Source organism: Camponotus vicinus, unplaced genomic scaffold (genome assembly GCF_025532165.1).
Source record: "Camponotus vicinus isolate PSW18456_S1 unplaced genomic scaffold, iyCamVici1.0 SCAF_7, whole genome shotgun sequence".
Taxonomy (NCBI): Eukaryota; Metazoa; Arthropoda; class Insecta; order Hymenoptera; family Formicidae; genus Camponotus; species Camponotus vicinus.
Window position 1 is genome coordinate 10,636,097 of NW_028141979.1, and position 288,358 is coordinate 10,924,454.

The 288,358-nt window shown below is 38.1% G+C and overlaps 13 protein-coding genes, 4 long non-coding RNA genes, 2 other non-coding genes and 2 pseudogenes across 30 annotated transcripts in view; 12 read left to right on the forward strand and 9 right to left on the reverse strand.

Annotated features, from left to right (window-relative positions):
* The window catches only part of Ilers-m (Isoleucyl-tRNA synthetase, mitochondrial), a 4,440-nt gene extending 543 nt beyond the window's left edge, over positions 1–3,897 (forward strand). The window contains exons 2-15 of the mRNA XM_083105206.1: positions 29–151; positions 231–378; positions 434–638; positions 769–1,079; positions 1,147–1,313; positions 1,421–1,657; positions 1,746–1,918; positions 1,984–2,125; positions 2,197–2,354; positions 2,440–2,583; positions 2,675–2,888; positions 2,963–3,215; positions 3,287–3,468; positions 3,575–3,897. Coding sequence (XP_082961332.1) covers positions 29–151; positions 231–378; positions 434–638; positions 769–1,079; positions 1,147–1,313; positions 1,421–1,657; positions 1,746–1,918; positions 1,984–2,125; positions 2,197–2,354; positions 2,440–2,583; positions 2,675–2,888; positions 2,963–3,215; positions 3,287–3,468; positions 3,575–3,808 — 2,691 coding nt within the window. The 3' untranslated portion in view covers positions 3,809–3,897. The remainder of the gene's footprint in view (positions 1–28; positions 152–230; positions 379–433; positions 639–768; positions 1,080–1,146; positions 1,314–1,420; positions 1,658–1,745; positions 1,919–1,983; positions 2,126–2,196; positions 2,355–2,439; positions 2,584–2,674; positions 2,889–2,962; positions 3,216–3,286; positions 3,469–3,574) is intronic.
* Grip163 (gamma-tubulin complex component 6) lies at positions 2,910–11,249 on the reverse strand. 2 transcript variants are annotated; one of them, XM_083105205.1, is made up of 16 exons: positions 10,864–11,249; positions 10,320–10,537; positions 9,979–10,220; positions 9,819–9,918; positions 9,372–9,728; positions 9,193–9,303; positions 8,931–9,101; positions 8,542–8,831; positions 8,253–8,472; positions 7,939–8,170; positions 7,625–7,817; positions 5,822–7,514; positions 5,529–5,738; positions 5,274–5,446; positions 3,958–4,324; positions 2,910–3,203 (listed from the first exon to the last, which is right to left on the reverse strand). In XM_083105205.1, exons 1-15 carry the CDS (start codon positions 11,054–11,056, stop codon positions 4,018–4,020), a joined length of 4,710 nt encoding a protein of 1,569 aa, XP_082961331.1. In that variant the 5' UTR covers positions 11,057–11,249; the 3' UTR covers positions 2,910–3,203; positions 3,958–4,017. The 2 variants fall into 2 exon arrangements, with proteins under 2 accessions (XP_082961331.1, XP_082961329.1); XM_083105203.1 differs by having other exon boundaries at positions 2,910–3,800.
* Positions 11,250–12,749: 1,500 nt separating this feature from the next.
* On the reverse strand, positions 12,750–17,743 carry Foxk (forkhead box K). Of its 3 annotated transcripts, XM_083105209.1 has the most exons (6): positions 17,216–17,743; positions 15,944–16,278; positions 14,319–15,110; positions 13,996–14,243; positions 13,799–13,904; positions 12,750–13,682 (listed from the first exon to the last, which is right to left on the reverse strand). In XM_083105209.1, the coding sequence occupies exons 2-6, from the start codon at positions 16,219–16,221 to the stop codon at positions 13,505–13,507; spliced, it is 1,602 nt and encodes a 533-aa protein (XP_082961335.1). In that variant the 5' UTR covers positions 16,222–16,278; positions 17,216–17,743; the 3' UTR covers positions 12,750–13,504. The 3 variants fall into 3 exon arrangements, with proteins under 3 accessions (XP_082961335.1, XP_082961333.1, XP_082961334.1); XM_083105207.1 differs by lacking the exon at positions 17,216–17,743 and having other exon boundaries at positions 15,944–17,047; XM_083105208.1 differs by lacking the exon at positions 17,216–17,743 and having other exon boundaries at positions 13,996–14,240; positions 15,944–17,043.
* LOC145975073 (uncharacterized) lies at positions 16,789–20,125 on the forward strand. Its single transcript, XR_014439870.1, has 3 exons — positions 16,789–17,657; positions 18,121–18,227; positions 20,022–20,125. It is a non-coding gene; the product is annotated as an uncharacterized LOC145975073 (long non-coding RNA).
* A 381-nt stretch (positions 20,126–20,506) lies between these two features.
* On the reverse strand, positions 20,507–21,417 carry LOC145975053 (uncharacterized; annotated as a pseudogene). Its single transcript, XR_014439867.1, has 2 exons — positions 21,086–21,417; positions 20,507–21,013 (listed from the first exon to the last, which is right to left on the reverse strand). The product of XR_014439867.1 is annotated as an uncharacterized LOC145975053 (transcript).
* Positions 21,418–22,217: 800 nt separating this feature from the next.
* On the forward strand, positions 22,218–26,082 carry Rab40 (RAS oncogene family member Rab40). Its single transcript, XM_083105210.1, has 4 exons — positions 22,218–22,780; positions 23,004–23,197; positions 23,296–23,518; positions 23,603–26,082. The coding sequence occupies exons 1-4, from the start codon at positions 22,621–22,623 to the stop codon at positions 23,905–23,907; spliced, it is 882 nt and encodes a 293-aa protein (XP_082961336.1). The 5' UTR covers positions 22,218–22,620; the 3' UTR covers positions 23,908–26,082.
* A 295-nt stretch (positions 26,083–26,377) lies between these two features.
* On the reverse strand, positions 26,378–29,504 carry LOC145975075 (glucose-induced degradation protein 4 homolog). 2 transcript variants are annotated; one of them, XR_014439871.1, is made up of 4 exons: positions 28,906–29,504; positions 28,358–28,525; positions 27,978–28,276; positions 26,378–27,867 (listed from the first exon to the last, which is right to left on the reverse strand). XR_014439871.1 is itself a non-coding variant. In XM_083105211.1 (4 exons), the coding sequence occupies exons 1-4, from the start codon at positions 29,050–29,052 to the stop codon at positions 27,804–27,806; spliced, it is 612 nt and encodes a 203-aa protein (XP_082961337.1). In that variant the 5' UTR covers positions 29,053–29,501; the 3' UTR covers positions 26,378–27,803. The 2 variants fall into 2 exon arrangements, 1 of the variants encoding a protein (XP_082961337.1); XM_083105211.1 differs by having other exon boundaries at positions 28,044–28,276; positions 28,906–29,501.
* An 11,855-nt stretch (positions 29,505–41,359) lies between these two features.
* Positions 41,360–48,544, forward strand: LOC145974386 (uncharacterized). 4 transcript variants are annotated; one of them, XM_083104194.1, is made up of 5 exons: positions 41,360–42,002; positions 44,720–44,908; positions 45,023–45,061; positions 45,140–45,268; positions 46,935–48,544. In XM_083104194.1, exons 1-5 carry the CDS (start codon positions 41,902–41,904, stop codon positions 46,999–47,001), a joined length of 525 nt encoding a protein of 174 aa, XP_082960320.1. In that variant the 5' UTR covers positions 41,360–41,901; the 3' UTR covers positions 47,002–48,544. The 4 variants fall into 4 exon arrangements, 1 of the variants encoding a protein (XP_082960320.1); XR_014439650.1 differs by lacking the exons at positions 44,720–44,908; positions 45,023–45,061; positions 45,140–45,268; positions 46,935–48,544 and adding exons at positions 42,261–42,454; positions 42,538–42,612; positions 43,005–43,463 and having other exon boundaries at positions 41,374–42,002; XR_014439651.1 differs by lacking the exons at positions 44,720–44,908; positions 45,023–45,061; positions 45,140–45,268; positions 46,935–48,544 and adding exons at positions 42,261–42,454; positions 42,538–42,875 and having other exon boundaries at positions 41,382–42,002.
* Trnaa-ggc (transfer RNA alanine (anticodon GGC)) lies at positions 45,941–46,014 on the reverse strand. The gene has a single exon. It is a non-coding gene; the product is annotated as a tRNA-Ala (tRNA).
* Trnaa-ggc (transfer RNA alanine (anticodon GGC)) lies at positions 46,521–46,594 on the forward strand. The gene has a single exon. It is a non-coding gene; the product is annotated as a tRNA-Ala (tRNA).
* On the forward strand, positions 47,024–124,954 carry LOC145974387 (uncharacterized). Of its 2 annotated transcripts, none has more exons than XR_014439654.1 (2): positions 47,024–47,162; positions 124,883–124,954. It is a non-coding gene; the product is annotated as an uncharacterized LOC145974387 (long non-coding RNA). The 2 variants fall into 2 exon arrangements; XR_014439653.1 differs by lacking the exon at positions 124,883–124,954 and adding an exon at positions 56,732–57,104.
* LOC145974818 (uncharacterized) lies at positions 102,522–103,294 on the forward strand. Its single transcript, XM_083104851.1, has one exon. The coding sequence runs from the start codon at positions 102,739–102,741 to the stop codon at positions 103,177–103,179; it is 441 nt and encodes a 146-aa protein (XP_082960977.1). The 5' UTR covers positions 102,522–102,738; the 3' UTR covers positions 103,180–103,294.
* A 2,176-nt stretch (positions 124,955–127,130) lies between the features above and the next one.
* Positions 127,131–132,592, forward strand: Inc (BTB/POZ domain-containing protein inc). 3 transcript variants are annotated; one of them, XM_083104272.1, is made up of 4 exons: positions 127,131–127,567; positions 127,762–128,058; positions 128,191–128,319; positions 129,940–132,592. In XM_083104272.1, the coding sequence occupies exons 1-4, from the start codon at positions 127,352–127,354 to the stop codon at positions 129,967–129,969; spliced, it is 672 nt and encodes a 223-aa protein (XP_082960398.1). In that variant the 5' UTR covers positions 127,131–127,351; the 3' UTR covers positions 129,970–132,592. The 3 variants fall into 3 exon arrangements, with proteins under 3 accessions (XP_082960398.1, XP_082960397.1, XP_082960396.1); XM_083104271.1 differs by lacking the exon at positions 129,940–132,592 and adding an exon at positions 128,592–129,467; XM_083104270.1 differs by lacking the exon at positions 129,940–132,592 and having other exon boundaries at positions 128,191–129,467.
* Positions 132,593–132,794: 202 nt separating this feature from the next.
* On the reverse strand, positions 132,795–133,901 carry Lamtor2 (Late endosomal/lysosomal adaptor, MAPK and MTOR activator 2). Its single transcript, XM_083104273.1, has 3 exons — positions 133,572–133,901; positions 133,156–133,318; positions 132,795–133,089 (listed from the first exon to the last, which is right to left on the reverse strand). Exons 1-3 carry the CDS (start codon positions 133,637–133,639, stop codon positions 132,940–132,942), a joined length of 381 nt encoding a protein of 126 aa, XP_082960399.1. The 5' UTR covers positions 133,640–133,901; the 3' UTR covers positions 132,795–132,939.
* Positions 133,902–135,155: 1,254 nt separating this feature from the next.
* On the forward strand, positions 135,156–136,093 carry LOC145974432 (uncharacterized). The gene is made up of 3 exons (XR_014439674.1): positions 135,156–135,306; positions 135,654–135,837; positions 135,959–136,093. It is a non-coding gene; the product is annotated as an uncharacterized LOC145974432 (long non-coding RNA).
* Positions 136,094–136,212: 119 nt separating this feature from the next.
* On the reverse strand, positions 136,213–137,148 carry LOC145974433 (uncharacterized). The gene is made up of 3 exons (XR_014439675.1): positions 136,997–137,148; positions 136,466–136,649; positions 136,213–136,344 (listed from the first exon to the last, which is right to left on the reverse strand). It is a non-coding gene; the product is annotated as an uncharacterized LOC145974433 (long non-coding RNA).
* A 59,020-nt stretch (positions 137,149–196,168) lies between these two features.
* Positions 196,169–196,853, reverse strand: LOC145975054 (uncharacterized). Its single transcript, XM_083105188.1, has 3 exons — positions 196,473–196,853; positions 196,289–196,410; positions 196,169–196,205 (listed from the first exon to the last, which is right to left on the reverse strand). Exons 1-3 carry the CDS (start codon positions 196,851–196,853, stop codon positions 196,169–196,171), a joined length of 540 nt encoding a protein of 179 aa, XP_082961314.1.
* A 23,288-nt stretch (positions 196,854–220,141) lies between these two features.
* On the forward strand, positions 220,142–220,825 carry LOC145975055 (uncharacterized). Its single transcript, XM_083105189.1, has one exon. It carries the CDS (start codon positions 220,142–220,144, stop codon positions 220,823–220,825), a length of 684 nt encoding a protein of 227 aa, XP_082961315.1.
* An 11,925-nt stretch (positions 220,826–232,750) lies between these two features.
* On the forward strand, positions 232,751–235,600 carry LOC145975056 (uncharacterized). The gene has a single exon (XM_083105190.1). The coding sequence runs from the start codon at positions 232,751–232,753 to the stop codon at positions 235,598–235,600; it is 2,850 nt and encodes a 949-aa protein (XP_082961316.1).
* Positions 235,601–273,319: 37,719 nt separating this feature from the next.
* On the reverse strand, positions 273,320–274,024 carry LOC145975057 (uncharacterized). Its single transcript, XM_083105191.1, has one exon. It carries the CDS (start codon positions 274,022–274,024, stop codon positions 273,320–273,322), a length of 705 nt encoding a protein of 234 aa, XP_082961317.1.
* Positions 274,025–275,946: 1,922 nt separating this feature from the next.
* LOC145975058 (uncharacterized) lies at positions 275,947–276,606 on the forward strand (annotated as a pseudogene).
* The last annotated feature ends 11,752 nt before the right edge of the window (positions 276,607–288,358 follow it).

Here is a 288,358-nt window from a genome sequence, read left to right on the forward strand (position 1 = left end):
CATTTTTTTCTGTATTTCTTCAATATAGAAATGTGGTTTTTTGGAATTATATAATTGGCAAAGGAAAAATCTTAAAGGGCCAGATTTTGTTTTGCACGATGGCCCGCCATATGCTAATGGACTGCCACACATGGGTCATGCCATTAATAAGGTTAACAAAAAACTATAAAATATGATCTTTTTTTACTTTATCGAAAAGGAAGATATTTAAAAGTTAATTATTTGCTTAGATCCTGAAGGATATTACATTACGAAGTAAAATTATAACAGGTAGAAGAGTACATTATGTCCCAGGTTGGGATTGTCATGGTTTACCAATTGAACAAAAAGTACTTAGTAATATAAAGGATGTGAATCCATTAGAAATTCGTCGAAAAGGTATGTTGAAATATAAATATCACCATTATATTCTCCTAACAGTTTTATGTTGTAGCTAGTAAATTTGCGAGCGATGCTATAGCGAAGCAAAGAGAAATTTTTATATCATGGGGTACTGTGGCTGATTGGAATGAATCAGGCTGTTATTATACAAATCATGTTTCATATATACAGAATCAGTTGCAACAATTTATAAATTTGTACGATAAAGGACTTGTATTCAGGGCCTTCAAACCAGTGTACTGGTCACCGTCCTCTAGGTATTTTATAGATTATCAAAATATTTATAAATATTTACAAATATTATCAAAATATTTATAAATATTATAGATCAAGCCTAAAGAAATTCTAGTTTCCTTAAATATTTTTTTCTTCTCGATATAATCATAGAACAGCATTAGCAGAGTCAGAACTGGAATACAATGAATCTCACAAGAGCAAAAGCGTTATTATTCGTATGCAACTTGATGCATGTACATTATCCTCGAAATTAAAGAATTTGGAGAATAAACCACTTTATGCCCTAATCTGGACCACCACACCATGGTCATTGATAGCTAATCAAGCTATAGCTTTCTCCAATAACATTGTATACTGTATTGTGGAGGATAATTTAAAAAATCTATATATTCTTGCACAAGATTGCTTAACAAGTATCGAGCAGAAACTTGGTCCATTAAAATTGGTTACAACCATTACAGGTAATGCATTTAGTTTTTTTTGTAATATTCAAATATATTATAACTGAGAAATATAATTTCTTAATAGGGCAAGAATTGAGTGAGGCTAAGTATTTTCAGCCCATTACTAAAGAGCGTTTACCATTCTTACCTGGGCAGCATGTTACAACCAATGTCGGTACTGGATTAGTTCATACAGCTCCTGCACATGGTCCAGAGGATTTTCTCATTGCAGTTGAACATAATATACCAGTAGTAAGTTATCTCTTACGAATGGCAACAAGCATGATTGATTTCCAATTATCTTAATGAAATTTTATTCGAATCGCATTCGATTTGAATTAATGGTGTTAATGTTACAGTTATCTTTAATAGATGACGATGGATGTTTCATCAGAGAAACGGGTGATGAATTCGTCGGTTTAGACGTCTTAACCGATGGCGCTAATAAAATCCTACATCACATCGGTGAAAATGTCTTGCATACCGATATGATTACACACAGCTATCCATATGATTGGCGAACTAAGAAACCTGTAATCATCCGCGCGAGTCATCAGTGGTTCATAGACATAAACTCTATTAAAGAAGCTGCAATTGTAAGTCAATCGAGTCTTTATGAAACACAAGAATGCATTACTACACGTTCGTCACTCATGTGCTAATACTTTGTTTTTTTTACGCAAGGACAGCATCGCGAATATAAGAATATATCCGGAGCAAAATCGTATGTCGTACTTGAATGCATTATTCGCTCAAGTTAAACAACGACCGTATTGGTGTATTTCCCGACAACGATCCTGGGGAACGCCGATACCGATATTGTATAATAAACGAACTGGTGACATATATACAAGCAGGTAACTATTTATATGATTGATAAATGATACAAGAATAGACTTATATTGTTTCGTATTGTGTGCAGAAAATGGATCGAGAGATTGTGCAAACTGATGGAACGCTACGGTACCGATTATTGGTGGGAACTATCAGTTGAAAAATTAATCGGTCGCGAGCTACGGCAAGAATTGAACGGCAATAATATAGATGACTTGGAAAAAGGAATGGTACGAGGATCTCTTAATTAATAATGTCAAATGTCAATAATGCAAAATACACGACTATATTTCTTATTAAGGATATCATGGATATTTGGTTGGACAGCGGTCTCTCGTGGTCGGCCGTTTTACCGGAATATAAAGCGGATTTATATTTAGAAGGAATGGATCAATGTCGCGGTTGGTTTCAGTCATCGCTACTAACATCCGTTGCTCTTCAAGGACGCTCTCCTTACAAGTAGTTTACTCATAACATGAAAAATGAAATATCTATTTAAAAATCTTATAAAAATATACACATATTTACCTATATTATTTTAAAGCGCGCTGTTCGTGCACGGATTTGCTGTGGATGATAAAGCCTCGAAAATGTCAAAATCAATTGGAAACGTCGTAAATCCTGAACAAATTACTAAAGGTGGAGAAAACTTGAATAAAGATCCAGCATATGGCGTCGATACTTTAAGGTCAACTATCCAAACTATTCGTTTGATCAATCGGAATCTATGTGCGAACAGAAATAAAATATTTTAAATTACATAAAAAATAAATTGATAGGTGGTGGGTAGCTAGCCATGGATGTCAACATAGTCAAGTTCCAGTTACGACAACGTTATTGCGCGAAAGTCACGAATCTATACAAAAATTACGTTTGGTCTTACGCTTCCTCTTGGGCGTTTTACATTCCTATAACGAGGGAATCACAATCGAACCGGAATATGTTTATCTTGACAAGTATATGTTACATGCTCTGTATCAATACAACAAAGAGGTAATTATAAAGCAAATATACTTAAGAAAAAATCACAATCTATATGTCATCGATATTGATTGATTATTTCACAGATTCAAAGTTTGTACGAGAATTATTTATATCACCACATATGTAAACTGATAATGAATTTCCTGACGAATACAGTGTCACCAGTATACTGTCACTTAATTAAGGATAGACTTTACTGCGACGAAGTGGAATCCCCGACGCGTCTGGCCGCGATGGAAGTAACGTGCGAGATCTTGACTGTACTTGCAAGATCTATCGCGCCAATTGTTCCGCATTTGGCGGAAGAAGTATGGCTTTATCATCCTGAAAATTTAGGTAAGCAATTTAGCGAGAAAGTAAATAAAGCACATTTTCCATACAATTTCGTCTACGTATCATTTACACAGCATCGATACCATTGTATCATACTGAGTTCAAAGTACCGGAAACTTGGCATCAGCCGGAAATCGCTAAGCATGTAGAGAGAGCGTTAAGTTTGAGAAGCAAAGTCAATACATTGGCTGATTGTAACACGTGGGAATTGTCGGGTACCATAACAGCTACAACGACTGATTACGAATCCTTTTCGGTAAGAATTATTCTATTTTTTTTATAAATTTCTCTTGCAATAGTTTTTGATGTTGAATAAATAATTATTATTATACATTAACGTATTTTTCTCTGTCTATTCACAGATACTTCAAAAAGACCGAGAATCCTCCACGTCGGAATTTTGCGATATTTTACAACTTTCGTCAATTACGTTGTTAGAATCGCCCATGGTAAACGAAACGCAGATTAAATTGCATAATACAGAGAAGATGCTTTGCCAAAGGTGTAGAAGGCATCCCGAATTAGATAAAAACGGCCTTTGCGGCCGCTGCATTAAGGTACTCGATATGACGAACGTATCATCGGTATCTATGTAAATGCAATATAGAATTAATTTTATTTCTTAATAAAATAAAAATTCTATATATCGATTTTTTGGCTAAATAAATAAATATATAAAAGAGAGCATTTTTCGAAAATTGAATTATTTTTTATATAAAACGAGATATGATTCGTATATAATTACCTATATCTTGTTACATTCGATTGTAAAAGAAGACACGAGTGAGAGTGGCGTTTTATTTTACTATTGTTGCTTTGTCGTCAAATCATACATATGATTTATATTTAAAGCGTTGAGAAAATGTGTCAGGTGCGGCTGATATCCACTGGTGGAAAATTTGCGCGCGACATGCGCCATATATTCTCGCCATTCGCAAAACGATCGATACATCTGTTCCAAACTTTTGAAATTTGGATGGCTGTATCGACCTGTATTATCACCATCGACCTTCCAAGCTTGCGATCTTAGGCGATTGTGAAACTTTAATATGATCTTGAAGATATTGATTAAGCACACGCGCATCTTTTCTCCGCGAGTATGAAGCATACACCTGAAATTGATATACAGGGTGTCCCATTTTAATGTCCCACTCCAAATAACTTTCTTATTTTTAATTTTAGAAAAAGATGCTTCAGACAAAAGTTGTATGGTTTCAAGGAGGACATAAGGTGGTGTCATTAGTTTGACCTTGAATAGTTGCTTCAAGGTCACGTAAAGGTCACCTTCAATTTTTTAAATGAAACCCCTTACTTTCTATTGCATATTCTTGTAGCTTATCTCGAGAGCTTTCCAAAACACTATAATTAAGTACCTTTTCGTTAAGTACTTTTTGAGTTATGAGGCTTGAAATAATTTCTTAATTTTACATAAACCGTAAAATATCTTGTAAAATATTCATTTTTCGATTATCTTACCTTAATACTTTTATGTACAAAATAATGAGAGGAATCAATTGGTGTAAAGAAAACACATAGTTGTTTTTAAGAAAAAAATATGTAATTTGCAATTAACAATTCCATATTTTTTCTTAAAAACAACTATGTGTTTTCTTTACACCAATTGATTCCTCTCATTATTTTGTACATAAAAGTATTAAGGTAAGATAATCGAAAAATGAATATTTTACAAGATATTTTACGGTTTATGTAAAATTAAGAAATTATTTCAAGCCTCATAACTCAAAAAGTACTTAACGAAAAGGTACTTAATTATAGTGTTTTGGAAAGCACTCGAGATAAGCTACAAGAATATGCAATAGAAAGTAAGGGGTTTCATTTAAAAAATTGAAGGTGACCTTTACGTGACCTTGAAGCAACTATTCAAGGTCAAACTAATGACACCACCTTATGTCCCTCTTGAAACCATACAACTTTTGTCTGAAACATCTTTTTCTAAAATTAAAAATAAGAAAGTTATTTGGGGTGGGACATTAAAATGGGACAGCCTGTATAGTCAGTTTTGTTAGGTTTATTTTACTCTTAATTATCGAAAATAACTACCTCGAGAGTATCCTTTTAATGTAGTTCATGTGCGAGCAGTAGATCTGATCTATCGTCCGAGAATTCTGTAAATCCTTTTCGAACTCGCTCCAACTTGCGTGTAACACGCTACACGTTAAATAATTGTGAAGAGCATTCGTGAATTGAGTCATGGAGTGTCTGTATAACTGCAACTGTGCACAAACGAACGAAATCGATGAGGTCATTTTTTAATATTTACTTCATGTTTAATAGCAATTAATTAATGATATTAACCTTGTGATATTGCTCCGAGTTGACTGCGTTACGCTCTACCTTCATTATATTAAAGTCTTCTTGCAAAACCCACGACATCCTGCCAGTCGTTATTAGGAATTTAAACACTTTGCTGTATTGCAACATCATCGTGTCATCCAAGATGATATTCAACGGCCATGCTATTTTATAGTTTAGGCAAAGACATTCCAAAACATTTGGATCTGAAATCTGCAATAAAAGAGAATATTATTAGATATCGGGCAAAGTTTCTCGTAATAATAATTAAAAACTGTCTTAAAAAATTTACTTACATATAATTGGCACGGTGGATCGATAGCGGAAAGGCTCAAGAGTTCCGAATTGGCATAATTATTACTGAACGAGTTCATTAGCGCCTTTTCCAGGAGATTTGTGAGAGTAGCAGAATTGAAGAGCTCGATCGGCGCGGATATCGTGTAAAGACGGGAATAAAGCGAGTCTGTTAGACTCTTTGCAAATTCGCCGTTCAACAGAAAGAAATAACTACGTAGACTGTGCAAATGCGATAGTATGTTGCACTCGTTCACCAGATGTTTGATAATCGCGTTATTAACCAGCCAAGTTTGTATCTGCAGAGGAATGATGATGGATTTTTCTAAATACACTTGGAGCGAGGTATGATCGATCATCTCGACATCAGCTATAGTCAAAGATGATGGTGAGACCGACGAGGACTTCACATCAGGACCAGTAACGCCAAACAAGTTCGGCAATTTAAAATTACCACTCATCGGAGATTCAAAGTATGTCTCCCCTGTCATGATTGACTTTGTCATATCGGATAAAGATGATTCCTGACCGGCGTTTAAAGCAAATATATCATCGCTGTTTGGTATCTGCGACAGAGGAGTATGGGTCGATAATGTGGTGAAGTTGTCAGTCGTACACGACATTGGCGTATCTATATTATTTTGCCGCTGCACATTATTTAATATCGGATCTTGCTCCGTGATGACATTTGCATTATTAATTTTATTTGAATACTCCTCATTATTTATAGGCCTGTTCGCAGTCATCATTTCTTTTTCCGGCAATTTGATACCGGATGTTGGAGAAGCGTTGTTGTTCACATTTTTCTCTGTATTGTCTACATTTTGTTCATTAGTGACTTCGTTATTGTCGTTTATATTTGTGCAATTAACTGTTAGTTTATCTGTGAATATTGTACTGAGCTCATTATTATTCGGAGTCATGCCGTACTCTTGTATGAGGACTTTAAGTTTGTTGGTTTGTGCTATAGTCATATTATCTATCCTTTCGATAGCTAAGGATTTAGGCCTATTAATACTACCAATCAATTTCTCGGTAATCTTGTCGCTTTCTAAGATATTATTTAAACGAGTATCAACTATAGCTATTTGTTTATCATTCATGATCGTACGAATATTCTTCATCGCTTCGTCGCGTAGAAAATCCTGCAGATTGCTCCTCTCGTTGTTCTTTTTGTAGATATAATTTAATGGCAAAGATTCTTGCGGTAAGTGTACATTTTGTGTATCCACTGTTATGAGAGGATCCTTACTTGTCATAATTTTCTCGTCCGATACAATATCTTTATCAGTATCGCTAGATGGGATATCAGAGTTCGCACTTTTAGCGACTGATGAATCTTCTTTATCTTCTGTATCGTTCTGATTAGAAACATCTATTGTCGCTTCATTCAATATTTCACTTTCTGGAAAGTTGCTATTTTCATCTTGACTAGATAAACCTTCCATTTCAGATGTAGACACGTTCGTGCTTGGTGAAGTAGAAATATTTTTATTTTGTTCATCAGTATTGATATTTTCATCCAAACTTGGTGTGGCGACACTTTCCGACATTTCGCTGTCGGATTTTTTCATAGACTTCAAATATTCTACGCGTTTTTCGAAATGACTCATTCTCATCTTACGCCAATTCGATCGTATACGATTACTCTCTAGGTCAGTGTTTAATTTCTCATAGTAATTTATAAGATGTTCTCTGTAATACAATAAAAAAAACAATACAATTAATGCTACGATTATTTTTAATTAAACTTATAATAAATGTCACTTTTCAATAATTTTCATTCAAGATTAGTTGAATTTTACCGCTCAGCCTGTTGTTGCTCTCGTATTTCTTCCTGCTCTCGATCAAACTTTTCGAGCAATAATTTGTCAGCCAGCATCTCAATCTCTTTCTTCTTTTCTTTAAATAAAGCACTCTCTTCTGCTTGGTGCTTCAATTCTTGCAACAATTCTCGTTTACGTTGCACTGTCTTCGCGATAAGTTCTTGGCGTTGTTCTAAAGATATTGCAAAAAATTGTTAAATATATGAATCTTGATTTTTTAAAAACGTGTATGATAAAAACTAAAATAAATAATAAATAAATATAATATATGATAAATTGGATAAAAATATTACTATTCAGCCTCGATAAAGTTTCCTGCTGCGCGCGTATCACCAGCTCAGCCCTTTTCCTCTCGGCTTTCTTTTCATCTTGAGTCGCAGATAAAAGAGATACGATTGGTCCCAATGCCGCCTCACCTTCACGCTTATATTCCTGACACCTTAGCATCTGTTCTCGCAGCATGGACACGCTCAGGCAAACCCTTACTTCCGGTCGAGCATTGAAGGACACATTGCATACAGAATTCTAAAGTGGCATAGATATTGGTGTCTTTTTATACGTTCACAATTGAAAAATAATAAGCTTTGATACAACGAAAACTAATAACCTTTGGGCTGCAAATTTTTAAAAGTCGCAACGTCTTCCCACATTGCAGTATCGATTCTGATAGTTCAGATAAGAAACCGGGTACTGACTCGGTATCGATTGCGAAGCTGTCCGTCCAGAATTTACGTCCCTTCTTTCGCAGATTATGCGATCGAGACTGAATCATGAATTCTCCGTAAACATCGTCGCACCTCCCTTCAAATAACCAGTTTTCCAGCAATCTGTGAAAAGTTTGACACAATATTATTTTTGGCTTCTTGTGAAGAATAAAATATCGATTTGTTTCTTACCGAAAGTAAACTTCGCAGCATGATTTTAATATAGAGTAAAAGACCAACGCAACCTTTGGATCAGTGACTTCGGTCACTTCTTTATAAATGTGCGTTAAGATTCCGCTGCCTAAAGTGCATTGATTGTAATTGCAACGATCGCACAGTCTTGCAACTTCCACAATCAAATGTGCCAGTGGACGAACCTTTTTCAACAGACTTAACAATCCGTCAAATTCATATCGATTGAGAATTCTTTGCAACGCCGACCGATAATATAAGAGTAGCTCCTTGATATTGGCACACATCGCCTACAATTATTTATATATATATATATATATAGTGTAATTTTAAAATTATATAGCATGGAAGAGATAGAGAAAGAGAGAGAAAGAGAATAATATAAATACTTTGAATATAAGACCATCCTGTTGTAACTTGCCCGTTTGTGGATCAGGCGTGATCAGAAGCAATAGGGATTTGAAACTGTTGCCCCAACAAATTGCTTCTTGACAAGTAATTTTTAATGTATCCGAATTTATACCATGCACGCTAATATTTTCCTCCAATTTAAATCCTATCTGAAATACAAATAATATTATTACAAAATATGAAAAATATTATACTAAATAAAGCATATCATTGTATTAGCAAAATTAATTGCATCCATACCACAATATTATATTTAAAAGAGTCTGAATCTATACCAAATAACAATAATTTAACATCTGATACAAATTTTTTGGGGGAAATTTCTTGCATCAGGGATATGGAATGTATCACCTGTAACATAAAAAGTATAACTTTTTATACAATATATATTTGCAAAAGTATTGCTATGTATTATTTACCTTCTTTGGTAGGAGCGATAAAATACTTGTTTGTCTTATTCTTGCCAAGTGCAGCATTGTCTCTGGCAAATCAGTAACAAATAATAATTGTTTGGAAGACTCTGAAGCTCCGAAAGATTCCCATGTTCGTAATTTTGAGATATGATCACTGGAAATTTGTACATCTTTCCATATTTGATTAATATTTCTAGCATATTCCGATCCATCCATAAAATTGCAATTGGAATTATTCGACGCATGCATAACACACAAATCATTTTCATTTTGATAATCTACAGATTTTATCCATTCGCAAGGTAAAGTTACATTTGATATAAATCTTTGTGTAGATGAATATAGCGTATTTGTTTGCTCAACCTGATAAAAAAGTTTTATAATTTATGTATAAAAAAAGTTGTGCCTCAAAAATTATACATGCAAGATGATATTACACACATAAAGTCTTACCATAATACTTGTTGAAAAGGGGGTATATGTATTACATTGTTTCGCTGTACTCTCAGTACAGCTCGATATGCAAGGTGCCATTTCAATAGCATTATTATACCTACAATCACATCTATATAGAAAACTTCTAAACAGATATACAAGAAATGTAGCATCATACCTAATTGTTTCGATTCCTACAGTTTTTGATATATGCTGATTTTCAAAGGACACTCTACTAACAAAATTAGCCACTGTATGTCTATCTCGTCTAGTAGAACTTTTACGAATGCCCAACATGGCCTCAAACTTCTCTGACAGAATAAAGGATTCCATGGGATATGTTTGAAACATTGGTACCCCATTTGTACACGTAACATCTTCAGGCAAGCAGGGATTAGTTTTACCATAGTGAAATACATCCTATAGAGAATACAAAGTCAGATTTGCCCTAGCTTCAATAAATATTGTAGATCTCAGTAAATTGATGATCGATTGAATAATTGATGATAAAACAAGTACCAGTATAGCGCCTGTGTCAGTTTGAAAACTTTTAAGCTCCATCAACAATCTCAAGATTGGTTGAATCACAGTTTCTACATTAATCGTGTTACTATATAAATCGTTTACTAAATTCTCCAACTTTTCTGCTTCCGAGACGCGTCTGAGAGACAGCCTGAGCACAAAGGCATACTTTAATATCTCCACCAAGGGATCGATTTCAGAACTCGCTATATTCTCTGCAATGATAAAGTGCTATTATTTACAAGGTCTACCTATTTTATTACATCAGTGTAAAATCTCATTGGGAATATAATAAAAATATGAAAAATATATAAATGATATATTTAATATATAAATAAATAAATAAATAAATATATATATATATATATATAATATATAAAAATATATATATATAACATAAACATATATATAATATATAAAAAATATATATAATATATAAAATATAAAAATATAAATATAAATATAAAAATAATATATAAAATAATATATAAATATATATATGTAATATATAAAAAATATATGAATAAATATATAAATGTACCTTGACTGTATACTTTTTTGCTCTTGTTTAATAAAATTTCATAAGCCTTCGAACGAAAGCTTCTCACTATCTTAATATCGTTCCTCGGTGGCGTATAGGAGTTTCCATTCTCGAGGCGATTCCTTCGCAACGTGTGTTCGACCAGTTGAGTTACGAGATCGTAAATGTTGGCGTCGTTCCGTTCTAGATCCATGATCGAAATACTCCTTCAGGCGACTATTAATTAACTGTTGCGACGAGTTGCGGGAAACGAGAATTGTTTTCATAGTGCCATACGTAGTCGGCCATAACAACGCGAGCCTTCAACCGAACGAGTCCTCTATTCTCAATGTTGAGAATAGGGGAGTTCAATTTAGGGGAACGAGCTCAATTTTCCGCGTGACTTTGATACCTCGATGAACAGCCTTGACATCGCGAAATGCACCTAAATTAGGATATAATAGTTATTTTATAAATTAATGTAATTATAAAGACTTGAAGATACATAGGGGATACAAGAAAAAATATGCCATAGAAAAGAGATTTATAATATAGTATTAATTTTATTGCGATATTATACATATGCACACATACATGCGTATGACGCTAAACGAAAATGTATGTGTGTGTGTGTGTGTGTATCTGTGACACGCACGTGTCTGCAAACATATTGATCTCTTTCGCGACATATCATATGGATATACATAAACATATATATATATATATATATATATATATATATATATATATATATATGTATGTATGTATGTATGTATGTATGTATGTATGCTACACACGTATGTGTACGTATATGTATAATGACATACGTCGCTTTTGTGAGATACGTATGTATCAACACTGTACAACAGTGTTAGTCCATCTACCAGTATCATCAAAAACCTCCTTATAGAGAGAGAAAAAGAGAGAGACAGAGTGTATGTGTATGCGTGTGTGTGTGTGCGCTCGTATATTTTCAACTATAGAAAAATAACGTTTCAGATAAACGTCATATACACGCGCGAAAGGTGCGAGAAAAATAAATTTTTTTTTTTACTCTATTACACCTGCCCATCGCACAATCATCTTCATGACGCAATCGCATCCAATGCCGCTTTCCTCGCCCCGCTTCTGTAAATCTAATGCTACGTATTGTTTTCTATAAACAGCCGACCCTCTTCTACAGGGAGATTGACGAGTAATACTAATTAACTACGATTGCACGAGAAAAAGTAAACCAATCGCGAGAGAACTCCCGGTGTAATCCCAGAGTTTGGCATCGTGACAATAGCTTCTCTTCTTCAATACGCATATTTTACAAGATTCTCCCGCCTAAATTTTATCTCTTTTTTTTTTTTTTTATCTGAAACAGTTTCTCTTCTAACGTTAAAAATAAGAAGACTGTTTTAGATGATAGAATTGGGTGAACCATCCCGTGATGTAAACGCAAAATCGCCTCGTTCAAGCGAACTCGGGACGACAGATAATCCGAGGAAATCTTCAGCGAAATGAAAAATCTCCCGACATGTATGTGTTCATGTAGATTCCCTAGGAATTTTTGTATTTTTTTTAAATGTAATATATGTGTATGCGTAGCTCACCAGCTCGAATTGGTTCCACTACACCGCGTCCTTACATTGATTAAATATAAAATATTACAAGGCTCTATTTTTTGTTTCTTCTCTGACTCTGGTAACAATTTCTAGAGCAGAGATTATATCGTCAAAAGCTCATCGTTTTCTAAAGAATTTATCCTCTATAGTATTTTTTCATTATTACAATACAACGTAATTTTTTTGAAAGAGATATCTCTCTTTATACCTTAGTCTTGTGAAAAGTCTGTGCCTTATTACCTCGCCGTCAGATGGACATTCGATTGAGCATATCATAAATTAAGAACGCTGTTGTAATAATTGTAATAATAATCTATTTCTCTCTTCTTCTATATCATTTTGCATTATTATTATTAATCTTCATTAATTGCGATAACGACGCCAAGTTGGTGCAAGCGGTAGTGCAACGAAAATCACGCGAGTATGAAATGAATGTCGATCAGCGAATTTAATCGTAAATGTGTATCGCGCTTTAACTCGATTGGATTACATTGTGGGTAACATTCTCGTTTCCTTTTTCTCTTTATCTATTTAATAAATCGGCTAAACGCTGAATGGCACACGTTACCGCATCACATTATTGCAATTTGATGTATCAGCGCAATATCAGCTGCTGTTACTATTTTGGATGACTTTTTCAATCAAATAAGCTCCATATACATATATATACTATATCTTCAGCCGAAGTTAACAAGTCATAAAGAGAAAGCATTTAATAAAGTATATGTATATCTTATATACATTGACTGTTGATGAGAGAATCATGTTGAAACATGAATTCTAGAAGGACAGGAAAAGTGTCTTCCGCTCTCGTCGTTCTTTCTTTCAAAGATCGATATTTCTTTTGCGAAAAACTCATACACACAACAGTTTCTCGCGATGCTTAACGCGCGAGATAATAGAACTGACGCTCAATCTTGATTATGTGCAGTCTAAAGCGGTTATGCAATTAAAACAATATGAAGTTTGCAATATGTGTTCGACGATAGAGACAAATAATGCAATGTAAATGTAATGTTCTACATAACAGGATGCTAAGTGTATGTATCAGTTCAATGATCGTCCATTTCATGAATACGTTGGCGTTTGGATTGCGATGGTTGCTGTTCGGGCGGCTCGGGACTCTCGACAATCGCAAGCGGGGCCGGTGAACCCGGCGAGCTGTCCGACTCTTCGTGGGCACGTTTGCTTACCCCCCCGACGCCAGCATCGGGGCCGATAAAATTTCCACTGTTGCAAACAGAGAATTCACACGAGAATATAAATGGCGATCGTTGATGAAGCTGCAGAGTCGAGTATAGCAGAGCTGGCAGAGCGTAATTTAGTTTAATTTACAACAAGCATACCTGTAATTATACGTCGTTTGTACAATAACAGGAGCCGGACTATATTGGCCAGCCGGAGATAAAGAATGGTCCTCTACAACGTTTGGTCCAGGCACCAAATATTTTTCTATTTCGATAAAATGAGCGATTATATATTATCTCAAAAGAAAACCGATAACAAAAGAATCTTAATAAGATAAAGAAAGAAAATACCTCACCTTCTCTTCCAGTATCACCGTTTGTTACAATTGTTTGCATCAGGCGTCCCTTGTGAGTCGACTGGGACGATGTGTACGGATGTCCAGGTGAGCCAGGCGCCGATTGACTCGTCGCGAGTTGTCCAGCTGGAGAGGGAACAGAACTGTCCGGATACGACTCGGGTCCTGGGGAAGCCTCTCTACTTAGACATTCCGGCGTCATTAAGCCGCTAATTCCTACGTGAGACGGCGAGGCCGGCGCACTCCTACTGATCACACATGACAATATCAGATGGGTTATCGATATTCGTGAATAAAGCAAAAAAAACGCGCTTAAACATTACCTCGATGATAACGTTCCAAAGGGTGCACGGAAGCAAGGTACGCCACGCTGTCGTCTCCGTCTGAAGGCCTGATCGATGAGCTTGGCCTCCGATTGAGGATCTATCTTCCAGAAGGAACCTTTACCCGGCTCCTCCTGGCTTCTAGGTACCTTAATGAAATAACGATTTAAAGATAGATTGTGCCGAATAGAGTTCTGCCAACCCTTATCCGCAGTCCTGTAGTACGGATAGTTCTTGGTGATGTAGGAATAGATGCCCGACAATGTGAGCTGCTTGTCTAACGCCGACGCTATCGCCTGAACAATCAATTGCGCGTAGGAATACGGCGGCTTTGAGTCGTCCTTTGGTGGACTGTAATGTGGCGCGGTACCGTTCGGTCCCGAACCATTTCCGCTTCGGTAACGCGCCTCGGCACCAGGTTCAGGGCTGATTTGCCTGCTGGAGCTCTGTCCACCCTCGTGCCTCTCCAAGTTGTGCCTGTCCAAAGTAGAATTCTGCGGATCGTTCGCCACAGCAGCAGCGTACACTGCCACCATCTGCAGATCCGCCGAGACGTTTCTCCTGCCCTGACCGCCACGTGGACTCGCCGGACACGAGTTTGCGGCGCTGATTGTTCCCGTAGGAGATGGGAACGGACTGCTATATCCGGCGTCCGGTATGTTTATTCGCAGGGGCGGTAAAGGTGCCCTTTGCTTTGGCGGAGAGGGCACCCGAATGTTACTTTGCTCCTGCTCGTCTATAAGCGACTGAAAGATCAGCCTTATCGTTGTACTCGGAAATCTGAATGTGCATCTGAAAACGAAACACCATCAAAGATAATATTAATTATGAAATAAGAATGTGCTATTATTATAGTATATTAATTAGTATAATTAAAATAATATTAAATGTGATATAGAATATTATTTAAACATTTATAATGAAGGGAAATTATAAGACAAGCTTATTACTTAAACAAATACACGTGATTACTTTATATTACAATTCTAGGATTTTGTCTATCAATTTCTGCTCACCAATAATAATTTAATTATTCACTGCTAATATAATCTTTCTCGAATTCCTCTGTTCAATTATGCTTAGGTAAAAATTGACATTGTATAAGAAATCATGTGTCATTCGTTAAAATCTATTCGTTCAAAAATCTACTCAAATGTATTATTCATCACTCAAAAATATACTCAAATGCACTCAATTGTATTATTTATCACTCAAAAATGTACTCAAATGTACTCAATTACACAAAAATGATTATTATATTATTCACCACTCATGTTTTTCTCTATCTAATTATTTTTTATTCAAGTCCTAGATTACTTATAAATACACCTCACTGACTCTTTTGCTATCTTTTATGATTAATTTTTTGTTTTAATTATGACGAGGTACGGCTATTTCAGGGTAATGAGACGTTTTTTCATCCTGTCGGATACGATAAAAAAAAATACAATTTATATTTTTCCCACACATGGATGGTCGAAAATTCAGAGCAATAATAGCGAGAGTACAACTCGCGGCAGAGCCACGAGTCATAATATATTTGGTGACAAACTATGCGATGGGAAGGCGAGCGGGATCGTAAATAAAAGAGATAAATAAATATCCCGACAACAGAAGAGACTCACGTCTTTGGTAGCTGAAAGGGAGGAGCGCTCTTGCGCTGGAACACCCCGTCGACGAACACGCCGTTCTTGCCGTTGCAGACCATGTAGAAGAATGGGTGCTCGTAGTAGATTTCGAGGTGCCGCCGCGAGATAAAGCTGGAGTGGCCCATGTTGACGTCGACCTCACCCTTGCTGCTGTTGCGGCCGATCGTGATGCGCCGTTGCCTAACCATGTACTCGAACTCGCGGCCCTCGAGCCGCGCTATCGGCGCGCCCTTCGACTCCGGATTCCACTGCATCTTCGTCGGGCTGGCCGGTGCCGACTTCAGTGCCAGAAGAGCCCACGCGTCGCTCTCCTGGGTACGAGAGTACGTAGACATAGCACCGAGAGCGAGTGTGCCGTGGTGTAGTTGAGAGCAGCGCGAGAGGGAGAGAGGAAGAGACGGCAGAGTAGGACAGCGGAGAGCGAGAGGGAAAGAGAGAGGCGGGGAGCGCGCGAGAGAGACGGGACGACGGATAGATAGCCGCTCGAGATTGAGAGATAAATCTCGACGGACGTTCGCTCGAATTAGATAAATAGATACGCGAATATAGATGGAGGACGAGAACGCGAAGATAGACCGGTAAAGAGGAATATATACGCTCTCTTTGCGATATATATTACGGTAGGTATTAGGTGATGACAAAAATGAGACACGAGGCAGATAAAGAGAGAGAAACGTGCAGAGAGAGAGAGAGAAAGAGAGAATGTGACACTGAGCGAGAGGAGGGGGGTGGGACGTGCGCGAGGAGGAAGAAACAAGAGGGAGAGAAAAAATCGGAGCGCCGAGAGATAAAGATGCTCTATACAGGCGGGACGAGAAAGAGAGATAGATAGATAGATAGATAAATAGATAGATAGATAGATAGATAGATAGATAGACAGAGACGAGGCGACACGCGAGGCAAAACACGTACGGCGCGATCTCGCGTATTCGTGCACGCGAGTAAAGCACTCGCGCGAAATATGGCCGGCTATTTCTCGAACTCTCCTTCCTCCGCTCCGCGCCGCACCGCACCGCACCACCCGGTCCCGGCTCCCCCGCCAGCCCCCAGCCCCCCCGGCGCGGAACGTCTCCTCTCCTCGCCTCGCTCCTCGCTGAGAGTGCGTGCGTTCGCGCGCGCGCGCGACCAATTTATTATATATACGGCCTTCTCTCTCACGCACACTGCACTTACACACCGGGCGGCTGGTTACGCGCGCGTAATCTTCGTCTAATAATTTATAAAGCGGTATAGGGTGGATTTAAGCACCTTCTCCCTTCGAGTTTGTTCCCGTCCAGGATCTATGGGATTTCTCGTATCGTTCTCTTTCGCTTCCGGTCTCGATTTAATCGCGACGATCGCTAATTTATGACGATGATGACGGCGACGGTGAGGAGGAGGACCGACAATGCCTCGCGATGACGATACGCGCGCACAAATATTTTCTTCTCTTCTTGTTTACCCACAATCCGAAATGTGGGTGGTCACCACGTGACTCGGCGACCGCGAATCGGCGGCTCGTTTGAACGCGGCCGGCCAGAAACTGCTTCGATTTCGCGTGATTCTCTCCGTTTCGTCAAGTTTTTCCCCTCCCGATGTTACGATCGTCGTTAAAGCGTCATCAAAAGTGCCAACAGGATCGCGAAAATGATAAGCGCGCAAACCCGTGCCTCTTTTTTTCACGACTCGTAATTTCGTCGAAGATGGTTAGGTTAGTTTTCGAAGAATTCATTACCGGAGATTTATTTCCTTTACTTAATTTACTGCATTTTTTTCACGTTTTTACGAGAGATATTTAAATTAACTTTCTTAAATTCTGCGAAAGATAGAGTGGGTTATAGAAAGTTGCACATACCGCTAATAATCAATTACATGTCAATCGATAAGTCGTAAATGTCAGAGTTTGACATAACCAATCAGATTCTACTACTTCTTTATCTCATTTACATGTGACTTGCACATGTGATTGCATAATAAATATTCGCAGAGAAATTGATCAATTTTTGTTAAATTTCTGATAGTCGATAGAATCTGTCTTTTTTATCATTAATTGTTTCTTTTCTCTCTTTCAATTTTACATCCTAAAAAAATCCTCATAATTTAAAATAATTATATAAGTGAATTTAAATTTTTTAAAGGCACAAATTCATAGGATGTTCGACGCTTATTTTCAGCGTCAAAAGCATCGAATAAAGAATTAGGAAGGAGCCGATATGAGTGAAGCCGGAATAGTTTAGTTTTATGATGTATTTATGACGTCATCGGAAGCGAAAGGACAGCGGTAAATTTCAAACGTTTATATTTAATTTGCAAATCTCGTATTAACATAAATATATTTACATATGAGACGTTTCGGTACGTCCCTCAGTTTTTGAATATCCATATAAATAACAATTTACCATCTTTCTATCAATTCACTCATTATAAATCATAAAATTGTTTTAATTTTTTTATCGATACACTCGATTGTATCAACGAAATTGAGGTTATGTTACAAACTTGGCTTGTATCCCACCAAGTGTCACTAGTGGAATTGGTTCAGTTTTATGGCCATCACACATAAAATTCCATAAGCACTTAAGACATAAGCGTAAGGAAATCGACCAATCACGGTCGAGTATTGGCACCTTGGAGGGGCTAATACTCGACCGTGATTGGTCGATTTTTTTACGTTTACGTCTTAAGGTGGAAGCCACAGACATCTATACTATATACTAGACCGCTAACTTGCGTCAAATACATGTCCACGAAATTTATGTACTAAATTCTCACGCATGCGTAACGTTGGTGGACAGCAGTCACGTTTGTGATTGGTTGATGTTATGTACAATGTACATAAGTATGTAATTTCTGTATAAACTTACAGATGAATATAAGTTATTTTTAAATAATATATAATGTTCTTCATTTTTAATTAAAATTTATTACAGCCTTTAAAGATAAAATATATCAAAATATATTTAAAAGATATATGATATAATTAAAATCAAGATTAAAAATATATATAGAAGATTAAAAATATATAAAGATTAAAAATATATGTATATAACATTTATATATATATTTATATTTATTTTATCACAAAATTAAAAGTTTATAATGTAAAAAGTACAAGTTTTAAGGTGAAAACTTAAATATTAGCTGGCTACAAGTGTCCACCATATTAGTTTTCCACCAATATTACGCATGCGCGACCGCCATATTACATGGTTTTCGGGGACACATTTTATGTACAAAATCAATGGGAGTTAGCGATCTAGTTATAGTATAGATATCTGTGGTGGAAGCACATAAAATTGCAGGAGCGCATAACCATAAGCATAAGAAAATTGATTGGTTCATTTTCTGATGCATATATTTGTGGACCAATCAATTTCCTTATGCTTATGGTTATGCGCCTATGCAATTTTATGTGCTTTCACCTTAACGTGCTTATGGAATTTTATATGTGATGGCCATTATGACGTAAACCGTTCCACCCTCCCCCCCTTCCACTGATTTTCGCTTCATGCTCCTTCCTGTTATTCTTTATTCAATAGTCAAAAAACATCACGTGACAAAGAAATGAATTTGCTGCGTTTTGCGGCGTCTACAATGAGATTTTAAGGCGTAAGACTTAAGAAATTGGCCAATCACAGTCGAGTATTCTCTTCATACTTGACTGTGATTGGTCAATTTCTTAAGTCTTACGTCTTAAAATCTCATTGTAGAAGACGCTTTCAGCAGAAAAAGCTGCTTTGCAACTGTGTAAAATTTGTGAGTCTGATTGGTGTATGTTCTTAATTTCGGCTGAATCTAAGAGCATACACCAATCAGATTCACGAATTTTACACAGTTACAAAGCAGCTTCTCCTGCTAAACGTAGCCATTGACCGCATTCAGCGGACTCAACCGCTAAGTAGCAATGGGTGCATCCAGAAGCACAACCGCTCACTGAGCGGCTAAGTAGCAATTGAATGTGATTGGTTTCTATCTTTGAATTCACCAATCACATTCGAGTGCTACTTAGCCGCTCAGTGAGCGGTTGTGCTTCTGGATGCACCCAATGTCGAACGTGATTGGTTTCTACTTTCAGTTCCGATCAATCAGCGTCAAATTACATCGGAAAATCTGGTAATGTTGCCCAACTGTTGAGTCTGCTGAATGCGGCCATTGGTCTAGTTTCCACCGAAGCGTTAATAGGATCCAATTTGTAAAAAATAAATTGTTCAAAAAAATTATTTTTATGAATTTTATATTTTTTTAAATTGAATGGAACAACTTTAAAACGATATTAATAATACAATTTTTCAATAAAAATTATTAAAATTGATTATAAAAGAAGAGGGAATGAAACGCGCTGTGATTGACTGGGACCGCGTGTGACGTCATTATTCAGTAGTTTCAAATTGTTGCTACAATATCTTATATATTTATCCGATTGTTTTGTTACAATGTCGCAAATAATTAACACAGAATTTGTTAAAGCACAGTCGGATAACTTACCCAAAGTAACGGTATTAATGATTTCTAATCTTTTTGCTGAAAGTGATGTATTTAATATCGCAGAAACTCGTGGTGTAAAATCTAAGGAGTAAGTATATTTTTAACAATTTGTAATAACAAAAAATAAATAATAAAATTTATAAAGATCTAAGATACAGTAGGAAATGATATATTGAAGTATATTAATTTGAATATTATATACAACATATGACATAAGACATAACCTCTAATACACACTTATCATCTTGTCGACTTGTATACTTCGGTAGAGCTGAAGGTGAAAACTATGGCGATTCAGCAATTGGATATGTTGAATTGAAACGGGAAAGAAGCTTATGTCATATCAGAGGAAAAGTTTGCCCTGAGCACAGAGTGAACAATAAACCGTATACTGTATCAATGCTTGTCTACGCATTGATTTATTTTCTGACGCTTCAGAACACCTGGACGTATCGGTTTGACATGAGAACGTTGTCTATCAGGTTGACAATCAAATATTGCAGGTAGCGCACTTTTTCTCAGTCGTACAGATGCATTCGGATCAAGTCGTACTCTCGTATAATTTTCTATATCTTCTTGCAACTTTAACAGATTATTATTACATACAATTACTTTTATTTGTTAAATATACACACAAATAAAAATTTAACTTACCCCATACAGCACAGAACATTGCAGTAATATTGCGGCAATATTGCAATGTTGCTGCAATGTTACAACAATATTAATAATATTGCTGCAATATTCGGTGCTGTATGGGACATTGAAATGATCTTGACAGCAAAACAAGCTGGTGCTGAGCGATATCGATGACGCATCATTCCGTCTTACGATTTCGAACCATTTTTTCCTAATATCTCCTTTTGGCACCAATCAAAAATTTTAGAAGGTGTAGAAATAGTTGTACTCTTACACAAGGGAACAAAGCATCACTTGTAACTGTGTTTTTTTACTACATTTTGTATGTTTTCTGCGTTTTTGATCATTTTCAAACCAAATACTGTCAAACGTCAAACCTGTTTACTGAACAATTTTGACTGAATCTAAGAGCATACACCAATCAGATTCACGAATTTTACAACAGTTGCAAAGCAGCTTTTTCTGCTGAACGCAGCCAATGACTCCCCACCACGATTTCTATCCGCCATCTTGTACCTTATGACGTCATTGACATCACACGTGGGCTGCGTTCCACAATTCACTGCCAGTACTGAAAATCTATAGTTTATGTGACGTACACTATAGATTTTCAGTACTGGCAGTGAATTTTGGAACACAGCCGTGCTTGTTCCTAGCAAAACAATCTTTCTTAATTTAAAAAAAATTTATGTAAGCTAAGGTCCGAATTCATAGTCGTTTCTCAAATCTTAAGACTAGAGAATTTCTTAAATCTATCCTAATGCGACCATTTCATTGGTTGAATAGGATAGCTCAACCAATAAAATGGTCGTATTAGGATAGATTTAAGAAATTCTCTAGTCTTAAGATTTGAGAAACGACTATGAATTCGGACCTAATTGAGATTATTGTTATGAGCTTATAATATTACATAATACATGAAAAAACAAGATCTTACTCAGATTTAACACGAGCAACAATTAGCATGACGTCAATAAACATCATCAGTAACGTCATTAATGACGTCATGGGGTACAAGATGGCGGAAAAACACGTGATTTTACAGTGACCAATCAAAAACTGTTCGCCATTGGCGCATCTCTGATTATAGGTCTCTAATGGAAACTTGCTTAAGGAATCGCGCGGCGCGATTTCGAACAGCCTCGACCTTCGGAGACTTCGCGCACCTTGCGACGCGAGATATCGTGCATCGTCAGGGGGGAGAGAGAGCAGCGGTGGCAGGGATAAGCGCGAAAACAGCGGAGAAAGTGTGTGGTCGCCGTTTTGTTTTGTTATGATTCGTGTCGCAATCGGCGGCGTATAGAGTGTCTGTATCGCCAACGAAAGGGAGAGGGCAGACGGACGGACGTGAAGCGCGATCTCGATCCTTCCGAGACCGGGATCCTAGATGAGAGAGTCCACGCGACAATTCTGCGAGCCGCGATACGATGCGATAGCTTTCGCCGAGGTATTCCCGCGGTCGTCGTCGAGGTGGTCGGCGTCAAGCTGGTGGATTCCGATCCTTCGTAGGTCACCTGCAGTATGCTCAGGGTGTGCGACAGGCGGATATTATGGCTGCAGGTGAGGCCAGCACGGCGAAGCCTCGTCAAGAGAAACAGTACGACTACCTGCTCAAGTTTCTTCTGGTGGGCGACAGCGACGTCGGCAAACAGGAGATCCTGAGCGGCCTCGAGGACGGCGCCGCGGAGTCGCCGTTTTGCAGTGGCAGTGGTACGTTGTTTCTCCCTTTTGCTCTTGGGATAACTCTCATGGAGTTGCTTCTTGACTTGACACGACTCTTCTGGGTGTAATTTGACAAATTGTGTTGATTAGTTGAATCGAGAGAGATTTAGGAAGTAATAATAACTGTGATCTTCTGCGGATATTTCTCCCTTGAGAATTTCCACTTGTGTGAGATTTAATTATATTTCAAGCTTATTTATCATTCTTTCAGCTTACAAAACCACCACTATTCTACTGGATGGGAAACGAGTAAAGCTGCAGCTATGGGACACATCAGGCCAAGGTAGATTCTGCACAATCATTCGGTCTTATTCTAGAGGTGCTCAAGGTATACTCCTGGTATACGATATCACCAACAAATGGTCCTTTGATGGCATCGATAGGTGGTTAAAAGAAGTGGAAGAGGTAAGCGACAAAATCCACAACTTTCCAATCGCCCTATTATTATACATATACAGCAAGAGTTGGGCAAGGTGTATCTTGATCGACTTAAAATTTTACAGCACGCACCCGGTGTACCAAAAGTATTGGTTGGCAATCGTCTGCACTTGGCTTTCAAGAGACAAGTAGGGGAACGAGATGCAGAGACTTATGCGGCTAAAAATCGAATGGCGTTTTTCGAAGTCTCGCCTCTCTGCGACTTCAATATTCGCGAGAGCTTTTCAGAACTCTCCCGCATGGCGTTGCATAGGAACGGCATGGAAAGATTATGGCGATCCAATAAAGGTATCTTATATAGCGATCTACCCGAAATCCCTTCAATCGATAAGATACATTTTACACAAAGAGATATGACTTGTATCTTTACAGTGCTCAGCCTGCAAGAATTGGCATGTCGCGCGATAGTGGCCCGAACGACGGTTTATGGTATCGACCAACTGCCGTTGCCCAAGTCGATCAAGTCGCACTTGAAATCGTACGCCATGACAACTACGACCCAGTTGCGCTATAACGGCCGTTCGTCAAGTTCCAGCAAGAGTCTGGGATCGCATCATCGGAAGCTGCGCTTCGTCGGGGTAGGTCACAACGGATTGTCGACGCCCGGCAGTTCGCCCGGCAGCATCACCGATTCCCGTACAAGTTGCGTCGGTCGTAATTCCTGCACAGTGTCTTGAGAATGACAGAGGGACGAAATCAGGGTAGAGCGGTTACTTACAAAACGACAGAAACTCGGCACACTTGGGCCTTCTTCCTTCGCTCCCCCGTTTTATTGAGAATACAAACGCGCGTCTTGCGATTATTTCACAATTGATAGCGATTACTGTTAGATCACTACAAGAGACAGTATAAGTATAAATGCAATTCTCCAATTTGTCACTTGCCAATGTTGGATGGATACTCTTGTTGCGTTTATTACGGGAGACACATGTTTCATATATATATATATTTTCACATTCGCAAACAAATTATTCACGTGCACAAATTATGATGAGCAGTTGACGAGCTTAAGAGAGGCAAACTATCATGTGCCATCCGCGAGATAAGAAAAGAAAGAAACGTTACGATATACAAGCAAGGAAAGAAATCCTTAAATGTTATTATTAAGTGCATCATATTACACGATATTACATCGATCAGAGCGTACGTATTTTCCATGTCGTGAAAGAGAACGCGTTAGGAGATTACAAAGTAAAAAAAAATAATAATACACACGATATATCAGCCGGTATACATTATGCGACTCGTGCGAATGTGTGTGCCTATATTTTTAAATCTATGTAAGTCGCTTTGTTTTTTTGGCCGTTGTTGGAAAAATAACCCCCACCTTCTTCCTCACAAACGTATCTCTCTGTGCGAAACATTCTTTCTTTGATTATAAGCTTACAAAAACGGGCGAATAATGAATTGAAAAAAAAGTACAAGTTTGCTAAGTCTACAGTGGTTGTGGTGTAGACTAATGATGATAGTGTAAGCATAGAAAGTTTAGAGCAGCTAACTCGAGATATATATATAAATATATATATAAATATATATATATATATATATATATATATATATATATATATATATATATATGATAAAATATATGTATATATTTTTACTTGCTTGTATCCTCGCGAAAATCTTTTTATCAGAAATCTACCAATCACCGACCGTGGAAGAGCATATATTTTTTAAGGAGACGGTTTTACAGAGAGCAATAAAATTAGCTCTTTCTACGGCACGAGTTTTTACATTATATCGGATAATTTCCTCAGTGTTTTATTTCTCTCATGTGAATTGTAAAATGCGCAAAGTAGTGTTCTTTCCCTACAAAACGTCCCCGAAGTATGTTATTTAAAAGTATTTGTCTTATTTAATTTCACCTAAATATAAGTTTATTTGTACAGAATAAGATTGCAGGAGATGCGTTTGTGTATATTGTATAGATAGATAGAACACACTCGATCTCTAACGATATATATCTGTAACAAATTACTCGATGCCAGGAAAGCACATGAGATGTATTTATATATTATGTTAGATTTAACTAAATTATATTATGTGTATATATATATATACACACATATAAAGAACTATTATAATATTGTTTTATATGAACATAACACACAATGTGCTTACTTGACTATGAAATGTAATTGAATAAACTTAACTTGTCATTATACACATTATGCAATGCATGTAATCAGTATGTAAAAATTTTAAAAATTTCCTACTTTAAACCAACTCTTCCTTGATAAAGATGCTTCAAATTAATTATATATTTTATTCTCTTATGACACAAAGTATATGTATACATATTTCAAAAGAGAACAAAATAATGCATATATGTATATGTGTACGAAAAGTAAATTGAAAAGGGGCCACACATGCAATACATATTTGATTAAAGGAAGAGTAGAAAATGCCGTCCCGTTTGCCAAAATGCTTCGAGTTTAAAAATAAAACGCTAATTTTGTTGGAAGATGGAGAGTCTATTCTCTCTCTATATACTTTCTACTATGTTTATATATAATAAACACATTTCTAATCTTAATTATTAATGTTGATTAATTTAATTAACACTAAGAAGTTAACTATTTTAATAATTTATAATCAAAATTTTCTTATTCTATTAAATAAGATTGGCAAACTTGTCTTTTTCACAACATATTGTAATATTCTCTTATTAATTTTCTGAGCATTGTAATTTTCATCAATCGATATATTCCAACTACAATCACATTCAAACTGCAGCATCAAACTAAATTGTAATCTGACTGTTCGATTTACATTCAATTATATTACTATAATGTTTCCGTTTAAAACATATATAGTTGTACAATGAAAATAAATTGAATATTTATGAACATATGTATGTCATATAAAAACACACTTCAACAATCCCTTGCTAAATAATTGTAGAGGAAATACAGAATTAGTGTAGATCAATATAATATTTCGTATTGTAATGCTCTGAACAAGATTTGAAGTTAAATTCATTTAGCGCTCGAAATTATCGAGTTTCGCAGAGTTCGCAAAGAAAAAAATATATCTAAAAGACGCAACCATAGACGCTATAGATTAAAATATGACATTTTGCCAAGCATGTTAATTGCTGTCAATAACTAAAATAGAGATATCCTTCTTAAAGAAACAACAATGTACAGTTCACAAATAAAAATGTAATAACAGTCAATTATTTTATAATAAAGATCGCCTTAACATAATTAACAATAATAGGAAGGGAGAGTGTATGTAGAAGGTATCTGATATATTAAATTACATATCTTACGTATGCCTTACGTTTTCCAACATCCGATTTGTGACTGTTGATTACGCGAGTTTGTCGATTTAGTTCATAATAAACATGCATTTTTACTGCTTTATTAGTTTCTGAGTATTTGAATAGATTTAGCACAAATATATATATATAAAAAGACAAAATTATTAGTACTTAACAATGCTAATAAACAAAATATCGAAATATAATATAGAACATAACATGTGCCGTTTCACTGGTGATTGAAAATAATTTCGTAAATGCAAATGAAAGCTGTAGTATGCCAATATAAATCTGGAGTAAGTTACGTATTAGCCATTACAATCTATATATATAAATTTATACACATTCGTATATATATGTTATATTACGATAATGTGCTTATCACAATAGAGTACTATTTTCCTAAGAATTTGATATATTTAATTAACACTTAATTAAAACATGATGACAAGTTTTATAAACAGCCAATATGTGTGTGCCTAATAACTATTCTTAAAAAATCAGGTATACATATATATTATATATATAAATTTTATATATATAATTTTTATATGTAAAATAAAATATAAATTAGATAAAGATCAATTACGTAAAATAACATAAATAAACACGTTTTCGATACATAAAATACAATTCAAATCTCGATATAGTTTTCGTGATTATCGTTTCTTTTTGTTTTTACGACATACGTACAGCTTCATTCAGACAAGTACACCTGATCTTCTATAATTTAGCAGACAGATCTCATAAATTCCAAAGTAAGATAAAATAAAAATAATTTATATAATTAATTTTATCCTCGTACTCTTTTATTGTTCTTATCAAAATGTTGAGTTTATCCTCTTCACCTTACATATAAAAAATACATGTATATCCTTAAAAACAGAATATTTAATGTATTTAAACTATGCACAATGACGATAAACAAATTTTCTAAAATCTTTTCATCCCAATACTAGAAAATAAACAAAATTTAAAATGATATGCATTTCAGATTATTTATTTCTACAAAAGATTATTTTACAATATCAAGGTAATTGTCATTTGCAATCAATCATATCGCTCAACCACAAAATAGGTGCTCCATAATCCTCGTCTTTATAATTCTTAGCATCGGCTAAGAAAAATATTATCAAATTCTAAATTCTTTTTTTACAAATCTCCAAGACCGAAGAGTGTCACAATTAATAAACCAATTTATTACATGTATTAATAAATTGATCGGGCAAAATTTTATGAGATCTGCGTGCTAGAAGAAAAAGACACGAATGTCTTTTGTGAGATTTCTCAACAAAAGTATGGACTTCACCTGAATTCATAGATTTGTATACTGTGCTCCGGAACGTGTCTTAAATTCAAGGACTGATACCTACAACATGACATAAAATTATCTTTAATTATATATTTCATTGGTCGTACACACACGTAATATATTTTTCTAAATACGTTTCGCATATTAAAAAGATCAAATATTATTACCGATTAAGCTTTCAGTGTTATCCAGTTTTTAATCTATAATAGATGCAGACTTGCGTATTGTTTTACCATTCGGAGCTACGATGATAATAAAAGCCCTCAATTGTGGCGGCGGATTTCTGGAAGCAAATGTAGTAGAATCCCGCAAAGGAGGCACCGTTAATATCTTTGATCGTGTGATCGGGTACTAGAAAATGTTCCTTCCACCTCATAAATACAAAGTCTGTTCCCTTCAGTGCCTCGTAATCGAACGTGTCGGAATTGAACGTCTTGGCGTATTGACAGAATGACTCAAACTTACTCTGCAACGAAAATAAAACAAGATGAGTATAAGTCGATGATAACCCAAGGATAACAATGGTCATCAGGAGATAAGTACAGACCCAGTGTTTCTTGTCAACATCCTCGTCGGCGTCCCACTTGCGGGTCAGAAACGGATATTTTTTGGAAATGATCTCACCGTCAAAGAACGTCGTCAATGTCGGAAATTCCTCGGTCAAGCCCTTGATCTTCAAGTATCCGCACAGATAACTGTTCTCTTCGTCGACGTGCTGCAACATCAAGAGCGACATGAGCGAATGCTCCAATCGACCCGATGGAACAATAACCGACCCCTGTCCCGGGTGACAAACTGTCAACAACTCGTACTGGACAAGTCCTGACTCTATGCGACTCTTACATCGATTTACGCGGGTCAACGACATTCTCTCTCATCTGCGGCCAGGACGAGATGCGAGAAACGTGAACGTCGTGCAAAATAATTGGAATATCCCCCTCATACGTGTAAGATCGTCCTCTTACGTCCGTTATTGGGAATCCTAACGTAGGATTACGCGTTCTCCAAATTTATGGCGCAATTTCCGAAAAGCGGCGACAAGGGGGGGGAAATGGTAGAGAAGGGGCGCAGGGGGGTAGGGGGGAGGAGGCTAACCTGCAAAACCACCTCTACGTCGTAACTGTTGCCCTTGGACTTTTGCGAACCCTGAAAGCGCGAGCCGTTGTATAACAGGGACTTGGTGACACCGGGCTGTTTCGAGTTCGCGGGCGGCGGTGGTATCACGTCGACCTTCACCGGCATCCTTCGTACGGCGGTGCTCGGGAAGCCACACGAGTCTGCGCGACGTTTAGCGCTCGTTGTCCACGATTACGACGACGACGACGACGACGGCGACGAGGACGACGCGCGACGCGGCGCCCCGCATATCACGATGACGAGAGCCCGTGTCGCAATGACTGCCGGTAATTCGCGGGATATGGACGCTTTTTATGCGCGAGCCTCGAACCCAGACCCGCCGATGACAGACGATGACAGCCCTTATTTACATGTCGCGGGATCCGAGGGACCCGTTCTCGAAATCTCTTTCTCCTCTTTTTTTTTCCTTCTTTCACGTCCCGAGACGAATATCCCCCGTCGACGGAGTCGACGGGTTATTTTCTCGCTCGAGCTCCCCCCCTCGCGGATTATCCTATCGCGCCGGAAAACGCGACGGTCTTCGTCGGGTGCTGTCACTGTCGAGACGAACGTCGAGGAGCGCCGCGACTTCGCGCATACGCTCGAAAAAGTATGGCGGTCGTTCGAATCGCTGCGAATTCGCACGCGATGCCGGATGCCGAGCATTTCGCGAAGAACAATGATTGTTGATAATGATTGTTAGAGAGTATTTGGGGATTTAATCGCACCCGTAGAACGGTGTCTCTCCTTAACCCTTTCAGCCATATATTTTTCCTTACATCCAAAATTTTTGTAAATTCATTTTCTGACGTTCTTCTTTGGTCGTTGAATCCGAATCTGGGGCCGGTATTCATAGTCCGTTCTTATATTTAAGATCGTCTTAAGAACCCATTCAACCAATCAAATAGCTGCAATGCGGTCATTGATTGGTTGAAAGGGTTCTTAAGACGATCTTAAATATAAGAACGGACTATGAATACCGGCCTGGGTGCCTATTACGGTTCTTGAAGCGAGGTGAAAATTACAAAAGTGAACAGATTTACTAGATTTCGACAAATGAAATTGTAGATACTCTAGTAAATTTCCTCACTTTTGTTATTTTCACTTCGTTTCAAAAACCGTAATAGGCCCCCTGGGTGCCTATTACGGCGAGGTGAAAATTACAAAAGTGAACAGATTTACTAGATTTCGACAAATGAAATTGTAGATACTCTAGTGAATTTCCTCACTTTTGTTATTTTCACTTCGTTTCAAAAACCGTAATAGGCCCCCTGGGTGCCTATTACGGTTCTTGAAGCGAGGTGAAAATTACAAAAGTGAACAGATTTACTAGATTTCGACAAATGAAATTGTAGATACTCTAGTAAATTTCCTCACTTTTGTTATTTTCACTTCGTTTCAAAAACCGTAATAGGCCCCCTGATGTCAAAATTTTCGATTTCGAGAAATTCAAAATAGCGGGTCTAATATGGTAGAAAATTATAAATTTTAAAAAGTATAAATTTTATAAATTCTTCCTCTAGATTCGAATTCTGTGATTTAAAAAAGAGAAACTTTTAAAGCGTCGTCTACAATGGCCGTAGCATAAGGTTGTAATGGCCATCACACATGAAATTCCATAAGCACGTAAGACGTAAACGTAAGGAAATCGACCAATCACGGTCAAGTATTAAGGTCATCACACACAAAATTGCATAGCTGCATATGCATAGCATAAGACCATATGAACCAATGAGCATCGAGTATTAAATCGCCATATTGACTTACATAACATAATACTCGATGCTCATTGGTCCATATGGTCTTATGTTATGCATATGCAGCTATGCAATTTCGTGTGTGAGGACCCTTAGCCCCTCCAAGGGGTCAAAACTCGACCGTGATTGGTCGATTTCCTTACGCTTATGTCTTACGTGCTTATGGAATTTCATGTGTGATGGCCAGTAAGGCCGTAGTCGTAAGAAATTGACCAATCCCAGTTGAAGTTCAGGAGAATAATCAACTGTGATTGGTCAATTTCTTACGACTACGGCCTTACAACCTTATGCTACGGCCATTGTAGACGACGCTTAAGAAAGTACAATAAAGACTGGTTTATAGAGGCCGTAATGCCGCATAATGCGGCGTCTACAATAAGATTTTAAGGAGACTTAAGGCGTAAGACTTACGAAATTGACCAATCACAGTCGAGTATTCTCTTAGATCCATATTCTGAATCCTCTTTTATTGATAAAAGTGCCTCTAAAAGTGGCTTATAAGCCTTCTGATTGATCTATAAGCCACTTTTAGAGGCACTTTTATCGATAAAAGAGGATTCAGAATATGGACCTTAATACTTGACTGTGATTGGTCAATTTCTTAAGTCTTACGCCTTAAGTCTCCTTAAGGGCCTCCGCACAAAGTGTTCCGTATCGCATTATGTTACGTTAAGTATAGATCGTAAATTTAACTCCGTACGTAAAATTAAACTTCAGTCAACGCACAGAAGAAATCGTAATGTAAAGACATGTCTTTACGTTACGATTTCTTCTGTGCGTTGACTGAAGTTTAATTTTACGTACGGAGTTAAATTTACGATCTATACTTAACGTAACGTAATGCGATACGGAACACCTTGTGCGGAGGCCCTAAAGCGTCGTCTACAATGGCCGTAGCATAAGATTGTAAGGCCGTAGTCGTAAGAAATTGACCAATCCCAGTTGAAGTTCAGGAGAATAATCAACTGTGATTGGTCAATTTCTTACGACTACGGCCTTACAACCTTATGCTACGGCCATTGTAGACGACGCATAAAATCTCATTGTAGACAACGCTTAACTGTTAAGGGTGCAGTCCCACGTAGAAGAAAAAGCGGAACGGAAAAGCGGAACGGAAAAGAAGTATAGTGGGGGTAACCAATCAGAACGTTTCTCCAAAAGACATCATACCTAGCGTTCTCGTATGTATGTACATACCTAGCATATCTAGTCTTTCTTATTCATAAATAAAATTTATAAATTTATTTTTATATAAAATAATAATGTTCGGTAAATTTTTTTATTATGATATAAAATATGTGTGTGTGTGTGTGTGTGTGTTTTATTTTCAGATATATACAGGGTGAGCCATTTTAATTAACGCACGTAATTATTTCGGAAACAAAGCATTTTAGAGAAAAATGTTTCAGACAAAAGTTTTATGGTTTCGAGGGGGCCATAAGATGGTATCATTGGTTTGACCTTGAAGAGTTATTTGAAGGTCACATGAAGGTCACCTTCAATTTCTTAAATGGAACCTACTATTTGTCATTGCATATTCTTGTAGCTTATCTCGAGAGCTTTCCAAAACACTATAATTAAGTACCTTTTCGTTAAGTACTTTTTGAGTTATGAGGCTTGAAATAATTTCTTAATTTTACATAAACCATAAAATATCTTGTAAAATATTCATTTTTCGATTATCTTATCTTAATACTTTTATGTACAAAATAATGAGAGGAATCAATTGGTGTAAAGAAAACACATAGTTGTTTTTAAGAAAAAATATGGAATTGTTAATTGCAAATTATATATTTTTTCTTCAAAACAACTATGTGTTTTCTTTACACCAGTTGATTCCTCTCATTATTTTGTACGTAAAAGTATAAAGGTAAGATAATCGAAAAATGAATATTTTACAAGATATTTTACGGTTTATGTAAAATTAAGAAATTATTTCAAGCCTCATAACTCAAAAAGTACTTAACGAAAAGGTACTTAATTATAGTGTTTTGGAAAGCTCTCGAGATAAGCTACAAGAATATGCAATGACAAATAGTAGGTTCCATTTAAGAAATTGACCTTCATGTGACCTTCAAATAACTCTTCAAGGTCAAACCAATGATACCATCTTATGGCCCCCTCGATACCATAAAACTTTCGTCTGAAACATTTTTCTCTAAAATGCTTTGTTTCCGAAATAATTGCGTGCGTTAATTAAAATGGCTCACCCTGTATATTAAATTTTGTAACAATTTATTACACTTAACATTAAATTAGGTGAAAATATATTATTCTGAATAAAATATTTGTTACAATATAAAATGTAATTTTATCATTGTTTCATATAAATAGTTTAGTTTAATTTTATATTTTCACAAAATATAAAAACATAACAAAATTACACTAAAATAATATATTTCTCTTGTTAAATTTATATTATTATAAAGTTCTTTATTCCATTCCGCTTTTATATGACTGGGTTCCCCATGGAATATATTTTACGCAAAAACGGAAAAAATTCTAACCTAAAATTTACAATAATTCTGAATTAGCTTTGTTTTTTCGTAAATTATATTCCATTGGAATTTTCCATTTATTATAAAAAGATATTTTTTTACAAAATTGATTATTTTTGTTAACTATAATTCATAAAAAATAATTTTTTACTCTTACTTATTTCCGCTTTTTCCGGTACATGGGGAACCCAGTTATTTAAAATCGGAACAGATATGTCTTTCCGTTCCGCTTTTTCTTCTACGTGGGACTGCACCTTGAGGGTGCAATTTTGTAAAAAAATATCTTTTTATAATAAATGAAAAATTCCAATGGAATATAATTTACGAAAAAACAAAGCTAATTCAGAATTATTGTAAATTTTAGGTTAGAATTTTTTCCGTTTTTGCGTAAAATATATTCCATGGGGAACCCAGTCATATAAAAGCGGAATGGAATAAAGAACTTTATAATAATATAAATTTAACAAGAGAAATATATTATTTTAGTGTAATTTTGTTATGTTTTTATATTTTGTGAAAATATAAAATTAAACTAAACTATTTATATGAAACAATGATAAAATTACATTTTATATTGTAACAAATATTTTATTCAGAATAATATATTTTCACCTAATTTAATGTTAAGTGTAATAAATTGTTACAAAATTTAATATATATATCTGAAAATAAAACACACACACACACACACATATTTTATATCATAATAAAAAAATTTACCGAACATTATTATATTATATAAAAATAAATTTATAAATTTTATTTATGAATAAGAAAGACTAGATATGCTAGGTATGTACATACATCTCCCCCGTCGTCGCGCCACCTTGTCGTGGTGGGGGAGCTCCCCTCCCAGTCGGGAGGGGTCTAAGAGCGCGACTAGAGGAAGGAAAACCTCGATAAAAAACCCGGTCTGGACAGCCCGTTAGCCTCTGGACGGCGTGTCCTAAGGGAAGGAAAACCCCGACAGAAAACCAAACTCTTTTGCTTTATGGACATGGACCAAAAAGAGAAGAAACGTACCGGCCCAGGGGTTTCGGACCCCCAGGGCCCGGCGGGTGCGGGGAGTACTGTCCCGGCTCCTCCCCCGTCGTCATCCAGCGTCGGGCTACCCCCAGGGTCTCGGGAGAGCCCTGGGGGAGAATCGGCTATCTCCTTGATGGCTAGGGGTCTAGCGAAGGTCCTTTCCGCCGAAAGGCGAGGGTCGGAGGGTCAGGCTCCGAGCGGAAGAGCCCGGAGTCGGATACTGGGGCGCAGGCACGTCCAGCGCCTGCCACCCCAGGTCCATCGACGTCGAGGGCAGCGGCCGGGGATGCTGTTTTTAAGCGTCCCGGTCCGCTGTCCTCAAAGAAGAAGAAGGAGGTGAGGCCTGTGGAGGCCATGGACCTCACCGGAGAGGACGATTCGTCCGACGATGTGTCGGGGAGCGACGGCGATTTGACGCCGTTCTCCGACATGTCGTCGGATACGAATCGTGCGCTTGGATGCGCGAAGAAGAGGGGGCGTGGCCGCCCTGCCACCACCGGCGAGTGGGTCGGGGTGGAGGCGGTACGCCAGGAACTCGCGCTCCTGAAGAAGGAGCACGAGCGGGTGTTGGCGGAGCGGGATGTCCTCGTGGGAAAATTCGAAGTTAACTTCGGACAGACCGCGGGGAAGATCCCCTCCGCCAGCGATGTGAGGGAGGGACTCGCCGACGAAACGGTCGACTCCCTCCTTAACATCGTGCTCGAGGAGATGGAGGCCGTGGAGCGTGTCGCGGAGCGCTCGGGGTCCTTGAAGGGCACCTTCAAGGGAAGGCTCCGGGCTGCTTCGCGGCGCGCGGTCGCGGCCTCCCAGCTCCTTTTTACTCGCGCTATTAATCGCGCGAGGGAGGAGGGAGGGGCCTGCGACCTCGAGCGGGCTCGACGCGAGCTTCAAGCCGCGAAGAGCCTGCTCGAGGAGTCGCAGGAGAAGGTGCGGCGTCTGGAGGGGGAGGTGGAGGTCCTGAAGGCCAGGGAGACCCTTAGGGCCTCTGGGGCGGGAAGGGCCTCGCCTCCTCCCCGTTCGTCCTCGTCCTTCGGGGCGGAGGTCGAGGGTGTGCCGATGGAGGTGGAGGACTCGCCCGTGAGGGTTGACCCTCCGGAGAGGCGGGCCTCTGCCTCCATCGTCGGGGGCCTCGCGACGGATCCCGATCCGTCTCTCGACCTCGTCGAGAGAATAGTGGGTCGGGTCCTCGCGAGACTGAGTCCCCGTAGGGAGACTCCGGGCCGGCCCCCCCCTGCCCCTTCACGACCCCCCCCCGCGTCTGGGGGGGAGAAGTGGAGTAAGGTGGTGGGGCGTCGGGCCCGGAAGGGAAAGGAGGCCAAGGCCTCGGAGAAGGAGGTTCCTCCTCCTGCTGCTCCCATACCTGGGAGCAGGAAGAGGAGGAAGAAGAAGAAGAAGAAGGGCCCCAAACAGCGGGGTGCTGGAGGGGAGCCTAGTAATAAGGCTCCTCCCCAGAAGAAGAAGAAGGCCAGGGCCCCCGTTGGGGTGGTCCGCGAGCCGAGGTCGGGGGCGGTCCTTGTGACCGCCGACCCGGCTAAGGGGATCACCATGGCGGGGGCCTTGAAGGCGGTGCGGCCGGCTGCGGTGGAGTTCCTCGCGGGCAAAGGGGGACTGGGGATCTCCCTCAAGAGGGCCCAGGCGGGGGGCACCCTAATCCAGATACCTGGAGGGGATGGCCACCGCCTGGCTGACGAGCTTGCCGCAGTAATGCGGGAAGCGGCGTCGAAGGTGCCGGGTGTCGGGGTCCGCCGGCCCCTGAAGCGCGCAGAGTTGCGCCTTCAGGGGCTGGATGACTCCGTCACCCGCGATGAGGTGGTTGGTGCCGTCACGGGGTCGACGGGCTGCCGCGCGGAGGACCTGACCGTGGGAGAAATTAGATTTCTCCCATATCGGTTGGGCTCCGTGTGGCTGCGTTGCCCCGTGGCGGTGTCCAACAAGTTGCTGGAGGACGGTAGGCTCCGCATCGGGTGGGCCATGGTGGCGGTGAAGCCGCTACCGGCCCGCCGGATGCGGTGCTACCGGTGCCTGGAGGTGGGGCACGGGAAGGCGGGGTGTAACGGCCCCGATCGGAGCGGTCGCTGCCATAGGTGCGGCGGCTGCTCCCATCGATCGCAGCAGTGTTCGGCGGGGGTGCCGAAGTGTCCGCTGTGCGCGGACTTTGGCATCCCTGCCGGGCACTCGCTGGGGGCGGCCGCCTGCGTACCTAGCGGGCGAGTCGCCCAACGGCGGAAGTTGGCCGCAGAGAATGCGGCCAAGGAGAAGGCGAGGGGCAAGGGGGGTGCGCGATCCCGTGGAGCGGATGCGACCCCGGCCGTCCCTGGCGAGGGGAGTAAGGGGGGCCCGCGTAGGGCAGAACCCCCCGAAACCCCCGCCCCAGCAGGGCCCGCGGAGGGGGAGCGGGGGACCCGTCCGGTAGAGGACGAGGGTCCCCTCTCCCGCGCTTCGGAAAAGGGCTCCACCGACGGTGGGGGAGACCGTCCGGCCAAGTCCTCGTTGAAGAGGACGGCCTCGGATCGGTCTCCTGCCATCCAACGGCGGACAGACGTTAGGAGGGATGACGGGGAGGAGAAGGAGGAGTCACCTCCACCCCCCCCTCCTGTGTTGAAGAAGAGCAGGGACCGGAGAGGGCGATTCAAAACACGCTGAATCGCCTTCTCCGCTCCCTCCAGAGTGGATAGCGGGGTACCGGAGCCCCGCGGAGAGGGGGCCTTAAATGGCCCGGGCCATGCTCGCCATGCCCCCAGGGTTGTGTGTTAAACAGGTACCTGGGGGCATTATGAGCGCCTTGCGCAGCAAGCGATGGCTGAGTGACAGGGGTTTTAGTTGGTATACCCGACATTGCACTCCTTGGAAGAGGGACTAGCTCTTTTCCAAGGGTCGGGGAGTCCAACACTACCCTCCAACGCGCCGGAGCGTTGGGGGGTGTGCGTAATGCATTTCCCCTGTCAATAAACAAAAAAAAAAAAAAAGGTATGTACATACATACGAGAACGCTAGGTACGATGTCTTTTGAAGAAACGTTCTGATTGGTTACCCCCACTATACTTCTTTTCCGTTCCGCTTTTCCGTTCCGCTTTTTCTTCTACGTGGGACTGCACCCTGACCAGAATGGCTGCCCTTTAATTTTAAGACTATGTTTTATGACCTCAATATAGTTAGCAGACAAATTCAATATTTCGCATTTTCTATTATTGCATTCGTTTGGGAATCATTTGGGCAAGTTTAGGGAAGCATTTTCATAGTTTGGGAAATAATAGTTTATTTATAATTAATAAAAATAAGTTCGGCGTATAGTTAGCAGAAATAATTAAAAAAAATTTTTTTTTTTTTTAATCAACGTAGAATTATTTGGGAAACACTTCTATAACGGTCCCATAGTTTGGGAAATAATAATTTCAATGTAATAAATAAACGATCATATAGTTAGCAGACAAATTTGATATTCTCTATTATCTATTAAACCAATCGCTTGGGAATGGTTTGGACACATTTAGGAATAGATTCTCATAGTTTAGGAAATAATAGTTTATTTATAATTAATTAAAATAAATTGAGCGTATAGTTATCACACATAAATATTTAAAAAAAAAATTTTTTTTTTAATTAACGTGAAATTATTTGGGAAATATGTCTGTAATGTTTTTAACGTTTGGGAAATAATTATTTCATCTGAAAATCGGTAAATATGTCGATGAAAGGAGCCCGCCTCGACCTCCGGGAACTTAGCCGGGCAACTCCGACTTCTTTAATTTTTTTTTTTTTAATCGTTTGTTGGTTAATTTCTTACGACAAGCATGGAGCTGACACACACACACACACACACACACACACGGGGGGTGCAAGGGGGGCCTTCGGCCCCCCTCCCGCACCCACTCCGTCCCCCTCGCTTTGCGTGAAAAGTTGCAAAGTGGAACCTCGCTTCGCGTGGAAAGTTGCAAAGTGAAACCTTGCTTCGCGTGGAAAGTTGCACTCTCCTGCACCCACCCCGCCGGTAGGGGTGCCTACGGTAGGGTGCAACTTTCCACGCGAAGCGAGGTTCCATTTTGCAACTTTTCACGCGAAGCGAGGGGGACGGGGTGGGTGCGGGAGGAGGGCCGAAGGCCCCACTTGCACGCCCCCCCCCCGTGTGTGTGTGTGTGTGTGTGTGTGTGTGTGTCAGCTCCATGCTTGTCGTAAGAAATTAACCAACAAACGATTAAAAAAAAAAAAAATTAAAAAAGTCGAAGTTGCCCGGCTATGTTCCCGGAGGTCGAGGCGGGCTCCTTTCATCGACATATTTACCGATTTTCAGATGAAATAATTATTTCCCAAACGTTAAAAACGTTACAGACATATTTCCCAAATAATTTCACGTTAATTAAAAAAAAAAAATTTTTTTTTAAATATTTATGTCTGCTAACTATACGCTCAATTTATTTTAATTAATTATAAATAAACTATTATTTCCTAAACTATGAGAATCTATTCCTAAATGTGCCCAAACGATTCCCAAGCGATTGGTTTAATAGATAATAGAGAATATCAAATTTGTCTGCTAACTATATGATCGTGAAATTTTTATTTATTTATTACATTGAAATTATTATTTCCCAAACTATGGGACCGTTACAGAAGTGTTTCCCAAATAATTCTACGTTGATTAAAAAAAAAAAAATTTTTTTAAATTATTTCTGCTAACTATACGCCGAACTTATTTTTATTAATTATAAATAAACTATTATTTCCCAAACTATGAAAATGCTTTCCTAAATTTGCCCAAATGATTCCCAAACGAATGCAATAATAGAAAATGCGAAATATTGAATTTGTCTGCTAACTATATTGAGGTTGTTTTATGCCTTAGGTCTTTGTCTTAGGTAACGCACAATACTGTGTGTTATGTCTCGAGTCTTATGTATACGCGAACGTTCCCAGATAGCAAAGTCTGTAGAAAACATATCATACCAAGTGTCTGCTATCAATTAATGTTAGCAAAAAGGCTACAAATTTGGTACTGAAGCTGTTATTACCAATTAAGTTGACAAATTGATGTCAAAAATCGAGCAGAGCCTACTCACAGAATCTGATGCAGATTAGTGGCAGAAACCAAGCAGAATCTGCTAACATGACTTGATATCAGATTGTCGACAAAAATCAAGCTGAATCTGCGTACGCGCAATTTGACTGCAGATTGACAGCAGAAGTGGAACAGGGTTTGCATGCGTGATCTGATGGCAAATTGGCAACAAACTGCATTTGATTTGATAGTTCCTCCGCTTACCGCTATGTAATGTATTTTCTCGCAATCAAATTTCTGTCAGAAATATATATAAAGTCGCGATTATTAATAAAAGATAAAAAATATAGTAACTATTTCTATCACTTTAATTTCTGATATGTGATACAAGCAAATAAGATTCAGAATATTAAACTGGTTGGAATCAATAGGATAAATGGAAAATTATTAATTTACTGCTTATTTGAAGCATAAAGGAAGAATTTAATTCTAAATAAATTATATCTCAAGTTTCATAAGTTAAATTTAATTATTTTCACCATTTATTTTATTATTAATTTAATTAAATTGAGTCCTTTACTATGTGAGATATAACTACGATATAACATATTACATATTATATGTTGTATTAAAAGAAAATTTTAATTAACCGATAAGTCACCGATAATAGTTTTATTTAGCATCTGTAATAATTAATTTTATTGTATTTATATTACTTATTTATATGAATGATCAGAAGCTGCAGATTCTGCTCGGGATCTGCTGCCAATCTGCCGTCAGATTACGCGCGCGCAGATCGTGCTCGGTTTCTGCCGACAATTTGACGTCAAGTGATATTAGCAGATCCTGCTCGGTTTTTGCTGACAATCTGCTGTCAGATTCTGTGAGCAGGTTTTGCTAGCAAATCGTGAGCCTATTGCAGACATAACGGATGCCAATCTGCTAGCAACTTTTGTGGAAATCTGTCGCCAATCTGCTGGCAAATTGCGCGCATTTTGCTTACTGGGTTTGTAAGAAATAAGGGCTCTCACACACAAAATTGCATAGCTGCATATGCATAGCATAAGACCATATGGACCAATGAGCATCGAGTATTAAGTCGCCATATTGACTTACATAACATAATACTCGATGCTCATTGGTCCAAATGGTCTTATGTTATGCATATGCAGCTATGCAATTTTGTGTGTGATGGCCTTAAACGTTCGCGTATACATAAGACTCGAGACATAACACACAGTATTGTGCGTTACCTAATGCGTCGTCTACAATGAGATTTTAAGGAGACTTAAGGCGTAAGATTTAAGAAATTGACCAATTACAGTCGAGTATTCTCTTAATACTTGACTGTGATTGGTCAATTTCTTAAGTCTTACGTCTTAAGTCTCCTTAGGGCCTGAGCAGAATGGCTGCCTTAAGATTTTAAGACTATGTTTTATGCCTTAGGTCTTTGTCTTAGGTAACGCACAATACTGTGTGTTATGTCTCGAGTCTTATGTATACGCGAACGTTTATTTCTTACAAACGTTCGCGTATACATAAGACTCGGGACATAACACACAGTATTGTGCGTTACTTAAGACAAAGACCTAAGGCATAAAACATAGTCTTAAAATTATAAGGCAGCCATTCTGCTCAAGCCCTTAAAATCTCATTGTAGACGACGCTTAAGACAAAGACCTAAGGCATAAAACATAGTCTTAGGCCGGTATTCATAGTCCGGTCTTATATTTAAGATCGTCTTTAGTTCATCTTCAGATAATCCATAGCCAATAAAATGATACATACAATATCTAAAGATGAACTTAAGACGATCTTAAATATAAGAACGGACTATGAATACCGGCCTTAAAATCTTAAGGCAGCCATTCTGCTCAGGCCCTCAGGCCGGTATTCATAGTCCGTTCTTATATTTAAGATCGTCTTAAGTTCATCTTTAGATATTGTATGTATCATTTTATTGGCTATGGATTATCTGAAGATGAACTAAAGACGATCTTAAATATAAGACCGGACTATGAATACCGGCCTCAGTGTTGGCCAAAACGGAGTGCGCATGCGTGAAATAAGAAAGTTGATCAGTAACGCCATCTGAACTTCTATCTCGCTTACTCTTTTCATTTTTGCTCTCTCTCTCTCTCACACATTTAAATGTCCAATTAAATGCAGTTAAATGTCTACCTATCGTTACCCTATATTTGGCGGTAAATGACATTGCATGTCATTCGATCGCGGTTATTGATATCGTTTACAAAGCAATTATAAAGCGATTATAAAGTGATAATAAAGTGGCTACGTTCAGCAGGAAAAGCTGCTTTGCAACTGTTATAAAATTCGTGAATCTGATTGGTGTATGCTCTTAGATTCAGTCAAAATTAAGAGCACACACCAATCAGGCTCATGAATTTTACAACAGTTGCAAAGCAGCTTTTCTGCTGAACGCAGCCAGTGATACAGTGATAAATTAACAGAGTGTCATAGTGCTAAATTGATAGAGTGACGGTGACAGTGACAGTGACAGTGATAGATTTAAGTGAAAAAAGCAGTATCCTAAGGGAGGATAGTTGAGCTGTATAAATATTATACAGATCTTCAATTCTCTTGCAGGAAAAGCACTTTAATCTTAGCTCTGTTTCAGGTATACGAGTATATTGCACTAAGACCAAAGAGACTCAAAAGAGACAAAAGAGAAAAAAGAAAAATGAGTGCCAAAAAAAAATTATATTGTGCAGTATCCGACTGTAATTTAAGAAAAAATGTGGAAAAAAGACATTTTTTTAAATTTCCAAAGGAGCATAACAGGTATGATATCACTTATTTAATTATTTCCCAGTGAGCATTATTGAGAGGAAGAAGTCTTTAAGAGGACTTTCTAAAGACTTCATTAATTTCTCTCAAAAATGATATCAATAAGTTATCTTTTTTGCAAGATATCTTTGAAAAGACCTCTTTAAGAGGAATTTTTCAAAATCTCATTTATTTCTCTTGGAAATGATATCAATAAATGTATCTATTTGCAAACTGTCTTTTAAAAGAGCTCTTTATGATATCTATTTATAGATGGCTCTAGAGTCCTAGAAGGAAGAGCTCTTTAAGAGGTCTTTTCAAATATCTCATTAATTTCTCTTGAAAATGTTATCAGTAAATAATCATTTCGCAAGATGTTTCTCAAAAACCACATAACCTATAATCAATCTACCGCATGTGAATGGACCAGAGAGATTATTTATTATATTGTGGAGAAAAAGATTTGTGTGAGTCAAGAAATTGACAAAAATAGAAGATGCGGAACAGCATATGAGAAATGCATTAAAACTAATCGTAACTGATCTTTTAGCCTACAAACTGTCATGGACAGGACAGAAAAACACGATTGAAACAAGATGCATGAAATTTGTTGACGTTATTATCGGTATGATCTTATTGTCTCAAACTTTTAAATTAGTCCGAATTATATACATTACAAACACATACGATAATACATCACTAATAGCGACTTGAACCTGATTTTTCAAGACTGGCATCTAATGCTCTAGAATTTTAACAGAAACACTCAGTGAACATTGTAGAGCATTGGCATAAAATTTACATATATTTAGTGATACTATACACATGCAGCAGGAGCATATTATTCTGTACACTGACTAATATGAATAACAAAATAACTGAATCAATGAATATATATATATATATATATATATATATATATATATTCGTGCAGAGTAACATGCTCTTGGTGCATCAAAAAATATATGTAAATTTTTTTATTACAAAATTATAATTAATAAATATTTTTTTCAGAAGTAATCATCAGTATTAGTGGGAAAAGTATTTCATCGCATAAAATTCAAGCTGTAATTAAGAACTGGCTACAGCATGCTGGAGATCGAATAAGTCAAACTATGAAACGACATGAAAAAAAGAAATGAAATTTTTTGAAATATTATAATTATATTGATTTTTATTTTGGATTTTTCTTTAAGCTTTATATTGATTTTTTTTTATTTTGGATTTTTCTTTAAGCTTTCAGCTTATAATAGAATTTTATTTTTTAAATATGTGCAATAATCTTTTTCTTTATTTTGGTTTGTAACAGAACTTTATTTTTTACATATGGCAATAAAATATGTATAAGAATGCAATAATTTTAAATAATTTTAAGTATATAATAAGAAAAATGCAATTTTTTTATGTTTATAAAAACAAAATAAAAGTATATTTTTATACATGAAAGAAAAAAAATAATATACCACATAATTTCTAATGTTTGTATAAAATGTATAAATTATATATTTATCATAAAAGAGTTGTGTGTATATATATATATATGTATATATATATATATATATATATTATTGAGTATATTCTTTCAAATAATAAAATATGTAAAAATATTATAAATAAAAAATTCCTAAGCCATATCTGACTACGCATTGAAGATTAAGATTCAAGATTAAAGTTGAAATTAAAGTCCATATCAGATTACGCCTACGCATTGAAAATTTAAGATTAAAGTTGAAATTTGACTAATCAGGACAAAGAAACTTTAGTTCCTTTTGTTCTGATTTGTCAAATTTCAATCTTTAATCTTAAATTTTCAATGCGTAGGCGTAATCTGATATGGACTTTACCCAATAAACACATGATGGAATATTAAACATTTATTAAACGTAAAGTTAGTATAAATGTGGTATAAGTATATCAGATAAACGTTTTAATTTTTATGGTTTTTATACAATCGTATAATATATGATAATGATATCCGTTTTTATTACATTTGCATAAAACAAAACGGATTTTATGCGTTGAAAAATATTATATAAGAATACGAAAAGAAACGTTTAGTTTCTAAAATGTATCTGCGTCTATTTTATTTCTTAAAATCGTATATTTATGTAATCGAAGAAACGTTTATTGAAAACGTATATAATTTATGAGAAAAATCTCATTTATAAATGTTTACAAAATTCTATTCTATAAATGGTATAATCTAAGTCTTAAAAACGTTAATAAATTGTTGCACGAATAATATATACACACCTGATTTTACAACTAAAATATTATACGACTAATAAACATATTTTATTATTATATATATTTGACCATATTTTGAGTTAAATATATATAATATCATTTTGCAGTACTCTTTTAGATGACATTTATAAGAAGTCATGCTACAGTATTCTTTTAGATGTCATGTATATGAAATCTTTTTTTCCTCTAAAATCGACGCATTAGAGGACTTACTGATATCATTATGTTATCATTCAGATGGAATTTTCAGACGTCCAACTCTTAAACCTTAGTACTTTTAGAACTCTTTTTGATAACTTATTGCTCACTGGGTTCTTATTTATTATTCAATTATATTTCATATAAACAATATTATCTCAATTATTCCTTTATATAATATTTTTCATATTTTTAATTATAATATATATTGTGTGTAATTATATATATTTATTTTTAATATAATATATAATTATTTTCTTACATTGATATATTTATAATATATATAGATGGTTGCAATGGGTGCAAGCATGTGGAAGATCAGATTTGGAATCAAAAGGCCCAGAATATGCAAGTCAAAACTGTCGTTTGTGCCATTTACATTTCGAAGAAAAATGGTACAACATCAACAAAATCAGAGCTCGTCTTCACCCAGATGCTGTACCCACAAAATTTTCTGGGTCAACTTTTGACAAAAAGTAAGTTTACACTTTTAAAAATCAGATTATTCATATCTGCTTGAAATAGAATCTGTTTTTCATAATAAGAATATACAACATTTAATATGTAAACAATAAAATATTATTTTGCAGCAATGAAGCTATTTCAAATATGGAGGAAGAAGAAAATGTGTAAGTTATAATTACATTTATTATAATACAATATACATAGAGAATAATACAAAAAAATAATTAAAATCTTTTTTACAGAAATACAACTCACGTCCCTTCTGAAAAAATGCAACACGACGAAGAAACACAAGTTCTGCACAAAACAGCACAACAGAAGGATGAAATACAAAAAATTGAGACAGATACTCAACTAGAGAAAAGCAATAGGTAAGTTTTGTATATTTATATAAAATCTTTTATATATCTTATATGGTTTTTTTCTAATAATAACTAAATACAAGCTAATAGCAAAACGTAACATCAATGTTATAATTTCCCATTAATATTATATCTGCTATCGTTTCTTGTACTGATATAGATTGAAACATTTTTACATCTACATATAAATTTTTTTAAAACTATATAATAGTTTTATATAATATATATATATATAGTTTTATATTTTATTTTAAGTAAATTCTAAAGTAAATTTTTAAAGTAAATTTTACTTTTTAAACTAAATGTTACTTTTTATTATTTTATTTGAAATTATATAAATGTAATAATTATTTTTTTAATTTATGATTTGTTTAATTATGTTCTTAATTATAACTTCCTTCAAATTAATGTACAGATTTCATGCAACTGTTATTTTCATATATTTTATTGTTATTTTTAACATAAACTTAAATTTAAAGGCAATAAGAGCTAAACGCGGATGGTAGTGCGTAAGTTCAACGAGAAATAAGTTTTCGTTGAAACTTATTTGTGTGCACAGGGCACAAATTTTCTTGGTACGATACCAAGCAAATTTAAATAATTCTCAATTCGAGAATTTATTTAATTATTATCCCTCTTTCCCCCCTGTAATGTTGTAGGCGAGAAAAATATCGGGCCGAAAGTCGCTGAATCGGGAATCGAACCCGAGTCTTTCGCTTGCCAGGCGACTGCTCTTACCACTGAGCTATTCAGACCCCTCAACTCGATACTTCTCGGTCGTCTACAATTATATATTAAATTGAAGAATAACGCCATCTTCCGCCGGCGTGAAATTTAAATAACTATAAGAAATTAGGCTCTGTGTATTAAAACATAAACTTAAATTTAAAGGCAATAAGAGCTAAACGCGGATGGTAGGGGGAAAGAGGGATAATAATTAAATTTTTTACAACATTACAGGGGGAAAGAGGGATAATAATTAAATAAATTCTCGAATTGAGAATTATTTAAATTTGCTTGGTATCGTACCAAGAAAATTTGTGCCCTGTGCACACAAATAAGTTTCAACGAAAACTTATTTCTCGTTGAACTTACGCACTACCATCCGCGTTTAGCTCTTATTGCCTTTAAATTTAAGTTTATGTTTTAATACACAGAGCCTAATTTCTTATAGTTATTTAAATTTCACGCCGGCGGAAGATGGCGTTATTCTTCAATTTAATATATAATTGTAGGCGACCGAGAAGTATCGAGTTGAGGGGTCTGAATAGCTCAGTGGTAAGAGCAGTCGCCTGGCAAGCGAAAGACTCGGGTTCGATTCCCGATTCAGCGACTTTCGGCCCGATATTTTTCTCGCCTACAACATTACAGGGGGGAAAGAGGGATAATAATTAAATAAATTCTCGAATTGAGAATTATTTAAATTTGCTTGGTATCGTACCAAGAAAATTTGTGCCCTGTGCACACAAATAAGTTTCAACGAAAACTTATTTCTCGTTGAACTTACGCACTACCATCCGCGTTTAGCTCTTATTGCCTTTAAATTTAAGTTTATGTTTTAATACACAGAGCCTAATTTCTTATTGTTATTTTTAATTTTATAACTATAATTATTAGTTGATTTTCTATTTCTTTTTATTCTTCTTGATATCTAATATATTTGGGAATATTATAGGAGTAGTCCAGCAGGATCCAGTATCCCCACAGCAATCCAATCAAAAAAAAACAGCCGAAGAAAATAGTCCTCGAAAAAGAAAATTGTGCATGAAGATTAAGAAATTAAAAGCGCAAAACAAATCGTTGCGGGAAACAGTTAGAAGACTTCGAATGGAGAAAAAGAAGCAGACAAGAAAAGCAATGGTTAAAGAAGAGGCCGAATATGAAACTTTAAGGAATTTAGGCTGTAAGTTATTATCTAAAAATTTTGCCAAATTATTATCTGCGCAAATTGATAAACAAATCAAAAGCAAACGTGGTATAAGGTATGATCCTGACTTCAAAAAATTTGCTCTATCTTTATATTTTTCAAGTCCGCAAAATTATAGAAAACTAAAAGAATCAATTGCCTTGCCTTCCGTACGTTCACTACAATTATATTTACAAACTCGTGGAATATTGCACCCGGCATAAATAATAAAATTTTTGACGCTGTTGCTATAAAATTAATTCACTCCCATTAATAGAGCGCCATTGCATATTGTGTGCAGATGAAATGAATTTAAAAGCTCATTTATTTTATAATATATCACGTGATGAGATTATAGGTTTCGAAGATACGGGTCACGATAAACCTTCCGTCCCTACAAAAAGTGCTTTAGTTATAATGGCACGTAGTATTGCAGGTAACTGGAAAATCCCTTTGCTATTGTGTTGTAGAAAATGCATGTAATAGTAAAATTTTGAAACATTTAATTTCTAATATTATAATTAAGTTAAAAAATTGTGGTGCTAGAGTGCATGCATTGGTGACAGATATGGAATCCAATTTTATATTATTATCTCGCGAGTTAGGCATTTCTACAAAAAATTCTACGTTTTTGGTTGAAGAAGAAAAAGTAATTTATATTTTTGATACTCCGCATTTAATTAAAGCTAACACGTAATAACTTGTTACAACATAATTTTCAATTTAATAATAAAATAGCTTCGTGGACACATATTGTAGAATTTTATAAAAGAGACAACAAACAATGGATAAAAACTGCTCCTAAATGATCCAATTATCACATTCAACTTAATAATTTCTTAAGAATGAAAGTAAAATATGCTATCCAAATATTTAGTAATCACCCAGTAAGCAAAATGTTAGCAGGTTGGCAGCAGATTGGCAGCAAATTCGATCAGAATCCCACACCAGAACCGTAGCCATCTGTGTCCGCATTAAGCTTTTGTTTTGGCGACAGAGTCTGTAAAACATAACCTGTCAACAAACTGTCGGCAGAAACCGAATAGGATCTGCGCGATGCAATTTGATGTTAGATTGCCAGCAGAAACCGAGCAGAATCTGCGCATGCAATCTGATGGCAAATTAACAGCAGAAACTGCACAAGATTTGCGCTTACTTTTATTAATATTATATAAATGCAACAAAATTGATTATTACAAGTGCTAAATAAGAATATTATCGGCAAGTTAATTACAATTTTCTTCTAAAATGACATATATGTCATATGTTATATCGTAATATATGTTAATGTAATATATGTTATATTGTAGTTATATCTCATATAGCGAAGGACTAATTTAATTAAATTAAATTAATAATAAAGTAAATGATAAAAGTAAATGTAACTTGTAAAACTGGAGATGTAATTTATTTAGAATTAAATTCTTGCTTTATGCCTCAAATAGGCAGTACATGAATAATTTTCCATTTATCATATTGATTCCAATCAGTTTAATATTCTGAATCTCATCTGCTTGTATCAGATATCAGAAATTAAAGTGATAGAAATTAAAATGATAATTACTATATTTTTAGTCTTTTATTCATATTCGCGACTTTATATATATTTCTGACAGAAATTAGATTACGAGAAAGTACAGCTCACGTAGCGGTAAGTGAAGGAACTATCGAATCATGCAAACTCTGTTCCGTTTCTGCCGTCAATCTGCTATCAGAGATTGTGTGTGCAGATTCTGCTCGATTTTTGTTATCAATTTGCTATCAAATTGCGCCTCACAGATTCTTTTAAATTTTTGCTATCAATTTGCCGTCAGTTATATCTGCTGGCTTTACTCGATTTCTGTCGATAATTTGACATCAAATTTCATTGCGCAGATCCTGCTCGGTTTCTGCCGACAATCTGTTGTCAAATTGCGTCGCACAGATCCTGTTCAATTTCTGCCATCAATCTGCCGTCAGTTATATCAGCAGGCTCTACTCGATATCTGCCGAGAATTTGATATCAAATTTTATTGCGCAGATCCTGCTCGGTTTCTGCAACCAATCTGATATCAAACTGTGTTGCGCAGATCTTGCTCGATTTCTGCCATCAATCTGCTATGATAATTTTAAACAAATCCTGTTCAGTTTCTGCTATCAAATTATGTCAGCAGGTTTTGTAACATTTCTGCTGACATTCTGTTATCATTATTTGATATAACAAATTTTTTATACAATCTGCAATCTTACTGTCGACAAAAATTTGTAGCAGAAATTGACAAAATCTGTTTGAACAGACTTTGCTGACTGGGCATGTAGCTGCAGGTATGTGCACACAAATGTCTTCCGGTTTGCTTGCAACTGAAGCAGTTGGCACTATAGATTTGATCGATCATTTTGATAAGTTATTTGATATTTTAAATTCTTCATCTCTAGTTACACCTAAAGAATACGGAAAAGTTTTCACGGGAACTAAAAAACAAATAGAATTTTTAGAAGAAATGTTATATTTCTTAAAATCTATAAAAGTTATTAAAGAAAATGGTTCTAATGTAAAAGTTAAATGCTTTGAATGCTGGCAGATCACCCTTAGGGTGCCGTCACATGCGGCGTAACTTGCGTAAACGTAACTTGCGTATTCTAGTAATTTTTAATTGAAGTTACGTCATTTTGAAAGTCGGCTTTCACATGGGGCGTATTGTGCGGAATGCGTAACCGATGTTCTGCATACAAGTTGTGTGAAGTGGAATGTATGTAATATTTATAAAGTTAAAAAGATTGAAGTATATATTTACTTCAATCATTTTAACTTTAAAACAGTACATGTGTTCTTGAGGCCACGTTAAGGATCGGTGATACCAGTAGGCTTACTATTCAAAAAAATATTAATTAAATCTATTATTAATCTAGTATTAATCCTAATTATGTTATAATAATTTAGTTAAAATTAAAATTTAAAGTTAAAATTTGAAGATTAATATTTACATATTTAGGAAGTAATTCAGAGGTTTTAATCCACAGAAAAGTATAATAATAATGGATTCTAACTTAATATTGATAATTATTTGGAAATGATGGCAAAAGTGGAAGATCGTTATTCATATTTTATTAAAACTTTTTGACAATGTCTCTTCAACCTACACTATCCTATGTCTTGAACAATACTAAACGACACGCTTACTAATACACATACATCAGCGTTTCTTCCGCCAAAAATTGGATTCGGCGTAACGATAATAGCGTAAAGAGCGTAAAGTAACTAGGCGGAAGCTGATACTTAAATGAAACGATGTGATTGGTCGGCGCAAGTTACGCTTACACAAGTTACGCCGCATGTAACGGCACCCTAAGGGTGCAAACCCATGGAGCGGAACGGCGTACGCAGAAAATCGCGGAACGGGAGCCTCGACCAATCACAGGCATTCCGCTATTTTCGTTGCGCGGATTCACGATCCCTATGTACCCATGGAGCGTAACGAGAGCAGCGCGGATTGCATGTGACCAATCACGAGTCTCCATTTAAAATTTGTTTAAATTTTATTTCAATGTTTTATGCATTAAATTAAATATTTCTAACAGGAAATCCATTAAATATTATATTTATAAACGTGATTATAATAATTACTTGTAAATAGAATGATTTAAAAGTAATTATTGGAATATACTAATCGTTACGCTTTGCTTATTCCGCTCCATGGGTACCTCGGGATATGATTTCGCGTAACGTATGTTGCGAATGTGGCACGCACACTGCTCCTAAAAATATCACCGATTTACATAGTGTTAGCGAACTGTTCATCCACAAAAGTCTTCAGCAAATTATAAAATAATAATAACTGCCAGGTAATATAGATAATGATATTAAATAATAGGTGTTAATTTAATTATAACATCCCTGAAGCATATACATGTTCAAAAGGCGAAAGATGTTAAATATCCTTAAATGTCCTTTGAACGTGTGCTGTCAAAATATTAAAAATAGTGTTTATTTATTATAGTGTTTATATTCTATATTTCAGTTTATTGTTATAACATTATTTTCATCCATGAGCAGTACGTAAAGACATGTCTTTACGTTACGATTTCTTCTGTGCGTTGACTGAAGTTTAATTTTACGTACGGAGTTAAATTTACGATCTATACTTAACGTAACGTAATGCGATATGGAACACCTTGTGCGGAGGCCCTTAAGCGTCGTCTACAATGAGATTTTAAGGAGACTTAAGGAGTAAGACTTAAAAAATTGACCAATCACAGTCAAGAATTAAGAGAATACTCGACTGTGATTGGTCAATTTCTTAAGTCTTACGCCTTAAGTCTCCTTAAAATCTCATTGTAGACGCCGCTTAAGGCCTCCACTACAATGAGTCGTAAGTCGTAAGCAAATTGACTAATCATGGTTGATTATTTTTGAAATAATTGACTATGGTTGGTCAATTCGCTCACTATTTACGACTTACGAGCCACGACCATTGAACTATAGAACTAACTGGAATGAGCGCTCCTTTGTTACGAGCCGAGCCTGCCTGTGCGACGAAGGCCATCGCTATTTGGAATCGCTTTCTCTGTTACACTAACATGCTATAGTATATTTCTCCTATAGTTTCATGACGTACTATCTGTGCCCATACCTTAGGCCCAATTCCACAACTCACTTTAACTCACTTTAACTCACTTTAACCGAAGTTTAACTCGTTAAAGGAGGATTTACATTGCGTCCATTGTCCGATGTATGACGGCCGATTGGATACAGTGGGCTTTGGGCGCAATGTAAATCCTCCTTTAACGAGCTAAACTTCGGTTAGAATAAGTTGTGGAACTAGGCCTTAGTCAGTATATGTTCGAACAATGAATATACAAAAAATATTATTGTAATGAAATGGATTATTTAAGGAAATATAATGACGACAATAAACAAAATAAAATAATGCTTTATTTTGCTAAAGGACCCCGCGAAATCCTTATGGAAAATGGCTTTCGGTCAAATGTTTCGAAACTTTGCAAAAAGATAGTTCTCAACATGTAGATTAAAAGTGTCCATGGGCATGAAGCTCTAAAAATTCGAGATTTTCAGCTACAGCCATCCAAAGTGGTAGATTTTTGAATTTCTGCAGCATATTCCGAAGTTCGGCAACGGTAGTAGCTTATCTTAGTTGGGTGAGGTTTTACAAAAAAGTAATAAATACAAAAGTTTTGTAGAAACAAAAAAAGCCAAAAAAAAGTCGTCTCTGCTACTGACAGTTCCAAGCCTGTATTTAAAAAGAAGAGGATAAAATAACAAATACATGTATATATTTTCAATCTGTCGCACGCACGCACGCACGCACGCACGCACGCACGCACGCACGCACGCACGCACGCACGCACGCACGCACGCACGCACGCACGCACGCACGCACGCACGCACGCACGCACGCACGCACGCACGCACGCACGCACGCACGCACGCACGCACGCACGCACGCACGCACGCACGCACGCACGCACGCACGCACGCACGCACGCACGCACGCACGCACGCACGCACGCACGCACGCACGCACGCACGCACGCACGCACGCACGCACGCACGCACGCACGCACGCACGCACGCACGCACGCACGCACGCACGCACGCACGCACGCACGCACGCACGCACGCACGCACGCACGCACGCACGCACGCACGCACGCACGCACGCACGCACGCACGCACGCACGCACGCACGCACGCACGCACGCACGCACGCACGCACGCACGCACGCACGCACGCACGCACGCACGCACGCACGCACGCACGCACGCACGCACGCACGCACGCACGCACGCACGCACGCACGCACGCACGCACGCACGCACGCACGCACGCACGCACGCACGCACGCACGCACGCACGCACGCACGCACGCACGCACGCACGCACGCACGCACGCACGCACGCACGCACGCACGCACGCACGCACGCACGCACGCACGCACGCACGCACGCACGCACGCACGCACGCACGCACGCACGCACGCACGCACGCACGCACGCACGCACGCACGCACGCACGCACGCACGCACGCACGCACGCACGCACGCACGCACGCACGCACGCACGCACGCACGCACGCACGCACGCACGCACGCACGCACGCACGCACGCACGCACGCACGCACGCACGCACGCACGCACGCACGCACGCACGCACGCACGCACGCACGCACGCACGCACGCACGCACGCACGCACGCACGCACGCACGCACGCACGCACGCACGCACGCACGCACGCACGCACGCACGCACGCACGCACGCACGCACGCACGCACGCACGCACGCACGCACGCACGCACGCACGCACGCACGCACGCACGCACGCACGCACGCACGCACGCACGCACGCACGCACGCACGCACGCACGCACGCACGCACGCACGCACGCACGCACGCACGCACGCACGCACGCACGCACGCACGCACGCACGCACGCACGCACGCACGCACGCACGCACGCACGCACGCACGCACGCACGCACGCACGCACGCACGCACGCACGCACGCACGCACGCACGCACGCACGCACGCACGCACGCACGCACGCACGCACGCACGCACGCACGCACGCACGCACGCACGCACGCACGCACGCACGCACGCACGCACGCACGCACGCACGCACGCACGCACGCACGCACGCACGCACGCACGCACGCACGCACGCACGCACGCACGCACGCACGCACGCACGCACGCACGCACGCACGCACGCACGCACGCACGCACGCACGCACGCACGCACGCACGCACGCACGCACGCACGCACGCACGCACGCACGCACGCACGCACGCACGCACGCACGCACGCACGCACGCACGCACGCACGCACGCACGCACGCACGCACGCACGCACGCACGCACGCACGCACGCACGCACGCACGCACGCACGCACGCACGCACGCACGCACGCACGCACGCACGCACGCACGCACGCACGCACGCACGCACGCACGCACGCACGCACGCACGCACGCACGCACGCACGCACGCACGCACGCACGCACGCACGCACGCACGCACGCACGCACGCACGCACGCACGCACGCACGCACGCACGCACGCACGCACGCACGCACGCACGCACGCACGCACGCACGCACGCACGCACGCACGCACGCACGCACGCACGCACGCACGCACGCACGCACGCACGCACGCACGCACGCACGCACGCACGCACGCACGCACGCACGCACGCACGCACGCACGCACGCACGCACGCACGCACGCACGCACGCACGCACGCACGCACGCACGCACGCACGCACGCACGCACGCACGCACGCACGCACGCACGCACGCACGCACGCACGCACGCACGCACGCACGCACGCACGCACGCACGCACGCACGCACGCACGCACGCACGCACGCACGCACGCACGCACGCACGCACGCACGCACGCACGCACGCACGCACGCACGCACGCACGCACGCACGCACGCACGCACGCACGCACGCACGCACGCACGCACGCACGCACGCACGCACGCACGCACGCACGCACGCACGCACGCACGCACGCACGCACGCACGCACGCACGCACGCACGCACGCACGCACGCACGCACGCACGCACGCACGCACGCACGCACGCACGCACGCACGCACGCACGCACGCACGCACGCACGCACGCACGCACGCACGCACGCACGCACGCACGCACGCACGCACGCACGCACGCACGCACGCACGCACGCACGCACGCACGCACGCACGCACGCACGCACGCACGCACGCACGCACGCACGCACGCACGCACGCACGCACGCACGCACGCACGCACGCACGCACGCACGCACGCACGCACGCACGCACGCACGCACGCACGCACGCACGCACGCACGCACGCACGCACGCACGCACGCACGCACGCACGCACGCACGCACGCACGCACGCACGCACGCACGCACGCACGCACGCACGCACGCACGCACGCACGCACGCACGCACGCACGCACGCACGCACGCACGCACGCACGCACGCACGCACGCACGCACGCACGCACGCACGCACGCACGCACGCACGCACGCACGCACGCACGCACGCACGCACGCACGCACGCACGCACGCACGCACGCACGCACGCACGCACGCACGCACGCACGCACGCACGCACGCACGCACGCACGCACGCACGCACGCACGCACGCACGCACGCACGCACGCACGCACGCACGCACGCACGCACGCACGCACGCACGCACGCACGCACGCACGCACGCACGCACGCACGCACGCACGCACGCACGCACGCACGCACGCACGCACGCACGCACGCACGCACGCACGCACGCACGCACGCACGCACGCACGCACGCACGCACGCACGCACGCACGCACGCACGCACGCACGCACGCACGCACGCACGCACGCACGCACGCACGCACGCACGCACGCACGCACGCACGCACGCACGCACGCACGCACGCACGCACGCACGCACGCACGCACGCACGCACGCACGCACGCACGCACGCACGCACGCACGCACGCACGCACGCACGCACGCACGCACGCACGCACGCACGCACGCACGCACGCACGCACGCACGCACGCACGCACGCACGCACGCACGCACGCACGCACGCACGCACGCACGCACGCACGCACGCACGCACGCACGCACGCACGCACGCACGCACGCACGCACGCACGCACGCACGCACGCACGCACGCACGCACGCACGCACGCACGCACGCACGCACGCACGCACGCACGCACGCACGCACGCACGCACGCACGCACGCACGCACGCACGCACGCACGCACGCACGCACGCACGCACGCACGCACGCACGCACGCACGCACGCACGCACGCACGCACGCACGCACGCACGCACGCACGCACGCACGCACGCACGCACGCACGCACGCACGCACGCACGCACGCACGCACGCACGCACGCACGCACGCACGCACGCACGCACGCACGCACGCACGCACGCACGCACGCACGCACGCACGCACGCACGCACGCACGCACGCACGCACGCACGCACGCACGCACGCACGCACGCACGCACGCACGCACGCACGCACGCACGCACGCACGCACGCACGCACGCACGCACGCACGCACGCACGCACGCACGCACGCACGATTAAGGCAGTCTACTTGGCACAAAAAATCATAAATCAGATAGTCTTGATAATTCTCATGCTTCCTACATGCCTATGTTTCTTAAACTTTGAGGACTTATAACTTTCACTTTCCCCAACGTAAAAAGCTTTTCATAGAGTGTTTTGGAAAGCTCTCGACCGCAATTATACAAATATGCAATCAAAAAAGTGCGAAGCTCTGGCCCAAAAATCAACCTTATTGGTTCAAACTCCTTCAAAAATCTGTCACTTTGGATGGCTGTAGCTGAAAATCTCGAATTTTTAGAGCTTCAGGCCCATGGACACATTTAATCTACATGTTGAGAACTATCTTTTTGCAAAGTTTCGAAACATTTGACCGAAAGCCATTTTCCATAAGGATTCCGCGGGGTCCTTTTTGGTGAAAAAATTCTGTATACAACTTTAATGCGCAGACGTATATTTTTAGCTAAGGTAATACATGAAAAAGAGAGACGGCAATACCAAATAGATACTGTCTCCCTCGGCTCGAGGTCACCGGGCAATAACAAAGGCAGCGCTCGTTCCAGTTAGTTCTGGGTGCTTTCCATCTATATACGTTTGTGTTAGCTTGTGTCAACTTATGTTAACTGGAGTTAAGGTATTGTATTCTGTATTTCTGTTGTGGCACTGGGCAATATTATTTTTCGCCCATGCTACCAGATATCTTCGTGAGTATTAATAATCAGCAGAGTTTCTTACATTAAATAAAGTATAACAATCAGAGGTCATAGGTAAGGAAGGGGAAAGGATGAGGGGAAGGAGTAGGAGGGGGATTGGGGCGGCTATATCGCAGAAATAAATTTTCTGCCTCAGCTGGACTTGAACTCAAGACCCCTTTTTGGCCTATATGGCAGGCAAGTACTTTGTCGCCTTAGCCACACGCCGCCCCAACTGGAGTTAAGGTACAATTTCATGCAGACGCTCGACGCCACGGTCTTACATACAGGTCTGGAAACTCCGGTGGTGGGGGAGGTCTCACTTAGTGTGTCCGTTTTTCGGAAGTTCACGGCTTGCCTGCTAGGTTCGCTGCGATCTAGAAGTCATTTTAGACGTATGTTAGAGAGAGAACGACTACTGCCGTCTATCTCTGTCTCTCTCGCTCGTATTGCGACTTCTAGTCGAAAAACGGACACACTAAGTGAGACCTCCCCCACCACTAAAAAAGGCCTGAGTTTCCAGACCTGTATGTAAGGCCGTGCTCGACGCTCATTTTTAGCGTCAAATCTGGTCACGTGACTACATTTGACGCTCTATCTGTGGAGGAGGCAATAGCGTCAAACAGCCAGCGTCCATGCTTGTTTGAGCGTTTGCGAAGTCTGTATCCGTATTATCGACTTGTTTATCACTTAGCGCATCTTTGATAGTATATGAAACAAACAATATAATATTCTGTAATAAAAAATTACTTTCAAGTGATATTTTGAGTGCAGTGTAATATATTTAATAATTCAGAGGGACGCGAAATATAGCCTAACCATGTTAGGTCCACGAGCCTAACCACTGGATTGACTGAAATGAGCGTCGAGCGTCAAAGCTAAACACAGTTTAACTTTTATCTCTCGACGCGGGAATTTAAAAATCTATTACGTGACCAGATTTGACGCTAAAAATGAGCATCGAGCGTCTGCATGAAATTGTACCTTTAGTAACCTTAAATACAATAAATGGAAAGCATTTTATGCGCAAAAGTTGATGCGCACAATTATGTACATTGAGCATAAGAGAGTATAAGAGAAAAAATTAATTTCACGTACATATAAAATATTTTGTACATAAAAATTATAATTTTGTAATATAAATATATAAAGGTATGTAAATTTATAATCATATTTATATATTCTACATGTGTGTATATATATATATATATACATATATATGTAATTAAAATATTTATTTTTGTAAAATGAAAATCTCTATTTGAATATAATTTAATAATAAATAATATTTTTCAACAGATGAATGAAGATAATTGAGATAAATAATAATTGTACTATTTTACATTTGACAATTAATTTTTTCTACTTAACATAAACAAAATTGATATAAAAAACTTAAATAATGACAAAAATACATAATAATAGTTAAATATTTTATACCTTTAGTTCCATCTTGCAACAATTTTTTCTTTCATACACATCAGGTTTAACTACATTTCTTCTTCTTCTAGTTTTGTTGGCACGGATTCAAACTTTCTCATGCGGCCATAGACTTTAACCACACTTGACTCACCTCTTAAGCAGAGTCAATGGAAGTTGACGTGTCATCGACTAAAAGCGACACAAATGTAATGGAAAGCAGAAATGGTACTTGAAGTCACCTCGTGTCGACTTGTGTTACTAAATGGAAAACACCCTCTATAGTTCAATGCTTACGACTCATTGGGTGCATCCAGAAGCACAACCTCTCACTGAGCGGCTAAGTAGCAATTGAATGTGATTGGTTTCTATCTTTGAATTCATCAATCACATTCGAGTGCTACTTAGCCACTCAGTGAGCGGTTGTGCTTCTGGATGTACCCATTGGCTGCGTTCAGCAGGAAAAGCTGCTTTGCAACTGTTGTAAAATTCGTGAATCTGATTGGTGTATGCTCTTAGATTCAGTCAAAATTAAGAGCATACACCAATCAGGCTCACGCATTTTACAACAGTTGCAAAGCAGCTTTTTCTGCTGAACGTAGCCATTGTAGCGAAAGCTACTACTTGAACAGTGTTACTAACTCGCAGAAATTAAAATTACGTCCCTAGAGATTTTTGTTGGTACCAACATTATCCTCTTTACTTTTCGGGAAAATGTCGTGTAATCAGCTCCGGGAACTTCGATTTTTTCAATTTTTTTATAGCGACTCGTTTGTTGATCGTTTGTTAGTGATTGTTGGCCTAATTACAGCGTATGTTGGTTTATATTTTTTTGTAAAATAAAGAAAAAAATTAGCGTGGTTAGCCGGCGAAATCTCATTTTCGTTTAAAAAGCGGTTCAATAGATGCGGAATCGTTTGGGGATGATTGTTGGCCTAATTATAACGTTTGTTGGTTCATTATTTGTCTTAAAAACGAAAAATAATCTTTCACATTAAGGCCGGATCTACAATAGATATAATAAGCCTTAAGGAATTGATCAATCACAGTTGAATGTGAAATAGTAATCGAATATGATTGGTTAATTTCTTACGACTTAGGCCCAGTTCCACAACTTATTCTAACCGAAGTTCAGCTCGTTAAAGGAGGATTTATATTACGTTCAATGTCCGATGTATGATGTCCGATTGGATACTATGGGTTTGGGACGCAATGTAAATCTTCCTTTAACAAGTTAAACTTCGGTTAAAGTAAGTTGTGGAACTGGGCCTTAAGGCTTACAATCTAAACTCGGCTTAAGAAAAGGCTTATCGACAGGAAGTCGCTGGAATGCAAGAGAGCTAGGCTGATGGCAGAGTACGAGAAATCACATCTGTAATCGTGGATATAGAATAAGGCAGGAAAAAACGTAAATCTTGTAAAAACGTACAAGATTATTGTCAATAGTCTTTTACAACTTCGATTGAACTGCTTTTTAAACGAAAATGAGATTTCGCCGGCTAACTTCACGCTAATTTTTGTTTCTTTATTTTACAAAAAAATATAAACCAACAAACGCTGTAATTAGGCCAACAATCACCAACAAACGACCAACAAACGATTCGCTATAAAAAAATTGAAAAAATCGGTGTTAGATGACTATCAGAAATGCAGACGTTAAATAAATAAAAAAAAAGAGGAAAGGAAAGGAGATACTGATGAGCTTAATAATAATAAAATATAACAAAATAAAATTACTCAAATATTAACTTACTTAAAGTAATTCATTTAATAACTAAACAGTCAGACTATAATCTATTAATATGAAAATAAAAACGTTTGAGATTACATTACAAAACAAAATTCAGTTATTATTAAAGGTTTCTTATTAAAATAAATAGCACTGAGATTAGTTGCTTGCTGATTGACTGAGCTTGAATCGGTAAGAATAATTTAACACAGAATGTTTCAGTAATCTCGTAAAAAACAAAATAAGACGAACAAAGGATAGGTGAGCCTGACGAGATTGACAGTTTTGACTGTCGGCTCGAACACAGACAAAGGACATTGAGCGTTACTGGAATGATAGAGAGAGAGATGCCTGTAGACAATGAGAGTCAATGCTCTATTGAAATGAGAGAGAGAGAGAGAGAGAGAGAGAGAGAGAGAGAGAGAGATGTAACCACGAGGTTATAGACTTTGAGAGATCTCGAGCTTGTACTTATCTTCAGAGTGACATCCAGTATGTGTCCGTAAGGCCTGTCTAGAAGCCGAAAGCTTTACTAGGAGAGATACCCAGACCTTCGGACGAACACAGCTTCTTAAAACCTTCCTTATATGCGAGTGCAGAATCCGTATGTCGTTTCACGAACGACGAATGCATAGAAGAGAATCCGTAGGATTTCCTTCGTCTCAGTGCTGGATCTATTCTTTTAGATCAGCGAGATATTCTTTCTGCAAGGCTGTGTATTGATAGAAACTTAGCCACCCGAGAATAACTTGTATAAAGAATCAAACACAAAGAAAAAGAGGACCGTCAACTAGGAGCCTTTTCTTTGTGACGCACACAAAGAGCAGACTGAGAGCGGGCCCTTCTAGAGAAAGAGAATCAAGAAGAAGAGCGGGGTGCGCGCGCAATGGCGCAAGACACTGCTGATTTCGAGTAGTAGAAGCGCGGATTTCAAACATTTCCGCCCGCCTTCGTTAACACATGTTAACGAACTAATGAGCGTTAATTAAAGCTAGGAGGAGGGCAGAGCTTGACAATAGGTCGCTTGAAGGTAGACGTTTGTGTTCGAATAGTTACAGCTCGTACTTGTCCATCCTTCCCTGGATGTGACTTGATAATGCGACCTAGAGGCCATTTTGATGGAGGATATCTTTCATCAACCACCAAAACCAACGTGCCGTTCGGCAGAGGAGGAGATGTGCGATTCCATTTATAAGTCGAAAGATATCGTTGTAAGTACTCCTTAGTCCAATGAGTCCAAAAGCTTTCGACCATTTGCCGAGTGAGTTGCCATCGAGAGAGGCGTAATATCTTTTCCGTTTCAAGAGACGGCTCCGGAATTGTTGACAAGGAGCTTCCAATAAGAAAATGTGCTGGATTGAGCACACTCAAATCATCAGGATCGTCAGTGAGTAAGCATAAAGGTCGAGAGTTCAGAATGGCTTCAATTTGTGTTAACATAGTAGTCATCTCTTTATAGGTTAATAACTGATTTCCAACAACTCGTTTCAGGTGATATTTAACTGACTTCACTCCAGTTTCCCATTTTTCTCCGAAGTGAGGTGTTGCAGGAGGGATAAATTTCCATTGGGTTCCATCCTTTGCTAGGAGAGATGATAAATTTCCAGATGAGAGAAATAGTTTCTGAAGTTCGGAATCCGCTCCTTTGAGGTTCGTCCCACAATCACTGATTAGAGTTGAACATATTCCTCTTCTGGAAACAAACCGCTTGTACGCAGCAATAAAAGCGTCAGTACAGTAATCTGTAACAAGTTCTATATGAATTGCGGATGTTGAGAGGCATACAAATAATGCAATATATCCCTTGTAGGTTCTGGAGTTTCTCCCCTTCCAATTTTTTAAGATAAAAGGTCCAGCATAGTCCACGCCGGAATTTAAAAAAGGGCGTGATGGTGTCATTCGTTCTGGAGGCAGTTGTCCCATAATCTGCTGAGCTCTTTTTTGTCTGTATCGAGCACATTTTACGCATTTTAGAATGAACGATCGCACAGGTGCTCAGCCTCCAACAATCCCATAATTGTTTCGTATAAATGAAAGTGTGAGTTGTGTGTCTCCGTGGAATGTTCACGCATGAGCATCTGAAATGATAAGTGATGTTAGAGCGGAGTTTCGGGGAAGAATTAATGGATGTTTGAACGATGAGGATAACGGCGCCGCCTGAAGACGACCCCCGACTCTTAGCAGCCCTTGTGAGTCTAAAATTGGTGGAGACGTAGAAGTGAGCTTGAGCGTGGTAGTGGTTGCTTATCGGAGAGAATTTTCTTGAGGGAAGGCCCATCGTTGAATCATTCGGATCCAATAGAATTTAGCCTTTTCCAATTCTTGTGTAGAAATCGAATTAGTCAACGAAGCTGTAGTAGATTTTTTAAAGCGAGCTGTAGCGCGCATGCATAATACAGTTATCCATAATAATCGAGTGAGATTAGAATATCGATTGATTAAATCCCAGAGGTTGCTAGCTTCATAGTTTGTGGTGAGTATTTGAACAGACCTTTCTTCAAGATTTTTAGAGAAGGTTACAGACGTTGGGTTTTTTGGCCAAGTGGAAGAATCTTGTGATAGCCAATGAGGTCCAGACCACCAGATGGTGTGCTGGAGAAGTTGAGAAAATGTCATACCGCGAGTGCCACAATCCGCGGGGTTTTCTATACCCGAGATAATTCTCCAGATTGCTTGAGGAAGACCTTCATGGATGTAGCAGACCCGTTTATGGACGAAATCCTTCCAGCGAGAAGGGTGATTATTGGTCCAAGTATGTACGATAGCAGAATCAGTCCACATCCACACAGGTACTTGATTTAATTCTAAAATTTGGAGAACACGAGAAACTAATTTAGTTAGTATGACCGCTCCAGTGAGTTCAAGGCGAGGAATGGTCATTTTCTTTAGAGGTGCGACCTTCGTCTTAGCGCAAAGTGTGTTTTGAAGTTTTCCTCTTGTGTTGATGTTCGAATGTAAACAGTAGCACAGATAGCGAGTTGTGAGGCATCACAAAATCCGTGAATTTCGATATCTTGTCCGGACTTGAAATCGATCCATCGTGGAAATGTTAATGTCGTTATATCTTTAAGGAGTTCTGTGAAATGAGTCCACCCTTTCGTTGATGGTAAAGGTAAAGAATCATCCCATCCAAGGTTCATAGACCAAAGCTCTTGAATGAATATTTTCGCCGTTATAATGACAGGAGTCAGTAAACCAAGCGGATCAAAGATTTTGGCTATGGTGGAAAGTATGCGGCGTTTCGTGATGATTGTTGGCGGAGCGAAGGTAGAGGAAAACTGAAGGGAATCTGTGTGTGAGTTCCAGCAAAGTCCGAGTATATGAACTGTCGTAGCTTCGTTAAAGTGAACGGGTGTGGGATTGTCATGTCTTTCGAGAGAGATAAAATCGAGAGTGTCTCGATCGTTGCTTGTCCACTTTTGGAGCGGAAAACCGCTTGCCTTGCACAAGGAAATTAATTGAAGTATGATCTCTTGAGTCTGTTTGATAGAGTCCGCTCCTCCAAAAATGTCATCGACATATCTTCCCTTAGTGAGAGAGGGAATAGCTAAGGGGAATTTTGTGCCTTCGTCTTCGACTAGTTGTGCAAGCGTGCGGAGTGCTAGAAAGGGAGCACAAGTTAGTCCATAAGTTACGGTTGAGAGTTGGTACGTAGAAATTTCCTGATTTTGATCAATCCATAAAATGCGCTGAAAGTCCCAATCATCGGGATGAACCTTAATCTGTCGATACATCTTTTCTACAGGGCGATCCTGAAAAACGATCCGTCTATAAAATGACATATTCCTGACACCATTCTAAGACAATTTTTCCTTTACCAAAATTTGATTTGAAGCGTAGTTTTTGAATTATGAGCAAAAATAGTTAGTAAATCACGCGTCGGGTACAGAAGGCAGGCAGGAGCGGCGCGGCGTGCCGCGAGCGCGGGCGCAGTTGACCGCCCGACGGGTGATTATCACCGCATGAGTCGCTAACTATTTTATCTTATAACATAAAATTATGCTTTAAATAAAATTTTGGTAAAGAAGAAAATGTCTTAGAATTACGTCAGAAATACGTGTTGCTTAAAATAACGTTATTTTAATAATGAAAAGTTGTTCCGGATCGCCGGCCGTCCGACGTTGCAATCAGCTGATTGCTACACGCGATGTGTGTATGGCGGAGTGTGTGCGTAAGAGAGAGAGAGAAAGAGAGAGAAAGAGGGAGAGAGGGAGGGTAGGAAGGACAGACATTCATACACACGCACGCACTTTTTTTCTCGCTCTCTTTCTCTCTTTTACGCAACACTCATACACTCTCTCATTCAGTCTCTCACTCACACTCTCTCGATCACTCACTCACTCACTCACCTGCTTACTCACTTGCTCATTCACCTTGTAGCAGCGTAGCGAATCTTCATGCTATGTATTGTTGTATCTGCTGCACGGTTATGATTGCTAGAGATGCGCGACACATTGAAATTTTTTCGATTATTAGTCTCACACTCGATTGACACAATACAGATTACGCGATAACGAGTTTACTGTTTATTCACTCACTATTGATTTATCGATACCAAAAATTACTTTCAAAGAAACGCGAATGCAAACAGCACATGACTCGACGCGAAGCGACGGACCGCGGAGACTGCGCGACCACAAGAGTTATGTTGCCAGAAACGCGACACGCGACATCTAACAAACGACTTGCGCGTGGCGCGTGATTGACGCGAGATAAGACGAACGATCGGCTAAAACCTTCGCATTGCGAATGCGGTAGAAAACATGAAACGTATAATGACATACTTAAAAAATTAATTATTTATAATAAATAATTATTATAATAAATAATTAATTTTTTAAGTATGTCATTATACGTTTCATGTTTTCTACCGCATTCGCAATGCGAAGGTTTTAGCCGATCGTTCGTCTTATCTCGCGTCAATCACGCGCCACGCGCAAGTCGTTTGTTAGATGTCGCGTGTCGCGTTTCTGGCAACATAACTCTTGTGGTCGCGCAGTCTCCGCGGTCCGTCGCTTCGCGTCGAGTCATGTGCTGTTTGCATTCGCGTTTCTTTGAAAGTAATTTTTGGTATCGATAAATCAATAGTGAGTGAATAAACAGTAAACTCGTTATCGCGTAATCTGTATTGTGTCAATCGAGTGTGAGACTAATAATCGAAAAAATTTCAATGTGTCGCGCATCTCTAGCAATCATAACCGTGCAGCAGATACAACAATACATAGCATGAAGATTCGCTACGCTGCTACAAGGTGAATGAGCAAGTGAGTAAGCAGGTGAGTGAGTGAGTGAGTGATCGAGAGAGTGTGAGTGAGAGACTGAATGAGAGAGTGTATGAGTGTTGCGTAAAAGAGAGAAAGAGAGCGAGAAAAAAAGTGCGTGCGTGTGTATGAATGTCTGTCCCTCCTACCCTCCCTCTCTCCCTCTTTCTCTCTCTTTCTCTCTCTCTCTTACGCACACACTCCGCCATACACACATCGCGTGTAGCAATCAGCTGATTGCAACGTCGGACGGCCGGCGATCCGGAACAACTTTTCATTATTAAAATAACGTTATTTTAAGCAACACGTATTTCTGACGTAATTCTAAGACATTTTCTTCTTTACCAAAATTTTATTTAAAGCATAATTTTATGTTATAAGATAAAATAGTTAGCGACTCATGCGGTGATAATCACCCGTCGGGCGGTCAGCTGCGCCCGCGCTCGCGGCACGCCGCGCCGCTCCTGCCTGCCTTCTGTACCCGACGCGTGATTTACTAACTATTTTTGCTCATAATTCAAAAACTACGCTTCAAATCAAATTTTGGTAAAGGAAAAATTGTCTTAGAATGGTGTCAGGAATATGTCATTTTATAGACGGATCGTTTTTCAGGATCGCCCTGTATGTCACAAGAAAAAACGTATCGAAATTGTCTGAACCAGACGAGTACTTCGAAGACATCAGTTTGCAATTTGGCACCAGTGTGAAGGAGATCATTTAAAGAGATTCCGGTAGTGGTTTGGCTTGATCCGTTAAAGACCACTTTAAGTTTTGTAGTCGAAATGTTCTCTCGAAATACTCCGTGATGAGGTAGATAATAAGCAATTTCGGGCTTTGGTTGTGAATCTGGAACTCGTGTCATATGACCAAGTCGTTCATACTCTTGTAGGAATTCGTAGTAAGCTATTAAATACTCTGGTTCATTCGTGAACCTTTTAATTAAACTATCAATAATCCGCAGTGCTCTAGAGCGAGTCTCCTAGATTTTTCTTTGATTGCCTAAAAGGAAGTCGAACTATATATTTTCCTGATGGATCGCGTGAGTGAAATGTTTTAAAATGACGTTCACATTCTTGATTGTTAATTGATAAAGATGAAGTTGAAGTTGAGATTTCTTCGAATTGCCAGAATCGCTATAATAGATCATGAAGCTCTCTATCGACGGCAATATGATATGCTTGCCTTGATGTAGAGGAAGACTGAATATCAACGGGTCCTGATGGTCCTGATATAATCCATCCAAACTTTGTAAGCTGCGCGATTGGTGATTTCGCGTCTCCCTTTATTAATCCATCCTCGATGATCTGATGATAAACATCGGCCCCTAATATTATGTCAATCGGTCCCGGCGTTTTATAATTGTTATCAGCCAGCTTAAGTCCATCAAGATGTGGCCAGGAAGTTTGCTCGAAGTTAGTTGACGGAAGAGGTGCGGTAAGCTTTGGCAGAATATGAGCTGAAAATGAAAATTCAGAGTAATCGTGTTGACACTTTAATGTAAGGTGCGTTGAGCCTTGGTCTTGTTAGATTGTTGACAACCAACTCCGGATAAGGAGATAGAAGAATAAATCCTTGGAAGATGTAGCATCTGAACAAGGCGTTCCGAGACGAGGGATATTTCAGAGCCTTGATCAATTAGCGCTCGGGCCTTGGTATGTTCCCCATTGGAAGTAACTAAAACTTGTGCAGTTGCGAGAAGAATTCCAGATTTTACCCGTTTTCCTTGAGATGATGCATGAAGTACGTTAGTGTCTGCTGATGTAGATTGGTTTGAATTAAAAGTCTCTGAAGTTGAGGACGTTGTGTTAGAGGTAGTGGCATTCGATTTATCCTTCTTATGAATCGTGGTATAATGCTTGTGCCCACATTTCAACGTTTTGTAATCCGGCAGCCTGATGCTCGATGAGGTCCTAAGCAATTGTAACACAGATTGAGTTTTTTGATAATCTCAATACGTTGTGGAACGGCTTTAGCGATGTATTGTGGACAGTTTGTGATGTAATGATTAGATGAGCATAAGACACATGAGCTCGGCTTATTCGAATGAGTCTCTCTCGCTTTTCCTTGGAAATGAGATTTGAAAATGTTTGGCGTTGACGATGTCCCAGATTTTCCAGTTTGTGATTTTTCAAACGCTTGGAGAGATAGGAGTCTGGTTATTAAGAACTCGCTAAATTGTTTCCATGTAGGAGGCTCCTTTGATGAGCCTAAATGATGCTCCCAGACTTTGACAGATTCCGAATCTAGTCGTTGTACTGCAATAAACACAAAGAAATCATCCCAGTGATGAATATGTCGTTTTAAAGCCTCAAGAGTACGATGAATCTGCATTATATTGGTATAAAGCTGTTCCATTTCACTGGCGGATTCCTTTGTCATCCGCTTGATAGTTAATAAAGAATGTAATGCAGAGTTCACTAGAAGTCGCTTATTCTCATAGAATGATATCAGAGCTTCCCAAGCCTTTTGAAAGTTTTCCGCTGTAAGAGTTGTATTCTTCAACAAATGTGAGGCGCATCCAACTAGACTCGTTTTCAGATACTGAAGCTTCTCTACTGACGTTAAGCTCGGATTGGCTAAAATTAGAGAACTGAATAAATCTTTGAAGGAAAGCCAGTCAGAAAGAGAACCATTAAATTTCGGAACGTCAATGCGTGGTAACCGAGTATGATGAAAGAACACAGGGATATTTGAATTTTGAGATGACGCAGGATCATCGGTTGTACATTCTGAGTCATGGTCGAGAAATGAATTCATTTTTTCGACTGCCTCGAGATAGGATTCGTGAGTAGCTGCAAACAGATTATCTGAGAAGTAAGCATGAGATTGCATTTGCATTCTTTCATCGTTACTGAGTTTCGTCACTGCCAAATTAATGGCATCATGAATTAAAGAAAACCTCCCAGTTTTCCTTAAGAGCTAATAATCGAGCGTGTACTCGTTGAGGAGTGATGTTGAAGTATCCAACCTTCGTGAGATTATCAACTGAGTTTAAAATGAAGGTTCTGAGAGTGAGCTGTTGCTCCAACCGACTTTCAATATGATTGACCCTTATTTTGACAACCGCCTGTTGTATCCGGCTCGAAGGACCAAAATTAATGTTAGATGACTATCAGAAATGCAGGCGTTAAATAAATAAAAAAAAAGAGGAAAGGAAAGGAGATACTGATGAGCTTAATAATAATAAAATATAACAAAATAAAATTACTCAAATATTAACTTACTTAAAATAATTCATTTAATAACTAAACAGTCAGACTATAATCTATTAATATTAAAATAAAAACGTTTGAGATGACATTACAAAACAAAATTCAGTTATTACAAAGGTTTCTTATTAAAATAAATTGCACTGAGATTAGTTGCTTGCTGATTAACTGAGCTTGAATCGGTAAGAATAATTTAACACAGAATGTTTCAGTAATCTCGTAAAAAACAAAATAAGACGAACAAAGGATAGGGCCTGACGAGATTGAGACAGTTTTGACTGTCGGCTCGAACACAGACAAAGGACATTGAGCGTTACTCGAATGATAGAGAGAGAGATGCCTGTAGACAATGAGAGTCAATGTTCTATTGAAATGAGAGAGAGAGAGAGAGAGAGAGAGAGAGAGAGAGAGAAGTCTGTAACCACGAGGTTATAGACTTTGAGAGATCTCGAGCTTGTACTTATCTTTAGAGTGAGATCCAGTATGTGTCCGTAAGGCCTGTCTAGAAGCCGAAAGCTTTACTAGGAGAGATACCCTGACCTTCGGACGAACACAGCTTCTTAAAGCCTTCCTTATATGCGAGTGCAGAATCCGTATGTCGTTTCACGAACGACGAATGCATAGAAGAGAATCCGTAGGATTTCCTTCGTCTCAGTGCTGGATCTATTCTTTTAGATCAGCGAGATATTCTTTCTGCAAGGCTGTGTATTGATAGAAACTTAGCCACACGAGAATAACTTGTATAAAGAATCAAACACAAAGAAAAAGAGGACCGTCAACTAGGAGCCTTTTCTTTGTGACGCACACAAAGAGCAGACTGAGAGTGGGCCCTTCTAGAGAGAGAGAATCGAGAAGAAGAGCGGGGTGCGCGCGCAACGGCGCAAGACACTGCTGATTTCGAGTGGAAGAGGCGCGGATTTCAAACAATCAGAGTTGGCCGGCTAAGTTCACGGAGCCCATGTAACCGGCGTAACTTGCGTAAGCGTAACTTGCGTATTTTAGTAATTTTTAATTGAAGTTATGTCATTTTAGCGGCTTTGACATGGAGCGTATTGTGCGGAATGCGTAACAAATACAACCAATTGTAGATTAGATTTTCCGTTGTACACTCTAGTGGAAATGCTAAGAAGATTTGCGATTGATCTTTGTAACCTACGCGTCTCGAAAAGTACGCATCATGGGGAACCGATGCTCTGCATACAAGTATGTGTGAAGCGGAACGTATGCAATATTTACCCAGCTAATCATTTGTTTGCGGATTGCTAGCAAGCGGAAAACAATTTTCTGCCGAATGAAGTTGTCAAATCCAGGGCCTACTGTGTCCTCGAATACGCCCCAATTGCAACCAAAAGTTGAAATCATATTCTGACGTTAAATTGTGTGCAATACCAGAGCAGATGTGTCACTAACAGTGCGATAACAGATGAACGCAACAAACCGAGAACAGATTTATCAACATCCTGTAATTAAAATAGTAAACAGAAATAAATCTTCAAACTACTTTTGGCATGTTTGCATGCTTTTTGTTGCAAAATGACGTTTCAACAGGTCTGCTGCATTTCTGCCATCACCACTTTCTACAGATCTGCTTGCTGTTCACTGCCACTTTGTCATGTAATCTGTCTGAGAGATATTGATGAATATTTGCTGGAATTGTGTTCGCAGTATCTTCAATGGCAAAGTATGTTTCTCATCTGCAGCCTTTTGATAAACAGAATATGTTGCCTGCATTTGTATTCACAGAAATGGTTAGCTGGGTATAAAGTTAAAAAGATTGAAGTATACATTTACTTCAATCTTTTTAACTTTAAAACAGTACATGTGTTTTTGAGGCCATGTTAAGGAGATCGGTGATACCAGTAGGCTCACTATTCAAAAAAATATTAATTAAATCTATTATTAATTTTGTATTAATCATAATTATGTTATAATAATTTAGTTAAAATTAAAATTTAAAGTTAAAATTTGAATATTAGTATTTACATATTTAGAAAGTAATTCAGAGGTTTTATCCACAGAAAAGTATAATAATAATGGAGCCTAATTTAATATTAATAATTATTTGGAAACGATGGCAAAAGTGGAAGATTTGATCGTTATTCATATTTTATTAAAACTTTTTGACAATGCCTCTTCAACCTACACTATCCTATGTCTTGAACAATACTAAACGACACGCTTACTAATACACATACATCAGCGTTTCTTCCGCCAAAAATTAGATTCGGCGTAACGATAATAGCGTAAAGAGCGTAAAATAACTAGGTGGAAGCTGATACTTAAATGAAACGATGTGATTGGTCGGCGCAAATTACGCTTACGCAAGTTACGCCGCATGTGACCCTTAAAGGTGTAATAGAACTTTGGGAAATATTAAAGAATTATAATTTCTTTTATCTCCGAACGCGTCGATTAAATCAAGATTGTATTGAAAATTTTTTTAGCTCTGTTCGACAACAAGGTGAAAATTATTCTAATCCAACACCAATATAATTTTCTCGCGCTTTTAAAAAACTTTTTAGTTTAAAATTTTTACAACATTCAGACACGCAAAATTATGCACAAGATGAAGACGAAATGCTCAATTTATTTAAAACATATAATAATGATGTACAATCTGTATCGAAAGTTGTCCCATCACGACGCAAAAAATTTTAGATATTCCAATTCATGGGTAAATGTGCATAAAAAGTCAAAAACCTCGCCGATTTTATCGCCACTGAAATATGTTGTAGAACTTTTTCTGAGTAATTCTACGCAAGAAATAAGTGGGGGATAACATTGGTTTAGAAGATACAACAAATTGAAGTTTCACAATTTTAATGCTTTTTATCTCCGAAAATATTGATTTCAGAAAAAAATTTTTAGGCAAAGAATAAAGCCCCTGAAAAACCCCACAAAAAAGGTTATATGCATTTTTTTCATAAACCTACTGTTTTAGCTGTTATATAAAAAAAATAATAATTTGAAATACATTTAATACAATTTAAATTTATATAGAATTTAATACAATTTAACACAATTAAAAAATATTACAAATGTAACGTACGGTTTTCCCGTATCTCGCGTAATTTATTAAGTCGATTTTAATTACGGATAGGCGTCGGTTCCAGGTAGCGGCGGAATAACGAGTCGTGTATATGTGTTAAGAAAATAAGTGTATTTATTAAACTCTGTGTGTGTGTGTGTGTGGATATAATACAAAGTGTGCGAGTGTATGCGCGTGTGTATAATACAATGTGTGTGTGTGTATGTATAATGCTAGGCGTGTGTGTGCGATGCACTTGTCGGATTCCCGGTACGGCGCGCTATCGTTTTCTTGCGGCTCGTCGGGCGCATTTTTGTCGCGTTTCTTTGGCGCGGTTCTTATCGCTCAGCTGTTCGGCTTTAAATCTGGGCCGATATTCGGATTTGTCTTTAATTTTCCCCAGATGGATTTCGGGTTTTCGGAAGGCGTCGCGACGCTAGCAAGCGTCGGAGGCGGCTCTCGTTCCACTCCGGGATAGGCGCGATGCCTGATATTCGGATTTCGGTTCGGAGGCGATCCCGCAAGCACCGATATCAATCGGTAGAGGCAGCGTTCTCACTACCTTCTGGCTCTTGGATTTCGCTAGGATTTCTCGTTCGCTTTGCTGGCCTTCAGACTAGCTCGGCTCGTTGAGAAGGATCGGAAGGATCTGTCCGTATGTGCCGTCGAGAGCCCGTTTTATACTTGGCTAATTACCCGCGCCGGCGTATTCGGTAATTACCCCCACTGAGCGGCGGTAAAATCGGAGCGGTTCGGATCCGCCTGGGAGGAGTTCGGGGTGCCGAACGCGGGTTCTCAGCCGCCGGTAACGGCTCCCGACGGCAGTGTCTCAATAGTTGAGAATCCCTACCCGGTCGTTCTCTAACAATAAGTTATTAAAAATGGGCGCACAGCGCCTCTGCCGTTGCCCGACCGATGTTCGTCGGGCGGCAGCTTCCGGCCGGTGTTCGCCGGGAAACGATGCATTCGGGGGTGCATCGTTACATCACCCCCCTTCTCAAATTCACGCCTGAATTTGAGGCGTGACTAGCCGGATGATCGGGCTCAGCGGATCCGCCGATGGTACCGCAACTTCACATCGCGGCTGAAGCGCAATATCCACTGCCCGTCGGCGGTGCGGGGACGGTAGCGGCGGGATACATGTACCGCGAAGTGCGGTACCTCAAAAACCAGGCCCGGCTCGACCTGGACCTGGATCGGGGCGCTGGTATGGGCCCCATCGGCACCAACAGTTCCGGTGCGGCGGCGGTGGCGGTGGTCGCTGTCTCGCGGGCCGGTGGCGGCGGGCGGTGCTCGTATGGCCGCGGTGGTCTTCTCCTCGGTGGTGGCGGAGGCGGGGTTGCCAGCATGGCAGCCTTGACGGCGTTTACGCGGTCGGACCGCTGTATTACGGTACCGACCCGTGGAGCCGTTGACCTCTCGGGTAGTGGTGGCGGTGGCTCCTTATCGGGTTCCATCGTCCCCGACGGCAGATTTTCTTCCGCCAAATAGGCGTTGATCGCTTCTAGGATGTCGTCTGCCTCTTTCGACATGTCGCAAGCGTTTAATCGTTGGTTGTCGATTCCGAATCTTCGTCGGTCTCATTGTCGGTGTTGGTGGGGAGAAGGTCGTCTTCTGTTTTGTTGTCTTTCCCCGTGTGGCTCGGTTTTAGGTCTTGTATATGTACATGTCTGTACCATTTTCCCCGTCGGCTTCGAACGTCAACAATAACGGGTGAAACGATGTTTCTCACCTCGTGCGGGCCGCTATATTTCGGGGCCAGTTTGGCGTTAAAGGCGTCGGCCTTTTTAGAGAGCGGATATTCCCTTTTCCACACCCACTCCCCTAGCGTGGGTTTCTATTTTCTGCGGCGCAGATTATAATATTTTTCCTGGCGCTGGAAGGCTTGCGCCAGGTTAATCCGGACCAGTTCGTAGGCTTCCTCTAGATTTTTCTTCACGGCGTCCGGTGTACCTCCGGTGGTTGGTGGTGCGTCGCCCTCGGTTGGCGGCGTCAGTTCACGTCCGTGCAGCAGATATGCTGGCGTATACCCCGTGGCGTCGTGCGTTGTGGTGTTGTACGCAAATTGCAGCGCGGGTAGTTGTTCGTCCCACGATCGGTGATCCTTTTGCACGTACTGTGCGATCATAGTCTTAATCGTTCTATTCGTCCGCTCGACCGGGTTACAATGCGGCGCGTATGCTGGACCCTGGCAAAAATGAGACGTTTGTTTGGCGTTTACATGAACGTTTGTGGAAGTTCGTCGAGAGTTTAAAAACGATTAGTAAAGAGTTTGTAGAACAAAAATTGCAACACTGCAGCGTTTAAAAGACGTTTGTACGTTATAGCGTAAACGTAAACGTTTGAAAAGTCTGAGTAAACTCTGTACACGAAGATGTATCAACGTTTACTGAACGTACTCTGAAAAATGTTACCTCAGCATTGCAAAACTTTCATGTAACATTATATAAAGAGTTTGTAGAACAAAAATTGCAACACTGCAGCGTTTGATAAGCATTCAAAACCCAACAGCGTTATGTAAGTGCTCTTACAAAGTTTGAAAAGCATATAAACTCTCAGAAAACCCTCACTCAACGGTTGTTAACGCTTTATAAAGTTTCTTATTTTCGCCAGGGGAGCTGTGATGTGTCGGATATTCAGGGCCGCCAGCCGTTCTTCTAGCAGCTTTGACCTCAGTTGCGTGCCGTTGTCCGTGAGGATGGCATCCGGTCTTCCGTGTCGTAGCACGAAATTCTCTGTCACCGCCTTGGTTACTGCCTCGGCGGTAGCTCGACGAAGTGGGACGAATTCTGCCCACTTCGTAAAGCGGTCCTGGATGGAAAGGAGCCAGGTATGCCCCTTCTTGGACCTAGGCAATGGCCCAACTAAATCGATCTTAGCCTGCTCCCAAGGTCGGGAGATATTCGTGGCGTGGAGGGTTCCTGCGGGCCGCTGTTGTGCGGCCTTGTGGCTCTGGCAGTTCTCATACGCCCGGATGTACTTCCCGATATCGCGGAACATTCCAGGCCAGTAGTACCTCTCGGCTATCCTCGCGATGGTCTTCGCGATCCCTAGGTGTCCGGCGGTGGGCGCGTCGTGGAATTTCTCCATGGTGGTTCGTCGTAACGGTTCCGGTATGCACAGCTTCCACTGTTGTTCTGGACTCGTCTCTTTAAAGTTTAAGGGGATGCTGGAATCATCGGCGAATTCATGCGCGATTTTGAGCGCCGCCTTGAAAGAACTAAAAAAAATGTTACCGACGCAGTCGGCATGAGAGTGAGCGAGATAGCAATAGGAGCGAGCGAGACAGTGATAGAAGCGAGTGAGGCAGCAATAGGAGCGAGGGAGACAGTAATAGGAGCGAGCGAGACAGTAATAGGAGCGAGCGAGAGGGGAATAGCAGCGTGCAAGGAAAGGCTCGATCCTCGAGTTTTCTCTTCCAACTGCTATGCCCCTCTCGCTCGCTCCTATTACTGTCTCGTTCGCTCCTATTACTGTCTCGCTCGCTTCTATTATTCTCTTTCGCTCGCTCGCTGAAATACATTTGTTGTGTGGTAATAATAGTACACACCGCGTGATCTTTGTACATGTGTCGTTTCAAATGGTTCTAAAAAAACGACTTTTTTTCTCGACCAAAATTTCGCCGCAAGGCTGAATATAATGTAGAGAACGAATACCCGACAAAAACAGTACGTGAAATCCACGTTATTACCACGTAGATTAATATCGTTGAATCCACGTGGATATTCGAATGGATAATCCGCTCAAAAACGGTACTAGAATCTACATGGAAATTTATCTTATTTATAATTTATAATCTATGTGAAAATTTCATGAACTTTTGAGACATATTACTTTTTTCATTTTTGATAAGTGAATATTTCTTGGACATTTATAAAAGTATTAGGTGCTCAACTAAGTTCTCGCTGTTTTTTTTATGAAAATGCAACTTTATTGTGAAAAAATGGTTACAAATGAATCATTCAAAGTATTGCCCATCGCTAGCTACAACTTTTTCCCATCTTTCTGGCAGAGCTCGAATACCGTTACGGTAAAAGTGTTCATCTTTTGAGGCTATCCACGAATCAAGCCATTTTTTGATGTCTTCATATGAGCGGAACTGCTGATCAGCCAGACCATGTGCCATCGAACGGAACAAGTAATAATCGGACGGCGCAATATCTGGGGAATATGGCGGGTGGGGTAGGACTTCCCATTTGAGCATTTCCAGGTAGGTTTTAACGGGTTTGGCAACGTGAGGCCGAGCGTTGTCATGCTGTAGAATCACTTTTTCGTGCCTCTGCTCGTATTGTGGCCGTTTTTCGCGCAGTGCTCGGCTCAATCGCATCAATTGAAGTCGATACCGTTCCCCAGTGATGGTTTCGTTCGATTTCAACAGCTCATAATAAATAACACCGATCTGGTCCCACCAAATACACAGCATCGAAATCACCGTCTTTGAAGCGACGGAATCAATCACGGCACGTTGTTTCACTTAGAGCAGCATCTCCGTAAACTTTGTGGAGCTCTCGATGCGCTTCAGCCGCCGTTTTCTTCGAATGAAAGAAGAAAATCAACACTTCCCGCAAATGACGATTATTTAGCACAAAATCAGACATTTTCACACAACCAAAAGTATATGACGCCAAAACAAAATCACTACTGTGTCAAAACGGTTTGTTTACCATATGTCTAAGCTTGGTTCATGACGTTTTGGATATGTCGAAATCGACCAACACTTATTGGTGGCGCAATCTATTGACAAACAGCGGGAACTTAGTTGCGCACCTAATATATAAATACACTCGGCCATAAGAATAATTTTATTTTTATTTTATTTTTAATATACGCAATAAATAGGCTATCTCCCATTTATCCGTTTAATTTCAAATAATCTATTCTGAATCCCAACAAGCGATCCAGATTATTAAACAAATTATTTTAAATTAAATCAGTTTATTAAATTAAACTGACTAAAGGACCGTCTACAATGAAAATAATATCGGTGGAGTGGACGGTGGAGTAAAGCGTAAGACTAGGAGTAATGCGAAATGGAAAAGAACCATTCGCTTACGTCTTACTCCACTGTCCACTCCACCAATATTACTTCCATCGTAGACGGTCCTTAAAAGAAAAAATAAACTTCGGACTGTGTTAGTATCAGTTCTTTATATACACTTTATGACGAAAAGTTGAATACGAGTTAGCTAATTTGATGCAGCGCCGCATAGCGGCAAAGCGAGGAAGCATATTCTATATACATATGTACTATTACATATTTAGAAACATACAGATATAATCTTTTTTTTAGCAAACCTTTTTATCTTTCTGAAAGATTTCAGAAATATTGCAAATACAAAATTATATAAAATATAAATATTATAATATTATAATATAAATATTATAAATATTATAAAAAACATGATGCAGGTATATTTCTGAAATATTTCAGATACAAAATTACAATTGAAAAATTTTAATAAAATATCTTTTAACATTACAGTATTACCGAGTCGTTGAATGATTAATCATAATTTCAATAGAAATATCCACATGAAATCTACATTTATATTTCGAGAATAAAGTACCTCGATGTAATAATGAAAAAAGAAAGTTATATCCACGTAAATAATTCGTGGATAAATCTGCATCCACGTAAGCCACGTAAAATACGTGGATTCGACGAGGATGTGACGTAACTGTTTTTGTCGGGTAGGCATATACAAAATGTGTGTAAATTAAATTTGAAAAATATTTGTATATAATAAACATCTAATGTTATACACTTGACTTATATTTATCTGTATATAATAAATACAAATAAATTGTAATATTTAAATATATACATATTGAATATATAATTATTTTTATTTTGTATTTTATATTATAATGAATAAAATAATACTTATAATATACATATATAAATACATATATTGAATATTGTTGGAACATGTATTCATTGTTTGTGTAATTATGATGTAAAGTGTAAAATAAACATAACTATATTCAATTTGTGTAACCGTATTATATTAATTTAATAATTAATTTTGTATTTATCATATACGACTAAAATTAAGAAAAGCATATTCTTCTTTAGTTAAACTTTTTCTTCAATTATAAATGTATAGTAATATACAGGGTGACCCATTTTAACTTAGGCAGCCAAATAACTCGAAAAATAAGCAAGATAGAGAAAAATGTTTTAGACAAAAGTTGTATGGTTTCAAGGGGGCCATAAGATGGTATCATTGGTTTGACCTTGAAGAGTCATTTGAAGGTCACGTGAAGGTCACTTCAATTTTTTTAAATGGAACATCCTATATATTTTTGTACATTCTTGTAGCTCATCTCGAGAGCTTTCCAAAACACTATAATTAAGTACATTTTCGTTAAGTACTTTTTGAGTTATGAGGCTTGAAATAATTTCTTAATTTTACATAAACCGTAAAATATCTTGTAAAATATTCATTTTTCGATTACCTTACCTTAATAGTTTTATGTACAAAATAATGAGAGGAATCAATTGGTGTAAAGAAAACACATAGTTGTTTCGAAGAAAAAATATGTAATTTGCAATTAACAATTCCATATTTTTTCTTAAAAACAACTATGTGTTTTCTTTACACCAATTGATTCCTCTCATTATTTTGTACATAAAAGTATTAAGGTAAGATAATCGAAAAATGAATATTTTACTAGATATTTTATGGTTTATGTACAATTAAGAAATTATTTCAAGCCTCATAACTCGAAAAGTACTTAATGAAAAAATACTTAATTATAGTGTTTTGGAAAGCTCTCGAGATAAGCTACAAGAATATTCAAAAATATATAGGGTGTTCCATTTAAGAAATTCAAGGTGACCTTCATGTGACCTTCAAATGACTCTTCAAGGTCAAACCAATGGCACCATCTTATGTCCCCCTTCGAACCAAACAACTTCTGTTTGAAACATTTTTTCCTTAAATGCTTTCCTAAAGAGATAATCTAGTGGAACTTTTAAAATGGGACACCCTGTATATATATATATATATATGTTATTATATATATATATATATATATATATATATATATATAATATTATACATTTATAATTGAAGAGAAATCTTTAACCAAAGAAAAATATGCTTTTCTTAATTTTAGCCGTATATGATAAATACAAAATTAATTATTTAAAAAATTAATATAATACAGTTACACAATATAGTTATCTTTTACACTTAATACCATAATGACAAAAAATGAATACATGTATTTACAACACTATTTAGTATATGTATTTGTGTATATATATTAAATGTTATAAATATACGTATTAATATTTTATTCATCATGATATAAAACGCAAAATAAAGATAATTATGTGTTCAATATGTAATTGTTTGTATTCAAATATTAAATAATTTATTTGTACATATTTATTATACATATAGAGATAAAAATACGTAAAGTATATAACACTAGGTGTATGTATATACATATAAACGTATAATACCAGTACACGTTAGATCGTCCCTGGATTAAATTTATTAAATAACCAGCACACGAATAGTTCGCCTCTGGATTTATTTTTTTAAATAACCAGCACACGAATAGATCGCCTCTGGATTAAATTTATTAAATAACCAGCACACGAATAGTTCGCCTCTGGATTTATTTTTTTAAATAACCAGCACACGAATAGTTCGCCTCTGGATTTATTTTTTTAAATAACCAGCACACGAATAGATCGCCTCTCGATTAAATTTATTAAATAACCAGCACACGAATAGACCGCCTCTGGCTTTAAATATTAGGAAAAGATGCCAGCCCACGAGTAGACCGCCTCTGGCTTTAAATATTAGGAATAGATGCCAGCCCACGAGTAGACCGCCTCTGACTTATAAAATGTGTTGAATAAGCAAAGGACTGTATTCTAACTTTCCAGGTTTTGTTACTTTCATGCCACTAAATATATATTAATATTAAAATATTTGAAAGAAAATATTGCCATTTTATACTTTATTTTCGAAAACAATTAAATGTATTTTATTTATGGGAGAATAAAATAATTTTTTTAATTTTAAATAATAATAGAATCTCTTATTTTTTAATTAATGATTATTTTGTAATTTTAGATAATAATAAAATAATAAAATCTCATTTCTATTAATAAAAATAAAATTAATAAAATTTATAAAAATATATAAATTGTATAAATGTATAATTTTTTATAATTATCAAACATAAATCTATAGAAATTTTCAATCTGAAAAATGAAGTACATATTATATCAAAATCATGATTGTTATGTTCAACAAATCAAGTAAATAGAAAATATGCCAGTATATGATCGTACATCTCTTTATGCCTAATAATATTTGTCGTATACATTTTCACTTTGCAAATTATGCGCTGTTATTGTTGGTTGTGAAACTCTATCTAAAGCTAAAGCTATGATAGTATAATCATAAAATTATAATTTGATAATTTAATAATATCGATACTACATAATACATATCTTTAGAATCACTGTAAAGAATATGTTGTGAAAAAATCTTCCTTACAGTGATTTTAAAAATATGTATTAGTATCGGTATTATTAAATTGATCATCAATTATGTGATTGTACTATTTTAGTCTCAACTTCAGATTATGTTTCAAAACCGACAGTAACGGCGCATAGTTTGCAAAAAATGTTATAAATTATACATTAATTTACATAAACAAAATATTAGGCATAACAAAATCTATGTAATATATCTTTCCCGACCAGATATTAGTATACTATCTATTTACTTGAAGTACATACTAAAAATGATACTGAAATATTATTTGTTAGAAAAAAAATTTTTATTCGTTGAAAGAAAAAGCAACATATTTAAATCAAATTTATTATTAAATTATCAATTTATACAATTTTAATTAACTTATATAACATAGTCGTTTAAATTAGAAAAAGAATTAATATAAGAGAGAGGTAATTCTGAAAAGCTTTAAAAGTTAATAATTCTTCAATATTTTTCCATTATATTATCTTCTATAAATTATCTTATATTATATTACAGAAATATATTTATATAAAATATATATTATATTAAAATATATATTATAAATATTATATTAAAATATATATTATATTAAAAAGTTGTTCTGTAAATTTCAGTATCACTTTTGGTTTTATTATTATAACACTTTCTCTGATACATACATACATACATATATGTATATACAGGGTGACCCATTTTAACTTAGGCAGCCAAATAACTCGAAAAATAAGCAAGATAGAGAAAAATGTTTTAGACAAAAGTTGTATGGTTTCGAGGGGGCCATAAGATGGTATCATTGGTTTGACCTTGAAGAGTCATTTGAAGGTCACGTGAAGGTCACTTCAATTTTTTTAAATGGAACATCCTATATATTTTTGTACATTCTTGTAGCTCATCTCGAGAGCTTTCCAAAACACTATAATTAAGTACATTTTCGTTAAGTACTTTTTGAGTTATGATGCTTGAAATAATTTCTTAATTTTACATAAACCGTAAAATATCTTGTAAAATATTCATTTTTCGATTATCTTACCTTAATACTTTTATGTACAAAATAATGAGAGGAATCAATTGGTGTAAAGAAAACACATAGTTGTTTTTAAGAAAAAATATGGAATTGTTAATTGCAAATTACATATTTTTTCTTCGAAACAACTATGTGTTTTCTTTACACCAATTGATTCCTCTCATTATTTTGTACATAAAACTATTAAGGTAAGGTAATCGAAAAATGAATATTTTACAAGATATTTTACGGTTTATGTAAAATTAAGAAATTATTTCAAGCCTCATAACTCAAAAAGTACTTAACGAAAATGTACTTAATTATAGTGTTTTGGAAAGCTCTCGAGATGAGCTACAAGAATGTACAAAAATATATAGGATGTTCCATTTAAAAAAATTGAAGTGACCTTCACGTGACCTTCAAATGACTCTTCAAGGTCAAACCAATGATACCATCTTATGGCCCCCTTGAAACCATACAACTTTTGTCTAAAACATTTTTCTCTATCTTGCTTATTTTTCGAGTTATTTGGCTGCCTAAGTTAAAATGGGTCACCCTGTATATACATATATATATATATATATATATATATATATGTGTGTGTGTGTAGAATTGTTTTAATGTCGTAACATATAATAAATGCAAACATAGTAAATGCCATTGTCAATTTTTAGACTTTATAAACAAGATAAAATTAGATATCAAAACAGCAGACATTAAAGCAATTCCTTTCAAGTTAAATAAATAAACCAACCTTCGTATGCGACTTTTCTTCCTGGACAATCTGTATCGAAACAGAGGCAAGTGATTCGCATCATATTTCTTCCCCATTATTAAAAATCACCAGTATATCACTTGTATATCACTGACAAAAAAACACTTTTTAACACTTTAAAATTAAAATATAAAACACTTCAAAAATACTAGATAGCACTATGAAATGTAAAAATTCACGATATAATATTATAATATAATATAACAATACACGCAATAGCTTATGCAGCTTCGCGTGGACAGTTACCTATCTCAATTTTAGAGATATCGAGTTGCACGTGAAACAGCAGTGATGCCAGATTGGAGACGTTGCCACGTTGCTAAAGAAGCGTACGCAAGCGCACACAAGCGAAGCAACGTACATGTGAACTCGGCGCTCGGCTTCACTTTATAGAAGAGGACAGATATATGTTTTTCTGTCTCCTTTCTACCAAACTAAAAGCGGTGGGCGACACGCGACGCTGCTCGCTTCTCGATACGTATGACGACGTTATGTGTGTTTTTCAGCCTTTTTGCATTATATTTTTTTACAATTAAAAATATATATGAGAAATATATAATACATTTACCAATTGTATAGGAAAATATTTTTTTCGCATAAATTTATAATTACATTTTGCAATAATATTAAATGTCCCATATAATCCTTTTTAATAATCTTAGCTTGATATTTCTTTATACATATATTTTTTTTAATAAACCGATAAATATTTATAAAAAATTGCATTCATTTATTCTATTAGATCTTTTATATTTTTCAACGGAAAATCATTATTGAAAAGACTGATAAGAGCAATGTGTGCGTGTGTCAAGAATTTATTTGTTTAAAATCATATCTGCATATATGCTAAAAGTTTTAATAATATCATTTCTGACAATTGTTCATGTAGTGATAATTAGAAGATTATCGAAGAGTGAATATTTTATTAATTTATTTTAAATATTTCTCATATTTCATACGGATATATTTTTTCACAAAATGTTAAATATTTATCTACATATCTATAATAAAAATCTTTTTGATCATTTTAGCTTAGTATTTTTTGACACAGAATGGATGAAGAGAATTGTTTGAAACGAATAATGTACAGTAAAAGAAATAATTTTTCGTGCTTTTTAATTTTATACATATATATAACAGTTCTGGATATATAAGAAATTATATTCTTATATCATAAAATGTGTCGCATACTATCCGCGGACAAATACATCAAAAGACATAAAGTAATATATAAGCAAGTTTTTCTATGAATACTATAATTTTGGTTATTGATACATAGAGCCAGTAGTATTATTATTTATATGCTTCTAAATATATTTTAGAGAAATATCGATAGTTTGCTTAGATGCAACCTGTTAATGTTTGATTGTATAAAACTTTTAAATTTATTTAATGCAATTGTAGCATGAAGTACTACAAATATGCACTATAAACTATTCCTTGTATTCATTTTACGTATAAAAAAATATCAAGCTAAGATTATTAAAAAGGATTATGTGGGACATTTAATATTATTGCAAAATGTAATTATAAATTTATGCGAAAAAGATATTTTCCTATACAATTGCTAAATGTATTATTATTGGTAAATGTATTATTATTTCATATATTTCTTATATATATTTTTAATTGTAAAAAAATATGTAAAAAGGCTGAAAAACACACATAACATCGTCATACGTATCGAGAAGCGAGCAGCGTCGCGTGTCGCCCGCCGCTTTTAGCTTGGTAGAAAGGAGACAGAAAAACATACATCTGTCTTCTTCTATAAAGTCGAGTCGAGCGCCGAGCTCCATGTACGCGGCTTCACTTATTTAATTTTCTTCAGATAAAATATTTCAAATACATGGATGGAACTAAGGGGATTTTCAATCTATCTCTTTATTGGTAACATGAATGTAAATAGTTATATACTTAGACATATATGAACATGATATTATATCCTAAATGCTATTGTGGATGAGCGATAAGCATCATCGTGGATCTGTACGTATCAAAAAAGAATATTGTAGATACAATATCAGGTTGCCTTTTATTTTATATTGAATAAATATTTTTTTGTTTTTTTGACTCGACCACTTAAACCCAACATAGATCCAAAATTTATAATATTATAAGGACTCCTGATTAAATTGGGATTGTCTACACCGCTTGAAATGATTACGTTCATGCATTTGTAATACATGTGAAGTAGATGAGAGTAATTAATAGTTGCTATGCGTCTTTTTCAATTCAAAAGATCTGCATTTTGTATTTCAAAACATAAACCTTTTGCTACCGCCTGCCGATAGCTTTCTTTTCATTTTTATACCAGAAATTGATAGTCTTATTATAATAAGATCTATATTTAATTGTGTATAAGCAAACTAAAAAATAAAGAAATCATTTAAAAAATAAGATAGAAATTAAAATACATATATACACACATTCAAAAATCACAATTTATATTAAAAAATAAATATATTATGACCTTCAACATATCTTGTTTAGTTGGAACAATAGCATATAAATTGTATTTTTTCAAATTTGCACACTGTGCCTGTAATAACAAAATTATTCAATACAATATTATTATTCAATATGTGTGGTATCACTTTAATATATAAATAAGCCTTTTATTTTCAAAATTATATAAGATTTTGTAAAGATTATTTTCAATATATATATATATATATATATATATATATATATATATTTTAATAGTATTTTACTTTAATTATATATAAAAGTTCCAAAAATACAAATATATTCCTTCCTAAACAAATGATTTAAATACAAATTTTATTAATATATTATCAAAAATTCTACCAATGTATGTGTTTTTGTAGGATCTGAACAAATAAATGTTATCCTATTCAGTATACACAGTTTTTTATCTCATTTAAAAAATATTTTATGAAGAATTTCTACTAGAATGCAAGAAGTGTGGGGAGCGTGTCTTTATATATATATATATATATATATATATATATATATATATATAAAGACACGCTCCCCACACTTCTTGCATTCTAGTTAATTATATATATATGTATATATATATATATATATATATATATATATACATATATATATAATTAAACTTTTGTTTTTATTATATACACATATGTATATGTACATATACGTATACGTATGTATATGTATGTATATGCATAAAAGTGTATGCGAGAGTTACGTAAGGAAACGAGAAGACAATAAGAGCGAACGAGATAGGAATAGCACGAGCAGCGAAAACTCGAGGATCGGATCTTCCTTCCCGCTACTATTTCCCTCTCGCTCGCTCCTATTACTATCTCGCTCACTCCTATTATTGTCTCGCTTGCTCTTGTTACTGTTTCGCTCGCTCTCGATTTTTCGGGTCCGTTTATCTTTTCGAGATGTCTATCGATTGTCAAGTGTGACAAAAAGCAAGACTACGAGTAAAGAGCGGGCGAGATGACCTCTATTATCAAAGAGTTCTGAAGTCCCTTACAGTCGGCTTCCTCGCTTCCTCTATCCATTCGTAATTCACGAATATGTAAACATCTTATAAAATAAAAACTGAAACTGTAATTTTTTATTTTATCAGTTAGAAAATAATTTTAATGAATTAATGACATTTTTGCGATTAAAATGACATCAAACACGACATAAATCAGATAACTTTTAATTAATCTGAAAATAAAAATTTCGATTATATATTTAACTAAATTTAAACGACTTTCGTCTAATATTATTTTAATAGCAAAATTCTCATTATTTTATTAAAATTTTTTTCAAATGAATAAAACGCATTTTATTTTCTGATATACATATACTCGTGAATATTATAAATGATGTCTCGTGTAAGAGACTTCGGAATCTTCGACGTCGTCATAATAAATAAATATAAATTGCCATAAAATAGAAACTCAAACTTTTATATTTTATTTGATCTCTTTCTTTAAAATGGATACACATATGAAATAAACAAGGATGTACTGTTGTATCTATCCTCGTCATATTAACAAATTGCAGCTCCGTCTATCGCAATATCAACGAACTAAACTTCTGCTCTGTTTTACTCTTGTGCCTCGATCTCGCACATACACATATGCATGAAAACGTAATAGATATTTAATTTTTTTACTAGACATCTAATTACATTTTTACTTTTTCACTAATATTCCTTCATGTTATTCGAATTATGCTAGCTACATTTCATGCACGAACGAACTGCACAACTTTTATAGTAAATAAGTAAAATTACGATTTGACACAAGAAGCCGATAACAAAACTGTAATTATGTAACTTTTTTCGATTGTTTACATGCAATTATAGCTAGGAAAGTGTATTCTTGTATGTATTTTAATCATGGAAAAGGATTTATCAATCCGAGTAATCAATAAAAAAGTATTTCGTTATTACTAATCCGCGTTTTAATCGGTAAAATGGGACAAGTTCAGCATCCCCTTAAGCTGTGCAATATGTGTACGGGTATAGCCGTCCCTCGCTGATTTTACATCCCGGTCGGGCCTCCGGGTTTTCCCGGACCTCCTCCATAATTTTGTGATACCACTTGCAGCGGCCGGTGCGTGCGGCGCAATTCGATGGTTGACGCGATAAGGCGTCCGCAACGCGATTGAGTACCCCGCGACGGTATTGGATATCAAACTCGTGCTGTTGCAACTCGAGGCTCCATCGACCGAGTCGTCCGGATGGCTATTCCAGTTTCTTCAACCATTTTAGACCCTGGTGGTCGGTACCACCGTAAAGGCGTATCCCTCCAGGTAATTCCGCATCCGCCGAATTCCCCAGACGATTGCGAGGCACTCCAGTTCGGTTGCGCTATAATTCCGCTCGGCCGCGTTGAGCGTGCGGCTGGCGTAGGCGATGACGCGTTCGCCTTCTTCGTATCGCTGAGTTAATACGGCCCCGAGTCCGGTACTGCTGGCGTCCGTCTGTAGATAAAACCGTCGCGTAAAATCCGGGCAAGCGAGTACGGAGGCGGAAACCAGCCGTTCTTTGAGAGCGCGGAACGCGGTCGCCTCCTCCTCCCCCCATTTCCAGCGGGCGTTTTTACGCGTGAGTTGCGTTAGCGGGGCGGCAAGGGTCGAGAAGTTTGCCATAAACCGGCGGTACCACGACGCCATCCCGAGAAACTGGCGGATCTGTTTGAGCGTCGTCGGTTCTGGCCAGTCGGCCACGGCGCTGACCTTCTCCGGGTCAGTTCTAATTCCGTCCCGTCCCACTACGTGTCCCAGGTACTTCAATTGATCGACGCAGAATTTACACTTTTCCGGGTTCAGTCGGAGACGCGCTTCTCGGAGTCGACGGAAGGTTTCGGCGAGCAGCTCGAGATGTTCCGAAAACGTTCGGCTAATAATGATTATGTCGTCTAAATACACGAATACGTGTGGCTCGAGTTCCGGATCGAGAACGGTATCGAGGAGCCGTTGGAAGGTGGCGGGTGCCGAGTGCAGCCCGAACGGCATGATCCGGAACTGGAAAAGCCCCTTTCCGGGTACCGTGAATGCGGTCACCGGCCTGCTTCCGGGTGTGAGCGGTACCTGCCAATACCCGTTTCTCAGGTCGAGCGTTGACAAGTATCGGGCCCCCCTTAGTTTATCCAAGGTGGCGGTCACTTGGGGGAGCGGATACGCGTCGCGGTGGGTGACTTCGTTCACGCGGCGGAAGTCTATACAGAAGCGGTGTTTGCCATCTTTCTTCCGGACCACCACTATCGGGGAGCTCCACGGGCTATCGGAGGGTTCGATGATGCCTTGTCTCAGCATCTCCTCTACCTCCTGGACAATCACGGCCTGCATAGCCGGATTCCGCGGTCGGTACCTTTGTTTGATAGGGGTCGGATCTTTTAGGCGAATGTGATGCTGAGCCTTCCCGGTAGGCCCGCTGACCTCTTCGAATTTTTCGAACTCGCGGTCTAAGAATTCTTGGAGCGCCTGGCGCTCCCCCGGTGTCTGGCTGGCCAGGCCTTTCGTGGCCCAGCACTGGCTTCCCTCAGGGATAACGGACAAGGGCGGCGGGGGCACCCCCAGCCTCAGTTTTGCCTGCATGTCTACCCCGAGGAGGAGATCACTTTCCATATCAGGCACGATTGTGAAGGTGTGCGTGACCCTCTTTTTATATACGCGGAGGGGAACGGTTCCGGGGACGTCCGCCGGCGTTCCGTCCACCAGCAGAATTTGCCCCTCTCCCGGTTGTTCTACCACCCCTTCCCGTCGGAGCACGTTCACGGTGTGTCGGTTCACGAGGGAGACTTCTGACCCCGAATCGATAAGAGTGTCAAACCGTCGTCCCTTGATTGTTACATAGATGTGCGGCCGAGGAAGAAATCTTATTCGGGGCCTTGTGTGGAGGTCGCGGCCGCGGCCACCCCTACCCCTGACGCGTTTCCCGGACGCGGATGGCATTCAGCGGTCAACACACCATCCTTGCCGCACTGGGAGCAGAACTTCACGGCGGGACGTCTGCATTGAGCCCGCGTGTGCCCCCGCTGCTTGCAGCGCCAGCAGCACTCGTGCTTGTTATAGGCGGCGGCGACGGTCAGAGTCGGTTTCTCGCGCATTTTAATCTCCCGCTTTTCGCGTTCTATATCCTCGAATTCCTTTGCTCGGGACTGCAACTCGGCGATGCTCCGGACATCGTCCACGCGCACGTACGTCTTATATTCCGGATGCATGTTCTCGTAGATTAATTCGAGCTGCTCTTCGCGCAAAAACCCTCCGGCCCGGCGCATCAGTGTCATCATCACCGTGGAGTAGCGTGTAAACTCTTCGCCGCTCGCTTGATGACGACCCATGATCTCTCGGCGCAAAGAGGCCGCGTATCGCCTTGGAAAAAATTGTAGGTGGAACGCCCGTTCGAAATCGTTCCACGTCCGCCAATCCTCGCGATGGTTACGGTACCATAACAGCGTGTCACCTTTCAGCATCTCGGGCAACCCCTTTAACATCTAGGGCCCCGATACCCCATATCCTTCCCTGAGCTCCCGGAGCCGTTCCAAAAACGCGGCAGGGTCCCGACCATCGAAGTGACAACCCCATTTCCGGATCTGGTTGATCTTCGCGTCCGCGGAAGGAGCCTCCGCAGGGTTGACCACGCTATGTTCGTGGTGGTTAGGCGTGGTCACCGTGATGCTCGGCCCCGCACTTGCTTCCCCTCCCGGCGCGTCAAACTCATCCGGATTTTCGTCGACGAAATTACTCATCCGGCGGCGGAGTTCGTCCAGCAGACCGGAATCATCGAGGTCGTAAGTTCGCAGAATGGCCGCCAACTGGGCCTTCGGTAGGGCATAGATCCACCCTTTCATTTTCCGCACGCGTCTCTTCGCACACACACCGCGGAGTGATTTCTCTATTAACGGTCCCTGTTCGGGCGCCAATGTAACGTACGGTTTTCCCGTATCTCGCGTAATTTATTAAGTCGATTTTAATTACGGATAGCCGTCGGCTCCAGGTAGCGGCGGAATAACGAGTCGTGTATATGTGTTAAGAAAATAAGTGTATTTATTAAATTCTGTGTGTGTGTGGATGTAATACAAAGTGTGCGAGTGTATGCGCGTGTGTATAATACAATGTGTGTGTGTGTGTGTATGTATAATGCTAGGCGTGTGTGTGCGATGCACTTGTCGAATTCCCGGTACGGCGCGCTATCGTTTTCTTGCGGCTCGTCGGGCGCGTTTTTGTCGCGTTTCTTTGGCGCGGTTCTTATCGCTCAGCTGTTCGGCTTTAAGTTGTTCGGCTTTAAATCCAGGCCGATATTCGGATTTGCCTTTAATTTTCCCCAGATGGATTTCGAGTTTTCGGAAGGCGTCGCGATGCTAGCAAGCGTCGGAGGCGGCTCTCGTTCCACCCCGGGATAGGCGCGACGCCTGATATTCGTATCTCGGTTCGGAGGCGATCCCGCAAGCACCGATATCAATCGGTAGAGGCAGCGTTCTCACTACCTTCTGGCTCTTGGATTTCGCTAGGATTTCTCGTTCGCTTTGCTGGCCTTCAGACTAGTTCGGCTCGTTGAGAAGGATCGGAAGGATCTGTCCGTATGTGCCGTCGAGAGCCCGTTTTATACTTGGCTAATTACCCGCGCCGGCGTATTCGGTAATTACCCCCACCGAGCGGCGGTAAAATCGGAGCAGTTCGGATCCGCCTGGGGGGAGTTCGGGGTGCCGAACGCGGGTTCTCAGCCGCCGGTAACGGCTCCCGATGGCAGTGTCTCAATAGTTGAGAATCCCTATCCGGTCGTTCTCTAAAAATAAGTTATTAAAAATGGGCGCACAGCGCCTCTGCCATTGCCCGACCGATGTTCGTCGGGCGGCAGCTTCCGGCCGGTGTTCGCCGGGAAACAATGCATTCGGAGGTGCATCGTTACACAAATGTATGTGTACACACACACACACGCGCGCGCGCGGGCGCGCGGGGGGTGCAAGGGGGGCCTTGGGCCCCCCTCCAGCAACCATCCCACCGGTAGGTAAGGTGGACCTCGCTTTACAACTTACAGCATATATCCATTGTGATTGAACTCTTCGCAATGCGTCCCAAAATTGGTAATAAGTAAGAGATGGCATTAGTTTAGAAGCTACAACAAATTAAAGTTTTTATATATTTTGCAAAAGATACTTATATAAATGTCAGAAATGTATGTGTATGCACGCGTGCACGCACGCACACACACACACACACACACACGGGAGGATGCAAGGGGGTTATCGGCTCCCTTCTCGCATCTTTCCCGGCGGTAAGGGACGCATTGCGAAGAGTTCAATCACTTCTTCTTCTTCTTCTTCAATTTGTGGCACTGGGCTATTTCACTGTTTGCCCATGCTGCCAGATGGTCCTCAGAGTATTTGACATATAAAAGGAAAGGAACAGTCCATACAGTCAGGAGTTATTCAGTTAAACCTGTAAATTGCTCTTGTGTAGGAAAGAGAAAATAGGACGAATGATTCCAACGGAGGGTTCTCTCAGGAGTTCAAAAATGTTATAAGGTGGAGGGGCGTCCAGAGCTTTACGAAGAGAGTGCATGAGTTGCGCTCGAGGACTGCTCAAGAGTGGGCAGGACCATAGGACATGGTTGATATCTTGCAGAGATGAGCCGCAAGGCCAGTCCGGACGTCCAACGATGCCACACCTGTGAAGGCTGTAATTTAAATTATAGTGGTTAGATCTAATCCTACAGATTGTCACGATTTCCGAACGGCTCAAATTAAGTTTTGTAAACCAGGAGCTTCTCGTACAGGCTGGATACAAGCTGAAGTACTGCACGCCCCGATTTTTAGCCAGAGCGAACAAATACTTTTCAACCGCTTCAAAGTACTTCTCTCTCACGACAGAGTAAAAGTCAGTGTGGGAAGGGAGATAGTCAACCGCCTCTCCATGTCGAATTGCCTCCCCGCCAGAAAATCCGCCGTCTCATTGCCAAGGATTCCCACATGGGATGGAATCTAGATAAGATTGATGTCTATATCTTAAAGAAAAGCCGATCTCAGCTTATTTTTCAGTACCAAAATAAGGTATGAGAGATCCCTGTCCAGCGTACAGCTGGACACGGTCTCCACAACACTGCGGGAACCCGTAAAAATCGAGACTTTCTTGATGTTCCTTTCCAGGATGCAATCCACAGCGCATATGATGGCAATGTATTCGGCAGAAAAAATAGAGAAGCAGCCATCAAGCTTATATTTTCGCTGTATAGGAATATCAGGAGAATAATAAGCTGCACCAGTATGCGGGTATGAGTTAATTTTGGATGCGTCCGTGAAAAAGAGACATCTGTCCTCGATGTGATGCGAGAGAGAGGATCGAAAAACAAGCTGAAGATATGCAGCAGATGAAATCCGCTCCACCACATGCGGCAAAGTAAAATCGACATTAGGAACGGAAGCAGAAGTCTCATAAGAGAATAAAAATAGTGAAATCCTGGAAAAGAAAGCAATTTTAGATTTGTATTCCTTTACAAAACGATAAGCACGATACAGAGAAAATCTCTCGTACAAATCAGAACGGAAGCCCGAATCCATATGCGTAAAGTGAAGGTTTTGGAGTTTGTTAATAAAGATGCTGGGTCTAGTAGCGAATGACTTAAATATGAATTTGCGGGCAAGCAATCAGATCTAAAACGGGTCAAATACCAGACTCCGCATATACTACATTACATGGAGTTGAACGTCTAAGAGACCGATACAATATCTTAGAGCGTGAGACGCGCTTCAAGTTCTCCGTTAGACTCGCGTTATGGAACGGGAACAGGAAAGAGGAGTAGTCAAAGGATCTCCTAGTCATAGCTTTGTATATGATAAGCATAGTTTTGGGACAGAAGCCTTACCATACTTCCCGAAGGAATTTAATAACATTAACAAGTTTGCCACATTTGTTAATTAGATATTTGGCATAGAGTTTACCTGTTAAGTGGGGCTCCAAGAGAACCCCCAGGAACCTATAAGAAGATACAGGATAAATATCAGTATTATTTAACGAAATAAAATAATTTAAAAGATTTGTCCGTTTTTTAGTGAATATCATAAGGGCGGATTTGGAAGGGGAGACCGCCAAGTTCTTGTTGAGGAGAAAGGCCGAGAGGGCACCCGCAGCTCAAGTGCCACACGGAAGGGATCAAGGTCCGGGGACCGGACGTAAAGGGCAATATCATCCGCGAACTGAACCATGCGACAGCCACCAGACAAGGAAGAGCCGCACTGCGACAGATACAGATTGAAAAGTATCGGGCTCAAAATTGATCTCTGGGGAACGCCCTTATAGGAATAGAACGTCTCCGTCAAGTCTCCATCAGATGAACTGCAGCTCGTTGAGACATGTCAACTAAAAAACAAACCAACAAAATTTAGGCGGAAGGCTTAAGTCAATGAGTTGAAAAGTCAGTAAGTAAGGAATTACGTTGTCAAAAGCGCTTTGAATATCGAGGAAAAGGCAGATTGTCGATTGTCTAGTAATAAAACCGTGGTGAATTTCTGAGGTAAGAATACCTAAGTTATCCAGGCATGAGGCCCTCTTTCGAAAACCAAACTGGAAGGAGGGGAGGATGCCAGACGATTCCACCCACCAATCCAAATGATATAAAATAAGTCTCTCAAGAATCTCTTGAAAAGGCAAGAAGTTAAGGAAATTGGACGGAACTTGCTTGGAGATGACTTAGGAATAAGAAAGACCAAGGAGTGTTGCCAGGAAACAGGGAACAACCCGGAGTCAAATATATGATTAAGGATATCAAGAAGAATTAATAAATATTCATCTAGCAAGAGAGAAAGCATTCGGTTGTCAATGCGGTCGAGGCCGGGAGCTGAGCGAATTTTAAGAGAACGAATAACTGAGGTTAATTCTACTATGGTAAATGGATAATCGAAAATTTTACATGAATAGTTCTTAGGGAAATCTTCTATGGATAAAAAAGCACGATGAAACATAAATGGAGGATAAAGAGAATTGATGAAATTTTGAATGGTATCTGAAGGACGAAGATTAGAGGAGGGAGGAGTAATCGGGTTCTCGAAATGACGGGATCTGAATCGTTTGATGAAACGTCAAAGATGAGAAACAGGAGTATTAGGATTAAGATTGGAACAAAAATCTCTCCAACCTCTACGCTTCTCCGCTCTCAAAACTCTCCTGGAAATCATTTCTTGTTTTTTGAAAGCAAGATAGTTCGAAAAAATGGGCTGTCTTTTGAGGGTGGAAAGTAATCCATGTCTGGCATCCACCGCTTCCTGGCAGACGCTATTCCACCAACAGGCAGGCGGAGAGGATCTGCTCCCACTACGGTGAGAACGTCGCCCCGGCGACCGAGTCTCCCCAGAATTAGAGGGCCATTGTTGGAGTATATATTCTGTAAAACTAAGATATTTATGATTAGGATTGAGCGACCGGTCGGATAAAGTTTCCCTCAGAGAGAAGAAAGAATCGAGAGAAGAAAGAAAATTTTTAATAAGTAATTCATCGAGAATTTTGTTATGTTTAAACCTATGAGAGAAGAACTTTTTTCTTAACGGGGTACGATTAAAAAGGGTTGCTAATGGAAAATGATCACTAAGGTCCATATTCTGAATCCTCTTTTATCGATAAAAGTGCCTCTAAAAGTGGCTTATAGCCAATCAGAAGGCTTATAAGCCACTTTTAGAGGCACTTTTATCGATAAAAGAGGATTCAGAATATGGACCTAAGAAAAGAGTCATCTAGAGTCATACACTCACAAAGGCCGATAATAGATGGAGAGATAAAGGTGAGGTCGATCGCCGAGATTCTCTGGCCGGGACGGGTCAGGAAGGTCGGAGAGCCGTCATTGATGCAAGAAAAAGTAGCCTCAGTAGCCGCGGAGAGCAAGAGTCTCCTCCTCGTTATCCGTTTGCTCACTACCCCAATCATTGTGGTGAGCAGTGAAATCACCAACAAGGATGACGTTGGTAAGAGATTGGCAGAAAGCGAAAAGAGAGTTGTATTCGTCCAAAGAGAGAGGTCCGCTGGGGTTTTTATAAATAGAGACAATAGACAAATCAAAGTTTTCGAAGTGAATAACAATGGCTTGACTGTCAAGCTTGCCCTTAAATGAAATACAGTCCTCAATGTAACTATAAGATAGAGAAGAGCGAACAGCTAAAATAAGACCCCCTCCAAATCGAGAGGGGGAGTCCTTGCGAAAAACATTAAAATCACGAAGAGAGAAACGAGAGTCAACAGTTAACCACGTCTCAGAGAGCGCCAGAACGTCGTAATTAGCGAAAAGAGACGAGGCCACTTCAAGTTTGTTTGATACGGAATGACAGTTCCATTGGAGGATGGCCAAGGGAGAAAGGGCCGAGCGGCCAGAGCAATCAGGCTCAGACATCTAGGCGAAGACATGAGAAAGATTCTCGATATCAGGAGTCGCTGAAAGCTGATTTACGAATCTATTTACTGAATCATAGAGGCCCAGCAGTCTAAGAGCAGGTTCTAGCCTATCGAGAATAACGTAAATCAGTTGCAAAAGTTGTTCCAACTGCGGGGGCTCCAGGCCAAGGGCGCACTGAATAAATAAAAAAAGTGGAGGGGGATCAGACCCCACCGAGGGCCACGCCGTTGCCAGAAAAAGACGAAGAAGCCCTGCCGTTCGGATACAGAGGTGGAGGAGGAGGAACAGGATGAGAGCCAGAGCTGCCAGATCCGGGACGCAAACAACATGCAACCCGTAGTGAAGGGAGTAACAGACATGTGAGCGTAAGCGTACGTGTGAGCTCGGAGCTTCGGCTAGCTTCGGGTAGTAGAAGAAGACAGAATACAGTTTTCTGTCTCCTTCCTACCTAAGCTGACAACGAAGACGACGGCAACGGGCGACGCTGCTTACTTCTCGATATCTCGATATGACCCACAGCGTTGAATGTTTGTCTCTTACAGCTTTTTATATTATATGTATATTTTTTCATATAAAAAATCAAACCATGTAATATTTATAAACGAACACACACACACACACACACAGTCACACACACACTATATATATATGTATATATATATATATATATATTGTGACGTTGCCGTCACGACGCGCGTACGCCCTCCCCAGGAATCCTCGACGAGCGCGAGCCGAGCGGCTGCGCCTGATTGCGAGAGCCGTACCGAGATCTCCGGAGGGGCGGAATGAAAATTATCAATGTCGCGTATTAATTAGTTTTTTTTCTATGTCGAATTACATTGTATATGGGCACCTCGTCCGAGCGGCGGCGGTTGAAGCTAAAGGAGAAAGGAAGAAGATCATTCCCAACGGCTCAAGAAGCCACGTCAGCCCTTTACAAGCAGTCAAATTTTGTCGGCGTCATGCCAGGACTGCTCGCAATCGAGGGTGGCGCCCGCCCCCGAATATGGATGAACGGATCGCAATAACGGACGGCCGCCGGACCTAGAGATCACCGGGCCCATCTCGCCGCCACCCGCAGCGGATCCAGGCGGAAGAGCGACCGGAAAACGTCGCCTTCGGGGAGGCTAAACCGCCTTCAATATTCTGTAAATTTCGGGGCCGTTACAGTCCCGATACTGTCTTATCACGGGGCGTCGCGAAACCCCCGTGTAACGGCGCTATTGGCCGCGAATCTGCGCACCCCTATGCGCAGGATTGACGCCGGTATCGAGCCTGGATCACGCGATCCAGGACTCACTTTGGCGCGGGCGCTCGGCTCAAGAAGTCTCGCTATATTTTGGTGTGTCGTGTATCGAGATTGCTTGTCGGATTGTGAGGATCTGGGGAGGACGGCACCGAGGACCACTCCTTGGACGAGCATCGAGGTGGTGTCGGTGCAACGTGTCGGTGAGATTGCCCATCATTGTTAAAATTCTGTGAGCCACATATGCGTTATCGTTCGCGAGCCGGTTATTCTGGCGTGGTCGCCTTTATCGCGTTTTCGTTTGGGAGGGCTCAGCCCTAAAATTTCGTTATAGAATATTCGGGGCGACCTTAGTCAAGTAATCGGAATATCGACGGCGATCGTAACGTCGGCAGGAAACGATAAGGAACCGTTCGTCTCTCCGGGATTCGGGGTATCGGAACATGCGTAGTTAACGGCTCTTGTCAATCGACCGCGTGCGCGGTAGATGCGCAATAAAGGCGTTCGAGGTATGCGTGAAGTTGTAACGAGACCGTGGAGACCGCGTGAAATACCTCCGCAATCAAATCTCGATTTCGTGTGCAGGTGAGACTCGTGTTGTGCGTGTGTGTGTGCCGAGCGTAGCGTGACCTTCGTCGCGTTCCTTGGATTGTGTGTCGAGTGTGCGTGTGTGTGTCGCGGTGCGCATTAGAGTGCTCATCGTCAACGAGCTCTCTCTCGTCTTCGCCTATTATTGAGTAAGTCCTGCACATAAAGTATTCTCATTGTCGCGATTGCGGATTATTGAAATTATCGCAGCGAGTAAAAGCAAGACGAAAATATAATATTACGGCGAAGCGGCGTTCGGCGAATGATAGCCGCAAAAACGATTCTGCGAATTTCAGATTATTTCGACCACCGTTGTCGCGCTCCGGCTAATATTTGTAATCCGTCATTTTTCTATTATTTGTAAGTTTAATTACATTTTGTTATTCTATTATTTTTCTCACTCTCTGTATTTTTTTTGTATGATTTTCTCTAACTATGGTATCTTCCTCTAACTTTTATTGATTTCTGTTACTTTTGTTTTAATAAATTTGTTATTTTTTTTGTTTGTTATTCTAATTCGCGTAAGTTATTCAAATGTCGCTGTGATTGTTTAATGGTTGTCTCGCCCGCCTAGTCTCTCCCGTTTCGAGGAGCCTCTTAATCAAAGATTATAGAAAACTTTCCAATAATCCCGCCCCTCTACCGTTAGGCGAGCTGGTCGGCCCGTGGCGAAAAAGGCCCGTGTCTGTCGTGAATTTTGCGTCTCTCGCGAATTGATATGCGAAAGACCGTATCTAGCGCCCACTTCGAGATATCGAAACGGCCTCCGCTTCGCCGCGGCTCGCGCACGAACACCCTCCGTCCCGGTTCCCCCGGACGCGAGTACCCTTTTTCGTTCTCTCTTTTTGACGACGTTTCATTCCCCACCTTTCTCTCTAACCTCCGAGAATTGCCTTTTATAAATTAAAAAGAATTACGTCGCAAAAATTTGGCGCCCAACGTGGGGCCACCGCGTTGAAAATTGGAAACGCTAAACGTTGGAAGGTTTCGCTGGGGAATAATTAGGAGACACCGCATTTTATAAAAATTTTTTTTCTGGGGCATCTTAACAGAACTTTTGGACTCGCATAAGTAGGCTATCGTTTCGCGGATGGTATTATTTCGTCCATTGTCTTTTTTTTTCCTTTTCTTTGTCGCTCGCGTAGTTCCATTTCGTTTAAATTATGTTTGTCCGTTTCGTTTGAAAATTTCTGCTAACACGTTCGTAAATGAAATTTCGAGAAGGATTTCAACGTACATGTCATCGTTTCGAAATTGTGTAAATATTCGGGGAACTGAAAAACAAGGTCGCCGGACTGGATGATAGCGGCAGAATAATACGGAGAATAACGCGTTGATGTCGAGGATAACAGCTGTGCGCAAATATTATTATTCTTGAAAGACTCATGCTTTCGCGAGAATCATTAAAATTTTTTTTTTTTGCCTTTTCTTTAACCTCTGTCGGATTATTGTCGAAATTTCGTTCGATTCGAATATTCTGGGATTGTCGACGATTGTCGGTCATTAAAATATCGCTTTGTTCGATCTCGCTTTTCGCTTATATTTTCCAATTATATTCGGTACTGATAATTTTCTTTGAATCGTATGAGTCAAGTCGATCCAGAAGACGACTGGATCTTCGTGTTACGTCGCGAACAGTTAATCCGGGAATTACAGCGGCGTAGACTCTCGACTGAGGGAAGTTACTCGATCTAGACTGCACGGTTATTACGTCACGCATGAAAAGACCGAAGGTATAACACGGACGACGGGATGTCGGACGAGGAGCGCTTGGAGGTTCCGAGGGACACGGGAACCCGACCTGATAGCCCGATGGATCAGGGGAGAACGCACGCGTTTTCCGGTTCCCCGGCCACGCCTCGATCGAACGGACGGAACTCGCCACATGAAAATGCCGCAAATTCCGTGATGATCGCTTATAACGTAATGCGGAAATGGAATTTGAAATTCTCCGGTACCAGAGGGGAAGACGCGGAAACTTTTTTACTTCGGATTGAGGAAGGCCGCGAGTTAGTCCCCGTATCCGATGAGGATATCCTACGCTACTTGCCGTTTTTCCTTACCGGGATGGCTTTACAATGGTTCCGGAGTAGGCGAGATCGGCTGTTGGACTGGGCCACCTTTAAAAACGCATGAAGGACGCGATTCGGATTTTCAGTTCGCGCTTCGTGAAGAGATAATGAGAAGGACTCAGGGGGAGCATGAGTCTGTCGCAGATTTTCTAACATGTCTGCGGGCTATGTTTGATCGGTTGTCGCCCCCGTGGACTGAATCGGAGCAAGTCAGCAGCGCGTTTCGAAATTTATTACCGCGCTTGCAACAGTTGATCCGGAGAAATGAAATGGAATATTTGGACGATTTAGAGGATGTCGCGACACGCGTGGAAACTAGTCATCAACTTTCGCAGCGATATCGAGCTCCTCCGACTCCCGAAAAGTCTTTATTTCCGGATCTCGCATACCACGCGCCGCGCAACGCTAAGCAGTCCGGTAAGAAAACCGACACCCTTGCCGCATTGAGTACGTCGACCGCTAGTCCGGAAACGAAATCTAGTTCGCGCGCCGACAAAAGAAATAAAAATCGCGCAAATCGAGCCGCGACCGGGGTGGAGGCCACCCCATCGACTTCGTCGTCTTCGGAGACGACGGCTGCCGACATGAGAACTCCGCGATCTCCCAACGTAAAATGTTGGAACTGCGACGGAGTCGGACATATTTCGCGAAATTGTACCGCCTCTCCGCGCCTGCACTGCTATCGTTGCGGTCGAGCGGAGGTGACCTTACGAACGTGTCCCGACTGTTCGGGAAAAGAGTAAGGGAATCGAATAACGGGGGGGACCCGACTCCTATTAAACCCCAATCCCCTTTTCGTGTCGTCAATTGTTCTCGTGAATTTTCGTTAAGTACTTTTGGGTGTCGTGATCTTTCATCTATGTTATTTATTCGTGTTAAATTATTGGGAAGCGAAATCAGCGTTTTAGTAGATTGCGGTTCGACTCGTACGTTTTTAGGTCCTAGTGTTGTCGAGCTCGTGAATCGGTCAGAATTACAGTTTCGAAAATCGGATGGCCGTCGAGTAATTTCTGCCATCGGACAAACGACGCGTATAAGGGGGGAGGTGGATCTTCCTTTTACTATACTAAATAAAACAAACTCAGTAATAGCGTATGCCTTACCAACGCTAGCCGTACCGTGTATACTCGGACTTGATTTTTTGAGAATATTCGGAATAATAGTTAACTTTGCACGCCCCGAGTGGTATTTCGAAGATGAGCCGACTGTCGTATATCATTTTGAGGAACAGCCCCGGGACTCGATTTACCACTGCGGTATAGCGATCGAGAACTCAGCCAAGAGTAAATCGGGTAATCCTTCCGTATCCGAAAACGCGAAATTAGAAAATCGAAAGTTGACTGACAATTCGCGGGGTGTTCCTCTTCCGGTTAAAACGACCCCTGCTCGCGAAAGGAAACGAGATCGGCTATCGAAATCTGACTCGCTTATCTGCTGTGGTTTACATGAACTGTCGTCGCGAGAAAATTGTCGATTGACCGAATTTTTAAAACAACATATCGTGGGCGATCCGGATAATCCGGGAGCGACTAATTTGACGGAACATTGAATCGATGTCGGCGGTCACGTTCCCATTAAGCAGCGGTATTATCCCGTTTCTCCAAAGATTCAGGAAGCGATCTACGCTGAGGTCGACAAAATGTTAGCGGCGGGAATAATCGAGCCTTCGAGAAGTGAATGGTCTAGTCCGATAGTAATGATTAGAAAACCAAACGGCACTTATCGATTTTGCTTAGATTTTCGAAAATTAAATAGCGTTTCGAAGAAAGATGCGTACCCCTTGCCGTACATGAACGCAATTCTCGATAAATTGCGATCCGCGAGATATATTTCGACTATCGATCTGAGCCAGGCCTTCTTCCAAATTCCGCTCGAGAAAAATAGTCGCGAATTAACGGCATTTGCAGTACCGGGAAAAGGGCTTTTTCATTTTACCCGAATGCCATACGGTCTTACCGGGGCACCCGCAACTTTTCAGCGTTTATTGGTCCGACTTATTGGTCCGGAAATGGAACCACACGCTTTCGCCTACTTAGACGACATCGTTGTCGTGACACGTACATTTGAAGAACATTTAGTCTGGTTAAAACGCGTATTAGATCGGATTGGAGAGGCAGGCCTTACGATAAATCCTGAAAAGAGTGAATTTTGTCGGTCGCAGGTGAAATATCTCGGATTCCTAGTACAACAGGAAGGGCTCAAGGTAGACCCTAATAAAACCGCATCGATTGTCGATTATCCGCCGCCGAAAAATATCAAGCAATTACGGCGTTTTATTGGAATGGCGTCTTGATATCGCCGATTTATACCGCAGTGCGCGACGCGCTTAAAACCGTTGACTCGTCTCCTCCGGAAGAATTTCTCTTGGGAGTGGGGGTTTGAACAAAAAGCCGCGTTTGAATCGATTAAATCATGTATTACGTCACTACCTACGTTGTCGTGCCCGAATTTCGAATTACCGTTCGTGTTACAAACAGATGCGAGTTCGGTCGGATTAGGAGCCGTGTTGACGCAGGAATCGGAGGGCGAAGAACACGTAATCGCGTTCGCGAGTAGGGCCTTGTCGGAGGCCGAAAAGAAATATTCGACCACCGAACAAGAATGTTTGACTGTCGTGTAGTCCATTAAAAAGTTCAGGCCATATCTCGAAGGGTATCGTTTTAAGGTCATCACGGACCATAGTAGTTTGCGTTGGTTACACAATTTAAAGAATCCCACGGGGCGACTAGCACGATGGGCTCTGGAATTATTGGAATACGATTATACAATTGAACATCGTAAAGGAGCGTTACACCATGTCCCTGACGCGTTGTCGCGAATATATGAGACCGACGAACTGCGCTATCGCGATCACGGGAGATAATTGGTACAATGCACGCGTTCGAAACGTGGAAACAGAACCGCGTAAATATTCCGGCTGGAAAATAGAAAATGACCAGCTTTACTTTCGAAAACCGAACGCTGTCGTATCGCAGGTTGTAGACGATCTCGAACAGTGGAAGTTAGTAATTCCTAAAGAAGAACGCGCGGATATTATTCGAGAAGCGCATGACGTGCAACAGTCCGGTCACCTAGGAGTCGAAAAGACGTATCAGCGCGTAGCGACTCGTTATTTTTGGCCGCGTATGTTTCGCGAGATTGCGGATTACGTCCGACGGTGTGATACCTGCCAGAGGACGAAAGTAGAACAGCATGTTCCGAGAGGGTTAATGGGACAACGAACGGTCGAAACTCCGTGGACGGTTGTCGCCGCAGATATCATGGGGCCCTTTCCGCCTAGTAAGAACGGTAACGCATATACTTGGTTATTCAAGATCTTTTTACGAAGTGGATCGAGTGTAACCCGCTCCGAAAAGCTACCGGAAAGAAAATTCGCGAGCTATTAGACGAGTTGGTTGTCAATCGTTGGGGCGCGCCTCGGATCCTCTTGACCGATAACGGGACCGAATTTATAAATTGCGAATTGCAAGCGTTTGCGGGGGAATACGGTATTATTCACACGACCGTACCGCCATACCACCCTCAGGCAAATCCGGTGGAACGCGTCAACCGAGTACTTAAGACAATGATTACAGCATTTCTCGAGAATGATCACCGTGAATAGGACGTTCATTTGGCGGAATTCAGATTTGCGTACAATACGGCGTATCACACGTCCTTACAAGCCACCCCTGCATTTCTGAATTTCGGTAGAGAACCTCAGCCGGTTAACACCGTGCGGGGGAGACATGCACCAGCAGTCGAAATTGCGGAGGCTAATCCCGATAATTGGAAAGAACGTATGGAGAGAATACAGGCTTTGCGAGATTGGGTAGTGGAAAATTTGGAGGTTGCGCATAACAAACAGGCACATTATTATAATTTGCGAAGACGAGAGCATCGTTTTGCGATCGGCCAACAAATTCTAAAGCGGCAGCATGTGTTGTCGTCCGCCGCTCAAAACATTTCGGCTAAGTTAGCGACTAAGTTCCACGGTCCATTTACTATCGCGAAAATGTTGTCGCCGGTCGTATACGAATTAAAGGATGGCGCTAATAGATCGATAGGCAAGGTACATATTAAGGACTTAAAACCATATAATATTCCCCCTAACCCTCCAGGAGTATAAAAGAAAGCCCAGAATGTCGCGAGAGTTTTGGGAGAGAAACCACGACATTATAGATGCTGTCGACGAGCTGAGGCCCGACTTCTGGACCGAGCTAGCGGACGAATTCCGGAGGACGCGCGAAGCGCGCGTCACGACCCGTGGCGCCGTAGTGCGCGAGTTTCCGGCACAGGAGGAAGCCGGAATTCAGGCTGTCGCTGCAACGCGGAACGCGGCCACCGAACCCGCCATCGAGAGGAGGCATGAGGTCGCAGTCCAGGCCTACTCGGAGGACCTGGACCCCTCCTCCGAGGAAGACGAGCTCCCGCGATGGGAATCGCCTTGGGGTAGCCCCAGAGAGCCAGTCTCTCCGGACTGGCCCACACCACCCTCCGGACCGTCAACACCGGACCTTGAACCACCCGAGGGGTGTTGGAATTGTGGGTCCAAGGCCCATCTCGCCCAGGAGTGTCCATGAGAGCGACGCGGGGAGTTTTGCTTTCGATGCGGCACGAGGGGCTACACAGTGCGAACATGCCCGCATTGCCGCGAGGGATGGGTTGCGCAAGGCCCATACATACGTGGTAGAGGACACGAGGGGCCAGAACCATTAAGAGGCCGAAAAGCCCGGAGCGGCACCTGCCCCGTGCCCTACTAAAACCCGGCTGTCGCGGACGCCCACTCCAAGGAACCAAAGATTTTTTTTTATTTTAATTTTGTTTTCCTCCTTCTTCAGCTCTCGCGTTCTTTCTTTGGTTGTCGCTCAGTTTCTTTTTCTTTAGTCTCAGTTTCTCTCCCTCGGTTTTGTTGTTTATTTTCTGGTTGTCGTCCTAAAGGGAGACTGTATTCTGAGGTACTAATAAAAGAGCGTTCATAGATCTCTATGCTATTCTTTTCTTTCGTTCCGTTACCTTAGCGTTCAACCTGCCTAATCTCCTTAGTAAGTCGGGACCACGGACCCTAGCGAGAGACGAAAGCGCGAAAGTCAATCTCCAAAGTACGAGCTGCAAAAGTTCGTTCCGTTACGTTTTGTCGTATTGCATTTTTTTTGTTTGTTTTGTTTATTTTATTTTTTTTCTCGTTTGTTTGGTGTTATTTGTGTCCGTCTCGCCTCCGGAGACTGGTCGCCCGAACGTGTACTCTTGAACCATAGACTTATACTAATAGACTGCGCAACCCAACGGCCGCGCTGTCGTCGGGATCAGAGAGAGAGAGCATGAGCGGTCGGGGCTCTGTCCTTGTCTAACGGTGCGAGTGGTGGGGATGACAATATCTCCTCCGACATAGACTTATACTATGTATAAGTCTATGCTTCCCTCACTCGGACATAGACTTATACTAATAGACTGCGCAACCCAACGGCCGCGCTATCGTCGGGACCAGAGAGAGAGAGCATGAGCGGTCGGGGCTCTGTCCTTGTCTAACGGTGCGAGTGGTGGGGATGACAATATCTCCTCCGACATAGACTTATACTATGTATAAGTCTATGCTTCCCTCACTCGGAGGAGATATCGTCATCCCCACCACTCGCACCGTTAGACAAGGACAGAGCCCCGACCGCTCATGCTCTCTCTCTCTGGTCCCGACGATAGCGTGGCCGTTGGGTTGCGCAGTCTATTAGTATAAGTCTATATCTTGAACGAACGCGAAGTTCGAAATAGTGGCCATGATGGGTGACTGAAGACGGTACGCTCTCTCTTGGCAGGGGGGGATGTGACGTTGCCGTCACGACGCGCGTACGCCCTCCCCAGGAATCCTCGACGAGCGCGAGCCGAGCGACTGCGCCTGAGGATTGCGAGAGCCGTACCGAGATCTCCGGAGGGGCGGAATGAAAATTATCAATGTCGCGTATTAATTAGTTTCTTTTTATGTCGAATTACATTGTATATGGGCACATCGTCCGAGCGGCGACGGTTGAAGCTAAAGGAGAAAGGAAGAAGATCATTCCCAACGGCTTAAGAAGCCACGTCAGCCCGTTACAAGCAGCCAAATTTTGTCGGCGTCAAGCCAGGACCGCTCGCAATCGAAAGTGGCGCCCGCCCCCGAATATGGGATGAATGGACTGCAATAACGGACGGCCGCCGGACCCAGAGATCACCGGGCCCACCTCGCCGCCACCCGCAGTGTATCCAGGCGGAAGAGCGACCGGAAAACGTCGCCTTCGGGGAGGCTAAACCGCCTTCAACATTCTGTAAATTTCGGGGCCGTTACAGTCCCGATACTGTCTTATCACGGGGCGTCGCGAAACCCCCGTGTAACGGCGCTATTGGCCGCGAATCTGCGCACCCCTATGCGCAGGATTGACGCCGGTATCGAGCCTGGATCGCGCGATCCAGGACTCACTTTGGCGCGGGCGCTCGGCTCAAGAAGTCTCGCTATATTTTGGTGTGTCGTGTGTCGAGATTGCTTGTCGGATTGTGAGAATCTGGGGAGGACGGTACCGAGGACCACTCCTTGGACGAGCATCGAGGTGGTGTCGGTGCAATGTGTCGGTGAGATTGCCCATCATTGTTAAAATTCTGTGAGCCACGTACGCGTTATCGTTCGCGAGCCGGTTATTCTGGCGTGGTCGCCTTTATCGCGTTTTTGTTTGGGAGGGCTCAGCCCTAAAATTTCGTTATAGAATATTCGGGACGACCTTAGTCAAGTAATCGGAATATCGACGGCGATCGTAATGTCGGCAGGAAACGATAAGGAACCGTTCGTCTCTCCGGGATTCGGGGTATCGGAACATGCGTAGTTAACGGCTCTCGTCAATCGACCGCGTGCGCGGTAGATGCGCAATAAAGGCGTTCGAGGTACGCGTGAAGTTGTAACGAGACCGTGGAGACCGCGTGAAATACCTCCGCAATCAAATCTCGATTTGTGCAGGTGAGACTCGTGTTGTGCGTGTGTGTGTGCCGAGCGTAGCGTGACCTTCGTCGCGTTCCTTGGATTGTGTGTCGAGTGAGCGTGTGTGTGTCGCCGTGCGCATTAGATTGCGGTAGGTTGCGAATTCGAGAAATTCACGCGTGTCGGAATAATTTTAAGAACCCTTTACGTTGTGAGCGGCGGAATCAGCGTACGACAGCGATCGATTGCCGATCGCTACGCCCGTGCTCATCGTCAACGAGCTCTCTCTCGTCTTCGCCTATTATTGAGTAAGTCCTGCACATAAAGTATTCTCGTTGTCGCGATTGCGGATTATTGAAATTATCGCAGCGAGTAAAAGCAAGGCGAAAATATAGTATTACGGCGAGGCGGCGTTCGGCGAATGATAGCCGCAAAAACGATTCTGCGAATTTCAGATTATTTCGACCACCGTTGTCGCGCTCCGGCTAATATTTGTAATCCGTCATTTTTCTATTATTTGTAAGTTTAATTACATTTTGTTATTCTATTATTTTTCTCACTCTCTGTATTTTTTTTGTATGATTTTCTCTAACTATGGTATCTTCCTCTAACTTTCATTGATTTCTGTTACTTTTGTTTTAATAAATTTGTTATTTTTTTTGTTTGTTATTCTAATTCGCGTAAGTTATTCAAATGTCGCTGTGATTGTTTAATGGTTGTCTCGCCCGCCTAGTCTCTCCCGTTTCGAGGAGCCTCTTAATCAAAGATTATAGAAAACTTTCCAATAATCCCGCCCCTCTACCGTTAGGCGAGCTGGTCGGCCCGTGGCGAAAAAGGCCCGTGTCTGTCGTGAATTTTGCGTCTCTCGCGAATTGATATGCGAAAGACTGTATTTGGCGCCCACTTCGAGATATCGAAACGGCCTCCGCTTCGCCGCGGCTCGCGCAGGAACACCCTCCGTCCCGGTTCCCCCGGACGCGAGTACCCTTTTCCATTCTCTCTTTTTGACGACGTTTCATTCCCCATCTTTCTCTCTAACCTCCGAGAATTACCTTTTATAAATTAAAAAGAATTACGTCGTAATATATATATATATATATATATATATATATATATATATATATAAACGAATTGTGAGAATACATGTTGAGCACGTTTGTCGAAAATGGTTTTGCTTTTATGATAAATTTCATGCTAAAATTTGTATTGTAATAATTCATTTTTAATAAAAAAAATAATTATTTATTTTTAATTCAATTTATTTTTTAATTTGTTATTATCAAATAAAATATAAAATAATATTATTTATTCATTTTAAAAACGAAAAATTATTTAAAAAATAATAAATTTTTAAATCAATTATTTATCACTTTACATAATTATATTTTATTGTACACAATACAAATTTTAACATGAAATTTCTGATAAAAGTAAAACCGTGCTCAATAACGCGTTCACAATTCGTTTATATATATATATATATATATATATATATATATATATATATATATATATATGTGTATACGTATGTATATATCGTTTTTAAATATTATATAGTTTGATTTTTTATACGTAAAAATATATAATATAAAGAGCTGTAAGAGCCAAACACTCAACGCTGTGGCTCATATCGAGATATCGAGAAATAAGCAGCGTCGCCCGTCGCCTTCATTGCCCGCTCGATAGAAAGGAGACAGAAGATAGTATTTTCTCGTCTTTTACTCTCTTACTCTTTTACTTAATATATAATTAATCTGAATTAATATATAATTATAATTATACATTAAACTTTCTTTGTATACGTATATATTTATACACACAAACGATATACAAATGTATACTACACATACGTTTACGGCAATTTTTAAATTATAAAATAATGAGTGGTGATTTTCCACATCACCCATGGGGTATCACCAGTGGCGCGTTAAGTTTTTATATGTGGACCTTCGCCTGGAGCCCCATTATACCACATTATATTGTATTAGATAGGAAGAAAAAATATCTAGAAAGAAAAAAGGATAAAGGAAGAAAATGGGATAAATAAATATTTCTTAAATTATTATTATTTTTTGTATAATTTATTTTTTAAAATATTTGAAAGAATAATTATAATAATAGGAATAATTGATATAGTAATAATAGTAATAATTAATAATTATAATAATAGTAATATTTAATAATAGTAATAATTTTTTATTACTATGTTCCCTCGGCCGTCTCTGCCTCGATCTCGGCCGCCCCCTCTGCCTCGGCCTCGGCCGCCCCCTCTGCCTCGGACGTCCCATCCGCCCCTGGTGCCCCTATTTTTTTGGTACCAGCGGGCACGGGACCGTCCGCCTCCTCTCTTTTTTTGTTTGCTTTTTAAAAAATAAAACATAAATAATAAATAAATTATAATAATACATATATATAATTTGTTAAAATAAAATTTAATATAAAAAATAATATATTTTGCTCCTGCTGTGGCTGTTCCTGTGAGTGTTCTTGCTGCTGTTGCTGCTGCTGCTGCTGCTGCTGCTGCTGCTGCTGCTGCTCCATATATGTTTGCAGCTGTTGATGCAATAATTGATTTTGATGCAACAATTGTTGCATCAGCTGCTGCATATTTGCCCTTTCTTGCAGCACCAGCGCATCCATCTTGGCATTTATATCTTCTATAAAATTATTAATAAAGGAAAAATGATAACAGAATAATTAAGGATTAAAGTTTTTTAATATTTGTCTATAAATAAATGATTTACTTACGAGACATGTTGCTCTTCGATCTTCGACCTGTCACCGTGAACTGACACTGCGGCATTTATTTGTTTCATGCCGTTTCATTTGTTTTATGCCGTTCATTTGTTTCGGGGCGTTTTCATCAGATAATCTTGTCGCTTTGTACACTCAAGTAAACGTATTTTTTTATACGTGATTTGTGAAATCTTGGTGTTCAAGAAACTGTCACAATCCCGATTGTGAGTTCTGATTATTTAAAATATCTATATATCTTTATCTTTTTCCGTCTTTACCTTCTTTTATCCACTCTTCTTTGATTCTTTATTTCTGTCTATTTTTTGTTTCATAAAGATGTGTGATTTGTCAAGAAAAAAACTTAAGCGAAGCTTTTCAAACGCTTGGCTCAATGACGATCGAATTAAACATTGAATACGCACAGTATCTTTTGATGAGAGCTTATATCATTGCATTATATGCAATAAAAATATTTCATGCAACACACATGTTTTAAGACATGCGGATTCTGCGTGTCATAAAAATAATATTAAAGAAAATACTTCGTCTTTATTAAATATTGATAATAAAAATTCAAATAAAAAAATATCCGCAACAATTAACATAAATTTAAAGAAGAAATTTAAAGAACAATGGTTAGATGTCGAATTATTTAAGCCATGGTTACGCAAAGTGTCACACGATGAAAATTCATTTTTTTGTTCATTTTGTGATAAATCTATGGTTGGTGGTTTATCGCAAATTTATCGTCACGCAGAATCCAAAGCACATATAGAAATATCTAAAAAACATGAAACAGAAAAAAAGAATACGAAGGAAAATATAAATATAATAAATGATTCAGTTTTGTCGTTTGATGAGCGAAAAAAATCAACAGATATTCGGTATGCGGCATTAATCGCTGATAAAAATATTTCGCATCAAACTGCAAAAGAAATCCTTAGCTTCTTTCAAAACATAGGAAAAGATCCTAATGTATTACAAAACATGAGCATGGGCAGGACGAAATGTAAAAACATTATTACAAATGTCTATGTCCAGTTGAAACAGATCGTGTCGTCAATAAGCTTCAACATACAAAATTTACAATTTTTATTGATGAAACATCTGATATAACAAATAATAAATGGATGACATTTCTTGTTCGATACGTTGATCCAGAGACATTAGATATTCGCACACAATTAGTTAAATTAATCGACATTGATGCTAAAGATTCAAGCGCAGAAAAGTTGTTTCAGGCATTTAAATGTGAAATGTGAAAATTACAGATACCTTTTTTAAATATTGTAGCCTTATCATGCGATAATGCATCTGTTATGACAGGAAAATATTTATCGTTTAAAAAAAAATTGGAAGAAACATGTCCACATTTATTAACATTTTCATGACCATGTCATTCCTCCGCATTAGCAGCGCATGCTGCTTGTTCTAAAATACCTGCATATTGCGAGGAATTTCTAAAAAAAAATTGCTACTTATCTCAATAGCAGTCCAAAACGTTCGGCTATTTTTCTTGAATTTTGTGAATGTTTCCAAGAAACAAATCGCAAAATATTGAAATTATGTGATACACGCTGGCTTTCGCGTTATTTATGTATCGAAAGGCTTCTTGAATCTTGGGATGCAATTAAATACTTTCTTACTGAAATGGTTGTGAGCGAAAAAACAAATTCTGGAGAATATCTACTGTCTATGATGGGCAACGTAGAGATGAAAGCTTATTTTCTGTTTTTAAAATGTTTTAAATTTCTTTAATGCATTTAATGCATTCTTTCAAGCATTAGAAACGAGGATTCATTTATTCCATCCAAAATCTGTAAATTTTCTTTTCCAAATCTGTAGAAATTTTTTAAAAGAAGAATATTTAAAACCATTTTCTACAAATATTATATTCTCACTGAAAGAAAATCAAAAAGCTATAAATGAAATTATTTTGGGATCAGAATGTGAAGAATATTTAAATGAATTAACGCTGAAAGGTCACATAAACATAGTTAGAATTGTTCGAGAGAATTGTTTAACATTTTATGTGACTGCTGCGGAAGAAATTCGTAAAAGATTACCTATAAATAACATATTTTTATCAAAATTACAAATTTTTCGGCCATACATAAGTTTATTTGATAATAATAGAGAAACATCATTCAATGATATTTCTTTTATAGCTAAAACTATCGGCGGTTTTGACGAAGATGGTTTAAAAAAAGAATGGATTGCCCTACCATTAGATTTTACAATGGAAGAAAAACAAAGTTTTCTAAATTAAATTTCGACAGCATGTGGAAAGAAATTTTACAAAGTCAATACAATAATCTTGTTGAATATCCCAATTTAACAAATGTTATAAATACTATTAGATCGCTTCCAAATTCAAATGCCGATCCGGAGAGGATGTTTTCTCTTTTAAATAATTTAAAAACGAAAAAACGTAACAGTTTTTCGTCGGCTACTGTTAATGTAATTTGTGTATTTAAATCTGCATTAAAAACGAGAGGAGAAACAGCTATGAAAATGAAAATTGACGAAAAACATTTGTCACTTATGTCAGCGGACAAATTATATGCTCCCGCTGCTAAGAAAGATAAAAGTATTTTAAGATTACATGCTGCAGATACTACTGATATAACTGGTCCTTCATGTCATAAATAATAAATTCTGTCTGTGTAACAGACAACATATTTGTAAAACATAAGTATGTGAAAAACATCTTGTCTGTATAACAGACAACATACATATTTGTAAAACGTAAGTATGTGAAAAACATCTTGTCTGTATAACAGACAACATATCTGTAAAACGTAAGTATGTGAAAAACATTTTGTCTGTATAACAGACAACATATTTGTAAAACGTAAGTATGTGAAAAACATCTTGTCTGTATAACAGACAACATATTTGTAAAACGTAAGTATGTGAAAAACATCTTGTCTGTATCACAGACAACATACTTGTAAAACGTAAGTATGTAAAAAACATCTTGTCTGTATAACAGACAACATACTTGTAAAAAGTGTATCAAAGGTAGGTATATCATAAGTGTATAAAAGTTTTGTCTGTATAACAGACACACTTATAAATGACGAAACAATACAATATAACGTGGTATAATAGGGCTCCAGGCGAAGGTATACGTATAAAAACTTAACGCGCCACTGGTGATACCCCATGGGTGGTGTGGAAAATCACCACTCATTATTTTATAATTTAAAAATTGCCGTAAACGTATGTGTAGTATACATTTGTATATCGTTTGTGTGTATAAATATATATGTATACAAAGAAAGTTTAATGTATAATTATAATTATATATTAATTCAGATTAATTATATATTAAGTAAAAGAGTAAGAGAGTAAAAGACGAGAAAATACTATCTTCTGTCTCCTTTCTATCGAGCGGGCAATGAAGGCGACGGGCGACGCTGCTTATTTCTCGATATCTCGATATGAGCCACAGCGTTGAGTGTTTGTCTCTTACAGCTCTTTATATTATATATTTTTACGTACAAAAAATCAAACCATATAATATTTAAAAACGATATATACATACGTATACATATATACATATATATATATATATATATATATATACAGGGTGACCCATTTTAACTTAGGCAGCCAAATAACTCGAAAAATAAGCAAGATAGAGAAAAATGTTTTAGACAAAAGTTGTATGGTTTCGAGGGGGCCATAAGATGGTATCATTGGTTTGACCTTGAAGAGTCATTTGAAGGTCACGTGAAGGTCACTTCAATTTTTTTAAATGGAATACCCTATATATTTTTGTACATTCTTGTAGCTTATTTCGAGAGCTTTCCAAAACACTATAATTAAGTACCTTTCCGTTAAGTACTTTTTGAGTTATGATGCTTGAAATAATTTCTTAATTTTACATAAACCGTAAAATATCTTGTAAAATATTCATTTTTCGATTATCTTACCTTAATACTTTTATGTACAAAATAATGAGAGGAATCAATTGGTGTAAAGAAAACACATAGTTGTTTTTAAGAAAAAATATGGAATTGTTAATTGCAAATTACATATTTTTTCTTCGAAACAACTATGTGTTTTCTTTACACCAATTGATTCCTCTCATTATTTTGTACATAAAACTATTAAGGTAAGGTAATCGAAAAATGAATATTTTACAAGATATTTTACGGTTTATGTAAAATTAAGAAATTATTTCAAGCCTCATAACTCAAAAAGTACTTAACGAAAATGTACTTAATTATAGTGTTTTGGAAAGCTCTCGAGATGAGCTACAAGAATGTATAAAAATATATAGGATGTTCCATTTAAAAAAATTGAAGTGACCTTCACGTGACCTTCAAATGACTCTTCAAGGTCAAACCAATGATACCATCTTATGGCCCCCTCGAAACCATACAACTTTTGTCTAAAACATTTTTCTCTATCTTGCTTATTTTTCGAGTTATTTGGCTGCCTAAGTTAAAATGGGTCACCCTGTATATATATATATATACAGGGTGAGCCATATATGGGGTGAGTATATATATATATATATAGTGTGTGTGTGTGTGTGTGTGTGTGTGTTCGTTTATAAATATTACATGGTTTGATTTTTTATATGAAAAAATATACATATAATATAAAAAGCTGTAAGAGACAAACATTTAACGCTGTGGGTCATATCGAGATATCGAGAAATAAGCAGCGTCGCCGTCGCCTTCGTTGTCAGCTTGGTAGGAAGGAGACAGAAAACTGTATTCTGTCTTCTTCTACTACCCGAAGCTAGCCGAAGCGCCGAGCTCACACGTACGCTTACGCTCACATGTCTGTTACCCCCTCCACTACGGGTTGCATGTTGTTTGCGTCCCGGATCTGGCAGCTCTGATGAGAGCTAGCTCCTGGCCCGGGGCCAACCACCCTCGGACGAGAACCTAGGTAAGAGGACCTATTGTTATTATTATTGTTATAGTCACATGATTTTGACTGTGAAATAGGAGATTTATGTTTAAATTTAGAGAAAGTTCCCGACAAGGAGGTCAAAAAATCAGAAGAGTGAGAGGACTGGGGAGGAGACGCGGTGTCACCCGCTGGAGAATTATTCGACTCAAGAGGGGAAGAGGACAAGACTTGAGAAAAAAGATAAGGGGGGGAGGGCCAGAACGCTTTCGAGAGGTCGAGGAAGTAGAAGGGAGTTTGGGGAACTCACTATTATACGAAGAAAAATGTTCTTGTGGGGTCTTGGATCGACCTCGGATGCGAGACGCTGCCTCCGAAAGAGGAATATTTTCATGCGCAGAGATCTCCCTCGTCTTCCTCTGAAGAATGTATTCCGGGCAGTTATAATTGGAAGCCTTGTGCGGTCCTTCGCAATTAATACAAGTTGGTTCGCAGTCTTTTTTACGGCAAGATTCTCCATCCCCGTGCCTATCACCCCCGCAGTCCAAACAACGAGCGTGGCCTTTACAGTGGGCGCCAATGTGTCCAAAGCGAAAACAAGAAAAGCACAACGAAGTTCTCGAAACAAAAGGGAGAACCGAATATCTCAACATGAATAAATAAATATTATCTGAAAGGATCTGACCTCCGAACGTGACTAAGATAGTTCGAGAGGGGATCGTTATTATTACTAGCAATATTTACATTTATATTTACATTTGGATGGGCAGGGGAAAGGGGATCTCTTCTCCGCCTACTCAGCCTTTGAACCGACAAGATTTTAATCTTAGAATCAAGGCCTCTCAAGATCTCCTCGTCAGAGAGATCAAGCGGGACACCACGGATGATGCCCTTTCTAGTGGTGCGATACAATGGAATGTACACTTGATATTTTTCATGCTTTAATATATGATTAGTGATCAATCTGTTAGCCACCTCTTTTGACTTGAAGCGGATGTTAATTTTAGAAAATCCAACTTTTTTGATTTCAAGAATATCGTTTTTGTTGGATGTATAAAGGAGGCGACCAACCGCCAATGGATCAATAGGAGAAGAGTGGTTACTATCTTTATCTTTTTGTACTATTACATCGAAAGGGCCTAAGGAATTGGAATCATACGTGTTATCGTATGAAGAGAGGAGATCTTGGGAGCCGGCAGAGAATACAGAGGAACCAAGAAAAGAAGAAATGGCATGGTTTGCCTTACCTTGAAGAGGCGGTTGACCATCCCCCTCACCCAGGACTTGACGCTTACTCACAGATGAGGATTTATGTTGTTCTTTTTTCCTTTTGTTCGACTTCTGGTTTAATCTAGAAGAGCTCATACGTAGGTTGGAATCCGCGACGAGAACGGATGCCGTCACAGGCTGATCCAGCTTTACGGCTGTTGGCTGAAAGACATGTGCCATCGTTAGAATTTACTTCAATCTCTATAACCGAGCCTGTAGAAGGAGAGAAGAGAGGAAGGGAGTGAGCAATTAAATCAAGTCTGTCCTCGTCACTAACACCAGTCACATCAGATTCCGAATATTTGTAACGTCATTGTCAAATTGCAATAAATTAGTATTAATAGGAGCTTTTATAGGGTTTTGGATGGACATAATTAGTCAAATACCGACCAATACTCGCATATCGTTGCCACGCGGACGACCGGCCGATCAAAGATGACCGAGAATGACGTGGCGCGGTAGTGCGTAGCAATTTATTACGGCGACTACGGAAGAGCCGAGTCACAATATTTCCAAAATGTTCGAAAAAATACAATGTTCAAAGTCCACAAGAAAAAAAAGCGAGGCACTCTCGAGAAAACGAGGGAGATTGTTAACTGAACACAAAAATTAATATTTTACTAATGTAAGAGAGCACTGTGTAAGACACGTTCGCTACGGTCAACGATCCAAACGGAAATCCGAGTTTAATCACAATGGATATATGCTATAAGTTGTAAAGCAAGGTCCACCTTGCCTATCGGCAGGGTGGTTGCGGGAGGGGGGACCGAAGGCCCCCCTTGCACCCTCCGCGCGCGCGCGTGTGTGTGTGTGTACATATACGTTTGTGATATTTTTTAATTGTATTAAATTGTATTAAATTCTATATAAATTTAAATTGTATTAAATGTATTTAAAATTACTATTTTTTTATATAACAGCTAAAACAGTAGGTTTATGAAAAAAATGCATATAACCTTTTTTGTGGGGTTTTTCAGGGGCTTTATTTTTTGCTTAAAATTTTTTTCTCAAATCAATATTTTCGGAGACAAAAAGCATTAAAATTGTGAAACTTCAATTTGTTGTACCTTCTAAACTAATGTTATCCCCCACTTATTTCTTGCGTAGAATTATTCAGAAAAAGTTCCTCTACAACATATTTAAGTAGCGATAAAATCGATGAGGTTTGACCTTTTATGCATATTTACCGTTTCCAGAAAGATATCGGTAGTTATTTATTTGAACTTGCGCAAAACGTAATTTTTGAAACAACCTGTTCAAAGAGTGATGGCAAATTTCGCCCATTTTTTGGACCTTGAATTTCAAACTTTTTTTCATAGCAAATAGTACTATTAGATGAAACATTAATTCCAGTAAAATTTCAAGATGAGCATAGGATTAATGTCCCATCATATAGTACTATTTGGCATAAAAAAAGTTTGAAATTCGAGGTCCAAAAAATGGGCGAAAAAGCAGGTCTTTTTGCCATCACTCTTTCCCTACAATTTTTCTGATAAAAATGTTTTTACGCACGCGTATTTATTATACATTATCGCAGCTTAATAAAGCATATAAAGGAATTTCAAGAAAAAATAGGAAACTTCTAAATATTTTACATCTATACATTTTCTATGCTTGTGTGCTTATTTTCATATTTATAGCCTTCTTTTTATAACACGCATTTATATATATCCTTAACAGCACATGTAGATACTGAGAATGTTCGAAGAATATCGCAAAAGTACAATGTATATATTCTCAGAATATTCGAGATATACAGGGTGAGCCATTTTAAGTTACCCACCCCAATAACTCTTTTATTTTTGAATGTACAACAAAATGTTTCAAATAAAAGTTGCTTGACTTCGAGGGGGACAGAAGATGGTGGCAAAAATTTGACCTTGGATAGTCATTTGAAGGTCACATAAAGGCCACCTTCAATTTCTTAAATGGAATCTACTATTTTTCATTGCATATTCTTGTAGCTTATCTCGAGAGCTTTCCAAAACACTATAATTAAGTACCTTTTCGTTAAGTACTTTTTGAGTTATGAGGCTTGAAATAATTTCTTAATTTTACATAAACCGTAAAATATCTTGTAAAATATTTATTTTTCGATTATCTTACCTTAATACTTTTATGTACAAAATAATGAGAGGAATCAATTGATGTAAAGAAAACACATAATTGTTTCGAAAGAAAAAATGTAATTTGCAATTAACAATTACATTTTTTTTCTTAAAAATAGCTATGTATTTTCTTTACACCAATTGATTCCTCTCATTATTTTGTACATAAAAGTATTAAGGTAAGATAATCGAAGAATGAATATTTTACTAGATATTTTATGGTTTATGTAAAATTAAGAAATTATTTCAAGCCTCATAATTCGAAAAGTACTCAATGGGTGCATCCAGAAGCACAACCTCTCACTGAGCGGCTAAGTAGCAATCGAATGTGATTGGTCAATACAAACATAGAATCCAATCACATTCAATTGCTACTTAGCCGCTCAGTGAGCGGTTGCGCTTCTGGATGCATCCAATGAAGAAATACTTCATTATAGTGTTTTGAAAAGCTTTCGAGATAAGCTATAAGAATAAGTAACAAAAAATAGGGAGTTCCATTTAAGAAATTGAAGGTGACCTTCAAACGACTTTTCAAGGTCGAACCAGTGACACCATCTTATGGCCCCCTTCAAGCCATACAACTTTTGTCTGAAACATTTCTTTCTAAAGTGCATAGTTTATGAAGTATTCGACCGTTTCGGGACTTTTGGGACACCCTGTATAATATCATGTGCTGTGTGAGTATATTTATACAGGGTGTATCTGAAATGATGCACTAAATTTAGGAGCGTATTCTAGAGGTCAAAATAAGACTTTTCTTTCTTATGAACATGGGTCCGCAAATGAAATCCCATCCGAACTAAAGTTCGAAAATGTGTGAAATTGACTAAACAACCGCAACGCAAATTTATTTATCTCTCAAGAGAGGGTGATAGGTAATGTCAAAACCAAGGTCAAATAATTTTTTTCTGAAATACAGCCAATTTTCAATTTTTCCCCCAAACTTTAGGGGCCTCTAGCTCGGAGGGAGGTTCATTTGCAGACCCATGTTTATAGGAAAAAAAGTTTTATTTTGACCTCTAGAATACGCTCCTAAAGTTTAGTGCATCATTTCAGATACACCCTGTATAGTGTATCATATAGTATTCATATATGTATAATAGAAATACTTCTAATAAATGCAGTAAACGCACACACACTATTTCTCATTTTAATTTCAAATAATCTGTTTAGTATTCTGAATCCCAACAAGGAATCCAGATTACTAAACAAATGAAAAATTTTAAATTAAGTCAATTTATTATAAATTAAACTGACTAAGAAGAAAAAAGAAGAAACTTTGGAACTCATGTTAGTACCAGTCCTTTATGTCATTTCATCAAAAATTAAGTACGAATTTGGTGGCGTGAGTAGCGGCAAAATGAAGAAACACATGCAATATTATAGAATATATCCTGAAAATATACGAGAAAGAATATACTAATACGAGATATTCAAAGTATATTCTGAGAATATATGAAAAATAATATACAACAAGAGATGTTATGGGGATATTCTCAGTATATTACATCTGTAATGTATATTTACAGTATGAGTGTAGAATATTCGAATGATATCATGTGCTGTGTGGGATATAATAATTTATGCGCTTTTCATAATTGGAATAAGTGTTTTATAACCATTTAATTTTATCTCTTTTCTTATGCGATGAATTGAAATGTAGTAATGTTTTCTGTTAACTAAATGATTCTCTTTTTATCTTTCTTTTTGCATGTTTTGTTCTTTAATTTGCATTGTTTTATACAGCGATATATAATATATATTTTCTAATTTCTCTCGTGCGTCTGTATATATCTATGTTCTTCTATGTATATTTATATGTTCCATATTTATTCATATACAGGGTGACCCATTTTAACTTAGGCAGCCAAATAACTCGAAAAATAAGCAAGATAGAGAAAAATGTTTTAGACAAAAGTTGTATGGTTTCGAGGGGGCCATAAGATGGTATCATTGGTTTGACCTTGAAGAGTCATTTGAAGGTCACGTGAAGGTCACTTCAATTTTTTTAAATGGAATACCCTATATATTTTTGTACATTCTTGTAGCTTATTTCGAGAGCTTTCCAAAACACTATAATTAAGTACCTTTCCGTTAAGTACTTTTTGAGTTATGATGCTTGAAATAATTTCTTAATTTTACATAAACCGTAAAATATCTTGTAAAATATTCATTTTTCGATTATCTTACCTTAATACTTTTATGTACAAAATAATGAGAGGAATCAATTGATGTAAAGAAAACACATAATTGTTTCGAAAGAAAAAATGTAATTTGCAATTAACAATTACATTTTTTTTCTTAAAAATAGCTATGTATTTTCTTTACACCAATTGATTCCTCTCATTATTTTGTACGTAAAAGTATTAAGGTAAGATAATCGAAAAATGAATATTTTACAAGATATTTTACGGTTTATGTAAAATTAAGAAATTATTTCAAGCCTCATAACTCAAAAAGTACTTAACGAAAAGGTACTTAATTATAGTGTTTTGGAAAGCTCTCGAGATAAGCTACGAGAGTGTGCAAAAATATATAAGGTGTTCTATTTAAAAAAATTGAAGTGACCTTCACGTGACCTTCAAATGACTCTTCAGTGTCAAACCAATGATACCATCTTATGGCTCCCTCGAAACCATAAAACTTTTGTCTGAAACATTTTTCTCTAAAATGCTTTGTTTCCGAAATAATTGCGTGCGTTAATTAAAATGGCTCACCCTGTATATGAATAAATATGGAACATATAAATATACATAGAAGAACATAGACATATACAGACGTTACATCTGTAATGTATATATATATATATATATATACACACTCAGTTCAAAAAAAGCGGTACACTTAAAATTTGGAAAAAAATCACTAAATTTCATGACGATTCGTAAATAATAAAGATAGAAAGGTCTATAGAAAATGAAAATGAAGCTTGGAATCTCTGCTTTACGAATCGATTCATTTCAATGTTGCGAGATAAATTTATTTAAAATGGCGGATGACAAAGCAAGAGCATGCGAAATTGAAAAATAATGGTGCGAGTTTGCCATGGCACATGGCGTGAGTCAAACGTCACAACTCAATGGGATAAAAAGCATATGATAATACAGAGTTTCTTCTGCAAAATGCTTTTTTATTCATCTCGATACGATGATTTTTCGGCGAGACATTCGCATTTGAATAAGAAAGCAGCTTTTTACGTTAAATGCGAATAACTCTCCAAAAAATCATTGTATCGAGATGAACAAAAAAGCGTTTTAAAGAGGAGACTCTGTACTATCATATGCTTTTGATTTCATTGAGCTGCGACATTAAACTCGCGCCATGTGCCATGACGAACTCGGACCATTATTTTACAATTTTGCATGCTCTTGTTTTGTCATCCGCCATTTTGAAAAAAATTGTACAAAATTGCGATATAAAATTTCGAAAACTGGAAATCCGAACCTTTAAAATGCTTTTCGTAAAATCCTGCTAACTGTATTAGGTGCTGAGATATTCAATTTTGAATTTTTAACAACGCCGAATTGCAAGAATAAAAATTCCGTGATTCGCTAGCACCGCGGTATTTTAAGACTCCAAACCGTTCTCGTGGTTGTATGCGTGATGCGTGTTAGTGAGTGTGCGTGCGTGCGTTTACGTCACTCTTTGTGCGTGCGTGGGTGTGCGTGTGTGTGCGTGCGTGTGTGTGTGTGTTCATCCCAAGGATAAGGACCCCGTGGCTCGTCAGCTCCACGGTATTTCATGACTCCAAACCCTCCTTGTGGCGTGTGCGCGCGCGCGTGTGTGTGTGTGTGCGTACGTGTGTGTAAGAGAGAGAGAGAGAGGGGAGAGAGAGAGAACACTGTATTAGTAATGTGTGTGACCACCTCTTGCACGAATTACCTTCTCCATGCGACGAGGCATACTCTTTATGAGTGTTTGAATTTCGGCCTGCATAATGTTAGCCCATTCAGTTTCAAGAACTCTTCAAAGTTCTGGCAATGATTGTGGGGCAGGTACATGATTGCGTACTTTTCTGCCGAAATTGTCCCAAAGTTGTTCAATGGGATTTAAGTCTGGACTCATGGCTGGCCATTCGAGTAAATTTATGCCAACTTCCCTGCAGAAATCCAACTACTCTTCTTGCAACATGTGGTCGCGCATTATCTTGCATGAATATGAAACCCTCTCCGATGAAGGGCGCATACGGAATAACGTAGGGTATCAGTACTTCCTCTACGTATACATCTGCATTCATGTTTTGCTCGAAAAAATGTAAATCCGTATGAGCATTGGCAGATATTCCTGCGCAAATCATGACAGAGCCTCCGTTGTAGCTGTGTCGTTCACTCACCGAATCATGAAGAACGCTCCGAATAAAAAGTTGTAATAAAGAAAGATTTCCTTTTCTATTCATTCATATCAACAAAAAAGGAATGTACCATACAGAAGTTACAGGTCAAAATGGTAGCTTTTTGCTAGATTAATTTTAAGTGCAGGACACACTCAGAAAAGACATACAATCACCCACGCATACACAGAGTGACGTAAACGCACACGCACGTACGCACGCACACACACTCATTAATACACATACGCATACAACCACGAGAAGTAAAATTAAGTCATGATTCGTTCAAGTTGCTTCTTGTGCTTTTGCTTTTTCCTTGGCCCTATTTCTTCAAGCTTGCGAATTCGAATTTTTTATTCTTTCGCGAATTATCATTGCCATTGAAATCTTAAATGCACATAAATTTAGTCTCTTCCCGTTTGAAAGTTTGTTGCCATTTTGCTTTTTCGTCCGAACACGAACAGTAAACAACAATTAATCTTTCCCCATTCAAATTGGTCGATTATGGCGACGATTACTCTTGAAGTCGCTGCTCAAGTTGTGGCGTTAATTGAAGATGGGAGAAGTCGCAGATACGTTGCTCAGTCACTTGATTTATCGGTGTCAGCCGTGCAACGTGCTTACACTAAGTATCTAGAGACGAGCGGGATCCGTTAGTGCACGGTGCGATAGCGCACCAACCCGATAGCACACGAAAATTGACACAATTCCCGATAGCGCACCAACCCGATAGCCCATGTCCCGATAGCACACAAAGTAAATCGCGCACAATCCGGATAGCACACCAATGAGAAAGTACACGCACAGATTGCACCCCCGCCCCTCCTCCGCCCCCCCCCCCCCCGCCCACCACCCCGTTGCAAACCCATGTGGAACCTTGTGTGCTATCGGGTTGGTGCGCTATCGGAAATTGTGTCAATTTTTCGTGTGCTATCGGGTTGGTGCGCTATCGCACCGTGCGCTAACGGGACCCTCCCTCTAGAGACCAATTTCTTCCAGCGAAGACCCGGTTCGGGACGTCCCCGATGAAAACGATGACCGATTTATTGTTTTAAATTCGCTAAGAGATCGTCATCAAACAGCTGTTCAAATTCGAAGCAGTTTAAGGGACGTCCGCAACAATAACATATGCGTTAACACTGTTCGGAATCGATTGAGAGAAAACGGCCTTATTGCACGAAGGCCAGCAGCTGGACCATCGCGTAGTTCGGCTCAATTTTGCAGTCAATTATAGACATTGGACGTACGCAGATTGGCGTAACGTTTTTTTTAGCGACGAATCTCGTTTTGCTCTATTCTCTCCAGATGGGCGAGAACGGGTTTACCGTCGAGTTGGAGAACGCTTTGCAGATTGTACGGTGAGTGAACGACACAGCTACAACGGAGGCTCTGTCATGGTTTGGGCAGGAATATCTGCCAATGCTCATACGGATTTACATTTTTTCGAGCAAAACATGAATGCAGATGTATACGTAGAGGAAGTACTGATACCCTACATTATTCCGTATACGCCCTTCATCGAAGAGGGTTTCATATTCATGCAAGATAATGCGCGACCACACGTTGCAAGAAGAGTATTGGATTTCTGCAGGGAAGTTGGCATAAATTTACTCGAATGGCCAGCCATGAGGGCTCGTTCCCACTGAACGCGTCACGCGTCGCGTCACCAGCGTGAGCCAATCAAAACATCCCATTGTAATAACATGTTTTCCGTGTTATTACAATGGGATGTTTTGATTGGCTCACGCTGGTTGACGCGACGCGTGACGCGCTCAGTGGGAACGAGCCCTGAGTCCAGACTTAAATCCCATTGAACAACTTTGGGACAATCTCGGTAGAAAAGTACGCAATCATGTACCTGCCCACAATCATTGCCAGAACTTCGAAGAGTTCTTGAAACTGAATGGGCTAACATTACGCAGGCCGAAATTCAAACACTCATAAGGAGTATGCCTCGTCGCATGGAGGAGGTAATTCGTGCAAGAGGTGGTCACACACATTACTAATACAGTGTTCTCTCTCTCTCCCCTCTCTCTCTCTCTCTTACACACACGTACGCACACACACACACACACGCGCACACACGCGCGCGCACACGCCACAAGGAGGGTTTGGAGTCATGAAATACCGTGGAGCTGACGAGCCACGGGGTCCTTATTCTTGGGGTGATCACACACAAACACACGCACACGTCACAAGGAGGGTTTGGAGTTGTGAAATACCGTGGAGCTGACGAGCCACGGGGTCCTTATCCTTGGGATGAACACACACACACACGCACACGCCACAAGGAGGGTTTGGAGTCATAAAATACCGTGGAGCTGACGAGCCACGGGGTCCTTATCCTTGGGATGGACACACACACACCACACACACGCACGCACACACACACACGCACACGCACACCCACGCACGCGCAAAAAGTGACGTAAACGCACGCACGCACACTCACTAACACGCATCACGCATACAACCACGAGAACGATTTGGAGTCTTAAAATACCGCGGTGCTAGCGAACCATGGCATTTTTATTCTTGCAATTCGGCGTTGTTAAAAATTCAAAATTGAATATCTCAGCACCTAATACAGTTAGCAGGATTTTACGAAAAGCATTTTAAAGGTTCGGATCTCCAGTTTTCGAAATTTTATATCGCAATTTTGTACAATTTTTTTCAAAATGGCGGATGACAAAACAAGAGCATGCAAAATTGAAAAATAATGGTCCGAGTTCGCCATGGCACATGGCGCGAGTTTAATGTCGCAGCTCAATGAAATCAAAAGCATATGATAGTACAGAGTCTCCTCTTTAAAATGCTTTTTTGTTCATCTCGATACAATGATGTTTTGGAGAGTTATTCGCATTTAACGTAAAAAGCTGCTTTCTTATTCAAATGCGAATGTCTCGGCGAAAAATCATCGTATCGAGATGAATAAAAAAGCATTTTACAGAAGAAACTCTGTACTATCATATGCTTTTTATTCCATTGAGTTGCGACGTTTGACTCACGCCATGTGCCATGGCAAACTCGCACCATTATTTTTCAATTTCGCATGCTCTTGTTTTGTCATCCGCCATTTTAAATAAATTTATCTCGCAACATTGAAATGAATCGATTCGTAAAGCAGAGATTCCAAGCTTCATTTTCATTTTCTATAGACCTTTCTATCTTTATTATTTACGAAGTTATCGTCATTTGAAAGTTAGTGATTTTTTTCCAAATTTTAAGTGTACCGCTTTTTTTTGGACTGAATGTATATATATATACACATTACAGATGTAATATACTGAGAATATCCCCATAACATCTCTTGTTGTATATTATTTTTCATATATTCTCAGAATATACTTTGAATATCTTGTATTAGTATATTCTTTCTCCTATATTTTCAGGACATATTCTATAATATTGCATGTGTTTCTTCATTTTGCCGCTACGCGCGCCACCAAATTCGTACTTAATTTTTGATGAAATGACATAAAGGACTGGTACTAACATGAGTTCCAAAGTTTCTTCTTTTTTCTTCTTAGTCAGTTTAATTTATAATAAATTGACTTAATTTAAAATTTTTCATTTGTTTAGTAATCTGGATTCCTTGTTGGGATTCAGAATACTAAACAGATTATTTGAAATTAAAATGAGAAATAGTGTGTGTGCGTTTACTGCATTTATTAGAAGTATTTCTATTATACATATATGAATACTATATGATATACTATATATAATGTGCATGTATGTGTGTTTGTGCAGAAATATGTGATGATATTACGTTTTGCCTGTTTTTGTCTATCTATATACGTGTACTTATATAGAAATATTTTTATTATTTTATTGTTTATGTATATATATATTTAATATGCATGTACATATGTGTGTGTGTTTGTAATGTTAATATTATGTTTCGTCTGTTTTTATGTCTATTTGTATGTTTTATGCGTGTATTTATATATAAAAAATATTCTTAATTAGTCTTTAATCTTTTTTTGTCTATATATAGATTGTTAAACTAAATTAAAATATTTTACTTTATTTAGATTTACGTGTTCTCCGTAGCGAATTTGAATAGCAGCGTACCAGCATAGAGAAGCAGACAAATGAAATTGGCAAGAATGACAGAAATGAACTTTTTATCGCATAAAAAAATGTATTCAACTTTGTGTGTGTTAGTAATATATATTTTATTATTATATGAGAACTTTCTTCTATTTTCTTACTTCTTTTCATTTGTACTGAAGTGGATCGAGTAGCTGAGGTACAAATAAATAAACGAGTTAGGAGCAAAGGAGAAAATATATTTAATACTATTTTAATTTTATAGATATAAGTTTAATATTAATATTGCAATTTATATGTAATAAGGTATAATTTAATAATACTACTATTTAATTTATTAGATTTGAAATATGTAGATAAATCTATAATATATATACAGGGTGTTCCATTTTAAATAATACGCTCAAATATCTGCGAAACGGTGCGTTAAATAAAAAAATGTTTTAAACAAAAGTATGGCTTGAAGGGAGCCATCAGATGGTGGCAATGATTTGACCTTGGAGAGTCCTTTGAAGGTCACGTGAAGATCACCGTCAATTTCTTAAATGGAACTCCTATTTTTTATTGCATATTCTTGTAGCTTATTTCGAGAGCTTTCCAAAACACTATAATAAAGTATTTCTTTATTGAGTACTTTTCGAGTTATGAGGCTTGAAATAATTTCTTAATTTTACATAAAATATCTAGTAAAATATTCATTTTTCGATTATCTTACCTTAATACTTTTATGTACAAAATAATGAGAGGAATCAATTGGTGTAAAGAAAAAATATAGTTGTTTTTAAGAAAAAATATGTAATTTGCAATTAACAATTACATATTTTTTTTTTAAAACAACTATGTTTTTTCTTTACACCAATTGATTCCTCTCATTATTTTGTACATAAAAGTATTAAGGTAAGATAATCGAAAAATGAATATTTTACTAGATATTTAATGGTTTATGTAAAATTAAGAAATTATTTCAAGCCTCATAACTCGATAAGTACTCAATAAAGAAATACTTTATTATAGTGTTTTGGAAAGCTCTCGAGATAAGCTACAAGAATAAGTAATAAAAAATAGGGGGTTCTGTTTAAAAAATTGAAGGTGACCTTCACGTGACCTTCAAACGACTCTCCAACGTCAAATCATTGCCACTATCTGATGGCCCCCTCGAGCCATACAACTTTTGTTTGAAACATTTTTTTATTTAACGCACCGTTTCGGAGATATTTGAGCGTATTATTTAAAATGGGACACCCTGTATATACAGGGTGATTCTGAACAGACGTTTGTCTTTAAAAAGATAAATTGTCGAGTCTATTCTAAGACGATTTTCTCTTTACCAAAATTGTCTACGAGGCTTAGTTTTTAAATTATTAAATAAAATAGTTCGCGAATTATGGAACGAGTACAAGAGGTAGACAGGGACGGCGCAACTCACCGTCCGATACAGGCGATCATGTGGGGCGCGCGACGCGATCAGCTGATTGCTGCATACGATGAGTGTAACAATCAGTGTGTGTGTGTGTGTGTGTGTGTGTGTGTGTGTGTGTGTGTGTGTGTGGGGTGTATTTATGCACGCATATCCACACATGCACCGTACTCTCTCTCTCTCTCTCTCTCTCTCTTTCTCTCTCACTCTCTCACTCACTCACTCACTCACTTATTCTTACCTTAATAATGAGATTCTTCATACTGCTGATAAATAGCAGTGCCCAGTGTGTTGCACGATAATAATCGTCGTTTCTTCAACACGCAGTCTGACACAAATAAGCGAAGTTTTTTCTTTCATCACTTTCGACACTTTTACAAATTTACTCGCGCACTTAATCACTCACGATTGATAAAAGGAGGAATTTACCAACGGTTACGGTACGAATTTAATAAACGGTTAACGCATTTAATTATTAATTACACACTAGACGACCCTTTAAGATCCTTTAAGCGTCGTCTACAATGGCCGTAGCATAAGGTTGTAAGGCCGTAGTCGTAAGAAATTGACCAATCCCAGTTGAAGTTCAGGAGAATAATCAACTGTGATTGGACTACGGCCTTACAACTTTATGCTACGGCCGTTGTAGACGACGCTTAAGGCTTTCGCACATGAAATTCCATAAGCACGTAAGACATAAGCGTAAGGAAATCGACCAATCACGGTCGAGTTTTGACCCCTTGGAGGGGCTAATACTTGACTGTGATTGGTCGATTTCCTTACGTTTACGTCTTACGTGCTTATGGAATTTCATGTGTGATGGCCATTACAGGATCAACGTTTGCATAAGTAAATCAAAGACCACCTGCCGTAAAATTCTCTCGATTATTCTCGATGGATCGGAATGAGTTTCCGATTGGCGGAATATTCGCGCTTCGCGATTAGGCGCGGAACGGATTTAGACGTCGCATTGACCACATCCGCCGTGAGGATGCTCGTTCCGGGTACTTTAACCTAACTTCGCGTCTCCTTAATGTCAATTGATGCCGATGCAAGTATGGCGGACCTGAGCGATACAAACTCGCACGAGATGACAGAGAATCATGTTAACAAGCGGTGCAATAATCAGTGGGTGCGCTTGAATGTCGGCGGGACGTACTTTCTGACGGCCAAGACCACCCTGGCGAGAGACCCCAACTCGTTTCTGTACCGGCTCTGTCAGGAGGACTCGGACCTTATTTCGGACAGGGTTAGTTGACTTGGTTAGTTGCTTCTTACCGGGAATTTCAAACAAATCCTCTCGATTATAACAATGTTCGCGTTCGCGCGTTTATGTCATGTTATCAATGTTGACACTTGAGTCGGAGTCGGAGTCGATTAAGTTTCCCTCGGCGAGGTTCCTGCCCGAAATGGTAACATGATGGTAGACGCTTTGTTTTTAAGGACGAAACGGGAGCGTACCTGATAGACCGCGATCCCACGTACTTTAGTCCAGTGTTAAATTATCTACGTCACGGAAAGCTGGTCATAAATAAGGATCTAACGGAAGAGGGTGTGCTGGAGGAAGCTGAGTTTTATAACATCACCGAGCTCATTCGGTTAGTCAAAGAAAGAATCATATTGAGGGACACTAGACCACAGAGGGATTCCAAAAAGCACGTTTATAGAGTTCTTCAGTGTCACGAGGATGAGTTGACGCAAATGGTATCCACGATGTCGGATGGGTGGAGATTTGAACAGGTACACTTAAGGTCAATTTATATCTTGTTAATCGCACACGATTATAAAATTTCCTTTCCTACACAAGTGTTGTCGGATTTACAATAAATTCTTATTCCTTCCTGCTTATCCTTTTATTTCACTCTTTTTTAGCTAATCAACATAGGTTCTCAATATAACTATGGTAATGACGATCACGCTGAATTTCTGTGTGTCGTAAGCCGGGAATACGGAGCTAGTCAGCTCAGCAGTAAGGAAGAGGAGTCTACGGATCGTGTCAAGGTACCGCTATCCTATTCGACTGTTTCCCATCCTTATTTGAGCCAAAGTAGTCACGGCTAATGCGACTATTTTATGTTTTTGTTACATCCTAAACTAGTATATAGTAATCATAGGTTTATTAATCGAGGTTCAATTTATATTCTTACTAAATATCTTCACTGTTTAAGTGAAAATTATGTGTCCTCTAAATAATCTGTGTCGGTATTGTTACCTTCCATGTTGGGTTGCATGAGATATTCATTGAAGTGATAAATGTCTAACTACTTCTTCAGCTGGGAACACAAGCGCTTTCCTGTTTGGAAGGAAGGATTGGATTACAATGAAATTTCCAAGCACTTCACTGTGCCATAAGTGGAAGAAAATTATTCCAAAATCTATTTTTGCAATCCAACATTGATTTTCTTGATTTCTAACATTATCGTAAAATCAAATAACATCTTTTATCAATTTTTACACGAATAAATTAAACTATTATTTTTGGTATTAACAATTTGCCTAAACTGACTGATATACACAGTTCTGGATTGGGTAGAAAACCAAAGATAAGCTTTATTGCTATGTGTATAATAATATAAAGAATAAGATACACACATTTACATTAAGAGTAACATAAAGTTTTACTTTACATTTTATCAATCACGCTTGATTTAGCAATATATGTCTATCTACATTTTTCTACAATACCTTTGACAGTTGCTTAAAATTAGTTCGCTTAATCATTTTGAAAGAAATACGAAAAAAGAAAATTTTTTATAAAATTATATTTTCAACGATAGATTATCTTTATTAGGTAGCTCATTTATTTTGCAAGTAAAATTTCTGAATAGAGATACATCTATAGAATTAAATTTTGTTTTGTGTCTTTTATGTTTTGTACATACATTTCCATACTTGTATCTGGTGCTTCAAATACACATATTTACACATTAAAATCGTATTAACTGAAAAAAAGAAACCACCTAATAATTTGTGAAACTCAGAGGCCTCTTCGCATGTTGAGCATGTTCTGCCTCTGATATTTGTTGTATGTACCATATTATTATTATTATTATTATTATTATTATTATTATTATTATTATTATTATTATTATTATTATTATTATGTATCGTTCGCATGCTGTTCGTTAAATAAAGAATTTTTTCTTTCATTGGTTTGGTTACTTTATGACCTGTGACCTGCATGAATTTTTTGTTGCATGCTAAATTATTCATCGTATATTATGTCCATTATATGACATAAGAATAAATTGTCCATCCTGTATATTTGTTATTAAAAGCTTATATATATAATTTATTTGTATAATATAAAACATATTATCTCTTAAATTATAAGGTGTACATGTACTAAAAAAATATATGGGATTGCTTTTTGATAAGGGTAGCTTTTGGGAACTGAAATGTTATAGCTATAGTTGTAGATTAGCATACCGGGACATTTCTTATATTTTACTGATTTTATATGGCGCAACAATGTAACAGAGGCGGAACATATTTTTGATAATAAAAATCTATATAATTTTAATTCCCATTACAATTCATATAATTAGAATTAAGTAATTATAATTATTATAAGTGACTAATACGTTTTTATTAAGCTTAGACTATTGGATTACATTCTAGGTTTTGCAGCAGAAGGGTTCACGCATGTAATGTCTAGATCCGTCCTTGTTTTCCCTTGCCTCCTTTAGTTTGATCAACTGCGCTGCGACAAGAACTGAAGACTGTTTATTTTTTTTTCTTTGTTTTTACGTTTAAAGTGTTAAATTGTAAAATCCGAAACTCTGTTTCCATTATATACTCTCTACTCCTAGATAATGTTAATCTACAGGGACATTACTGTGCAAAGGATAAAGAAATTTTATAGTATATGTATTTATTACATAGCACAAGATATATATACATATACATATATATATATTGTACATGAAGCTTTAACAACCGAAAGTATCATTATTAATTTATTCCTCTTCATTAACAAGTGTATGCAGAAAGAAAAAAAATGTCGATCTCACAAAAGGGATATAGTTTAATAATTTCATACAGTTTATACAGATATGTAATCGCTATACGATAAACATAAACCTTCCTTTTTATAAGCGCACTCATCTGCTTTAAAAGCAGATACGCTAATTACATATAGTCAGAGAGTATAGTTATATTATTAATAAATGACGTTGTTTTGTATAAAATTGCTGCAGTTGTGTTTTAGCTTTATCAAATATTTTGAATGGACAATGGTATTTGTGGAGGCAATCGGTTTCGTATCAATTTCTGATAATGGTAATTTTTATCTCCGATAGTGCTACACATGGTAGAGATTGTCGTTTTTTGTACCAAACTGTACAAAAATTCTTTTTCCCACATCCGTGTCCTTATCATAAGATGTCTAAATTACCTTCGCACTGCCGCTATAAAACATAAAAATAATATTTGTATACCTTGTAAAACGTGATAATTTTCAAAATCCAAGATGCATAACTGTAATAACTAATGAATATGTAAAACTGACTTTTTACATGTATTGTTAATATGGAAAGAGAGATTTTTTCTAAACAAAGCAATTTTATTACACTACTCATTAAGGATACAGATTTGAGATGTATGTAAAAAAAAGTAGGTGCTTAATCTCTTTGTAAATGCTATTGTGCGCGAAGAAATTTTAGAGAGCGAGGAACACATGTACAATTTACAAGATTTTGAAATATTCATTGCACATTTCATATAGGGTATACAAAAGATTAGGGGAAAAAAAATAATAGAAATGCGATTTCATCGTCGCACATTCATAAAGTGTACAATTGGAAAGAAATTTGCTACTCATTTCCTTTCATAAATATTTGCACAGTTGCGGTATGATCTCCTACATCTGTAGTAATAAATAATATTTGCGATAGATGTAGGTTGTCAATTATCGAAGGCCTATTAAGAAAATGTCCTATAGACATTACATATATATAATCATATTTAAACATATTGAATAGAACAACATACGTAACATTGGCTTTTTATAGATGCCATTAGTATTATAATATATGTGTGAAATTATATTATTTTACATACACATATACACATATATTTTTCTTTAAAAGGATATACAGTTGAATAATATTTGTTATTAACTGGTTCAATACAAACAAAAAAACGAAATTTCTGCTATATAATTGTACATAAAGTATCAGATATTTGCAAACAGTAAGATATGTAAGAAGACGTTACAAATTGGCTGGTAATAATTAATTTGGTATTGTGGAATTTCAGGAATTTTAGGACCAATATTGTTAATCTCGCGCACTATGTACAGTGTTTTTTAGACTAATATAAGGCATTGTTTTCTAGCTCAAATTCCTGTATCTAATCATGAATTTTTAGTCGGTATTAATGTTCATTATTATTATATTACACATGTGAAGATACGCCCCTCTTTACTCATACTAAAGTTTGTACTTTCATATAGATAGAGAGATTTATAATGATAGATAAATTTATTGATTATTCAATGTTTGGCGTTAAGGAACAAAAGGTAGTTTATTTACATTGGAGACTAAAGTTATTATATATATAATGTTAAGTCTCAGATTATATTATAAGATAAGGTGTAAAAAGTTATCATATATATGCAAATATTTGCAAACAAATGATATCATATGGTATGACAATTTTCTGTGTTTCCAGTTAGGTCGATTTGAGAACTCTCTAAGTTAGGTACTCTCTCTGTTAAGTACAAATAATTACAACAAAAGTTTGCAACTACTTTAATTTTGAATTTAATTTAACTGCACATCTAATGTATTGAATTTGTCTCAAACACCCAAGTTACTATATTATACATACACGTATTCTCAATTAAAGATATTTTACTGAAACAAATTTCACACATTTTTATACATATAAGCATCTCCATTCTATTAATGTATGTATACAGATGTATTATAACGAAATCAAAAAAATTACTTAATGCTAATTCAAAACATAAGATAATTCTGGTATAATAAAGATTTAGAATTACAACTTTCTATATGCAATAATTCTTATCTAGTAGTGCATTCACAATATAAGTAACAAAAAAAAAATAGATATTAAATACTGTTAATTATTTTTCGCCGATGCAGTCACAATCTCATATATATGAATAAATTATATAAATTAAATTACACCAAATCATTTTTGCATTATAAGTAATTATTTACGGCAACTATTACGATATCATATTATTGCTAGGTAAGTTTATATTAAGTAGATTATATATAGTGTGTGATTTATAAAGATGGAAAATTAAATACAAATCGTTTGTATTAATTAATTGTAACTTGTATGAAATAAAAGATTTATTGTACCATTGAAATTAAGCAGTTTTTACTCCTACTTTCACTTCTCTGTTGCCTTTTTTTCTGTATTTGTATACATAATAATATCCACAGCATTGTATTTTTAGAATTGTACAAATGTATGAAAATGAAAATATGAACGCATATTAATTCCAAATCGATAAAAAATATATTTATATATATACACACACACTGTGTGTAATAATACAATTATAAATTCTCAAACAATAAATAAAAAGTATAGAAAGATAAGTTTGAGCATAATGTTTCCAGATTTCTAAAAACAAATAATCTCTTAAGGCATGTTTGCTATTGTTTTTAAGGGCTGATCAAGATACATAGCCAATGCTTGTGCTTTTTCACGTAACAATCCAAATCCTACATTTTCCTTTGCATACAAACATAAGAGCAAGTTAGCTACTTCTGTGATAACAACTTTTCCTTCCTGCAAATGGGAAGAATATGAAAAATTTTTACTGTGTAAAATAATAAAAATTTAGTATATCATTACCATGCAATCCATTAAAACATAATGTAATTCATCTTCCTTGAAAGCGTTTCTCCCATTCTTTTCATAAGCTGTCCAAATATTACTTGTAATAGCAGCTGTAACTCTAGCATCTTTATCTCCATAACCACTGTATGCTAGTAATCCTCCATCTCTGTTAAGTAATCTGAAATATTATATATTAAAGTAAATATTTACAATAAATTTATAAATATACCATATAAATTTAGAGATAATCACATTGTACACACATATGCACAAGAAAAGAGTGCATATAATGAACATATTTTTATTTTATCAAATTGAACAAGTGTGCAAAATGTACTTTAACGTACAAATAAAAATTTACTGGTAAATTGTTTGTAAAAAAATAAAACTTCTTATTAAAAACGTTATTTTTTAAAAATTCTCTCACTCACAAAGTATTTTCCACGCCCCCAGTATTAGCTTGACTTAAAACCTGCGTGAGAGCTTTCGGCTTCAACATAATCCTATTATTTTATTATTAAATTCTATTTATTTATTACATATATATGTGCATATATACACATATATAACAAATATGAAAGTATTTATTATTATACACTGCAACGCATGTACAAAATTTATTTTAATTTGTTTAAGGTTCTAAATCAGCCGTTATCATTTGAGTACGTTTACACGGCAACGTTAATCAGGTTTAGTAACAACCGCTGTTGCAATTACTGGTGTTAAGCCTTTTGCACAATGCTAGGCAACAGGCAATGAGAGCTTTCCAGCAAGCGACACAAGTCGACACAAACATCATTCTATCTTCGTTATTCATTGGAGTTAAAAAAAGACAGAATGATGTTTGTGTCGACTTGTGTCGCTTGCTGGAAAGCTCCCAATAAGAACAGAAATAGTATCTATTCTCTGCTCTTATTGGCGAATATTTTCTGTTCCGCGTATTTATTGGTGAATAGTTTCTATTCCTTATTTCTATTGCCTGTTGCCTAGCATTGTGCAAGGGGCTTTAGATGCCGTGTAAACCGTGCTTTACGCCGATGTTATTACACCAGTTGTAGTAACGCTACTCCTGCTGAGGAAAAGGAATAGACTTACAAATCCGGCTTTAAGGTTACGTTCCAAAACGTCCTCTCCGAGGAAAATTTTACTCGATGGCCGTTCCGAAACTCTTTTAAGCCTTTCCGATTGGTTCAAATCGGCCATTGAGTAAAATTTTCCTCGGTTACTTACGTTTTGGAACGTAACCTAAGGCCCATATTCTGAATCCTCTTTTAAGCGTCGTCTACAATGAGATTTTAAGGAGACTTAAGGCGTAAGACTTAAAAAATTGACCAATCACAGTCAAGAATTAAGAGAATACTCGACTGTGATTGGTCAATTTCTTAAGTCTTACGCCTTAAGTCTCCTTAAAATCTCATTGTAGACGCCGCTTTATCGATAAAAGTGCTCCTAAAAGCGGCCTGTAGCCAATCAGAAGGCTTATATGCCACTTTTAGAGGCACTTTTATCGATAAAAGAGGATTCAGAATATGGGCCTAAGAAAACGTGTAAACGCTACGAGAGTTATAACAATCCTATTGCCAACCTGAATAATCAAGTATCAACGAGTGACGAGTACTAGTATACAAAAACTGCCAATAAGTATTCGTATTAAGTTAGCCGGAAATTTTTCAGCCAACCAAAAATCTCCTTATGGAATCGTTTGTATTTCGTATGAAGATGTTTGAAGTGTGATTAAAAACGTTTGTGAGTAATTAGAATAATTATAAAAAATTAATCATTTTTACAGTATGTAGTTAGCCAACATAACTAAATATTAAAAATTCTCCTTATGAATCGTTTGTATTTCGTATGAAGAGTTTTGAAGTATAATTAAAAAGGTTTGTGAGTCATTCGTTTAATTTTAATTAAATTTTTTTATATTGTGAAGTTAGCCGGAAGCTATATAAAATGGACGCCGTCCTGTGATTGGTCGATTTGCTTATGGTAAATACTAAAATTTTCTCATGTGTACTGACTTTAAGTGTAAGCAAAACGAGCAAATTTATCTCTTTTGTAACTTTTAATCCATGACTAATTTATTATTAATTCCGCATAATCGCATAATATATCATGGATCGTGGATGAGCGTAGATAATTGAAATATGTTTTTCTACCAATAAATAAGTAAATCTTTTATAATTGTTTTATAATGTAGTCATCATTCAGAAAATGATCACAATTTGTGATTATGTATTTAATTGTTACTTTATATTCGCTTTCAAATAATAAACTATATAATAATAAAATTTATATAAAAAGATGGTAATATATGTAATCCAATTAATTATAATTGACAAAATAATTTCTTGTGAAAAAATAAGAGTAAAAAATATAGAAGAATTTTTTTTATAGCTTGTATAAAAAATCAGTTTTATGCTAAGTATATTATAATTTTCTGGACTGTAGTAATATTTAATATATAATTTTTGCTATATAAATATATATTTCTGATATAAAATCTATTTCTACAGATAGTAAGATCGGCTGAGTTATGTCACAGAATATCAGAAGGCTTACATCAAAATGCGAGAGAGAGGAGATGGCATATATCAATATGAATCCATTGCTGATGTTGTAAGAGCAAAAATAGATATCTCTGTAGATTTTATTATTTTTGCATCCGAAAACTTGAAAGTTGCCCATGCCTTATCGGAAGTAAGTCTTCTTTTGTATTTTCAAATATATATAAGCGCACATTTTTAGCATATTCTTTTATGTTATCATTTTTTTTGTTAATTATTATTGATTACTTTGTTAATTATTGTCAATTTTTCAGATAGAAGCTAATATAGCCATAATAGATGAATACTACATAATAAAAACAGAAATGTAATATATATTTATATATATATATATATATATATATATATATATACACATATGTAATATTAATACAATACTACAATAAAATATTACATTTCTGTTTTTCATGTCCAGGTAATGCTTGAGTGAAATGATTGTGATGAAAAGTTTTGATCGATAATATACATAAAAATTCTGACGAAAACATTGGCAGAGAGAAAACGAATATTGTATTTGTGACAAAGTGCTTTTCATTTATGAATCAATCCCATAACATTACGGATTCCATTACAATTTACTACAACAAGTTGCACCAGATATTATGTAGTATTCATCTATTATGGCTATATTAGCTTCTATCTGAAAAATTGACAATAATTAACAAAGTAATCAATAATAATTAACAAAAAAAATGATAACATAAAAGAATATGCTAAAAATGTGCGCTTATATATATTTGAAAATACAAAAGAAGACTTACTTCCAATAAGGCATGGGCAACTTTCAAGTTTTCGGATGCAAAAATAATAAAATCTACAGAGATATCTATTTTTGCTCTTACAACATCAGCAATGGATTCATATTGATATATGCCATCTCCTCTCTCTCGCATTTTGATGTAAGCCTTCTGATATTCTGTGACATAACTCAGCCGATCTTACTATCTGTAGAAATAGATTTTATATCAGAAATATATATTTATATAGCAAAAATTATATATTAAATATTACTACAGTCCAGAAAATTATAATATACTTAGCATAAAACTGATTTTTTATACAAGCTATAAAAAAAATTCTTCTATATTTTTTACTCTTATTTTTTCACAAGAAATTATTTTGTCAATTATAATTAATTGGATTACATATATTACCATCTTTTTATATAAATTTTATTATTATATAGTTTATTATTTGAAAGCGAATATAAAGTAACAATTAAATACATAATCACAAATTGTGATCATTTTCTGAATGATGACTACATTATAAAACAATTATAAAAGATTTACTTATTTATTGGTAGAAAAACATATTTCAATTATCTACGCTCATCCACGATCCATGATATATTATGCGATTATGCGGAATTAATAATAAATTAGTCATGGATTAAAAGTTACAAAAGAGATAAATTTGCTCGTTTTGCTTACACTTAAAGTCAGTACACATGAGAAAATTTTAGTATTTACCATAAGCAAATCGACCAATCACAGGACGGCGTCCATTTTATATAGCTTCCGGCTAACTTCACAATATAAAAAAATTTAATTAAAATTAAACGAATGACTCACAAACCTTTTTAATTATACTTCAAAACTCTTCATACGAAATACAAACGATTCATAAGGAGAATTTTTAATATTTAGTTATGTTGGCTAACTACATACTGTAAAAATGATTAATTTTTTATAATTATTCTAATTACTCACAAACGTTTTTAATCACACTTCAAACATCTTCATACGAAATACAAACGATTCCATAAGGAGATTTTTGGTTGGCTGAAAAATTTCCGGCTAACTTAATACGAATCCAATAAGTTAAAGTAAAGAGGAATAGTGATAAAATAAATCCTTGCGTGTAAACGAACATCACTTTTAGGGAGTTATAACTACGATTGTTACTAAACCAGATTAACGTTGCCGTGTAAACGTATTCGGGCCTGAGCACAAAGATGTCGTAACTGTTTCCGACAAAGTCGTATGCGTAAGGGCTTCCGCACAAGGTGTTCCATATCGCATTACGTTACGTTAAGTATAGATCGTAAATTTAACTCCGTACGTAAAATTAAACTACTTAAAATTAAACGAAGTTTTACTTAACGTAACGTAATGCGATACGGAACACCTTGTGCGGAGACCCTAAGTCGGAGACGTTAGTCAACGCACAAGGAGTTTACGTAAACGTAGGTATCGCATAACATGCAATACAAGATACGGCCTACGTTTACGTAAAATCCTTGTGCGTTGACTAACGTCTCCGACTTACGCATACGACTTTGTCGGAAACAGTTACAACATCTTTGTGCTCAGGCCCTTAGGAGTATGCTCCATTTGCCTCACCTTCGAAGGTGGTGCAGTTGGGGCAAATGTGCGCGCATGCGTAATATATAAAATATGAATTGATGGATGGCCGATTGTAATGTGCGATTGATTGGAAGCAAAAAAGGAAGGGGAAATGCCTCAAGTCCGTTCGTGTCACCAAGCGTTGGTGCACATAAACTCATGGGGTGCATTCGTCTATGCAGTCGCTGCCGCAAATGTCATTTGTTTATCTATAGTTTACATCACGTACACTATAGATAAACGAATGACATCTACGGCAACGACTGCGTAAACGAACGCACCCATCTGCTCTAACCGCCATCTTACCTGTGATTCGTAAGTGTTCTCTGGTGTACATTGGAGCATGCGACGCGAACAAACCTATAATGACGTATTTTATGACGTCATAAGGTTTAGGGCCGCTTCGACCAAACTCCGATTAACTCAGGCTGCGGTCCGAAATGTGCTCATAACGCTATCGGCGCGCTTACGGCCGTTCCGAAATGGCTTGAGTGTGCCCGCCGGAGCGAAGTGACGTCATACTTTCCGTGCTCACGCTGCCCATAGTTGAATGGTAAGGCACCGTGAGCGCGACGTTATAAGCGCGGGAAACGCAAGCAAATTTAAAAATTTAAAAATATAGTAAAAAAAAATATATATATGTATATGTATATGTATGTATATATATATTAAAATGGCTCACCCTGTATATATATATATATATATATATATATATATATATATATATATACAGGGTGAGCCATTTTAATTAACGCACGCAATTATTTCGGAAACAAAGGATTTTAGAGAAAAATGTTTCAGACAAAAGTTTTATGGTTTCGAGGGGGCCATAAGATGGTATCATTGGTTTGACACTGAAGAGTCATTTGAAGGTCACGTGAAGGTCACTTCAATTTTTTTAAATGGAACATCCTATATATTTTTGCACACTCTTGTAGCTTATCTCGAGAGCTTTCCAAAACACTATAATTAAGTACCTTTTCGTTAAGTACTTTTTGAGTTATGAGGCTTGAAATAATTTCTTAATTTTACATAAACCGTAAAATATCTTGTAAAATATTCATTTTTCGATTATCTTACCTTAATACTTTTACGTACAAAATAATGAGAGGAATCAATTGGTGTAAAGAAAACACATAGTTGTTTTTAAGAAAAAATATGGAATTGTTAATTGCAAATTACATATTTTTTCTTCAAAACAACTATGTGTTTTCTTTAGACCAATTGATTCCTCTCATTATTTTGTACGTAAAAGTATTAAGGTAAGATAATCGAAAAATGAATATTTTACAAGATATTTTACGGTTTATGTAAAATTAAGAAATTATTTCAAGCCTCATAACTCAAAAAGTACTTAACGAAAAGGTACTTAATTATAGTGTTTTGGAAAGCTCTCGAGATAAGCTACAAGAGTGTGTAAAAATATATAGGGTATTCCATTTAAAAAAATTGAAGTGACCTTCACGTGACCTTCAAATGACTCTTCAGTGTCAAACCAATGATACCATCTTATGGCCCCCTCGAAACCATAAAACTTTTGTCTGAAACATTTTTCTCTAAAATCCTTTGTTTCCGAAATAATTGCGTGCGTTAATTAAAATGGCTCACCCTGTATATATATATATATATATATATATATATATATATATATATATATATATGTGATTAGTTTTACAATTAAATATATACCTGAAATGCATTTTAAATTCTAAAACAGTATAATTAGACACAATTCTTTCAACATAATTTTTTCTGGACAGCAATTGCAGCTTGTATTTCATTCTCATCGCTAGAGGAAGATAAATAAAAAAAAGATAGTGAATCTTCATCAGAAGATTCACAAGCTAATTCTAAAAATTGAGTGAGAATAATTCGTTGGTCTTTATTCATTTTGTTTTTCTTAATCTTATATTTATTATTGACAAGCAGAAGATGTTCGCTATTCGATGCGATTTTGAATTTTGAGCGCGTTATATAGCGTTCCGAAATAAATCATGCTCAAGCGCGCTTATGATTTCGGACCGGTCTTTGGCGCTGTTGGCACCATCAGCACTGTAAGCGCATTTCGGACCGCAGCCTCAATCGTTGATTAAAGGGTTGCCAACATGACAAAGTAATTCAGTGTGACCAATTGTATTTCTAACAATATACAGAGAGAAAGCTCCGTAAAGTTAGCCGGACCACTTTAACTTTTTTATAATTTAACTTATCTAATCGTTTGGTGGTCGTTTGGTGATGATTGGTAGTCTAATTAAAACGTTTGGTGGTTAATCGTTTTTTTTTAATTACAAAATTTAAATGTTGCTGTAAAGTTAACCGGACATTTCTTTACTTTTAGTCTAAATCGATTAAATCAGGGTTTTTTCGATGCAGAATCGTTTGGTGGTGATTGGTAGTCTAATTAAAACGTTTGGTCGTCCACAGTTTATCCAATAAATAAAAAAAATCATGTGCGGTTAGGTACTAGCCGGACCAATATATTATTTATCAACCGATTTTGTTCAAACTGGTCTTAATTGAAAGATAATCGTTTGGTGGTGATTGGTAGTCTAATTAAAACGTTTGGTGGTTAATCGTTTTCTTTTTATTACAAAATTAAAATGTTGCTGTAAAGTTAAGTGGACATTTCTTTATTTTTAGTCTAAATCGATTAAATCAGGGCTTTTTCGATGCAGAATCGTTTGGTGGTGATTGGTAGTCTAATTTAAACGTTTGGTGGTTCATAGTTTATCCAATAAATTAAAAAAGTCATGTGCGGTTAGGTCATAGACCTTACAGATATGGACTGGCAATACGTATCAGACCGTGTCCGGAGGAGGTTAGAGAGAGAAACATACTTTTTGGTACTTCTCTTTCTTTCGGACAGTGTCCGGACACTTGTAGAGAGAGAAGTACTAAAAAGTATGTTTCTCTCTCTAACCTCCTCCGGACACTGCTTCTCTACAGAAACTATAGGCAATTGCCAGTCCATACTTATAAGGTCTATGGGTTAGGTACTAGCCGGACCAATATATTATTTATCAACCGATTTCTTTCAGACTGGTCTTAATTGAAAGATAATCGTTTGGTGGTGATTGGTAGTCTAATTAAAACGTTTGGTGGTTAATCGTTTTTTTTAAATTACAAAATTAAAATGTTGCTGTAACGTTAACCGGACATTTCTTTATTTTTAGTCTAAATCGATTAAATCAGGGCTTTTTCGATGCAGAATCGTTTGGTGGTGATTGGTAGTCTAAGTAAAACGTTTGGTGGTCCATAGCATGTGCGTAATATACATGAACTTCGCATATGGCCAAAAAAGTGAAGCTAACATATAGAAAGAGACAGATAATCTAATCGCTCTATTCTTTGTCTCTTTCTGCGCAGACGAATTGCAAAAAAAAAAAGAGAAAGAGAGAGAGGAAAGAGTCTCTCTATTCTCGCTCTCTTTTAGATGTTGGCTTCACTCAATTAGACGGCAAAACAAAAGGCATGTGGAGTCCTTGTATACTACGTCCATGGTCCATAGTTTATTCAATAAGTAAAAAAAATTACGTGCAGTTATGCCCGTATTAGGGCGCATCCACACTTTGGTAAAAAAGTAGAAAGCTAATCAGAACTTGCGCTGGTACTAAGCAGTGTGTAAGTAATACATTAGAAAAGCAAAAAATTGTGACTACCAGCACGAGTTCTGATTGGCTTCTGCTTTTCTGCTTTCTGCTTTTCTGCCAAAATGTGAATGCGCCTTAAAGGCCTTTGCACGTACAAAATTTTAGTCGTAATTGATTATTCTTTTATCGTAATTGATTATTAGTGGCTTACAGCCAATCAGAAAGCTTATAAGCCACTTTTAGAGGCACTTTTATCGATAAAAAAGGATTCAGAATATGGACCAAAGGCCTTATAAGTCATTCCAGAATACGTTGCAAATGTCCTGTTGCCAGTGGCAACGACCTTTATAAACGAGCCATTAAGCGGGGAGCACAAACTTTTGCATAAGCGCATAACCATCGGCATATAGTTTTGGACGGAGCATGGAACCGAAATCATGTTGACAGACGTAGAAAGAGACAAGACGATGTGGGGATAGTAACGACTCATGGAACTATGAAGCCATGAGACTCTTCAAAATTTTATATATCTTATCTGTGTTTAATCCACTCGTTTTGCATAATAAATAAGCAGAAACCATATTATTAATTATTTGTATATAATATCACGTTATAAAATATCATTTTTATATGCTGTTTTTCCATATATATGTAGATATGTAGTAATAAAGTTAAGGTCCCAACTTATGCATATATAAGAATACGGTACTGTTCTCTTTCTCCTTCGACAAAATTCAACCAATGAAGAGACTAGAATGAGAAATCCGTGCCCCCATATCTACTTTTCTCTTTCTAGATCTTTCAACACGAAAGATCAAAGAAATCTTGCCGCATGCTCCGTCCAGTATGTCCTATATGTCGATGCGCATAACCATAAGCATAAGAAAATTGATTGGTTTATTTTCTTATGCATATACTTGTGGACCGATCAATTTTCTTATACTTATGATTATGCGCCTATGCAAAAGCCTGTGTTCCCGGCTTTACACTTGAGGTAAGAGGTTGAGATTGACCAATCAGAGCAGCCAGCAAATTGCTTTGCTTAGGGCCTCCGCACATGGTGTTCCGTATCGCATTACGTTACGTTAAGTATTGATCGTAAATTTAACTCCGTACATAAACTTAAACTTCAGTCAACGCACAGAAGAAATCGTAACGTAAAGACATGTCCTTACGTTACGATTTTTTCTGTGCATTGACTGAAGTTTGTTTATGTACGGAGTTAAATTTACGATCAATACTTAACGTAACGTAATGCGATACGGAACACCTTGTGCGGAGGCTTTTAGGCTGAAGTCTTATGGAGCGGAAATATTCAGCGGAACGGAATGCGCAGAGCCAACGCGGCCAATCACAGCCATAGAAAAAGCACTGCAAAAAAAACGGAATGGCTGTGATTGGTCGCCCTGGCTCCGCACTTTCCGTTCCGCTGAATATTTCGGCTCCATGGGACGCCGGCCTTAGATTGGTCAATCCCAACCGCATCGAGTCTGCAGTCTGTAGTGTAATACGGGCTTTAGGTATTAGCCGGACTAATATTATTTCTCAATCAATTTTGTTCAAACTGATCTTAATTAAAAGACAATCGTTTAGTGATGATTGATAGCTTAATTAAAATTTGTTAATTAATTATTAGGCTACCACAATTACAAATTATTATAGAATAGGCCTTAGTATGTTGATAGTATGTTGACAATTTCTTTACGCATTCCAATTGATTTCAATAGAGATTATCATATGGCATATTTTACTATTGCTATTAATATTCTTCATCTCACGATTATAAAATGTTATGAACATTTCAAATGTGGAATTGATCCATTTACAAGATAAATATTGTTTTATTATTTATGTCATATAGTTGCTTTAAAAATACATACCATGACAGTATTACTTCAAACAGTTTCAACACTGTCATGCCCGATTTCATCAACCGCGTTTAACTTTAATCTTAGTTCAACTCACTCTTTGTCTCTTTCTAAAGGAAGAATTAAAAGGAGATAAAGAGTGAGTTAAACTAAGATTAAAGTTAAACGCGGTTGGTGAAATCGGGCATTAGTCTTATCATACATTTGTTGCGTGAAATTCTGTTAATTTACAAATCAATGCCAACTGACTAGTTATGGAATTAACTAGAATAGCTTATGGAACCTTCATAACATTTATCTGTATATTGCTCTAAAACCAGCCTTAGCCATGAGAGGTAATTAGTTATTACTGATTATAATAATTTACGATACGTTATATTGTAAGATGTCTATTATCTTACAATTATAGTTATGTCAACTTAATTTGCATTTTGTTTTAGAAATTAATGACGTCTCCACAAAATGAGATATGAAGGTAAATTCTAATGCTCAACTGAATCAAATATAGAAGTACCTTGCAATTAAGACTTTCGAGAGAAGGATGCACACTCTCTATGACTCTCTATGCTCATGCTATTACTATCCTCACCTTTTATACTTTTATTCTGTGATGTATGCACATGTCTAAGAAGCTTTAAAGGAATATACTATTCTATTAACTTGTGAAATTGTATATCATAGTATAATGCTCCTTAAAAACTGTTTCATATTGGTAAGCTTAGAAGTCTAATGGAAATTTTTAATTTTAAATTTTTGTTTATAATTTATGTGTAATTTGCTACTTATTAAATTGAGGCATTTATGTATTTTCAGTGTGAGTACCAATAATGCTCTTTTTATCCATATATTTCGTACCTACACATATTGTATGAAATGTACGTTCCACTTGCTGCTTGCAATGCTTGCGAATATCATCTTTTTTTGTTTAACTTTCGGTTAACAATCGGTTAACGAAGGATGAAATAATACCACGAGCGCAAATGTCAAGTGGAACGTGCATGTGGAAGTTGCACCATTTGATTTTTCTCTTTTATCTTTAAGTATATATTATTTATGTGCGTGTATGTGTTATACATTTAAATGTGTTATATATTTAAGAACAAAATGTTGATTAATACTTATAAGCGTCTTTTCTTTGCGATTGAAATATTACATTTGAGTAGTAAAAATAAATAAAGGTATGTATGACTGGATTGAAAAAAATATTTGTAAATATTTATTAATTATTACGTTGTAGTATTTACAAGAAAACGAGTAGTGTAAATGTTGTCATTATTTATTGCTCTATTGCAGTTTAGCCTAGGCTATTATTATTTTGTTTATATAATCTGCGCTTTGTACTTAATTATAGTAATATGCCATTTTTATCACCGGCTAATCTATTGCAGGACTATTTGCTATTACAATATGCCTCGTGTGGCAAAGGTTTCTGTGGAAGATGCTGTTCGCGTGGTTAAAAACTTTGCTGCACATTTCATCACAAATGATCTCCCACCATACTCGTCAAAAGTGTGGATGGATATGAGTATGGAACTGAACGGTGTGTGGACTGCACATGATGTCTACATAGCTGTTCGAGAAGATCGACGAGGTATTGTTACTAAAGCAAGAGATGAATTAGGAATTGTTGTTGATAATAGCAAAAGCAGGGGTGTTCGTGGTACCGAATACATTGATAATTCAAATTCCATCAATGATTCTACAATCAATGATGAAACAGCGGACTTCAACAACAATACATGTTTGGCACCATTGTTGGAATTTGATTTGAATCTGTTAGAAGAAGAATGGGATGCAATAAAGCCGAATGCCACTGTTCAATACGGGAGACGAAAAAAACACGTTTTAACTAAAGGTGTATGGACAAATATCATAAGCATTGCTCTGTGGAAGCAACATAAATTTCCCTGTGCCTTTGTATTCAAGAGAGCAGATGTACATTTGACGTCAGATGAAAGCTTGTACAGCTTGAAAATACAAGGATCATGCAAAAGTAAAATATGTGGTAACAAAATCGATATATATGGCGAAAAACACATCAATGATAATGGTTTGCATCTTCAAGTCAAAACTTGTGATGTGCGAAATATTTTCCATGAAACAGTGACGAGACCATTAAATGGCAAGCTACGATCAAAAGTACAAGATGATTTGAAAGCAAAAGGCTGCAAAAATTGGCAAAAGGAGCAGGCACAGCTATACATGAAGGACGGTGATTATCTCTCCTTTTATACCCAATGATGCAGTTTTAAGAAATGCAAAAAAAGAAAAAAACAACGCGGATCTGAACGTTCAGCAAAAAGATGGAAGAGATTGTATTATACGAACGATAGAAAATTTCTCATTAACCGAAGAGTATGCAGGTTTAATACATGCAATAGGTTCGAGGCCGTTCTTTGTTTTTTATAGCTCACCAGCTGAAATGAACGCGTACAAAGAATACTGTCTAATAAAGCGCGATGAAGCTACAATCATTCTGGATTCAACTAGTAGCCTTGTGAAAAAATTGGTTCGCAGCAATGGTCAAAACAGTGGACATATATTTCTTTATTCAATTGTAGTGAACTTTGAGAATACGATATTATCTGTGCATCAAATGCTGTCTGAAACGCATAGCACTGAATTCATAGCGTACTGGCTTATGCAATGGATTCGTGCAGGTGCACCCAAACCAAAAGTAACAGTCAGTGATTATTCAAGAGCTTTAATTTCAGGATTGTGCCTTGCGTTTAATAATTGTACAATAAAATCATATATTGAAACATGTTTTGCGATCATCGCTAACATTCATCAGTCAATCAACAAACCGCAGACGTTGATAAGAATTGATGTTGCACACTTGACTCATATGATTTGTCGCTGGAAGTGTTTCGAGACAGTACGGCAAAAATGTATTAAAGAGCTTTTTGTCCGGTGTGTATCTCTTATGGTCGATTCACAGTCCATTTCTGAATTTGAACAAATCTTTATTCTCACCTGCGTAGTAGGGCTCCAATCCTACGAAGATTCGAAAATAGACATCTGTGGAATACAGACACCGAGAGAAGCAAGGAAGAAATTAGAAGAATACATTTCTAATCGTAATATAAAGGTAGATTTTCAGGATGTTCAGGATGTCAAAGAAAAATTTAATAGTGATGGATTTGACGTACACAAATCTGAAGAATATAAGCCATGCCAATCAGAATCTAATTCAAACAAATTAGCCCAGGCGGATTCCCTATTGACATGGTTGCAGCAGCGAAAAGAACAGGCCACAATGATCCTACATGTTGGAAAAAATCTAAACCCATTTTATTTGCCCGATTTCATTGAACGACTTTTTAATTTAGCCAAAGAATTTCCCCTTTGGACTAGTGCGACAATTCCTTACGACACTCCACATGCTAGCTCAAGCTGTGTGGAAGGATACTTTAATGATCTTAAAACAAGAGTTCTCAAAAATACACCCCCGCCATTTCGTGTCGATAAGTTTATAAAAATTCATATTCGCGATATACTCGGTCAAACATTACTTTTTTCGTCAAAAGTAATTACTTTCAAGCAGAGAGCTCATGCAATAAACGATATACAAACGAAAAATCTCATTACAATAACCAGCACTGCTAACTTGAAACAGACTACTGGACCAAGTGTTCCTGATTGCAACCAAAATCCATTAGTTGAGAGCAAAGTCATTCTCAATATGAATGATTCAGATTTGATGGCACAAGAGAACTGGCGAGGAAAAGCATTAAATGAAGATATCGGTTATGCTGTTTATTCGATAGATGAATCGACAGAATCTTCCATGGTACCAATCTTAACAAGTACACAAATACATTCCACCGAAAACAGTACTATTCAATCCAACACAGAATCATTATCCGATCATTCATATTGTAAAAAATCAGAATTATATATGCAGCAAGATTGCAGCACATTGCAGCACATGACTACAAATCCGATGAGCCAAGTTGAATTCAATTTGCATGAAAAATCAGTATTTGGAACGAACGAACATGCCCCGACATTTTCAGAAATTCCACAAAATTGCGATAATGATCTGAAAATAAAAAAAAAGAAAACAAAGTACTACGAGCTATATCCAGAAATTCGACAAAGGAATCTTCTTACCGCAAATACGAAAAAACCTTCTCTTCTATTAAATGGTGGAATTTGCAAATTGCCATTGAAAGTAGATGGAGTTAAAGTTTTTTTAAAATCCACATGTGCTTTTGATTCGTTTATACATATCATCATGACGAGTGCTTTGGATGATCCGAAATATACACACATCCTAGAAAAATCATCCAACGCTACATTGCAATTCACTTGGAACTTGATTAATACCGGACCCACAAAGGAGATTTATCAAAAGAGAGCAATGCTTTTAAAACATTTGAAGTATTCCTGTATCCCTGAAATATATACGATCAATCGGATACTATCATATTCCATAAATGCTTTAGACAGTATTACAAATGTTGTGAAAAGAACCCTTGATTCATATCCCAGTGTATATGTCACTGAAAATTGTTCTGGATGCAGTGGTCGATCTTACACAATGTCGTATCTAGATCCGAATCATAAAAAAATTGAAATGAAAGGTTTTGAGGCTTTGGAAGAAGCATTAGATTTCCGGCCATACATCTACAATGTGAAATGTCAAAAGTGTAAAGGGAAATTACTATTACAGAAGAAATTAAATTTCCACATTTTTATTGATCTAGATATTCGTGCAAGTACATGCTTGGGCATCGCTAAGAACGGACTGGAATGTAAATTGACCCAGTTGCCAACAAGCATCAGGTTTCAAGTCGAACAATCATCATGGGTTACATATAGGTTTGCTTTTAGTTTCTGTTAGATAGGTGCATTGGAACTAAAAACGACGAGAAACATGCACGAGCCAGTATAAAAACACAGACTGGTATGTTAACATTGTCAGTTTTTTTATAAGAATATCAAGAATTATGCAATCGTTTAAATAATTATTAACTAACATTTTGATTCAAAAAATTAAAATGAGCAAAAAGAGCTTCTTCAGGGACTCTTGAAAGCTCCACAGATTTCACTAATTTTTCGTTGAGAAATTTTGTAATCGACCGATAATCATTTACATTATCACGTGTCTAAAAAGTCTCGATATTCTTCAAAAACACTTGACAACATTGACATTCCAATGTTAATATTTTAACAGTGGCTAAAGTAGTTTTTTTTTCGGTTTTGGAAAACGCACGAGACCAGCGTTTATCGAAATGAGACCTGCATTTATTCATTTTGAATTTATTCCTGAAGTTTCACCTCAATCCGGCATTTTTCCCTCAAAGTTGATGTTTCAATAACAATATGAAAATTGTGAACCGTGAAATGATTAGACTCAATTCATCGTTTTTGTCCTTTATACGAAAGTTATCTTGGAGAAAATTAGATTATTATTAAGTTTTTTATCGACTGAGTTGTTGCACATTTTATCTTTTAACAAAAAATATATATATTTCATTATAAAATTATAAAAGTTATTTGAACTACATGTTTTTAATTTATTGATTTAGTCAAGCAATATGATATCCTTTTATGAAATATAAAGAATAACATATATTCAGAATGGTAAACCAAATCAATATCAAAACTGATAATTTTTCTCTTTCAGACAGTTTCGATGAAATAAAATGTATTTATTATTTATTGCTAATTGCCACATTTATTTTCGTAGGTTAACCGGAGTGGTGACGTACTCATCTAATCATTTCGTCGCGCATTGTCGCCGCTCGACAGGAAGGTGGGAACTCTTAGATGATTTGCAGCCGCATATCACGAAAAGTAATTTAAATAAAGATATTGAGCCACATCTGGCAATGTACCTTCAACAATAAAAATATGTTTATCGCTATTATGTAATTATAAACACTATTATTATGTCACAATATAAATTAAAGTTATTGAATTCCTCATCTCAGCGAATATCAAGTATTATGTTAAGTATTCATTATCGATCGTTTTCTCAATGATGTTTCATAGTACCAGTTGTAATGCAGCTTCATTACAATTTTAAATCATCATTCAGATTCACGAATATAGATTTGCACTTTATAGCATTGAAGTAAATAGACGTAAGCTAAATCGCAACGGTTTAAAAATTTGGAAAAATCAGCATCTATTTGAAAATATATCTAGAATTTTGTTGGGAAAAATATTGATAAAAGATGCACATCTATTGGAATTCATTTGAATAAATGTAAACAAATTATCAACATATAACCTATTTTTACATAAAATGACAGTATCTTTCATACTATTAAGCCCCTTGCACAATGCTAGGCAACAGGCAATAGAAATAAGGAATAGGAACTATTCACCAATAATTACGCAGAACAGAAAATATTCGCCAATAGGAGCAGAGAATAGATACTATTTCTGTTCTTATTGCCTGTTGCCTAGCATTGTGCAAGGGGCTTTAAAATGGGCCTGTTCTTTTTAGCTGCACTGCTGCACTAGTGCAATTAGTTAGAGTGAAAGAAAGTAAGGGTGGGGTCCCATGGAGCGTATTACGATACGCGCGTATCGGGCGTATTGAAAATCTGACCAATCGCAGACGTCCCATACAGCACAGAAGCTTGCATCAACATTGCTGCAACGTTATAACATTGCTCACTGCCGTATAATGTTGCAAAAGTAATGCAGAGACATTATTTTGTAATATTACTTTGGCAATGTTGCAGCAACATTTTAACATAGCGAAAATGTATAACATGTGTTTCTTTACTTGCCGCTACGCGGCGACATCAAATTTAACTAACTCGTATTCGAATTCATCTAAAGTGGATATAAGGTCTACAAAGGACTAATGTAGTAATTATATTTCTTGTCTTGTGTCAGTTTAATTTCTTATAAACTGACTTAGTTTATTTAATATTCTGAATCCTAATGAGGGATCTAGATTATTAAACAAATAATTTGTTTAATAATCTGGATCCCTCATTGAGTTTCAGATTATTAAACAGATTTTTCTCAATTGAATGGGTAAATATATATGGGTAATAGTTCATTTGCACGTATTAAAATATTCTGGTGTCGAATGTATGTAAAATAATTGTATGTATATTATTGAGATAAATATTTAAGAAACATTTAAAAAAACTAATAGATGTTTTTTTAAAGGCATTTTTTCCTATCTTTCTTAAACATTTTTTTATATTTTCAAAGTTTATTTATTAAATTTAAAACGGTGTCTGCATTTGTAGCAAAACGCGTTTTAATATTACAAATACGTTGCACCGTAACATTGCTACAATCTTACATTGCAATATTCCTAAAAGCGGACATTTTAACGTTGCTGCAATCCCACAACAATGGTGCAGCAACATTTTGCAGTGAATTTGCAACGTTGCAATATTGCGGTGAAAGATTGCTGCAATGTGTATGCAATCTTTGTGTGCTGTATGGGGTTCCGCTGTTTGTAATACGGAAAAGTTACGTCTGCGATTGGTCAGATTTTCAATACGCCCGATACGCGCGTATCGTAATACGCTCCATGGGACCCCACCCTAATAGCGTTTTCGACTAATCGGGTTCAATCGCTCCAGGGTAGTTTACTAGACGTCATTGACCAGTCATAGCCATTCTTCAAAAGAATGTAACGATCCATGATATATTATGCGATTATGCGGAATTAATAATAAATTAGTCATGGATTAAAAGTTACAAAAGAGATAAATTTGCTCGTTTTGCTTACACTTAAAGTCAGTACACATGAGAAAATTTTAGTATTTACCATAAGCAAATCGACCAATCACAGGACAGTGTCCATTTTATATAGCTTCCGGCTAACTTCACAATATAAAAAAATTTAATTAAAATTAAACGAATGACTCACAAACCTTTTTAATTATACTTCAAAACTCTTCATACGAAATACAAACGATTCATAAGGAGAATTTGTAATATTTCGTTATGTTGGCTAACTACATACTGTAAAAATGATTAATTTTTTATAATTATTCTAATTACTCACAAACGTTTTTAATCACACTTCAAACATCTTCATACGAAATACAAACGATTCCATAAGGAGATTTTTGGTTGGCTGAAAAATTTCCGGCTAACTTAATACGAATTAACATAAGACCATATGGATCAATGAGCATCGAGTATTATGTTATGTAAGTCAATATGGCGACTTAATACTCGATGCTCATTGGTCCATATGGTCTTATGCTATGCATAACTGCATATGCATAACATAAGATCATATGGACCAATGAGCATCGAATATTATGTTATGTAAGTCAATATGGCGACTTAATACTCGATGCTCATTGGTCCATATGGTCTTATGGTATGCATATGCAGCTATGCAATTTTGTGTGTGATGGCCTTTAGGCTCAGTTCCACAATTTACTTTAACCGAAGTTTAGCTCATTAAAAGAGGATTTACATTGCATCCAAAGCTAAAAATGCACCAATCAGAATGCAGCATTTCTAATATTTTACTAAATCTTATCAAAACCAGTACGAAAAATTGTACCGTGTGCCGTAGGCTTTAAATACAATCTATGTCATAAACCAATTACAGAGCCATATTATAAGACATTACTTGAGTCGGGTTTACAATCGGTGTAAGCTTTAAGCCGTAAGAGCGCATTCACACCTTGGCAGAAAAACAGAAAGCAGAAAAGCAGGAACCAATCAGAACTCGCGCTAGTGGTCACAATTTCTACTTTTTGTCTATCTAATGTATTGGTTACACAATGCTTATTACCAGCGCAAGATCTGATTGGTTTTCTGGTATGAATGAAAATTGATCAATCACAGTTAAATGTGAAAAGAATAATCGAATATGATTGGTTAATTTCTTACGGCTTAAGATTTATTACACCTTTGTAGATCCGACCTTACGACGGAAGCTCGTCCAGGTTTTGTAATCGTGATAGCCTAATAATTAACCACCAAACGTTTTAATTAGACTACCAATCACCACCAAACGATTCTGCATCGAAAGCCCTGATTTAATCGATTTAGAGTAAAAATAAAGAAATGTCCGGTTAACTTTACAGCAACATTTTAATTTTGTAATAAAAAGAAAACGATTAACCACCAAACGTTTTAATTAGACTACCAATCACCACCAAACGATTATCTTTCAATTAAGACCAGTTTGAACAAAATCGGTTGATAAATAATATATTGGTCCGGCTAGTACCTAACCGCACATGATTTTTTTTATTTATTGGATAAACTGTGGACCCCCAAACGTTTTAATTAGACTACCAATCACCACCAAACGATTCTGCATCGAAAAAGCCCTGATTTAATCGATTTAGACTAAAAATAAAGAAATGTCCGGTTAACTTTACAGCAACATTTTAATTTTGTAATAAAAAGAAAACGATTAACCACCAAACGTTTTAATTAGACTACCAATCACCACCAAACGATTATCTTTCAATTAAGACCAGTCTGAAAGAAATCGGTTGATAAATAATATATTGGTCCGGCTAGTACCTAACCGCACATGACTTTTTTAATTTATTGGATGAACTATGAACCACCAAACGTTTAAATTAGACTACCAATCACCACCAAACGATTCTGCATCGAAAAAGCCCTGATTTAATCGATTTAGACTAAAAATAAAGAAATGTCCGCTTAACTTTACAGCAACATTTTAATTTTGTAATTAAAAAAAACGATTAACCACCAAACGTTTTAATTAGACTACCAATCACCACCAAACGATTATCTTTCAATTAAGACCAGTTTGAACAAAATCGGTTGATAAATAATATATTGGTCCGGCTAGTACCTAACCGCACATGATTTTTTTTATTTATTGGATAAACTATGGACAACCAAACGTTTTAATTAGACTACCAATCACCACCAAACGATTCTGCATCGAAAAAGCCCTGATTTAATCGATTTAGACTAAAAATAAAGAAATGTCCGGTTAACTTTACAGCAACATTTTAATTTTGTAATAAAAAGAAAACGATTAACCACCAAACGTTTTAATTAGACTACCAATCACCACCAAACGATTATCTTTCAATTAAGACCAGTCTGAAAGAAATCGGTTGATAAATAATATATTGGTCCGGCTACCCACTAAACATGAAATATATATGCAATGTTTCAAAATGCTTCATATAGATTTCAAATGAGACGTTTCATGTCTATGTTTACAATATAATTCATAAGTGTCACAACTAAAATGTTTCATAGTCAGAAATATTTCAAATGAAATATCGCAGTTGATATGTATCTGAAATATTCCAAAATTATATTTCATGTATATTTACAAATGATGTAATTCATAAGTGTTACAATTGAAACATTTTATTTTTGCTTATTTCAGAAATATTTCAAATAAGATCCCGGTAAGCAAAATGCGCGCAATTTGCCAGCAGATTGGCGACAGATTTCCACAAAAATTGCTAGCAGATTGGCATCCGTTATGTCCGCAATAGGCTCACGATTTGCTAGCAAAACCTGCTCACAGAATCTGTCAGCAGATTATTAGCAAAAACCGAGCAGGATCTGCTAACATCACTTGATGTCAAATTGTCGGCAGAAACCGAGCAGGATCTGCGCGCGCGTAATCTGACGGCAGATTGGCAGCAGATCCCGAGCAGAATCTGCAGCTTCTGGTCATTCATTTAAATAAGTAATATAAATACAATAAAATTAATTACTACAGATGTTAAATAAGACTATTATCGGCGAGTTATCGGTTAATTACAATTTTCTTCTAATACAACATATAATATGTAATATGTTATATCGTAGTTATATCTCACATAGTAAAGGACTCAATTTAATTAAATTAATAATAAAGTAAATGGGGAAAATAATTAAATTTAACTTATAAAACTTGAGATATAATTGATTTAGAATTAAATTCTTCCTTTATGCTTCAAATAGGCAGTAAATGAATAATTATCCATTTATCCTATTGATTCCAATCAGTTTAATATTCTGAATCTTATCTGCTTGTATCACATATCAGAAATTAAAGTGATAGAAATAGTTACTATATTTTTGATCTTTTATTAATAATAGCAACTTTATATATATTTCTGACAGAAATTTGATTGCGAGAAAATACATCACATAGCGGTAAGCAAAGGAACTATCGAATCAAATGCAGATTGTTGCCAATTTGCCATCAGATCACGCATGCAAACCCTGTTCCACTTCTGCTGTCAATCTGCAGTCAAATTGCGCGCACGCAGATTCTGCTTGATTTTTGCCGACAATCTGATATCAAGTCATGTTAGCAGATTCTGCTTGGTTTCTGCCATCAATCTGCGTCAGATTCTGTGAGCAGACTCTGTTCGAGTTTTGACATCAATTTGTCAACTTAATTGGTAATAACAGCTTCAGTACCAAATTTGTAGCCGTTTTGCTAACATTAGTTGATAGCAGACACTTGGCATGATATGCTTTCTACAGACTTTGCTATCTGGGATATTTCAATTGATACGTTTCGGAAATATTCCAAAATTATGTTTCATGTATATTTACAAATGATGTAATTCATAAGTGTTACAATTGAAACATTTTATTTTTGCTTATTTAAGAAATATTTCAAATAAGATATTTCAATTGATACGTTTCGGAAATATTCCAAAATTATGTTTTATGTATATTTACAAATGATGTAATTCATAAGTGTTACAATTGAAACATTTTATTTTTGCTTATTTCAGAAATATTTCAAATAAGATATTTCAATTGATACGTTTCGGAAATATTCCAAAATTATGTTTCATGTATCTTTACAAATGATATAACTCATGAGTGCTACAATTGAAACATTTTATTATTGCTTATCCCGGGAAAAAAGTCCATGTCTATTTATATAAAAAAAAGTAAAATTATATACAGTCTTATATAATTATATATAATATCACATATGATTTTATCAGAGCATACGTTTTTGTATATGCTTAGATATGATGTCCATCTCTGACCATTTCTGATCATAAAAAATGATATTAGATAACTCACATCATTTTGTACAATCAGACATAGTCAGATATTGATATCATATCTAAGCATGTACAGGGTGTCCTAGACCACCCGTACACTCCTTTTCTTTCAAAAACTAAGCATTTTAGAGAAAAACGTTTTCGACAAAAATTGTATGGTTTTGAGGGGAACATAAGATGGTGTCATTGGTTTGACCTTGGATGGCATCGTTAAGGTGAGGTCAAGGACACCTTTAATTTCTTAAATGGAACCACCTATTTTTTATTACATATTCTTATAGCTTATGTCGAGAGCTTTCCAAAACACTATAATAAAGTATTTTTTCATCAAGTACTTTTCGAATTATAAGGCTTGAAATCATTTATTAATTTTACATAAACCATAAAATATCTAGTAAAATATTCATTTTTCGATTATCTTACCTTAATAGTTTTATGTACAAAATAATGAGAGGAATCAATTGGTGTAAAGAAAACACAAAATTGTTTCGAAAAAAAAAATGTAATTTGCAATTAACAATTAAATTTTTTTTTTTTCGAAACAATTATGTGTTTTCTTTACACCAATCGATTCCTCTCATTATTTTGTACATAAAAGTATTAAAGTAAGATAATCGAAAAATGAATATTTTACTAGATATTTTATGGTTTATGTAAAATTAAGAAATTATTTCAAGCCTTATAACTCGAAAAGTACTTGATGAAAAAATACTTTATTATAGTGTTTTGGAAAGCTCTCGACATAAGCTATAAGAATATGCAATAAAAAATAGGTGGTTCCGTTTAAGAAATTAAAGGTGTCCTTGACCTCACCTTAACGATGCCATCCAAGATCAAACCAATGACACCATCTTATGTTCCCCTCAAAACCATACAATTTTTGTCGAAAACATTTTTCTCTAAAATGCTTAGTTTTTGAAAGAAAAGGGGTGTACGGGTGGTCTAGGACACCCTGTATAAAACCAAAGCAAAGGTTAGTTTCATGTATGCTCTGATATAAATCATATATGATATTATATATAATCATTTAATATGATATATGATTTTACCTTTTTTTATATAGACAAATATAATTTTTCCTAAAAATTATATCTTGCATTATATATTTAATTAATTAAAAGTCCTCTTTATAAGTCCTCTTAATAAATATTCTTAATAAATAAGAATATATTCTTAATGAATAAGAATATATTCTTAATTTGCGACTTCTACGCCGCAACTCGATTTTCGTGTGCGCGACATGTTTCTTCATTTGCCGCTATGCGGCAACATCACTCTTAATTTTTCTCGTATTCAATATTTATCATGAAATGTATATAAAGGACTTATATTAACGTAAGATCTAAAGTATATTTTTTTCCCTTAGCAGTGGTGCGAAAGAGAGGACGCGGCTCACACACAGGTTCTCTGTGTGCACGTGAGCCGCATCCTCTTTCTGACATCACTGTTTATCAGTTTAATTTCAAACTGAATTTAAAATAATTTATTTAATAATCTGGATTCCTTGTTGGGATTCAGAATATTAAACAGATTATTTGAAATTAGGCGGAAAAAAACTTTTAGACCAATAATTAAATTTATTTGACTTCAACAAAATTTATTAAATCCAAAGAAATATTTTTTTCTGTATATTAAGAATATCTCTTTAGAAGATTTTCCTCTTAACTTAAGAGGATCCTCTTGGCGCCTATTTTAGTGGTATATATTCTAAAGATAAGTGGCATATTCTTAAGTTAAGAATACAATTTTTTCGGTGTACTCTTAGTGGTACTTAATTTTCAGATCTGATAATATTTATTCATATATGATATCATATATGACTATATTTGGCAAAACATAATTAGATATTGACAAAATCCATATATGGCCAATTTTATATGGACTTTTTTCCCGGGCATGATACCGCTATATATAAATTATTACAGAAATATAACAAGAAACATTTAAATATCATTTCTCAAGTATGTTTACGACACTATCTTGAAAAATGTTTTTGTAACATTTTTTAGGATAGTGTCGTAAACATTTTATATCAAGATGTCTGAATGCGGACATTAACTGTTTATGCAATGTTTCTAAAACGTTTCTGCATGCATCTCCGAAACATTTCATGTTACAAAGTAATGTTTCCGAAAACTATCTGATATATTTCTTTGTATAATGGGTAGTACCTAACCGCACATGACTTTTTTAATTTATTGGATAAACTATGAACCACCAAACGTTTAAATTAGACTACCAATCACCACCAAACGATTCTGCATCGAAAAAGCCCTGATTTAATCGATTTAGACTAAAAATAAAGAAATGTCCGCTTAACTTTACAGCAACATTTTAATTTTGTAATTAAAAAAAAACGATTAACCACCAAACGTTTTAATTAGACTACCAATCACCACCAAACGATTATCTTTCAATTAAGACCAGTTTGAACAAAATCGGTTGATAAATAATATATTGGTCCGGCTAGTACCTAACCGCACATGATTTTTTTTATTTATTGGATAAACTGTGGACGACCAAACGTTTTAATTAGACTACCAATCACCACCAAACGATTCTGCATCGAAAAAGCCCTGATTTAATCGATTTAGACTAAAAATAAAGAAATGTCCGGTTAACTTTACAGCAACATTTTAATTTTGTAATAAAAAGAAAACGATTAACCAGCAAACGTTTTAATTAGACTACCAATCACCACCAAACGATTATCTTTCAATTAAGACCAGTTTGAACAAAATCGGTTGACAAATAATATATTGGTCCGGCTAGTACCTAACCGCACATAATTTTTTTTATTTATTGGATAAACTGTGGACGACCAAACGTTTTAATTAGACTACCAATCACCACCAAACGATTCTGCATCGAAAAAGCCCTGATTTAATCGATTTAGACTAAAAGTAAAGAAATGTCCGGTTAACTTTACAGCAACATTTAAATTTTGTAATTAAAAAAAAACGATTAACCACCAAACGTTTTAATTAGACTACCAATCATCACCAAACGACCACCAAACGATTAGATAAGTTAAATTATAAAAAAGTTAAAGTGGTCCGGCTAACTTTACGGAGCTCAGAGAGAAGCCAATATAATTGTAGAAATACAGTATATCGTCAGAAATACAATTGGTCATACTGAATTATTTTGTCATGTTGGCAACCCTTTAATCAACGATTGAGTTAATCGGAGTTTGGTCGAAGCGGCCCTTATGCGTCGTCTACAATGAGATTTTAAGGAGACTTAAGGCGTAAGATTTAAGAAATTGACCAATCACAGTCGAGTATTCTCTTAATACTTGACTGTGATTGGTCAATTTCTTAAGTCTTACGCCTTAAGTCTCCTTAAAATCTCATTGTAGACGACGCTTTACTGTAGCATTTCGTAGCGGTAGGTGAACCAACCGTAGCGCTGCTACAAGTGCTCTGCAGCAGTGATGGTAGGCCGGGCGGGTTTTTCGCGCATGCGCAGTAGTAATCACAGTAAAGCAACGGTGTATCAGGTAGCGGATTATGGGCGCAAAAGTTTTGGCGGGCAACAGCATCTGAGTCGGTAATGCCAGAACGAAGTCCCGAGTCCCGAGTGAGTGTTATAGTGTCATAGTGTTTAAAAGTACAGCGAGAAAAGTGATTAGTGTGCTGTTGGTCGCTCGTAAAAATTTTCTAAAAATTTTCCTTCAGAAATTTATTTAAGGACGACCAGTGACACACCTTTTGCTTCTACTAGATACTTCGTTAACGCCGCGTTCGCGGCGCATGCGCGAAAAACCCGCCCGGCCTACCATCACTGCTCTGCAGTACTTGTAGCGCTTACTTAACCGCACCAATAATTGAATATAGACTGCGGTCAAGGGGACGCTGAAGATGCTTTGAAGCGTTTGATTGACCAATCAGGGTAAAAGGAGTAAAGATTTCTTTAACCTGATTAGTCAATCAAACGCTTCAAAGCATCCTCAATGTCACTTTGACCGCAGCCATTATCTGCGGTCGGGAAGACGCTCTGGATCAGGTTAAAAAAATTTTTACTCCTTTTGTCCTGATTGGTCAATCAAACGCTTTAAAGTATCGAGAGTGTCTCCCCGACCGTAGTCATAATCAACAAACTGTCACAAACGTCACAAATGAGAGTTGGAATTTCACAAACACCGATTTCTATGGGTGCATCCAGAAGCACAACCGCTTATTAAGCGGCTAAGTAGCAATCGAATGTAATTGGTGAATTCAAAGATAGAAACCAATCATATTCAATTGCTATTTAGGGTGAGTTTCACCATCTCCGGTTAATAATAATCGGCCGATTAACTCACTCTCTATCTTTCTCTAAAGGCATAGTTAGAAGGAGACAAAGAGTGAGTTAATCGGCCGATTATTATTAACCGGAAATGGTGAAACTCACCCTTAGGCCCAGTTCCACAACTTATTCTAACCGGTCTAGCTCGTTAAAGGAGGATTTACATTGCGTCCCAAACCCATTGGGTGCATCCAGAAGCATAACCGCTCACTGAGCGGCTAAGTAGCAATTGAATGTGATTGGTGAATTCAAAGATAGAAACCAATCACATTCAATTGCTATTTAGCTGCTCAGTGAGCGATTGTGCTTCTGGATGCACCCATTGTATCCAATCAGACGTCATACATCGGATATTGAACGCAATGTAAATCCTTCTTTAACGAGTTAAACTTCGGTTAAGGGTCGGCTGGAGAGACGGTGGAGACCTCCTGCGGAGAGTCGGGAACTATCAATTCGCAAAAGCGTTATTTTAGCCAAAATACAGAGAGAATTGTATTAAAATTATGATATTTGTAATTAGTAGGACCTCAAGCAGGTCGCTACAGAACGATTTTTTGGATAAAAAGTCAAAATAAAATTGCTAATAAATGGCAGATGCGCGCCTGGTAGCGAGTCAGGTGCAGCTAGGTACGAGAGTTCGCGTATTTTATTTATTATAAATTTTTAAGAGCCAAAATGCAAAATTTGGCTCTGTAGCGCCCGACTTCATTCTATAAGGAATATATTGAAAAAAAAATTCAAGGAAAAATATAACTTTTTCAAGGAGAAATAACGCTTTAGCGAATATTACTAGATTTATATCTAACGCACATATGGGGAAATTTCCGTGCTAACATACTGGCGGCTTGACAAGGAGAGATTATTGCTCTGTCTTTGGCCGGTATTCATAGTCGATTCTTATTTTGAAGATCGTCTTAAGTTTAATCTTAAGATGTGTTCTAAATTCATAGTTAAAACTTAAGGCAATACTTGAGCAAAATCTTAAAGCATGACTTATCGAAGATGATCTTATTTCAGAATTTCTTAATATGATTCATAAACATTTCTCATATAAGCATAAACTTAAGGTTATTTTATTGTTACCGAATTCATAGTCGTTAAAGTATATCTTATATGGTATATAAGTAGTCAAATAAGACGATCTTCATCAAGTCATGTCAGAAGTGGACTTAAGTAAATCTTCTTTGTTGTACGTGTAAAAATCAGCATTTTTAGTGGGAATAGAATGGAAATAGAAGATAGAAATATTGATATACATGAAATCGTGGAAGAAATTGATTCTACCGATGATGAGAATGATGTGCGTGCACCAAAAAGATATATTAGAGATTGGATTGATCCGTTTCAGTTTTATAGTAATAAAGAATTTAAAAGACGGTTTAGGTTTAATAAAAATACTGTAGTAGTAAGACTAGGCCGGTTCTAACGCAGGTCCTCCGAGGGGGGGTGATGTGCGAGGGGGGAACCGCGGCGGGGGGGTGCCGTTACGCGGGGGGTGAGGTCACGTGCGGGGGGTAGTGACGTCACGCGCGGGGAAGGGGGAATCGCGGCGCGAGCGATGGACGAGGGGATCCGCGCGGGAAGGGGGGATCCGCGGCGCGAGCGATGGACGAGGGGGTCCGCGTGGGGAAGGGGGATCCGCGGCGCGAGCGATGGACGAGGGGGCCGCGCGGGGAAGGGGGATCCGCGGAAAGAAGACGGTGGTGTGAGAAGGATAGCGCTACGTGTGGGAAAAGGATAGCGCTAAGTGTGTGAAGAGGACAGTGCGACAAGGGTGGCATCAACGTGTGACAAGGATGACATCAACGTATGACAAGGATGGCGTCAACGTGGGACAAGGATGACACATTGTAAGATGCTGCATAGGTGGGAGAAGGACGACGCAAAGGTAAGTGAGTGAGTGAGTGATAGCGACAAGCATATGAAAGAGAGAGAACGATAATATCGCGAGACAACGAGTACGAAAGAGAACGATATTGCAAGAGCAACGTGTGCGAGAGAGAACGATAGCGCGAAGAGAACGCATACGAAAGAGAACTATAATATCGCGAGACTTAGAACGATAATAGCGCGAGAACAACGCGTGCGAGAGAGATCGAGAGAGCGCGAGAACAACGCGTGCGAGAGAGAACGAAGATATCGCGAGACTTACAACTAACGCGCGAGAGAGAACGCAACGAAGATATCGCTATACTTACAACTAGCGCAAGAGAGATAGAGACGTAAGGGATGGGAGCGCAAGGAGAGGCGCGTAAATAAATACATTTTTTTTTTCAATACTAAATATATAAAATTTATTATAGTGTGTAATACAATTGTGTGTGTGTGTATATGTGTGTGTGTCTAATAAAATAATATTTAATAATATTTAATAATAATAATATAATAATAATATAATAAAAATATAAGAAAAAGTAACAAATAGAAAGAAACAATAGGCAATAGAGAGCATGGGAATTAAATTTAACTTAAAGTAAAGTAAATAATCAGAAAATATAATTCGTTACAGTGATACAAAAAACTCGAATAAATTCTTAACGAGATTTTTCAAGGTGATGAAAACAACGGTAATAAGAATATGTACATAAATAGGCGAACGTTTCTGGCTCTCGCTTTGAGCCTTCTTCAACGCATTAACAAACGGTATAAATTTAAAAATTACGTAATGTCGTAAAATCGGACAGACTTGTTAAAATCCATGTTAAACTACCAACTGTCGGTGGATCTCTCCTAAACAATTCAGACCTGAGACGCATCGTTGGTGGGCTCACGCTATCCATGTAAGGCTCCATGGTGGTTGAGCCACAAGGTCTTCTGTAGAATATTTTATTATCACATTCCGACCTGATAACGGTACCAATCGTATCCTAAAAAGTGGCACGATATAAGTGTATGAAAAAGATTATCTAATTGCACTCAACTAAATCACTTTAACGCTGATTTTTTCAAACTCACAGAGAGAGAATGTTCAATAAAAATGTTATAACGGATGAAAGTAACAGTATCGTTCTCAAGTCGAACAGTTAATGTGTGGAAAAATCACGAAACAAATTGTTTATATACGATTACATGACTTTCAAATTCTCGGAAGCTTATTTATTATGTCCTGATATAAGGCCGGTAGGTTATCTGTGTCCATCTGTAAATTCAAGCCATTCTTTTGTCTTTTAATATGAAGCATTTCTGAGATCAGTCTTTTATTGTAGTATGGGATCTCATCTAAAATTTCAACATCGTTCCAGCAAAATTCATGATCAAAAAGAAGTCTATGATTAGTGATCACCGAATAATTAGTAACATTCCTATTAATTTGTGATCTATGTTCAGAAACTCTGGTCTTCAGCATCCTAGAAGTTTGACCTACATACGAAGCATCACATTCAGAGCAATTGATCTTATAAACAACATTATTTTTACATTCACTAGGGATGTTATCTTTGTGTGCTCTGATGAATTTTTTTAATTTGTTTAAACTAAAGTAAGATAATCTAATATTCATATTTTTTATGATGCTTCTAAATTGTTCTGTGACATTAGGCAAATAAGGAATCGTAAAGAAAGAGGAAGCGTTCTCCAGTGTCTTGTCATTAGTGTCGTCGTGTTTTTTAAACAAATATTTTAGACGTTGATTGAAGACGTCAAATATCAATTTTAAAGGATAACCATTATCCAGAAGAACTCTTATAACGAAGTCAAAATTTTTGTTGTGGAATCTCGGATGTGATAAGGAGAATGCTCTGTCCACTAAACCAATTATTGTGCCTTTCTTCTGGCAGAGTGGATGTTGTGAATTAAAGTTTAGATATCTTCTTGAGAAAGTGGACTTATGAAACCAGTCAAAAATTAAAGAATTGTTGTCCACTATAAGAGTCACGTCTAAGAAATTAATTTTCCGGTCAGCTTCTACTTCAGAAGTGAATTGTAATCTATCATGAAAAGAATTAAATGTTACAAGAGTCAAATCAATAGAATCAGAAGGAACTGTCAATAAAATATCGTCTACATATCTAAAATAAAAAAGAGGTGTAAATCTTAGGATTCAGAGCCCTCTCCTCGAGATCCTGTAATACAATATCCGCTATTATGGGCGATAAAGGAGAACCCATGGGGGTTCCAAATGTTTGTTTGTATATTATGTTATTAAACGTGAAGTATGTGGAGTGCAAAACCAATTTTACTGCATTTAAAAATTCTAATTCAGGCAGGTCACAATTGTTACGAAGGAAACACCATCTATTCGCGACACTTTCCAATGCGAGATCTGTGGGAATATTAGTAAACAAAGAAATCACGTCTAGTGAAACTAATTTCGTGTCGTTATCGATCTGAATATTCGATAACTTATTTACTAGATCGAGACTGTTACTGATATGGCTAGAAGCTACCGGGAAATTGTTATACATAACTCTATGCAAGAATGATGCGAAAGAGTAAAGAGGGCTGTTTATGGAGGAAACAATAAGTCTGTAAGGAATATTAATCTTATGGATTTTTGGTAAACCATAAGCCCTTGGTAAGGTGCCATCAGTAAATGAGAGTGATTTCTTTGTTGCATTAGAGATGTAGCCATGGTTATTTCATCTAGTTAGCAGTTCTCTCAAATTAGAAATTAATTTTTTTGTTGGATCTTTTTTAACAACTGTATATGTATTTCTATCTCGAAGTAAATTTTCCACTTCAATCAAGTAATCAGTTCTGTCAAGTGCTGACATTGCCTTTATCTGCACGTGTGAGGATAAGATTTTTATTTGAATGGAGAAAACTCTTCGTAGTCATCAAAATTCGCGTCAACCATTCATTCTGTAGAGTTTTTGGATATGAATATGTGGGAATGTTCTTAATGATGATTTCGATTGCTCTCTAACTCGCGTTCTTGATTCTGTTGGAAGTTTCCATAAGTTGTTTTCTATATTCTTTATGAATTCCATAGTAAGGATAGGCTTGTCAATCAGGGGGAGGCTGAAAGTCTCTCCTAATTGCAAAAAAGACTGTATATCGTGCGGTATCTCTACTTTAGATAGGTTGACAAACCAATTCTCTCTTCTTCCAAATTCGAAAGCGAATCTGAGTAGGCAGTTGGATCAATCCGAACTTTAATGATCTCATTAGTTGGTATATTGGTAAAGGAAGCGTGTTCAAAGGAAAATTTGAAACGGTGTTGTAGTAAGTCGATACTATTAGCAGATGATGGGTGCTGGAGACCATAATATTGAACGGGTTTGATGACGCTTAAGTTACGTCGTTTAGACAATAAGAAATTAAATTTTTTATCAAATCTGTTATTTTCTTTTTGAAAATGCTTGAAAAGAGGAAAGCTTTGTTTGTTAAAAAAGTTGTTACAGATAGACACAGGTAAAGTTCTGCATATTTCATCGGATAAGTGGAACATATTTTCATAGCTGTTTCTAATATGAAAATAAATATCTCTGAGTTCGAGACGTATTATTCTGTTAAAGAAATTCAATTTAGAAAGATTGTAAAGGTGACTTGATTTGTAATTCTTAAAGGAAAATTTAGATTTTGGCAACAATCGGTCTATATGTGACGGGAATATATTATGCGCAATGCATCTTTTCAAGAATTTGACTCTAATTCTGTTGGATATAATAGACTTTCGAAGAATGCAACAAAGAAATCACTCTCATTTACTGATGGCACCTTACCAAGGGCTTATGATTTACCAAAAATCCATAAGATTAATATTCCTTACAGACTTATTGTTTCCTCCATAAACAGCCCTCTTTACTCTTTCGCATCATTCTTGCATAGAGTTATGTATAACAATTTCCCGGTAGCTTCTAGCCATATCAGTAACAGTCTCGATCTAGTAAATAAATTATTGAATATTCAGATCGATAACGACACGAAATTAGTTTCACTAGACGTGATTTCTTTGTTTACTAATATTCCCACAGATCTCGCATTGGAAAGTGTCGCGAATAGATGGTGTTTCCTTCGTAACAATTGTGACCTGCCTGAATTAGAATTTTTAAATGCAGTAAAATTGGTTTTGCACTCCACATACTTCACGTTTAATAACATAATATACAAACAAACATTTGGAACCCCCATGGGTTCTCCTTTATCGCCCATAATAGCGGATATTGTATTACAGGATCTCGAGGAGAGGGCTCTGAACACCCTAAGATTTACACCTCTTTTTTATTTTAGATATGTAGACGATATTTTATTGACAGTTCCTTCTGATTCTATTGATTTGACTCTTGTAACATTTAATTCTTTTCATGATAGATTACAATTCACTTCTGAAGTAGAAGCTGACCGGAAAATTAATTTCTTAGACGTGACTCTTATAGTGGACAACAATTCTTTAATTTTTGACTGGTTTCATAAGTCCACTTTCTCAAGAAGATATCTAAACTTTAATTCACAACATCCACTCTGCCAGAAGAAAGGCACAATAATTGGTTTAGTGGACAGAGCATTCTCCTTATCACATCCGAGATTCCACAACAAAAATTTTGACTTCGTTATAAGAGTTCTTCTGGATAATGGTTATCCTTTAAAATTGATATTTGACGTCTTCAATCAACGTCTAAAATATTTGTTTAAAAAACACGACGACACTAATGACAAGACACTGGAGAACGCTTCCTCTTTCTTTACGATTCCTTATTTGCCTAATGTCACAGAACAATTTAGAAGCATCATAAAAAATATGAATATTAGATTATCTTACTTTAGTTTAAACAAATTAAAAAAATTCATCAGAGCACACAAAGATAACATCCCTAGTGAATGTAAAAATAATGTTGTTTATAAGATCAATTGCTCTGAATGTGATGCTTCGTATGTAGGTCAAACTTCTAGGATGCTGAAGACCAGAGTTTCTGAACATAGATCACAAATTAATAGGAATGTTACTAATTATTCGGTGATCACTAATCATAGACTTCTTTTTGATCATGAATTTTGCTGGAACGATGTTGAAATTTTAGATGAGATCCCATACTACAATAAAAGACTGATCTCAGAAATGCTTCATATTAAAAGACAAAAGAATGGCTTGAATTTACAGATGGACACAGATAACCTACCGGCCTTATATCAGGACATAATAAATAAGCTTCCGAGAATTTGAAAGTCATGTAATCGTATATAAACAATTTGTTTCGTGATTTTTCCACACATTAACTGTTCGACTTGAGAACGATACTGTTACTTTCATCCGTTATAACATTTTTATTGAACATTCTCTCTCTGTGAGTTTGAAAAAATCAGCGTTAAAGTGATTTAGTTGAGTGCAATTAGATAATCTTTTTCATACACTTATATCGTGCCACTTTTTAGGATACGATTGGTACCGTTATCAGGTCGGAATGTGATAATAAAATATTCTACAGAAGACCTTGTGGCTCAACCACCATGGAGCCTTACATGGATAGCGTGAGCCCACCAACGATGCGTCTCAGGTCTGAATTGTTTAGGAGAGATCCACCGACAGTTGGTAGTTTAACATGGATTTTAACAAGTCTGTCCGATTTTACGACATTACGTAATTTTTAAATTTATACCGTTTGTTAATGCGTTGAAGAAGGCTCAAAGCGAGAGCCAGAAACGTTCGCCTATTTATGTACATATTCTTATTACCGTTGTTTTCATCACCTTGAAAAATCTCGTTAAGAATTTATTCGAGTTTTTTGTATCACTGTAACGAATTATATTTTCTGATTATTTACTTTACTTTAAGTTAAATTTAATTCCCATGCTCTCTATTGCCTATTGTTTCTTTCTATTTGTTAATTTTAAAGAGAGCTCTTCTCAACGCTTATAAGAAAAAGTATATAATAAAAAATAAAAATATATATGGGGAGGGGGATGCGCCGGGCTAAGGGGGAAGCCGCTCCTGCAACATGCTGCAGACTCCTCTTCATTATATATCTTTTAATATCTTTTGTCTCATTCCAACTAAAGCATCACGTCTCATCTACCTCAGCATTTCTCTACATCTTTAGCGGAGCGTGTTGAGAAAAGTATAACTATTCTTATTTGTATGGAAGGAAAGAATTAAAATCACAAATGGAATAAAAATAATTATTTATTGTACACATCGTAAAGAATATCATTTACAGCACATGTTAATAATTCGCAATTGATTAATGATTCGCTGTTAAAGACATCACTCTCGCGTATCGTTTTTACAGCATCGCATACAGTAGTAATATTGTTACATTGTAATACAGTTCCAAATTGTTTAAATTTTTCATTCACGAGATACGTATTCTCGCATAACCAATTGTGCATATAATCGATACAATTTTCAAAATTAAATAAATGTAATAATGTTTGTGGTTTCATGTACAAAGAATTGTCACATAATGTGAGTTTTACAATTTTCGATTGATACATTTCGATCGATAAATCTCCAATCCTTAATGGGAGAGCAGTCGATTGTAGAAATTGTTCAACGTCTGCTTGCTTCTGCATCAACAAATTCCACGTTGAAAAAGGCAACACTATTTGATTGCCTCCATTATCGCCGAGAATCAGTTCCATGTACGATACAGCTCCAACGTTTATTCCAATGTCCAAATACTTGTACGACGTTGGGGTTAGAGCATATTTTCTTCCAAGTATGCGAATCGCATAACGAGGTTGAATGCTATAAAAATATAAATAATTAGACTACAATATTAAAAAATAATAAAAAAGAAATTTTTTTTAAATAACAAAGTTTTTAAAACAATCGAAACTTACGTGTCATATTTTTGCTTCTTACACGGTGGAGTTTCACCGTTTCGAATCGGAACGTAAAAATTCATGTGCATTTCTTCAGTGAACCTCTCACACGCGCGATTGATGCATTACTGATCGTATTAGAATTATTATTAATTCAAATAGTATCGCAAATTGCAATGCAGAGGGGATTATTGCTGACACGACATTTTAATTTCCTTTAAAATTTTGTCGCGCCGATGTACGGCTGCGATGACATCATCCCCAGAACAAAGAATTAGCTGAATTCGCTAAAATCGAGCATCGATGTATGGCTGCTCCTGATGCAGGAATCACGTTAGATTTTTCAAATGTACGTGACAAAACGTAAAATTTTCAAGGTTAAATTGCGCATCAGAACAAAGATTATCCGTCAAGGTTAAAACGCACATCACCCCTAGACAAAGATTTAGCTGAATGCGTTAAAATCGAGCGCCGATGTACGGCTGCTCCTGATGCAATCACGTTAAATTTTTCAAATGTACGTGACAAAACGCGAAATTATCAAGGTTAAATTGCACACGCTATTCCGGGGAATTTTTTAAGATGAAATCATTCTAGAATGTTCGATGATATGCAGGAGACAGTATATAAATCATGATAAAGAGGCACACCCCGCCAGTATTTTCGCTAAAGTACATCCAGAACTATCATTGGGAAGCACATTTCGCAAGTCTGATACAATATGGAGGAACAAAATTTGCGAGAGCAATCCACATTGATTGATTCGCTGGAAGATTACATTGTGTGGGAGCAACGATGTGATACGTACATCGAGTCGTTGGAAGAGCAAAGTCACATCAAGCGACCGCGATTATCGATCGGAAATCGACAATCGCTGATTGCTCGGATCGCGCGCCTCGAAGGGTTGAAAAATTCGGTACGTGGACGTTTCGTACACGCGGGTGCCGGATGTAGCGCGCGTCAAAATGGACTTGTGTGGCGTGAGATTGATACGGCGTTCGAGAGTCGCGTATCGACTGGTGCGGTGATAAACTATAATCACATCGAACCTCGCCAATTTCTCGATGACGCCAAAGACATTGTAATAGAACATGTGCAGGACGTTATGAAAACACACAATTGTGTGAAAGTGAACACTATATTTAACGGTGAATTCGTGGCTGGAGATAAACGCGCCAACAAAAGTATCAATACGAGAAACTATGAACTCTTTCGCACATCCGATTTACGCGAAGTGGTACGAACGGCGCGTCATCGAACCCACCCTAGCGTCTCTGGAAGAGTTTCAGGAACGCGACAGCGGGTGGGCTTTGTCGCGAATACTAAATTTAACTGTAAATATAAATAAGTATAATCCTATGCGTGCAGGATGTCACATCAAATTACCGCGGGAGATTATAATGAAAAGAGCGGTGATTAACGTGCAATCAAAGGACAATGCATGTTTCGCGTGGGCAGTGGTCGCCGCTCTATACCCCGCTGAAAGAGACACGAATCGGGAATCATCGTATCCGCATTACGCGACAGTGCTGAATCTCCAGAACATTGAGTTTCCAGTGACTGTGAATCAAATAAAAAATTTTGAACTTGCCAATGACATTTCGATCAACGTCTACAGCATCGAAGACAAGAACAGCATTGTCCCGATGTGTCTTTCACAGCAGAAGCGGGACAAGCATGTCAACTTGCTGTACATTGAAGACGACAACAGCGTCGGACATTTTGCATGGATTAAGAATTTATCCCGGCTCGTGAGCTCACAATTGAGCAAAAAGGACCACAAGAAATATATCTGCGATCGGTAAGTTTAATCAAGCGACGCGGTAGCGTCGTGACGCCAAGTACATAAAAAACAGGATCCGAGCATTGAGAGTCACTGTGGCGCTACCAAGTAGCTTATCCGGAATTTCATATCATATAAACTTTCGATTAAAATATTTCAGAAACTAAGACCTTAAGAAAAAATCTAACGGCACTTTTATCATATAATGTGGATACAAGCTTTCGATTGCGACCAGTTTGAATAAAATCGGTGCAATCAATCCCGAGAAATGATGATCGCATGTCAAAATTGTGACATTTTACGTTCTCCCGGATTTTCTTCAGTCTCACGTACGTATGCTTGCACGCACACAAGCAAAGCGAGTTTGTCCCTCAAGCGGCGTTCATACCGCTGCGTATACGATTATGCATCGATATGTACAATGCTTTAAGAGACAAAATCATATGTGTGCATGTGCATACATACGTGTGATATGTATATATATGTGTGTACGGACGTATGAAAGATAAATTTTTAAAGTATAGTGCGGAATAGTGTAACAAGGAAGAGAAGTAACACGTTAAGCAATCAGGTTATTAAACACAGATTAATAATAAATAAATAAAAATGATAAAAATAAAAATAATAATAATAAATAAATAAGTAAATAAATAAAACTATAGTGCGGAACAAGGAAGAAAAGGTTATTATCAAGCGGCGCGGTAGCGTATATATACAGGGTGAGCCATTTTAATTAACGCACGCAATTATTTCGGAAACAAAGCATTTTAGAGAAAAATGTTTCAGACAAAAGTTTTATGGTTTCGAGGGGGCCATAAGATGGTATCATTGGTTTGACCTTGAAGAGTCATTTGAAGGTCACGTGAAGGTCACTTCAATTTTTTTAAATGGAACCTACAATTTATCATTGCATATTCTTAATACACATATTTACAAATTTACAAATATACATAATTTTACAAAGTTTGCGAATTATATACATGTAATTAATTTCAATTATAGAAATATGTGAATTATACGATCCGAGCACGCCAAGTTTTTCTAAGTTGTTTTGGTCTTAATTTTTTTAGTTCCGAATTTACTTGGCAAAGCTTATGATTAATTTCAAAATTAAATATTTCCTAATAATAAAAAAATAAAAATGTGTAAATTATAATACGAATCGGGTCAAATTTTTGTAATTTTATTAATTTCTTAAATCCTTTAGTTCCAGGTCTACTTAATAAAACTTATGATCTTAAAACAAGTTGATTAGTTTTTCTCTTTTAAATTTAAAATTGGCGATTAATGCAATCGATGTTATTGCAATACCCATACAGCACCGAATATTGCAGCAATATTATTAATATTGTTGTAACATTGCAGCAACATTGCAATATTGCCGCAATATTACTGCAATGTTCTGTGCTGTATGGGGTAAGTATTAAATAGCTTTATGAGTTTGTAATCTGCAATGTAAAACCCGCAATATATTAATGCTATTTCATATATTGTACAAATATTTATTTGGATCACACATAATAATGTATTTTTACATATATATCATACAAAGTATGGAATTTATTTTGAAAATCATTTTCATTTTGTCCAGAATCTATAATACATAAATGCAAGATTGAATTTATGACAAATATTTTAAACTATCAATTGCTTCAATGTACTTGGCTAATTAATTATTGATTTCATATTTAGTTTTGATTTTTTTTTAGGAAAATTATATATATTTTTTGAGGGAAAATTTTTATAAATTATTTTTAGGGATATTTTTTCATTAAACGTTTTGTTGCATATAATTTACTCGTATATTATTTGAATAATTATAGGTTATACACTTTGTTATATAAATCTTTAAAAAATTTTTCTTTTACAGATGCCTGCATTATTTTAATTCGGACGCCAAGTTGCAGTCGCATACGGTCGACTGCGGAAAGATGAACGATTGCGCTGTTCGATTGCCGAGCGATAAGGACAAGTGGTTATCGTTCAACAACTTTAATCGGAAGGAGCGGCTTCCATTCGTCGTATACGCCGATTTGGAATGCGTTCTGGCCAAGATGGAGGAAGAACAACAAAAATTGTACCAACATCACCAAGTATTTAGTATAGCTTACTATGTACATTGTTCGTACGACGAATCTTTATCGGCGTATCATTCGCGTCGTAGCGCTGATTGTATAGCATGGTTCGCCGAAGACCTCAAAAATTTAGCGTTACATGTAAAAAATATTTTAAAAACAAATGTCCCCATGGTAGATTTGACGTCCGAAGAGTGGGAGAAATTCCATAGCGCCACTCAATGTCATATGCGAAAAACCGTTCGTGCAAGACGATACACGCGTTCGCGATCATTGCCATATCTGACCGGGCGGTACAGAGGTCCAGCACACTCAAATTGCAATTTAAATTATAAAGAATCTTTTTGTATTCCCATAGTTTTTCACAATTTATCCGGTTACGATTCACACTTTATTATCGAGGAAATAGCCACATCGTTCGAAGGGAAAATCGAGTTACTTCCGATAACAAAAGAGAAATATATTTCGTTCACAAAAGATGTTTGTATGGAAGAAGAATCAAAAAATCATGTAAAATTACGTTTCATCGATTCATACAAATTTCTCACATCGAGTCTCGATAAATTGGCATCATTTTTGGACAAAGACAAACTTAAAATTTTTAAATCAGAATTTCAAAATTTTTCAACAGAAAATTTCAATTTGTTAACGCGGAAAGGTGTATTTCCGTACGAATACATCGATTCCGTTGCAAGTTGCAAGATACGTGTTTACCACCGCGCGAATCGTTTTACAGTTTCTTGACTGGTGACACTGTATCCGAGAGCGATTACGCGCACGCCGAGAACATTTGGACGCAATTCTTCATTCAAACGCTAGGCGAATATAGCGACTTGTACCTCAAAATTGATGTCTTGTTATTAGTCGACATTTTTGAAAACTTTCGAGATAAATGTATCGAAAGTTACGGACTCGACCCCGCGTATTACTATACTCTCCCCTATACACGTGGGATGCCATGTTGAAGCATACGAAAATTACGTTCGAGTTGCTTACCGACATCGACATGGTTATGTTCATCGAACGTGGTATACGCGGCGGTCCGAGTCAATGTTCGGGTAGATACGTTCGCGCTAATAACAAGTACATGGAGTCGTACGATCCATCGAAACCATCGTACCTGATGTACTTTGATGTAAATAATTTGTACGGATGGGTAATGTGTCAACCGTTGCCTTACGCCGATTTTCGATGGGTCGATGACGTGACCAATTTTAACGTATCATCCATCGCGCTAGATTCGCCTACAGGCTATGTCCTCGAAATGGACCTCGAGTACCCGCAACATCTTCACGATGCGCACACTGACCTACCATTTTGCCCGACACGCGACAAACCACCTGGCAAGCGGGAATTCAAACTGCTTGCAACATTATACGATAAGAAGCGTTACGTGGTACACTACCGCAACCTGCAGCAGTGTACGCGTCACGGTCTTCGCGTAACAAAAATACATCGAATTTTACAGTTTTCTCAATCTCCCTGGCTTCAAAATTACATAGAACTAAATACACATTTCAGAACATTGGCTAAAAATGATTTCGAAAAAAATTTATATAAATTAATGAATAATGCGGTGTTTGGTAAAACGATGGAAAATGTGCGGAATCGTGTCGATGTTAAATTATTAACAGAGTGGGATGGTCGGTACGGCGCAGAGGCGATGATCGCGAAACCAAATTTCCACAGCAGAAGCATTTTTTCAGAAAACTTAATCGCTGTGGAATTGCACAAACTCGAGGTGAAATTCTACAAACCGATTTACGTGGGTATGTGCATACTCGACATATCCAAGACATGTTTGTACGAATTTCATCACGAGTATATGACGCCAATGTATCGCGACAAATGTCGGGTAATGTATAATACACCGATACGGATAGTCTCATATATCATATTGAGTGCGCGGATGTGTATGAGAATATGAAGCGCGACGTCAACAGATTCGACACGAGCGATTATGCGGTGGATAATGTGTACGGTATATCGCTTGTAAATAAAAAGGTACCGGGCCTGATGAAGGATGAAAACAACGGTACCATAATGACCGAATTCGTCGGGCTCAGAGCAAAGATGTACGCGTTACGAGTGAATGGGAAAAAGGACACAAAGAAAGTTAAAGGTGTCAAGAGTAACGTTGTCGCGAAAACGATAACGTTTGACGATTACACGCGGTGTTTAAACGAAGAAATTGAAATGACTCGTCAGCAGTCGTGTATACGATCTAAACTGCACCAAGTATACACGATCTGCGAGACGAAAATTGCTCTGAGTCGGTACGACGATAAGCGGTATATCGTACCCGAAACCACCGATACGTTACCGTGGGGACATTATAGAATACCATTGTAAATAAATGTATATTTTGTTTATTATTAATTGTATATTTTGTACATAACCATGTATATATTTTTATATTTTATACATTTTATATATTTTTATATTTTAATAAATTTTATATTTTTTATACACATATTTTATATATTTTAATAAATATTTATAATACATTATTTTTATGTATCCAAGAGTTGTATGATTTATCCATTCCCAACCATTTCACGTATACGTCATCACCCTTTTCTCGCAAAATTTTTTCCACGAGATATACGTCGGGATTAGCGACGCGTTGTAATTCGTATTCGTAGAATCCTCCAGCGACGGGATTTCCACGCGAATCTTCGAGTATGAATGTCGCGGGATTAGTTTTCTGCACCTCGACAATCTTAAAAACTTCGGTCGTCCAATTAGGTGTGAAACCTTTTTCAAAGATGGACTTGTATTTACTCACGCGTACCGAATCGCCTACTTTAAATTTTGTCGGAGCCGCAATTTTTACGTTGCTATACACCGTATTTAAAAGTTTTTCGGTGATCGCTGGAGTGACGTCGGCAGGTCTCATACCGATGGTGCGATGTTTTCGCGTATTGTACTCTGCAACGAGTCGAGATAGCTCGTCGATCCATTTGTAATTTCCGTTGAGCGTAAACATTTTCTACATATTGTTTTTCAAAGTACGATTGAATCGTTCCACGACCGAGGCTTTCATAACGGAATATGTCGAGTAATGATTAATGTTGTGTTTCTTCATGAGTTTCTGCACACTCGCGTTGTAAAATTTTTTCCCTCTGTCGGTTTGAAAATTTTTCGGACACCTTTTATCATCTCCAATAATCTTTGCGATCGTTTCGGACATTTCGTTTCCGCTCTTACTCTTGAGCGGTACGGCCCACGCATACTTGCTCAACACATCGATAACTGTGAGTATATATTTATGACCCTTGTTGAGTCGAGAGTACGAACGCATGTCGACCACGTCCGCCTGCCACAGATCGTCGTATCCGCGTACAATGACGCGTCTTCGTGGAAAATTTCTTCTCGCCAGAGCATGTAGTTCCTCAACTAGTTGTCGCTTTTCGGAGGTGTTTTTCTTCTTTCGCACGTTTGATCGAGGCATAATTAATATTGCGATATTAGTATGTCTCGTTTACTGTGTCGAGTCAGATGTTGCATATCTCAGCACATTCTTTATCTCATCCATCATTATTCGTAGCGCCTGCACGTTTGTTTCGAGCGCTATAATTTTTTGCTCAATTTCTCCCTGTCGATCTCTCAAAAGTTTATCCACGTATCGTTTGTTGACGGCGTCAGTTTCAATTTCCGGTTGCGCTACACGTTGAATCTTGCGCGACCTTGCGTCAAAGCCGGTAGTAGTCTGGCAGAGAGCGTTATCGCGAACGTAGTTTCTCAATAATCCATTCCATTGATAGTACAAATTATTCGACGTTCCGAGCGATAATCCAAATTTATTAATCGACATTTCGGTACCTAGAACTTTGACCGAATGACACATATCCTCGACGCATAGTTTAATTTATAATAATGCCAGCCTCGCGAAGTTCTTCGATAATTGACAAGATTTCATTGTCGTGAGCATTATTACCGGCTCGACGCGAGGCGTCCAGCAATCGCAAACGATCTACCAATTCGTTGGGATCGTTCCAATGCACGTAATCGATCATGTTGTCGCTTAGCGTCATGGTGCGCGGCGCGTCAATACCTCTTCCCACCTTTCTATCGGGGAATAATGGCGCAATTATATATTTGTACTTGTATCCTTTGTTACTTTTAATAGGATTATTAACTTTGTTGTCACGTTTATGCGCACATTTGTTGCTTTTAATATACTTTGATATTTATACAAATCGTCTTGAGTGTATTTTTTATAATTGGGAATATTTCTAAAAATCAAATCGTAGATACCTTCGGTTCCCGTATATTTTATTCCATCGATAATTATATTATCTTCCATGTCCACATCAAAACGTTTATCACCATTCCTTCGCTGGTAAATTTAACACCGTAGACGTAATCCATACTCTTATTTTTATCAACACTCATGATAGTTCCTATATATTTTTGCGCTAGTGGACCAAAATGATCTCGGAACGTTTTCTGACCTTCGGACGTTTCTAATTCGTGTCGGACCGATGTTACAAACGAATCGGGCGTAGTCTCATAAATTTCTTCGACGGACGGTGATGGTATTGTTTGACGCGGTTGTACTTTTATCGGAGTAGAAACAGTAGCCATATTAGAAAATTGTTTCCTTCGTTTTGATCGATTCGGTGTCGAATATATCGGCGAATCGTTTATCGGCATATTTATTCGTGCTCGCTTAATTCCTTGCTTTGACTCTTTTATTTTTTTCTCGTGCTTCTCTCCGAACGTTAAACTCAATGGCTCGATTTTCGGCGCATCAGATTCCACAGTATTTTCGACAAGCTGTTTTAAAGGTTCGGTAATTGGCTTAAATTGTCTTTCCAATGCAATGTCTTCCTCCATTTTACCAGTTTTCAAAGCGCGATATTTTTTGCGAATTGATTCGCTCGTTTTTGCAATCTCTCTCGCAATCTTTTCACGATCGCCGTTCATGATGCTCGATCGATGTGTCGATGACGACTGATCGCTTTACGGTATCGCGAAATCATTAAATCCTCTTCTATATCGTCCATTGATCATGTGCTGTCTTTATCGATGACTACGAAGCCATATTTGCGTTGCCAACATTTCTGACACAATGCGCGGAAATCGTCGTAAGACATGTCGGTATTTACATGATCGTTATACACATGTTTCAAGTTTGTGCCGTCTTGTTTAAATAAAATCAAAAAATTCGCATTGTCGCGTATAAGATGCTTAGGTATCTTGGCGTACGTTTGACAAAGATAGAAACAGTCGACGCTCGAGTGTCGACCCATTGCAAAGTACTCTCTTATCGTATCTTGCTTGTCACATGCCACGTCATCAAAGATAAAGATGGAATTCGGAAGCGCCTCGCTTGGTGGAATGACATCGCTGTTATTAGAGAATGTAAAATAACCAATTTCGTCTATAGGTGTTAGTAAATTTTCCAAGTATCTATATTTCGGTTGTTGAAGCGATTTCGAGTACATACACGTACATACATACACGTTCTCGAAACGTACACCGTACGGACTTTCTATCAAACTAATCAACACGTTTGTCTTACCGCAGTTTGAAGGGCCGCAAACGATACCGCGTATAGTAGTCGGTAGCATGTTTCCATGCTTGCGTACTTTTTTCTCTGATATTAGTCTATCGTCGCAATTTGATACTTTGATTATCCGCGCTTGTCGCACGAACCGCATGTTTTCTCTTTCGAACCAATTTTGCAAATGATCACGAGGGGGAGACCTATTTATAGAGGTGTCTCGACTCGAAACAGCTCAGTATCAAAAATGTTTCTCCTTCTGTCGAATAAAAGAGACATTCTCTGGCTTACCGCCGAACAACTGCAGTATATCCCAAAGATTGTTTTACTGCAAAATTTTGGTGATTACGTGGAACGATTGTGGGACAAGCTTCCAGAATATATAAAGGCTGATTCGGAGGTCGACAATATCGTTCGTGCATGCGACATTACAATCAGCCGTGCCAGCGAACACACATCGACGGTCCGCCACCGTTAATAAAAGATTGCTACGAATGTCAGCGAGAATCGTAAAAGGTAGCAGTCTCTTAAATCGTGCAATAAACGTGCTTCCCATCGAATTACATATTCCCGGTTATCAGTTTTGCGGCCCGGGAACTCGATTTAGAGAAACGATTGGCTAGAGGCGATCGAGGCATCAATCCATTGGACGCCGCTTGTCGCGAGCATGACATTGCTTACTCGCGAAGCAACGACCTCGGTCAACGACACGTCGCGGATCGCATACTAGCTGCAAGAGCGCGAGAACGCATTACCGCGAGGGATTCGACTCTTGGCGAAAGAGCAGCCGCTACGACTGTTTGGGCGGCAATGAAGGCAAAGACAAAACTCAGCATGGGGATGAAAAAGCCATCGACGACAAAGAGGAGGAAAAAACGAATACTTCCAGTAGCGAAACGCGGTGGTATTTTACCACTTTTACCGTTGTTGGGAGTTGTTGGTTCTTTGGCCGGCGGTGCGGCGGGAATCGCAAAGGCGGTAAACGATAGCAAGGCGGCGCAACGTCAGCTGGAAGAGTTGCAGCGTCACAATCGCGCTATGGAAGGTCGCGGACTTTATCTCGCTCCGTACAAGCGTGGACAGGGATTCTCAACAAAGTCTAAGAGAAAAAAAAAACGTTGAAAAAAACATTAAAAATGCCTACGGGTGCGACAACTAACGTGCAATTGGCGAAACGTATGCACATATCTTTCTTTAGAGGTGTTTTCATGCGCAATAATTTACCGATAAGCGGTGTACGACGAAACGAGAGCGGTATCGTCAATTTGGATGACGTTGATGGTTCCGGTACTCATTGGGTAGCGTACGCAAAGAGGGGAGATCGTGTCGTATATTTCGACAGTTTTGGAAATCTTCGACCACCCAAGGAACTTGTGCGATATTTCGGACGAGTGAAAATTGAATACAATTACGCATCTTATCAAAGTTACAATGAGAGCATCTGTGGACAGTTGTGTTTAAAATTTCTTCAAACAGTCGACGATCAATTTAAAGCCTGACAATCCATCATCATGACTCAGTATTCGTTCGACATGTCACTGACACTTACGTTGACTGGCAGAAGCAGCGTTCTCGCTGTAAGCTATTTTCCCGCTATAGATTTGACCGATGCCGATTACGAGCTCGGATTAATGGACTTTGAAACTTATCATACGATTCCGAACGTAAATTTTTCGAATAATAAATTTTACTTTGGCAACGACGACAAAGAAATTACGATTCCCGAAGGATCGTACGAATTGCACGCTATAAATGACTCTCAAACGCGCAATTTTGCAAGATGAACACCTTTCCAGAGATGTTGAAAACGATTATGATGAGGAATATCCAATAGCGCTCCGCGCCAATCATAGCACGCTAAAGAGCGAAATCAAATGCGCCTACAGAATAAACTTTACCAAACCCGACAATGTAGGATCCTTGCTTGGATTCTCGTCGAATCGTATATTGCAACCTCGCAAGTGGTACGAATCGGACGAACCGGTTAATATTATAAACGTAAATATTATTCGTATAGAATGTAACGTGACTACTGGTGCGTACAGCAATGGCATGCGCGTACACACGATACATGAATTTTCACCGAGCGTACCGCCAGGATATAAGATATCGGAAACGCCGGCACAGATCATTTATCTGCCGATCATTGTACGGAGCATTACGGATTTAACAATACGTATTGTGGATTAAAGAGGTCGATTGCTCGACTTTCGAGGAGAGGAAATTACCGTAAGATTGCATATACGGCGGCGACAAACATAGTATGCTCGTGCTGAACGAAACGGAGCACGCGAGAGACAATACTTTTACGAGGGACAATACTATTGCGGTATCGGGTGACAATAATAAGATAGTCGTGAAGAAGAAGCTGAACGCGTTGAATCGTAAATTTTTAAAGTCATTGGGATTCATCGTACGAAAAGAATGATTGATATTTTGAATATCGGAGGTGAGCCAGTCTTTGACGCATTGTCAAGATTGAGACTCATACGTACAATCCGTACGCAAATACGACGCTTGGATACAGCGATGAGATACGAATACCTATACAACATCAGGAATTGTACACGTTACCGTACGAAAGCTTTCTTTACATCGAGGGAAGGTTTAATGTGCGTAAAGCGAATGACGAAATGAAGGTTGTATTGGGAAACAATTGCGCCGCATTCATGTTTGATGAGCTTCGATACGAACTCGATGGAGTAGAGATTGATCGCAACAGAAATGTTGGAATAACTTCAACGCTCAAAAATTATGTCTCTAACGCACCAGAAAAGTATAAACTTGAAGAACGCTGCGTGGGATTTGACGTACAACGGTGACAAAAATTATTTCAACTATTGCGTACCGCTCAACATGTTGCTGGGATTTTGCGAAGATTATAAACGCGTTGTGATTAACGCTCGTCACGAATTAATTTTGATACGTTCGCGCAACGATAATAATTGTCTATTCGGACATCCATCGTCGGAAGCTGAGATTGAATTACTCAAGATACAGTGGCGTATGCCTCATGTAATATTAATAAATTGTCGATGTTGCGAATGTTGGAAAGCGGACGATACTTGAACATGAGTTTCCGATCTTGGGATCTATACGAATTTCCTCTGCTGCATAGCACGACTAAGCATTCGTGGACCGTGAAAGCCGCCTCCCAGTTAGAGAAACCACGATACGTGATCTTTGCACTGCAAAAAAAGAATTCAGTGTCACAAGATGTTACATTATTCGATGATTGCAAATTGAACAACGTTAAACTCTATTTAAACTCGGAATTTTATCCTTACGATGATTTAAATTTAGATTTTGAAAGAAATAGATTCGCCATCCTATTTGACATGTACTCTCGTTTTCGCAAATCTTATTACGGATGCGATATCAGCACCACGTTATTAACCATGTCAAAGTTTCTAAATTGCGGTCCTCTCGCGGTCATTGATTGCTCGCGACAAAACGAGTCTGTCAAAACTGCTACCGTGGACGTGAGAATAGAGTTTGAATGCAGGGAAAATATACCGGCGAATACTACCGCCTATTGTCTCATCTTGCACGATCGGATTGTCGAATATAATCCATTGACCAATGTAGTCCGCAAAATTACATAAGTCAGCAAATATCCCCTCCATTGCATATGAAAAAAAATATATAAAAGATTGAGATGTTTGACGATTGACATCAGTCTGCGATCGGATCTTGTCATCATGGCTGTGCCAACGTTTGTGGATCTACAAGGATTTATCGTTGGGAAAAATGTTGTCGTGAAGGAAGCTGCGGTTCTGAGAAAGGGATCCGTACTTTCTCATTACATTTTTACATGTCCCGAACCATGGCACACGCTCACAAAATCTGAGAGATGTCAAGTTTTATGGCTGATGAAAAATCACCATGGATTATTGTGGAATGATGGACACGTTTCATATTGGAAATCGAAACGTTTAATTACGACGGCGGTGATGGGTGCAACGGGGGAGGATGATGGCGTCACCTCTCGTGTACGTTAAAGGACACGAAAAACGACAATGGTTAGCCGATATACTGGACAATGATGCGAGAAACGATGTGATTATCGAAACTTTGGATGCAGACTATGAGGATGTAGCTTCTTTAAATAAGTTAGATGTTAAGAATACTGTGCGTTGTGAAAATCATGTAAAAAATTGCGCTTTACAAAATGTATTTAAGATTTATAATTGGTGGTTGAAACATCATGATAATGATTCATCGAATCCATATTTATAATAAATTGATGATGCAATATACTTTTATCGTCTTTCTTATTCTCTCCTTTCTTTCCTCGTCTCTATCTATGTACGTGCGCAGTATTGTGTTTCCGTACGTGACACAGCTGTCACAGATATTGTATTTCGATACATGGTGATACATTGTAATACATTTAAATATTTGATAATTGAATATAGTTTTGCATTCGATAGTCGTTCGACGAGCGTTCGTTTCCGTTCGACGGTCGTTCATTTCCGTTCGACAGTCGTTCATTTCCGTTCGACAGGCGTTCGATGACCGTTCATTTCCGTTCAACGGGCGTTCGTTTCCGTTCGACAGCCGTTCAACGAGTGTTCGTTTCCGTTCGACAACCGTTCAATTGCCATTCGATGACCGTTCAACGGGCGTTCGTTTCCGTTCGACAGCCGTTCAACGAGTGTTCGTTTCCGTTCGACAACCGTTCAATTGCCATTCGATGACCGTTCAACGGGCGTTCGTTTCCGTTCGACGGGCGTTTAATAGCCGTTCGTTTCCGTTCGACGGGCGTTCAATTACCGTTCGATAGCCGTTCGACAGTCGTTCGTTTCCGTTCGATGACCGTTCGACGGTCGTTCATTTCCGTTCGATGACCGTTCAATTACCGTTCGATAGCCGTTCGTTTCCGTTCGACAACCGTTCATTACCGTTCGATGACCGTTCGACGGTCGTTCGTTTCCGTTCGACGGGCGTTCATTTCTGTTCAATTGTCGTTCGATGACCATTCAATTGTCGTTCGATGACCGTTCGATGGGCGTTCATTTCCGTTTGATGACCGTTCGACGGTCGTTCGTTTCCGTTCGACGAGCATTCGTTTCCGTTCGACGGGCGTTCGACAGTCGTTCGATGACCGTTTAATTACTGTTCGGGCAGGGTTGACGTATTATATTATAATGTTATATTATATCATCCTAATTTGCATGGGAACATGCATACTTTTGTCTTACGACGCGTTTTTGGTAAAGCGATAATGATACGTCCCTATTCTAAAGTTTCATGCCGAGACGACTGTCTCCTCACAAAGTCGCGATATGATAATATTAATATTATATTATATACCATGCTGAGTTTCATGGGACCGCGCATACTTTTGTCTTACGACGCGTTTTTGATATGGTGATAATGCCACATCTCTACTATAAAATCTCGTGCCGAGACCTCGTTGCCTCGTCACAAAGTTCTAAATCGTGTGCGCGAGTAGTGCGAAAAAAAAAGAACTAAAATGGATCGCATAAATATCTATCCAGATTGGAAAAAGAAAATGTTTGACATCCTATGCATAGTGTTTATGAAGCTGACGTTCCTGTGGAATGTAAGTATCGTTTTTGTGAATATTTTGTAAAAAAAAAATTGTGAAAAATTTGTGAAAAAAAAAATTGTGTAATAATAAATATTTTTGTATAGTTCCAGGATAAAATGGAAATTCCCGGATTTATAAACATTGAGCGTCGACGCTGTGTGCGGGCGGCGCCGGGCCGAGAGGGAGGACTTCTCATATATGTGGGGCGACACCCCGGAGAGTCGCCAGGTCGAAGATATTTTCGACCTGCGGCGACTCTTCGGGGAAGAGCCCTACAATGAAATAGAGGAAGAGTGGATACAAGAAAATTGGATAATAGAAGAAGAGGAAGAGGAGGAAGAGGAGGAAGAGGAGGATGGGGAAAAAGAAGAGGAGAATGAGGAGCAGGAAGAGGAGGAGGAAAGAGGAGTGGAGGAACAGGAATGGATTGATAGATGTAAGTGTTTTTTTTTCTTTTTTATAAATCTTTTCGTAATATATTTCTATTAACGCAGCATCTTTTTTCTGTTCCAGGAGCGACCTCCCTCTTAGCCCGGCGCATCACCCCTCCCATATATATATTTTTTTTACTTTTTATATTTTATATTATTATTATATTTTTTAAATTTTATATCTTTTATATCTTTTATTATTATATATTATATATTAAGCACACACACACACACACACACACACACACACACACAAATGTATTTACACACACACACATTTTAAAATAAATTTTATATTTTAATTTAAAAAAAAATGTATTTATTTACGCGCCTCTCCTTGCGCTCCCATCCCTTGCGTCTCTATCTCTCTTGCGCTAGTTGTAAGTATAGCGATATCTTCGTTGCGTTCTCTCTCGCGCGTTAGTTGTAAGTCTCGCGATATCTTCGTTCTCTCTCGCACGCGTTGTTCTCGCGCTCTCTCGCTCTCTCTCGCACGCGTTGTTCTCGCGCTATTATCGTTCTCTCTCTTTCATATGCTTGTCGCTATCACTCACTCACTCACTTACCTTTGCGTCGTCCTTCTCCCACCTATGCAACATCTTACAATGTGTCATCCTTGTCCCACGTTGACGCCATCCTTGTCATACGTTGATGTCATCCTTGTCACACGTTGATGCCATCCTTGTCGCACTGTCCTCTTCACACACTTAGCGCTATCCTTTTCCCACACATAGCGCTATCCTTCTCACACCACCGTCTTCTTTCCGCGGATCCCCCTTCCGCGCGCGTGACGTCACCTCCCCTCGCGTGACGTCAACCCCCTTGCGTGACGTCACCCCCCTTGCGTGACGTCACCCCCCCGCACGTGACGTCACCCCCGCGTGACGTCATCTCCCCGCAAGTGACATCCCCCCCGCGTGACGTCACCCCCCGCGCGTGACGTCACCCCCTCGCCGCGGTTCCCCCTCGCACCTCACCCCCTTTCGGAGGACCTGCGTTAGAACCGGCCTAGTCTTACTACTTACTGTAATATATGGCATTTTACCTAAAATTGAGGAGGGACTTGCATGTATCAATAATCGAGGCCTTCCTATACTTCCAGTACTTCAATTATTAATTTGTCTACGGTTCTATGCCACAGGTAGTTTTCAGGTTAGTAAAATATATAATTATGTGTAATAAGATATTTTTGATGTATAAAATATATATTAAGTAAAATAATTATAACATAATGTCATAATTATCTGCGAGAATTTAAAAATTTTTTTGTAAAAATGTAATATTGTAATATTTTTGTAGCAAGTTATTGGAGATAAAATAATCGTCTCACAGCCAACTATATCAAGAATAGTATTTCGAGTATCTGTGCATTTAGCAAGAATCTTCAATAAATTTATAAAGATGCCTTGTACACCAGATGCTGTAAGAGAAAATCAAAGACTTTTTAGAGATATAGGACATAATAGAGGCATCGGTTTACTTGGCATTGATGGAGCTATAGATTGCACACATATACGTTTAGTCAGTACTAGATTCCATAATATTGAGGAAATTTATAGAAATCGAAAAGGATATTTGTCATTAAATGTGCAGGTACACATACTCTATGGTAGAGGCGTGCAAATCTGTTCTCACTCCCGCTCGTTCCCGACAACGAGACTGGATTCTCGAGACTTAGATTGTCGGGAGCGCTGTTATCGAGAATAGAGGCTCGAGACTCGGGACTCGCTCGTTCTCGAGCCTCTATTCTCGATAACAGCGCTCCCGATAATCTGAGTCTCGAGAATCCAGTCTCGCTGTCGAGAACGAGCGGGAGTGAGAGCAGATTTGCACGCCTCTACTCTATGGCCCATATTCTGAGTCCTCTTTTATCGATAAAAGTGATTTTTTTATAAAATATATTAAAAAATTATCGATTTTAATATTTGATTATATGTATGCATTTATGCAGGCTGTTGTTGGACCTAGAACGGAATTTCTAGACATTGTTCCAGAATGGCCTGGTGGCCAACACGACAGTAGAATTTTCCAAAATTCTAGAATATATATGAGATATGTCCAACGTCAATTATCAGGTATTTTGGTAGGAGATGCTGGATATTCGTGCTTACCATTCCTTTTAATTCCTATTCAGAATCCACAAACAGATGAAGAAATCACGTAAGTATTAAAATCTTTAATTTTGCTACATTTTTATTTTATTTTCTCTAACAGCACACATATCCGAAGAATGTCTGGAGGACATCCATAGAATATCCATATATTCTATGAATGTTCTCTGGACATCTTTTGGATATTGTGTGCTGTTAGGATTACTTTTTATAATAACCTATGAAAAATATATTTTCTCTATTACAGTTACAATATAGTTCACAGAAGAACACGTCAGATTGTCGAAAGGACATTCGGAATTTGGAAGCGCAGGTTTCCATGTCTGTCTAGAGGGCTAACTAACAAATTGATTTGTTCAACCACAATTGTAGTCGCTTGTGCTGTGCTACATAATCTTTCACTAATTTTTAATGATGTATTACCAGAAGATGAAGAAGAAGAATAAGATAATGAAATGGAAGTGCCAGTTGAGGAACCACATTGGCAACCGGGCGAGGGTTTTGCAGTACGAGCAGCACTAATTGAAAGATTATTTAGATAAAAAGAAATGTCCTTTTTATTGTCTTTGCAACAATATAATATTTTAATATAACAATATATTTTTGTAATTTTTCAAATAAATTATTTAATACAAAGAAACCCATATAATGCACTTGTGACATCTTTTAATTAAAGCAAAAATAAACAATTGCACTTTTATAATAATATTATTAATACTTAAAATTAACTCATTTTTAAAGCAAAATATTCAAACAAATTGAAAAGAAACATTTTTTAAGTAAGTTTTAATATGTAACATTTACCCTCTCTCCATATGTCTATTTCTCTCTCTCCATATATAATTAAATATGCAGTCTCACATTTTATATATGTATACATATACAGGGTGATCCAGAACAAACGTTTGTCTTTAAAAAAATAAATTGTCGAGTCTATTCTAAGACGATTTTTCCTTTACCAAAATTGTCTACAAGGCTTAGTTTTTAAATTATTAAATAAAATAGTTTGCGAATTACGGAACGAGTACAAGAGGTAGACAGGGACGGCGCAACTCACCATCCGATACAGGCGATCATGTGGGGCGCTCGACGCGATCAGCTGATTGCTGCACACGATGAGTGTAACAATCAGTGTGTGTGTGTGTGTGTGTGTGTGTGTGTGTGGTGTATTTATGCACGCGTATCCACACATGCACCGTACTCTCTCTCTTTCTCTCTCTCTCTCTCTCTCCCTCTTTCTCTCTCACTCACTCACTCACTCACTTATTCTTACCTTAATAATGAGATTCTTCATACTGCTGATAAATAGCAGTGCCCAGTGTGTTGCACGATAATAATCGTCGTCGACGAGACGTCGTTTCTTCAACACGCAGTCTGACACACCGTCAAATAAGCGAAGTTTTTTCTTTCATCACTTTCGACACTTACAAATTTACTCGCGCACTTAATCACTCACGATTGATAAAAGGAGGAATTTACCAACGGTTACGGTACGAATTTAATAAACGGTTAACGCATTTAATTATTAATTACACACTCGATTAAAGAAACGCGTTAACAGAACGCGACACTCGATGCAAAGCGCGCGACGCGACGACCGACGACAAGCAGGTCAGGTTAGTACTAGCGCGTAATGCTACACGTTTATGTTTGGCAGCGCTAGAGGCGCTAGTACTAATCTGACCTGCTCGTAATTCGCAAACTATTTTATTTAATAATTTAAAAACTAAGCCTCGTAGACAATTTTGGTAAAGGGAAAATTGTCTTAGAATAGACTCGACAATTTATTTTTTTAAAGACAAACGTTTGTTCTGGATCACCCTGTATATATATATATATATATATATATATGTATATACAGGGTTTGTCAAAAGTGTGGAAACCCCTAAATATCTCACAAACGGTGCATTTTAGAAAAAATGTTTCAGGCAAAAGTTGTTTGGTTTCAAAGGGGCCATAAGACGGTACCATTGGTTTGACCTTGAAGAGTCATTTGAAGGTCACGTGAAGGTCACTTCAATTTTTTTAAATAGAACACCCTATATATTTTTGCACACTCTTGTAGCTTATCTCGAGAGCTTTCCAAAACACTATAATTAAGTACCATTTCGTTAAGTACTTTTTGAGTTATGAGGCTTGAAATAATTTCTTAATTTTACATAAACCGTAAAATATCTTGTAAAATATTCATTTTTCGATTATCTTGCCTTAATACTTTTACGTACAAAATAATGAGAGGAATCAATTGGTCTAAAGAAAACACATAGTTGTTTTGAAGAAAAAATATGTAATTTGCAATTAACAATTCCATATTTTTTTCTTAAAAACAACTATGTGTTTTCTTTACACCAATTGATTCCTCTCATTATTTTGTACATAAAAATATTAAGGTAAGATAATCGAAAAATGAATATTTTACAAGATATTTTACGGTTTATGTAAAATTAAGAAATTATTTCAAGCCTCATAACTCAAAAAGTACTTAACGAAAAGGTACTTAATTATAGTGTTTTGAAAAGCTCTCGAGATAAGCTACAAGAGTGTGCAAAAATATATAGGGTGTTCCATTTAAAAAAATTGAAGTGACCTTCACGTGACCTTCAAATGACTCTTCAAGGTCAAACCAATGATACCGTGTTATGGCCCCTTTGAAACCAAACAACTTTTGCCTGAAACATTTTTTTCTAAAATGCACCGTTTGTGAGATATTTAGGGGTTTCCACACTTTTGACAAACCCTGTATAATAAATATATTTACTTTTATATATTATATATTTCTATTATGTTATAAATAACTTATATTTTAATCTTTGTACTTTTTGTAATCTTCAAACTTTTCTTAAATATATTTTTCTTTTTCCTTTTGCAACTGCAACTCAGCTAGTTCAGCTTTTGCAATTGCTGTTCGGATTTCTAGAATATGCAACACCTCATAAAAATTTTCTTTCATTACTGCCAGTTTTTTTTCGTGAGCTTTTCGTATATCTGCTATTTCCTTCTCCTCTTCCATAATCCGCTTTATTCTTTCAATTTTAATAAAATCTTTATTTCTAACTAAATTTTCCTTGTTTTTTTCTACTTTTGTTATTTTACTAGCTTGCGTACAAGTAGTGTCTTGTTTCAAAATTTTTTTCTTTTTACAGAAAGCACTGGAAATACAATAATATTTAGTTATTCAATCGACATACATAAGAAAATATCTAACATTGTTCATATTACCTTTATTAATATTTTGATTTTCTTTGTCCATTGTTTCTTCAATCGTTATTTCATCTAAAAATCATTAATAATTAATCTATTTTAACAAGTAACATTACTTTTCAAACATGCATATATATATATTTTTTTTTGTATATACAGTTATACAGGGTGTCATGGAAATTTTAGCCCATACGAAGTAAGGAGGTAGATTGGCTCAAATTAAGAAGGAAGGACTTGTACTGTTTTGTGATATTCGCAATAATTAACGAAAAATTAAATAAAGAATATCGGCCAATCTGCGTGAGTAGAAGCGCGCGGCGACGAGAGTCGTCCCACTGTAATCCTATACTAGGCGCGCGGCGAAGCGATGGGCGGATCGCTCTCCGAGACATGATGGTGGCGTGCGATATATCGCAATACCGCGCCGAAAAATGACCCGTCCTTTTAGTGGCGAGAAAATGATGCGCTATCATTTCCACACCACCTTGCGGTAGATAGCATGGTGCGCTTTTTTTATAGTGGTTTCCCTCATAGGCCTATTCTACTCTCAATTTAAATATTTGTGAAAATTGTTCAAAATGCCGTTACTGTACGCTGAATGTATCGTAAATGTAAAAAATTGATGATGACAGTACCTTCACAAAAATTGATCCGTGGTTGAAAATCCCTCGATAAAATGTGTTGCACACGTTGGTAATGATACGAGCGTAATTCGTTACATGTAAAGCGTGATGTACCGTGTATCGCGAAAAACCAAATTCATGTGCCACACGACGCACGCTAGTTCCAGGATTTTCATAAAATGCTTCAAGAATCCTTTCTTCATCTCGTACACGAAGATGCACTACTGGACCGGTTATCCCGATATTATGCACGATACCCAGTTTCACATAATTATTGCACAACTCGTAAAACTGTACGTTCACTTGGCTTTCGTGCATGCCCAGAAAATCATTCCACGTAAATTACGGCCGCGCGATAAGTATTTTTTCCCGCTAGCCCGTATGCCACAATCATATCCGTATATTCCTGCAGAATACACTTCATTTTCACTATTAATTTACTACGCGAACACAAGATTTTTACTAAAACCGTCTGAGTTCTCGCAGGCTGTTGCCAGAGTGCATACGCCAGCAGCACGCAACTACAGCTGAGCGGACATGCGAGTGTAAGCGGACGTGTGAGCTCGGCGCCTGCGCATTATGATTACACTCATATGTCCGCTCAGCTGTAGTTGCATGCTGCTGGCGTATGCACTCTGGCAACAGCCTGCGAGAGCTGAGACAGTTTTAGTAAAAATCATGTGTTCGCGTAGTAAATTAACAGTGAAAATGAAGTGTACTCTGCAGGAATATACGGATATGATTGTGGCATACGGGCTAACGGGAGAAAATACTTATCGCGCGGCCGCAATTTACGTGGAATGATTTCCCGGACGTGCACGAAAACCAAGTGGACGTACAATATTACGTGTTGTGCAATAATTATGTGAAACTGGGTGTCGTGCATAACCGGTCCAGCAGGGCGTCTTCGTGTACGAGATGAAGAAAGGATTCTGGAAGCATTTTATGAAAATCCTGGAACTAGCGTGCGTCATGTGACACACGAATTTGGTTTTTCGCGATACGCAGTACATCACGCTTTACGTGTAATGGATTACGTCCGTATCATTACCAACGTGTGTAACACATTTTATCGAGGGATTTTCAACCACGGATCAATTTTTGTGAAGATACTGTCATCATCAATTTTTTACATTTACGATACATTCAGCGTACAGTAACGGCATTTTGAACAAGTTTCATATTAAATTGAGAGTGTAATAGGCCTATGGGGGAAACCACTATAAAAAAAGCGCACCATGCTATCTACCGCAAGGTGGTGTGGAAATGATAGCGCATCATTTTCTCGCCACTAAAAGGGCCGGTCATTTTTTGGCGCGGTATTGCGATATATCGCACGCCACCATCATGTCTCGGAGAGCGATCCGCCCATCGCTTCGCCGCGCGCCTAGTATAAGATTACAGTGGGACGACTCTCCTCGCCGCGCGCTTCTACTCACGCAGATTGGCCGATATTCTTTATTTAATTTTTCGTTAATTATTGCGAATATCACAAAACAGTACAAGTCCTTCCTTCTTAATTTGAGCCAATCTACCTCCTTACTTCGTGTGGGCTAAAATTTCCCTGACACCCTGTATAATCTAATTAATAAATAAACAATAATAACATTAATACAATTTAAAATAATTTTTCTGTATTTTTTACATATAATATGTATACTTGTATATATATTTTGCTTTTAATTTATTCTAATGTAATATACCTTTTTCTACTTCGTCCATTATATTATTATTGCTATCATCATTATGACTTTCACATAACATAGTCGTCGCCTCATTATCATCTAAGGAAATACTTATAATATGTTCTGCTTTCTCTGAAACAAAAAGCATATATAAATCTGTGATGTATATAATAAATTTGTTAAATTTTAACAGTTAAATAATCTTTAGTACGTATGATTATTTCATGTCAGTAAAAATTTTATATATGTATATATACAGGGTGATCCAGAACAAACGTTTGTCTTTAAAAAAATAAATTGTCGAGTCTATTCTAAGACGATTTTCTCTTTACCAAAATTGTTTACGAGGCTTAGTTTTTAAATTATTAAATAAAATAGTTTGCGAATTACGGAACGAGTACAAGAGTTAGACAGGGACGGCGCAACTCACCGTCCGATACAGGCGATCATGTGGGGCGCTCGACGCGATCAGCTGATTGCTGCACACGATGAGTGTAACAATCAGTGTGTGTGTGTGTGTGTGTGTGTGTGTGTGTGGTGTATTTATACACGCGTATCCACACATGCACCGTACTCTCTCTCTTTCTCTCTCTCTCTCCCTCTTTCTCTCTCACTCTCTCACTCACTCACTCACTCACTTATTCTTACCTTAATAATGAGATTCTTCATACTGCTGATAAATAGCAGTGCCCAGTGTGTTGCACGATAATAATCGTCGTCGACGAGACGTCGTTTCTTCAACACGCAGTCTAACACATCGTCAAATAAGCGAAGTTTTTTCTTTCATCACTTTCGACACTTTTACAAATTTACTCGCGCACTTAATCACTCACGATTGATAAAAGGAGGAATTTACCAACGGTTACGGTACGAATTTAATAAACGGTTAACGCATTTAATTATTAATTACACACTCGATTAAACAAACGCGTTAACAGAACGCGACACTCGATGCAAAGCGCGCGACGCGACGACCGACGACAAGCAGGTCAGATTAGTACTAGCGCGTAATGCTACACGTTTATGTTTGGCAGCGCTAGAGGCGCTAGTACTAATCTGACCTGCTTGTCGTCGGTCGTCGCGTCGCGCGCTTTGCATCGAGTATCGTTCTGTTAACGCGTTTCTTTAATCGAGTGTGTAATTAATAATTAAATGCGTTAACCATTTAAATTCGTACCGTAACCGTTGGTAAATTCCTCCTTTTATCAATCGTGAGTGATTAAGTGCGCGAATAAATTTGTAAAAGTGTCGAAAGTGATGAAAGAAAAAACTTCGCTTATTTGACGATGTGTTAGACTACGTGTTGAAGAAACGACGTCTCGTCGACGACGATTGTTATCGTGCAACACACTGGGCACTGCTATTTATCAGCAGTATGAAGAATCTCATTATTAAGGTAAGAATAAGTGAGTGAGTGAGTGAGTGAGAGAGTGAGAGAGAAAGAGGGAGAGAGAGAGAGAAAGAGAGAGAGTACGGTGCATGTGTGGATACGCGTGTATAAATACACCACACACACACACACACACACACACACACACACACGCAACGCACACGCGCACACGCGCACACGCGCCCACGCGCCCACGCGCCCACGCGCCCACGCGCCCACGCGCCCACGCGCCCACGCGCCCACGCGCACACGCGCACACGCGCACACGCGCACACGCGCACACGCGCACACGCGCACACGCGCACACGCGCACACGCGCACACACACACACACCGTACCGTAACCGTTGGTAAATTCCTCCTTTTATCAATCGTGAGTGATTAAGTGCGCGAGTAAATTTGTAAGTGTCGAAAGTGATGAAAGAAAAAACTTCGCTTATTTGACGGTGTGTCAGACTGCGTGTTGAAGAAACGACGTCTCGTCGACGACGATTATTATCGTGCAACACACTGGGCACTGCTATTTATCAGCAGTATGAAGAATCTCATTATTAAGGTAAGAATAAGTGAGTGAGTGAGTGAGTGAGAGAGAAAGAGGGAGAGAGAGAGAGAGAGAGAAAGAGAGAGAGTACGGTGCATGTGTGGATACGCGTGCATAAATACACCACACACACACACACACACACACACACACTGATTGTTACACTCATCGTGTGCAGCAATCAGCTGATCGCGTCGAGCGCCCCACATGATCGCCTGTATCGGACGGTGAGTTGCGCCGTCCCTGTCTACCTCTTGTACTCGTTCCGTAATTCGCAAACTATTTTAGTTAATAATTTAAAAACTAAGCCTCGTAGACAATTTTGGTAAAGGGAAAATCGTCTTAGAATAGACTCGACAATTTATTTTTTTAAAGACAAACGTTTGTTCTGGATCACCCTGTATATGTATATATATATATATATATATATATAATTATATATAATTATATATATATATATATATATATACACATATGTGTGTACTTTTGTTACAAATATATTATTTGTATATATCTTTATAAATATTTGTTTAAAATTATTTACCATTTATTTTGTTTTCTTCCATATTTGATGTAAAAAGAACAGGAGCTGTTTACATAATGTGCGGTGCTATTATGGCTATATTGGGATCAATATTTGTCTCTGGAAGTGGTGGACTGCCACCAGTGGCTAGACAAGCTTGTTTTTCTTTCGTTAATATATCTCTTTGTGTCTGTTTAAAATTTGCCCATAATTTTTTTAGTTGTTGAACTGTACGCTGTAATCAGAAAACATTTATACTCATTACTATATATGTATCTTAAGTACATATATACACACACATACAATTTTAAAATAATTTTTTTTTATACTTACCTCTTGCGCAATCATTGTACATTCATTGTATTGCTTACAAATTTCAGACCATGCAATTTCTTTATCATGAAGTGTCGAAAAATCACTTTTTTTTAACCTCAATAACATGTTTAAACTCTTTTAATATTTCTAAAAAAATTTTTTTTTCTACAGGCGTATAGTGTTTATTTTTCGACATTTTTGAAGTTTTATCAATGGTTCTTGTTAAAAAATAAAATTTATTTTATAAAGAAACGAGATATTTCAACGAAAGAAAAGCATCATTGATAATTTATATCATGATGATCCACTTTACTTGTGAAAAAAAAATCATTTGATTGGTTGTTCTAACAGAAATAATACGGAAATAGTCGAATAATCAATAAGTATTAACTTAAGTACATCTTCGCGAAGAATATCTTAAATAGAATAAGAATTTCTTAAATAAGAACTTCTTCGCTAAGATTATCTTAATTCATGTCTATGAATTCTATTAATCTTGAGACAGCCTTTATTGAATAAGAAGATCTTGGTCAAGTCGATCCTAAGTATCGTCTTGAGCTTCGACCAAAGCTGCCAGATCTCCGCCGCAACAACATGCAACACGGCGTGGAGGGGGTAATGAGGATGTGAGCGTAAGCGTACGTGTGAGCTCGGCGCTTCGGCTAGCTTCGGATAGTAGAAGAGGACAGAATACAGTCTTCTGTCTTCTTCCTACCAACGAAAGCGACGGCCGACGCGCGACGCTACACGCTGCTCGCTCCTCGATATCTCGATTTGCGCTCAATGTTTCTCTTACAGCTTTTTTTATGGTATAATATGTTTATAATATGTATGTGTATATATATATATATAAGTAGTAAGACTAAGCCGGTTCTAACGCAGGGGCTCCGAGGGGGGGGTGAGGGGCGAGGGGGAACCGCGGGCGGGGGGTGACGTCACGCGGGGGGGGCGATGACGTAACGCGGGGGGGGGGGGTGATGACGTCACGCGGGGGGTGATGACGTCACGCGGGGATGATGACGTCACGTGCGGGGGATGATGACGTCACGTGCGGGGATGATGACGTCACGCGGGGGATGATGACGTCACGCGGAGATGATGACGTCACGCGGGGGATGATGACGTCACATGCGGGGAAGGGGGGATCGCGGCGCGAGCGATGGACGAGGGGGTCCGCGCGGGTAGGGGGGATCCGCGGAAAGAAGACGGTGGTGTGAGAAGAATAGCGCTACGTGTGGGAAAAGGATAGCGTAAAGTGTGTGAAGAGGACAGTGCGACAAGGATGACACGTGACATCATCAACGTGTGACAAGGATGGCGTCAACGTGGGACAAGGATGATGCATTATAAGATGCCACATAGGTGGGAGCAGGACGACGCAAAGGTAAGTGAGTGATAGCGACGAGCTTGTGAATGAGAGAGAACGATAATAGCGCGAAGAGAACGCATACGAAAGAGAACTATAATATCGCGAGAACAACGTGTGCGAGAGAGAACGATAATAGCTAAGATAACGCGTGCGAGCGAGAACGAAGATATCGCGAGACTTACAACTAACGCGAGACTTATTGTTAGAACGATAGCGCGTACGAAAGAGAGAGAGAGAACGATATCGCTATACTTACAACTAGCGCAAGAGAGACGCAAGGGATGGGAACGCAAGGAGAGGCGCGTAAATAAATACATTTCTTTTTAATACTAAATATAACATTTATTGTGTGCGTGTATTATACAATTTGTGTGTGTGTGTGTGTGTGTGTGTCTAATAAAATAATAATATAATAATATAAAATTTAAAATTTAAAAAATATAATAATAATAAGAATAGTAATATAATAATAAAATAAAAATATAAAAATATAAAATATATATATATATATATATATATATATATATATATGGGGAGGGGGCGATGCACCGGACTAAAGGGAGGCCGCTCCTAGAAGGCTAAGGGATCGATGTGCCGGGCTGAGTGGAGCCGCTCCTGGAACAGAAAAAGACATTTGAATAGTTTTTTAATAATTTATTTTAGAACTTTTGATGTATTATAAATTGAAAGTTACTTACAATACTTTCCATGGCATTTTCCATTCACCGTTATACAATACACACAATTTATATTTTGATGCAGGTTTGGATTCACATATCTGTTTATCCTCTCGTCGACCATTCATATCATCGCGTAAACTCTAAAATCAAACATATTAATTTTATGTTTTAAATTTATTACACATCGACAAAAATATTTTACCTTCAACGTTTCCAATTTCCGCCGTAGTATATTCTCATGATCATCTTCTTTCAATTTTTCAAAATCTTCTATTAATTCGAGATTTTCACGCAGTTTGTTTCCAATACAATTTACTTTAGAATGATTAGGTTCTATATTGAAACATTTACATCCATGATATTTTGCAAAATCTCGCGCACATATTTCTCGAGCTAGAAGAAATGTCCTCAACGAATTTGTGCGAGGTTTTTCCAAGCCGAGCTCTTGATGTCTTATAAACTGAACGATTGAAGTTTCTAGATTCTTCTTTGAAAGTTGTTCCCGCTCGTATTGAAGTAATTCTTCATCATCACTAGTCCGAAAACGGAAATCAGGTTTCCCATTGGATGATCCCTCCTCCATTTCTCTCTCCTCTCTCTCTCTCTCCATCTCATCCATTTCTCTCTCTCTTTCCATCCAATAATCATCATCATCCGTATCGTCATCGATGATAATAACATCGTCTTCAGCCATTGCACTAACGTAACACAAGACTAACGAAACACAGAACAACGAAAGAAATAATATTCTAATGTCGCAGACTCCTCTTCATTATATATCTTTTAATATCTTTTGTCTCATTCCAACTAGAGCATCACGTCTCATCTACCTCAGCATTTCTCTACATCTTTAGCGGAGCGTGTTGAGAAAAATATAACTATTCTTATTCGTATGGAAGGAAAGAATTAAAATCATAGATGGAATAAAAATAATTATTTATTGCAAGCATCATAAAGAATATCATTTACAGCGCATGTTAATAATTCACAATCGATTAATGATTCACTGTTAAAGACATCACTATCGCGTATCGTTTTTACAGCATCGCATACAGTAGTAATATTGTTACGTCGTAAAACAGTTTCAAATTGTTTAAACTTTTCATTCACGAGATACGTATTCTCGCATAACCAATTATGCATATGATCGATACAATTTTCAAAATTAAATAAATGTAATAATGTCGGTGGTTTCATGTACAAAGAATTGTCACATAATGTGAGTTTTACAATTTTCGATTGATACATTTCGATCGATAAATCTCCAATCCTTAATGCGAGAGCAGTCGATTGTAGAAATTGTTCAATGTCTGCTTGCTTCTGCATCAACAAATTCCACGTTGAAAAAGGCAACACTATTTGATTGCCTCGATTATCACCGAGAATCAGTTCCACGTACGACACAGCTCCAACGCTTATTCCAATGTCCAAATACTTGTACGACGTTGGGGTTAGAGCGTATCTTCTTCCAAGTATGCGAGTCGCACGACGAGGCTGAATGCTATAAAAATATATAAATTAGATCAATATTTAAAAAAATTAATAAATAAAATATTTAAAGATCGAAACTTACGTGTCACATTTTTGCTTCTTACACGGTGGAGTTTCACCGTTTCGAATCGGAACGTAAAAATTCATGTTGATTTCTTCAGTGAACCTTTCACACGCGCGATTGATGCAATACTGATCGTATTAGAATTAATATCAATTCAAATAGTATCGCAAATTGCAATGTAGAAGGGATTATTGCTGACACGACATTTTAATTTCCTTTAAAATTTTGTCGCGCCGATATACGGCTGCGATGACATCATCATCCCTAGAAAAAAGATTTAGCTGAATTCGCTAAAATCGAGCGCCGATGTACGGCTGCTCCCGACGCAACCACGTTAGATTTTTCAAATGTATGTGACAAAACGCGAAATTATCAAGGTTAAATTGCAAACGCTACTCCGGGAATTTTTTAAGATGAAATCATTCTAGAATGTTCGATGATATGCATGAGACAGTATATAAATCATGCCGTCAAGGTTAAAACACACATCACCCCTAGACAATGATTTAGCTGAATGTGCTAAAATCGTGCGCCGATGTACGGCTGTTCCCGACGCAACCACGTCAGATTTTTTCAAATGTATGTGACAAAACGTAAAATTTTCAAGGTTAAATTGCGCATCAGAACAAAGATTTAGCTGAATGCGCTAAAATCGAGCGTCGATGTACGGCTGCTCCTGATGCAATCACGTCAGATTTTTCAAATGTACGTGACAAAACGCGAAATTTTCAAGGTTAAGATGTGCATCGGAACAAAGATTAACCGCCAAGGTTAAAACGCACATCACCCCTAGACAAAGATTTAGCTAAATGTGCTAAAATCAAGCGCCGTTTTACGGCTGCTCCCGATGCAACCACATCAGATTTTTCAAATGTACGTGACAAAACGCGAAATTATCAAGGTTAAATTGCAGATGCTACTCCGGGGAACTTTTTAAGATGAAATCATTCTAGAATGTTCGATGATATACACGAGACAGTATATAAATCATGATCAAGAGGCACGCCCCGCCAGTAATTTTGCTAAAGTACATCCGGAACTATCATTGGGAAGCGCATTTCGCAAGTGTGTTACAATATGGAGGAACAAAATTTGCGAGAGCAATCCACATTGATTGATTCGCTGGAAGATTACATTGTGTGGGAACAACGATGCGACCAATACATCGAGTCGTTGGAAGAGCAAAGTCGCATCAAGCGACCGCGATTATCGATCGGAAATCGACAATCGCTGATTGCTCGGATCGCGCGCCTCGAAGGGTTGAAAAATTCGGTACGTGGACGTTTCGTACACGCGGGTGCCGGATGTAGCGCGCGTCAAAATAGACTTGTGTGGCGCGAGATTGATACGGCGTTCGAGAGTCGCGTATCGACTGGTGCGGTGATAAACTATAATCACATTGAACCTCGCCAATTTCTCGATGACGCCAAAGACATAGTGATAGAACATGTGCAGGACGTTATGAAAAAACACTGTAATGTGAAAGTGAACACTATATTTAACGGTGAATTCGTGGCTGGGGATAAACACGCCAACAAAAGTATCAATACGCGAAACTATGAACTCTTTCGCACATCCGATTTACGCGAGTGGTACGAACGGCGTGTTATCGAACCCACCCTAGCGTCTCTGGAAGAGTTTCAGGAACGCGATAGCGGGTGGGCTTTGTCGCGAATACTAAATTTAACTGTAAATATAAATAAGTATAATCCTATGCGTGCGGGGTGTCACATCAAATTACCGCGGGAGATTATGTTGAAAAGAGCGGTGATCAATGTACAATCTAAAGACAATGCGTGTTTCGCGTGGGCAGTGGTCGCCGCCCTATACCCCGCCGAAAGAGACACGAATCGGGAATCATCGTACCCGCATTACACGACAGTGCTGAATCTCCAGAACATTGAGTTTCCAGTGACTGTGAACCAAATAAAAAATTTTGAACTTGCCAATAACATTTCGATCAACGTCTACAACATCGAAGACAAGAACAGCATTGTTCCGATGCGTCTTTCGCAGCAGAAGCAGGACAAGCATATCAACTTGCTTTACATTGAAGACGACAACAGCGTCGGACATTTTGCATGGATTAAGAATTTATCCCGGCTCGTGAGCTCACAACTGAGCAAACAGGATCACAAGAAATATATATGCGACCGGTAAGTTTAATTTATATTGAATAATTATAGGTTATATACACTTTGTTATATAAATCTTTAAAAAATTTTTCTTTTACAGATGCCTGCACTATTTTAATTCGGACGCCAAGTTGCAGTCGCATACGGTCGACTGCGGAAAGATGAACGATTGCGCTGTCCGATTGCCGAGCGATAAGGACAAGTGGTTATCGTTCAACAACTTTAATCGGAAGGAGCGGCTCCCGTTCGTCGTGTACGCCGACCTGGAATGCGTTCTGGCCAAGATGGATGAAGAACAGCGAAATTTGCGTCAACATCACCAAGTATTTAGTATAGCTTATTATGTACATTGTTCATACGACGAATCTTTATCGGCGTACCATTCGCGTCGTAGCGCCGATTGTATAGCATGGTTCGCCGCAGACCTCAAAAATTTAGCGTTACGTGTAAAAAATATTTTAAAAACAAATGTCCCCATGGTAAATTTGACGTCCGAAGAGTGGGAGAAATTCCATAGCGCCACTCAATGTCATATATGCGAAAAACCGTTCGTGCAAGACGATACACGCGTTCGCGATCATTGCCATCTGACCGGGCGGTACAGAGGTCCAGCACACTCAAATTGCAATTTAAATTATAAAGAATCTTTTTGTATTCCCATAGTTTTTCACAATTTATCCGGTTATGATTCACATTTCATTATCGAGGAAATAGCCACATCGTTCGAAGGGAAAATCGAGTTACTTCCGATAACAAAAGAGAAATATATTTCGTTTACAAAAGATGTTTGTATGGATGAAGAATCAAAAAATCATGTAAAATTACGTTTCATCGATTCATTCAAATTTCTCGCATCGAGTCTCGACAAATTGGCATCGTTTTTGGACAAAGATAAACTCAAAATTTTAAAATCAGAATTTCAAAATTTATCAACAGAAAATTTCAATTTGTTAACGCGAAAAGGTGTATTTCCGTACGAATACATCGACTCTGTAGAGAGGTTGCAAGATACGTGTTTACCACCGCGCGAATCGTTTTACAGTTCCTTGACCGGTGACACTGTATCCGAGAGCGATTACGCGCACGCCGAGAACATCTGGACGCGATTCTCCATTCGAACGCTAGGCGAATATAGCGATTTATATCTTAAAATTGATGTCTTGTTATTAGCCGACATTTTCGAAAACTTTCGAGATAAATGTATCGAAAGTTACCGACTCGACCCTGCGTATTATTATACTCTCCCCGGATACACGTGGGACGCCATGTTGAAACATACCAAGATCACGTTCGAGCTGCTTACTGACATCGACATGGTTATGTTCATCGAACGTGGTATACGCGGCGGTCTGAGTCAATGTTCGGGTAGATACGCTCGCGCTAATAATAAGTACATGGAGTCGTACGATCCATCGAAACCATCATCGTACTTGATGTACTTTGATGTAAATAATTTGTACGGATGGGCAATGTGTCAACCGTTGCCTTACGCCAATTTTCAATGGGTCGACGATGTGACCAATTTTGATGTATCATCCATCACGCTAGATTCGCCTACAGGCTATGTCCTCGAAGTGGACCTCGAGTACCCGCAACATCTTCACGATGCACACACTGACCTACCGTTTTGCCCGACACGCGACAAACCACCTGGCAAGCGGGAATTCAAACTGCTTGCAACGCTATACGATAAGAAGCGTTACGTGATACACTATCGCAACCTGCAGCAGTGTACGCGTCACGGTCTTCGCGTAACAAAAATACATCGAATTTTACAGTTTTCACAATCTTCGTGGCTTCGAAATTACATAGAATTGAATACACATTTTAGAACATTGGCTAAAAATGATTTCGAAAAAAATTTATATAAATTAATGAACAATGCAGTGTTTGGTAAAACGATGGAAAATGTGCGCAATCGTGTCGATGTTAAATTATTAACAAAGTGGGATGGTCGGTATGGCGCAGAGGCAATGATCGCGAAACCAAATTTCCACAGCAGAAGCGTTTTTTCAGAAAACTTAATCGCTGTGGAATTGCGCAAACTCGAGGTGAAATTCCACAAACCGATTTACGTGGGTATGTGCATACTCGACATATCCAAGACATGTTTGTACGAATTTCATCACGAGTATATGACGCTAATGTATCGCGACAAATGCCAGGTAATGTACACCGATACGGATAGTCTCATATATCACATTGAGTGCGCGGATGTGTATGAGAATATGAAGCGCGATATCATCAGATTCGACACGAGCGATTATGCAGTGGATAATGCGTACGGTATACCGCTTGTAAATAAAAAGGTACCGGGCCTGATGAAGGACGAAAACAACGGTACCATAATGACCGAATTCGTCGGGCTTAGAGCAAAGATGTACGCGTTACGAGTGAATGAAAAAAAGGACACGAAGAAAGTTAAAGGTGTCAAGAGTAACGTTGTTGCGAGAACGATAACGTTTGACGACTACACGCGGTGTTTGAAAGAAGAAATTGAAATGACGCGTCAGCAGTCGTGTATACGATCTAAACTGCACCAAGTATACACGATCTGCGAGACGAAAATTGCTCTGAGTCCGTACGACGATAAGCGGTATATCGTACCCGAAACCACCGATACGTTAACATGGGGACATTATAGAATACCATTGTAAATAAATGTATATTTTATTTATTATTAATTGTATATTTTGTACATAACCATGTATATATTTTTATATTTAATACATTTTATATATTTTTATATTATTAAATATTTATATATTAAATTATTTATATAGTTTATATGTATATTATTTTAATAAATATTTATAATACACTATTTTTATGTATCCAAGAGTTGTATGATTTATCCATTCCCAACCATTTCACGTATACGTCATCACCCTTTTCCCGCAAAATTTTTTCCACGAGATATACGTCGGGATTAGCGACGCGTTGTAATTCGTATTCGTAGAATCCTCCAGCGACGGGATCTCCACGCGAATCTTCGAGTATGAATGTCGCGGGATTAGTTTTCTGCACCTCGACAATCTTAAAAACTTCGGTCGTCCAATTAGGTGTGAAACCTTTTTCAAAGATGGTCTTGTATTTGCTTACGCGTACCGAATCGCCTACTTTAAATTTTGTCGGAGCCGCAATTTTTACGTTGCTATACACCGTATTTAAAAGTTTTTCGGCGATCGCTGGAGTGACGTCGGCAGGTCTCATACCGATGGTGCGATGTTTTCGCGTATTGTACTCTGCAACGAGTCGAGATAGCTCGTCGATCCATTTGTAATTTCCGTTGAGCGTAAACATTTTCCACATATTGTTTTTCAAAGTACGGTTGAATCGTTCCACGACCGAGGCTTTCATAATGGAATACGTCGAGTAATGATTAATGTTGTGTTTCTTCATGAGTTTCTGCACACTCGCGTTGTAAAATTCTTTTCCTCTGTCGGTTTGAAAATTTTTCGGACACCTTTTATCGTCTCCAATAATCTTTGCAATCGTTTCGGACATTTCGTTTCCGCTCTTACTCTTGAGCGGTACGGCCCACGCATACTTGCTCAACACATCGATAACTGTGAGTATGTATTTATGACCCTTGTTGAGTCGAGAATACGAACGCATGTCGACCACGTCCGCCTGCCACAGATCGTCGTATCCGCGTACAATGACGCGTCTTCGTGGAAAATTTCTTCTCGCCGGAGCATGTAGTTCCTCGACAAGTTGTCGCTTTTCGGAGGTGTTTATCTTCTTTCGCACGTTTGATCGAGGCATAATTAATATTGCGATATTAGTATCTCTCGTTTACTGTGTCGAGTCAGATGTTGCATATCTCAGCACATTCTTTATCTCGTCCATCATTATTCGTAGCGCCTGCACGTGTGTTTCAAGCGTGATAATTTTTTGCTCAATTTCTCCCTGTCGATCTCTCAAAAGTTTATCCACGTATCGTTTGTTGACGGCGTCAGTATCAGTTTCCGGTTGCGCTACACGTTGAATTTTGCGTGACCTTGCGTCAAAGCCGGTAGTAGTCTGGCAGAGAGCGTTATCGCGAACGTAATTTCTCAATAATCCATTCCATTGATAGTACAAATTATTCGACGTTCCGAGCGATAATCCAAATTTATTAATTGACATTTCGGTACCGAGAACTTTGACCGAATGACATGTATCGTTGACGCATAGTTTAATTTATAATAATGCCAGCCTCGCGAAGTTCTTCGATAATTGACAAGATTTCATTGTCGTGAGCATTGTTGCCGGCTCGACGCGAGGCGTCCAGCAATCGCAAACGATCTACCAATTCGTTGGGATCGTTCCAATGCACGTAATCGATCATGTTGTCGCTTAGCGTCATGGTGTGCGGCGCGTCTATACCTCTTCCCACCTTTCTATCAGGGAATAATGGTGCAATTATATATTTGTACTTGTATCCTTTGTTACTTTTAATAGGATTATTAACTTTGTTGTCACGTTTATGCGCATTTGTTGCTTTTAATATACTTTGATATTTATACAAATCGTCTTGAGTGTATTTTTTATGATTGGGAAATTTTCTAAAAATCAAATCGTAGATGCCTTCGGATCCCGTATATTTTATTCCATCGATAATTATATTATCTTCCATGTCCACATCGAAACGTTTATCACCGAGCATCATTCCTTCGCTGGTAAATTTAACACCGTAGACGTAATCCATACTCTTATTTTTATCAACACTCATGATAGCTCCTATATATTTTTGCGCTAGTGGACCAAAATGATCTCGGAACGTTTTCTGACCTTCGGACGTTTCTAATTCATGTCGGACCGATGTTACAAACGAATCGGGCGTGGTCTCATAAATTTCTTCGACGGACGGGGATGGTATTGTTTGACGCGGTTGTACTTTCATCGGAGTAGAAACAGTAGCCATATTAGAAAATTGTTTCCTTCGTTTCGATCGATTCGGTGTCGAATATATCGGCGAATCGTTTATCGGCATATTTATCCATGCTCGCTTTATTCCTTGCTTCGACTCTTTTATTTTTTCCTCGTGCTTCTCTCCAAACGTTAAACTCAATGGTTCAATTTTCGGCGCATCAGATTCCACAGTATTTTCGATAAGCTGTTTTAAAGGTTCGGTAATTGGCTTAAATTGTCTTTCCAATGCAACGTCTTCCTCCATTTTACCAGTTTTCAAAGCGCGATATTTTTTGCGAATTGATTCGCTCATTTTTGCAATCTCTATCACAATCTTTTCACGATCGCCGTTCATGATGCTTGATCGATGTGTCGATGACGACTGATCGCTTTACGGTATCGCGAAATCATTAAATCCTCTTCTATATCGTCCATTGATCAACGTGCTGTCTTTATCAATGACTACGAAGCCATATTTGCGTTGCCAACATTTCTGACACAATGCGCGGAAATCGTTGTAAGACATGTCGGTATTTACATGATCGTTGTACACATGTTTCAAGTTTGTGCCGTCTTGTTTAAATAAAATCAAAAGATTCGCATTGTCGCGTATAAGATGCTTAGGTATCTTGGCATACGTTTGACAAAGATAGAAACAGTCGACGCTCGAGTGTCGACCCATTGCAAAGTATTCTCTTATCGTATCTTGCTTGTCACATGCCACGTCATCAAAGATAAAGATGGAATTCGGAAGCGCCTCGCTCGGTGGAATGACATCGCTGTTATTAGAGAATGTGAAATAACCAATTTCGTCTATAGGTGCTAATAAATTTTCCAAGTATCTATATTTCGGTTGTTGAAGCGATTTCGAGTATACGTACGCGTTCTCGAAACGTACACCGTACGGACTTTCTATCAAACTAATCAACACGTTTGTCTTACCGCAGTTTGAAGGGCCGCAAACGATACCGCGTATAGTAGTCGGTAACATGTTTCCATGCTTGCGTACTTTTTTCTCCGATATTAGTCTATCGTCGAAATTTGATACTTTGATTATCCGCGCTTGTCGCACGAACCGCATGTTTTCTCTTTCGAATCAATTTTGCGAATGATCACGAGGGGGGAGACCTATTTATAGAGGTGTCTCAACTCGAAACCGTTCAGTATCAAAATGTTTCTCCTTCTGTCGGATGAAAGAGACATTTTCCGGCTTACCGCCGAACAACTGCAGTATATCCCAAAGATTGTTTTACTACAAAATTTTGGTGATTACGTGGAACGATTGTGGGACAAGCTTCCAGAATATATAAAGGCTGATTCGGAGGTTCGACAATATCGTTCGTGCATGCGACATTACAATCAGCCGTGGCAGCGAACGCACATCGACGGTCCGCCACCGTTAATAAAAGATTGCTACGAATGTCAGCGAGAATCGTAAGAGGTAGCGGTCTCTTAAATCGTGCGATAAACGCGCTTCCCACCGAATTACATATTCCCGGTTATCAGTTTTGCGGCCCGGGAACTCGATTAGAGAAACGATTGGTTAGAGGCGATCGAGGCATCAATCCATTGGACGCCGCTTGTCGCGAGCACGACATTGCTTACTCGCGAAGCAACGACCTCGGTCAACGACACATCGCGGATCGCATACTGGCTGCAAGAGCGTGAGAACGCATTACCGCGAGGGATTCGACTCTTGGCGAAAGAGCAGCCGCTACGACTGTTTGGGCGGCAATGAAGGCAAAGACAAAACTCGGCATGGGGATGAAAAAGCCATCGACGACAAAGAGGAGGAAAAAACGAATACTTCCAGTAGCGAAACGCGGTGGTATTTTACTACTTTTACCGTTGTTGGGAGTTGTCGGTTCTTTGGCCGGCGGTGCGGCGGGAATCGCAAAGGCGGTAAACGATAGCAAGGCGGCGCAACGTCAGCTGGAAGAGTTGCAGCGTCACAATCGCGCTATGGAAGGTCGCGGACTTTATCTCGCTCCGTACAAGCGTGGACAGGGATTTTCAACAAAGTCTAAGAGAAAAAAAAAAACGTCGAAAAAACATTAAAAATGCCTACGGGTGCGACAACTAACGTGCAATTGGAACAATTGGCGAAACGTATGCACATACCGTTCTTTAGAGGTGTTTTCATGCGCAATAATTTACCAATAAGCGGTGTACGACGAAACGAGAGCGGTATCGTCAATTTGGATGACGTTGATGGTCCCGGTACTCATTGGGTAGCGTATGCAAAGAGGGGAGATCGTGTCGTATATTTCGACAGTTTTGGAAACCTTCGACCACCCAAGGAACTTGTGCGATATTTCGGACGAGTGAAAATTGAATACAATTATGCATCTTATCAAAGTTACAATCAGAGCATCTGTGGACAGTTGTGTTTAAAATTTCTTCAAACAGTCGACGATCAATTTAAAGCCTGACAATCCATCGTCACGACTCAGTATTCGTTCGACATGTCACTGACACTTACGTTGACTGGCAGAAGCAGCGTTCTCGCTGTAAGCTATTTTCCCGCTATAGATTTGACTGATGCCGATTACGAGCTTGGATTAACGGATTTTGAAACTTATCATACGATTCCAAACGTAAATTTTTCGAATAATAAATTTTACTTTGGCAACGACGACAAGGAAATTACGATTCCCGAAGGATCGTACGAATTGCACGCTATAAATGACTATCTCAAACGTGCAATTTTGCAAGATGAACACCTTTCCAGAGATGTTGAAAACGATTATCATGAGGAATATCCAATAGCGCTTCGCGCCAATCATAGCACGCTAAAGAGCGAAATCAAATGTGCCTACAGAATAAACTTTACCAAACCCGACAATGTAGGATCCTTGCTTGGATTCTCATCGAATCGTATATTGCAACCTCGCGAGTGGTACGAATCGGACGAACCAGTTAATATTATAAACGTAAATATTATTCGTATAGAATGTAACATGACTACTGGTGCGTACAGCAATGGCATGCGCGTACACACAATACATGAATTTTCACCGAGCGTACCACCAGGATATAAGATATCGGAAACGCCGGCACAGATCATTTACCTGCCGATCATCGTATGGAGCATTACGGATTTAACGATACGTATTGTGGATCAAAGAGGTCGATTGCTCGATTTTCGAGGAGAGGAAATTATCGTAAGATTGCATATACGGCGGCGACAAACATAGTATGCTCGTGCTGAACGAAACGGAGCACGCGAGAGACAATACTTTTACGAGGGACAATACTATTGCGGTATCGGGTGACAATAATAAGATAGCCATTAAGAAGAAGCTGAGCGCGTTGAATCGTGAATTTTTAAAATCATTGGGATTCATCGTACGAAAAGAACGATTGATATTTTGAATATCGGAGGTGAGCCAGTCTTTGACGATCGCATCGTCAAGATTGAGACTCATACATACAATCCGTACGCCAATACGACGCTTGGATACAGCGACGAGATACGAATACCTATACAACATCAGGATTTGTACACGTTACCGTGCGAAAGCTTTCTTTACATCGAGGGAAGGTTTAATGTGCGTAAAGCGAATGACGAAATGAAGGTTGTATTGGGAAACAATTGCGTCGCATTCATGTTTGATGAGCTTCGATACGAACTCGACGGAGTAGAGATTGATCGCAACAGAAATGTTGGAATAACTTCGACGCTCAAAAATTATGTCTCTCTAACGCACCAGAAAAGTATAAACTTGAAGAACGCTGCGTGGGATTTGACAATGGTGACAAAAATTATTTCAACTATTGCGTACCGCTCAACATGCTGCTGGGATTTTGCGAAGATTATAAACGCGTTGTGATTAACGCTCGTCACGAATTGATTTTGATACGTTCGCGCAACGATAATAATTGTCTATTCGGACACCCATCGTCGGAAGCAGAGATTGAATTACTCAAGATACAGTGGCGTATGCCTCATGTAATATTGAACGAGATTAATAAATTGTCGATGTTGCGAATGTTGGAAAGCGGACGATACTTGAACATGAGTTTCAGATCTTGGGATCTATACGAATTTCCTCTGCTGCATAGCACGACTAAGCATTCATGGACCGTGAAAGCCGCCTCCCAGCTAGAGAAACCACGATACGTGATCTTTGCATTGCAAACTGGTAAAAAGAATTCAGTGTCACAAGATGTTACATTATTCGATGACTGCAAATTGACCAACGTTAAACTCTATTTAAACTCGGAATTTTATCCCTATGATGATTTAAATTTAGATTTTGAAAAAAATAGATTCGCCGTTCTATTCAACATGTACTCTCGTTTTCGCAAATCTTATTATGGATGCGATGATAATGCAACGCTATTAACCATTTCAAAGTTTCTACATTGCGGTCCTCTCGCGGTCATTGATTGCTCGCGACAAAACGAGTCTGTCAAAACTGCTACCGTCGACGTGAGAATAGAGTTTGAATGCAGGGAAAATATACCGGCGAATACTACCGCCTACTGTCTCATCTTGCACGATCGGGTTGTCGAATATAATCCATTGACCAATGTAGTCCGCAAAATTACATAAGTCAGCAAATATCCCCTCCATTGCATATGAAAAAATATAAAAGATTGAGATGTTTGACGATCGACATCAGTCTGCGATCGGATCTTGTCATCATGGCTGTGCCAACGTTTGTGGATTTACAAGGATTTATCGTTGGGAAAAATTTTGTCGTGAAGGAAGCTGCTGTTCTGAGAAAGGGATCCGTACTTTCTCATTATATTTTTACATGTCCCGAACCATGGCACATGCTCACAAAATCTGAGAGATGTCAGGTTTTATGGTTGATGAAAAATCACCATGGATTATCGTGGAATGATGGACACGTTTCATATTGGAAATCGAAACGTTTAATTACGACAGCGATGATGGGTGCAACGGGGGAGGATGATGATGCGTCACCTCTCGTGTACGTTAAAGGGCATGAAAAACGGCAATGGCTAGCCGATATACTGTGACAATGATGCAAGAAACGATGTGATTATCGAAACTTTGGATGCAGATTATGAGGATGTAGCTTCTTTAAATAAGTTAGATGTTAAGAATACTGTACGTTGTGAAAATCATGTAAAAAATTGCGCTTTAGAAAATGTATTTAAGATTTATAATTGGTGGTTGAAACATCATGATTCATCGAATCCATATTTATAATAAATTGATGATGCAATATATTTTTATCGTCTTTCTTATTCTCTCCTTTCTTTCCTCATCTCTATCTATGTACGTGTGCAGTATCGTGTTTCCGTACGCGACACAGCTGCCACAGATATTGTATTTCGATACTACATTGTGGTACATGATAAAACATTTAAATATTTGATAATTGAATATAGTTTTACGTTCGATGACCGTTCGACGAGCGTTCATTCCCGTTCGACGGGCGTTCGTTTCCGTTCGATTACCGTTCAATTACCGTTCGACGAGCGTTTGTTTCCGTTCGATTACCGTTCAATTACCGTTCGATGACCGTTCAACGAGCGTTCGTTTCCGTTCGATTACCGTTCAACGGGCATTCGTTTCCGTTCGACGGGCGTTCAATTACCGTTCAATTCCGTTCGATTACCGTTCGTTTCCGTTCGATTACCGTTCGACGGGCGTTCGTTTCCGTTCGACGGGTGTTCAATTACCGTTCAATTCCGTTCGATTACCATTCAATTCCGTTCGATGACTGTTCATTTCCGTTCGATGATCGTTCAATTACCGTTCGACGACCGTTCAACGAGCGTTCGTTTCCGTTCGACGGGCGTTCGATGACCGTTCAATTCCGTTCGACGAGCGTTCGTTTGCGTTCGATGACCGTTCAATTACCGTTCGACGACCGTTCATTTCCGTTCGATGACCGTTCGTTTGCGTTCGACAGTCGTTCGTTTCCGTTCGATGACCGTTAAATTTTATATTTTATATGTTTTATATATTTTTTAAATTTTATATTTTTATTATATTTTTAAAATTTTAAATTTTATATTATTATATTATTATTTTATTAGACACACACACACACACACACACACACACACACACACAAAACACAAATTGTATAATACACGCACACAATAAATGTTATATTTAGTATTAAAAAGAAATGTATTTATTTACGCGCCTCTCCTTGCGTTCCCATCCCTTGCGTCTCTCTTGCGCTAGTTGTAAGTATAGCGATATCGTTCTCTCTCTCTCTTTCGTACGCGCTATCGTTCTAACAATAAGTCTCGCGTTAGTTGTAAGTCTCGCGATATCTTCGTTCTCGCTCGCACGCGTTATCTTAGCTATTATCGTTCTCTCTCGCACACGTTGTTCTCGCGATATTATAGTTCTCTTTCGTATGCGTTCTCTTCGCGCTATTATCGTTCTCTCTCATTCACAAGCTCGTCGCTATCACTCACTTACCTTTGCGTCGTCCTGCTCCCACCTATGTGGCATCTTATAATGCATCATCCTTGTCCCACGTTGACGCCATACTTGTCACACGTTGATGATGTCACGTGTCATCCTTGTCGCACTGTCCTCTTCACACACTTTACGCTATCCTTTTCCCACACGTAGCGCTATTCTTCTCACACCACCGTCTTCTTTCCGCGGATCCCCCCTACCCCCGCGGACCCCTTCGTCCATCGCTCGCGCCGCGGATCCCCCCTACCCGCGCGGACACCCTCGTCCATCGCTCGCGCCGCGGATCCCCCTACCCGCGCGGACCCCCTCGTCCACCGGTCGCGCCGCGATCCCCCCTTCCCCTCATGTGACGTCATCATCCCCCGCGTGACGTCATCATTCCCGCGTGACGTCATCACCCCCCCGCACGTGACGTCATCATCCCCGCACGTGACGTCATCATCCCCCGCATGTGATGTCATCATCCCCCGCACGTGACGTCATCATCCCCCGCACGTGACGTCATCATCCCCGCGTGACGTCATCACCCCCCGCGTGACGTCATCACCCCCCCCCCCCCCGCGTTACGTCTTCGGCCCCCCCCGCGTGACGTCACCCCCCCGCCCGCGGTTCCCCCTCGCCCCGCACCCCCCCCCTCGGAGCTCCTGCGTTAGAACCGGCTTAGTCTTACTACTTATATATATATATATACAGGGTGACCCATTTTAACTTAGGCAGCCAAATAACTCGAAAAATAAGCAAGATAGAGAAAAATGTTTTAGACAAAAGTTGTATGGTTTCGAGGGGGCCATAAGATGGTATCATTGGTTTGACCTTGAAGAGTCATTTGAAGGTCACGTGAAGGTCACTTCAATTTTTTTAAATGGAACATCCTATATATTTTTGTACATTCTTGTAGCTCATCTCGAGAGCTTTCCAAAACACTATAATTAAGTACATTTTCGTTAAGTACTTTTTGAGTTATGAGGCTTGAAATAATTTCTTAATTTTACATAAACCGTAAAATATCTTGTAAAATATTCATTTTTCGATTACCTTACCTTAATAGTTTTATGTACAAAATAATGAGAGGAATCAATTGGTGTAAAGAAAACACATAGTTGTTTCGAAGAAAAAATATGTAATTTGCAATTAACAATTCCATATTTTTTCTTAAAAACAACTATGTGTTTTCTTTACACCAATTGATTCCTCTCATTATTTTGTACATAAAAGTATTAAGGTAAGATAATCGAAAAATGAATATTTTACAAGATATTTTACGGTTTATGTAAAATTAAGAAATTATTTCAAGCATCATAACTCAAAAAGTACTTAACGGAAAGGTACTTAATTATAGTGTTTTGGAAAGCTCTCGAAATAAGCTACAAGAATGTACAAAAATATATAGGGTATTCCATTTAAAAAAATTGAAGTGACCTTCACGTGACCTTCAAATGACTCTTTAAGGTCAAACCAATGATACCATCTTATGGCCCCCTCGAAACCATACAACTTTTGTCTAAAACATTTTTCTCTATCTTGCTTATTTTTCGAGTTATTTGGCTGCCTAAGTTAAAATGGGTCACCCTGTATATATATATATACAGGGTGTTTCATTTTAATCCGACCAGTCGAATATCTCGAAAACCAAGCCCAAGAGAGAAAAATATTTCAGACAAAAGTTGTTTGGTTTCGAGGGGGCCATAAGATGGTATCATTGGTTTGACCTTGAAGAGTCATTTGAAGGTCACGTGAAGGTCACTTCAATTTTTTTAAATGGAACACCCTATATATTTTTGCACACTCTTGTAGCTTATTTCGAGAGCTTTCCAAAACACTATCATTAAGTACCTTTTCGTTAAGTACTTTTTGAGTTATGAGGGTTGAAATAATTTCTTAATTTTACATAAACCGTAAAATATCTTGTAAAATATTCACTTTTCGATTATCTTACCTTAATACTTTTATGTACAAAATAATGAGAGGAATCAATTGGTGTAAAAAAAACACATAGTTGTTTTTAAGAAAAAATATGGAATTGTTAATTGCAAATTACATATTTTTTCTTCAAAACAACTATGTGTTTTCTTTACACCAATTGATTCCTCTCATTATTTTGTACGTAAAAGTATTAAGGTAAGATAATCGAAAAATGAATATTTTACTAGATATTTTACGGTTTATGTAGAATTAAGAAATTATTTCAAGCCTCATAACTCAAAAAGTACTTAACGAAAAGGTACTTAATTATAGTGTTTTGGAAAGCTCTCGATGTCAGCTACAAGAATGTGCAAAAATATATAGGGTATTCCATTTAAGAAATTTAAGGTGACCTTTATGTGACCTTCAAATGACTGTTTAAGGTCAAATCATTGTCACTATCTTATGGCCCCCTCGAAACCAAACAACTTTTGTCTGAAATATTTTTCTCTCCCGGGCTTGGTTTTCGAGATATTCGACTGGTCGGATTAAAATGAAACACCCTGTATAATAAATATATTATACAAATATATATACAAATATAAATATATACTAATTATATTACAAAAATATATTATAAAACTATTTAATATAATAATTTAACTTGTTTTCTCCATATATATACATTTAAAATAATTAAATAAAAAAATTTAATGAGTGTGGCGATTTTCCACACCACCCACGGGGTATCACCAATGGCGCGTTAGGTTTTTTTATGTGGACCTTCGCCTAGAGCCCTATTAGACCACATTGCATTATTTTGTCATTTACAAGTATGATGTCTGTTATACAGACAAGATAATTTTTATACTCTTGCTTTTTACAAATATGTTGTCTGTTACACAGACAAGATGTTTTCAATACTTTTGCTTTCCACAAATATGATGTCTGTTACACAGACAAGATGTTTTTAATACTTTTGCTTTCCACAAATATGATGTCTGTTACACAGACAAGATGTTTTTAATACTTTTGCTTTCCACAAATGTGATGTCTGTTACACAGACAAGATGTTTTTAATACTTTTGCTTTCCACAAATGTGATGTCTGTTACACAGACAAGAATATTCTTAATACTCTTACTTTTTACAAGTATGATGTCTGTTACACAGACAAGATGTTTTTCACGTACTTATGTTTTACAAGCGTAATGTTTTTAATAAATTTATTATTTATGAGATGAGGGGTCAGCTATGTCAATAATATCTGCAGCATGTAACCTTAAAATACTTTTATATTTTTTAGCAACGGTAACATATAATTTATCCGCTGACATAAGAGACAAATGCTTTTCATAAATTTTCATTTTGATAGCTGTCTCGCCTCTCGCTTTTAATGCAGATTTAAATACACAAATAGCATTAACAGTAGCTGACGAAAAACTGTTACGTTTTTTGTTTTTAAATTATTTAAAAGAGAAAACATTCTTTCCGGATCGGCATTTGAATTTGGAAGAGATCTAATAGTACTTATAACATTTGTTAAATTGGGATATTTAGCAAGATTATTGTGTCGATTTTGTAAAATTTTTTTCCACATGCTGTGGAAATTTAATTTAGAAAAGTTTTGTTTTTCTTCCATTGTAAAATCTGATGGTAAGGCCATCCATTCCTTCTTTAAATCATTTTCATCAAAACCGCCGATAGTTTTAGCTATAAAAGAAACATCATTGAATGATGTTTCTCTATTATTATCAAATAAACTTATATATGGTCTAAAAACTTGTAACTTTGATAAAAATATATTATTTAGAGGTAATCTTTTACGAATTTCTTCTGCAGCAGTCACATAAAATATTAAACAATTCTCTCGAACAATTGTAACTATGTTTATGTGACCTTTCACAGTTAATTCGTTCAGATATTCCTCACATTCTGATCCCAAAATAATTTCATTAGTAGGTTTTTGATTTTCTTTTAAGGAGAATATAATATTTGGAGAAAATGGTTTTAAATATTCTTCTTTTATAAAATTTCGACAGATTTGGAAAAAAAAGTTTAAAGATTTTGGATGCAATAAATGAATCCTTGTTTCTAATGCTTGAAAAAATGCATTAAATGCATTAAAGAAATTCAAAACGTATTTTAAAAATAGAAAATAAGCTTTTATCTCTACGTTGTTCATCATAGACAATAGATATTCTCCAGAATTTGTTTTTTCGCTCACAACCATTTCAGTAAGAAAGTATTTAATTGTATCCCAAGATTCAAGAAGTCTTTCGATACATAAATAATGCGAAAGCCAGCGCGTATCACATAATTTCAATATTTTGCGATTTGTTTCTTGGAAACACTCATAAAATTCACGAAAAATAGCCGTACGTTTTGGACTGCTATTGAGATAAGTAGCAATTTTTTTTAGAAATTCCTCGCAATATGCAGGCATTTTAGAACATGCAGCATGCGCTGCTAATGCGGAAGAATGACATGGGCATGAAAATGTTAATAAATGTGGACATATTTCTTCTAATTTTTTTTTAAACGATAAATGTTTTCCTGTCATAACAGATGCATTGTCACATGATAAAGCTACGATATTTAAAAATGGTATCTGTAATTGCCACATTTCACATTTAAATGCCTTAAACAACTTTTCTGCGCTTGAATCTTTGGCATCAATATCAATTAATTTAACTAATTGTGAGCGAATATCTCTGGATCAACGTATCGAACAAGAAAAGTCATCCATTTATCATTAGTTATATCAGATGTTTCGTCAATAAAAATTGAAAATTTTGTATTCTGAATTTTATTGACGACACGATCTGTTTCAACTGGGCACAAAACATTTGTAATAATGTTTTTACATTTTGTTCGGCCCATGCTCATGCTTTTTAACACATTAGGATCTTTTCCAATATGTTGAAAAAAGTTGAGGATTTCTTTTGCAGTTTGATGCGAAATATTTTTATCAGCAATTAATGCAGCATATCGAATTTCTGCTATTTTTTTTCGCTCTTCAAACGACAAAAGTGAATCATCTGTTATGTTTATATTTTCGTTTGTATTCTTTGTTTCTGTTTTAATTTTACATATTTCTATATGTGCTTTGGATTCTGCGTGACGATAAATTTTCAATAAATCACCTCTCATGGATTTATCGCAAAATGAACAAAAAAATGAATTTATATCATGTGATACTTTGCGTAACCATGGCTTAAATAATTCAATCTCTAGCCATTGGTCTTGAAATTTATATTTTTCGGATATTTTTTTATCTGAATTTTTATTATTATTTTTATTATCAGTACTTAAAGATTAATTATTTTCTTTAATATTATTTTTATGACACGCAGAATCCGCATGTCTTAAAACATATGTGTTGCACGAAATATTTTTATTGCATATAATACAATGATACAAGCTCTTATCAAAAGCTACTTTGCGTATCCAACATTTAATTCGATCGTCATTGAGCCAAGCATCTGAAAAGCTTCGCTTAGATTTTTTTCTTAATTCATCACACATTTTTGTGAAACAAAAAATAGGCAGAAACAAAGAATTAAAGAAGAATGAATAAAAGAAGCTAAAGATAAAAAATGATAGATATATAGAAATTTGAAATAATCAGAACTCACAAATCGGGATTGTGACAGTTTCTTGAACACCAAGATTTCAGAGCACGTATAAAAAAATACGTTTACTTGACAGTACAAGGTGACAAGATTATCTGATGAAAAAAAAATGCCGCGAAACAAATGAACGGTATAAAACAAATGAAACGGCATGAAACAAATGCCGAGTGTGCCTCAGTGTCTGTTCACCAAAGCACGGCGACAGATTGAACATAATGTCTCGTAAGTAAATCATTATTTATACAAAATTATTAAGAAATTTTAATGTTTCTATTATAATTTTTTTTCTTAATAATTTTATAGAAGACATTAATGAAGAAATGGATGCGCTGGTGCTGGATGCACCTGACAGCCAGCAGCTGCTGCAACAATTGTTGCTGCCGCAAATTGTTGCGGCAGCAACAATTGTTTGCAGCACAGCTGCAAATATTTATGCAGCAGCAGCAGCAGCAGCAACCGCCGCCGCCGCCGCCACAGGAACAGCAGGAAGAGCAACAGCAGGAGCAAAATGGTACATTATTTTTTATATTAAATTATATTTTATAAAATTATATACATATATATATATATATATATATATATAATAATTTATTTGTTTTATTTTTCAGAAAATAAACAAAAAAAAGAGGAGGCGGGCGGGCCCGTGCCCGCTGGTACGCGCAGCGCAGCAGGAGCAGCAGGGGCGGCTGGGGCGTCGCGGGCGGTTGAGGAGGCGACCGAGGCCGAGGAGGCGGCCGGGGCCGAAGAGGCGGCCGGGCCCGTGGAGGCGACCGAGGCCGAGGAGGCGGCCGAGGCGCAACCATTATAAAAAATTATTATTATTAATGTAATATATATATAAGTAAATAATAAAAAAATAATAAATAATTCATAGAATATTTATTTATCCAATATTTTCTTCCTTTTATCCTTTATTCCTAGATATTTTTTCCTCCTATACATATATCAATACAATGTAGTATAATAGGGCTCTAGGCGAAGGTCCACATAAAAAAACTTAACGCGCCATTGGTGATACCCCGTGGGTGGTGTGGAAAATCGCCACACTCATTAAATTTTTTTATTTTATTATTTTAAATGTATATATATATGGAGAAAACAAGTTAAATTATTATATTAAATAGTTTTATAATATATTTTTGTAATATAATTAGTATATATTTATATTTGTATATATATTTGTATAATATATTTATTATATATATATATATATATATATATATATATATATATATAATAAATGGGCCACCCTGTATATATATATATATATATATATATATATATATATATACAGGGTGACCCATTTTAACTTAGGCAGCCAAATAACTCGAAAAATAAGCAAGATAGAGAAAAATGTTTTAGACAAAAGTTGTATGGTTTCGAGGGGGCCATAAGATGGTATCATTGGTTTGACCTTGAAGAGTCATTTGAAGGTCACGTGAAGGTCACTTCAATTTTTTTAAATGGAATACCCTATATATTTTTGTACATTCTTGTAGCTTATGTCGAGAGCTTTCCAAAACACTATAATTAAGTACCTTTCCGTTAAGTACTTTTTGAGTTATGATGCTTGAAATAATTTCTTAATTTTACATAAACCGTAAAATATCTTGTAAAATATTCATTTTTCGATTATCTTACCTTAATACTTTTATGTACAAAATAATGAGAGGAATCAATTGGTGTAAAGAAAACACATAGTTGTTTTTAAGAAAAAATATGGAATTGTTAATTGCAAATTACATATTTTTTCTTCGAAACAACTATGTGTTTTCTTTACACCAATTGATTCCTCTCATTATTTTGTACACAAAACTATTAAGGTAAGGTAATCGAAAAATGAATATTTTACAAGATATTTTACGGTTTATGTAAAATTAAGAAATTATTTCAAGCCTCATAACTCAAAAAGTACTTAACGAAAATGTACTTAATTATAGTGTTTTGGAAAGCTCTCGAGATGAGCTACAAGAATGTACAAAAATATATAGGATGTTCCATTTAAAAAAATTGAAGTGACCTTCACGTGACCTTCAAATGACTCTTCAAGGTCAAACCAATGATACCATCTTATGGCCCCCTCGAAACCATACAACTTTTGTCTAAAACATTTTTCTCTATCTTGCTTATTTTTCGAGTTATTTGGCTGCCTAAGTTAAAATGGGTCACCCTGTATATATATACAGGGTGAGCCATTATAGAGGCCAAGATAGAGGAAAGTTTTTCATGGCTACTCAAAACCAGTTGTTCTCACGGCTACTTAAAATCAGTTGTTTTCACGACTATTCAAAATCAGTTGTTTTCGCGACTATTCAAAATCAGTTGTTTTCACGGCCCCTTGAAATCAGTTGTTTTCACGACTATTCAAAATCAGTTGTTTTCGCGACTATTCAAAATCAGTTGTTTTCACGACCCCTTGAAATCAGTTGTTTTCACGACTATTCAAAATCAGTTGTTTTCGCGACTATTCAAAATCAGTTGTTTTCATGGCCCCTTGAAATCAGTTGTTTTCACGACTATTCAAAATCAGTTGTTTTCGCGACTATTCAAAATCAGTTGTTTTCACGACCCCTTGAAATCAGTTGTTTTCACGACTATTCAAAATCAGTTGTTTTCACGACTATTCAAAATCAGTTGTTTTCACGACTATTCAAAATCAGTTGTTTTCGCGACTATTCAAAATCAGTTGTTTTCACGACTATTCAAAATCAGTTGTTTTCACGACTATTCAAAATCAGTTGTTTTCGCGACTATTCAAAATCAGTTGTTTTCACAGCTTCCCAAACCCAGTTGCTTATATCAATAACTACATTGACTTCTTTTTTAAAGAATGATATTGTACTGAATTACATATTGATATTCCTAACTAACTATTTAGTCAAAATCCGATACTACTGCTGATTATTATAAGCAACTTTAATTCAAACCATTAAGCTTATGAACTTTTACGATGGCTGATTATACTTCTTCAGAAATTGTCAATATTTTACTAGTTTTGGGAGAAGCTTTTGGCAATTATCGTCAAGCTGCGAGACTTTACCAAAATCGATACCCAAACAGACGACATCCAAATGATACTATCATACGGCGTCTTAAGATAAGAGCCCAACAAGGTAAGTTGACCCGTTGTCGCGTAAATCATGAATATGGTGATGACGATGTACGTGTTTTCGCTATCTTAGCGGCTATTAACATTAACCCTCATATTAGCAGTCGTCAAATAGCTAGACAAACCGGTATACCTCAGAGAACAATCGTGAGAATTTTGAGAAAAAGAAAATATCATCCATACCATATTACACTAACGCAAGCTCTAACTCCAAATGACATGCAACAGCGTGTACTGTTTTGTCGATGGGCCATACGGATGATTGCGCATGACGCAGATTTTTTCAAATATGTTCTATTCTCTGATGAATCGACATTTAAAAATAACGGAGAATTGAACACACATAATTGTCATTACTGGACAGATGTCAATCCATATTGGCATAGACAAGTAGATAATCAACATCGTTGGAGCGTAATGGTTTGGTGTGGAATCGTCAACGGTTATTTCATTGGTCCATATTTTTTTGAAGAGAATATGAATAGACATGTCTTTTTGGAGTTATTAAGGGATCATTTACCTGTTTTACTCGAAGAAGTCGATTTGGAGACGAGGCGAAGAATGTGGATTCAGCTGGATGGTGCGGCACCACATTATGCACAAATCGTAAAGAATTTTCTGGATCAAAACTTCAATGGCAGGTGGATCGGACGAGGTGGTCCAGTTGCATGGCCCGCCCGGTCACCAGATTTGACTTCTCCTGATTTTTACTTGTGGGGATACTTAAAAAATGTCATGTACGAACGAGAACCGACGACAAGAGAAGACATGATCGAACGGATTCGAATTGCTTGTAGAGCGATACCAAAAGCCATCTTACTTAAAACGGTCGACCATTTCGCAAAGAGAATTAGATTATGTGTTCAAGTCAACGGGGGCAACTTTGAACAGTTTCTGCGATAGATGCTAAAAGAATGCTCGGATCTTGCCTTGACTGGCTGGATCATGCTCGGGTCTTGCCTTGATTGGCTGGATCATGCTCGGGTCTTGCCTTGACTGGCTGGATCATGCTCGGGTCTTGCCTTGACTGGCTGGATCATGCTCGGATCTTGCCTTGACTGGCTGGATCATGCTCGGGTCTTGCCTTGACTGGCTGGATCATGCTCGGGTCTTGCCTTGACTGGCTGGATCATGCTCGGGTCTTGCCTTGACTGGCTGGATCATGCTCGGATCTTGCCTTGACTGGCTGGATCATGCTCGGGTCTTGCCTTGACTGGCTGGATCATGCTCGGGTCTTGCCTTGACTGGCTGGATCATGCTCGGGTCTTGCCCTTACTGGCTGGATCATGCTCGGGTCTTGCCTTGATTGACTGGACCATGCGTGGGTCTTGCTTGATTGGTCGAATAATGTAAGATAAGGCTATCAGAAAGTGAATATTTTACGAGGTATTTTGTATTTTTATCAAAATATTGCAACTTTGGAGCTTTATAACTCGAAAAGTGCTTCACGAAAAGACATTTATCTATAGTGTTTCGGAAAGCTCTCGAGGTAAGCTACAAGAATATGCAATAAAAAATAGGGATTGCAATTTAAAAAAATTGAAGTGACCTTCACGTAACCTTCAAATGACTCTTCAGTGTCAAACCAATGATACCACCTTATGGCCCCCTCGAAACCATAAAACTTTTGTCTGAAACATTTTTCTCTAAAATGCTTTGTTTCCGAAATAATTGCGTGCGTTAATTTTAATGGCTCACCCTGTATATACAGGGTGGCCCATTTTAATCCATCCAGTCGAATATCTCGAAAACCAAGCCCGGGAGAGAAAAATGTTTCAGACAAAAGTTGTATGGTTTCGAGGGGGACATAAGATGGTACCATTGGTTTGACCTTGAAGAATTATTTGAAGGTCACATGAAGGTCACCTTCAATTTCTTAAATGGAACCTACTATTTGTCATTGCATATTCTTGTAGCTTATCTCGAGAGCTTTCCAAAACACTATAATTAAGTACCTTTTCGTTAAGTACTTTTTAAGTTATGAGGCTTGAAATAATTTCTTAATTTTACATAAACCGTAAAATATCTTGTAAAATATTCATTTTTCGATTATCTTACCTTAATACTTTTACGTACAAAATAATGAGAGGAATCAATTGGTGTAAAGAAAACACATAGTTGTTTTGAAGAAAAAATATGGAATTGTTAATTGCAAATTACATATTTTTTCTTCGAAACAACTATGTGTTTTCTTTACACCAATTGATTCCTCTCATTATTTTGTACATAAAAGTATTAAGGTAAGATAATCGAAAAATGAATATTTTACAAGATATTTTACGGTTTATGTAAAATTAAGAAATTATTTCAAGCCTCATAACTCAAAAAGTACTTAACGAAAAGGTACTTAATTATAGTGTTTTGGAAAGCTCTCGAGATAAGCTACAAGAATATGCAATGACAAATAGTAGGTTCCATTTAAGAAATTGAAGGTGACTTTCATGTGACCATCAAATAACTCTTCAAGGTCAAACCAATGATACCATCTTATGTCCCCCTCGAAACCATACAACTTTTGTCTGAAACATTTTTCTCTCCCGGGCTTAGTTTTCGAGATATTCGACTGGATGGATTAAAATGGGCCACCCTGTATACAGGGTGACCCATTTTAACTTAGGCAGCCAAATAACTCGAAAAATAAGCAAGATAGAGAAAAATGTTTTAGACAAAAGTTGTATGGTTTCGAGGGGGCCATAAGATGGTATCATTGGTTTGACCTTGAAGAGTCATTTGAAGGTCACGTGAAGGTCACTTCAATTTTTTTAAATGGAACATCCTATATATTTTTGTACATTCTTGTAGCTCATCTCGAGAGCTTTCCAAAACACTATAATTAAGTACATTTTCGTTAAGTACTTTTTGAGTTATGAGGCTTGAAATAATTTCTTAATTTTACATAAACCGTAAAATATCTTGTAAAATATTCATTTTTCGATTACCTTACCTTAATAGTTTTATGTACAAAATAATGAGAGGAATCAATTGGTGTAAAGAAAACACATAGTTGTTTCGAAGAAAAAATATGTAATTTGCAATTAACAATTCCATATTTTTTCTTAAAAACAACTATGTGTTTTCTTTACACCAATTGATTCCTCTCATTATTTTGTACATAAAAGTATTAAGGTAAGATAATCGAAAAATGAATATTTTACAAGATATTTTACGGTTTATGTAAAATTAAGAAATTATTTCAAGCATCATAACTCAAAAAGTACTTAAGGGAAAGGTACTTAATTATAGTGTTTTGGAAAGCTCTCGAAATAAGCTACAAGAATGTACAAAAATATATAGGGTATTCCATTTAAAAAAATTGAAGTGACCTTCACGTGACCTTCAAATGATTCTTCAAGGTCAAACCAATGATACCATCTTATGGCCCCCTCGAAACCATACAACTTTTGTCTAAAACATTTTTCTCTATCTTGCTTATTTTTCGAGTTATTTGGCTGCCTAAGTTAAAATGGGTCACCCTATATATATATATATATATATATATATATATATATATATATATATATACACATACATATTATAAACATATTATACCATAAAAAAAGCTGTAAGAGAAACATTGAGCGCATATTGAGATATCGAGGAGCGAGCAGCGTGTAGCGTCGCGTGTCGGCCGTCGCTTTCGTTGGTAGGAAGAAGACAGAAGACTGTATTCTGTCCTCTTCTACTATCCGAAGCTAGCCGAAGCGCCGAGCTCACACGTACGCTTACGCTCACATCCTCATTACCCCCTCCACGCCGTGTTGCATGTTGCTTGCGGCGGAGATCTGGCAGCTTTGGCTTCGACTATGAATACGGGCCTTTGTCTCTCTTGCATTTCATATATATGTAATGTCTGTGTTGGTACAAATACCAATATATTGTGTACACAGATGACTATTGAAAGATAATGGCAGATAAGAATTGACAAGAATCGGCTATTATTCTTGTTCCTACTAGTAACCATAATCATAGTTTTATAAATCATAATGATATTTTTTCAATTATATCGATATATAAACATATAAATATATATATACTGGTACATAAATATTAGTAATATAAAATATAAATATTAGTAAATGAGTAACATGTAATGACGTAAAGCGAAGTGTTCAGTCTATCACCCTGTAAACTCAAGTTCGAGTTCGTGCACGTTAGCAATTTTTAATTATATATTTTATTTAAAAGAATATATTTTTTTAAAATAAATTTAAGAATAATTTTGAAAAACATTGAAAATAATTTTACTTATTTATAATTGCATATATGTATAAGATATAAATAATAGTTATATAATTATAAATAACAGTTTAATCAGCATATAATTATTTTTCATAATAATACATTTGAATATATGAAATATATAAAAAAATATATAAAATATATTAAAAGGTATTCTCTCTGGAAAAACCATAAATTTAAAAAGAATATTTATAATATTAATATCTTTTTCGTTTTACAGTTGCTATTAATTTATTACCTTAAAAAGATACATTAATATAATTCAAAAAATAAAAAGTTTTATATATATATATGTATAAGTAAAAATACTTTCGATGTTTTAAAAATTATTCTTAATTTACAAAAAATGTAATATTTTTTTAAATGAAACATTACACAAAAAAACTGCTAACGTGCATGGACTCGAACTTGAGTCTACAGGATGATAGACTGAACATCTTGCACCTCGCCATTATACGTGTTACTCACTTGCGATTTTATATTACTAATATTTTTATGTACCAGTATATATGTTTATATATCGATATAATTGAAAAATATCATTATTGATTTATAAAACTATGGTTACGGTTGCTAAAAAATAATATCAAATAAAGATTGACATCACGCTACTTCTCTATACCATTAGCATGATGTACGAAGTATCGATAATGTGAGAAAGCAATGAATTATCAAGTCTAATAGACACCCGTATCTTACATATTATATATTTGTTCACCCTATTATCTATAATTCTACTGTTATTATTCATCAACATATAATATCTAATCGCATATATAATTTTAACTATAATTTAAACATATATATACACATATGTATATATGCAAATATAAAATTCACAAAAAGTGGGCGCTCATTAGTCTTGTTACATTACTGCTTTCTGCCACGAGAGGCCAGAAAGCATTTTCAGGCCATATCTCGGCTGTAAAACGATATGCTAGAGGAACAAGGATAGCATGATTGTCGATCCTTTTCTCTCTTTCTTCTCTGCAGTGCGTCCGCGCGAGCAATGCAATGGTGTTTGTACGTATACGGACATACACCTCTACATAGAGACCGAGAATTTATTTCTCAGATTGGTAACCCTGAAACCAGAGTTTCGCTTTGTCACCGCGTGAGGTCTCCAATATCAATTCGGAGTTTGCCCGTCACTCCAGTCGACCCTTATGCGGGGTCTACACAAAGCTGTCAGATCTTCTCCGCAAGCAACATGCAACGCGTAGTGGAAGGGATAACGAGGATGTGAGCGTAAGCGTACGTGTGAGCTCGGCGCTTCGGCTAGCTTCGGATAGTAGAAGAGGACAGAATAGAGTCTTCTGTCTCCTTCCTACCAAGCTGGCAACGAAAGACGGGCGACGCGCGACGATTCTCGCTTCTCGATATCTCAATGCGTGCGACAACGTTAAATGTCCCTTATAGCTTTTTATATTATACACATATTTTTTAACTGATAAATATATTTTTTATCTGATAAATATTAGTCTATTTAATATATTTTTTAACTGATAAATATATTTTACATATTATACATTTATCAGTTGTAAGAAAATATCGATATATTTTTTCATGTGAAAAATTAAATGACATAATTTTTATAAACAAATGTATATACAGGGTGATTCTAAATAACTTTATGCTTTTGCAAAAACATAATCTTGACCGAATTCTAAGACGATTTTTCCTTTGGCAAAATTTCGTCCCAAGCTTAGTTTTTGAATTATTAGTTTTGAATTATTAAAGGAAGTAGTTAACGTATGACGGCTCGAATACAAGAGGCAGGCAAGGGTGACGCGATTCACCGTCAGACGCGAGTGCTTACGCGGGGCGCCTGCTGCGATCAGCTGGTCGCTACACACATGCGAACACATACATTCTCTCTCTGTCTGTCTGTCTGTCTGTCTGTCTGTCTGTCTGTCTGTCTGTCTGTCTGTCTCTCTCTCTCTCTCTCTCTCTCTCTCTCTCTCTCTCTCTCTCTCTCTCTCTCATTCGCTCACTCACCTGTAATTTTTTTTTTTTTTTTTACGAGAGAGGGGAAAATGCATTTTATGCATACCCACCGGTCGATCCAGTGAGTTATGTGGGACTCGAGTACCAAGTCGAATTACCAACTCGGTACTCCCTACCCACTAAAAACCCCTCTCTTTTCACGAATTTCCTTTGACACACTGTCCCTCTGACTTCCCGAGATCTGTTTTCACATAACGTCAAAAAATAGTTATTATTACCTTGTTCGATGACTTTTGATGTATTGCTGTAATTGCTTGAAGGAGAAATGAATTTTCCGATAGATCGTACGTTCTCAAATTTAACGTAGATATCATGTTGCAAAAGACAAGAAATCCACACTAAATTATTAACTGAAAGTTTTTCTCCTTTCATGAACTGTATTCTTTTATAAACTTTAACGTAATCACATTTATTTACTCACTCGATGAGACGAGAAATTTACTAATGACTCTCACTAATCACTATTAATCACTGTCGAATAATAACTGTTGGCGATTAAAAATCACTCGATGAAAGAAACACGCGCGGACACGTTACTACACGACGCGACGACGCGACAATGCGACGATAATTACTCGGCGACTGCAAGCAGTTTTTTGTCATGGTAGGTTGCGGTAGGTTAAGGTACTACTGGCGCAATCGAACGCGATCATGTGTTCGATTGAAGAATGCGGTAAACATAATAAACATTTAACATATTAATATTATTATTATCATGAATGTGTGTGATATCCATACATCGTATGATATCTATTTAAAAATTAATTAGATTAAATAAGTGTTTTTAAAATATTTATTACTTTTACTATTATCTTAAATAAATATTTAATATTAATATTTTGTATGATAATAGTAAAAGTAATAAATATTTTAAAAACACTTAGTTAATCTAATTAATTTTTAAATAGATATCATACGATGTATGGATATCACACACATTCATGATAATAATAATATTAATATGTTAAATGTTTATTATGTTTACCGCATTCTTCAATCGAACACATGATCGCGTTCGATTGCGCCAGTAGTATCTTAACCTACCGCAACCTACCATGACAAAAAACTGCTTGCAGTCGCCGAGTAATTATCGTCGCATTGTCGCGTCGTCGCGTCGTGTAGTAACGTGTCCGCGCGTGTTTCTTTCATCGAGTGATTTTTAATCGCCAACAGTTATTATTCGACAGTGATTAATAGTGATTAGTGAGAGTCATTAGTAAATTTCTCGTCTCATCGAGTGAGTAAATAAATGTGATTACGTTAAAGTTTATAAAAGAATACAGTTCATGAAAGGAGAAAAACTTTCAGTTAATAATTTAGTGTGGATTTCTTGTCTTTTGCAACGTGATATCTACGTTAAATTTGAGAACGTACGATCTATCGGAAAATTCATTTCTCCTTCAAGCAATTACAGCAATACATCAAAAGTCATCGAACAAGGTAATAATAACTATTTTTTGACGTTATGTGAAAACAGATCTCGGGAAGTCAGAGGGACAGTGTGTCAAAGGAAATTCGTGAAAAGAGAGGGGTTTTTAGTGGGTAGGGAGTACCGAGTTGGTAATTCGACTTGGTACTCGAGTCCCACATAACTCACTGGATCGACCGGTGGGTATGCATAAAATGCATTTTCCCCTCTCTCGTAAAAAAAAAAAAAAAAATTACAGGTGAGTGAGCGAATGAGAGAGAGAGAGAGAGAGAGAGAGAGAGAGAGAGAGAGAGAGAGAGACAGACAGACAGACAGACAGAGAGAGAATGTATGTGTTCGCATGTGTGTCTGTATGTGTATAGCGACCAGCTGATCGCAGCAGGCGCCCCGCGTAAACACCCGCGTCTGACGGTGAATCGCGCCACCCTTGCCTGCCTCTTGTATTCGACCTGTCATACGTTAACTACTTCCTTTAATAATTCAAAAACTAAGCTTCGGATGAAATTTTGCCAAAGGAAAAATCGTCTTAGAATTCGGTCAAGATTATGTTTTTGCAAAAGCATAAAGTTATTTAGAATCACCCTGTATATATATATAATCATTTTTAAGAATTATACGATTTGATTTTTTAATACGATATATTACAATATTTTCTTACAATTAGCAAATATATTTACCAGTTATAAAAAATATCTATAATATAACAAGTTAAAAGAGAAAAACGTTTAACGCTGTCGTACGTATCGAGATATCGAGACGCGAGCAGCGTCGAAAATTTACATGCTCGTTATGTATCTAGCGGAAAGAACGAATTTTAAACTAACAGCGTAGCGCAGTGGATAAGGCACCTGATTAGTACGCTGCGTGTCGCTGGTTCAAATTTTACCTTTGACTTTTTTTTATTTTATTATTGTGCTATATATTTTTATTATTTTAACAGACAAATTATTATTTTAATTATAAAATGTACTTAAAAATCATTGAATTTATTTATTTGCTAATTCAATGATTTTTAAGTATATTTTATAATTAAAATAATAATTTGTCTGTTAAAATAATACTGTCTAAATAAGTCTGTTAAACGTTTTTCTCTTTTAGCTTGTTATATTATAGATATTTTTTATAACTGGTAAATATATTATATATATTTGCTAATTGTAAGAAAATATTGTGATATCTTTTCATATTACAAAATCAAATCGTATAATTCTTAAAAATGAATATATATATATATACATTTGTTTATAAAAATTATGCCATTTAAGCCAATGGCTGCGGTCAAGGGGATGCTGAAGATGCTTTGAAGCGTTTGATTGACCAATCAGGTTAAAGAAATCTTTACTCCTTTTATCCTGATTGGTCAATCAAACGCTTCAAAGCATCTTCAGCATCCCCTTGACCGCAGCCTATATTCAATTATTGGTGCGGTTAAGTAAGCGCTACAAGTACTGCAAAGTAGTGATGGCCTTAGTCCCAGTTCTACAACTTACTTTAACCGAAGTTTAACTCGTTAAAGGAAGATTTACATTGCGTTCCAAACCCATTGTATCCAATCGAATGTCATACATCGGACATTGAACGTAATGTAAATCCTCCTTTAACGAGCTAAACTTCGGTTAGAATAAGTTGTGGAACTGGGCCTTAGCCGCTCAGTGAGCGGTTGTGCTTCTGGATGCACCCTATAGCTACGTTCCGATATTGGCCGCATTCAGGGGGTCAATAGTGTACACAGACTTCTATATAATATACTAGACTGCGAGCTCCTTATATATTAAATGTACCCAAATTTATGTACAAAACTAGCGCATGTGCCAAATAAGCTGACATGGAATGTGGTTTTCTGCTAGCATGACGTATTTTATGACGTCATAAGGTTTACTATAGAGTCTCGTAGCGCTAAGTGAACCAACCGTAGTGCTGCTACAAATGCTCCGCAGTACTTGTAGCGCTTACTGAACCGCAGCCTGTATCTGCCTGTACATAACATTCTTCATAAGCTTATTTGACGCATGCGCAGTACAGTACTTTTAGTACATACTTTTTCGGGACACGAATATAGGGCTAGTATATAAGGAGTTAGTAGTCTAGTGTATTATATAGAAGTCTGTGATTGTGTATCAGTTATTAAGTGAAAATTACAAAGTGAGCAAATTTACTAGAATGCGGCCATTCACTGCCAGTACTGAAAATCTAATAGATTTGTTCTTTTTTGCTGAATTTTCTACACTAGTGTACACTAGTGGCACCGAAGCGTTCTTTATTGCGGTGTAACATGACTCAAATCCGTTCTTTATCAACAAAAATCAGTGCAACGGTTCACTGTAGAGAGCCTCTAGGAGAGAGAGGCGACAACCGGGTCACGTGACCAGGTGCTCCGTGATTGGCTGGCATAATCATGTACAAATTTCAGACATTGCGACACCAATGCAGAGAGTTGTGAGCAATCGCATACTTAGACGTGCATTTGGATGTATATTAACCTATTTACGAAATCCGAGGTAAGTGTTCACTAACAAAAATTATGAATAAATATTATAATTTAAAAAATGTATAATTAAACCTTTATTTACATACTGCATATGCTTACTGTTAGTGCTGTAAAAAAATAAATATTACAATCGCAGTATTAAATTAACAATGCACAATTCGCTTTTTTAGGTACATTATTGTTCTATCATAGGCAGAATTATCACTTGCCATGTCATCGAATTGCACCGCATACAAGTGTTCAAACAACAGCGATCAAGGTTTTGCCTTGTTTCGATATCCCCATGATGAAGCATTAAAACAAAAATGGGTTGCTGCGGTCGGACGAGGCAAAGCTGTTGTTTTAATTCGGAATTTTCTTCGCACAACTTTCTATATTCTTCTGTATAATGTTCGTCAAAATTTACATTAATACTGGCATCAGTCTTTTTGATTATTTTTAATACTTCTTCCATCGTTTGCTTCATTTCGCTCCGCATTTGTTTTCATCAAGAAAGTGTTGCAGTGAATTCTCATCTTCAACTATCGACTGCAATTTATCTGGTTCTTCTACAATTTCCTAACTCTTTGTTGTACTTTGTATTTCTTCTTTAGTTAATGGTTTGCAAGATTGCACACAACCACACTGATGTGATGTTGAACAGAGAATCCTTGCCTTTTCCTTGGGTATGTGATCCCGTTGTTTGTATTAATAACTAATAAAGGCGTTCGCTGATCCAATGCATTGTATGTATGATCACAATGATTTATTTGTTTTAGTTTTCCTTGCTTGTTACTTCCAATAGAATCCTGACGCCGATAAGGCTCACTTCTGGATGTCTGTTTTTTTCTTGGATGTTCTCGATTCTCTGTAGTACACGTATAAAAACGAGAGGGAAAGGCTCCGGCTTTCACCCGTTTGCGCCCAGCAACAAATTCAATGTCCGAAGACATAAAATGTATCTATGGGAGAAAATCAAAAATTTGCTTTGGGTCCACCATTAAATTATATTGTTACATTTGTTCATCTTCTGACGAATAAAGTGAAAGTATAGTGTGTATTGTTACTAACCTCACAAAGTATTTGAGAACTGTTAGGTGACCAATCTTTGCCTCGTCCGAGCAACCGCAGCAACCCATTTGTGTTTTAATGCTTCATCATGGGGATATCGAAACAAGGCAAAACCTTGATCGCTGTTGTGTGAACACTTGTATGCGGTGCAATTCGATGGCATGGCAAGTGATAATTCTGCCTGTGATAGAACAATAATGTACCTAAAAAAGCGAATTGTACATTGTTAATTTAATACTGCGATTGTAATATTTATTTTTGTACAGCACTAACACAGTAAGCATGTTAAGGTTTCGAGCGCCACTTTCTCGAAATTTCTCGCGTGATAGACACGTGGCTCCCGGAGAGCCTGTGCGACAAAGAAAAGGATATGTTTGTTGCCATATCGAGGACTTTCTCGCACAATGCGGAATGCGACCATTATTGGTTCGCGACCTCGCGTGATATTTCGCGCGCCAATTAGCAATCGACGAGTCGATATCACGTAGCAAGCACGACCGGCCGGCTTTCCCGGACTCAGCAGTCGGCAGTGAGCCATGAGCACTTAACATTAACAGAGAGAGATCGTTCGCTACCTAGCTCGCCATTGTTGTCTTGAGATATTGTTAATCGAGCGAGAGTTTGTAAAACGCAGTGATATAACAAGAAAATACATCGCGGTTCTTGAAAACGAAAACCGGAGTGATATTTCATTTCTCCTTTACCCACGGCGGAGAGCGGAGCAAATGCGACGCGTTGCCTTTCGAAGACCGAAATTTGTTAACGAACTATTGATCGTGTGATCGGCATTACTAAAAACATTGGTCTTTCGAGCCGGATCTATTGAGATGCAACGATCCTTCGCGCTCAGGCTCTCTCGTTCGCTCTCTCTCTCACTCTCGCGAGCCACGCGCGGCTGATACCGGCGATCTCTCTCTCGCGCGCTCGATTCTCACCCCGTCTCCTGCAGTGCTGTGATAAGTGGGTGGATCGAATCAATTGACAATTTCAAAAAGGTGACTGCTTCGAAAGTGAAAAGTTACCGGCTCACTGAACTACGAGCGCTCTGCACTCGCTCTCTAAAGATCAGTGCCCCAAGGAGAGTGAACAAAGACGTTCGCTAAATTTTTGAGAGTGTCGCGAGTGTTCGCGTACTCTCCGCGACCTCGGACAACAAGGCCATATCGCTGCCCCGTACACGCCCTTAGCATATCCGTTGTGCTTTTCACGTGCATTTACACGCTATTCGCTAGCGCTGTGCGCGTCTCCGACTCCTGAGTACTCGAAGTACTCGAGGATTGACAGAGTCGCGAGTTTAGCTCCTGCCGCGAGTTAATTGACAACTCCGCGGTTTGAATTATTGTGCATTGACATCTGCTGCGTCGTTGGCAAGTTTGAACTACGAGCGCTCTGCACTCGCTCTCTAAAGATCAGTGCCCTTATGGTGTGAACAAGGACGTTCGCCGAATTTTCTAGTGTGTTTGTCGCGAGTGCTCGCTTTTCTCCGCGACTTCGGACAATCTGGCTATATCGCAGTCGTATACCGGCTCGCAGCGCAATCGTCGCGCTTCTTCAGTGTATTCACACACCGTTCGCGCAATCTCTCTCTGGATCGTGAGCGGGTTCAAGAACGATCATGTCCCAGGATCTTCGTAATCTCCTGATCGAGCAGGAGCTCACAATTAAATCGATCAAGCGAGTATTGGTCAATTATAAGAAGCTGTCAAAACAAAACATCACTCTTTCGAAAACGAAGGGACGAATTTCAAACTTGGAGGAGCTGTGGGAAAAATGTCAAGCTCTACATGTCCGATTGATGCAGACTGCCACTACGGAGGAACAAAGGTCAACCCAGTACTTCGCTAAGGACGAGATACTCGATGGCGAAGATGCCTTCTTGGAGGCTGCGGACTATCTCAACGATGCGATCGGTAAATTTACAAAAGTCGAAACGGCTCCCTCCGACAAAGGTAACGAATCATCTTTTCGTGACTCTCTGTCTGCAACTGCGTTGCAATTACCTCGTATCACGCTTCCGAAATTTTCGGGTAATTTTTCGGAATGGGAAAATTTCCGCGATATCTTTGAGTCTCTTGTCGCGACTAACGATTCTTTATCAAATACGCAAAAGCTTCATTATTTGAAAGCGAGTCTCTCCGGTGATGCCGCCTTACTTGTCAGTAATATTCGAGTTTCCGACGCGAATTATGATGCAGCATGGCAACTCCTCGCCAAGGAGTACGATAATCAGAAAGCGATTATTCACGCGCACATTCACGCCTTCGCTGACTTACCGAAAATGAAAACCGAAACAGTTAGTGAATTGAAAAGACTTCGAGGTAACGTCTTCGTTTCTCTTGCTGCACTGACGAATCTGGATCGTCCGGTCAGTCAGTGGGACGATTTGTTGGTCTACATTATTTCGCAAAAATTCAGTACGCCCATCCGCAATGAATGGAGCCTGACGCGAGGTAATTCGGATGTGTATCCTACATATAAGAAGATACACGACTTTATGACGTGTCGAATTCACGGTCTGGCGGACTACAACACGCAGTCTAGCTCTGCGACGAATAATTCGAACAATAAATCTCGTTCGTCAATTAATCATGTTGCAACGGTTAAATGCGTCAAATGTTCTGGTAATCATAGCTTGGCAAAGTGCGACAGTTTTTTAGCTCAATCGGTTGATCAGCGTAGACTTCTTGCGCGTCAGCATAAATGTTGTTTTAATTGCCTGAGACCGGATCATCAATTAAGGAATTGTCAAAGCAAAGGTCGTTGTATTACTTGCCGTCGCGCGCATCATTCTCTTCTTCACAGCGATAATGATGCTCGCAACAGGAAACTCGACTCTTGCGCCGCCGCGTCTCCCTCGGACTCATCGTCAAATAATAAAGCGTCGCTTCCGAGTACTTCCGCGCCGCAACCCGCTGCAGTAGCGTTAGTTCAAAGCGTTCACGCGACTCGAAAAAATATGAACTCTCCCCCTCATGTACTACTCGCTACCGCTTGGGTCAGTCTCACGACCGCGGAGGGTCGTACCTTTAAATTGTGTGCTTTATTGGATCAGGGCTCTACGTACAGCTTTATATCGGAATCGCTTTGCCAAGTCATGCGCACGAAGCGTTATTGTACCGGTCTGAAAATACATTGCTTCGGTGAAAAATTCAGCGGCGTCGCCAAGTCTTGTGTGAATCTATCTCTTGCACCGTGCTCGGGACAAGGCCCTTCATTTCCATTTACCGGTTACGTATATCAAAAAATCACAGCTTATACAGCTTCTCAGACCAGACTTGCCGAATTGTGGCCGCATCTAAGCAACCTATTACTTGTGGATTCTCATCCGTCTAGCAATCACCCGATTCATGTGCTTATCGGTGCCGATTTATATGGATCGCTGTTATTAAAGGACCTCCGACAAGGACCTCTCGGTACCCCCACCGCGCAACTTACAGTATTCGAGTGGATAATTTCGGGTCCGACCGGAAGCAGCTCCTCGCTTCCGGAATCCACTTCAGTCTTGCACTGCGTATCTGATGACGATACGAATTCTCTTCTACAAAAATTTTGGGAAGATCAAAACGTTCCCTCTCACGCCCCTCTCTCTGAAGAGGACGAGCAGTGTGAACAGCATTTCGTTACCACACATTCTCGTAATTTGCACGGACGATACGTCCTGCGTTTGCCGTTTAAAGACGGCTCCCCTAGTCGCATGGGCGACACGCTTCAGAAAGCTTCATTTTTGTATCAGAAAATGGAGCGTCGGTTACAACAAAAACCAGAAATGGCCGCGCTGTACCACGATTTCTTGAAAGAATATGCATCCATGGGTCACATGGAGGAGGTGAGCTCTCATGAACCATCCCTCTTCCTCCCGGTGTACATACCTCATCATTTTGTATTACGAGAGTCTAGCTCGACCACAAAACTCCGAGTAGTTTTTAACGCTTCTTCAAGAACACGCGATGGGACCTCTTTGAACGACCACCTCATGGTCGGTCCCAAACTTCAGCAAGACATCTCAGCGATTATTTCTCGCTGGCGGCAATTTTGTTACGTCTATACAGCGGACATTGCGAAAATGTTCCGCCAAATATTAGTGCATCCTGATGACGCCGACTTCCAAAGAATTCTCTGGCGTCCTCCAAATTCTCATTCAATGCAACATTATCGGTTGCTCACAGTTACCTACGGCATGGCGTCAGCTCCTTATCTCGCCATGCGCGTGCTCCACCAACTAGCGCTGGATGAAGGTAGTGCTTTTTCGGCTGCTCAAGCTGTCTGCAAAGGTTCCATTTACGTCGACGATATTCTTTTCGGAGCAGATGACATACCAACTCTGCGTGAAACCCGCAAGCAGCTCGTTGATTTCATGAATCGAGGAGGTTTCCCTCTCCGCAAATGGACCGCAAATTACTTAGAGCTTCTGACCACAAATGGTCTGAGATGCTTCCGAATGTCGGCAACAATGAATTGGTCTTGATTAAAAATAAACTCCTCCCTCCTTCGAAGTGGGAGTTAGCTCGAATCGAAGAAGTCCACCCTGGACCAGATGGTCGCGTACGTGTAGTAACTTTACGCATTGCTAGCACTAAACTCAAGAGACCGATAGCCCAGATCTGTCGTCTACCGGAATAAATAGATCATTGTAAAACCTATGATGTAAAATAGGTTTATGCTTTAGTAGTTAACATAGATATAAGTTTGTAAATATCATAATCTTTTGTATCTTGTATAATCTTTAAGCGTAGTCTAAGAATAACGAAACCATTAGTGAGGTCGCATCCTTTCGTATGCGAGGCGGGCGGTATGTTAAGGTTTCAAGCGCCACTTTCTCGAAATTTCTCGCGTGATAGACACGTGGCTCCCGGAGAGCCTGTGCGACAAAGAAAAGGATATGTTTGTTGCCATATCGAGGACTTCTTCGCACAATGCGGAATGCGACCATTATTGGTTCGCGACCTCGCGTGACATTTCGCGCGCCAATTAGCAATCGAGTCGATCTCACGTAGCAAGCACGACCGGCCGGCTTTCCCGGACTCAGCAGTCGGCAGTGAGCCATGAGCACTTAACATTAACAGAGAGAGATCGTTCGCTACCTAGCTCGCCATTGTTGTCTTGAGATATTGTTAATCGAGCGAGAGTTTGTAAAACGCAGTGGTATAACAAGAAAATACATCGCGGTTCTTGAAAACGAAAACCGGAGTGATATTTCATTTCTCCTTTACCCACGGCGGAGAGCGGAGCAAATGCGACGCGTTGCCTTTCGAAGACCGAAATTTGTTAACGAACTATTGATCGTCTGATCGGCATTACTAAAAACAAAGCATATGCAGTATAAATAAAGGTTTAAATATACATTTTTCTAAATTATAATATTTATTCATAATTTTTGTTAGTGAACACACCTCGGATTTCGTAAATAGGTTAATATACATCCAAATGCACGTCTAATGGCCATTTCTACCAACGCCGCTTAACTTTAATCTTAGCTTAACTCATTCTTTGTCTCTTTCTAAAGGAACAGTTAGAAGGAGACAAAGAGTGAATTAAGCTAAGATTAAAGTTAAACGACGTTGGTAGAAACAGGCATAGGCCCAGTTCCACAACTTACTTTAACCGAAGTTTAACTCGTTAAAGGAAGATTTACATTGTGTCCCAAACCCATTGTATCCAATCGAATGTCATACATCGGACATTGAACGTAATGTAAATCCTCCTGTAACGAGCTAAACTTCGGTTAGAATAAGTTGTGGAACTGGGCCATAAGGGCCGCTTCGACCAAACTCCGATTAACTCAATCGTTGATTAAAGGGTTGCCAACATGACAAAATAATTCAGTGTGACCAATTATATTTCTAACAATATACAGAGAGAAGCCAATATAATTGTAGAAATATAGTATATCGTCAGAAATACAATTGGTCACACTGAATTATTTTGTCATGTTGGCAACCCTTTAATCAACGATTGAGTTAATCGGAGTTGGTTGAAGTGACCCTTAATCGGAGTTTGGTCGAAGCGGCTCTAAAAATATGCGATTGCTAACATGCTAACCTCACAACTCTGCATTGGCGCCGCAATGTCTAAAATTTGTACATGATTATGCCAGCCAATCACGGAGCACCTGGTCACGTGACCCGGTTGTCGCCTCTCTCTCCTAGAGGCTAAAGTCACTAGATATACAAAGTACCGCAATCACAGACATCTATACTATATAGGGCCTGAGCACAAAGATGTCGTAACTGTTTCCGACAAAGTCGTATGCGTAAGTCGGAGACGTTAGTCAACGTACAAGAATTTTACATAAACGTAGGTATCGCATAACATGCAATACAAGATATGGCCTACGTTTACGTAACATCCTTGTGCGTTGACTAACGTCTCCGACTTACGCATACGATTTTGTCGGAAATAGTTACAACATCTTTGTGCTCAGGCCCATACTAGACCGCTAACTCAAATACATGTCCACGAAATTTATGTACTAAATTTTCACGCATGCGTAACGTTGGTGGACAGTAGTCACGTTTGTGATTGGTTGATGTTATGTACAATGTACATAAGTATGTAATTTGTGTATAAACTTACAGTTGAATATAAGTTATTTTTAAATAATATATAATGTTCTTCGTTTTTAATTAAAATTTATCACAGCCTTTAAAGATAAAATATATCAAAATATATTTAAAAGGTATATGATATAATTAAAATCAAGATTAAAAATATATATAGAAGATTAAAAATATATAAAGATTAAAAATATATGTATTGTGACTGTTTATTTTTTTGATATTGGGCTGATAATTGTGGCCGGTGATTTTGGCCGACGGCACACCTTCGGCGCGATTTCTCTTCAAAACTTCAACTCTAAATTTGCATGGGCGCCAGGTGCGGGAATACGCACCGCTCTAATAAAGTCTTTGGACGATATACGATACTTAAAAGAAAGCGAAAGAATTTCAAAGCTATCGCGACGGACACTCGGCTAGCCCCGTATCGAGAATGGTAGAGGGGCGGTCCGTTTAATTTCCAATTTAATTAGGAAGGATCGAGAATGCAAGGTCGCTGAAAATAACACAAGTTATTAAGATAATAAAAGTTAAAATATATTTGGCGTAGATAATGAACATTAATATTGGATATCAAATCGACGCGAGCGGTTGGAGAAGAAAAATTATACAATCGATTTTAGTTATTTTATCATCGGCAGCAACGGGCCGGTGTGCGGGTACAAGCACCGCGGTATCACATGTCCAGCATTGACAAAAAGCGTTGAGAAAGTTTTTGGAATTCCGCGCTATGCGAGGCTTGTCGGAGCTTCGACAGCTAGGAATTTAGACAAATTTTTAATAATGATTACCGCACTACTCGCCCGGTTAATGTTATTTACCCTGCGTGAAAGAAAGAGAGCAAATTATAAGATTAGAATAAACAGCCGGACGCAAAATGAGTGAATTCTTTACACAATGAATTGGATTATCAATTACCGGTATGTTACACGTTAACGAAAAGAATTTAGACACGACTCGATTAATTAATAAAAGACACACTAGATCAAACGCTAACAATTACTCTCTATGATATAATACACGGAATGCGAGTCGACGCTGCAACGCAATTGCCAGCTATCGAATATCGAGATCGCCGTATGTGTGTGAGCTCGGTTACAATACTTTTAACGGGTAAAAATTTACAATCAACAGTAATAATTGTACAAATAAACATTTACAGTGACTGTCGGCGCGCAACTGGGAGAGAGGGCACTTAATTTTACGAAAGCTCGAACAAAGTCTTTCGGCCGGCCGTCGTACTCTAAGACGCAAATATCGAGAACGCAGAAAAAGAATTTCACAAGGAATTTAATGACGGCAGCTATACGGCACCGACATTGTTCGAGCTAATTCTACCTGAATGATTTAACAAAGACGGCCAGATGGGGTCGACGCTTGTCTCACCGGTGACTCCTTGCGGTTCTCCGTGCTCTCGTCATCCACTTGTCGGATCGATAATTTTGGTCCGTCGTTCCCTTCGTCGGTCCGCCGAACAGTGGCGAGCGGAAGGCCCGTCGGAATCACGCCAGCAAATTAATGCGTAACTAGGCCACCTGTGGCGCTTCCGCAACCCTCAGGATCGTCGTGTGGCCCCTTTAATCCTGCGGCCTTCAGGGCTGTACATGTGCTTGTCGCACCCCGTTTCCTCTTTTATTTTCCATAATTCCTCTCGTCGAGGCCCGTCAGGAGGGATACTTTCGGCAGCCACTCGCCGTGATTTAGAATGTTCTTCTTTAGCGCTGTTCCGGCCGAGATGACTCCGACTCGGGGTCTCAGTGTCAGTTTTCGTCCGCTGGTTGGCCTTCCCCGCAATTGTTCCCCGTACCTGCTGGGCCTGTGAATGTTTACAGGGGCGGCAGCGGTAGTCTTAAGTGGACTTTATTATTGACGCAATTAAATAATAATACTTAGCTTGGCGTGTTCCTTTTAGTCGGCGCTTCCGCTCGCCCGTTTCCTTGTATCCTGGACTTCTTCTTCAAGTTGAGCCACCGGATGAGATCCCGTCAGCGTTTCCCATCACGCCCGCGCTTAAGCCTAATCTTATTGCTAACAAATAAATTTTTACGTAAGGGAGGCGAGTATAATCTCGCCTCCAATAGCCGCTCTCTCCCTAAATCCGGGGAGAACGAGGGCCCAAATTCATTCTCGGTCGGATCTCGCGATCCTTGTGACGGACCGCCAAGTGTCACGTCACAGTATATAACATTTATATATATATTTATATTTATTTTATTACAAAAGTAAAAGTTTATAATGTAAAAAGTACAAGTTTTAAGGTGAAAACTTAAATAGCTGGCTACAAGTGTCCACCATATTAGTTTTCCACCAATATTACGCATGCGCGACCGCCATATTACATGGTTTTCGGGGACACATTTTATGTACAAAATCAATGGGAGTTAGCGATCTAGTTATAGTATAGATATCTGTGGTTTTAACCCACAGAAAAGTATATAATAATGGATCCTAACTTAATATTAATAATTATTTGGAAACGATGGCAAAAGTGGAAGAAGATTTGATCGTTATTCATATTTTATTAAAACTTTTTGATGCCTCTTCAACCTACACTATCCTATGTCTTGAACAACACTGAACGATACGCTTACTAATACAGACCTGGTTTACACCGTACGTCTTTTGATACGCGAATCAAAAGTAATGCACCAAACGTTTAATTCGACTGCGTTTACATCAAATGTATAAATACATGCGCGCGCTTTAAGGAATCCAGCTAAAGTATGCAATAAAGTACGAAGAGTCGACAAGTGATACACAGTAGTGTTATATAAACGAAAAATGGCCGACCAGTCAGAAATAATCCTTCGTTCTTTGATGCACAATAGAGACCCTCTAATCAGAGTCACGAAATAACGTCCCCAATTTTGATTGGTGCCGCCATGTTTTTACTAAATAGTTTAAAATTACAAACATGCCTGGTTGTTCCGCATTAAATTGTAATAATTCAACTGAAAAAGGATATGTAATGAAAGTTTTTCCACGCGATAAAGAACGAAGAGCAAAATGGGCAGTAAATGTGAGACGAAAAAATTGGAATCCAACCAATACTTCATTTCTTCGCGAGGTTATTTTTTGACGTTAATCATCTTATCTGAGTTATTAGTCATTTGTTTATTATTTATTTCAAATACTATTCAAATTAAATTTATTTCCTTCCATAAACATTTCCGGTTTTAGTAAAAACATGGCGTTGCCGACCCAACCTTATTGACGTTATTTCGTGACTCTGATTAGAGCACAGACTTCTAATATAACTAGACTGCTAACTCCCCATATTTTGCTTATATAAAATGTCCTCACATTTTATGTACTAACGTGACTTATTCTGCGCATGTTTACTTAACCTTGCGTATGTAGCTTGCGTATGTATATACATATACACATGCGTTATCGCAGAGCGCATGCGCAGAATAGAATACCTTTATATACCTATCTGTGATTTGTACATAAAATCGAAGCCGTCTTATATATAAGGAGTTAGCAGTCTAGTATATACAGGGTGACCCATTTTAACTTAGGCAGCCAAATAACTCGAAAAATAAGCAAGATAGAGAAAAATGTTTTAGACAAAAGTTGTATGGTTTCGAGGGGGCCATAAGATGGTATCATTGGTTTGACCTTGAAGAGTCATTTGAAGGTCACGTGAAGGTCACTTCAATTTTTTTAAATGGAATACCCTATATATTTTTGTACATTCTTGTAGCTTATTTCGAGAGCTTTCCAAAACACTATAATTAAGTACCTTTCCGTTAAGTACTTTTTGAGTTATGAGGCTTGAAATAATTTCTTAATTTTACATAAACCGTAAAATATCTTGTAAAATATTCATTTTTCGATTACCTTACCTTAATAGTTTTATGTACAAAATAATGAGAGGAATCAATTGGTGTAAAGAAAACACATAGTTGTTTCGAAGAAAAAATATGTAATTTGCAATTAACAATTCCATATTTTTTCTTAAAAACAACTATGTGATAGATGTGTACACATTTCTCTTAACATAAATAATTTTTATTAATTATTTTTCCTAGTATTGGTAAATATTATTTTTTGTTACTTTATCTTATATCTCACTAATAATTATAGTCAGTGGAAGTAAAATTTCACTGTAAAATCAGTAATCGCGCTAGTTCGTTCGTTTACCGCTATGGTGCGCTCTTTTTCTCGTACTTGAGTTTTAGTCATGAGAATTATATAAAGCTTGTAAAAGGCGACAGATAAAATTAAAAGTATTACTTCGATCTAATTTCTGATACAGTTTCAATAGAGGAACTTCAGATATTAAATTGATTTTATAAGTCGGACAAGTAAATGTCCGGCCAATAAACGAAAATGATCCGTTCATTATCTATTTGTTACTCCATATAACGTACATATGACATCCATGAAAGCTCGACAAAATATCTATAATTACTCCATATAACGTACATATGACATCCATGAACGCTTCATTCAATATCTATAATTACTCCATATAACGTACATATGATATCTATGAATACGTCTAATGGATGTCGAATGGAGGTATGAAATGCGGAACTGTGGATGTCTAGTAGATGTTTACGGGACGTTTCATGGACATCTAATGGAGGTTTCGAATCTCTATGGTAGACGTCTAGTGGACATCCATTAGAGGTTTCTGTTCCGTGTGGGATCAGTTGTCACAAAACGGATTAAATTAAACATTCACAGACGGTCAAACATATCGAAAATTTTAATTCTTCAGATTATAAAGCCATCAATAATAATAATAATAATAATAATAATAATACATTGTCGCATAAAGATAGAGTCAAGAAATTAAATTAGCAAGCTTTTTTCGCGGAACATAATGTCGCCTTTTCGACCGTAGATCATTTAATTCCGTTATTAAAAGACATTTGTATAGATCCTAAAATTGTGCAAGACCTTTCACTCGCTCGAAAAAAGTGTTCATCTATAGTTAAAAATGTAATAGCTAAACGCGAAACAGAAAAAATTGTTGAGGATTTAAAAACTAGCAGATTTTCTATTTTAATTGACGAGAGCACAGATATATCGGATACTAAATTAATGTATATTCTTGTTCGATATATTTCTCCTTTGAATAAAAAAATTACTACTAAATTATTAGAATTATATCCTTTAAACGCAACAGATTGTTCTGCAAGTAAAATTTTCTAGTCATTTAAAAATTGTTTAGAAGAAAAAGAAATTCCAATTAAAAATATTGTCGGATTAGCATGTGACAATGCATCTGTTATGGTAGGATGCAATAATTCTTTTATGAGTCATTTAAAGTCAGAAATACCAAGATTAATAACAATGAATTGTATTTGTCATTCATCTGCACTTGTAGCAAGTAAAGCTTGTGAAAAATTACCTTCGTTTTGTGAACATTTGATTAAAGGAGTTGCCACTTATATTTCGGGCAACGCAAAGAGAAGTGCAATTTTAGTTGAATTTCAGGATTTTTTAAATGCAGAACGACACAAAATATTAAAATTATCTAATACTAGATGGCTTAGTTTTCACAAATGTGTCGTTAGACTTCTTGAAAATTGGGAAATTTTGAAAAATTATTTTGTTTTAGTTGTAATGGAAGATAAATTAAAATCTGCAGAGACTATTTTAGAACATTTAAATGATAATTCTATTAAAGCATATTTATTATTTTTGAAATATTCTTTGAATTTTTTTAACAGCTTTAACGCTTTGTTTCAGTCTTGTAATATTTTAATACATAAATTATATGATAATAGTCAACAAATAATATTTCAGTTTGCTCAAAATTTTGTAAATTTTGATGTTTTAAATAATATTTTTAATTTAGATTTAAATCATAAAAATAACTTACAACAAATAGATAATGTATATGTGGGACCGTGTTTAGGAAACTCCCTGTGTTACCGATATGAGTCCCAGTTAGAGGGACCTGAAGGCCGCGAGAGGCGCCCGTATGGAACGTACGCGCTACTCGTGATAAAACAGCGCTTTTACTTTCCTTTTTTTCCTAAGAGGTCGGAGGGCGTGCGTGGCGCGTGCCCCTTTGTTCGAGATGGATGGGACGCCGTGTGTGAGTGCTCTTTGACCGTTACGCATCCGTTGATACTGTTCTCTAACGTTGCATAATTTTGTGCTACGCCGAATCAGAAAGGTCGATCTTCGTCCAATTGGGGACAAAAGCTCGGAGATTACCGTCTCTAGTCAGACATCTCCGAAGGGCAAGCCGAAAGGTGATAGAGAATCGACAAGATTCTCGTAAGGTTTTCTCTCGCCCACCGCTGCCGTAAGGTGACAGAGTCCTCGCTCGACTCTCTCTCTCTCACTGAGTCTTGCCGTAAGGTGACAGAGTCCTCGCTCAACTCTCTCTCTCACTGAGCCAGCCGACGACCCCCGTTGTGGGGCGAGGTGTACGAGTCCAAGTTCGACTCATCCGCATTTCATCAACGAGGTAACAGAATCCCAGTTCGATTCTCTTATTATTATCTGCGTGAGTAACGTCCGAGTTCGACTCTTACATCCGACGCCATTTTGTGTGACGAATCTTCCCCCCGCCTCTTCAGTGGAATGGGAAGAACGAGTCAGAAGACTCACTCTAGCATACTTCTAATTATAATAACTTTCAGCATCTTTTAGTTACCAAAGATTAAGATTTTAGTGCAATAAGCAGATACTATAGATTATTATATGACTGACAATTTACAAGTACAAAGAACGATAGTTCCTACTTTAATTACGTTCTTTAGTATATAACGAAACTCGTTTTTTACTTATTTACTCTGTGCATTATGACTACTTTATATTTGTGATTTTATTTTATTAATGTTAATATTTTTAGGAATAATGGATCTCAATTCTGATATTCTTTTGAGTTGTTAGAGGATATAGCATCACACGTTATTAATCTTATGGTTTAAACAGAGTATTGATTCCTGTGTTAAATTACTATTCTTTTATATAATTTACCTTAAAATAAGAGTGTCATTTTTTTACGTTCCTTTATGTATTTTTATCTAACAGCGAAAAGTATTGTACTCAAGAACTTATTATATTCCTTTATATTATATCTCAATTAATGAAGTCAGTCATGTCTTGTTTATGATATCACATATGGTGAGATAATTGTTGATGAGTATATATTAAAAATTACATGATATTTACATCCACGTAGCAGCAATTATTTTAGATATAATCGTCGGCTCTATACCAAAGCAACCGAATCAAGAGACAACAGTGAGGCGCGCGGAACCAGACAAGAGATTCTTATACAGACCGGAATGTGAAAGCTTTTTAGAAAATTTATCTTTAGAATGCGCGCATGAGATTAGATTAAAATGTTTAGATTTTTATATTACTGCAGTTCAAGAAATGCTGAAACGTTTACCGTGTAAAGATATATTTTTTAAACAATTAATATTTCTAGATCCTCAAATTACTTTATATAATGAAGGTAGAAATAAAACTAGAGATTTGACTTCTATTGCAACGCGAGTAGAACAAATTAATGTAACACAATTAGCTTTTGAATGGAGGATTTTGCCATCAATTTTTGATGAACAAAAGAAAAAAGAGTTAGCTTCTTTAGAAATAGATGAGATGTGGAAAAATATATTAAATTCTGAAAATTTTGACGGAAAAAAAATATTTCCAAATTTAGAATCTTTAGTTTTAATCGTTCTTTCTCTTCCACACTCAAATGCTGAGGTCGAAAGAATTTTTTCTATAGTAACAGATGTAAAAAATAAAAAACGAAATCGTTTATCCAATGATACAGTTTCCGCGATTTGTATATTTCGGTCCAGCTTTCAAGACGAAGGTATTAATTGTTGCAAATTTTGAAATCGATGCAAGGCATTTAGAACTGCATAATACGCCAAATTTATATGGAGAACAGCGCACATCTGATAGTTTTTAATTTTTTAACATTCTTATATCTTAAATATTATTTTGCATGGAAGCTCTTGCATTATACAGGGTGAGCCATTTTAATTAACACACGCAATTATTTCGAAAACCAAGCCCGGGAGAGAAAAATGTTTCAGACAAAAGTTTTATGGTTTCGAGGGGGCCATAAGATGGTATCATTGGTTTGACCTCGAAGAGTTATTTGAAGGTCACATGAAGGTCACCTTCAATTTCTTAAATGGAACCTACTATTTGTCATTGCATATTCTTGTAGCTTATCTCGAGAGCTTTCCAAAACACTATAATTAAGTACCTTTTCGTTAAGTACTTTTTGAGTTATGAGGCTTGAAATAATTTCTTAATTTTACATAAACCGTAAAATATCTTGTAAAATATTCATTTTTCGATTATCTTACCTTAATACTTTTATGTACAAAATAATGAGAGGAATCAATTGGTGTAAAGAAAACACAAAATTGTTTCGAAAAAAAAAATGTAATTGTTAATTGCAAATTACTTGAAACCCTACAACTTTTGTCTGAAATATTTTTGTCTGTCGTTCTTGGTTTTCGAGATATTTGGCTGGCATGGGTGGTCTGATACACCCTGTATATTAATATAAATCTTATATTTCTGTGCAATATTGATGTGCAACATTTTTATTTTCTTTATGTTGTTTTTATTATTATTTTTAATAGATTTTAAAAATGTTATGTATCTTAATTTATAACTAAAATTATTTAAAATATGTGATATGTGTAATTAAAATGTGATAAATTAATGTGATATAATATAATGGAAATTATTAGCATTTTAGTTTTAGAAATTTAATATTATATTTTAGATTATAATTATAATAATATTTAATTATAGTTTAAAAATTAATTATAAATATTTTTATATTATTTTATAAAGTTAATTAATTTTCTGTTGTTTTTGTATATTAATAAATACATTTTTTAATATATACAAGATATTATTTCTTTATATTTATACATAAAAAAGATTTATTTATTTATTTTATAAATGTATTTTTGTTTTATGAATACTGATAAGGTTTTTGGCAGTTTTCCTTATCCTTGTAACAAATGTTGGTATTCTATGATATTTCTGCCAAATAAATTATTTTTTGTTAATATAAAAATTGTGTTTTGTTTTTGTATCTTTTTCTTTTTCAGCTTAATTAAATTTTTGATAATAATATATATGATAGTGTGCTGTTGGTCGCTCGTCAAAATTTTCTAAAAATTTTCCTTCAGAAATTTTTTTAAGGGCGACCAGTGACACACCTTTTGCTTCTACTAAATACTTCGTTAACGCCGCGTTCGCGGCGCATGCGCAAAAAACCCGCCCGGCCTACCATCACTGGACCTTCTTTTTTTTTTGCGAGAGGAGGAAAATGCCTTTACGCACACCCGGGCCCCCATAGGCCCGGGTAGTGTTGGACTCGGCTATTTAGCGGCCACTACCAACTAAAAACCTCCTCTCTTAGCGTCCATCCGGTAATGACAGGGCTCCCGGGCGGTACCCGCTTTCGCATTACCCGCCCGGGAGTCCATATGTCGGTTGGGCTTCCGCCCTCGTCTGCTCCGGGCTCCACGTCGGTCCTGTGTAGTGAACGTGAGTGTATGTGTGTGTGTGAAAAGTATGAGTGTGTGTGTGTTCTTGTAAGTGTATATGTGTGTATATAGTGTATGCGTGAATGTAAATGTAGGTGAAAATGAGATGAATGAAAGAACCCTCCCCCCCAATACACTCCCCCTTTAATCCCATCCCTACCCTCCACACCACTCCTACTCCATCCCACCTCTCTTCCAATGACCCCATATATGAACATGTCCCTGTTATTTATGTCAGTGTACACGTGTAATGAAGAATGAACGAGTGATTCCCTTCCCCCCTCAAACCCCTCCCCTTAATCCCCCCTTCCCCCCACACCATTATCCCACCCTATCCCATGACCCTCAAATATATCATGTATTGTGTTGTGTTGTTTGTGAACCATAATATCGTCATCATAGGTAACTGATTCCAAGTATTTAGTCATCATCCTCATCATCATGATTCGATTCCACGATTTCCATAGCTCGTTCTCGTGCTCTCTCCTCCTCTTCTTTTGCGGCCATTACCTTCTCGGCGAAGGCGCAGAAGGCCTCCCAATTGTCAACCATCACTGGACCTAACCTTAAGTGCTAATAATGAACAACAAACAATGCAAGCAGTTTTTGCTTCTATTATATCTTCTACAGAAGAAAAATATAGAATTAAATATTATACAAAGCTACTTTTAGCTTTAGTTTGGTATGCTCGATTAAAAAGAGCTAACCATAAACAAAAACGCCGGTGGTGGACCTGGCCTATCAATCAAAAAACGTTATGAACAAGGTGATGGCGATCATTTAATTGAAGAAATGCGACTTTATGACACAGAAGTGCATTTTCAGTATACTCGTCTTACCATTGAAGGTTTTGATAATTTATTACGCATAGTAGGGCCTAAAATAGAAAAGATATCAACTCATTACCGGGATCCTATACCGGAACGTAGTAGATTATATTTAACATTGAGGTAAGTTTTAATATTAATATATGTAATTTATATTTAAAATTTATATTTAATTTAAAGGTATTATATTTAGTATTATTATGATAGTAGATTTATGATAGTAGATTTTTGGCTACAGGAGACACTATGTCTTCGCTTGCCTTTGCTTTTCGGATTGGTCAGAGTACTGCTTCCATGATAATATCAGAGACATGCGAAAGTTTATGGGATGTTCTTTAAAACGAACTGTTTGAACCATCCGAACAGGGATGGAAAGAAGTTGCACAAGAGTTTGAAAATTATTGGAACTTTCCACACTGTATTGGGGCTATAGACGGTAAACATGTTAATATAAAGGTAATCTATATTGTGTTCAATAATTTAGTAATTTAATAGTAATTACGGCTGCTTTCGCGATAGAATCACATTAAAATGATTCATGTGCTATGATTGATAAAATCTGAAATTTCATTATGATTGAAATAATGAAATTTCAGATTTGATTAATCATAGCGCATGGATTATTTTAATCTGGATCATTTTAATTCTGTCGCGAAAGCAGTCTACGTAATTCAATATTTATAAATAATTTTGTTTTGTAGGCTTCATCACATTCTGGTTCAATCATTTATAATTATAAAGGAAGCCATAGCATCAATCTAATGTAATAGCATCAGCACGATATAAATTCTTAATAGTAGACATAGGTGGAGAAGGCCGACATAGTGACGGAGGAATTTTCAAAAATTCCATTATGGGCTAGAGATTCCAGCATAATCAAATGTATATACCTATTGCAACACCAATTATTGAAGGAGGAAAAGCAATGCCTTACATGTTGGTTGCAGATGAAGCCTTTCAGTTAAACAGTTTCACATTACGACCATATCCAGGAAAAACATTAACAAACGAACAAAGAGTTTTTAATTATCGGTTGAGTCGTGCACGAAGAGTGGTAGAAAACACGTTTGGCATTATGGTGGCACGATGGTGTATTTTTATAAAACCGATTAATACATCCCTAATTACAGCCGAAAGCATCGTGAAAGCTTGTGTGGTTTTACATAATAATTATTGTATGGATAAAGTTGGATATTGTAGCAAAGGTTTTGCTGATGAACCTGTTCATAATAAGGAACCTATTCGTGGGGAATGGCGAAACATGATTCAACATAATTCTGGCACCATTACAAAACGATGGCAGTAATACTTACTCTCGCTTTGCAGTTAGTATAAGGGAAGATTACAAAAATTACTTCCTAAATGAAGGAGCAGTTCCATGGCAATGGGTTTTATGCCACGGATGGTAGAGTAAATAACGTTATAATATAAATTGTACATATTGTATATATTGTGTAACGTCTAGTTTCCGTCGAGTACGAAATCTTTAATTATAAATGATAATTATAAGCGGGCAGCTCGTCGGTAATCCGGGTTCGCGTGGGAGAGAGAGAGAAATAAAATAATAAAAGTTGTAGTGTGTTAAATGTGTGCTCGTTTATTCGATGCTTTCTGATACAATAGTATGTGTGTATGTGAGTGTGTGTGTGGGTGTTTTGTGTGTGTGTTTATAGGCGAGAGTAACGTTCTATTTAAATCGCGTCGATGCGTCGAGGTTTTTGCCTCGTGTTGTGTCGCGGTTTTTATAGCGCCGGTTTTATAGCGCGGTTTTTATATTTCCGGCAATCAGCTGTCGCTAGGACTTTTAACTCTACAAACGATTATAATATCGGCCTAATTACAGTTTTGCGCTGCTCTATTTTACAATTGTAAATGCGGCTTGCTAATGCTACCGGGAATTTTAATCGTGTTCGCGGTATTGGCGGAAGGAATTTGTTCCTGCGAGAAGTGGTCTTGCACGGGGATCTCAGTATAGACAAGAACGCTCGTCGGAGGCGGCTCTCTCTCCACCCCGGGATAGGTGTCATACTGGTCAGGTGAAAAGATGTTTGGTCGAGTACGCTCGACTGGACCGATGGTGATTTGGATACACAGGGATCGAGAATGCTCGATTCAGGCGGAGGTTCCCTCCACCCGTGGTCTCTGTGTGTGTAGGATTTGGAAGGTTTCCGCGCTTTACAAGCGGGATCGGAGCGGATCTGTTCTCTGACGAAGCCTGTCTGAGAATCTCTCCCTTGGGCCATCGGCCTTTTTATACCGGGGTTGGTTGCCTGCGCCGGCGCAAATGGTCCACCCTCTCCGAGTGATGGAACGGTACGAGGTGCTCGGTGAGATGCGGGATGCCGAACGCGGGTCGTTTACCCGGCGCCCCATCGGAACCTTTCGGCGGTCCTCGGGGATATTCGGCCGAAACAGTTGAAAGTTTAAAAAAATTGTGGGCGCTTCGCGCCCCTGCCTCTGTCCGACCGGTGGTCGTCGGGCGGCAGCTTCCGCCTGGTGGACGGCCGGGAATCGCAATAATGCACTCTCAAGGTGCATTGTTATAATTGTAAATATCAAAGAAGCAAATATAATCAAAAAACAAGGAAAGCAAAAGGTAATCAGCAAGGAATTAATTCGTAAAATCAGTAGCGGAATAATGTGATACTCAAAATTTATTGAGTTAATGATTCTTTGATGAGGTCTTACAGTTGGTAATAATAATTGACAAAAAAGAGGATGCCATAAAGCAACTTCAAGAGAAGTCTGGAGCTAAAATTATTTAGAAAGGCCACCTCAGGAACAAGAAAAGCCTTTAAGAATAACAAGAGATCCACAGAAAGTTAAATATGCGAAGCAACTAACATATGTATAAATAGCTTGAAAAGGAATGTAAATGTTTCATAGAAGATAAAGAAATACCGATAGAACAGAGAATTTTATAAGTATAGATATCTTTATCTTATTATTTTTTTCTGCTTACTCATATTGAATTTGTTCACAAAGTGGCAAGTAAATATTTTCTAAATTTTCAGACAGAATATAAAAAATAAAATATTTACGAAGTTATAAATTAATCAAATTAAACTAAACTTTTTAAATTATATTTAAATTAAAATAATTTCTTTATTAATAAAATAAAAAAATAATCCTTTATGTTGCACTTAATTACACTTAGTTTTTTTTTTGTACTTTTTTTGTTAAATTATTAAATATTTTATTTCATTAAAGAAAAAAGCGAAAATCTAATATTTATTTTCTGGCGGATATTTCTCTTTCCGTTTGTTTCGAGTCTCATAAGTACATTCATAATGTTATGTGTTGCTTCTAAATAGTATTGTTGACCTAATTTTTCCAATCGTATTTTAAGAAAATTGCAAAACAGCTGCTTCATTTGGAGTTTGTGGTACTTGTTCCATAATAAACGATTCAAATCTGTCAGGATATTCTGTACGTGTCTTTTTGGATTTTGGAGAAGTAATATTAATAGTTTCTACAAAATTTTTTCTTTTTAGTGAGCTGCATGATGTAGAAGATAAAGAAGTTGAACTTCGACTGGATGGCGAAGTTTTACATATTGGTGATGTGGTGATATATTTCCTTTTATCCTGCTGTAAGAAACAAAAAAGTAATAATAATAACATCGTAACGAGCCTCTCTTTCTCTCTTTCACATACACATACAGAGAGAGAGAGAGAGAGAGAGAAAGTAATAAAAAAACAAATATAAAACTCTTAATATAATTAATATAATAAATTAATTAATATAAAATTCTTACTTAATAATGACGGAGAAATTTCGTCTTCTATGCATATCTGTGTATCTGTATTATTTCTTGTATGAAATTCTTCATTTACGTCTTTGACTATTTGTACATTACTGAATGTTCTACAAAGAATGATAAAATTCAATTATAAGATATAATAAGCATGTTCCGATATACACTGCCTGCACTAAAAATCTATAATTTATAAAACCTATAGATTTTTAATACTGACAGTGTATACCAGAACATGCCCAATATCATATGATTTATTGTATTCAAAATTTTAAGCTTACCTTCTGTGTTCTGTAGTAGGTTTCAAAAATTCCATTTGCTTATAATATTTCAAAGTCATTACTTTGTTTGTAACTGCGCTGCCACTTGCAGTATAACTTTTTTCATCTTTGTATTTCCTAAGGAATGTATCTCGCAAATTTTTCCATTTTTTTTGACAAATTTTCGGATCTTCATCTCTTTAAGAAGAAATGACATATTATTATAATATATTAAATTATATGTAACAATTTATAAACTTTAGCAAATAAAATGTAAAAAAAACAAATATACATACCAAGAGCTCGACCCACTTCTTCCCAAGCTTTTCGAGTTATATTCATTCCTCTCATTTTAATGTCCAATCTTTGGTCCCATAAACATGGTCTTTCTTGCACCTCTATTAAAATTTCTTCAAATACTTGTGAGTTAAGATTTGAAGAATCATCTGGCTGAAAATTTTATACACAATTATATTTTCCGTGTCAGATAGTTCCAACTCGAGATATTCATAATTTTCAAGTCTTGTCTGTCAGCCATTGCTGGTATGATACAATTACATTTACTGTATACTTTTTTATATGTAACTCCGCGACTAGCTAATACGTCGTAAATATAATTAGAATCAGCTACACCTATCCGAGCTATTATAAACATATACACGCATACACCAGGGAAAAAAAACGAATAAACACTTTTAACAATCATACCTCTGAATCGCTTATCGCGCGCGACAAATCTTCAAACTTGGTCAACTTTAATTGCGACGTCGCACTCTACAGTGCGACGGATATGACGTGCAGAAAAGCTGTACGCTCATTGGATATCGCGCATTGCGCATCGCGTCATCGCGCTGGTCTGCAGGAGCCATAACTAGAGAGCCTCTAGGAGAGAGAGGCGACAACCGGGTCACGTGACCAGGTGCTCCGTGATTGGCTGGCATAATCATGTACAAATTTTAGACATTGCGATGCCAATGCAGAGAGTTGTGAGGTTAGCATGTTAGCAATCGCATATTTAGATGTGCATTTGGATGATTAACCTATTTACGAAATCCGAGGTGTGTTCACTAACAAAAATTATGAATAAATATTATAATTTAAAAAAATGTATATTTAAACCTTTATTTACATACTGCATATGCTTACTGTTAGTGCTGTATAAAAATAAATATTACAATCGCAGTATTAAATTAACAATGCACAATTCGCTTTTTTAGGTACATAGGCTGCGTTCCGATATTCACTGCCAGTACTGAGAATCTATAGTCTATGTCACGCATAGATTTTCAGTACTGGCAGTGAATATCGGAACGCAGCCATTGTTCTATCACAGGCAGAATTATCACTTGCCATGCCATCGAATTGCACCGCATACAAGTGTTCAAACAACAGCGATCAAGATTTTGCCTTGTTTCGATATCCCTATGATGAAGCATTAAAACAAAAATGGGTTGCTGCGGTCGGACGAGGCAAAGATTGGTCACCTAACAGTTCTCAAAAACTTTGTGAAGTTAGTAACAATACACACTATACTTTCACTTTATTCGTCAGAAGATGAACAAATGTAACAATATAATTTAATGGTGGACCCGAAGCAAATTTTTGATTTTCTCCCATAGATACATTTTATGTCTTCGAACATTGAATTTGTTGCTGAGCGCAAACGAGTGAAAGCCGGAGCCTTTCCCTCTCGTTTTTGTACGTGTACTACAGAGAATCGAGAACATCCAAGAAAAAAACAGACATCCAGAAGTGAGCCTTATCGGCGTCAGGATTCTGTTGGAAGTAACAAGCAAGGAAAATTAAAACAAATAAATCATTGTGATCATACATACGATGCATTGGATCGGTGAACGCCTTTATCAGTTATTAATACAAACAACGGGATGACATACCCAAGGAAAAGGCAAGGATTCTCTATTCAACATCAGTGTGGCTGTGTGCAATCTTGCAAAACATTAACTAAGGAAGAAATACAAAGTACAACAAAGAGTCAGAAAATTGTAGAAGAACCAGATAAATTGCAGTCGATAGTTGAAGATGAGAATTCACTGCAACACTTTCTTGATGAAAATAAACAATTGCGGAGCGAAATGAAGCAAACGATGGAAGAAGTATAAAAAATAACCAAAAAGACTGATGCCAGTATTAATGTAAATTTTGACGAACATTATACAGAAGAATATAGAAAGTTGTGCGAAGAAAATTCCGAATTAAAACAACAGCTTTGCCTCGTCCGACCGCAGCAACCCATTTTTGTTTTAATGCTTCATCATAGGGATATTGAAACAAGGCAAAACCTTGATCGCTGTTGTTTGAACACTTGTATGCGGTGCAATTCGATGGCATGGCAAGTGATAATTCTGCCTGTGATAGAACAATAATGTACCTAAAAAAGCGAATTGTGCATTGTTAATTTAATACTGCGATTGTAATAGTTATTTTTGTACAGCACTAACAGTAAGCATATGCAGTATGTAAATAAAGGTTTAAATATACATTTTTTAAAAATTATAATATTTATTCATAATTTTTGTTAGTGAACACACCTCGGATTTCGTAAATAGTTAATATACATCCAAATGCACGTCTAAATATGCGATTGCTAACATGCTAACCTCACAACTCTCTGCATTGGCGTCGCAATGTCTAAAATTTGTACATGATGCCAGCCAATCACGGAGCACCTGGTCACGTGACCTGGTTGTCGCCTCTCTCTCCTAGAGGCTCTCTAGCCATAACGCATTACGTTACGTTAAGTATTGATCGTAAACTTAACTCCGTACGTAAACTTAAACTTCAGTCAACGCACAGAAAAAATCGTAACGTGAAGACAGAACTGATTAGAAATATCATTACATATAAGGTAAATATATGACATTTTGTATAAAACAAGGGACTTATAAATATTTCTTATATATAAGAACCTTACCTTATATTATTACCTTATATGTAATGATATTTCTAATCAGTTCTGTCTTCACGTTACGATTTTTTCTGTGCGTTGACTGAAGTTTAAGTTTACGTACGGAGTTAAGTTTACGATCAATACTTAACGTAACGTAATGCGTTACGGAACATCTTGTGCGGAGGCCCTTAGGGCCCTGGCACACAAAAATACGTAAGCAATAAAACGTAGTCAGTAAGGAAATCGACCAATCGGAATTCTTATGTTTCCTTACGTTTTAATATAGCTGCCTTACTGCTCAATCATGATTGGTCAATTTGCTTACTGACTACGTTTCACTGCTTACATTTTTTTGTGTGCCATGGCCTTTATTCTAACCATCGACTAAAGGTGGAAGCACATAAAATTGCAGGAGCACATAACCATAAGCATAAGAAAATTGATTGGTTCATTTTCTTATGCATATATTTGTGGACCAATCAATTTCCTTATGCTTATGGTTATGCGCCTATGCAATTTTATGTGCTTTCACCTTAAAGATGAAAGCACATAAAATTACAGGAGAGTAGATATACTAGGCCGATTCTAACTCAAGTCCTCTCAGGGGGGGTGAGGCACGAGGGGAACCGCGGCGCGGGGGAGTGACGTCACGCGCGGGGAAGGAGGAACTGCAACGCTCGGTGAGTGACGTCACGCGCGGGGAAGGGGGATCCGCGGCGCAAGCGATGGACGAGGGGGTCCGCGCGGGTAGGGAGGATCCGCGGCGCGAGCGATGGACGATGGGGTCCGCGAGGAGAAGGGGGATCCGCGGAAAGAAGACGGTGGTATGAGAAGGATAGCGCCACGTGTGGGAAAAGGATAGCGCTAAGTGTGTGAAGAGGACAGTGCGACAAGGATGACATCAACGTGTGACAAGGATGACCTCAACGTGGGACAAGGACGACGCATTGTAAGATGCTGCATAGGTGGGAGAAGGACGACGCAAAGGTAAGTGAGCGACGAGCATATGAAAGAGAGAGAACGATAATATCGCGAAAACAACGCGTGCGAGAGAGAACTATAATATCGCGAGACTTAGAACGATAATAGCACAAGACAACGCGTGCGAGAGAGATTACTTATTTTAATCGCGAGAGAAAGAGATAGCGCAAAAGAACAATGACGCATGCCGAAGATAGTGAGACTTATGATTAACGCGTGCGAGAGAGAACGATATACTTATAACTAGCGCAAGAGAGAGAGACGCAAGGGGAGAACGCATAAGGGAGATGAGAACGTAAGGAGAGGCGCATAAATAACTGCAATTTTTTTTTCCAATTAAAATATGTAAAATTTATTTTAAAATGTGTGTGTGTATGTGTGTGTGTGTGTGCGCTTAAAATTATGAATAATAATAATAAAAAATATAATATGGGGGGGATGCGCCGGGCTAAGGGGGAGGCCGCTCCTGGAACAGAAAAAACACACATTTCATTAGATTTAATAATTTATTTTAGGATATTTTTGATGTATTATAAATTGTAAGTTACTTACAATTTATGTTTCTTGAAAGAAGAGTTCGTTACGCGTCGCCGAATTCTCACTCTGAGTAGGCAGCATATAGTAAGGTTCGAGCAACTCCTCTCGTTGCTCTTCTATACTAGGAGGTTCAGACGGTAAAAAATGTATCTTTCATATTTCCATATGGTTAGTATCATATACTATGACGGACATATTATCTACATCATATCCTTGCTTCTTGAGAGTACGGAACGTATGACAATATTCCTGGTAACAATCCTTGCAGTCTAGGACAGGTCTTATCACCGTTACCTCCGTGCCGCAGTGACAGCATCTAAACGACGTAAACGGTCCCTCGAAGAACCCGTGGAAATAATTATGTTTTAATGTATAATTTCGATAAAATCCGTACCGACAATCCTTGCAGTAGTGTCGGTACGGATTTCGGTCTCGGCGTAGATAGGACTCGGTCCAGAAACATTTTGCAATGTGTATTCTTGGGAGATCAGAGTGAAAGCGAGGATCGGACCTCGGTTTGTGCGGTTTAGGAATACACATAATTTTATCTCTTCTTTTCCTAATTATTGTAAATAAATGTACTGTCAATATATAATTCTTTCATAAAATATATGGAATAGAGTAAAAGAAAGTGTAATAAACTCACAGCTCACTTTTCTTCCTCGCACACTCTCCACAACTTTGTGACAAGACAACGAGATGTCGACACGAGGTTTTATAGTAGAGATATGGCATTATCACCATATCAAAAACGCGTCGTAAGACGAAAGTACGGTCCCATGCAACTCAGCATGGTATATAATATTAATATTATCATATTACAACTTTGTGAGGAGACAACGAGGTCTCGGTACGAAACTTTAGAATAGAAACGTATCATTATCGCTTTACCAAAAACGTGTCGTAAGACAAAAGTATGCGCGGTCCCATGCAACTTAGCATGATATAACGTTATAATGCGTCAACCGTGATCAAACGTCCGTCGAACGGAAACGAACAGCTATCGAACGGCTATTGAACGGTCATCGAACGGGAATGAACGCCTGTCGAACGGAAATGAACGGTCATCGAACGACCGTCGAACGGAAACGAACGCTCGTCGAACGGCTATCGAACGGTAATTGAACGGTCATCGAACGGAAATGAACGACCGTCGAATGGTCATCGAACGGAATCGAACGACCGTCGAACGGAAACGAACGCTTGTCGAACGGAAATGAACGCCCGTCGAACGGAAATGAATGGTCATCGAACGACCGTCGAACGGAAACGAACGCTCGTCGAACGGAAATGAACGACCGTCGAACGGCTATCGAACGGTAATTGAACGGTCATCGAACGGAAATGAACGACCGTCGAACGGTCATCGAACGGAAACGGACGACTGTCGAACGGAAACGAACGCTCGTCGAACGGAAATGAACGCCCGTCGAACGGAAATGAACGCCCGTCGAACGACTGTCGAACGCCCGTCGAACGGAAATCAACGGCTATCAAACGTAAAATTATATTCAATTATTAAACAAATATTTAAATGTTTTATCATGTACCACAATGTAGTATCGAAATACAATATCTGTGACAGCTGTGTCACGTACAGAAACATGATACTGCGCACGTACATAGATAGAGATGAGGAAAGAATGGAGAGAATAAGAAAAACGATAAAAGTATATTGCATCATCAATTTATTATAAATATGGATTCAAAGAATCATTGTCATGATGCTTTGACCACCAATTATAAATCTTAAATACATTTTGTAAAGCACAATTTTTTACATGATTTTCACAACGCATAGTATTCTTTACATCTAACTTATTTAAAGAAGCTACATCCTCATAGTCTACATCCAAAGTTTCGATAATCACATCGTTTCTCACATCATTGTCCAGTATATCGGCTAACCATTGCCGTTTTTCCTGTCCTTTAACGTACACGAGAGGTGACGCATCATCCTCCTCCCCATGCACCCATCATCGCCGTCGTAATTAAACGTTTCGACTTCCAATATGAAACGTATCCATCATTCCACGATAATCCATGGTGATCTTTCATCAGCCATAAAACCTGGCATCTCTCAGATTTTGTGTGCATGTGCCATGGTTCGGGACATGTAAAAATGTAATGAGAAAGTACGGATCCTTTTCTCAGAACCGCAGCTTCCTTCACGACAAAATTTTTGCCAACGATAAATCCTTGTAGATCCACAAACGTTGGCGCAGCCATGATGACAAGATCTGATCGCAGACTGATGTCGATCGTCAAACATCTCAATCTTTTATATTTTTTCATATGCAATGGAGGGGATATTTGTTGACTTATGTAATTTTGCAGACTACATTGGTCAATGGATTATATTCGACAACCCGATCGTGCAAGATGAGACAATAGGCGGTAGTATTCGCCGGTATATTTTCCCTGCATTCAAACTCTATTCTCACGTCCACGGTAGCAGTTTTGACAGACTCGTTTTGCGGCGAGCAATCAATGACCGCGAGAGGAACGCAATGTAGAAACTTTGAAATGGTTAATAGCGTTGCATCATCATCGCATCCGTAATAAGATTTGCGAAAAATAGAGTACATGTCGAATAGAACGGCGAATCTATTTTTTTCAAAATCTAAATTTAAATCATCGTAGGGATAAAATTCCGAGTTTAAATAGAGTATAACGTTGGTCAATTTGCAGTCATCGAATAATGTAACATCTTGACACTGAATACTTTTTACCAGTTTGCAGTGCAAAGATCACGTATCGTGGTTTCTCTAGCTGGGAGGCGGCTTTCACGGTCCACGAATGCTTAGTCGTGCTATGTAGCAGAGGAAATTCGTATAGATTCCAAGATTGGAAACTCATATTCAAGTATCGTCCGCTTTCCAACATTCGCAACATCGTCAATTTATTAATCTCGTTCAATATTACATGAGGCATACGCCACTGTATCTTGAGTAATTCAATCTCAGCTTCCGACGATGGATGTCCGAATAGACAATTATTATTGTTGCGCGAACGTATCAGAATCAATTCGTGACGAGCGTTAATCACAACGCGTTTATAATTTTCGCAAAATCCCAACAACATGTTGAGCGGTACGCAATAGTTGAAATAATTTTTGTCACCGTTGTACGTCAAATCCCATGCAGCGTTCTTCAAGTTTATACTTTTCTGGTGCGTTAGAGAGACATAATTTTTGAGCGTCGAAGTTATTCCAACATTTTTGTTGCGATCAATCTCTACTCCGTCGAGTTCGTGTCGAAGCTCATCAAACATGAATGCGGCGCAATGGTTTCCCAATACAACCTTCATTTCGTCATTCGCTTTACGCACATTAAACTTTCCCTCGATGTAAAGAAAGCTATCGCACGGTAACGTGTACAAATCCTGATGTTGTATAGGTATTCGTATCTCGTCGCTGTATCCAAGCGTCGTATTGGCGTATGGATTGTACGTATGAGTCTCAATATTGACGATGCGATCGTCAAAGACTGGCTCACCTCCGATATTCAAAATATCAATCATTCTTTTCGTACGATGAATCCCAATGATTTTAAAAATTCACGATTCAACGCGTTCAGCTTCTTCTTAACGGCTATCTTATTATTGTCACCCGATACCGCAATAGTATCCCTCGTAAAAGTATTGTCTCTCGCGTGCTCCGTTTCGTTCAGCACGAGCATATTATATTTGTCGCCGCCGTATATGCAATCTTACGGTAATTTCCTTTCCTCGAAAATCGAGCAATCGACCTCTTTGATCCACAATACATATCGTTAAATCCGTAATGCTCCGTACGATGATCGGCAGATAAATTATCTATGCCGGCGTTTCCGATATCTTATATCCTGGCGGTACGCTCGGTGAAAATTCATGTATCGTGTGTACGCGCATGCCATTGCTGTACGCACCAGTAGTCACGTTACATTCTATACGAATAATATTTACGTTTATAATACAGGGCGATCCTGAAAAACGATCCGTCTATAAAATGACGTATTTCTGACACCATTCTAAGACAATTTTTCCTTTACCAAAATTTGATTTGAAGCGTAGTTTTTGAATTATGAGCAAAAATAGTTAGTAAATCACGCGTCGGGTACAGAAGGCAGGCAGGAGCAGCGCGGCGTGCCGCGAGCGCGGGCGCAGCTGACCGCCCGACGGGTGATTACCACCGCATGAGTCGCTAACTATTTTATCTTATAACAAAATTATGCTTTAAATAAAATTTTGGTAAAGAAGAAAATGTCTTAGAATTACGTCAGAAATACGTGTTCCTTAAAATAACGTTATTTTAATAATGAAAAGTTGTTCCGGATCGCCGGCCGTCCGACGTTGCAATCAGCTGATTGCTACACGCGATGTGTGTATGGCGGAGTGTGTGCGTAAGAGAGAGAGAGAGAGAGAGAGAGAGAGAGAGAGAGAGAAAGAGAGAGAGAAAGGGAGGGTAGGAGGGACAGACATTCATACACACGCACGCACTTTTTTTCTCGCTCTCTTTCTCTCTTTTACGCAACACTCATACACTCTCTCATTCAGTCTCTCACTCACACTCTCTCGGTCACTCACTCACTCACTCACCTGCTTACTCACTTGCTCACTCACCTTGTAGCAGCGTAGCGAATCTTCATGCTATGTATTGTTGTATCTGCTGCACGGTTATGATTGCTAGAGATGCGCGACACATCGAAATTTTTTCGATTATTAGTCTCACACTCGATTGACACAATACAGATTACGCGATAACGAGTTTACTGTTTATTCACTCACTATTGATTTATCGATACCAAAAATTACTTTCAAAGAAACGCGAATGCAAACAGCACATGACTCGACGCGAAGCGACGGACCGCGGAGACTGCGCGACCACAAGAGTTATGTTGCCAGAAACGCGACACGCGACATCTAACAAACGACTTGCGCGTGGCGCGTGATTGACGCGAGATAAGACGAACGATCGGCTAAAACCTTCGCATTGCGAATGCGGTAGAAAACATGAAACGTATAATGACATACTTAAAAAATTAATTATTTATTATAAATAATAACTATTAATAATTTCTAATTATAATAAATAATTATTATTTTAAAAAGCATGTGTTATACGTTATTACGTTTTCGAAATTATTGCATTCACGATGCGAAGATTTAAGTCAATCGCAAGAATAATGTAATTAAAATTACATTTGGAAAAATTTATTTTTATTCTGCTCACAATGAAATGTTCCAACGTGAAAATGTATTGGTCGCTCTGAAAAGAGCGGATTGACTAAAAAAAATTTTTAAGCAGATGCTCAAAATGCCCGCCATCCATCCTAATGCAAGCTCTCATGCGTTTTAATAAGTTTCTTTCGACGTTTTCCATTATTTCTTCGTCAATATTCCAAATAGCGAATCGTAATCTTGTCTTCAGATCTTCAATATCTTCGGGAAGCGTTTTATAAATTACTTCCTTGCAGTATCCCCATAAGAAAAAATCTAGAGGATTGAGATCCGGAGATCTTGCGGGCCAACGTATCGGGCCGTACCGACCCATCCAGCGTCCGGGAAAATTCTCGTTTAAGTAATTCGTAACGATCCTAGCGTTGTGTGGCCCAGCACCGTCTTGTTGGAAGATAATATCGTTTCTTTCAAATAATGGCACATCTTCTAAGAAATGTGGTAGATTTTCTGTTAATAAATCGTAGATTCTTCCAGTTAAAATATCTGGAAGAATAACTGGACCAAGTATTTCAGTGCCCATTATTCCAGCCCATACATTAATCTTCCAACGAGTTTGAAAATTTCGAAATCGCGTGACTCTGGGATTTTCTTCGCTCCAAAAGTGCATATTATGCACATTAAAAATTCCTTCTTGTGTGAATAGCGATTCATCGCTGAATATCACACGAGAGGAATATCTGGGATCTCGATCGACGTTTCGCAGAAAATTTTCGCAAAACGTTCGTCTTGATAATCGCAAGCTTATTGATTGCATTATCGATCGTGCGTCTAATTTATACGATCTTCGCTGGGGGTCTATGCCCCTCCTCGCCTCCCGCGACCAATCACTAATTAGCGTCCGCTACATTCGCGATAATATTCTTTGTACGGTTGTATAGGATAAATCGTGTTCTCGAGCAATTACCCGAATACTTGTTTCGGGATTATCCTCGAAAGTACGTATGACTCTCTCCGTGTTCCGTACATTTCTAACATCGCGATTTCTCCCAGCGTCGTGTTTGTTCGGCAGGACACTGCCAGTATCATACAGTCTTTGAGCTGCTCTAAGTATGACGCGACCCGATGGATGTCTTCGGTTTGGATATAATTCGGCGTATCTTCTTGCAGCAGGGTTTTGCTGCCCGTGACACTCGCTAAGTGCCATCAGCATGTCATAATATTCTTGACTTGTGTACGCTGCCATATCTTCTTCGCGCTTATTGATAATCGCTGATAATCGCAGGCTTATTGATTGCATCATCGATCGTGCATCTAATTTATACGATCTTCGCTGGGGGTCTATGCCCCTCCTCGCCTCCCGCGACCAATCGCGAATGTAGCGGACGCTAATTAGTGATTGGTCGCGGGAGGCGAGGAGGGGCATAGACCCCCAGCGAAGATCGTATAAATTAGACGCACGATCGATAATGCAATCAATAAGCTTGCGATTATCAAGACGAACGTTTTGCGAAAATTTTCTGCGAAACGTCGATCGAGATCCCAGATATTCCTCTCGTGTGATATTCAGCGATGAATCGCTATTCACACAAGAAGGAATTTTTAATGTGCATAATATGCACTTTTGGAGCGAAGAAAATCCCAGAGTCACGCGATTTCGAAATTTTCAAACTCGTTGGAAGATTAATGTATGGGCTGGAATAATGGGCACTGAAATACTTGGTCCAGTTATTCTTCCAGATATTTTAACTGGAAGAATCTACGATTTATTAACAGAAAATCTACCACATTTCTTAGAAGATGTGCCATTATTTGAAAGAAACGATATTATCTTCCAACAAGACGGTGCTGGGCCACACAACGCTAGGATCGTTACGAATTACTTAAACGAGAATTTTCCCGGACGCTGGATGGGTCGGTACGGCCCGATACGTTGGCCCGCAAGATCTCCGGATCTCAATCCTCTAGATTTTTTCTTATGGGGATACTGCAAGGAAGTAATTTATAAAACGCTTCCCGAAGATATTGAAGATCTGGAGACAAGATTACGATTCGCTATTTGGAATATTGACGAAGAAATAATGGAAAATGTCGAAAGAAACTTATTAAAACGCATGAGAGCTTGCATTAGGATGGATGGCGGGCATTTTGAGCATCTGCTTAAAAATTTTTTTTAGTCAATCCGCTCTTTTCAGAGCGACCAATACATTTTCACGTTGGAACATTTCATTGTGAGCAGAATAAAAATAAATTTTTCCAAATGTAATTTTAATTACATTATTCTTGCGATTGACTTAAATCTTCGCATCGTGAATGCAATAATTTCGAAAACGTAATAACGTATAACACATGCTTTTTAAAATAATAATTATTTATTATAATTAGAAATTATTAATAGTTATTATTTATAATAAATAATTAATTTTTTAAGTATGTCATTATACGTTTCATGTTTTCTACCGCATTCGCAATGCGAAGGTTTTAGCCGATCGTTCGTCTTATCGCGCGTCAATCACGCGCCACGCGCAAGTCGTTTGTTAGATGTCGCGTGTCGCGTTTCTGGCAACATAACTCTTGTGGTCTCCGCGGTCCGTCGCTTCGCGTCGAGTCATGTGCTGTTTGCATTCGCGTTTCTTTGAAAGTAATTTTTGGTATCGATAAATCAATAGTGAGTGAATAAACAGTAAACTCGTTATCGTGTAATCTGTATTGTGTCAATCGAGTGTGAGACTAATAATCGAAAAAATTTCGATGTGTCGCGCATCTCTAGCAATCATAACCGTGCAGCAGATACAACAATACATAGTATGAAGATTCGCTACGCTGCTACAAGGTGAGTGAGTGAGTGAGTGACCGAGAGAGTGTATGAGTGTTGCGTAAAAGAGAGAAAGAGAGCGAGAAAAAAAGTGCGTGCGTGTGTATGAATGTCTGTCCCTCCTACCCTCCCTCTCTCTCTCTTTCTCTCTCTCTCTCTCTCTCTCTCTCTCTTACGCACACACTCCGCCATACACACATCGCGTGTAGCAATCAGCTGATTGCAACGTCGGACGGCCGGCGATCCGGAACAACTTTTCATTATTAAAATAACATTATTTTAAGGAACACGTATTTCTGACGTAATTCTAAGACATTTTCTTCTTTACCAAAATTTTATTTAAAGCATAATTTTGTTATAAGGTAAAATAGTTAGCGACTCATGCGGTGGTAATCACCCGTCGGGCGGTCAGCTGCGCCCGCGCTCGCGGCACGCCGCGCCGCTCCTGCCTGCCTTCTGTACCCGACGCGTGATTTACTAACTATTTTTGCTCATAATTCAAAAACTACGCTTCAAATCAAATTTTAGTAAAGGAAAAATTGTCTTAGAATGGTGTCAGGAATACGTCATTTTATAGACGGATCGTTTTTCAGGATCGCCCTGTATTAACCGGTTCGTCCGATTCGTACCACTTGCGAGGTTGCAATATACGATTCGACGAGAATCCAAGCAAGGATCCTACATTATCGGGTTTGGTAAAGTTTATTCTGTAGGCGCATTTGATTTCGCTCTTTAGTGTGCTATGATTGGCGCGGAGCGCTATTGGGTATTCCTCATCATAATTGTTTTCAACATCTCTGGAAAGGTGTTCATCTCGCAAAATTGCGCGTTTGAGATAGTCATTTATAGCGTGCAATTCGTACGATCCTTCGGGAATCGTAATTTCCTTGTCGTCGTTGCCAAAGTAAAATTTATTATTCGAAAAATTTACGTTCGGAATCGTATGATAAGTTTCAAAATCCGTTAATCCGAACTCGTAATCGGCATCGGTCAAATCTATAGCTGGAAAATAGCTTACAGCGAGAACGCTGCTTCTGCCAGTTAACGTAAGTGTCAGTGACATGTCGAACGAATACTGAGTCGTGACGATGGATTGTCAGGCTTTAAATTGATCGTTGACTGTTTGAAGAAATTTTAAACACAACTGTCCACAGATGCTCTCATTGTAACTTTGATAAGATGTGTAATTGTATTCAATTTTCACTCGTCCGAAATATCGCACAAGTTCCTGGGGGGGTCGAAGATTTCCAAAACTGTCGAAATATACAACACGATCTCCTCTCTTTGCGTACGCTACCCAATGAGTACCGGGACCATCAACATCATCCAAATTGACGATACCGCTCTCGTTTCGTCGTACACCGCTTATCGGTAAATTATTGCGCATGAAAACACTTCTAAAGAAAGATATGTGCATACGTTTCGCCAATTGTTCCAATTGCACGTTAGTTGTCGCACCCGTAGGCATTTTTAATGTTTTTTCGACGTTTTTTTTTCTCTTAGACTTTGTTGAGAATCCCTGTCCACGCTTGTACGGAGCGAGATAAAGTCCGCGACCTTCCAAAGCGCGATTGTGACGCTGCATCTCTTCCAGCTGACGTTGCGCCGCCTTACTATCGTTTACCGCCTTTGCGATTCCCGCCGCACCGCCGGCCAAAGAACCGACAACTCCCAACAACGGTAAAAGTGGTAAAATATCACCGCGTTTCGCTACTGGGAGTATTCGTTTTTTCCTCCTCTTTGTCGTCGACGGCTTTTTCATCCCCATGCCGAGTTTTGTCTTTGCCTTCATTGCCGCCCAAACAGTCGTAGCGGCTGCTCTTTCGCCAAGAGTCGAATCCCTCGCGGTAATGCGTTCTCGCGCTCTTGCAGCTAGTATGCGATGCGCGACGTGTCGTTGGCCGAGGTCGTTGCTTCGCGAGTAAGCAATGTCGTGCTCGCGACAAGCGGCGTCCAATGGATTGATGCCTCGATCGCCTCTAGCCAATCGTTTCTCTAATTGAGTTCCCGGGTCGCAAAACTGATAACCGGGAATATGTAATTCGGTGGGAAGCGCGTTTATCGCACGATTTAAGAGACCGCTACCTCTTACGATTCTCGCTGACATTCGTAGCAATCTTTTATAAACGGTGGTGGACCGTCGATGTGTGTTCGCTGCCACGGCTGATTGTAATGTCGCATGCACGAACGATATTGTTGAACCTTCGAATCAGCCTTTATATATTCTGGAAGCTTGTCCCACAATCGTTCCACGTAATCATCAAAATTTTGCAGTAAAACAATCTTTGGGATATACTGCAGTTGTTCAGCGGTAAGCCAGAGAATGTCTCTGTTATCCGACAGAAGGAGAAACATTTTTGATTCTGAGCGGTTTCAAGTGGAGACACCTCTATAAATAGGTCTCCCCCCTCGTGATCATTCGCAAAATTGATTCGAAAGAGAAAACATGCGGTTCGTGCGACAAGCGCGGATAATCAAAGTATTAAATTTCGACGATAGACTAATATTGGAGAAAAAAGTACGCAAGCATGGAAACATGCTACCGATTACTATACGCGGTATCGTTTGCGACCCTTCAAACTGCAGTAAGACAAACGTGTTGATTAGTTTGATAGAAAGTCCGTACAGTGTACGTTTCGAGAAAGTATACGTATAATCGAAATCGCTTCAACAACCGAAATATAGATACTTGGAAAATTTACTAGCACCTATAGACGAAATTGGTTATTTTACATTCTCTAATAACAGCGATGTTATTCCACCGAGCGAGGCGCTTCCGAATTCCATATTTATCTTTGATGACGTGGCATGCGACAAGCAAGATACGATAATAGAGTACTTTGCAATGGGTCGACACTCGAGCGTCGACTGTTTCTATCTTTGTCAAACGTACGCCAAGATACCTAAGCATCTTATACGCGACAATGCGAATCTTTTGATTTTATTTAAACAAGACGGCACAAACTTGAAACATGTGTACAACGATCATGTAAATACCGACATGTCTTACGACAATTTCCGCGCATTGTGTCAGAAATGTTGGCAACGCAAATATGGCTTCGTAGTCATTAATAAAGACAGCACGTTGATCAATGGACGATATAGAAGAGGATTTAATGATTTCGCGATACCGTAAAGCGATCAGTCGTCAACGACACATCGATCGAGCATCATGAATGGTGATCGTGAAAAGATTGCGAGAGAGATTGCAAAAACGAGCGAATCAATTCGCAAAAAATATCGCGCTTTGAAAACTGGTAAAATGGAGGAAGACGTTGCATTGGAAAGACAATTTAAGCCAATTACCGAACTTTTAAAACAGCTTGTCGAAAATACTGTGGAATCTGATGCACCAGAGAAAGATAGGGATGTATGTGGGAGGAGGTCGGACGTGTCTTTACGCCCATTTGATCAACGAGCGACAGAATCCATCCGTGGCAACGGCATTGACGCATATCCTGTGGAGAGAGCATTCACACATTTTTCAGCCTAACGAATAATTGCTAGAAAACAATATTCGCAGATTAGAAAAATATGTGAGGCGCAAGTGGCTGGATCGGGAATCGAACCCGAGTCTTTCGCTTTCCGGGCAACTGCTCTAGACCACTGAGCTATCCAGACCTCACACCTAATGCTGCTTTTTAACACAGTGATATGCGACTCCAGAGCGATGTTGGTATCTTGCTCGATGGATGCAATGCCGATTGCCATGGAGGATCCTTGAAAAGGTCGCTCGCTGACCAAATAAGTGCCGGTGGAGGTATTCGCGTACATGCTGGCTTCCGACTGGCCTTCCGTATAAAACGGCACCGACGAGCACAACGCCGTAGAGTGACCACATCCCCCAAGATCCCTCTAGTGTATACTAAAATCGAGCCATTGAGTTTTGACGTTTGGAGAGAAGCACGAGGAAAAAATAAAAGAGTCAAAGCAAGGAATAAAGCGAGCACGGATAAATATGCCGATAAACGATTCGCCGATATATTCGACACCGAATCGATCAAAACGAAGGAAACAATTTTCTAATATGGTTACTGTTTCTACTCCGATAAAAGTACAACCGCGTCAAACAGTAACATCCCCGTTCGTCGAAGAAATTTATGAGACCACGCCCGATTCGTTTGTAACATCGGTCCGACACGAATTAGAAACGTCCGAAGGTCAGAAAACGTTCCGAGATCATTTCGGTCCACTAGCACAAAAATATACAGGAGCTATCATGAGTGTTGATAAAAATAAAAGTATGTATTACGTCTATGGTGTTAAATTTACCAGCGAAGGAATGATGCTCGGTGATAAACGTTTCGATGTGGACATGGTAGATAATATAATTATCGATGGAATAAAATATACGGGAACAGAAGGTATCTACGATTTGATTTTTAGAAATATTCCCAATCGTAAAAAATACACTCAAGACGATTTGTATAAATATCAAAGTATATTAAAAGCAACAAATGCGCATAAACGTGACAACAAAGTTAATAATCCTATTAAAAGTAACAAAGGATACAAGTACAAATATATAATTGCGCCATTATTCCCCGATAGAAAGGTGGAAAGAGGTATAGACGCGCCGCGCACCATGACGCTAAGCGACAACATGATCGATTACGTGCATTGGAACGATCCCAACGAATTGGTAGATCGTTTGCGATTGCTAGACGCCTCGCGTCGAGCCGGCAACAATGCTCACGACAATGAAATCTTGTCAATTATCGAAGAACTTCGCGAGGCCGGCATTATTATAAATTAAACTACGCGTCGACGATATGTGTCATTCGGTCAAAGTTCTCGGTACCGAAATGTCGATTAATAAATTTAGATTATCGCTCGGAACGTCGAATAATTTATACTATCAATGGAATGGATTATTGAGAAATTACTTTCGCGATAACGCTCTCTGCCAGACTACTACCGGCTTTGACACAAGGTCGCGCAAGATTCAACGTGTAGCGCAACCAGATACTGACGCCGTCAACAAACGATACGTGGATAAACTTTAGAGAGATCGACAGGGAGAAATTGAGCAAAAAATTATCGCGCTCGAAACAAACGTATAGGCGCTACGAATAATGATGGACGAGATAAAGAATGTGCTGAGATATGCAACATCTGACTCGGCACAGTAAACGAGACATACTAATATCGCAATATTAATTATGCCTCGATCAAACGTGCGAAAGAAGAAAAACACCTCCGAAAAGCGACAACTAGTCGAGGAATTACATGCTCCGGCGAGAAGAAATTTTCCACGAAGACGCGTCATTGTACGCGGATACGACGATCTGTGGCAGGCGGACGTGGTCGACATGCGTTCGTACTCTCGACTCAACAAGGGTCATAAATACATACTTACAGTTATCGATGTGTTGAGTAAGTACGCGTGGGCCGTACCGCTCAAGAGTAAGAGCGGAAACGAAATGTCCGGAACGATCGCAAAGATTATTGGAGACGATAAAAGGTGTCCGAAAAATTTTCAAACCGGCAGAGGGAAAGAATTTTACAACGCGAGTGTGCAGAAACTCATGAAGAAACACAACATTAATCATTACTCGACATATTCCGTTATGAAAGCCTCGGTCGTGGAACAATTCAACCGTACTTTGAAAAACAATATGTGGAAAATGTTTACGCTCAACGAAAATTACAAATGGATTGACGAGCTATCTCGACTCGTTGCAGAGTACAATACGCGAAAACATCGCACCATCGGTATGAGACCTGCCGACGTCACTCCAGCGAAAAACTTTTAAATACGGTGTATAGCAACGTAAAAATTGCGGCTCCGACAAAATTTAAAGTAGGCGATTCGGTACGCATGAGTAAATACAAGACCATCTTTGAAAAAGGTTTCACCTAATTGGACGACCGAAGTTTTTAAGATTGTCGAAGTGCAGAAAACTAATCCCGCGACATTCATACTCGAAGATTCGCGTGGAAATCCCGTCGCTGGAGGATTCTACGAATACGAGTTACAACGCGTCGCTAATCCCGACGTATATCTCGTGGAAAAAATTTTGCGGAAAAAGGGTGATGACGTATACGTGAAATGGTTGGGAATGGATAAATCATACAACTCTTGGATACATAAAAATAATGTATTATAAACATTTATTAAAATAATATACATATAAACTATATAAATAATTTAATATATAAATATTTAATAATATATAAAATATATAAAATATATACATGGTTATGTACAAAATATACAATTAATAATAAACAAAATATACATTTATTTACAAAGGTATCCTATAATGTTCCCACGGTAGCGTATCGGTCGTTTCGGGTACGATATACCGCTTATCGTCGTACGGACTCAGAGCAATTTTCGTCTCGCAGATCGTGTATACTTGGTGCAGTTTAGATCGTATACACGACTGCTGACGCGTCATTTCAATTTCTTCGTTTAAACACCGCGTGTAATTGTCAAACGTTATCGTTCTCGCGACAACGTTACTCTTGACACCTTTAACTTTCTTCGTGTCCTTTTTTCCATTCACTCCTAACGCGTACATCTTTGCTCTGAGCCCGACGAATTCGGTCATTATGGCACCGTTGTTTTCGTCCTTCATCAGGCCCGGTACCTTTTTATTTACAAGCGGTATACCGTACGCATTATCCACCGCATAATCACTCGTGTCGAATCTGACGATATCACACTTCATATTCTCATACACATCCGCACACTCAATGTGATATATGAGACTATCCATATCGGTGTACATTACCCGGCATTTGTCGCGATACATTGGCGTCATATACTCGTGATGAAACTCGTACAAACATGTCTTGGATATGTCGAGTATACACATACTCACGTAAATCGGTTTGTAGAATTTCACCTCGAGTTTGTGCAATTCCACAGCGATTAAGTTTTCTGAAAAAACGCTTCTGCTATGGAAATTTGGTTTCGCGATCATTGCCTCTGCGCCGTACCGACCATCCCACTTTGTTAATAATTTAACATCGACACGATTGCGCACATTTTCCATCGTTTTATCAAACACCGCATTGTTCATTAATTTATATAAATTTTTTTCGAAATCATTTTTAGCCAATGTTCTGAAATGTGTATTTAGTTCTATGTAATTTCGAAGCCATGGAGATTGAGAAAACTGTAAAATTCGATGTATTTTTGTGATGTGAAGACCGTGACGCGTACACTGCTGCAGGTTGCGATAGTGTATCACGTAACGCTTCTTATCGTATAGCGTTGCAAGCAGTTTGAATTCCCACTTGCCAGGTGGTTTGTCGCGTGTCGAGCAAAACGGTAGGTCAGTGTGCGCATCGTGAAGATGTGTGGGTACTCGAGATCGACTTCGAGGATATAGCCTGTAGGCGGATCTAGCGCGATCGATGATACGTTAAAATTCGACACGTCGTCGACCCATCGAAAATCGGCATAGGGCAACGGCTGACACATTGCCCATCCGTACAAATTATTTACATCAAAGTACATCAAGTATGATGATGGTTTCGATGGATCGTACGACTCCATGTACTTGTTATTAGCGCGAGCGTATTTATCCGAACATTGACTCAGACCGCCGCGTATACCGCGTTCGATGAACATAACCATGTCGATGTCAGTAAGCAGCTCGAACGTAATTTTCGTATGCTTCAACATGGCATCCCACGTGTATCCGGGGAGAGTATAGTACAAGGGGTCGAGTCCGTAACTTTCGATACATTTATCTCGAAAGTTTTCGAAAATGTCGGCTAATAACAAGACATCGATTTTAAGATATAAATCGCTATATTCACCTAGCGTTCGAAGGTTGAATCGGTTGAGACGTTCTCAGCGTGCGCGTAATCGCTCTCGGATACAGTGTCACCGGTCAAGGAACTGTAAATCGATTCGCGCGGTGGTAAACACGTATCTTGCAACTTGTCAACAGAGTCGATGTATTCGTATGGAAATACATCTTTTCGCGTTAACAAATTGAAATTTTCTGTTGATAAATTTTGAAATCCTGATATTAAAATTTTGAGTTTGTCTTTGTCCAAAAATGATGCCAATTTATCGAGACTCGATGCGAGAAATTTGAATGAATCGATGAAACGTAATTTTACATGAGTTTTTGATTCTTCATCCATACAAACATTTTTAGTAAACGAAATATATTTCTCTTTAGTTATTGGTAATGAATCGATTTTCCCTTCGAACGATGTGGCTATTTCCTCGATAATAAAGTGTGAATCGTAACCGGATAAATTATGAAAAACTATCGGAATACAAAAAGATTCCTTATAATTTAAATTGCAATTTAAGTGTGTGGGACCTCTGTACCGCTCGGTCAGATGGCAATGATCGCGTACGCGTGTATCGTCTTCCGCGAACGGTTTTTCGCATATATGGCATTGAGTGGCGCTATGGAATTTCTCCCACTGCTCGGTTGTTAAATTTACCATGGGGACATTTGTTTTTAAAATATTTTTTACACGTAACGCTAAATTTTTGAGGTCTTCAACGAACCATGCTATACAATCGGCGCTACGACGCGAATGATACGCCGATAAAGATTCGTCGAACGAACAATGTATATAATAGGCTAAACTAAATACCCCATGGTGTTGATATGCGTTTTTCTCTTCTTCCGTCTTGGCCAGAACACATTCCAAGTCAGCGTAGACCACAAATGGAAGCCGCTCCTTCCGATTAAAGTTGTTGAACTCGAGCCACTTGTCCTTATCGCTCGGTAACCGGATAGCACAACCATTCATCTCACGGCAGTCGACCGTATGTGATTGCAACTTGTCGTCGGAACTAAAATAATGCAGGCATATGTAAAAGAAAGAAAAATTTTAATTAAGATAACAAAGTGTTTAATTTATATAAGAAAGTGTATAACCTATAATTACATAAATTATACGTACCGATCGCAGATATATTTCTTGTGGTCCTTTTTGCTCAGTTGCGAGCTCACTAGCCGGGATAAATTCTTAATCCATGCAAAATGTCCGACGCTGTTGTCGTCTTCAATGTACAGCAAGTTGACATGCTTGTCCCGCTTCTGCTGCGAAAGACGTATCGGGACAATGCTGTTCTTGTCTTCGATGCTGTACACATTTATAGAAATGTCATTAACAAGTTCAAAATTTTTTATTTGGTTCACAGTCACTGGAAACTCAATGTCCCGGAGATTCAGCACTGTCGCGTAATGCGGGTACGATGATTCCCGTTCCGCGTTCCTTTCGGCGGGGTATAGTGCGGCGACCACTGCCCACGCGAAACACGCATTGTCCTTTGATTGCACGTTAATCACCGCTCTTTTCATCATAATGTTCCGTGGCAATTTAATGTGGCATCCCGCGCGCATAGGATTATACTTATTTATATTTACAGTCAAGTTTAGTATTCGCGACAAAGCCCACCCGCTATCGCGTTCCTGAAACTCTTCCAGCGACGCTAGGGTGGGTTCGATAACGCACCGTTCGTACCACTCGCGTAAATCGGACGTGCGAAAGAGTTCATAGTTTTTCGTATTGATACTTTTGTTGGCACGTTTATCTCCAGCCACGAATTCACCGTTAAATATAGTGTTCATTTTCACATTATAATGTTTCTTCATAACGTCCTGCACATGTTCTATCACAATGTCTTTGGCGTCATCGAGAAATTGGCGAGGTTCGATGTGATTATAGTTTATCACCGCACCAGTCGATACGCGACATCAAACTCGAACGCCGTATCAATCTCACGCCATACAAGTCCATTTTGACGCGCGCTACATCTGACACCCGCGTGTATGAAACGTCTACGTACCGAATTTTTCAACCCTTCGAGGCGCGCGATCCGAGCAATCAGTGATTGTCGATTTCCGATCGATAATCGTGGTCGTTTGATTCGACTTTGCTTTTCCAGCGACTCGATATACGTATCGCATCGTTGCTCCCACGCAATGTAATCTTCCAGCGAATTCACCAAAGTGGATTGCTCTCGCAAACTTTGTTCCTCCATATTGTATCAGACTTGCGAAATGCGCTTCCCAATGAGTTCCGGATGTACCTTAGCGAAAATACTGGCGGGGTGTGCCTCTTTATCATGATTTATATACTGTCTTGTGCATATCATCGAACATTCTAGAATGATTTCATCTTAAAAAATTCCCCGGAATAGCGTGTGCAATTTGACCTTGATAATTTCGCGTTTTGTCACGTACATTTGAAAAATCTAACGTGATTGCATCAGGAGCAGCCGTACATCGGCGCTTGATTTTAGCGCATTCAGCTAAATCTTTGTTCTGATGCGCAATTTAACCTTGATAATTTCGCGTTTTGTCACGTACATTTGATCGCATCAGGAGCAGCCGTACATCGGCGTTTGAAAATTTTTGTTATATTCAGCTAAATCTTTGTTCTGGAGATGATGATATCATCGCAGTCGTACATCGGCGCGACAAAATTTTAGAGGAAATTAAAATGTCGTGTCAGCAATAATCCCCTCTACATCGCAATTTGCGATACTATTTGAATTAATAATAATTCTAATACGATCAGTATTGCATCAATCGCGCGTGTGAAAGGTTCACTGCTGAAGAAATCGATATGAATTTTTACGTTCCGATTCGAAACGGTGAAACTCCACCGTGTAAGAAGCAAAAATATGACACGTAAGTTTCGATCGTTTAAAAATTTTGTTATTTATTAATTTTTTAAAGTATTGATCTAATTATTTATATTTTTATAGCATTCAGCCTTGTTGTGCGACTCGTATACTTGGAAGAAGATACGCTCTAACCCCAACGTCATACAAGTATTTGGACATTGGAATAAGCGTTGGAGCTATATCGTACGTGGAACTGATTCTCGGCGATAATCGAGGCAATCAAATAGTGTTGCCTTTTTCAACGTGGAATTTGTTGATGCACAAGCAAACAGACGTTGAACAATTTCTACAATCGACTGCTCTCCCATTAAGGATTGGAGATTTATCGATCGAAATGTATCAATCGAAAATTGTAAAACTCACATTATGTGACAATTCTTTGTACATGAAACCACCGACATTATTACATTTATTTAATTTTGAAAATTGTATCGATCATATGCATAATTGGTTATGCGAGAATACGTATCTCGTGAATGAAAAGTTTAAACAATTTGAAACTGTTTTACGACGTAACAATATTACTACTGTATGCGATGCTGTAAAAACGATACGCGATAGTGATGTCTTTAACAGCGAATCATTAATTGATTGCGAATTATTAACATGTGCTGTAAATGATATTCTTTACGATGCGTGCAATAAATAATTATTTTTTATTCCATCTGTGATTTTAATTCTTTCCTTCCATACGAATAAGAATAGTTATACTTTTCTCAACACGCTCCGCTAATGATGTAGAGAAATGCTGAGGTAGATGAGACGTGATGCTCTAGTTGGAATGAGACAAAAGATATTAAAAGATATATAATGAAGAGGAGTCTGCAGCATTAGAATATTATTTCTTTCGTTGTTCTGTGTTTCGTTGGTCTTGTGTTTCGTTGGTCTTGTGTTTCGTTGGTCACGTATAATGGCTGAAGACGACGTTATTATCATCGATGATGATACGGATGATGATGATTATTGGATGGATCCAGTTGTGGCGGAAAGAATTGAGATGGAGAGAGAGAAGAGAAAGAAATGGAAGAAATTGTATGCGAAGGAAGAATCATCTGATAAGGAACCTGATTTCGATTTTCGGACTAGTGATGATGAAGAATTACTTCAATATGAGCGGGAACAAATTTCAAAGAAGAATCTTGAAACTTCAATCGTTCAGTTTATAAGACATCGAGAGCTCGGCTTGAAAAAACCCCGCATAAATTCGTTGAAGAGATTTCTCAAATCTCGAAAATTTTGTGCGAACTCACTTAGAAAATGTGATGCAAGTTCGTGTATCTACGAGGAAGATCCTAATCACACTACATTACGATGTTTTGGAAATAGACCATATGAAAATCTTGAATTACGAAAAGAAATGGACAAATTCGAATATGAGCACGAGAATATGCTACGGCAAGACTTGGAAACGTTGAAGGTAAAAATATTTTTACCGATGTGTAATAAATTTAAAACATTCACAATTATGTTTAATTTCAGAGTTTACGAGAGTATATGAATGGTCGACGAGAGGATAAACAGATATGTGAACCCAAACCTGCGTAAAATTATAAATTGAGCGTATTGCTCAATATAAAGATGAACCATGGATAATATTGTAAGTATCTTTCAATTTGTAATATATCAAAAAGTATCTTAAAATAAATTATTAAATAATTTAAAAATAATAAAATGTATTTCTGTTTTAGGAGCGTCATCCCTCAGTCCGGCGCATCGCCCCTTCCCCCTATATTAAATTTTAATTATTTTTAAATTTTTATTATTATTACTTTTATATTTTATATTATTATTATTATTATATTACTATTATTATTCTTAATTTTAAGTACACACACACACACACACACACACACACACACACACACACACACACACACAAATTGTATAGTACACACACACATTTAAATAAATTTTATATTTGTAATTTATAAAACATTGCAATTATTTACGCGCCTTTCCCTTGCGCTCCCATCTCTTGCGTCTCTCTCTCTCTTGCGCTAGTTGTAAGTCTCGCGTTAATCATAAGTCTCTCTTTCGTATGTGTTCTCTCTCACTCGCGTTGTTCTTGCAATATCGTTCTCTCTCGCACTCGTTGTATTGCGCTATTATCGTTCTAAGTCTCGCGATATTATAGTTCTTTCTCTCGCACGCGTTAATCATAAGTCTCTCTTTCGTATGCGCTCTTCGCGCTATCGTTCTCTCTCGCACGCGTTGTTCTCGCGATATTATTGTTCTCTCTCTTTCATATACTCATCGCTATCACTCACTCACTTACCTTTGCGTCGTCCTTCTCCCACCTATGCACCATCTTACAATGTGTCGTCCTTGTCCCATGTTGACGTCATCCTTGTCGTACGTTGATGCCATCCTTGTCGCACTGTCCTCTTCACACACTTAGCGCTATCCTTTTCCCACACGTAGCGTTATCCTTCTCACACCACCGTCTTCTTTCCGCGGATCCCCCTTCTCCTCGCGGACCCCCTCGTCCATCGCTCGCGCCGCGGATCCTCCCTACCCGCGCGGACCCTCTCGTCCATCGCTCGCGCCGCGGATCCCCCTTCCCCGCGCGTGACGTCACTCCCCCTGCGCCGCGGTTCCCCTCGCGCCTCAACCCCGCTGAGAGAACCTGAGTTAGAACCGGCCTAGTATACCTACTCAGGAGCCATAAGCAGAATGCAGAAGTCATAGCGCATGCGCTATGATTCTGAATTCTGTCTATGGCTTTTGGATTTCCAATCTACATAAAAATACATAATGCATAACCACGGACATAACTCACTGTAGCTGGTTCTAAAGCCCCTTGCACAATGCTAGGCAACAGGCAATAGAAATAAGGAATAGAAACTATTCACCAATAAATACGCGGAACAGAAAATATTCGCCAATAGGAGCAGAGAATAGATATTATTTCTGTTCTTATTGCCTGTTGCCTAGCATTGTGCAAGGGGCTTAAAACGTATCGCATTATCAAAAAGAAATAATTAAGGACGAATATTATATATTATATTTATTAACACGAATAATTATATACGTTCATTGTCACCCAGGTAGCAAGCACACGTCATTCTGACGTTTCAAATTGGTCATTCACTGACTATTCTTGACGTCACGAGTTGACTTTTTATGACGTAAAAGTGACGGTCTAATGTCACAGATTGTTGACGTCATGAGATGTACCGCATTTTGACGTCATAAAATGTACCATATTTTGACGTCTTTTTCTTAGCATAATAATGTATTTAATAACGTTGTTGAATAAAGCAGATTAACTGATTCGAGAGCATCATTAAACAATTACAACCATTCTATTCTTCATAAGAATCTCGGATCGATTAAACTGTTTTATTCGAAAACATTGGAAAACGCAAATATGATAAGAAAATAGGTCAAAAGTTTTATATTTGTTATTATTATTTTATTTAAACGTAAATAAAAACTTACATCTATCATATAAAATTTTAACAAATAATGTCTTTCGTTGCCTGCGTTTTATAAAAATATATTTTGCTAATCAACTGTATTATAAAAAAAATATTTTTTTGGCACTTTGATTACTCAATTGATAGAGCTAATATTTCCACTGTGCACTACCCAGGTAGCAAGCACACGTCATTTTGATGTTTCAAATTGGTCATTCACTGACTATTTTTGACGTCACGATTTGACATTTCTATGACGTAAAAGTGACGGTCTAATGTCACAGATTCTTGACGTCATGACATGTATCGCATTTTGACGTCATAAAATGTACCATATTTTGACGTTTTTTTCTTAGCATAATGTATTTAATAGCGTTATCAAATAAAGCAGATTAACCGATTCGAGAGCATCATTGAACAATTACAGCCATTCTATTCTTTAGAAGAATCTCGAATTGATTAAACTGCTTTATTCGAAAACGCTGGAAAACACAAATATGATAAGAAAATAGGTCACAAGTGATAAAGGAATCTTTTTCTCTCTTCTCTCTTTTTTTTTATATATATTGTTATAAATATATTTTAACAAATATGTGAGGAACAAAAAACGCAAGTACAAAATAATAATTACACTGGAATTATAAATAATAAATTATAAATAATAAAGGACTATTCGAGACACACTCTCGTGATCCGACTCGTTCGATCACCCACGTCTCGACCACCCTTGTCGACGACGCGTACGCTACGATTCCTTCTTCACGACTCGCCACGTGCCTCGCGCTCGACTACTACGCATGCCCATTTCTCACTTACGTGGCACCTTCCTGGCGATACCCTCGCTTAGTCGCCACCTTGGACGCGCGAATATTTAAATAATACTACAGTCTCTAACACAAGTTTTATATTTGTTATTATTATTTTATTTAAACATAAAAAACTTACTTCTAATATCATATAAAATTTCAACAAATAATGTTTTCCGTTGCCTGCGTTTTATAAAAATATATTTTGCCAATCAACTGTATTATAAAAAATGTGTATATTTCTTGGCACTTTAATTACACTCGATTGATATAGCTAATATTTTCAATGTGCACTAATTTAATGAACACTTGAGTGGTTAAGCAACATAAGTCGTGCACAGATAAACGCATGCCTCGAAAGAAAAATTGTTAAAGTCTGATCGCGAAAGTCATGTTATATAAAAAATTTTAAAAGATTTTTTTATGGAATCGATGTACTAACTAATCACATTAATAATAAAATAATCATCAGTTCATGACTGAAATATGACGTCAAAATAATGTTATATCAAGATGTCAATATAAAGTCATGTAACAAATCAGTCATTTTGACGACATATGACCAAAAATGACCAGTTTGGAACGTCAAAGTGACGTGTGCTTGCTACCTGGGTAATTTAATGAACACTTGAGTGGTTAAGCAACATGAATCGTGTACAGATAAACGCATGCGTCGAAAGAAAAATTGTTAAAGTCTGATCGCGAAAGTCATGTTATATGAAAAATTTTAAAAGATTTTTTTATGGGATCGATGTATTAACTAATCACATTAATAATAAAATAATCGTCAGTTCATGATTAAAATATGACGTTAAAATAATGTTATATCAAGACGTCAATATAAAGTCATGTAACAAATCAGTCATTTTGACGACATATGACCAAAAATGACTAGTTTGAAACGTCAAAATGACGTGTGCTTGCTACCTGGGAAGTTTGTATTTTCTCTTTTTATCAACGTGCCAACAGATCTGATTATTGACAGCGTTTCTTCCAGATGGAGTAATATCTCGCCAAACTGTGACATACCATGCAATGAATTCCTTTTAGCAGTTAAGTTTGTGTTGGATTCATCCTTTTTCACCTTTAACGACATCACTTACAAGCAATCCTTTGGCACGCCGATGGGCTCCCCCTTGTCTCCTATTGTAGCTGACATAGTGTTGCAGGATTTGGAAAACAAAGCACTTCTTTCCTTAAAATTTACTCCCCCCTTTTATTTAAGGTATGTTGATGATGTTCTGTTAGCCATTCCTCCTTCTTTTTTTAAAGATACTCTGGACACTTTCAATTCTTTCCATCCTCGTCTACAATTCACAATGGAAATTGCTGTAGACAATAAAATTAACTTTTTAGATGTGACTTTAATTTCCGACAATAATTTTATAATTTTTGACTGGTACCGTAAAGATACCTTTTCCGGTAGATACCTACACTTCTTATCTCAACATCCTCTCTGCCAAAAAAGAGGCACAGTAATTGGTTTAATAGACAAGGTTTTCCGCTTGTCTCACCCTGTTTTCCATTATAAGAATATTAAATTGGCTATCAACATCCTTTTAAGCAATGGATACCCTTTAAATTTTATTTTCCACACATGTGTTGACCGCCTTAAGAAACACCTTTTCAAACCAAATTCCTTAGTGAATAATACCCAGGTCATAAACACAAATGATCACATTACTTATTTCACGATACCATACGTTCCTTCAATCTCCGGGCGTTTTAAACATATCGTTAAGGATTTGGATGTTCGACTCTCATATTACAGTATCAATAAAATGAAAAACTTCATCAGGGCTCATAAGGATCCTCTTCCTACCCCCAATTCTTTGAACGTCATATACAAATTGAACTGCATGGATTGCGATGCGTCCTACGTTGGACAAACTTGCAGACAACTGCATACCAGAATCAACGAACATCGCAGCCACATTAGACATAACACTAATTCTCAATCAGTCATCACGAATCACAGGGTTGGTTTTGATCATACTTTTGATTGGGATGGCGTTCAGGTTTTGGATCGAGAACCATATTTGAGTAAAAGATTGATCTCCGAAATGCTATATATCAAGAGGCAAAAAAATGGTCTCAATTTGCAAACGGATACTGAACGTTTACCAGAAATTTATTTAAATATTGTCAACAACTTGCCAAAAATTTAACACAGTTTCTATCATAACAAATAGGTCTGCGACTTTGCGTATGTGTACATTTATACATTATTTGACTCTCTTTACCGTTTATATATAAGTCACATTTATCCGTTAAAGACAAGTCGATCTTTGTCTTCGGAGATGTTAAGTTGTCTCTATTCATCTCCTCGGCGCGTCATTATCTTCGATGCCTGGAAGTAAGTCTTATTTCCGTAGTTTTAACTTCTTATCTTTTTAACCTTTTAATTTTTATTTCTTGACTATATGTTCAGTTTATTTAGATCATTTTTAATAAATTGACATTAAAATAATTTCAATCTCGTAATTTTCATGTTTAATTCTTAGTACTTTTTTCTTTCTATGTTCATATTAGTCATATTATTTATTTAACTTATTTATAACTTATTTATTTTATTTCTTTGACTTTATGTTCAGTTTATATTTAGATCATTTTTAATAAATTAACATTTCAATCTCGTAATTTCATGTTTAATTTAGTACTTTTTCTTTCTTTGTTCATATTAATTACATTATTTATTTAACTTATTTTACCTTTGTCCTTTGTTTTTACGTAGGCATCGTCAAGATAATGAGATACCGAGACATTTATTATCGCTTTAGACAGCACCCTTTGTAACAGACTCCGATATAAAACACTTTGTTATTACACTTTGTTACTATATTTTTTCATTATATTATCTTTTATTATATACTTTCGCGCTGAAGATGACCCAAAAATAGGGTCGAAACGTTCGCTATCCTCTCTTTGTATGCTTTAATATCAATATTTATTTGATTGTATTATAAATAAATGTGTTATAACATCGACACTCGACTCGTATTGCCATTATAACTGTTTTGTTTAATTTTATATTTCGAGTCTTATATTTATTAATTTTTGTATTTTCATTACATGGATAATTAAATAGTGATAATACTTACGTGTATAAATATAATATGTAATATTCGTCCTTAATTATTTTTTTTTCACGCGATACATTTTAGAACCGGCTACAGTGAGTTATGTCTGTGGCTATGCATTATGTATTTTTATGTAGATTGGAAATTCAAAAGCCATAAGCAGAATTCAGAATCATAGCACGTGTGCTATGACTTCTGCATTCTGCTTATGGCTTCTGTAATTTTGTGCTTCTACCTTAGACCATATAGAATGGACTGAGCATCGCGATAGACAGGCGAGCGCCCGCTGTAGAGAGAGTCCATATTCTGAATCTTCTTTTATCGATAAAAGTGCCTCTAAAAGTGGCTTATAACCAATCAAAAGGCTTATAAGCCATTTTTAGAGGCACTTTTATCGTTAAAAGAGGATTCAGAATATGGACCTTTATGTCTATAGGCCTCCCATGTAGTACCTCTCTCTCTACAGCGGGCGCTCTGTCTATCGCGGATTCAAAATATGGACTATAGCGTTTTCGACTTGTTGGGTTCAATCGCTACAAGGTAGTTTACTAGACGTTATTGACCAATCACAGCCATTTTTTTGAAGAATGTAACCATATATTTTTCAGAAGAATGACTGTGATTGGTCAATAACGTCTAGTAAACTACCCCGGAGCGATTGAACCCGACAAGTCGAAATCGCTAATAGATAGATGGAGTGTTAACTCAGCGGGGATATAAGATCACAGACATCTATACTATATACTAGACCGCTAACTTGCATCAAACATGTCCACGAAATTTATGTACTAAATTCTCACGCATGCGTAACGTTGGTGGACAGCAGTCATGTTTGTCATTGGTTGTTATGTACAATGTACATAAGTATGTAATTTGTATATAAACTTACAGTTGAATAAAAGTTATTTTTAAATAATATATAATCTTCTTCGTTTTTAATTAAAATTTATTACAGCCTTTAAAGATAAAATATATCAAAATATATTTAAAAGGTATATGATAATTAAAATCAAGATTAAAAATATATATAGAAGATTAAATATATATAAAAAAAATATATAAAGATTAAAAATATATGTATATAACATTTATATATATTTATATTTATTTTATTACAAAATTAAAAGTTTATAATGTAAAAAGTACAATTTTTAAGGTGAAAACTTAAATATTAGCTGGCTACAAGTGTCCACCATATTAATTTTCCACCAATATTACGCATGCGCGACCGCCATATTACATGGTTTTCGGGGATACATTTTATGTACAAAATCAATGGAAGTTAGCGATCTAGTTATAGTATAGATATCTGTGTATAAGATTCGCAGTAAGGGGGCGAGTAGTGCTAAATCGGGTAACTCCGTTTCTCTTCGGTGCTATTCGGATATACAATCACGTTATATGCTATGAGGAATAGTCGAAAAGGATATACATTAAGGATATACATTAAGAATTCCGTATATTATATAATTTATATATATTTAACAAAATTAGTAAATAGTATAAAGCATTTTTTCAAATAAAATTGTACTTGTGGATATTTGCAATAATAGTTATATTTTAAAAGATTTTCTCTAACAACACACATGTCCAAAAGATGTCCAGAGGTCATCGAGAGGACATCCAGAGGACATAAAATATCCTTTGGCTGTTCTCTAGATATTCTATGGACGTGTTTTTTGGACATGTGTGCTGTTAGGGTTATAAGCTTAAAAAGAATAATGAGAATTGCTGATATAAATTCGTGCATACATAAACACAATTAATATGTATAAATAATTGTATAGTAAAATAGAGATATTTATATAGTAAAAATAAATAAATTTAACGAAAAGAGTAAATAAAATACACGTCCCTAACAACACACATGTCCAAAAGACGTCCATAGAATATCTAGAGGACAACCAAAGGATATTTTATGTCCTCTGGATGTCCTCTCGATGACCTCTGGACGTCTTTTGGACATGTGTGTTGTTAGGGGTATAAATACATATATATTTTTATTCACCTTTAAATAATATCAATTTATTCAATTTATGTCGATCACTTATATTAACATTTTGTATATCATGTGTTAATCTTATTTTAGCATATAATTGTATAATAATACGTAATAAATTATTTTGGTGGGCTATAATTTTGTAAATTTAGTGCTTTAAGCCACTTTCTTTCTTCTCAATATCTTTAGGAAATCTAAAAAATAAATATTTTTTAAATAATAAACGTTTGTGAGGCTGCCAAATATTAAATAAAGTCAAAGAAACTTCCAAAGAAATTTTATTTAATTATTTTTTTATTATAATCATATTATCTATTCGATAATGAAACAACACATTTCAATTTCTAATATTATATATAATATATAAATTGTGTTGGTTATGTATCTATATTTACTTACATGTGAAATGAAATACTTTTATTATTTCTATTTACTTTTTTTAACTGTTGGTAGTTTTTGTTTCCTTTGCGATTTGTACAACCGGGTGCAATGCAAAAACTCATATTCACTTAGTTTTATTAATCACGTTTCTTCTTTTTCTTCTTCTTTTAAGTGGCAAGGAGCGGGGAGATTCCCACTCATGCTGCCATGGTGAGGTAGTATATGTAGATGATAAAATAAGTAGTGATCCTGGAGACAGCAGAAGACTAGATGGTTAAACTGTTCTTCGAGAGGAAAGAGTAGATAGGAATTATAATTTTAAGAGAAGGGTGTTGGAGAAGCGCATGCGCATTTCTTGGTGTGTTCGTATTTGAGGCGGACTGAATAGCAGATATTAAAGAAGGACGGTGTAATGAAAAAAGAGGACAATCCTATAAAATATGATCAATGTCTTGAGAGGAATGTCCACACGTGCAGGCAGGCGAGTTAATAATATTAATACGATGCAGGCTTTGGTTAAGATTGTAATGGGAGCTTTCCAGCAAGCGACACAAGTCGACACAAACATCATTCTGTCTTTTTTTAACTCCAATGAATAACGAAGATAGAATGATGTTTGTGTCGACTTGTGTCGCTTGCTGGAAAGCTCCCAATGATTCGCACGAATTCTTGAAATTGTGATTATTTCTTGACGGTCAATTTTGAGCTTCAGGAACCAAGGGTTGAGAGAAAACTTCGTATAGTGAGTAAAGTAAAGCGAGCCTTTCCTTTGAGCTTGTGATAAGAGCATATCATGCATGGATTTAATTGGGGCTTCCTTGGAGTGCGTGTAAAGGTCAGTGTAAGGGATGAGAAGGGAGGGGAGGATACCCGAGATAGATGCATTTTTGGCCAATAAGTCAGCGGTTTTATTTCCGAGATGCAACGCCGTGATCCGCCTCGGGAACGCCGATCCGGAGGAGGCGGCGTGCAATTTCTTTGGCCGATACGGAAAACCGCTGGTTTTCTTAAAAAGAGACGGTATCTTAAAATACGGTAGCGTACGGTATCTCACAGCTCCCCGAGAAGGAGAGTGGTATTGGGCGCCAGGCGCGGTCTCCCGCGCCACGATATCGTTACGGTAACGAAAGGGGTTTCGGTAACCCAGAGCTCAGTATATGGCAGAGGGGCAGGATCCTTTGTAGGCTAGAGAGAGAACGCTAGATAACTCCCGGGAGAGAGAAATGATCGACACTCATCTTGGCTTACTTATAAATATATTTAACAATTCTTGTACATGAATAGAGTCTATAACAGAGACGATAAGAGTACAATAGGAAAGATTAAACTCAAGGACAAGAAAAAAAAATAGAAAAGATTAAATGGAGAATATACACAGGTAACTCGATTAATGATTATAAATTCAAAAGAAAAGGAACATCAGATTCATACGAATAACACGGAAGTCGATTACAATCGACACGGAAACAAACGCATATAATACGCGCGACTAAGAGATAATTATGAGACCGGAACGAGAACGAATATAATGGATTACGCACAACGATGAGTAAAGTCAATCGGTAATTTACGGAGAAGTAAGATATAACGACTAAATATAACAATACAGATATGATTTCGGAAATCGCTAAGAGGCCCGAGCCTCAAAAAGAATCGCGATAGAAATCGGATCAAGCTTCATATAATAGTCGGCGGTAACCTGCGGTAAGCAATTCAAATATGGCGACGGTTATTATTAACGGTAATTCCACGTCAGTAGGCACGAGTATTGTCTCGCAACATTCTTCGGTATCTACACGACCTTTCGCACTCGACGAAAACAAATTCGACTCTCAAGCAATATCAAACCACACGAACGTTAACGAACATATATTTTGAACAGAGATTTCACAAATTGTACAATTCTTGCCGAGTAGGTTTCGGGTATACGGTAGCCCTTACTCGCGAAGAACGACCTCACGCAAATCCCGTTATTTTCTACGCGATACGGAAATGTTATTACGGAATTTCGTTACCACCCTAAGAAGCGCAATTCGACACTCCTCGCCATGATATGACCAAATACGAAACAAAACGATACGATACGGTACGGTACGGTACGTACGATACGGTATAACGACTGTCGGCGACGAACCCCCGAGAGGGACAAATCCGCAATACCCGGGGCCAGCCGGCGTCCGGCAACGAAACGCGAGAAAAGCGCGTAAGGCTTCTACGACAATTCGGTAACGAGATTACGGTCGTCCTGCGACGGTATCAAGAAAAATTACGACGCCAGCTGTATCCGGGAACAGTTTTACGGTTACCTGAGCGGCAGCTTACAATCTAGCTGCGGTATCCGGGTCCTCGCTGGGCTCTCGCTGTGGTCGCACTCTCGATTCGGAGGATCGTGTTTTCGCTATTGCGGTTCGCCGAACAGTAGTGTGATAAATGCTCCGCAAGGCCCTCGAGTCCCGCGCCGATTTTCCGCGCATCTTGTCGATTTTCGATGAGAAGGGGTCGATATTCTCCGCCCCCTCGAATTTCGTCCTGCTGTAGTGCGGGTTGCCCCTGTAATCCTTGAAAGGAGTAGGGGAAGAAATTGCTTCTAGGACACTTTTAGAATTTGAAAATATTGAAGCTTTAGGGATATTTCGCTCAAGAATCAATTGAATAGAATGAAAAAAATAGAAAAAAATGGCCACTGCCTCTCCAGTAAAAACTGAGGAAAAAGGGTTAATTTTATATTGTTTAACAATATTCAAGGATGGAGAATAGATGGCTGCACCGACAGAGCCGGAAGAACCTGTCTTGGAAGCATCAGTAAAAAAGATCTGAAAATTAGTAAAGAGATCATAGTAAAGAGATTGAAATATTAACTGAGGAAAGGGAGAGGATTTGATATCTTCAGCATGTTTGGAGGAAGTAAAAATTACCTTTGGAATGTAAATTAGAGATAAATAAGGAAAGCAGTAAACGGGAGGACGTCTGAAAGTAGCAATTTTAGGCCGGAATTCATAGTCCGATCTTATATTCAAGATTGTCTTAAGTCTGGTCTTAGGTCGTCTTAAAATTCTGTTCAGCCAATGAAATAGCCGTATAACATTTTCAAACCTTACTTAAGATGATCTTGAATATAAGATCGGACTATGAATTCCGGCCTTAGTTTTGAGTTTCTTTAATGACATAAAAGCTTTGTAGAGAAGAAAATTATTAAAAATATTATGACGATTATTGTTAATCAAGCTAAGTTGTAAGTTATATAATTTGTCCAAAAGAATATTATCTTCGAAAGCAAAGGATTTGATAATAATTTTAGAAGCAAGAAATTCAAATCTATGTTTAAGACTAGGGACGCCAGATTCAGCAAGAACTACGTTGGAAGGAATAGATTGCCTAAAGCCTAAACAATACTTGAGAGAGTGTCTTTGTATTTTTTCTAGTTTTTCTATAAAACCTTTATTAGGACTTGGTTAGAGGAGTGCGAGCGGTGTGCACGTGTGAGTGATTTGGCGAGGCGTTTAGAAGTAAATAAGAGAGAGGCGAGTGTTATATTGAGGAGCGAGGAGCGGTGAGGTGTAGAAGTTGGGAGTAGGGAAGCGATAGAGGTAAAGGTTTTCTAAAAAGATAATT

What these genes read in the sequence shown, in the direction of transcription:
- Grip163 (XM_083105205.1), bottom strand. Translation starts at nt 11,056, where the DNA reads ATGGATCTAGAACGGAACGACGCCAACATTTACGATCTCGTAACTCAA. An exon ending in CTTTTAAATATAATATTGTG is followed by an intron (nt 9,102 to 9,192) that starts GTATGGATGCAA and finishes TTTGTATTTCAG; the next exon opens with ATAGGATTTAAATTGGAGGA. An exon ending in ACTCGGAGCAATATCACAAG is followed by an intron (nt 5,447 to 5,528) that starts GTTAATATCATT and finishes GTTTGTGCACAG; the next exon opens with TTGCAGTTATACAGACACTC.
- Foxk (XM_083105207.1), bottom strand. Translation starts at nt 16,302, where the DNA reads ATGTCTACGTACTCTCGTACCCAGGAGAGCGACGCGTGGGCTCTTCTG. An exon ending in CCCTTTCAGCTACCAAAGAC is followed by an intron (nt 15,111 to 15,943) that starts GTGAGTCTCTTC and finishes TTTCGTTTTCAG; the next exon opens with ATGCACATTCAGATTTCCGA. An exon ending in CGGTGATACTGGAAGAGAAG is followed by an intron (nt 13,905 to 13,995) that starts GTGAGGTATTTT and finishes TTATCGAAATAG; the next exon opens with AAAAATATTTGGTGCCTGGA.
- Rab40 (XM_083105210.1), top strand. Translation starts at nt 22,621, where the DNA reads ATGGCTGCAGGTGAGGCCAGCACGGCGAAGCCTCGTCAAGAGAAACAG. An exon ending in GCCGTTTTGCAGTGGCAGTG is followed by an intron (nt 22,781 to 23,003) that starts GTACGTTGTTTC and finishes TCATTCTTTCAG; the next exon opens with CTTACAAAACCACCACTATT. An exon ending in GGTTAAAAGAAGTGGAAGAG is followed by an intron (nt 23,198 to 23,295) that starts GTAAGCGACAAA and finishes AAAATTTTACAG; the next exon opens with CACGCACCCGGTGTACCAAA.
- LOC145975075 (XM_083105211.1), bottom strand. Translation starts at nt 29,052, where the DNA reads ATGCCGGTGAAGGTCGACGTGATACCACCGCCGCCCGCGAACTCGAAA. An exon ending in ATGTTGACAAGAAACACTGG is followed by an intron (nt 28,277 to 28,357) that starts GTCTGTACTTAT and finishes TTTTCGTTGCAG; the next exon opens with AGTAAGTTTGAGTCATTCTG. An exon ending in TATCATCGTAGCTCCGAATG is followed by an intron (nt 27,868 to 28,043) that starts GTAAAACAATAC and finishes GTCATGTTGTAG; the next exon opens with GTATCAGTCCTTGAATTTAA.
- LOC145974386 (XM_083104194.1), top strand. Translation starts at nt 41,902, where the DNA reads ATGAGTGCCAAAAAAAAATTATATTGTGCAGTATCCGACTGTAATTTA. An exon ending in TTTCCAAAGGAGCATAACAG is followed by an intron (nt 42,003 to 44,719) that starts GTATGATATCAC and finishes TAATATATATAG; the next exon opens with ATGGTTGCAATGGGTGCAAG. An exon ending in ATGGAGGAAGAAGAAAATGT is followed by an intron (nt 45,062 to 45,139) that starts GTAAGTTATAAT and finishes TCTTTTTTACAG; the next exon opens with AAATACAACTCACGTCCCTT.
- LOC145974818 (XM_083104851.1), top strand. Translation starts at nt 102,739, where the DNA reads ATGTCGCGAGAGTTTTGGGAGAGAAACCACGACATTATAGATGCTGTC.
- Inc (XM_083104270.1), top strand. Translation starts at nt 127,352, where the DNA reads ATGTCAATTGATGCCGATGCAAGTATGGCGGACCTGAGCGATACAAAC. An exon ending in CGGACCTTATTTCGGACAGG is followed by an intron (nt 127,568 to 127,761) that starts GTTAGTTGACTT and finishes TTTGTTTTTAAG; the next exon opens with GACGAAACGGGAGCGTACCT. An exon ending in ATGGGTGGAGATTTGAACAG is followed by an intron (nt 128,059 to 128,190) that starts GTACACTTAAGG and finishes ACTCTTTTTTAG; the next exon opens with CTAATCAACATAGGTTCTCA.
- Lamtor2 (XM_083104273.1), bottom strand. Translation starts at nt 133,639, where the DNA reads ATGTTGAAGCCGAAAGCTCTCACGCAGGTTTTAAGTCAAGCTAATACT. An exon ending in GGGGGCGTGGAAAATACTTT is followed by an intron (nt 133,319 to 133,571) that starts GTGAGTGAGAGA and finishes ATAATATTTCAG; the next exon opens with ATTACTTAACAGAGATGGAG. An exon ending in ATGTTTTAATGGATTGCATG is followed by an intron (nt 133,090 to 133,155) that starts GTAATGATATAC and finishes TCCCATTTGCAG; the next exon opens with GAAGGAAAAGTTGTTATCAC.
- LOC145975054 (XM_083105188.1), bottom strand. Translation starts at nt 196,853, where the DNA reads ATGGAGGAGGGATCATCCAATGGGAAACCTGATTTCCGTTTTCGGACT. An exon ending in GGAAATTGGAAACGTTGAAG is followed by an intron (nt 196,411 to 196,472) that starts GTAAAATATTTT and finishes GTTTGATTTTAG; the next exon opens with AGTTTACGCGATGATATGAA. An exon ending in AAAATGCCATGGAAAGTATT is followed by an intron (nt 196,206 to 196,288) that starts GTAAGTAACTTT and finishes TTTCTGTTCCAG; the next exon opens with GAGCGGCTCCACTCAGCCCG.
- LOC145975055 (XM_083105189.1), top strand. Translation starts at nt 220,142, where the DNA reads ATGCAACAGCGTGTACTGTTTTGTCGATGGGCCATACGGATGATTGCG.
- LOC145975056 (XM_083105190.1), top strand. Translation starts at nt 232,751, where the DNA reads ATGTCCCAGGATCTTCGTAATCTCCTGATCGAGCAGGAGCTCACAATT.
- LOC145975057 (XM_083105191.1), bottom strand. Translation starts at nt 274,024, where the DNA reads ATGAAGAAACATTATAATGTGAAAATGAACACTATATTTAACGGTGAA.